The sequence below is a fragment of the Galleria mellonella genome, unplaced genomic scaffold (assembly GCF_026898425.1).
Source record: "Galleria mellonella isolate WM207_F2 unplaced genomic scaffold, CSIRO_AGI_GalMel_v1 utg64, whole genome shotgun sequence".
Taxonomy (NCBI): domain Eukaryota; kingdom Metazoa; phylum Arthropoda; class Insecta; order Lepidoptera; family Pyralidae; genus Galleria; species Galleria mellonella.
In genome coordinates, this window is record NW_026442133.1 from 7,027,359 (window position 1) to 7,300,648 (window position 273,290).

Here is a 273,290-nt window from a genome sequence, read left to right on the forward strand (position 1 = left end):
AGCCATTGACTTGCGCAGAAAATTGGAATTAGAACTCCTTTTTATGTAGCCAACTAGTGATGTTAAAAGCTTGTTATTAAATAGAATTATGTAGCTCACAATTTTACGAACAGTCGTTTGATAGATTTTTATGGTTATCAATTTTGAGCAATTGCATCACCCTTACATTAGCTGTATAGAATCTTTGATACGTGATCTTTGCTCGTGTCTATCATTTTTATCATCTGTGTTCATAGCAGATATTGAATCCTATTGTTCTTTTCGTTGTTTTTCGTTCACATTACAAAAAAATATCTGGAACAAAAGGCGGACTTCAACCTTTGGCAAATTATTATATTTATATTATTTTCTACTTACTATAAATAATATATATATATATATATATTGGAATTGGACAAATGTAAATAAATCTTATTTATTCATAGTTTGATAAAACAAAGTTAAATGTGAATTTATAGTTACTTAAAGCTTAGCAAGTGGTTCTGAAGTACCATGGGGTAGGTCGGGCGACAGGGAGTTATCGAGATTTGGGTGCAGTCGAAGTGCATCGTCAGTTTTGGTACGGAAGTATATAGTCACAAACAAGGGATCAACGACCTAATGGCGCCTTTTTGGCGACGTTGCAAGTCGATACAATGAAAAATTATATAACCACCTTACGGGTATATTCACTACCAAAATAGTAGATGATGGAGATTTGCATTTATTTTTATAGCCACGTCAATGTTAGAAATGTAAATAGATAGAATGCACGTCAAATTAAATTATGAGTAAATTGTGTAGTTGTAAACTAAACAGTGTTTATATTATTTTTGATATACTATAATGTATCTTTATTTGAAGATCTTGGTAAAGTATTCTGGGGTGAGAACATAAATTAATTTGATACATTTATTATAGTCAGCAGTATAGTTAGCATCTATAGGAATCATATATAGTTTTAACTACAGCGTGAAAGATATGTAAAGAATAAATTAGATTTATAAATGTTATTGGAATAGAATATTGCGTAAAGCCGCAGGACAATTTTTGGAAAGTAGCAAGGAAGTATATAAATAAAAGTTTAATAAACTTAGATTTTGATGTAAATAAAGTCTATCATCAGTCAATATCATAATTGTCATTACTTTGTTATTTTTTGTTGTAATTTCTAATAGATATAAGTAAAGTCACGATCTGGAGACTTGCAAATGTAAGGCCGACCCAGCTAAGTATATGAGCAGCCCAGGTGTCCAGATTGCATCCTATCTGTGTCAGGCCACTGAACTAGGTCGGAAGTTCAGCTTTATCTTTAGTTTTATACCTGTTTATGCTTATGTAGTCATACTTTAATATATTTCAAGTAGTTAAATTAAAAAATTGATCTTACATTCACACATAACTCGAGTGACGCATTGGTTACTTACAGATTATACTCGTAACAAGTCGTTTTCTACAAACCTTGCAAAATTTATAGTATATATAAACAATTATGTGGTTCTTTGTTTAATAAAATGTAATCAAATAATGTAAATATAAAATGAATCCCGTGGTTTTAATAATACAATGCTAAGTTTGAGTTTGTTTTTACTAAAATACTTATTAAATTTCATTTGGCAAGGGAAATAAATTTTACTTTCGTCGTCTTTTTAAATCTAAAGAAAAATTCAACAAAAATTCACTAGTGGTTGAGTTTTGCGTAACTTTGTTTGCGTAGGTAGATAATTTCCTTTTATTTATTTTAGATTGTTTCGTCATCCTCTTTTTTGACTTATTAGTAGAACGAAACTGTGAATGATTGTTATTGCTCGTGATATTAATGTATTTTTTTTCATAGAATTACAATACGTGTGACTATGGATTACAGTTTGTAAATTATTTTTTATTTATTTATTTTAATATTACATCTGGAATCAACAGCTTATACTCGTATCTAGAATATTATGTTTACACTATACATTAGTCAATTACAGATTCCCAATTTGTATACCAGACAATATTATACTTATTTTTGGAGGGTAGGTTGAGTTAAATAGAAAAAAAAAATGCAAAAATAAAATATATGGAGACACTTATTTGAAACGTCGCATCACTGGGAGTTCAGTAATAATTTGTGTAAAAGTGTGTATTATTTGTGTGTGTAGTGTTGCGTGAATGTGGTGTACAAAGAAACAAAGTGTCATATAAGAGCTAGCAAATTTCTATCATACGAGACACAATATCAGTAATTAGTCTGTGATATTTAGAGCTTTGTTTTGTATTTTCTTTGGTAAATTATTTACTATTTCTATCTATATTCTAAGAAGCTTTATATTTATAGAAAAATGAATAAATAAGTAGACATATTAGATATTCTCCTTTTAGTTATCTATCATTAATCTTAAGAAAGATCTGTCTAGAATAAGTTATGTGGTTCTTTCAGATTTGCATATATGAACAGTAAAACCTACACAGTAATCCCAGGAAAACCTACTCGTACATATTATCTACTGTTAAAAATAAGGTAAAATATATTTTTGTACGTAACTACATAATGAAAGGTTTTGTACTACAGTTGTCTACTTCTACCTCTATCTTACTCGTATTTCAGCCCCCAAGCAGTTGTGCAGGGCTGTGTTGAAGATGAGTATTGAAATTTCTGTGTATGGAGGCATAATATCTGAGTCAGAATTTGCTATAGTATAATTATAATTATTTTAAGCAAGCAAGCAGTTTGGCTCATGTTTTCAGCTTAAAACGATAAACATGTTATACTCATTCATATTAAAGTCTAGCACTCTTTTTAACAACGTTATTTGTCTTAATTATATTATCCAAATAAAAAATAAAATCTAAAAGATTTAATTTGTTACGAATATTATTGAATTTAATAAGTTACAGGAAATTTAATTAATGTAAACGTTTATAAAAGAAGGAATGCTGATCTTTCATACTTAGGCAGTTATAAGATAAGAATATTTAGGTATATATTTAAGGAAAGGATAGATGAATTTATTCTTGCATCATTAGTAAACGAATTTGGTGGTGAATAAGTAATTTGAATACCTATTATTAGCTTCATTATTATTGACTTAATTTTTTACTACGAAAGTGTTTTATAAAACGTACCTACTTTATAAAACTTGGCAGAAATAAGCGGCTTATAATAATAAGCCCGATTTTTATAGGTATTAATATTCATTCTATTACTATTATAAATGTGAATTTGAAAATTGTAAAAATATATGTAAGGTTGCGTGTTTCTTACTCTTTTACGACAAGCTACTGAACTGAAAGTCAATAAAAAAACGCGCTGAACGAACTTGAATAAAATGTAGTACACGGTTAGCATTCTGATACGAAAACGCGGGATACTGCTAGTCAGTAGTAGTAGTAGTTATTTTTATATGGAAATATATGTAACTTTATTGACAAACCAGCTATATTCCACGGTTATATTTACCAAATTTCATTCAAAATTTGTTCAATAGTATTTGCGTAAAAGCAAACAGTATTAAACGAATACATATCTATCCACCGGAGCAACGTCACCAGGTTTTACATTTATTATTATTTTCTGTATAAAAAAATACAGCAAAATTATATTAAAAATTATGACTAGCTTCCATGTTAGCATTCTGTCTAGAATATAGATAAAAAACATTGTTTATTTTATGTAGAAGATTTATGAAATAAATTGCTTCTTCGGATAACAATATAATTACAGAAGTAAATTTGAAGTAAAATGAAATTATTATTATTTACGGCAATGTTTCGACCCATATAATTTAGTAGGAGTTGTTCATACTTCGTTATGAAATATAATTATAATAAGCCCACGTTATATCTATTTGCTATTTTATTAGTTTTTTGTCATTTGAGACTTTAGGGTCTGCACAGACGAAAGTTTAATTTTTAGAAATATTTTTAAGATCTTTTCTGTGTCTTATTTTACAAGATACTAAACGTGCACAATCCACGACCAAGCATTGTGTATCGTCAGATTTCTAAACATTTCTCTCATTGTTGTTTAGAATGTCGTTTTAAGTAAATAACGAACTACGTAGTGAATTTTAGCATTTTGTACAAAATGTAACGTTACAACTCAAACGTCACGAAACCGACTATTTTCCATGACATTTCAAATTAATTAATAAAGTTTTGTTTTAATTAAATCTCATTTTTAGGTATAAAATAAATATAAACATAATTTTAAATGATTTTCCTAAAACTCTCAAGTAGACAATTCTATATGTTCTATTATTTAATGTCTAGATTCATTGATGTAACTCGTACGATACGCCCATGACTCAACTTCGCTTCTCTACCAAAAATGTGTAGCTAAAGCTGAAAGATTTATATTCATATTGACGCGTGCCTATGGGTTCAATAAAACAAAAGTCTAGTAAGGATTGTTTGTCGTCTTCGCAAGCCTTTAGATAGGTACTGTACGTATATATTGCTGACTATGAATACGCTAATATAGCTAAGTATGTGTTAACAAATATGTGGGATAAACTGCGTAAATAATACCCAGTTACAGATATTAAAAATTAGTTCAGTAAAATATTTATTTCTAGTTTTATACAATATACACATTTTGCAAGGATATTTGTGACTATATATGGGTGCTATAAATATAAGAGTTATTACGACTGTTTAAATTTCAAATAATATATTACTTAAAATATGAAACGTTATTAGTTACAAGTATATAGAAAAACATATTATTTTTTACTAAACAACTAAAAACAATAATTTTTTTTTAATGTTTCGTAAGTACATATATATTTTAATGTGAAGATAACCAGATTAACTTATTTCTAAAATACAACTTGAATTAAACAATAGCCTGTAATGTCGTAAGAGAATCACAAAAGTTACTTTAAATGCATTTATTAAACACTATTAGGCTCTATGTTGTTTAGTGTATATAATGAATCAAGTAGTGTTTTAATGTAAGTCAGGCTTGTTTACATGTACTTACTGATGTGAGAGATGGTGTTGTGATTTCTTTACATAGTCTATTGTCTTAAATGAACTGAATTGGTCTGGCTTTAACGTTGCTATGATTAGTTACTTTGTATAATGTTGTAATCGTGGATGAATGAAATGTATATCAACGCCAGTATTTTAAAAACTTTTTTACTTAGGCATGTACCCCTAGTGATGGTAAATTGAAAATAATATCCCTTTTTTCATTTGAGTGACATTAAAAAAATTAACTAATTAAAATTTCCTGTCAATTCTCTAGGGATCGTAAACAACGTGAAAGGTTGCTTTTTGTATATGTACACTTAAATCTTTGTAATTCAATTCTTTGTAGATATTGTTTATTTTCTAAGTAATTTTGTACATTCATAGCAATTTTTAAATAGATAAATTAATTATTTAGAAAAAAATTACATATTTTGCTTAAAAGTATTTTTTTTTATTTCTAATTTTAAAATCAATATAATTAATGCGTATAAGTTAATTCCTATACACAGCATTTTAGGGTTGTTTTGTGACATACATACATATATGTATCTTTTGGATATTGATAATAGAGATTTATAATTATAATATATAATATAGATAATAGAGATTCGGAATATAAACATATAATTTTTTTTACACAAATAAAACTATTGGAACTATTAAAAAATGAAACTAAGAAACATAAATGGGTAACTTGTGCCTAGTAGTGAGATCAAATAAAAGAATCGAATTTTAATTTTCCTCCCTTGCGTAAACGATTATTCTTTAAATAAATGCAGAATGGAAAAATAGAAAAAAACCAAAAGATATAGTTATATAAAAGGTATAAGTCTTATTAACGTAAAATAAATGGTAACATAATTTACGTTACAATTATTTTATGTGCGGTATTTCAAGTCTCATGTTTAATTGCCTTTTCAGAATACTTACATAGCGCCTTTTAAGTATTTTTGCCAAGATACGTATAAAGTTAACGCTGCTGCGCAGGTGTTTATAGCCTGTCTTTATCTAACGCATAGGCTTTATATATATATTTCACTCACAAGCTAGGGGGTAGCTGATTCTATTTTTAGAAATGGCTGGTAGATGCCCGCTGTTACTGTATTTCAGTTTTATTGGACTTCGAACAATCTGGTATTATAGGAAAAGTTAAAAATAAACTTATCAAACAATTATTATAAAATGGGGTAATATAACGCCGTATTTATTACGTCACCACTTTGTTGCAATTATGACAATTGCATAACATCAAAGTTATTAATCGATTTCAAAAAGGAGATAGAAGTGAAGAATAAGAGAAAAGCAAGAAAATAATAATAAAACTGACATATATATTTTTATATATAGTAAAAATGACAGGAACAAGTAATAAAATTAAAACTTACATAAAAGAAAAGAGCAATAAGTTTCCTTCAAGGGAGCTATTAAATTCAACTATATTCAACTAAAACCAAAGAATGTGATCAATGCTCGTGTAGGTAATTTATCTCATTTTATTTTACGAATTTATATTTAAGACAGGTTTTTACGAAAGTATTGGTAAAAAGTGTCTATATTGATAATGTCCATTAGTCAGGCTGGTATTGTAAAATGTAAAAGTAGGTATTCCTACGTGTAGAGTAGCAAATTTATGAAATGAAATGATAAACTATAAAAAAAAATCCTCCGATATCTTATTAGAAGTCGATTTTATTGATTATCCCAACAATATAAAGTGTATTTCATATTCTCTAATTTTACTTAGTTGGCGATGATCATTCAAGAATATTTCAATACTAATGTTTATTCGTTAATAACATCTTATTAATCGTATTATTATTCTAAATTGATAGTTTATAATTATATTAATATTTAAAATATAGTATAAACATCTTTGTTTAAATATATTTGGTTACATATTCTTCTAAATCGTTACGAATGGCTCTATCGTTAGAGTCGGAACGTTGTTACCAAAAGTTACTTCATAACTATTTTAGCATATTGTTTCATCTCTATTTGAGTATTTATTTACATGTTCGTCGGAAGTGACAACAAGCTGGCTATACCTATGCTCAAAGAACCAATAACACTTGGAAAAAATGTGTTGACCTTATAAAAGAAAATGCAGTGTAGAATGACCCCTCCCCCCTTACTAGATGGATTGATAAGCTCAAATGTAGGGAATTGGTAATTGCATGTGGCAGGTGATGATCAGGACCGGTACTTATGGTAATTTAGCGGAGGTCTGTGTTCAGCAGTGAACAAGTAACGGTTAAATTATAATGATGATGGGATGAAATATAATTAAAAAAATCTATGCAGCAATGTTTGGACGTCTTTTGCTAAATAAATAATGTTTATAATATAATAGCGAAGTTTTTCTAGATGATACGTCTGACAAGTTAAAGATTACAGACCCAACAAGTTTAAATCGATTTAGGCGTTTCGAAAACGGTATGTAAGCTAACAGAAACAGAGTTTTTTTCTGAAACAATTTATAAAAAGACGCGTGTAAGTATACTACATCTAGGTGAGTAAAAGCTTTAAAACTGCATTGGATGAATTTTTCAGCATCGTTTAAGATTCGTGTTATTCTATTTTGTAATACATATAAATTGAAATGAATGATATAAAATCTGTAAATATGAATTTTTAAAATTTCTTTCTTATTGTTTACTCACACTATATATAGTCTATCTGCAAAATTTCAAGTTTCAAGTCGGTCAATCAATCAGTATCCACTTTTATAATATAGAAGAATAGATTATGAATGCATGTTAAAATTATTTTCTTTGAATGACACTATGAGATAAAGCTAGAGTTCTGAAAAAAAAATTACTTGTCTGGATATCTTAGAAGTAAGTTTATTTTTTCTCTGGTTGCTCGTAAAAATGTTTCTAGCAATAAACTGTCTTCCATACATGTTTACGGCGTTGTTTACTAAGTTCGTGGCTGAACGTCGTCCAAGATGATTCTAGGCGATTTTGTACAGCCTGATATAATCCTTGGTAATATTATAAATGTGAAAATAAGTTTGTTTGTTACCTTATAGCATCTTATTGCCTTAACCAATCACTATGAAATTTTCTGCACACGTACTATATAGAATGGAGAAGAATATAGACTACTTTTATCAATGCGAGTAAACATATCCCGGTTACGCGAATAAAGACACGGGTAAAAACTAGTTCAAAATAACGGAATATTATTTTTGTTACTACCTTTATATAGTCCTGGTCCGCCGGTGAGTCTGACAGTGAGTATATCTCTGAGAGAGAGAGAGAGAGAGAGATAATATTAGGGACTTAAAAATAAAATGTCCTATAATACGAGTGTATTAAGTAATAATTTATGTATTTTAATTACAGGCTTTGACTGTCACTGTGATGAAAGTACGCTCCCTACGACTTGCTAGCCTTTCGTCATTTATTAAAATAAATCCAACATAGGCATCCCGTAGATTTATTTTAGATTTGATATTATGAATTTTGTAAGTAAATTACTAGAGTACGACGTTCTTAAGAAAATATTATTAAATCTAAACTAATATTATAAACAGAGAAGATTTTATGTTTAATATTTTTTTAATTGGCATATACCAAAAAAACTTAAACGTGTTTGAAATTTCTTTCACTTATGCTACATTATCAATAAGTAACATGGATTGTATTTTAGTTAAAAAAAAACCGTACGAAACCAGATTGGTCACTAGTTTATTAATAGAAATGAAGTAGTCAGTATATGGAAAAATGTGTATTTAAACAAAAAAGTAATGCAACGTGCTGAACTAAAAAAAACATTTAAATGTAGATAGAAGATAGTAAAATCCTTGTTTTATTTATTTGCTACGCAAGTTATGTCATCCAACAGCGTTGTATTACTTGAAGGTCAATGTGAGAGGATAATATATTTACTGGAGAGCGGAGAAGGTTGTATAAATAAATTGCACGTTGATTTAATTATTTTCAAATAGATATTTTTTAATTTTGTAAGAGGTTCGAGATAGTAAACTACTAATACAAATTATAAATATGAAAGTTTATAAAATTAGATGTTTGTATGTGTGTTGATCAATCATGCTTAAACAGATAAATAAATATAAATGTAGGTTGGTACACGGGTAGATATATCCTAACTTAATACAGGGTATTTTATATGTTGATTCACTTAAAAAAAGCTGCAGGAAATAGTTATTAGTTAATAGATAGGCCTAAAGTTGAAATGTCTAATATATGATAAGTAAGTATAATGTGTAAAAGGGTCTGGATTGTACCCATAGATATAAAATATGACTGATTTGGGTTTCACTCCATTCATGAATGTAAGTTTTTACGTCATCAAGCGGCCCACTCAGGAGGCGCGGTCCCCCTCCTATGGAACCAGCTAACAGTCGTTGGGAAGGGGGGTGACGTCAAAGCTTCCATGCAACAAGTGTTCCGATAGAAAATGTAATAGGTCGGTACCTAAGCATTCAGTCCAAGGCTATTTTTAACCTACTAAAAAAGGTTTACGCGTGTATGCGTGAAGAAACGTGATTGTAACTACACACTGCCGCTTTTGAACAATTATGACCTAATTTAGGAATATGACAAAAAGATTAGTGATATCAGTTAATTGTTTCGTAGATAAAATATCGATATTGTTATCGTTCTCATATATTAAATATTCATAACATCTATATATATATATATATATATATATATATATATATATATATATATATATATATGCTGCTATAATGTTAATCCATGCCACCATAAATATTTTATATTCACAAATATCAATGTGATAATGAGTTTGTTTGTTACACAGCACTAGGGGTCATAAAGTTCAATTGATTTTCAGAAAATTAGGAATACACATGGTGTTTGGGATTGAGAACTTGAAGAGATCAGGTGCCTTCTATCCGGATCAATCAATACCTTAAGATAAGAGAATGAAGTTATAGGTATGGCTAGTCAAAATATAAAGTGGGAACGTAAAATAAAATCTTCGTGTCACTGCACGTACTACACGAAGGTCTTTGCATTATTTATATTACAGCAATACTAAGAAAGATCTATGTATTATTGTAAATAAAAGATACATTTTTAGAGTGTGTGCAAAAAATGTATGATTTGATTTGTATTCCGTCATTAAGCGGAATTATATATACATATTTATTTCATTGCAGGCAACATGTTGTTATTTTGTGATAAAATTGAACTCTGTATTAAAACTACGTGGTTTGGAATTTAAAAATAAGTAAAAATTTAAGTATTACGTAAGTACTAGCTATAAATAGCTAACTAACTAGCTTTGTCTGCGAATATTAGGATAAAAATAATGTGTACGTTAATCAAAGATTAAATTTCAAGCAAACTCATTGAATCGTTTTAGCATGATTAGTAACAATCATTTAAATATGGGCAGTACTTATATTTTCATCGTCGTAGAGTTTGTACTGCGTAAATATACAGCTTAAAGCTTTATCAATGAGGTGCGGTGGGACGTGTGCAGAGAGGCGCGGAGGGTTCGTAATTATAATGCTTTGGTAGCTTTTATATGTATCTAATGTAGAAGTTGAATGAGAATGTTGACATATTTAGATAATTATTATCAGAAGGAGGTTTATATAAAAGTTGTCTGCTGGGGTACTTTTGTCACACTAGTGTTTTTGTCGTGAAGCAGCTGTACTTATATGGCTGTTTCAATCTTAAAAAACAAATTAAAATACTGTAAAATTGATTTTCTCTTAAAATTTTACATAACAGTTATGAGATGTGGGCGTTTACTAAAAAGAGATTTTGGGAATTTATATTTAGATATTTAATTCGTGCTGACAAAGTTGAGAATGTCTATTAATTACTGTTAAAATATATACTCGTATTTTCGTCATATAGTGTTAAACCTCTTTTACACTGTCTAAGTGTATTAAAGTTCAATATTTTTTTTTCCTTTGTATTGGGTTGTGCAGGGAAGATAATGTAAAACGTATATTATTTAATTTTTATTTACTTAACTAGCTTTTACCTGCTTCTTCCTGTGTGAAACATTTTAAAATAGATAAGTGTATATATTTCTCAATGTTTTTACAATAATCCGTGTTTGATTAAGTTATATAATATTTAGATACACAAAGTTAGATAAATTATGTTATTCACTAACAAAAGGTCTCTGTGATTTTCTGTAACAGCAAGTATTGCGGGAACAGTTCGCAAACAAATTGTAGTTGTAATATAAAAGGTTTTACGTAACGTATAGCTTAAGATCGATCTTTGTGATTGATTATTTAAAGAAGGTTCTAATAACACTAAAATGTTAATCATAAAATACGCCGCTTATTAATTTCCTATTAAAAACTTTGTGTTTACATTTTCAAATACTTTTATGACGTCAAAACTAAGATATTCAGTAATAAATTAATAAGAATACTATTGTGTTTTAGTTCACTAGCAGAGCCGTTTTTAAATAATCAACCAAAAATATTGAATATTGTTAACGTAGAAATAGCATGTCATAGAAATGCTACGAGTATACGCATTATGAAATAACAATACAAAGACGTCATTGAGCAAACAAACAAATGAAAAATGTATCTCCTTATTGGCGACGTATAGTAGTAACATGGTTATTTAATTTGAACGGGTAATGTAATGTTTTTGACGTGGTAAATAAGTTGAACAATCCAAAAATACAGGCGTACGCAGAACAAGACAAAAAATATTTTCAATCTTGCTCACACTTCCGTGTTTTGATTATGAATATCGTTCTGTTTTGCAGGTCCAGAATTAATACATATTCGTTCTCTCTTAGTTAACAGAAAATATGTTAAAAATATAATTGACTATTTCTTAATATTTCTAGTAATTTTAGCTTAAATAAAAAAGGAAAAATTTATTTATTTATTTATTTATTCTTTATTGTACACAAAAAAAATATTACATATAATATATATAAAATAAAGGTGTACAATAGGCGAGCTTAACTCTGTAAGAGTTCTCTTCCAGCAAACCCTGAGTGGAAAGGAGCATTAATTATTTATTAGCGGGCAGTATGCGTACAATAATAGAAGGAAACATTACTCGTATTGATGTTTCTATTAAAACATATGAAATATGTTGACTACATAAATAACTCATACAATTAAAATCAAAATAAATACATATCTGTATACATATACATATATACATAGACATATAATATCTCTTTACATACAAAAAAATAGGTACATATACATACATAGACATAATAAGTTTATGAGGACAGAAGATGCTCTTTTAATCTGCTCTTGAATATATTCAGCGATTGACTTTCACGAATATGCAGTGGAAGAGAGTTCCATAGTCTAGCCGCATGAACCGTAAATGATCCACTATAGCATGAGGAGGTATGAGGAGGGATTTTAAGAATAAGGGATTTACTCGACCTACTGGACATGCCAGTGGGGTCAAGGAAAGTGAAACGTTCACAAAGATAAGATGGAGAGGAAGAATTATACAGTACAGAATACAGGAAAGATAAAAGATGAAAATCACGACGTTGACGAATTGGGAGCCATTTTAATATGCTTCTGTAAGAGGAGACATGATCGTATTTTCTAAGTCCATAAATAAAACGTATGCATAAATTCTGTAGCCGCTCCAACCTATTTAATTGTTCCTCTGTGACATCTAGATAACATACGTCAGCATAATCTAGAAGAGGTAGTAATAAAGCTTGGGCGAGTGTGATTTTCCTTTCAATGGGCAAAATTTTCTGAAAACGTTTGAGCGAGTGAAAAGAAAAGTATAGTTTCCTACTTACTCCATTGATATGCTCACCCCAGGATAAATTACTGTCGAACATGATTCCAAGATTTTTGGCACTTCTAGCATACGGAATTGGAGATTGCTCATAGAAAATAGAAGGTAAAACATCAATATCAAGAGCACTATATCTCCGATGCCCCCCGATTATTAATGCCTGAGATTTACGGGGGTTGACTAGAAGTCCGTAGGATTTTGCCCAATGGGATATTTTATTTAAATCATGGTTTATATGATCAATAGCCTCAGAGATGTCACAGAGTTCAAAGTGTTGGTATAGTTGCAAATCGTCTGCATAGAGATGGTAGGGAGAAGAAATTACTTGAGTAATAGCATTAATAAATACTGAGAAAAGAAGCGGGGAGAGAACGCCGCCTTGTGGGACTCCAGATGCAACCTCACACCAATCTGAGTATACCTCATCATAGCGTACGCATTGCAATCGGCCCCGAAGATATGAATCTAACCAATTGATTACAGGTGGAGATATGTTAAGAGATGAAAGGATACTTAAAAGAATGTCATAGTCAACAGAATTAAAGGCACTGCTGAAGTCCAATAGAACAAGGAGTGTCAGGGAGTGGTTGTCCATAGCCCAGCGTATATCATCAGTTACTTTGACAAGTGCACTAACTGTGCTGTGACCAGGACGGAAACCAGATTGATAAGGACTCAGCAAGTTATGGCCAGACAAATAAACGGATAGTTGCTTGTGCACAATGTGCTCCAATACTTTAGATAAGGTGGGAAGTATTGAGATAGGTCTCAGGTCAGAAATAGATGTGGGATTGGATGTTTTAGGGATAGGAATAATGTGTGCTTTCTTCCATAGCTCGGGAAAAGAGCATGTGTCTAAAGAAAAATTAATTATATGAGTAATTATTGACAATAGTTCATCAACAATGGGTCGTATCATTAGAATGCTCACACCGTCTGCACCCGAAGCTTTGGAAGAGATATTGAGGAGACATTTCTTAACATCACACTCTGTAACCATGCTGAAAGAAAAGGGATTACACTCGGGTCTAGGCATTTTCAGAAGGTGATCAATAGTAGTATTTTTGACATTATTGTCTAGGTATATGGGTGATTTAGAGAAATGTTTGTTGATGTCATTGGGATTAAAATTGTTAGAGATCTCTCCAGTAGACTTACCAATGCCGAGTGATTTAAGAAATTTCCACAAATTTTCCGGGTTGTGGTCAATTACTGAATTATGTATATAGCGACGTTTAGAATCCCTACACATTCTAGTGCAGCGATTGCGTAATCTCCTATAAGTAGTCAGGTTATCCTCCGTTGGTGATATGCGATAGCGTCTCTTGGCTTTATCTCGTTTAGACATTAAACACTTGATACGTTTGTCAAGCCAAGGTGCAGGAAGATGTGGATATGAATTCTGTTTCTTTTTTATTACTTATTTATAAATGAACTGTACGTGTTTTATGAAAATACGTTCATTTTAAATTAATATAATAGAACCTATTTTTAATTATTTAAAAGGGTTTATAATTGCCCATTAGAATAAAGTATTATTTAATGATAAAGATAAATAATAATATAGATAAAACAAATTCACGTTAATAAGTTTTTAATTTCTTAATTTTTCGTATGAAAATATATTCTTTCTCAGTAAAAAGTAGACTGTATTCTCCTCAGCGTTAAGTTACTAAAATATAGAGTTAATGAAATATACAAAAACATACCAAATCTAGTATGTTTTTGTTGTAAAAATGTTACTTCTTTTTGACTAAGGAAACGACATTATTCGATTTTATCTCGTAACAATTTATTATTTACCTTACTTCTTGAGAATGGATAAAAAAAAGTGTTTATTTAATATTTCAACACATCGAGAGCCATCTGTGTAGACTTCATCTTTATTTAGATTAGTCGCCATCTATCGGTTACTTTGAGATTTAAAATAATCATAGAGTAAAAATTGGTTTGTGCTCTAATTTGACTTCTGATTGTAGCTAGTTTGCATAACAGCAAGTAGATGACTACAAAAAATACTCTTGTTTAATATTATTATAATTAATATTAATAAATATTTGTAAATATACAGTAATATATATAAACTAAAAAATGATAAATTGCGACAACGTAGTATGTCAGTGTTTAGTAAATTTGAAATTATAAGATTAACCAATAGTATTATAATAAAATTGTATAGGTATATACGTCACAGATATATTGAAAATGAAACAGTGACGGGCAGATAACCGCGCAAATATCAAATATTATATAGCCGTTATTCTTACCTTTTAAAGTACTTAACAATATGTTGAAATATATAAAAGAAATAAATAAATGTCTATTGTGCTATCTATGTTTAGCTTTGGGGCTAAGACTCGTACTCTAAAGTAGGAAGAGTGGGACCGCATCGACACGTTGAAGATGTGATATTGGAGGAAAATGTTGCAGATTACCTGAACTGCCTTTCACATCAACACGTCTATTCTGTGAGAATTAAAGACAGCCAGACTTTCCTTCGTATCTCTTAGCAGGATACTAGAGTTCTACAAGTTGAACGGCAAATAACCGAGAGGGCGTAGTCCTACAAGATGGATTTATCAAATATGTTCTTCTTTAGATACTAGATTTCACAATGCTCTCTTTTACGTCAAATATAGGCACAAATGATATGGTAAGAATAGTTCTATGGGGAAGTCTCAACTCTTAATAATTTAAAAACATGACGCTAGAAAAAATCTTTGTTTTCTTTAGAATAAAAAAAAAATATTTTAACCTACGACCTACGGTTTAAAGTATAATGATTTTGTATCTAATGATGTCTGTTGTGTCACTTTTTCATATAATAATTTTCATAAAATATGAAAAAATTACTTAATAATTTATCATTATTCTTATTGATTATATATAAATGTGATTAAAAACTGAACCGCAAATAACAAAGTCTGTTTGGTAGGTTTTTTGACAATTTCTCTACAACGATGTTAGAAACATCCTTGATATAATCAAAAGCCCCCCTTTTGTTGAATGTTTAGAAAGAGAATGAATTTTATTTCACGATTTCAATTATAGGTTATAAGTATAAATGGGATTAGAATATGCAAATGACGTTTTTCCATATGGCTTAATTAGTCTATTTTAAAATTTTGTGTACCCATTTAGAATCTCCTTAAAGAAAATAAAAATATTTTTTTCCTTTATTATAAAGTATCTGGGCCATATCTAAAATTATACTTATATTTAAATTATTAGTACTCGCTGAAATATATCGTTGCGATGGACGAATTTTTACAATTTTGATACGAAATCCAATGATGTTAACATAATCACCATTATGTCATTAGAATTAATAAGAAATATTGAAAATTGACAGACATTGTAGACACTACCAGACTACAGTATGATGCCGATGATACGGTATTATGGTTATAAATTATACACATTATTTTATACTAATACAATTAAATTGCGACTGCATGGTGTCTGAATATAGGAGATATTTAAAAAATGATATGAGGACTTAATAACTAATACAATATTTTTTTATAATTTTTGTCTATCTGTTTAGGTATATGTTTGTGTTAATATCGCAAAAATTTCTGCATCAAATTGAATTTAGTTTCATGTTTGTAATCTTAAAGGTCTAACTGAAAATAAAATGTATGCTTTGTCTTAATACGTCCTTAAGTGATTACCTATTTTGAAAATTCTATTTTACGAAGTGAGGGAAAATGCTAGTTCTTCTATAAATTCGAAATTATTTTCCAGAGGGGAGGAGAGGTAAGCCCCTTAATGAAAGCACATATGTGCTTTCACACATGTCTTTGCGGAGCTTCGCTTGCATCCTGCGGTGGACACCAGAAGATTCTGGGATGGCCTTCATCTCATATAAAGTATCCTACATGTTAAATTAGGATATAACCTATTCGTGTATCAAATTTCATTCAAATCCGTTCAGTTAGTTTGCATGAAAGAGTAACAAACATTTATCCACACCCTCACAAACTTTTATAAAATAGTAAGATTAAATTGTTTCAGATAATAAGTAGAACACTTATAATAAATAAGTATATATATATATATATATATAGTATAGTATAGTATAGTTATGACTTGCTAGTATATTAGTATAGTATAGCTATGACTATTATATATATATATATATATATATATATATATATATATATATATATATAGTATAGTATAGTATAGTTATGACATTAATAGTTCATTAAGTTGTTTTATACGAGGAGTAAATCGTAAAATTAGACAATTTTTGTTGTTCTACTCTAACATCAATACATTACAATATAACTATAATATTTATTAAAGTTATTTTAAACAATTCTTTTCGAATATATTTCACTTAAAGTGTTCCAAAAGGTTATGTTTGTATAACTTATAACTCCGTTAGTTATAAACCGAATTGGAAAATTATTTCTTTATTTGAAAGCATATGCTTACGGATTGATCTCATACAAATTTAATCAAAATCGGTTCAGTAGTTTAGTTTTTAGATAAAAATAACTAGTTTTGTTACAATTGAAGTACATTTTTTATGGGACATAACCTTTAAATATTGTGATCTAATAATCATACCATAATAACTGAATAACTTTTCACTAATCAAGTATAACTAATATGAATAAAATTCTTGTTTTTTGGGTCACATCTCTTCATGTTTGTAAATATCGTGAATAAATCTAATTAATTCGAGAAACTGTGGTAACCCTATTCCTGCTGCGTTAAATATTACCTCTCTCTCTCTCTGTGTAATAACAAATAATTAATAGAATATAAGTAATGTAGTTAAATTGTGGATGAACTAAAACGTAGAACTCTAAATACGCGAAATCTTAGCAAAAATTTAAAACGGCAATTCTCAAGAAAATTGCCTCTATTTTATTTATAATTGCAGTCATGAGTGTATTTATAATACAATTTTACATCCATTTTAATGTATCCACCATCTAATGTAATCCATCACATATTTTAATTGTTTTACATGACTCAATATTATTTTTCATATTAAAGACTTCAACGCATGCACAAATATTTGTAGATAGTTTTTTTTTTTATAATTGTATATGTATAGGTATTCTACGATTACATTTTGTATGAATAGTATTATATTCCGGTAATCATAACTGTAAACTAGAAAAATATTAATATTAATATACATAATGGATAATTAATCATAAGAGGTCTATACTATACGTTTTTTTTAATCTACCTGTGCACCCGGGAGCTTTTCTTGGAATGGTGAGTGCCTCGCATCGAACAATAAATAGTAGAATCCTTCGGCGGCCATTATCTTGGCATCATCATCACGCAGCTACAGTGGGAGCTTTCAAAGTTGCGGGGAGGGGTCGAAGCGGTATTACGCGGGGAAGGGCGCGGGGCGGCGTGAAAGCCACCGCCTGCTAGCCAGTGCCGCGCCGATTGCGACGCAACCCGCATGCCGCATCTGCTACGAAATCTAGCTGTCATACGGACAAAAACATTACTGAAAAGTGTTTTACAGTGCTATACTTTCAGGTGATTGTTACTAATTGAAAGTTGTGTGATTGATCGTATTACAGACGAGGATTTATAGATTCTAGTAAATAGTGTGTGTCACGTGTATTTACGAATGAATGTGACGGCGTAGGCGCAGCGACGGGTCGCACTCTCCGTGAGATATTCGTGTGCGCTCAGGTCGTAGCCGCCATGCTGCATACCTGAGGCGAGCGAGTGCGCAAGTCTGCGCGAACGGGACACAGCGAGTGCTCCCGGCGCACAGTAACTTTCGCTGACGAGAAACCAACCCTGCGATGTTTTTATCGACGTCATGACGAGGATGGGGCGATGGCACGTGGCGCTGGTTGCGCTGGTATTGCTTACCAGCGTGACCCTATGCGCCGCAGCCGAACAGATGCAATCTCGAGCTGTAGATACCGGCGTTGACCTACGTGTACCTGAGGACCAGCCGGTCGGTACCATAGTTGGCCGTATTCCAACAAAGCCAGGATTCACTTATCGCTTCAATGAACCTCCAAAAGAGTTCGTTCTTGATCCAGTGTCTGGTGAAATTAAGACCAACGTAATTTTAGATAGAGAAAATGTTGACAAATATGCTTTTGTTGTCTTATCAAGCCAGCCTACGTACCCGATAGAAGTAAGATTGCGAGTGACCGATGTAAATGATAACTATCCTGAATTCCCGGAGCCAAGTATAGCCGTCGCTTTCTCTGAGAGTGCAGCCGCTGGAACTAAATTATTACTTGATGCTGCTACTGACAAAGATTTGGGAGAAAATGGCATTGCTAATGACTACAAGATTGTGGATGGTGACAATGAAGGTAAATTTCGTTTAAATGTTACTGTGAATCCAAGTGGCCAAACATCGTATTTGCATCTAGAAACAACGGGAAAGTTGGATAGGGAAACGAATGATTTTTATATCCTAAATATATCTGCTCGCGATGGCGGTAATCCACCTAAATATGGATATTTACAAGTAAATGTGAGCATTCTAGATGTTAATGATAATCCTCCTATATTTGATCAAAGTGATTTTTCAGTATCTTTGAATGAAAGTGTCCCTCCAGGAACTACTGTTTTGAAAGTTACTGCAACAGACAGTGATTTAGGTGATAATAGTAAAATAACATATGAAGTGACCGATATGGAGAAACAATTTGCAGTAGATCCAGAATCTGGAGTTATAACAACAACAAAAACATTAAATTGTCCTAAATATTGCACAAATACTACTTGTAATATGACTTGCGTATTAACAGTAATCGCAAAAGATCATGGTGTACCACGCCAAGATGCTAGAACTTATGTAACTGTCAATCTTATTGATGCTAATGATCATGATCCCGTTATTACTTTTACGTATGTTCCTCCTACTGCTAACTTTGCTACAGTAGATGAAAATGCAAAAAATGGTTCTCTGGTAGCTGCTATTACAGTAACAGATTTAGATGCTGGACTAAATGGTATTACTAGCATTAGTATTGTATCTGGAAACGAACTAAATCATTTTCGCTTAGAGAATTCTTCAAGTGTCTACATTGTGCACGTAAATGGAGTTTTGGACAGAGAAGAAATAAGTAAATACAATTTAACAGTTGTTGCAACAGATAGAGGAACTCCGTCACGAACAACTACTTCTTATTTGGTGATTCATGTCAACGACGTGAATGATCACGAACCAGTATTTGAAAAATCTGAGTATTCGGCTGTTTTAAGTGAACTTGCTCCAGCTGGAACCTATATTGCTAGTATTACCGCTACAGATGAAGATACTGGTGTAAATGCTGAAATATTTTATGATTTTTATGATGGAAATCAGCAACAGTGGTTTTATATAGATCATTTTACTGGTTTAGTTACAACAAAATCAATATTAGATAGAGAAATTCAAGGAACAGTTGAACTGAATGTTTCAGCAAGGGATGGTGGACCTAATCCAAAATGGGCATATACAAGATTGAAAATTACGATATTAGATGAAAATGACGAAGCGCCTTCTTTCCCTCAATCCCAAATTAATGCTACTTTGCTCGAAAATATGAAGCCAGTAAAAGAAATACTTATTTTAACTGCTTCTGACTATGATCAAGGTACAAACGGTTCAGTATCTTACTACTTATCATCAAGTGTCGAAAGAAAATATCCTAATACGTTTATTTTGGATCCAATAACAGGACAATTGAGTACAATTATGGAATTAGACAGAGAAAGAATACCGATGTATGAAATACAAGTTCTTGCAAAAGATCAAGGATTTCCACCCCAATCTTCCACAGCTACAATATTCCTCAAAGTTTTAGATGTTAATGATAATGATCCAATATTTTATCCTCAAAGATACATAGAAAGTATAAGTGATGAGCTGCCTCCTGGTAGCACTATTTTACAAGTAAAAGCATTTGATTTAGACGAAGGTGCAAATGCAAAAATTATTTATAAGCTTGAAAGTGGTGGTGATGGTTATTTTGAAATTGAACCATGGACTGGCAACATAATTTTACAAAAAAAGTTTAATAAAGCATCTCAAGCTGTGTATACATTAAAAGTATCATGTAAAGACAAAGGTAATAGAAGAGCGTTTAAAGATGCTGTTGTAGAAATAGTAAAAATGTCGCATCGCAAAAATCTTGAGTTTGATGGATACAATGGATATCGCTTTAAAATTCAGGAAGATGAAGGAACTTTAAAACCCAACATTGGTCGATATGTTGGTAAAATTAGTGCAAAAATATCAAGCGATACAATATCATATTATATTTTGGAAGGTGATATTAAACATGTATTTAAAATTGATGAGAAGAATGGTATCATTACGACTGATGCTAATATTGACAGAGAGGAAAAAATTACTTATCATTTAAAAATTATGGCAAAAAGTGGCATATCATATGGATTTACAGAAGTAAACATATCTATTTTGGATGTAAATGATAATTATCCTATATTTATTGAGGCTAAAGATGAAATACATATTCCTGAAAATATGGCAGTTGGACAAGAAGTATATTTTGCTAGAGCTACTGATCGTGATTCTGGTTCAAATAGAACTGTATTTTATACATTGAGTTGTAATCCTGACAATGGATTCAGAATTTCAGAAACAACTGGAGTGATTTATTTAAATAAACCTATTTCAGGAGAACCTGGAAACGTCATGACCATTGGAATTACAGCCACAGATAATGGGAATCCATCTCTTTCTACTAATCATTCTGTTGTTGCTATTATAGACGATGTGAATGATCACACTCCTGTTTTTGATCATACTTCTTATGAAACATCTTTATTGGAGTCGACTCTCGTTAATACAAGATTTTTTGCTATTTCTGCATCTGACGCCGATTTAGGCTTAAATGGAAAAATATCTTATTCCATTACAGAAGGAAATACTGATGGAAAGTTTGGTGTATTTCCAGATGGATTTTTATATGTCAAAAGCCCATTAGATAGAGAAGAAAGAGATTATTATTCACTAACAATAGTTGCAACTGATTATGGAATGCCGCCGAGATCTTCCCAGGTACCTGTTGTCATACATGTTTTAGACGAAAATGATAATAGTCCACAGTTTACAAATACTACATTCATATTTAAAATAAAAGAAAATGAACCACCAGACACCTTTGTTGGAAAATTAACGGCTACTGATAAAGATATAGGGCGTAATGCGGAATTAACATTCAGTCTACCGATTGCTCAAAGTGATTTTAGAATTGACTCTAGAAATGGTTTTATAAAAACTCTGAAATCTTTTGATAGAGAAAGTTTAGCTCACACCACTGGTCAAAACTATATCACCTTAACCGTTACTGTGAGTGACAATGGTAAAGTGAAATTATCTGATTCAGTAAGAGTCACAATTTATATAAGTGATGTGAATGATAATGCACCAATATTTATGCGGACTCCATACAAAGTAGAAGTTTCAGAAGGAGCCGCTGTAGGAGCTTCTATAATGAGGGTATATTCTACTGATGCGGATGAGGGCCTTAATGGTGATATATATTACAAACTTATTGGGGGTGATGATATGAAAAAGTTCTCTTTGGATGAAGCTACTGGACAATTGCTTATAAATAAACCTTTAGATCGAGAAACAGTAAATAAGTATCAACTAACAATACTTGCCCATGACTCTGGACAATCTATTCGTCTTTCTAGTACAACCACAATCTTAGTGGAAGTTCTTGACGAAAATGATAATGCTCCTATTTTTACTCAAACTCAAATGAAAGTATCGGTGTTAGAAACAGAACCAGTTAATAAAAAAATAATACAATTTCATGCAACAGATTCTGACTTGGGAATAAATAAAGAGCTACAGTTTTCTATTACATCCGGTAACAGAAGAGAAGCATTTTTTATTGATAGTTATTCTGGGGAACTATTTTTACATAAACAGTTAGATTATGAAGATCTTACATCATACACATTAAATATTACAGCAACAGATAATGGCAATCCCAGTTTATCATCCAGTATACCTTTTATTGTAAATGTAATCGATGCAAATGATAATGCACCTGTTTTCACCAATACCGCTATAGTACGTCAAATTCGAGAAGGAATACCAAAGCATACTCCTATAGTAACAGTAACTGCAGAAGATCCTGATTCAGGTTTAAATGGTAAAGTTTATTATTCCATTACGCATCAAGATCCAAATAATAATAGGCGTCATTTTGCTATAAACAACATTACAGGAGTCATACACACTTTATTGCCTATTGATAGAGAGAATATAGACACATTTAGAATAACTGTGGTAGCTTATGATGGAGCAGAACCAATTTCTGCTAGATTATCAGCTGAAAAATTAGTTACTGTTATTGTTGAAGACATAAATGATAATGCTCCAGTATTTGTTTCTATGAATGCTGCTGTGATTAATTTTGAAAAAATAGGAAGGAATGCTGGCCGAGGAATTTTTATAATGAATGTGTTAGCACGAGATCTAGACTCGGGAACAAATGGGCTGGTCACTTATAAGCTGATTCATGGTGGAAACGATTTATTTGATTTGCATAGAAGTAACGGTGCACTAACTTTACGGTATCCACCATCGATGCCCGAGGCTAGGTGGAACCTTGTCATAAAAGCTACAGATGAAGCTGTCTTAAGTGAACAAAGAAGTACAGAAACTTATCTCAGTGTTATTATGGGTGGAACTGAGTTAGACGGTGTTATTTGGACGAATGTAGGCTCCGTTTCTGTGGCCGAGAATGAACCGGCAGGCACACCCGTATTAAATCTTACGAATAACTATAAATCTGGTTTAGAATATTATATTGTAAATGTGACTGGTGATGGCAGACAAATGGACAGACTATTTGACATAGATTCTTCTTTGGGTATATTGTCAACTGCCGTATCATTGGATCGCGAAGCTGGTGTTGAGAGATATGAAATCGAAATTTGCGCTGTATCTTCAGGAAATCCTCTCAAAACTACTACAACCAAGGTAAGATTTTTAAGATTATACTTAAATTATATTAATATATAAAAATCTCGTGACACAAGTTCGGTGCAGCTTTTTCTAAAGTCGCTAACCGATTTCAATCAAGTTTTTTTTTAATGTATATTGTTTATTGTGAGAAATAGGATAGTTTCAACTCGATTAGAAAAAAAAATAACTTAGTAGATAGGAGACCCGTGATGATTGAGAGACAATATAACTAGGTTTGTTAGTTACATTATATACTGTAATGATTATATAGTGCAATGATTTTGATAACCAACATATTTCAGTTAGGCGCTGAATATTTAAAAGTTATTATTGGGACATCATACTATGTATGTAATAGACCCTAGGATAGAATATTTCTTAACAAATACAACCTACAAAAATGAATTCTTATGGTTTTTGATTAGAAAAACCGATTGAGTGATCAAATCAAACGAATGTACCAATGTACTACCCACACCAAACAATTCAAAGCGGACAATCCAATTAACTTCGCACAATCGTCGGTAGAAGACAAAACATCGGCACTGTACTGTTGTTAAAATAAAAATAAATTTAAACGAATGCTCGTTAGCGTATGTCGGCTGGCGCAGTCTAATCGGGGGCTCTAAATTACGATAAGTCGCTTCTCGCAAACGATATCTCAACACTCGTTCTCAGACCTTCCGAAGATTATGTATACGTAAAACATGAGTTTTGTTTGTAATGCACTTCACAGAGTTAATTAGCTGTGCATGATAAATCTAAAAATGGCTAGCGTATATAGACATGATCAGAATTCTGTACCAAATATAGCATAAGAATGCTTTCGCTAACAGCACAGTTTCTTACAACAAATTAAAAAAAAAAAAAACACTTTTATAAAATAATGTTGTTAAGAAATTCAGGTGTATTTTCATGATATCATTATAAAATAAATTATTCAGTCGTTTACTTAGTACAATTAATAGAAATGTCGTTTTATAAATAATTAGCCATCCGACTCTGCTTTGCACGAGTAGATAGATTTTTCGAAGCTAATATATATCCTATGTTACTCGCTGATAGTATAGCTTTCTAGAGATGAAAGAACTTTTAAAATCAACTAAGTAGTATTGAGTATTGTTTATTTGTAGTGGATAACCATCACAAACAAACAATCAAATATTTTCACTTTATTAATATAGATAGAATAGTAATTTGTTTACATTTTAATTTTTGAATAACTGTGAATAAATATATATCAAAATAACTCATAAAATAAATGAATAATTTGAAATCAATAATTGAAATAGATTTATAATTAGAACAAAATTATACAACGGTAAAATGAAATAAAAATTTATTCCTGTTTAAGCAACTGAACGTGGACTTTTTTTTATTAATTTTCAGTGTAATGAACACTTAGTTATTATAGTTACTTACGTTTATGTTTTATAATGAGAATTGACCATAATATGAGAATTAGATACACTTAAACAAAATATTTAAATCTCTCAAAAATAAATCAAGTTAAACTTTTAAATCTAAAAGGTAATTTTGAGTCAGGAATCAGCGTAGTTTTTTTTGAGTGGTACGAAGTAGAAATAAAAATGTCGGAAAGTGGTCGTCTGGTCGTAAAAAGATCTCGTTGCATTACGATTACGATACTGTTCCTCGCCTCTTGATGTATAAATGTTGAACTTGGGGCGTAGGGTTCTGCTTGTAGAAATTGAAAAGATCTTTGAAACGAGTATGGACAAAATATTTATGTTTAAAGCTTAAGAATTTTCAATTAGTTATTATCATCATATAGTTATTTGTTAATTTTGACAGTAATTATAATTATATATTTTTTTATTTATTGAATGCTTAATTAACTTTCTTAAATAAAAAGAATATATATATATATATATATATATATATATATATATATACTTAATATTTTATAATTTTTATAATTTTTATTTGAACAAGTTGTCATCTTCTTAATTTGTTTGGTTAGCATACTTATTTCTTAAGATATCTAAAAATTTTATTATTTTGTGTCTTACGTATACATGTGAGCAGTATTTATATATTTTTATATATTTGAGTATGCATGTGTGTATGTATGTGTATATATAATAGTATATAAGTATATATAATACGTAGGGATATATATTTACATTATTACATGTATCATATCTCTATATTTTAGAAATAATAGAATTTCATCGTGCCTCCGATCATTACTCCTCTCCATCCAAAGGTTGCCTGGAAGAGATCGCTTTTAGCGATAAGGTCGTCCATTGTTTTCTCATTGTGATTATTTCTTGTAATTGTTTATATTTATAATAAGTTTACTATTGTAATCTTTTGGAGGAAACAATAAAAAGTATCTTTATATATATATATATATATCTATCATGACTACCATAATAATAACACATCTCTGTCTCGCTAACTTCGGTTCTCTCAACAAAATAAAAAAAGGATATTTCTTTTTTCTTTTCTATTATTACACTGATCTTCTCGCTTAATTCCATTTCAAAACTTTAAATATTTTACAAATGATTATAAAATGGGTATAAATATTATGATCATGATTTAAAATATTTATGTACTAATTTGATGCAGATGCACTGCGTACACTTCAGTTACATTAGAGACTAGTTGCAAAATATTTATAAATAAATGTATCCTTATCTTTTCGGCCCTGATTAATGTCAGGATTAACAAGATATGTGTACAAAAAAAAATGAATATAACTCGAATATAGACAATTAGAAAGGATTATGTGACACCATAATTGATAATAGTTATTTTTTTATAATTTTACATTATCAATAACCTAATGAATCGTCAACAATCGTCAATCGTCAACAGCATCATGGACATCTTTGAATTTACTTTGACAGTCATATGTTGCTTTTCGTGGTTACTAGACTTTAGCTTTAGTGGATTAAAAAATAAAGCTGTTTTAAGTAAAATGAAAAAATATATATACCTAGTCCAGCCATAAGTTCTGTTACAAATAAAAATGCTTTTTTTTATAAAGAGAAAAATAAAGTTAAAATTTATATCTACATATTTATTAAAGTCTCAGCAAAAAATAAAAAATAATATTCTATTCGAAATGACTACCTTTGGCTTTTATATAGGCCTTTAATCTGTCTGGCTACGAATCTATTAATTTACGCACTGTTTCCAAGGAAAATTTCGCCACTGCTTGCTCCAAAGATTTTTTAAGAGTCTCAATGTCGCTGTTTCGTTTAGAGAAGGCCATCCTCTAAAACTGACCATAACTTGAAGTGTAAAGGGTTGAGGTCTGGGCTAGACGAGGGCCAGTCTTTAGCTCTTACAAAGTCTGGAACGTTGATTTCAAACCAGGCTTGGTTAGTTCGTACCTTGTGATCAGATACAGAGTCCTGCTGGAAAATCCACGGTATATTTTTAAAAAGTGTATTGCTGAGAGATTTCACAACACGATCCAATACTGTATACATACACGATACACTTTGGCTGAAGTTTTCACTCCTTTTTCACAAAAATGTAGTTTTGTGACTCCTTGATAAGACACGGTCCACCAAACCATCATTGTCGCAGGATAACGACCACATTGTACCTTTCCGATCCCATGAGCAGCTTCTTTAGAACTATGAGCGTACATTTTACCATGTTGCTTATTGTAGTGATTTTTAATCGTGACAATTTTTTCATCGATAAAGAGGATATTTTTGTTCCTTTCACCTGCGTATCGCGACAGAAGGCGTTTTGATCGATCCGCTCTCTTTAATTGTAAAGATTGATTTAGGGAATGTCCTGATATCGACGATAAGCACCGAGCTGCAGGTTTTGTTTTATAATACGCGGCAGAGTCCTAGCGGGAATCTTAATTTCTCGCGATAAGATTTTTTGCTTCCTAATGGGGATTCCACGAATTCTGGCTTTAACTGCAATAACAGTCTTTGTAGTTCTAACAGCACGCGGCCGCCCCGATCTTTCCTGGTCTTCAACAGAGGAAATGTATCTGTTGATAGTATGATATACGAACATACGGATGACATCAAGCTATTGAGTGTCTGGAACATGACCGACGACTCCATATCCACTTTGTGCAAGACGATCACTGCAATCCTATTTTCTTTAAAACTCCATTCCATATTGTAATTTGATAATGAACACGAAAAAATATGTGAAATGGCGCGAAATAGAAAGATATTTTTTAAAATAATAAACGTGTTCCAAATTCATAATAATTAAAAAGTTGAGAAAAAAAAATTATGTAATAGTATTTACATAAAAACATTTTTTTTTCTCAACTTAGGCGAGACTAGTTAAATAAAAAAAATATCTTAAATATTTTTTAACATACAGTCTATTACGTTGTCTATTATAGATTTTTAGAATCATAATAAACTAAATGAAAATCAAGTTTAACATTTTTACTTCACAGTAATGTTTGTTTTTTATTTTTAATTAGTTAAGAAATGATAAAGTTATAGTTCATATAAATAATGTTACAGCTATTATGTCTTCTTTAAATACTTTTAAATACGTTTAATAATTTTGAATAACTTGGGAAAACTGATTTTTATTACTTTAAAATCCTTAAAAAAACCCCTTTGACGTCACTTCCCGAGATGGATTTTATTACATAGTTATCTTAGCTTAGTTAGTTTATGCTTTCATTTTTATTTTACCTGTGCTAGAGCGTATTAACTGATATTAGTTTTGCATAAGTACAGATTTTTAACAAACTTTACTTCTGAGTAAATAACTGGTTTTTTGAAATGATTGAAATAGCTTAATAATAATTTGTTGTTTATGTTTGAGTTCTGATCTACTCAAATCTTAATAATGTTTAGAAGGCTATGGAAATTATTTTTTTATGAAAGTAACTCAAATAGATTTTAGAGTATTCCGTCACTATGCTACATCATATTGTGCTATAAGTCATTAATTTATCGTACTCAGGAAAATAACTATATAACCCGCCGCTTCGTACGTACCGTACTAAGATTTGAATTTTGTTTATTAATATCAAGAAAGGTTCAAAAATTTTGCTTTTAATGGAGGCATCTTTTGATAGTCGATCAGGGCTTAGAAATGGTTAACATTCAAACTTTGGATGAGTTAAAAACAGTTTTAAAACTTTTATAATATATATATATATATATATATATATATATATATATATATATATATATATATATATATAAAATAATAATAAGGATAAGGATAATAGATAAGGTATATTTTTATTAGTAATTATGAATAAAATAAGGGTAGTCTGATTAACATAAACACATTTTAGAATAATAAAATGTTCAAAGTATTGAATAACATTATTTTCAATATAATATAATTTAGATTATTTAAATATAAGCTGTGACACCACCGTTATCTTTAAGTACCAACCGAATCATCACCATACACGTTGTAACGATTTTAAAACGAGAAAAATAATAAGGATTTTAAAATCCGAAACTCGCTTATTTGAATATTTGAATCGAATATCTTATTTTAACGACATAAGACGAGGCCAGTGCAAGTGAGAAGTGTCACATTTAATACTCAATACTGTTTCATAAAACTTATTTTTAACGACACGATGGAATGGTACAGCAAGGAAATGCATTTATTAACATTTTACCTGCGCAGATATTTGTTTTTTTTTTTATTAAGAATTATATTCGGATAAATCCGTATCAAAATATATACATATTTACTATATTTTCGGTTAACTATCCATTCATCGGTATTATACATTATAAAAACTTATTAATATTAGATTCCTTATTTTGCCTGTTATTTCTTGACGCCATAATGAATATTTATATTACAATAGATCAATGATTTAAAATCCCCAGAAAATTTATTATTTTAAAGCAAATATTAAAAAAAATATTTCAATGTATCATTAAAACGTGCGCGATTGTTTTTTGTAGATTGGTCAGTAATATTACTGGAAAAAATGAAAGTAATAATGTTAATTGTAGTGATATTGAACTTTGAGAGCTGTTATGAAGCTCATCCAATTGTATGGAAAAGATACGAATTAAGACAGAAAAGGGCGGGGGGTGAGCTATCAGGCAACACCAAAAGCGCATTAGGACGCCGGGCTGCATTCTTCGGACTGATTTATGCAAGTTGCAGCGGCGAGGCGGGCATCGACACCCGCCTAATGAACCTACAAGTTACGTTATACTGTGAAATGGGTTTCATTATTTCACGCCAATACTAATAGCTCTGTGTTGCTTGTGTGTCTATGTTAAGCATTTAGACCTTACTTAGCGTAATACACCTTTTTATGATTGAGAATAAATATCAAAACATCACGATTATTTCAACTACGAACTTATGTCTACTATAAAGCAAAAAGACTTTTAATTCAAATAAATGATTCGTGTTTTTGTTTTATTTATAGTAAGTAAGTATGGTAAATGATCTGCTTCGGGACAATAATAAATGGTCATTTACCTATTTCCGAAAGGAATAGGTATTAACAGCTATTCATCAGCATTATGTGTATACTAAAGTTGATGTTAGCAATAATAAAAAGTTGACATAGATATTTATGTAAATCAATATTTTCAATTATTACCTTATTCTATATGACTGGATTATATATATAAAAAAAAAAATATAAAATATATTAGGTATTCTGAACAACGAAGTGCATTCGTTAAATTTTGGAATTACTGACGACGGCTTTCGACTTATTAGTGTTGCGTTTTTATCGATAAATTTATTGGTGGTCAAACGAAATTGCCGATTGGGCGAAAAGAAAACTTTAAATGTTAAATCAACTTTTATTTTAATCTGTTACTTCAGCTAAATGCATTTTGAGGTGCATTGATAATAAGTGGGTGGCGCGTCCTCTAACATTGTTATCGTCTGAAAAGAAATCACTTACGTCGGTTTTCAAACTCAGATAAAGAAAAAACAATGTAGTTATATCTCTAAAACACATTAAAAAATTTCCGTATTTGTTTTTTTGTACACATACACTTTACTGAGTTCATTACTTCAGCTTATTTACCATGGAAACAAAATTGGGGTAGGTTGTTATTTACTTCATACGTCAGTTAAATATTAATTGAATTCTTGTCGACTGTATGCAGATAAATGTAAATTGAGTGACGTGTCGAAAAGTCGTGACTGAAAATCTACGCGCGCTTCGTCTTAAGCGCAATCCTACGCGAAAATTATTTCGATTGCGTAAATTCTCTAAGTCGTGAGATGTTTTCTTTGAATTGTAAGTAGGTGTTAGTCTAATAAATGATTGTATTTTATCAATAATCTTATTATAAATGTAGATAAGTAAATAAAAATATTTTTATTGAGATTAAAGATATTAAAAACATTTAAATTTTTTTCCGGAAACAATTGTCGGAAACTACATAGTAGTACGGGTAAACGCAGTGTAGGACGTCTCCCCACTAGATGGTGTGATGACCTGAAATGCGTTGCAGGAAGTCAGTAGGTGTAGGTGGCTCAGGACCGTTCTTTATGGCAGTGGGATAGGTTTATGTTCAGCAGTGGACGGATAATGGCTGAAATGATGATAAATGATGATGACATAGTAATATCATTAAATTCCTATTATTCACTTATACTTGTATATTAAATCTTTTAATGTGTCTCATATAAATTATGTACAATAAAGATTTTACAGTATAATACAGTTATATATAAAGGATTCAAGATTTCTTTGATATTATAAATTAAGATATTCATATATTAGTCGGAGAGGTAGTAAAATATGTTGAGGTTTACCATATTTATTTATTATTAAAAATTTACCTAAGTTTAGGCACTATAGATACGTAGCATTTGCTATCATAGATACATCGAGTACAACTAGTAGAACATAATATAATTCTAATAATATTGAAGTAATTCATTATTTCATTTCAATTAAGATAATTATACCTAATGAAACGTTATTAAAATATTCTAACTGATCTATCATTACCGTAATAAAATAATTGCGAGTGCAAGGCTGACGATCGCCGTTAAAGTGTAAAAAAAAAATAAAAATAAAGATGATGCGAAATATTATAATAACACAGGAGTAAACCTTAATTGTATAATTGGCGATTTTTTTAATTATCGATATAGTAGCTTTATTTGCCTATTAAATTATAATATGAGATATAAGTATTGAAAAAAAACTAATAAACTAATAATATTGGCAAAACATGTTAGCGATTTCCTGCGTTTTTCGCGTTCGTGATTCACTTTATAATTATTATATTAAAAATTTACATATTATTAAGGTATTATTTATATAATTTACATATGAGTATATAAAAGATGTGTATTTAAACTATTCTGCATATAAATATATATTTTTCGACGTGTTAACAGTTAAAGATAGAATAAAAATAATTACCGCAATCATTTAATGCATGTAACAGAAGAAGTGTAACGAGTGTATCACTAATTCTATTATAATTAACTAGCGACTCGCCATAGCTGCGCACGGGTGCAATGCTAACACTAAATAGCGCCGCCGGCCCCTCGGCCGGTACCGCCGCAACCGCTATGTCCCTGCGCTTTAAATCTGTAACATCTTCGAAAATATTAATTTACATACTGTAAAGGGCCATATTGATCTATATTAAATGTACTGAAGGTACTTGATTGGATAAAGATTAATGCTGTATTGTTTAAAACAGCTACGTAAATAAGCCATTATTTCTCGTAAAAAGTAAAGAATAAAAATGGTTATTGTGAGTTATCCCTAAGAGATAGACATATACTATCGCGAACTTTTATGTAGATCTTCTTAAGGTATATAATACTCTAGTATATTATTTTGATCTATCTCGTAGGGTTCAGCCAGCGTTTGCAATATAATTGCAAAGAATGTGTTTATTTACGACATTACATTAGAAACCTCTAAAATTATCAGTATTTCTTTACTATATTATGCATGTATTATATATATAAACATTCCTTTTGAATCACTTTATTAAAAAAAAAAAAACGCAACAAAATTTGTTGCGTAGTACTAAAGATCTAAACATACACAGGGACAGACAAACGGGAAGTGACTTTGTTTTATACTATGCAGTGATAAATAATACAAGAAGAGAAAAGTTTAAAAAGTAGATAGAATGATTATATAATCCTTTGAGTATTAATTGAAGGAAAATCAATTGTAACCACACCATAGTTATGGCATCATACTATATCAGCCGTTAATTGTCCATTGCTAGATATAGGCTTTCCTCTATTGGGGGTTTTGCCAGTAGTTACCACGCTTGGCGGGCGGGTTGGCCACCGCAATTAGCGTTTGAAAATGTTTTAAGTTGAACGCTGCTGCCCATACCTTGATGATTAAGTTCCCTTAGTCGCTTCTTACGACACCACGGAAAAGGAAGGTGTGGCCTATTCTATGCCGAGACCACATGGCATAATTACGGCACAGTGTAACAGTAACTTCCTCGCTTTATCATAGAAAATAACAATGAACAATATCTTATGGAATTAAAGTCGTGAGCAATTTTCATTTGGGCATTAATATTGTTACAATACAATTGTTTAGATTTTTAATTATTATTAATCTTAATGCAGATAGCACGCTTTATTACATTTTTGGACACTGACAAATTGATGGGACGCTAGAAGAGTATCAAATTTCCCGTTCTCTCGTGGTCGTGATTAATTTATCAATTTTATGGACATAGGCAAAGGCCAGTTTGAGGATGAATTCCTAATGAGTTGAAATTCATAGACGTCATGTTTTGATTACAAAATGCTCAGAGTAAATTTATTGATTCTATTAACCGTTACATATATAACAGAAGTTTTGCTTTTCTATTATTGTTTTATAATATTGTGCTATGATAAAATGATATTATTAATAAATATTAAGTTAAATAGTTTAATCTTAATTTATATGTAACACCAGCTGTATATCAATGATACAGTTTTAAAATTTTAACCACACAAACATTGTAAAAGCGATATACAAATGTTTAGCTGCGATGAAACTATGTAACGAAGAAAATATATAAGCAATTTTTCGTATGATCATTATTTTGTGTTATTGGTTAACAGATTCTTTGATACTAGTGGCAATAGGAAATAAGACATGAGAATAATAGTTATCTGTGTACTACTCTGCAATGACGATATCCTTGGTGTATAATGGTAGGCACGTTGTTTTACATAAATGTGATTTTCGGTCGAGAAAATTTTGAAATCGAAATTATTTCTTATTCCCAATTCTTGCGGACGCTGGTTTAGACTAGGACCACTGAGGGCATAGACTACCTATGCCCTCAGTGATCCTAATCTAATGTCACTATTATCATTTATGTATTTATATACCATCTGTTCACCGTGTAGTCCCGGCACAGAATGGCCCACTCTTTCGTTTTCCATTCCATAAGAGGCGACTAAGGGAACTTAATGGTCGGATCTTAACGGATGTCGTAAGAGCCGACTAAGAGAGGGTGAGAGATGGACAGCAACGTCTTTCTTAAAATATCGTCAAAGCTTTACTACGGTTGCCAGCCCGCATGCCAAGCATGGTTCTGGCAAAATCCCCTATATAGGGAAGATTTACGTTCAGAAGTCTACAGTTTACGGTTGATATGGTATACGATATCTGTGTATTCGTTAGGATTACAACCAAAGCAACGAATCTAGTAGGTGATATTTACACAAATAAAACTTTACAACTAATATATAATAATAGTTGCTAATAATAATAATATTTAATTACGATAATATGTTGCAAAGTATCAAGTCAAATGTCAAAGCTTATTTTAGATACCAGAACAAGCCAGGATTCACATAAGTGATAGATATATATATATATATATATATATATATATATATATATATATATATATATATATATATATATATATATATATATATATATATATATATATATATAAAACTATTGCTATGTATGTGATTTTGTATCAGGTTGATTTTCCAATATTGGATCGTAATCATATATAGATTGTTTCTTGACAGTCCCTTGGGCCAGCTTTCTTATCGTTGTTGACTATAACGACCATTCAAGCGTGATCTGCTCCGCCCTCTCTGGGGATTCCTTTACAGCGACCTGAACGGGGACACGTATCAGACTGTCATAGGCCTCGCTTAATTGGACACTTTATGTGTGTGCGTTCATGTGAAGTGAAACCGGTTTGGTAGTGGGTCTGTTGCTTTCTACGTCATACATTGGTGTTTATGTACGGGATAGTTATGAGAACGTAGTATACCAGCAGTTCGTAAGTTTGTACTTGCATGAAGTTTATTATGATTTGTGTATCATTGGCGGAGACGTGATGGGAGTTTAGCTAGAGCGGGCTTGTAGCTGTCGTTTTTATTGCGTTTATATCTTTCGATCGTTCAGAATATAGAGCGATCACATTAGTCAATTTAAATTAAAAACGGTAAATGGAATGTCGTTACCTAATTAAGATTAGTATTGGTAGCTGGTTTTTTTTTATTAAAGTTTTCTTTAATTATGTATACATAATAAAATAACTAATTGGATAATCATTTATGTACTCGTACATCTTTGCGAAGCTATTTATATAAACTTAATATTCTTCAAAAAGAGTACATTAAAGTTTCTTCAAGATCGTCAATGCACATGTGACACCACTAGTGTTGCAGACCTCTATAGGTTACAGTAATCGTTTATCATCAGGCGGACTGTATGCTTCTTTGCCATCTTTATAGTATAAAAAATTAGGTATTGATGTCATGCAAAGAAGAAAAGAAAAGGAATAAAATGGAGGGAAATAAAGCATTTAATAGTTCTCTTATTCTACTATTTGTTATGATAATTATTAACAATAGTTAAAAAACACTTAAAACCTTAAATAATAACATGATGAGTATAGGTGTCGAAATAGGTAATACATAATGCCATTAGTATCTACAGCAACAATAGTAACTTTATTAGGTGGCATTTGTAAAAAAAATATATTTTAATCTATTAAGGTTATGTATAGATAATACATTTACCGTGTGGTCCCGGCATAGAAGGCCACCCCTTCCTATTCCGTGGATGTCGTAAGAGCCGACTAAGGGAGGGCGAAGAATATTCAGCAGCGTCCCTTTTAAAACATCTCTAAAGCCGTACTGCGGTTGCTAATTCGCCTGCCAAGCATGGCAACTACTAGTAAAATCCCCCAAGGGGAGACTTATGTTCAACAGTGGACAGTTAAAGGCTGATATGAATGATGTATAATAAATGATTATTATGAAAAAGTCTCTATCATCAATTGTCAAAATTTCAATATACTTTTATTTATCATTAAACTGTACTCTTAAATTAATTAAGCTGCACATTTGTCGGCTATTGCACCTTAATTATCTTCTTTATTGAGAGCAATATGACGTGTAGCTATAATGATTGTTTGTTATATATCTAATTTGAATAGGACTCGATACGTATCCCTGAAATATTTACAAACGCCAATGGCTTTTAAATCGGAATTGCACCGCCACCTGTAACTTAAAGGCCGCAAACCTTACGCCTCCGCGACGTTTCGCAGCAAAATTGATTTCCTGATGCTATCTAACCTCCTGGGGGAACGTTGGATAAATAAATACTTTACGATAATCTTCGGAGATCTGAGACAGGCCAGCATTACAGCACGGAGGAGATATTATTGCATTTTAATTCCACTCTCGACACACCTCCGTCGCATTACAATTTGATATGATTTAGTGCGTTATTGTATATGGGACGATGTTCAAGCCTCGCAGTGTGTAAGTCAAATAAATTTCGGAAAGGCCGAAATGAGCGTGGCCATTGGATCTTGATATCTTGAGTTCAAAATATTGCCTAATAATTTACAATTAAAGGTCATGGTTTTGATACGTCAGATTATAATTTAAAGTACTTTTTACGCCTATACGCTGTTTATATCTGATGTTGAGGTCCGTAAAATATTGAATTTTAACTACAATGTATATAATGAGCATTTATTTATGTCTATATATATATGACTAATACTGCTATAAGTAACTTGTTTTCAAGACATTTTATTCATTTAAAGGTAATAGTAAATTTACTTTTCACACACAGCTTTATGATTAACACCATTTACTGACAAAGTTGCAGCGGATGTATTTAAGAATACACTGCAATTTAGTATTTTATCAAGGGGTTTGTTCTGTTAATTGTTACAATGCACCATAAAAACTATATGACTATAACTGTATCTATATAGCTGTAACTTTATATATTATCTATTGAATGAATCATTGGTGGTAGAGATTTGTATAATTTGCCTAACTGCGTGACACTATGTTACGTAGTTCGGTTATCAACAGCTTGCATTATGGTTTGGTAGATTCAAACTAGATAGATACTTTATACAAGAACTTAACAAAGAAATATCTGTGACTTTAATTGTAAATAAAAAAAACATATGGCATCGATACAGGTCCAAATTCTATAGACTGAAAATTAGGTCAATTGGCAAATATATTGTTTTATATAAATAAAAAAAAAAATAAACCATCCACTTTTTGTTGCTTAAGAAAGTCATAATACACAGTCGCTATTAATTAATAGATTACCTTCGTATCTACATAAATAGTTTATGTACCGACCATGATCCGTTTCTATTAAACTATCATTACTTGGACCGCAAAGACAGAATGAAATCAGCTCAAGAGGAGGAGAAAGAAAGAGAGAGAGAGAGCCATGTAATTTTTTGCAAACGATGGGTTTATTACTCTTTTGATTCGATATTATTTGGTTACGATTGATATCACTGTTTTTTTTTGTGAAATAAGATCTATTTGTTATATCAAAATGTGTTCCAGTTTATGAATGGACAATTTATTGTATGTAAAGTTATAATACCTTTAAAGAATTATGACCGTAACAGATGGATCCAATTAAAATTGTAAGGTATATATTGATCTCTTTAACAGCTTAGGATAAAATGTAAGCAATATGAAAGGCGTACTGATTCTCGCCTGCCGCGGCAAATTCTCATTTAGTACATCGATAAATGTTGTAAAATGCAAATTGCGCTAGTGAAATGTTAAGAATGTAACGCCTACGCATCGCATTGGCACCGTTATATCCACCTTATACCTCCACACTAGTTTGGAGTTTGATCGATTGGAGATCTATCAAAACAGTGAGCTGTTTCATTCAGAACCTGTTTAAGTTTAGATGTGTCCTGAGCTATAAGAGTTACGTAACAATAGAAATGAAATGGCAGTAGACAATAGTAGAAAATCATTTCCCGTAGCAGTCTATGGAAATGCTTATGAATAACATGGAGTGGATAATAAAATGCTAAAATTATGTATGATAATAATGTCCGAAGATGTAAAACGTATATATTATATTGTCGAGTCTTAATTCAACCATTTTTATAAAGAAACCGTTATTATCAGGAAAGATCAGTTGTTAGTATTATGTTATGGGATACGATGAAGTTTTTGTTTGATCGAGTTACTCTCATAAAGTAGTGAACCGGTTTATAAAATTCGTTCCCTTTTAACTCGTTTCTGAATATAACATTTTATAACCAGCGAGAAAATGCAAAGTTAGAACTAGTTATTAAAATATTAACAAAAAGTCGAATGCACTAGATATTGAGTATAATATCTTTTGATGTCAAGATTTGATTATCAAGTTTTTATTTATTCTCTGAATACTCGTGTATTGACTCGTATATACTCGTAGTGTTGTGTAGGCATATATGTACATAATTGCAAAATTTTAAAAAATATTTTACTAATATTATGCGTAAATCAGTACATATAATAAAGTCGTAACCTGGAAGATATATAAGAAATACTATTATAGAGGGGCTTTCATATTGCAATAGATTGTCTGTTTGTATGTACGTTTGTGCACACTAATCTCAGAAATAGCTTAACTGATTTGAATGCGGTTTTCACTAATACGTTGCGGTTTGCTCTACACAACATTTAGTGTTTGTTTTATTTCAATCGGTTCATAAATAAAAAAAGTTATATCAATCTAAAAAATCACATATAAAGTGCTATAAAATAACGGATCAGTTGAATTAGCTGAAATTTTATGAAGGTGCGTAATTTTCATTTAAGTATATAATACAATATACCACCAATTCATGAAGAGCTCCAATGGGAATGATATACGGGAACTACAAAGAAGATTGCAAAAAGCCGCGGGAAACGTTTAGTTATAAATATATATATATGTGATTTTATGTATTATTAAATTATATTATTAATTAAACACAAAGACACTCATTGATAAATTTACTCCATATAACATTAGACAATGACATAAATGTAATTTTAGGTTAGAGTTTTAAAACTAGTATACATAAAAAAATATATATTATATATACAATGGTTACTTTATGCACTACGAGAAGAAAATAGTTTTTAATTAAAAATATATTTGGTTGCATCAGTTATCACTAAACCCACGCGGTCTCAAGACAATAGGCTGCTAGTATAGTGACTACATTTCATCCAATAATTATAAAGGGCGAATGCAACGATGGTCCGAGTCGAACGGCAGTTAACACTACTTTGTCTTTAGGGTTCAGCTATTATAATTACTTATTGATAGTACCGATTATTTATTTAATTGATTTCATGCAAAGTAACGAGTAACAAATACTATATTAATATATATTGCATGTTAGCAATATGTATTTACGTGCATCAAATTCTTACTTATGTACTTTTTTACACTCTACCCTCTTATCTATTATATTCGTAGTGCATACTATGAGCATTTGCTAATTTAGAATAAATATAGCACATATATGTATATAATAATTTCTGCTTACGAGAAAAAGAGGATTGTCTCGTATAATGGTAATTATTATATTTCTCATTCATAACAAATTGTATATGTAACATTTATATATAGTTTTTTAACACCTCTGAGAAAGTTGATAAGCATATCATCACCATAATTTCAGCCATTATCCGTCCACTTCTAGACATAGGTATTTCCCGTAGACTGCCATAAGGAACGGTCCTGAGCCACCTGCATCCACTGGCTCCCTGCAATGCATTTGAGGTCGTCAATGGTGTAGTTAATAAAGGATTTAATAGCGACCCAGTATGGGCATATAATATTTTGATTCCTAACATATTGTTAAATTGTAAAATTTAACATTTAAGGTATATATTTACAAATAAAAAATCTTTTTATAAATTTATTTTCACTTGTTATGGCAAATATTATACAAATACCAATATCTTATACATTGTTTATTTTGAAATATAGCGTATTTTACATGTAAATATAGAAAAAGAAATATAACTAGCTCAATAAATCATTTTGCTTCCTTAACATTATTATTGGCAAACATTTTTATAAGTTATTTCACAACGCATTGACACGTCACTAAATCTAAAAGGAAACGGGTCGTTAAAATATTTAATTTAGTTGGCGCATAACCTATAATTACATATAACATAGTTATATTCATGATCTACAAGTTGTTCGTAAATTTAACTTTAGATTGGCTTTAATTTTCCGATAATCATAGAGTTTGAAGTATTTATTCAAATGAACAAGAAAATCAAAAAGGTTTAAGTTCAGCCTTTTTATCTTTACTATTGAAATTATATCTCGTTGTTTCAAAAGATATATAATACAATATCTAGTGTAGTTTGATATAGTCCTTTCCAGTTAAAATTGTCTGGTTCTGAGTTTGATTTGCAATAAAACCCAAAATGTACCTCCTAATTATAACAATATAAAAAAAGGATGGTATATGAAAATAAAAACTTTCTAATAAAAATAATCAGACAGAAGATAAGACCATGACTGCTACTTTTTTTTTGCTTATTTTATCTATATTTGAATATTTTGTTTAGTATAATATAAATAATATTATTATCATTTGTGATAGGGTGAATGATGTAATGCATCACGTACAATTAATAGAAATACTATTCTATTGAAGAATATTGTTATTGTGATAACTTATTTTAGTCTAGATTATTTAATAAATCAGATGTAAATACGAATCCATTTAAGCATAGACAAAATATATTTTGTTATAATATATTATATAAAATGAAATTTGATTTAATTTGTAAAAGATTATTCCGATCACAAAATACTAATTTGTTTTTATACATCCCAATGTTGGAAGGAACTATACATGTGCATATGTTAATTGTTTTAAATTAGTTTCCTTATTCCCACGCCCTTCCATGCACCGGTATTACGTAACTTAATTGCTTTTTAAGCATTGTGTTACTCAATTAATTATGTAAACGATACACGTAATTTATTTATTAGGTATGTATTCAAGTGCAAATGGGATTTGACCGTTTTCATATGTGATGAAAAAAATTCTATTTACTTAAATTATTGCGATTGTAATAACAATTTTATTTTGATAGAAATTTATATTGCAAACTATTAATATAATAAGAAGGAAATCTTGCCATCTTTTAGGATATAATTACTTTTGCTATATTGCAAATAATATAATATCAATAATGAACCAATGAAAGATGCATAATATTACTTATTGTACGAGTATATAATAAATGATGTTACATTTTAAAAGCATTGACTATTTTTTCTTCGTACTAAAATAATATTAATTTTGTTATTCTAGGTTCTTGAAATTTAGTCTTAATATAATAAATTTATATGTGTATATAGTGTAGGGCAGGATTGGCTGCTTTTTAGCTACCTGATCAACGAAAAAAAGTTTTTTGATTTAGGACTACGAATGGAACCGTTTTTATCTAAACATAGCTTCACAGGTGGCAATTTGGGTAATAAATTTTAAACCGCTTTATAATGAAAGGGTTTGGTTTTGTGTTGCATTTATTTAAATATAACCGACATTCGTTTTAATTTTTCATATATAGATACTATAATATATTTTGATAGGCATACATCTAATCGAAGAATAATATAAATTACATGTTTAAATGTAATATTGAACATTTTTGAGCCAATTTCCTTATGTACCTTCTAATGTTTTTAATATAACGATTATAATATGCATATTAATTTTATATAGTAAATGTATCTATATTAAATTTTTAGTTACGTTTAAATTTATAACTTGTAAGTGATTATCATTACACATTATAAAACAAAGTACTCCGCCGCGTCTGTGTGTTTGTCTGTTCGCGATAAACTCAAAAACTACTACATTGATTTTCATGTTGTAATACCAATGCATATTGGTTCCCGAAGATCTTATTTTGATTGGTCTACAGAAAAATCTAGTTTATGTTTATCTCTTAAGGATAACATACTTTATCTATTTAATTACTTTAAAAATGGGAGATTATAAAGCGGTAATTAGAAAGCTATTTACACAAATGCGGCATTAATCCTTATCATTTTAAATACGTTATTTGGCTTAAGCATTTCCTAAAGATTATTTTTTCCTTTACACCATGCAAATTAAATTAATACCATAGGAGATATAGCAAAAACCAAAATAATACGCAATGAGTGAATTTAGTTTATTGAAATGAATTTAGTGTTCGCGTACAGCGCGGGCGCTCTGTAAACCCGCGCCTCGTGTCCTAGTTGAGGAGGGTGGGTCCGAAAGTTTAGGTAGTGTATTAATATTACGTATAACGAGGAAAGATGATTGATTTTTTTGTTTGTTATGATTTAACTCAAAAACTACTCGACCAATTTTACCGAAAGCTACATCTCCTCGGAGTTACATAGGCTATTTTATATTTGCTGTAAAGAAAGGTTGCTAGTATGCAATAATATATATCTTTTACGGAAAAAAGTTTTCAATTAATGTAATATAGGTATGTTTTTTGAGTAATAATGAAGTAAGGTAGTAAATTTTATAAATATGATATTTGTCAAACATGAATTTTAAGCATTATTTATTAAGAGATAAGATACTAAGAATGACATAAGGTTTTTATATGATACTCTTATATAAAATTTAATAAGCATGCTTTCATTAAATCATTTATAATTGCTAATTGGAGGTTATATAACTTATGACTGCGCAACAAATTTTTTTATTTCACAATAATTAGTAATAATATCAAATAAAAAAATATACTTAATTTCTAAATGTAAAGATATTTTAAACAAAATACTCTGCTAATGTTTGTGAGGTTTACTCAGTCTGTAAAGAGATGTAATATTACGACGAATATCTAAAGCCCAAGCTCAAAGTATAGAACAAGTAAGCGAGAGAATAATTTTATTTTCCATTATAAAATAGCACCAGTTCAACCACTTTAGTAATAAGCCTATTCAATAAAGTCTTCTAGTTAGCAAAGGGGGAGATTCTTTTGTGTCATTCCCATTTAAATGAGAACGACAAAAAAGGATAAAAAAAATTTAAATGAAGAGCACGAAACAGGCTTTAAATACCTCTTCATTATAAGGTTACAATACCATCGGAATAACATGACTATCTGACAAATAGACTAATATATTAGCTAAAATCGCTGGGGTTTAAACCTTAAAAATCTAAATCATTTATCCTTTCATTATAGGGGCATTTATCATAACATCTACTAAGAAAGATTTTTTATAAAATCTCACAACAATTAAAGGTAAAGTCATGTAACAATTAGTAATATTTTAAAATTACATATAAATCAATAGCAGTACATCATTTCATATACATATATGTAGTATTATGATAATAGATAACGACGTTTGTATTTATATATTGCTGTAAATTCAAGTGTCCCATTTGAAAGTTTTAATTGTAAAATGTTTATAAAGATTTTTCTTGGAATCATTACAATTCGCCTAGATATACAACGAGTGTGGCAATACGAATTAGATCCAACTTAATAACTATAACTTCGTAAATAAATCACTAGAGACTTTTATGATATAGCTTCATTTAAACTATAAATAATTATGAGCGTAAGTGTTTGGTCGGCCACTAAATCAAAACAATTTATGCATGAATATTTCTTAATTAGAGTTGTGAAACAATACTAGATTGTTTTGATTTTACCATTGCAGCTGTGTAATAGCAATCAGATTCGGAATTTATTGTCGGAAGGCTTCGTTGTGACTGCTATTATTGTCAACTGGTCAGTTGTTTTAGTTGAACCTTTAATTTATTAGATAGTTAATAAGTAAATAAGTGTACAAAATAAAATGTAACGATAGAAAGAATACCCTCTCACAGTCATAGTTTACATTCACAAATTGTGTACTGTTAAATCCCGTATACATTATAATTAAAAGTAGATTTTGCTTCGTAACAAATAATATTTAAAATGATCACCGACTAAAATTTTGACAAAAATATGAGACTATTTATGGGAGGTAAGTCTTGTCGAATGATACGAGTTTTACTTTCGAAGATTTCTTAAAATATAAATGTATGTAAAAATTGGGGGAAAATGACTGATGTGAAATAAAATGCAGTATAATTTACTAATTGGACCGTAATAATTTAATTAGAAAGAGTTAAGTAAGAAAATACTTCATGATAACAGAATATTGCGACCAATAGCCATGCAGGAGAAGAGTTACAAATATTGGTTCCAACATTGGCACCAACAGAGCCGAGGCATCCGGCGCTCATCCTTACGTAGCCCGCAGCTATAAAGGTGCGCCATAAAACGGGTCTCATTTTATGACCATTTGACGAAGTTATATACGTTTTTGAAGCCATTTCTTAGTCGGCCCGGCCATTGTGGCTGCGTGACCACTCTGATGCGTTCTCGTGCTATTCTTATTCTTAAAGTATTGCGCTATGCTGGTGAAATTATTTTTTTCACTGTAAAAACTTTTATAGTAGTTTTGTGTCATTACTGTTCGTTGTTGTTTATATAGACCATTGTAATTATACATACATATATAGTTGTATTTTTTTTTCATGTAACTTTCTGTAAAATTTGTGGAGAAAATAAATAAATAAAATAAAAATAAAGTTTAAGATGATGCGTAATAATGCGTAGCGTATGTCGTACGTGTACTTATACTAAATTTTATAGTGCTTGGTTAAGTCATTAATAAGTTAAGAGGTAAAAAACAAGTATATAAAAAAAAACTCATTGTCATCATGATATCAGCCGTTAACTGTACTCTGTTAAACATAGGCCTTGCCATAAAAGAAGGTTTTGCTAGTAGTTGTCCCTCTTAGCAGGTGGGTTGGAAACTGCATTGAGGCATTGATGATGTTTTAAGAGGGACACTGCTGCTCTGCACTGCTCGGCTACTAAGTTCCTTTAGCATGCTTTACGACATTAACGGGAAGGAAGGAGTGGCTCATTATATAGCGGGATTACACGGCACAGAATGGGCACACAAAGAAACTTACTTTCACATATATAATATTAGTTTAGATTGAAGTTATTATTACTTCTTGGAAATACTAATATTAGAACTAATATTAAAGAAATAACAGGATACTTATTTAACAAGTTTTAATTCCGTGATAGTGCGTCGATGTCTTTAGTTCAGTGAACAATGTAATCTCACCTATGTTGTTCACTGAACAACGCTATGTTACGTTACTTTGTTACAACAAAAATGTATTTTGGTAGAATTGGAAACTACGATTTAATATTTAGTATTACTATTACTTAGTGATAGTCATAATATATGTAATCAAAATTTGAATATTAGAACCCAATATATTCGAGCTATGGACGTCGTTTGAGTAACAAAACATACATGTAAAGCAAAAAATTAAATATAAAATAAAAAAAAAATTCTCCGTCGTTAATATAATATTATTGTTAACATAGCTAATTCATGTTTTCTTTTTTATACCACTAAGGTGGCAAACAAGCATACGGCCCAGCTGATGGGAAGCGGTTACCGTAGCCTATGAATACTTGCAATACGCGCGCGTTGCCGATCCTGAAGAAACCTCTTTACCCCCTTTTGAAGAACCCCATGCTGTAGTCTCTTGGGAAAACCTCGGCAGGGAGCTCATTCCATAACCTGAGTGTTCGTGGGAGAAAACATCTCTGAAACCGCGTTGTACGCGACCATTTAGGCTGTAGGATATGAGAGAGTGAACTCCTCGTCGATGGCGAGCCATACGATGATAGAAAGTGGCCGTAGGCATCATATTGAATAGTTACTCTGAGCACAATCCGTTGTACAAGCGGTAGAATACGCAGAGTGAGGCAAAATCTCTCCTAAGACTTAAAGGTTCGATACCGCTTGCAAGCCTGGGATCATCAACAATTCTCATAGCTCGTCGTTGCACTGAGTCGAAGGGTTCAATCTAATATCTAGGTGCTTGCGCCCATAAGTGAGAGCAATACTTCATATGGGACCAGATTTGCGATTTGTAAAGCATTAATCGCTGATCCGGCGTGAAGTAATGCTTTGCTCTATTAAGCACACCGAATTTTTTTGGATGCCAGCTTCACCTTATCTTCGAAGTGGCCACGGAACTGTACGTCAAGGATCCTAATGCTTTTAGAGATGTTAAGAGACGTGCCCTGGAACTGTGGGGTTTTCTTAGCAGTGAACGAGCAAGCATATAATAATCAAATCAATTAATGTAGATTGTCTTCTAGATATTTATTAAAATATGAAGGTCTCTCTTGAATCCCAATTCCTATAGAATTGAGATTCGTGTAAGACAGTTTATTTAATTTTATATATATATTTTTTTGTTTTAAGGTACTGATAAAGTTTTATTATTACAAAAAAGTTGGTCACCAAGAATATTTAAGAATCACTGATAAATATTGGTAACTAATTTAATAATCATATAGGAAATACTATGTGAAACAAATAATCCCGTAACCAGATCTAATACTGTCAGATGATCAGAAAGTTAATTCGTTTTGGAATCGTGCCGCGGAGTTGCACGGGCTATCTTTGAATCAGCGATCCCCACAATACTGTATCAATATTCATGCTTACGGTCGCGACCCTAAACTATTTGCATAACTGAGAAATGCATTCTCTCTGCAACTGTTCTATTGTTTTATGATCTAAATGACCACGAGATATAGTGCCAGTCACGATAAGCTTGTAAACATGATACGGATATGTATATACCTATGTGTGTGTGTGTGTGTGTGTGTGTGTGTGTGTTTAAATGGGATGTATAAGAAATTTCTATAAGTTATAAAATTTTGTATACATGTGACATTTGGAATAAACAAAGACATGTTTTTTAATCATGGTTATCACCTTACAGGTGACCACATCTTATCTACATAGTTACGCACATACAATATATATAAAAAATATAAGCAGATCTTATCTGTGTTTGAATCACGTAAAAACTATTAGACGGATTTTGATGAAATTTGGTATGCTGACAACGTATTCTTTAATCCAACATATAAGATACTTTTTGCTGCTGCAAAATGTTTCAGACCTATGGAAAAATACAAATTATCGGCACACGAGTGACTTTGCGAGTTAAGCTAGTTATAAATAAATCTATTAATATTTTAGTCAAGTCGTATGGATAAATCATTTGTGTTATTATTATATATTCTATTATATTATAATCGGCAAGTAAAAACTTCTTATTAATAAAATTATATTTTTTTTCAGGTAAGATATAATATTAAAAAAGAGGAGCTGAAAATTTTTTTATGTAAGTATCTAATTGTATCTGCATTTAACTTTATGATTCAAAGAAATCTTTTGTTCGATATTCATTTAAAAAAAATGATGTTTTAATCGATTTATGAATGTATAAAAAATAAATATGTATAATGAATGTAAAAATTAATCACTGAAAGCGCAAATCTCGAGAACAGATGAAGCGACTTCGCTAATTCTTTTTTAGAATATTCTTACGTAGAAGTATGAGGATGGTTCTTACGGAGAGAAAAATTAAAAAAAGTTGCCTGAAAAAGTCTAACAAGAACACTTTTCTATACTTCTATACAAACGATTCGTAATAATACTTAAAATTTAATATGAACTTTAATACTATACCCATAAAGTTCAAGTGTTAGTGGAGAGGTACCGGGAAGTCAAAACAACGGCGTGTTTTATAACTATATTTCATGACATAATGTAATTGTTGACTTATTAATTTTTTTTTTTATTTTTTTTTATTTTACTAGCTGACTTAGCGTCCCGAATAGCAGAATAAGTATTAAAACAACTAAAAAATTAAAGCATCGACTGTTACGCGGTAAGGCGGTACGAAGTTCGCGGGGTCAGCTAATAGTATTGAATAAAGAAAACTATATATATATATATATATATATATATATATATATATATATATATATATATATATATATATATATATATTGCCGTGTGACATAGAATAGGCTACTCTTTCCTTTCCCATGAGTGCCGTAAGAGTGGCGACAAAGAGAGGGCGAGGGATGGGCAGCAGCATTTCTCTTAAAACATCTCAAAAGCCTAACTCCGCGCTGCCAAACTGCCTGTCAAGCGTGGCAACTACTGACAAAATCCCACAAGGGGGAGGCTTATGTTCAGCAGTGGACAGTTAAAAGTTGATATGATGATATATATATGTTTTTTTTATCTGTTTATGTTTCTATCTGTACATATGTACAGATAGAAAGATAAACAGATAAAATTCCCACGAAAGGAATGTTTGTCATTTCTAATAATATCTACTATTTTATAGTTATAGGAGTATAATAGGTAAATATATGTAAATAAGTATATATAAATACATATTCAAATCACTTATTTATCTGTAGGCATGCAAATTTGTTTTAAAGCGTCAGAACGCGATCCATTAGTTCTCCACAAAAATATTTAAATACCAGCTAATTTTTCACTTTAACGTCAAATATACCTTTTATTATTGAAAGGTATATTTGACTCAAAGGTGTAAGGTACATGAGTGAGGCCCGATCAATAAAAATGACAAGTAGAAGCGAAACTGGAGATAATTTCCACTAAGCCTTTTTAATAGCTGCCTCATGGTAATAAATAACGTTTAATGACTACTAAAATAAAATAAATTAGAAAATCCAACGCTATAGTATACAAATAAAAATATCCATCTTAGAACATAAGTACCTATTTCCATTGTAAGACTATTTCCTGAGGTGTTGGTATCTACGGTTTACAATTTAATATACATAAGCTGTACATATATACACCAATATATAATATATATTATTTATGCATATAGTTTTTAAATATTTAATTCTTTGTCGGGCTACACAATATGTATAATGTAATGTTAAGTATTTATCGAAATTATAAACTATTCAATAACTATTTAGTTACGGAATTATTAAAATTATTTGTTACGTTATTTTAATTAATCAATTACGATTACCATTAAATTGTATCGATTATGGTCAAATGAGAATCTTTATACGAACGATTGGAATTAATTTCCTAAATAGGTATAGTAAAGGTAGCTACTACTAAATGCTTGAAATTATTAGTAATAAAATTGTTTAGAAAATAAGAAATGCTTTGAAATACCTAACTTATTTGCTAATATGTCTATCTAAGAATATTAAGATGGCGATAGGCCCTAGGAGTAGTTCAGGCGCTAATCTTCATTTCAAAAGTTGTCTTTCATATCGCACTTTATGATCTGATACGCAACTGCGATAATACGAAGCTTTAATAATCTTAAAATAGATTAGAAACAACATTGCAATTTGCCTAACGGGTAATATCTAGTAGTTCGTCAAATAATAACAACCCATTAAGGCCCCATTGCTGGGCATATATAAGAAGAGGATATTAGCTTTTAATACGTTTAGGGTTTTCGAGTTAATCTATTATTCATAGATTTATTTCAATTCTCTGTTTATCGCATTATTAGTGACCCGTCTCGGTTTCGTATAGATAGACACGCAAAAGATTTCTAATTTCTTTTGAAAAAAAAAATACAGTTCGTCTATATGATAATGTACCTTTTTGTACAGTCGACATAATTTCTAAAATCGGCTAAATATATTTTGAATTTATCCAATTGTTACAAAATAAAAATCAAATCATTCCTCTTTATATAATAATATTAGTTCAAATTATAATAGGTGAATTATATTTAAGCAATATATATTTTGTGCTGTACTATGCGCCAGTATTACTCGTATTAGTTTAGATACTTCGAGGATGATAGGTAGTGATTGACACATTACATTCTTACTTCGTCACAATATGGAGTAATGTAATATATATGTTGGAATAATAGAAATTTCATTAAAATATTAATTTTTGACAATAGCAATGGTGGCAAAGAAATTAATGGCACATTCGAAGGGCATTAAATACCATACATACATAATTAAAACATTCAATCAATCACATTTTCTTCAAATATTCGTTTAAATAAACGTTTAAATATTTTATTCGGCAATGGAAATAGTTAATAGAAATAACGATGTTATTGAATCTACTTATATTATAAATATTGAAGTCTGTAAAGACGATTATAATTCTAAAAAAAATAATTTTCAATTTAATTGCGGATAAATAAATTTAAATACAGATGTTCTATGTTCTATATTAATAGATAAGCTATTTTTGATCCCAACTCATGTAAGTAAAGCTGCAAATTCTTATTATATAAATATCCGGTTGTTAAACATTCAAGAGAAATCAGAAAATTTAACATTTGTGATGACAAATTAATCGAATTTGGCCCGACCGTGTATCAAACTCGAGAACTCATTTACGTTAAACAGTATGCTTTTTCATTATTCAAACATTTCTTGTATGTAGGGAAAATTAAGAATGTGTTAGCAGCCGTTTCAGCCAATTATGAGGTAAGTGTCAGGCGCCGACTACGAGTCAGCGATAACCCCGCGACCTCATATAGCATGTAATGAAATTGTATAGCTTCAAATGTCTTTGTAATTTCTGTACTTGTTGGTTATATTGGGGATAATTACACTAACTTATGGTTACATTTAACGTGCATAATATAACAATAGCACAATCGTAACTTAACAGGCGCAAGAATACGTTAAATAAATAAGCATCTTTGGTCGTGTTACACTGCGGCATCTGTTCTTAAATTAAGCAGAGCTTGTATTCGACAACTGATAGAAAGACATTTGTGTGAAGTGCAGTGAGTGCCGTAGACCATTTTCTTTTTTTCGGACTTTAAATTTGATACAGTACTGAAATATTTTTATATTTGAATTATTACATTACAAGTTTATAAGATAGGTAAGCATAAAAGTTATCGACTTCAGAAAAAAGATATTTCATCGGTTTATTTTTAATTGCAAAGGCATTTAAGTAAGCAACCTGTTGAACCGTTCTCAGCCTGCTGCTGAACAAGGTTATAAATTAATAAAGCGGTATATTCATCAACTAGCCTATTTATATGTCATCGTGTTCTTCCTTTGTGAGTACCAATATTGACTAGCAAAAAAATGATTGTATCGGAACATACAAAATAGGTGTTTCGGAGGCAATAAATCAGTCATAAACCGCAATTATTGGTTATTGATGATAAAATTAAGTAGAAAATATATCTTTTAACTTTTTATATAAAGTTTTCAAGTAAAATACGAAACATGAAAGCTTTATTTTATTATCATAGTGATTTGCCTGTAAAGTATTTATCTTGAAAAATGATTTTGTAAATTCCAACCAGTTTTTCACACTGCACGCTGTTTTAAAGGATTTACAAAAGAATAAGAATTCTATTATTTGTTTGAATAATTTTCGTAAATATGTTATGTAATTACGTCATTAACTGTGAAGTGATTGTGACGATTTATTTTGTAATCGATAGAGTTTATTCCTGTGTGAGTTCCATATTAAATTTGTGACTATTGGGGCTGCTGTTCTTTGCGAAGCAAAATTTAGGTACTTATAGAGTTACGATACCGTAATGTAAATTCGAATATTTTCAATATAAACATGTATAAAAAATCTCGTTATCCATCGGTATGTGGCCATTGATGATACAGTTTTTTATTAGAGACAAAATGTACTTACGACTATATAATACTAGCTTTCCATTCTATATACCACACATAAGTGTATACTAAATTTCATAGTGCTTGATTAAGCCGTTAAGGCGCTATAAGATAACAAATAAACAAATTCACTTCCACATTTAAAATGATAGTAAGGATTATTAAAAAAAAAAAAACTTCTTGTACTTTTTTAATAAAACTAATGTCATGCAACTAATCTAATGGTGTAAACGTGACGTTATACTTTTATAGGCAGCGCTAAACGTCAATTGACACTGACATTGTTTATAGTACAAAGACGGTTACGCTATATTAAAGTTGCGAGGGTACTGAAAAGGCGTAATAACATTGTCGTTGTAAATCACATCGAGATATTGATCGTAAACAAAGTTGGGATTTATGACGCCAGGGAGATATCTTGTGGCGTTAGTGTCGGTGTTGGAGAGGTCTGTATAGTGCGATAGCCTCTGCTCCCCACTTGATGGAAATGTCAGCTTTCAACTAAATAATCCCATAATGATATTGGCCATGCAGTAGGTAATCAAGTTGAGCAACCTGCTATGTAAATACCGAGGATGTAAGTCAAAAGTGCATAACTCATATAGCTATCATTAAATGTATACATGCATAGTATTTATTAAGCTATAATTTAGTATTTATTAATAAGCACCAAAGAACTTAAAGTTCTTAGAAAATTTACCATCTAATATAATAACATTCGAAAAGGACTTCTTATAATATTAAAAACGTCATCAATGTTCAAGTACAGCTAAATATATACAAACCTATGAATTGAATAAAAGTATATTATATAATTTAAAGTATGTTAAAAATACCATAACTAATTATAAACAATTATATTGACAATAAAAATATTAAGTATTGATCAAGTCATAAACGAGTGATAAATTTATTATTAACAATTTAATAATAATATGCATGGGTACACATATAAAACAATTAGAAAGTTATGCGCACGTAGGAAATATTACCTACCATCATGATAAAACATTTAGACTTATAATATGAAGTTAAATATATATATATATATATATATATATATATATATATATATATATATAACATATTTAACTAAACGTAACTTTAATAAAATGTAAAATGACTTCTACAATTTGAATAATTAAAGTTAATTAAAAATTCGTACATATTTATTATTTTATTAACATGAGAAAATCAATAGCTACAAAACGTAATTTTAATATATGCATATATACAATTCCAGTTTAAAGACACTCGTTCACGCTAATATCTTAATCTCTCTACTGATTATAATAAAAATTTGCAACATTATACTATTCGTTTAAACTTGAGGGATAGGTCAGTATTCATCTCAAGAAGTGACCCAAGAGTGAAGATAATAGTAGACAAAACAATATTTTCTGGATTAGCTAGTAATATATAAAACGGTTATAAAATGGAATCAATTATTATCAATATAGATTTTTATAAGTTGAATGTATTATACAATGTATTACACTATTTTTAACTAATATTTACAGTGAGTTGAAGCAAATTGTATAGTTGAATTTATGGACGTATTTCACATTCGCGTTTAAATTAAGACAGCATGTGTACGGAGGAGAGGATGTTTAATACACCCTTTAATTGATATGTTGCGTGTTGAGTTATAGTATCTGATCTCTGCCCAAGCGTGTACCTCAGGCAATTCTATTGGGCAATTTATTTATATTGATTCTCATACTATTTCCTATTCATCTCTACATAAATCTTGAGTAGTTAATATGCTGCCACTAAAATGTAATGACGTCATAAATAGGGAGATGAACATATGGTTGATAACTATTGTTATTTAAAAATTATCATAATCATAATAGAATATGAAAATCACATTTTAATAATTATTAAGTGATTAATAAATAATAATAACCGTAATAATTTAAATGCTACATTATTTTTATCCATATTAATATTATAAATGTCAAAGTTAGTTTATTTATTATTAGTTATTAGACTCGGCTTCGCACGAGTAGTTATTTTCGAAAATAATGTATTACTTGCTGATAATATAGCCTCCTATACATAAAATAATTTTTGAGTTTATCTTTATTCTTAAATCTTAACTCTTTATATTGTTAGTACACATGTACTATAACAATATAGAACCTCTATATTTGTGAAATTTGACTTAAATTGGATGAAAATTGCATAGAATACTTTTTGTTTCCGTCACATAGACGAAGTCTTTAGTACAGTTAGTTATAATATTTCCTGTTGTTTACTAATAGTTATCATTTATTAGATTGTTTTATGTCCGAAAGAAAACGCAATGCGCGAGGTGCGAGGGAATTAGGCGAACCGTCAATACTCTGCCACCAAAGAGTATCTAAAGTTAACCTAGGAGAGAAATAATTATTCTTTATTAATTTAAGAAATCTTAATACTTATTTCATTATAAAACTCATAATAAACATTTGATAACGTTGGAGTTGTTCGTTGATATTATTTAAACTGTAGATTTTTACTAATTTGAAACAGATGTAGTAGAGTCTTTTTTACAATCGACAGTATTAGTTCAGCTATTATATGATGATTTATATTTCGCAAATTTTTACCAAAATCGAATCCGTTCAGTTAAAAGTACGTGACGTAACTTATTATCATTAACTGTATCCCATTATGCAACACATTTACTGCAATTAATTACATTACGTTCTTGTAATAAGAAAAATAAATGGACAGACACAAATCGGTAATCGATTTTATGAATACGAACATCAAGTAATTTCTCAATTCTGAATTTTTAACACCAAAAACAATGAACATGTATTTTTTATAACTTATTGTTTTCAGTTCTTTTAAAACCATACAAAAATGTAAATCAATATTCAGAAAAGGAAATATCCTGACATATAGATAAATTCTTCGCAGGCATAATGCGAAGCTCGATCCAGGCACATTCTTTAGTTGACGTATAAACTCACTAAGGTGGGTTTGAATGTCTACTTATACATTATAGGTAAGACGACTGGGTTAGGCATCTTCTTATTAAAAAAGAATTATATCTCCCTATTAATAAATATTATTTATTTGTATTTAACAATTGTATATAACTAGAAATGTAGATATATGCAAATATGACTTACAGTAAACAAAACATAGTAAGCATGTATGAAAGAGAAAAACATTTTTTTAACATTATCAATTAATCCGACATCTTGTTTACCATTTTTGTGGTATTAAAAAAAATTATCATATTAAAAAAGAAGAAGAAATATATATCTATATACTAGTTTTAATGGATTTTTTAAAGTGAATTATACTTAAATAAAATATTTAAAAAATGCTATAATTTTATTTGAAGTGTTGATTTCACATGTGTTACAATTTATTATCATAACTACTAGCTGTAGCACATGTGTACATTATTAGAGTTCTTTGATAAATTTGTAAAAACCTTACTTTATGTATATAGGTTTAAAATTTTATGTCATTGCTGTATAATTTGCCAGTATATATGCTAAAAACTTAATTACGGATACAAATATTAAATATGTTGGAGATGAACTTGCCTTTAACAACTTAACATTCGTAAATGCAGTGTTATGCGTTTAAAATATTTTTAAATATAATATAATAATACTTGAAAATCTCAAACGGAACCTAAACTTGTAAGAAACATCGGCGCCAAACAGGTTTTTTTCTTCAAAGAGTTCGTGGATAATGTATTCAGAGCAACATGCGCCGACTAAGCGGTCAATTTGTCATGGATAAAATTCTCTATTAGTTTTACCGACTATCTACTTAGGGGCGAGCCTAAATAAATGTTGCTTTATTTATAATGTTAATAAAACATAAATGTTTTGAAATTCTGTAACTGAAAGCTATTACTTTTTTAATATTTAAATAGATACATTATAAGCAATAATTTTTTCTCAAACATACTTGGTAAAGTGAGCATTATTTTGACAATCTTCTTAGAGATAAATCAAAACTGCCGTTTTGGCCAGATACATGCCGGCAGCGGCCGGAAAAAGTTGGATGAAAATCCATATCTGTCTTGTTTTGCGGCCAGTTAAATTACTATGTAAACCCATATCTGTCCTGTAATTTAAAAATGGAATGACCTTTTACTTCGAAACATGGCTCCCAAAGAGTTAACTAATAAAAGGTTTTATTTAAATTTCGAACTGGCTTACAAATAGGAAGCTGTTTATTGAAAAAAAACAAACAAAGGAACATGCAGAATTGCGCGTGAAAAATTATTATTGTTAGTTATTCGTCATTGAACTTAAAAAGTAAAATTGTGTTTTTAATTTCCGCGCATTGTTTGAGAAAAGTACTATACAAGCTTTGGCCACAACTAGGCATTGATGGACTCACGTGTGTGCCTCGAATACGCCTCGGCCCACATTTGCACGTTCGTTCATCAATACCTCAGTAGCTGGCCGCTGCAGTAATGTACTATTCTCTATTTAATTATAGTTTATCATTTTTTTATTTCACATATAATTTTTAAAATAACATTCAATAAATAAAATATTTAGGTTAATTTACTTAAGTTACTTACTTACTTAAAATCAGTTTGTACATAAGATTTAATTATAAAATTCAAGATATGACACACATTACAAAAAGTAACTGTTTTATTATATTTTTAAATCTTTAGTTATCGCAGTTGATAATTAAATGTCGGTAAACACAGTTAGTTAATATTTACAGAACTTCAACGTTTTTTTACAATAAATATGAATTGTAGCAAGAATATCTTAAATATTAAAAAAAAAATAATGTAATATAATATTTCTGTAGGTTCCTATATATATATATATATATATATATATATATATATATATCATCATCATCATCATATCAGACTTTAACTGTCCACTGTTGAACATAAGCCTTCCCCTTTAGGGGGTTTGTCAGTAGTTGCCATACTTGACAGACGGATTGGCAATCGCACTTCGGTTTTGGAGATGTTTTAAGAGGGACGCTGCTGCCTATTTCTCGCCCTCTCTTAGTCGCCTCTTACGTCACCCATGGGAAGGGAAGGAGTGGTCTATTATATATCGGGACCATACGGCCTATTTATATATGTATGAGAGAAAATAAATTTATTTATAATTTGGAATCGAAAAAGAAGTTAAAAAATCTATAAACTTTAACTTCTAAATTTTTTATAAATAGTATCATCATAAAAAGACCTTTTCACTTTAAAAACTTTTTATCATACTACATAAAGATGTTGAATATTAATAAAAGTAAAAATTATGCATTTTTTCTTATATAAATATATAAGAAAAAATGCATAATTTTTATTTTTAAACAATATTTCATATGTCATTATAAACTTTAAAAGATAAATATAAGGTATATTTATATCGCTTATTATTATTATTGTCACAAATTTTAATTAATTTAACATGAAGATGAACATGATGTCTTATCTGTCAACAAATAATAATCTAACAAAAAACGATCTAATAGACATGCTTGTGCGCTTATGTTGACAAACAACTTTTTTAAACGCTTTTCGTTCAAACGTTCATCTCATCTCTACTTTAAATATTGCTTGTAGTGAGTATCGATGCATATTATCGCTATATGTAGGAATATGGCGTGAGAACATGCCATGTCCAGCACCAAATTATGCTGGATACGTTCGGTTCACGTCCTTGATGCGTGATCTGAGGCCAAAGCAGCAAACAACACGATATTACTTTACTTCGCACGTAATCGAACCGAGACAATTGCCATAAAAACGTTCGTTGGCAATACATTACTTTAGAAATAGCATTTAGTACGTACATTTGTGTTATTTTATTTTTAATTATGCGATGATTATCCAGCGAATTAACTTGTAGGTATAATAATGTGAACGTTTTTATGATTAAAAAATAGTGAAATGTTTTATGACAATGAAATAACGATAATATTGTAACTATTTTATATTGTCTGTAATTATGATTATTTATAATTATCTAGTTGTAATATTGTATCAGTAATTAACAAGGTTGTTTTCGGATACAACAAAATTTATGATTTTACTTATCAGATAAAAAAAACAAAACAGCAAATTCTATTTTGACAATATAGACCCATCATTAGAGTAAATTCTGTGAATTGTCAGAATAATCATATTATAATATACACAAAAAAATTACTTCCTCTTTTGGAAGTCGCACTGCCATATAGTAATACTTTTAAAAGAGTTTCCACATGTTCCCTAAAGCCATTATAATGCAAAATAGTAGTAATAGTAAACTGAAGAAGTTTCTATAAGGAACAGAGAGTTAATTCTAAAACTAAATTCTAAAAATTTTTGGCTCTTTACTACTAAAAAGGTTACGTAACTGCTCAGTTTATATGCAGAGATAGATACATAATTACCAGTATTTATCTAAATATTTTGTTTTAATAATGTTATGAATTGAAGTGATAATGAAAATAACATGCGTGTCTTTTATTCACATTTTTTTTTCTTTTGGAATAGACAGAAACAACATACTGTCACTTGCTTCTATTCAGCACTTTATATCTTTTTAGCTTTTCCCACGTTCATTATAAAATATTTTTTCGTATAAATTTGTTGCTTAATTTTTAAATAAACTTTATTTTAATGTAAAATTTCGTTGTATTTTTATTATCTCCTTTATAAGAGTACAGTAAACAGTAAACAAAAATATAAAAATTCTATATTTAGTACATTTATTTACATAGTCTAATTTAAACGGGATCTATCTTCTTAATGATATCTAACGTTTTTTTTCGATATACACATGTTTTAAACGAGCGACTGTATACAATAAAAGGTCAATTTTGTAATTATAGCGAATCAGACGTGCGTACAGGCGTGCACGCGATCGATCGTTTTAACGACTAAGACAAAATATCCCGTATCGAATTCAATTATGTACCGATTCGAGCTTCCGATGACAAAATCAAAAATGCGTTTTAAGATTTTGTGAGCGCGTACTTACATAATTAGTGGTACGGAACCGGGGTAGTTAATGTGAGGGGCGGGTTGTCCTTGCAACGATAAATCATAAGTGCGCAGGAGTCGCTGGGCGGACGGTAGGCGGAGCGAGTGATTTTTAAACGGTTTTTTGAGATTCACAACGGCCAATGCAGGCGTATATTCGGCTATCCTTTTTGGGAGCCTTGATTCAGCGACAGTTTTTCGTTAATTAGGCAAACCATGATTACACTTAATTTTTGGGACGACAAAATTTTAAATATTGCGTATTTAAAAATTTAATTTACTATTAAAATTATTCAATTTGACTTTCGTAATTGCATACATCTCATACTGATTGGATCCTTCATATCACTTGTCTATAGCGGTCAAAATAATTATAAAGGGAGTAAGAAAATAAATTAATATCATTTTCAATACGTTGTCACCCTACAATCAGTAATTAATACTTGGAGGCAAGTCGCGCTCAGAGGTACGTTCTTGTATTTTGTGCTTGCATACTGGTTTTTGTGTCGCACAGTCTCTATTGTTCTCTGTTGGATCACAACATGTTGCCCTTAATTCGTTCTCACTGCCATGTGAGGCCTGCATACTGATCGATGTTAAGGATCATACCCATCAATACATCGTGTTCATAATACAATTTAATATTTTATATTGTTTATTAAATTATGGCTTAACTCAAAGAAAACACGTAGAATAATAGGTTATGATAAAAATGAAAAACCTCTTAGCATTAACAAGAACCTACATTAGGTTCTTGTTGGAAATGAAATAAACAGTGGTCATGTTCAGTGTAAATTTAAATCGATCCTGAATGTTATGTAGCACTTTATAATTTATAAAAAGTGGATACCTGCGACAAAGTTGTTTAATAATAAACTTGTTAAGATAGATCTTATCGTGATTGTACAAAATCAAGGGCTATATACTATCTACACTAGAAATCGTTTTACATTTTTGTGTAATATATATACTATGTAACATATTCGTAATATGTAAGCATTTTTAGTAAATATCTACTAGCTTTAAATTTTACTAAATTGCGTATTTTATTTCTTAAGAATACATCATACTTGTGAAAGTATCAGTGTTATTTATAACTTTAGTTCAATTAACAAATGTTATTACTGCAAAGTTTAAAAGATTTATAATATATACATAATTTTTTTACATATCATTATAAATTAAATATTTGAAAAGATACTCTCATAGTCACAATAAAACTAAAAACGATATGTTTACCTGAGAGTTATGCATATACGAGTACTATTATTACAGGTTTCATGAGTACATATATGAATAACATCTCGAACAGGAAAGTTGTAAAAAAGGAATCAAAACAAATATTCTTGAACGATATATATAAAATATCATATGATACGTAAAACGAGGTAAACATAAAATGCTTCATAACAACTAGTGATCACCTCGGGGGCGTTACTATCTACATATTTAAACGAGATACAATTCAAAAACCAGTTCCTTCTCACCACTCGATTCTAACAAGAATTTGGACTCACACAAAAATAAATACTGTCCACGAAACATGAGAAAGGTTAAGCGGCCATATTAATACATTTACTTAACTCAATTTTGATCTAAAAATATGGTCGTTAAGACATGTTTTTGGATAAACGACGCAACAGTAGTTATTACTATAAAATGCTGGAAATGAAAGCTATATAACAGTATTTATTATGACATTCGACAGTAAAGTACAAAATTGATTTTATCATGTTCACCAACATGCATAGTTAAAATTTCTCCAAAGCTCTGTTGCACCATGCCGTTGGAAGGTAATTACTTCCATGCTATTAATTAAACTTTAATTTAGGTAACTGTATTCGACCAAAGGCTATATAGAAGCGTCATGAAGTTATTGGTTAGTAAACTAGGTGTAGTTATTATAATTTGAAAACTGTAATATTTCAATTAGACAAGGTATCATAAAAGTACATAATAAAGTAGCACAAATGACAAAAAATCATCTATAATATTTTTATACAATAACAATTGTATTACTACTCTTAATTTGAAAACATGACAGGCTAATAATATAGGATTAAAAAATGTAAAATCTTAACGAAATTAGTATGAAATTACTACAGAAATGAGAAAAATAGTTTAGAATTTAAAAATTATAAGCTGAACATGCGAAAAAAATTATAGATAATTGAATCTCTTATTTTATCTACTGAAGCCAGATAAAATCTAATAAAATCAGCAGTTGAGATAGCAGTTGCAACAGATAATAGTACTGTCGGAAATGAGTGGCTGTATCTAGTGTCATTAAAGTTGACTGTGAAGTACTCTCCTCTTAGCTACTGATGTCTTCTGAGTCGTTGAAGATAGCCCGCAAAGCACACTGTATTTTTTTTTTTTAGTTTAGACAACAATGGAGATAAGTTCTCCCAAGCCTGTAAGTAAGTTCACCCTTTGATTCTATTGAAATTACGACTACAAAGAATTTTTATTTAATAAAATTTCCCTTATACGTATATATAAACTTCGTTAAAAAATTTACGTAAGTGTTAAAAATAATATTGTTATATCTTTATAGAAGATATGCTGCCTACTACCAGCCAGGGAACTTGGAGTGAAGTTATATATATATATATATATATATATATATATATATATATATATATATATATATATATATATATATATATATATATATATATATATATTATATATATATATATATTTCCTACTTGTATTCAATCTATTAATATTATAAATGTCTGATTTATGTGATAGTCATATGGATTATTATCATATTTGTGTTTTGTGTATTAATATGAGCGAGCGTTATCCTAATTCACGCGGACCAAGTTATAGGATACAACTATTATTACTATATAAGTGTTTTGTACATTAGGCACACTGAAGACAGCTTCTCTTAACGTATGCTATGCTCATGTTTACGACAACAACTAAACACGAGATAAGGATGCGCTTTATTCGTCCGATGTCCCCTTGAATAATCGCTCAGATACTAGCTATCTTACCTTGTGCGGTCGAGGCAATTTTTACGGCCTGACCAGCGCATTAGCTTGCACTTTATTGGTACCTCAATACAGACAATGCAATGAAATATGGCACTAAAATTCAAAATTCAAAAAAATTCAAAATTCAAAAATCATTTATTCATGTAGGACATTTTAGCCGCTTATGAACGTCAAATTTTTACATTATAATTTTATTTTTTTCCCTACCGTCCAGTTCGGTATATAGATCCAATTGAGAAGAACTGGCAAGAAACTCAATTGAATTACTTTTTTTTAAAGCCAGTTTATTTACAATGTATATTTATATAGGTGTCTATGTCTAACATTAAATGAAAATTCAGTGCATGAACAACTATTGCCATGCACACTCGTCATTCAAGTAATCGTTTAGTGAGTAATAGGCTTTGCTCAGTAAATATGATTTAACAGATGTTTTGAATTTATTTAAGGGTAATTCCAACATATCCTTTGGTATCTTATTGTAAATTTTTATACCTATTCCCATAAAAGACCTATTAACTTTTTCTAAACGATACTTGGGGACAGCAAGTTTGTCTTTAAATCTAATTATCTAGAATTTATTGTACAGATTATATGCAACTTGTGAACTGAGTGAAAAACTTTAGTAAAATTATCAAAATGTGTTACGGTTTTAATTATTTTTTAGCTGGTTCCAACGAGTAAAACTTAAATTGTACTGCAGTTTTTTTTCTATGCGCTATTGTAATATTTTTATTTGTTCTGTGCTCACTAGATGGATTGTCGATCCTTTTGTAATTTATAGGGTATACTCGCAGTTAGGGCTGTGCAGGGCATTGTTTTTCTGGAACGTCTTTTATGTTTTAAATTCAATAACCTGTATTTTAAAGTAAGTCTGTATGTAAGTGAAACTGTATGAAATTCGTATTATACATAAAAAGGTTCATTTTGATTTTACTTTTGATTTTATTTAGAGTCAAGACAAATTTTTTTGCACTTTGGCAATAAAAATTATTATAATCTATGCCTTGTTAAATATAAATTTTAACCTTTAGCTTTATAATAACTTTTGCTTTGATGTATTTATAATATTTCAGTATTAGAAATGCCTTTTGCTAAGGCTTATTTAATTACTTACTAATAAGTCGCAGATACACATAAATGTTCCACTGACTTAGATTTCTCGTCGCAAGCTCCGCAGGTTTTCAGATAGACTTGTAAAGAATGTGGTTCACTGAGAAATATTCTCGAGTTCCTACGTGAATTTTTATTGTACGGTTGTTTATCGTAAAATTATGTAAATGCGTCAAAACTATACACATTGCCAACAAAAAAAAAAAAATAATACTTCAAAAACCGTGCTTTAAAAATTTACATTGTAGATGCGGATATAGTTCTAAAACTTTCTAATGCTTTTAAAATTTTCAAAGTTTCTTCGATATTATATTTACGAGTATTATTCGCTATATAAGACATATTAAGCATCGGTTTAAACATTAAGGATAAAAATATAATTTTAAAGCATAAATATCAACAAAACAGTTGTTATACCATCATTGAAAAGAAATAAATTTTATAATATACTTACAGTATTGAGTAGTTGTATTGGTAGTATATTGTATTGATAAGACATGATTTTAATGTATTATTCTTTCTTCACTTTATATTCATATTGGTGCAGTCAATCATAATAAAATACAATATATAGTCTCAATAAATCATATAACTCAGTACAATGTTATAACTCAAACGTTATTTTATTCTTACATTTGCTGGAATACTAAAATGCGGGCTATTTTAGTGGATGGTGGACAATACCGCATAGGGACGGTGTGGTATGGCGCGGCTGTGCGGGCGCAGGCGACGGCGTACGCAGAAAAAAAGAGAAAAGCCACAATAGTCCTCGACAGCCCACACGCCAACCTATAGCCACTCAATCGTTCGTATTTCTCTAGTGCTGCACAAAAACGTGGAGGTGAAAGAAATAAAGACACGCCGCAATGTGTAAATTTTTATGGAATATAAATTTATATGGACATTAGAAGTTTATTAATGTTAATTTTGTTACATTTTTCAAGATGAAAAATGAAATACAATATAAAGTTATAAGTGTTTGTTACATTATTAGATAGGTATATCGATATAGCAAAGATTTATAGAATTTAATCTGAATTATTATTAGCTTGAAAGATAGAAGACAAAAGAAGAATGAGAGGACTGAGAAACTACATGGAAGGGATAAAGATAAGGTGTCAGCAAGAATATGGTCTAGGATAAAGCCAGTTTAATAAGAATGGCCGAATTAGTTGTCCCTACAAGGGAAATTTTTTAAATTAAAAGTAGAAGATCTAAGTTATCTTTGCGATTTTATACCAAAATAAAAATTCAGTAGTGATAAAATACTACAAACACCAAGTACAGTTATTATGTGAAAATAAGTGGTTAATCAGATAATATGAAATAAATTTGTGAGTTGTGTATATTAAGTATGCAGCAAGTAATAACTTGGCAACCACTGGCTAAACTCCTCTTATGGGGAAGACCTATATTCAGCAGTGGACAGTTAACGCCAAAAATAATAGAGTAATAACTTAGAAAAATGAATATGATAGAAATATAAAATAATAATAATAATTTTGTTATTAAGAAACTTTCGAAACGGGTATGTTTTAAACTTGCACCTACCACATTTTATTTATAGTATCAACTCTACTCATACGCTCTGTGTTCTATTTACCTTGAGCAATGACACAGCGCTAACTCAAGAGATACTTTGACGGTTCTAGCTAACGAGTAATGATTGGACTTAAGTATTTTCAAATGTTTTTACAATCTAATACTTTGTTGAATTATATAATTGCATTCACATATTATTGTATTAATAAATAGACAGTCTATATATGGAATAATATATTGTCCATAGTATTTTGATTTAATGCTCTGCCCGTAATATTTACCTGGGTTTATATTTTTACTCACATATCATACGTGTAATTAGGGAAAAGAAAAAAGAATGAAGCATATTGACATGAGAACAAATTGGAAACCACTTAAGAATACAGATTCCTATTTTAAATTAATTGAAGGTTTATATGAGTATAGAAGTCGATGAATGAATATAAATACAAAATACATTTTATTTACCATAGCTAACGCTAAGGGTATAAATTTTGTAATTTTGTAATAATACACTTTTACCCATTTACAATATATGGAAATAAATTGAATAATTAGATAAATAAAGTACCTACGTTACGTGTACTTATAAACTAAAAATGAAAAATATTTTATATTAATAATGCATTATTAGTAAAAACAACTTAAAATAAAATACCTTAAAATAACTATATGCAGACTGCTTTTTGTCCATAACTGCGTTTAATTTATTCAAAACAGTTTACTCGTGTATAAATTTTAACATTTATAATTTGGAACAGGAATGGTCGGGACACTCCCTCTCACATAGGTTGTAAGTAATATTTATCATTACCACATTCAATTCAAATAAGGTATTTAGAGGGTTAGACTATTGTGTTTCGACCGTACCTATATTGACAACTTATAATGGTTATTGGAAATTTAATACGTGTACTGCAATCTATTACTTAAAAAGGATGCGTCGATTACAACTCTTGACTGGTGACAAAACAAGAATCTGAAACAGTACAAGTTTTTATATGTACACAGTGTAGGAACAAGCCGGTTAAAGGTATTCTATTCTGCTGTCTGAACAATACATTGCCTACGCGACGTGCAACTCAATGCCTTTCAAGTCAGATTAAGTTAGGAAAGGCGCGTTATTAATAACAGCCAATAAGTTAACTGTGGCTTGAAATATCGAAGTTACTTTTGCTTAAGCGACACTCATATATTATCGGGTCTAAGAATGTATTTCCGGATTGAAGGGGTTTTTGTTATTGCTTCTTAGATGGGATTATTTTCGTAACTGTGTTTCATTTCATTCTCTGTAGTGTGATAACCCTCATGTGATACTCGTAGATTACACAAAAAAAAAAAGATTTTATTTCCTCAATTAGTAATGATATTATTAAATTCATAAAGAAACTTAGACAATTTATAAATAAGAAGAAAACTTCTGTACTACTTATCTCAGATTATTATAAAATTTTCAAAAAATCCTTTCTCAGTTGTCATTCTATAGAATATTCTTATATATTTTTATTACTACATTGATTAGTTTAGGCTGCGCGTTAATTACCAGTCAGTTATTTCTTGTATCCATCCATAAGGACCCTAAGCATTACGTAACTAAGGAGATTTCGTATAGGGTATTATTATTTTAAATTATTTTAAATGTTACTTCTTTTGTTGTGTACTTTTGCCTCCTCATTTTTATTTCGAGTTAAAATATTATTTATATTTACTTTATACTCGTATAAATACATAAAACTATTAGTGATATAATATATTCTTATTTTTACTATATAGTTAGCATTACTACATAATTATTTACAATTAATGAAATATTTGTAAAAGAAAAAAACCTTTTAAACAGGATCTTGTAGAAGACGTTATAAAGTACGCTATGTGTTCATGTAAATATTATTATTTAAAGATAGACCACGGCTGACAAACTGTGACATCATAGGTGTGACACGCGAGGCGCAATTTATTGCAAAAATGTGTCGTCGCACGTCGTTGTCAGAAAAGTGTCGACGACCTCTAAAATTAGTTGTAGACAGAATGAGAAAATATTCGTGGGTCGTTTCACTAAACTATTTAAATAGAAAACGATACTGCATTTAGTTAAATGTATATTTCTTCTGTCACCATTTTAAATCTTTTCTTAGAAATGATGTTGAACAATATAATTATTTGATTATTTATTTATTAGATATAAAAACTGATATGAACGAAAAAATAATAATTGAAGTTTGATGATAATTTTAACATTTGGTTATATTAACGTTTGGTGATAAAAATGTTTGGTCTTGAGGTTTTTACTGTGAAGTTAGTCTTTTTTTGGAATAATAATATTAAATACATAAATGTAAATATACCATGTTTGTGTGACATCTAATTAAGGTATAATTAATATTGCACAACTAACAAATATTATACTTTCAATAATTTTTATATAATAAATTAATATATAAAACTGATGAGTTCTTACTACACTTACTAATTAAGTCTTATTTGTGCAATTATAAAAAAAAAAAACCTTAAAATTAAGGAATTTAAATAATGATAATATTAGTACAGGTACATAATTTACAGTGAAACCATAGATATAATTAGGTAGTATAAAGTACTACCTATTGACTGTCTGGCAATGCAATTACAAAAATAAGACAAGGAAATAGTTATTCCTGTGTGCGTATTTTGTAAATGTGTATATATTAGAGATCTGAATTTATATGGAATTAAAGTTGCAAAATTAGCATAAATTTATGTATTTGTTATAATTTTAATGTCGAATCGTGGACGTTCAGAACTTTATTTGGATTATATATTTTTTATCAATTATTGTATAAAATATTTTTAATAATTCTATAATTTTGCGTTTAAAGATATTGCCAAAGCATAACTGCAGTTACCAACACATTTGTCAAGCATAGCAACTACTGGCAAAACTCCCCAATAAAAGGAGACCTATGTTTATCAGTGAACATTGAATGACTATTATAATGATAAGACGTTTAAAGGATTAAATGTTTACAGCGTAATTAAGTGAAAAATGTGCAATTTTGTAGTTTTTCCCCCTAATTTATGTTTTATACAGGAACAACAAATTCAAGTCCAACTAACTATAATCATTAAAAACTAATTATACTTAAAAATTTAAAAATAATAATAATTTATTTTGTCCATACTTCTGTCAAATCGCTTTAAGCTTATATTATGTAAATAAATCTCCTACTTTTCTCTCTTACTGTAACATATATGTTATTATATTTTTTCTCTTTTACTCTGCCCACCTGTATCTAGATTATCAATTAATCTAAGAGTGAAACATGCGCAAACGAGGTTTTTGCCAAAAAAGTCATCCTAATTTCGTTTGTAAAGTTGCATCCGGACAAATGTGTGGGAGAACGATGTGTGACAAGGGTCGTACCGCTGTGAATATTTTGTGAAACAACATTAAACATGTGATCAAATTATGTTTTAATGCGAGTAACATATTTACATGGCATGTTGAAGGCTCCGAGCTAAATTGCTTATATTTTAATAAATTAAATCAACGGAAAATCTTATATCTATGTAGTTTTATATACATTGTGGGAAATTATTTTATTGAACATTATTATTATATATTTAATATGATAAAATGTTTCTGTCGTCATGATAAGTCTTTTGTAACTTACTAACTAAATACTATATATTATATGTATATATTTTAATGTTAAAAAAGTTATTCCAAAATCCTAATTTTAAAAATGTTACACTAGGCAAACGACCTATTTATCAGAACAACAAAAGCAGTCTAGATAAATGTATTTATGGTCAACATATCGTCCGGAGGATGTTACCACTTTTATCTGCACTCCGCTCGGCTTAATGCCTTGTGCCGCTTCAGAAAAGCTTTTAAAAGGTTCGCTCATCCCTCGAGCGACGAAATCTCATATTGTGAAGGTTTGTAAAGTTGTTTTATTTTTATTAAAGTTAATATGAATTCCGAAGAATACTTTCAATACTTTCCAGGTTTCTATAAGTCTATTTAATCTTACATTATCTAATTTTATGTTATTACCCTAAATGTAACCAAAAAATGTATGATATACCAATCACTTATTCCTTGATTCCAATGACTAACATAAAATAGATGCAGAATTGACAAATCTTTTTTCGAAGATGATCTATATATATATATATATATATATATATATATATGTTTTTAACTTTATCTGCGCGGTCGTCATACAGTTGCGTATGCCCTTCTTTATAGGTAGTATGTGTGTACTAAATTTTATGAAGATTGATTGGGCTATTAATGCACCAAAAGATACAGTATACTCTGTTATGTCCATGGTACTGCTCATGTCTATAGGCGACGGTTACCACTTTCCATCAGGTGGGCCGTCAGCTTGTTTGCCATTCTAAGTATAAAAAAAAGAAGGAAATTAAATTTGCATTATAATATTTTTAATATTACTTGTGACTTATTTTTTTTATTTCATTTATTATATTCAACATTGACTTGGTCCATTTAATTAAGATATCTATGAGAAAGAAATGCTTTATAGTAGATATTTTGTAAATTAAAGATAATAATTCATAAAAAATGCCAGGACAGAAATTGTGTAACAAAGCATTAAAATAATACGTGATAACTACTTTTATTCATATTCGATTATTCTCGAATATGAAAATAAGTCTATTTAAAAACAGAATTTTACAATATAATTCAACATGTTGTGGTTACGACCATTTTAAATTAATGTAATTTATTTACTTACTCGTTACCATTATCTATACTAACAGAATTGATAAAATAACTGCATATTATATTGTTATCAGAACTTAATATGTATGCAAAATTTTAGCAAAATTAGTTAGAGAAACTGGTCATACTTCAGCTTGAAATGTTTGACCTAAAAAAATAAATAAAATATAAAAAATATTGAAAATAAAAAAAATCTTGCTAATATAACTCCTACGCGAATATAATCGCACGAGTGAGGTCTCGGTGCATTCACTAGTTTAATAACGGTATTGTTTTTATGTTATATATTTTCATCTATATAATAATATTATTACATAGATGAAACTATATAAATATATAATAATAATAAAAATATTATGAAATAGTCAAGTTATTGTTGAACTTTATTGCACTGTGAAAATATAAGTAAATGTATATAATTCTTTGCATTATATTTTTCTAACGTTAAACGTTGTTAACTAAAAGGTGTCTTGTTTCTCTTGCACAGTTTACGACCAGCTTAATCCGCCATTGCGGTTGAAGTAAGGATTCGTTTAAACGGCTTTGTCGGTTGTTTAACAGAAACGGTTCTCATGTCTAAACTTGAACACTGTAACAACACTTCGTTTTTTTTAGTACGAGCATAGATTTATAATGGCACAATACCCTAAGCAGTATTATACTTTACAGTGTAATTTATAATTTTTTATTTTATTACGAGGAAAAACATAAAACTGAAAATTATTCTTAGTAACTACTTATTTATATTAGTGTGAGTATTGCGGCTGAGCATCTTCTGCTAGATTAGCAAAAAATTTTATTTTTTTGCCTTGCCACCTTCGACTGGATATATATTCGTGATCGACCGTTGGCTACTCCTACTCTATATAATAGTACCAAACATCCATAATAATATCTAGCAAATTTTTGATAATTAAATTGATAGGTATCATTTGTTATATATGACCTAAGATATAATTTATACTATTGCACTGAAGTACTAGGGTTGGCGCCGGCTCATGATTTGAATGGCGGTATATGATTGGCGGGCGCCGGGTGCGCAGGCGCACGCGAATTTAGGTCACCAGTACTGTGTGGGTTGAATTTAGTAATGGCTTATAGCTATGTAAGGTTATAATAAAAATATTGTAAACCTATATACCAATTGATAATTATAAAAAGTGTTAGATTACCATTTCCGCGGACATTAGTAAAGATATAATACAAGTTTTATTACTGCTATAGCTATTCAGAATTTGTGAAAGTGTTCAATAACTTAAACTTTAACATATGTCACAACTGTTTTTTTGTATACCAATTATCAATATAGTGATATTGTAACTGAATATTAGAAAACAAGGAGTTTGGATTTATATAATTTTTGTGTAATGTATGTTTGCCACCATTGCCCTCAAACGCATTCTACATTTGCCTAATGGTTAGCTGAAAGATACGGTATTAAATTTGTTACACCATATCTACAAATATTACTGTGCAACAAAGAGTAAATAAATAAACCTTTTCTAAAAAACATATGTTTAAAAAAACATTGCTTATAAAAAATAAAAATACATATGTTTACAAAAAAACATTGCAATAATTTCATAACTGAGAATAAACTATCTATATAAAAAATGGTAACAAAATTAAGATCGATTAATGATCAGGTTAATGATTCTATAACTTTCTACAACCAGAAATATGAGGAAATTAAAGCGACACTAGAACAAAAAACAATGATCTTCAAAACGATAATTTTAAACTGCAATCAGCAATGTTAGACTTATCCACGCGCCTAAACCAAGTTGAGCAAAGTATGAGAGAGTCTAACATAGAAATAAATGGAATACCTGAACGAAAAACAGAAAATTTGCCCCAAATACTGGAAAAATTGGTTAAAGTCGTTGGTGCTCCCATTAATGTTGATGACATACAACGCGTAATTCAGACCCCGAACTATAATGCTAAATTACGTTCGTCCCGGCAACGTGACGAAGTTTTGGCTGCAGTCGTTCAATATAATAAGAAAAATTCAAAGGATAAATTAAATTCTTTCCATGTAGGTTTTGAGGATGCACGAGTTCCGATATATGTGAGTGAACATTTGTCACCCGAAAATAAATCGCTTCATGCTGCAGCGCGTATTAAAGCGAAGGAGATGAAATAAATAAAACGTGAATTTAAATCAAATTCGAAATGGCCGTATCTTTACACGCAAAGATAAAAATTCAGCGAATTTATACTCATTCGCAACAAAGATAGCCTAAAATTTATAAAATAATTATGTATCCACCTGAGTACAGCAAAAGTTTTGGAAATACGGCTTAAAATTCGATATTTATTACCAAAATGTAGGTGGAATAAGAACGAAGACTGAGACACTTAAAAATATTATAAATAATTACAAAATCATTACAGAAATTTAGTAAAAGATAATGAGTACTGGCAATAAACTATTAATGGTCGTAATGTATTATATTTATCTAGTAAAACAACAACTATTCTTAGATAATGTAGATATAATGAATATACTGATAATGTTATAATATTGGGTGACTTTAATCTAAATTTTATAAAATGGACATTAAATGATAATAATACATATACAACTCCTAAAAATTTTGAAAGAACTCTAGGCTTTTCGCTGATTGATTTTAAAAAGTTTAATCATAATGAAAACAAAATGCAACACAGAAAACAAACGTATAAGCTAGATCAAATTTATTAACTCTTCCTATTGATTATAGTGAAAACTCAAGTAGTCTGCATCCAAATGTGCGTACTGATCACAATTACTATAAAGCAAACTATACCTCTATTATATCAGAGCTTGATAACATTCAATGGCAAGAGATTTTAGATGACTGTACAATGTTGACCAAATGGTTTACATTATAGAGAGATTTTTATTTAGTAATTTTAAAGATGGTTTAATAAGACTAATTATTTTATCAGTCATAATTGTATTTCATTGATTTTCTAAAATCAATATAAATTTGTATATCATAATAAAAAGAACAATTTAAAAAATTAATTCTAAATATGTTCCTATTACAAATAATCATATATTTAAAATAAAAGTTAACGAGTCTGAGGTCTCTATGGCAATAAAACGTCTAAATATAGTAAAAGATGTAAGTTTTAAAACAAAAAGAGACATTCAGAATTGATAACAACCTAAAATCGTAAACGTCGTTTCGCAAGACCGACATTTAACTAAAATTGTGGACATAGATATATAAAAACAATTTTAATTGAAAGATTTGAAGTGTTTTTACTTTAATGAGTAAGTAATATTTAACTATTTCATTTTATCGCAAAGAATAAATTTTTTATATTATTTTTTTAGAAAATACCTCATTTATTAAATTATGAATACTAGCGAACTTAAGCATTGAATATAAGTTTTTGAGTAGAACTGCTTTAAAATGAATTATAACCCTCTCATAATTCCAAGGCTATGAGTATTTCCGAATATCGTAAATTAGATTTATAGGGTGAATGGCTGATTCATTTCATCTAGAGACCATAAAATCTAACTTAAAAAGGAGATTTCTGGAAGTGCAAGGAATTGAAATAATCATAGGAGGTCTGAGCACAATAGGGCTGACTCGTCTCAACTCGAAGGGCACTCTAATTGTCATAATATATATTTTTTTAATATTTTTTTAATTTAATTTACTCATAATCTTATTTTCGTTATTTACTTAAATTTCTTACACTGTATAATTAAATATGCTCGTAAATACGACGTCCCTTATTATTAGCAACCATTGTTCGGAATTGCGCTGGTACAGTCAGAAACGAAGGTGGACATAAGATGCTCGAGGCTTGATGAGTGCTATTGGAAGCTTAAGTAGATAAGGCACTATTTTGTTTACATTCCAATTAAAATTTATTTAAACTATTATTCAATCACGAAACCGAAATAAATGAAATATTTTTTTACATTCCTTATCAGCTTTACAAAAGTATATCATGTTAAATGCCATTGTAAATGTTGTAATTAATTTATGATTGGAAAAGTTTTGTTTAATTATTTATTTTATTAATTATAAGCTTTACAAAAGTATATAATGTTGTAATTAATTTATGTGAAAAGTTTTATTTAATTATTAATTATAATAATAATGTTTGTTTTTGTACGCTGACTGTACTGCTAGCTTGACGTCGGATATCCGACACTCGTAGCTTTAATATGCAGCCCTGATTGGTCTTACTATTGCACAATTCAATCCTAAATAAACGCAATCCCGCCATAATTAGCAATGGCATTGATGAATTCATGATCCGCCATTTTGAATTCTGCGTACAGCTTAATTAAAAAATGTGTTTATGAGAATTCTATTCGATTGGCGTTTTAAAAATCGAACATTCGGTTGTTGGCTACAGAGGTATTTTATCTCAGGTAAAGGCAAGCTGGCAGGACGCCGAAATTCGAATCATTCATCTTTTAATCTGACATGTTCTATTGTAGTCAGACGGCGGTATGGGTATGGTGGGAGGCCGAGTTTTGTATCTGTGACTATTTATTATGTAAGTGTACAGGTACCTATCTATAGTCGTACGTTCTTGTTCAAGGTTACGTACCCAGAAAACTCACATATAAAATTGATTTATCGATATCCATATAACCAGGCAAACAGATATCGTTAAGATATTTTTTTTAATGCAATATTAGTGGATATTAGTAGTATAGATCTTATAATGGCAATCTTTGATATGTATATTCAAATATAAAAAATAAAAGTAAAATTAATTAGATGTAATAGATAAAAATTATTCAGTATAGAAACAAATTTTATAATATTAGATATATAATTTTTTTATGATGTTAATAATATTGGCCGTGTGATCCCAGCATAAAATAGGCTATCCATTCCTTTTCACTATATTTTCATTCCAGTGGAATTGTTTTCCATTATATAAACTGAGGACGATGGTGAGTAGAGAACATTATTTCTGTAATTTATATAAATTTTAACTTAATTTATGTTAACTACTTGAATGTTCCATCTTATTTTTTTAATACTAGATAAAACAATAAAAATTGTGTGGTTCTTGGCACTTATATAACAAACACACTATAATTATGTAACAAATATGCCTCATTAGGTTCTTATTCATTACTAAATTAAACCAATAACATTTGCTTTGTTAGGTGCATTAGGTTAAATGATATTCATATGAATTGTGAGTTGAACTGGTTTTCTAGCTCCTTAGTTTCCATTGTGATAAGTACAATCATGCAGTAAAGACTATTTTATAACGGTTATTGTTAACTTGCTTAAATGGAATAATTTTATTATGAGATTAAATTAAGAAAGATTGATATTACTGCAAAAATAATTGTAATGCATAGAACCCAATTATTTTTATAATATAAAGTTAAATGGGTTTAATAGTCTATTAATGTTTTAGACGTATTAGGTATAATTTCGACAAGATTCTTTTACTAAAATTATAATAATTCTATAATTAAAAAATATAACATACCTTAAGACATTTCCGAGGTCATTAGATAAACAGTGACAATGTGCTTCTTTTTTATAAACGACAATATCTTTGTAGGTTTATAATAGCTTTTAGACTTATATTTTAGGAGTTAGTAACAGAAAATTGACAATGAAGCATTATTTTCTTTATTATTTTTAACAGTTATCTATGAGGTTTTTTCTTCGAAGATTCTTCCAGTTGCTATGAACCGTAATGCTATATTATATAAATAAATGGATAGAATCCCTTAACATTTATTAGTAGTAGTTGGGATAATATAATGGTACTACCATTATATTAGCCCAAGTAGTTGGGAGTAATAATTGGGATAAGGAAAGGAAGATGATGATGATTAGTAAATAGTAGTGGTAGAGTAGTATTATCACCATCCAGTGCCTGAATAAGAAAATATAACCACTTTTTTCATCCCAAGAATCCCAAGAACTTCCAAGGCATAATGCACTAATACAAGAAAAGAAATACTTTAAATATCCCTATATCAAACCACCTAACTAAGTAATGGCATATAAAAAGTAACTTATGCTAAGTGGTGTGATATTGATTAGTTATTATGGATTAACCAGATAGAGAAAATCTGTTATTTATTTATTTTAAATTTATCACCATGAATTTTAGTATTTACTTAGTAGTATTACGTGAATTTCTGTAACATGATATTTTTCAGTACCTTTGGTATTTTTTAGTTTAGCTTACGTTTATCAATACTAACTATAGACTGTAACTAAAAACTGAGTGAACAAAAAGTGAACAATTGAACATACTGGATCAAATAGTTCAGATGTATTCTGTTTTATTAAGTAGTTAGTAGGTTATTTATATAATCATATTGTATTATTACATGTACATACATTGGATGCCATACTGTATTACATTTATTATGTTTCGAACGCGACTGTCCTCAAAAAGCATGTCGTCAGAGATAGGCATCTTAAGTAAACTGGTGTAGCGACGACTAATGTGCGCTGTTGATGCATGTTGTCAGATAAAATATGTTGTGTAAGTGACAAGTGGGAGCGACTACTTAAATGAGACGTTCCAATTATTCTTGTTAAAATATTACACCGAAGGATGAAACAAACTGATGATGACGAAGTTTTCCAACATCATTGATATGCGAGATATTTTTTTATACAACTTAGAATGGCAAACAAGCTGACGGCCCACCTGATAGAAAGTGGTAACCGTCGCCTATAGACATGAGCAGTACCATAGACTTAACAGAGTATACTGTTTCGCCCATGATACCCCCCATGCGTTGCCATTTCTGAGGACTCAGGTGTTATTCCTCTGTACCCTGTAAATTCACGCCATATCCCACCCTTCAAACCGAAACACAGCCATGCAAACACAACTGCTTCACGGTAGAAACACAAATGGGACAAAGGTACCCAAGCAATCGACTTTTGTACAAAGTCTCCCTCTGGTAAAGTAAAGGTAAAGTTAAGGTTTCTAAACATAACCTATGTCTATTGCTATCATAATTTTGGGCAAATTAGTAGTTAAAGATAAATAAGCCGTTTCAGAAAGTTGTAAAAAGTAACAGTAAACTACTACGTAAGGAAAACTACATTCTGAAAAATTAACCTATTAGACGAAAATTTTATTGTGTCAATAAGAAATAGAACGTGCAAAATGGCTATGGTTGCGATTGCGTTGCGTATATCGATTGCTTATTTTTTATATGGCAGTTGATTTTTTTTGTTACAGCACAATATTCTTTGACAACTGTATTTATGTTGTTGCTAATTCTAATTCGGTTTATAATTTATTTCTTGCTTTTGAAATTTTGATTAAGTCCGTAACTTTGTAAAAAAATCAAATAAGTGTTATAATATTATTTTCCACTAAGCATTATTATAATACTGGCTAAACGCTCATTGAACAGTTTTATATTTGTAGCTTATTACAACGTGCATATGTATAAATAATGACAGACTTCCATTTTCTTAAATGTAATAGGGATCGTGACATCTAATATGTATGTATTATTTTATGGTTGCTATCAAATATTACTGTTGCGCAATCCTATTTTACGTTTCTTTGACAATGAATCGGTAAGTTATTGCTTACATGCTCATATAATTGAAAATAATTAACTAATGTTAAGGAATTAATTTAATAACCTTATAGTCGATTTTAAGTAACTAAATACTTTGCTGTCTTAACCATAAAACACTTCAAAGTAAATACTAAAATTTCACTGTTAATCACATATATTATTAACATTACGTAGATGAGATATATTTTGTAGTGACTAAATTATATTATGAAGACTATATTTAACTTTTCACTCCTTATATACTGAGCTATGAGAAAAATGCTATGCAAAAGTTCAGATAAAAGTAAATATAGAGAGCTATTGCGGAATATGGTTCACTTCCTAGTATTTATGTTATTTATTAAATAAATATTTGTTTTAAAACGTTGAATTGGCTTAATTATATTTAGAAAATAAAATTTACAATACAATAATAAAAAGGTTTAATAGCAAGGAAAATAAAATATATGTCTATTAGTATGACTATTATAAAACATAAACGAAAAAGACATTCTTCAACAGAGCTGTGCGGTGCGAAAATATGCAGGATATAGATACAAGTACATAATAAATATTTACGAATTTTTACAAATTATCCACTTACTGATTATCCTTGTGATCCCGGCATAGAATAGGTTACCCCTTCCTTTCTCGTGGGTGTCGTAAGAGGCGACTAAGGGAGAGCGAGGGATGAACAGCAGCGTCCCTCTAAAAACATCTCCAAAGCCTAACTGTACTTGCCAATCCACCTGCCAAGCACGGCAACTACTGGCAAAACTCTCCAAGGGGGAGGCTTATTTTCAGCAGTGGACAGTTAAAGGACGATATAATGATTTACTTACTAAATAATATATAAAATTTTACTATATTTTAAAGTATATACAAAATGTTACTACATTACTTAACATGTACAAACAAGATTGGTTTTCTGTGTTCGTTTTGCGCCTGTGTTCACTATGTCCTTACTTTACTCTTTTGCTTTTTTATCAGTAATTACGAACGGTGAACATTAAAGTTTTGCTGGACCACGGCAGCGAATATAAATCGGGTGTTTCATGAAATATCGAGTCGCAGCCGAGGGCTACGCGGCACGAACGCGTCGCCCTCCCTTATCTTTACCGATACGATTTTATACGATATTCGATTTTTCTCTTTTTGACTTTTATGGATCGCTTGTTCGCAGGGTATCGATAATTCAAGAGTGCTCTTTATGCTGTAACATAGACTACGAATATTTGTAAATACATACAATTAAATCTCTTGTAGTCTATCGACGATGATACACACTTCTCAAAGACAGTTTAATTAGTTATAAAATCATTTTAGAAATAAAAATAAAATAGATAATATGATTATTGTGATCAAAATACAAAATAAAAATTAATCTATTTGAGATTGCTTGGATTACATCGGAACTTATTTCCCGGCATAAACCAGTTTTAAGTCGCATTTATAAGTACACCGGTTTCATAACTGGCTACTTTATGCTATTGTAATGATCTAGGAGCTGCCGCTGCCAACAAAAACTCTAGCATTGTTTCTATACTTGTTACCGTATACGGTCAAGTATTTTATCACTTCGCGCGTCCTCTTCGACACTTCCGAGAAAAAGTAAGTCGGTTTGTATTTATTTATTTCTTTCCGACCATAAGTCGCATACTAGTGCTAGGTAAACAGAACTGTGTCGTGATAATTTGTACCTACTAACCGCAAATAAACTTTTAGTTTCTCAGAATATAAGCTCAGAAAATAATAAGTATGTACTTATTCCCAATCTTAGCTATATTTTTTAGTTCGACACTGAATTTAATTTTGACCAAAGTCTATTAACCGACTTGTTACTTATTTATATGAAAGAAAGCTAAAAAAAGAATATTCCTATTTATGAATTCCTGTTGTGTACACATTTTCGAAAAAAAATCGCAGAGGATTTATTCATAATAAGTATTGGAGAGTAAAATAATATTAAAGGATTTTATAACTTATTGCCTTCATTTTACAGCACTTCTTTGATTGTAGATTGTCGCATCCATGTTCAGAATATAACATATCGCTTTAAAATTTTATAAAATGCCGTGTTTGTTGCTTGAGGGTTGAGGGCACGATCGATTGAGTTTATGATGGGTATTTTTTATTATTTTATGTTAATACACTAACAGTTATGAGTATATGGATAAAATTATGTACCATTTAAATGTTGTTACATGTATATACATGATATAACATATGCTACTATGAAGAAATATCAACTACTGAAAAACCCCCCTTCGATGATGAGGGAGACCTATGTTCAGCGGTGGACAGTTAACAGCTGATAATGATTAAAAAATATAATTTTTGTGTGCATTTAATATATAAAGTATTTAAATTTCATTTAGCTACCTTTATAACCCTTTCACTATGCAACATAACTTCTATTTATTTTCATAAGTAGTCTCTATATTTTTGCTGCATCAAATATTATATATATATATATATATATATATATATATATATATATATTCTTATATAAACGTTTGCCAAGCACCAGTTGGTAAGTGTAGTATAAAAAAAATCACAGTAGGTACAATAAAAAAAGGTTTCATAAAAAGGCTTCTCAAAACATAATCAGATCAAATGTAAAAACCTTACTAACCCGGATGTGTTCGTTGGTAACATTATAGGTGCGCTAAACTTATATTTTGATGATAATATCATGTGAATCAGTGATCTGTCAAATTGGCAAACAGAGCTGGTATGTCTGTTATGTTGAACAGTGCTACTAGCAAAAAATTACGACTACAGGAGTTTGTTTAAAAAAAAAGATTCAGGACGGGTAGTGTTGGCATTTGTTTTCGTGTCATAACTGGTCGCGGTGAGGTTCGTTACACGTTGGTAACGCTACACGAGCAACCGGACACCTGTTGCGTGTTGCGTGCGAGGTGGCCGACTTCCCTTTTCTCCCACTGGATGGCTCGTCAATATTATCAAAACATCTATCCTTTTATCGAATATACCATATAAAAAATAAGATCCCGTAACCTGAGTTTAATGTATATTTGCGTTAACACTGCGTTAGCGTTAGCATCGATAATTCGTATGAAAGTTAAGCTGCGTATCTATCAGAAGTTTCGGAACTCACATATTCATATAAATTTAACAACAGCTATGTGGCGACGTATAAAAGTAGTCGTAACTTAAATCTTGGTACAGTTTACACTAAAGAGTGATTAGAAAACGTCAACTTCAACGTCAGACACGGTTATTATTGTTACGTGGCACTGTTCCTAAACTTATTTTCTAAGTCTCTATGCTATGCTACCCGAGACCTCGATTTTGCGTACCAATTATTCAGTTAAAGAAACTTGCTGGTTTCTATAATGGCATCTAACTACATTGATTGAACATCTAAGTACATTGATTGAAGTACGGTTCCAATTACTACTTCGGAAACGACGTTTTAATCCAGTAATAAGATTTAAATACGTATTTATTTTTATTAATTTCTATGTCATTTCCCACGTAAATTATAATAAAAAGTGCCCTATATATCAATCCAGAATATGATACATCTATATACCAAATTAAATTCTGTTCAGTTGTTAAAGAGTAATTAGATAACATATATACATACAATCGTCTAAACATCTTTACAAACTTTTACATAATGTTAATAGTAATAATATAATTTCATATAGTATTAATAGGATAATAGCATAATTTAATAATGCCTTTTGCCAATGCGAACACTTGTATTTTAGTCGTATATTTTCGCTTATTAATATTAGGTTGCAGAACTTTAAAAATAATACAGCATAACCATCTAATCGTATCGCTCTGCCCCCGTTCCTAAATCCACCATGCGGCGGAATGCCGGAGAACGAGTTTTCTATCCATCCTTCTCATTTCTACGGCATTACTGTATCTGTCCTTGTCGGTTGCTTGTCATTTTCTATAAGTTTTTCTAACATTCTCCGCTTGCACCGCCCCCTCCGTTTGGGCCTAACGCCTGTCTTTTGAACGATAACTTTTGTTTGTTCAACAGTTATGACTATTATTTAAGACATTGATGTTTGTAACGCTTGGTTAAAATCAAGTGTTTACTTATCATTAATGAAGCTCTATTGCTCATCATGCTAATGATTTTGTATTCATTGAACGCGCAAGAATTATTTTAGAGGTTCATTTGAACTCATCAATATTTTTCTGTTGCTTTAGACTTCATAACAGATTATACCAATCACACTGATTCTTTACCTACTTTAATTTTTATTAAAGATATTGAACAGTAATATATATAACATAAACATTATCAAACAATTATGTTAGTCAATATACATTACGAACATATCATTTTAGATAATGCTGGAACTAATAAAACGCGTCATTGTGTTGGTGTTAGTGGAGGCTGAAATCTTAATCTAAGCATACCTCGTTCGCTGGTTGCTTAATGCTAACGAGTTACAAATTAAAAGAGACCGAGACGTGTGCCAAAGGTAACTTTATGGGCTTTGCATGTTTTATATCAATAAATTATTAACTACGCTCCTTGTTTGATTTTACATTCATACTCACTATTTGTCACGTTAAAATATACTTTAACCCTTTTGTCGATAGTCCAAAATAGGATACGTGGATAAAAATAATGAACGTTGAAATTTAATCCTTAACTCTTGGACTTAATACTTAATTTGTAATGCTATGTGTAGAGATGAGTGCTTACAAATAGTAGCAAGTAAGCAGGTATTTGAGCATGAGCGAGGTGAGGCGAGAATATTTAGTTTTAATTAATACGCTGAATCCTAGGCACGGGGTATTCGCTATTTTCAATTAGAACTCGGCGCCGGTAGCATGTTTTGAGCTATGTGATTTAATGAAATTCTGCATTTCTCACATAATTAATGTTGTATCGTGAATTTTGCTCTAACCGAGGTCAGGTTCATGTCGCGAGCATTATTTCAGTTTATCGATAACAAGTTCGATGTACATAAAGATAGAGATTATTGTATCTAAAATACACATAAATAAGTACATAGCTTATCTTATTAATAAAAATAAATACTCTTTGATATTGATAAGCTGAAAATAAGTTTATGATTAGATGATCGTAGTCTGTAGTGGCTTAGAGCATCTTGTCTATTAAAAGTTGGGATTAACTATTTTGAGTATCCTTCCAAGAAATTTATTTAGCATGTCATCTATGGTCATCTATCAAATATAAAATATATTCCTTCAATGATAACTCTGATAAGTTCGGATATTTTTCTTGTAATGATAAATTCTGATGAACAGTTTCTATCTAATATCTAATCATATTAATGTATAAATTTATGATGCCAATAATACAACGAAAATAACAGTAAAGTATCTTTAACTTGTATTCCGCGGCATCTGGCGTTAATTAGTATATAAAATCCCCTGCATGGGAAACTAACATGAAGTCTGTTCATATTTTTGTATTTAATTTCAAGTTTATATAGTTTTAGAATAACCTGGTGAGATCCGTTGTAGTTTCTACTTTACATTAGTGATTGAAATATATGCTTATGATCATATATAATAATAATAATAATAATATTTATTTAAGAAAGATACAGTTGCATAAGGTACAATTTACAATTTTTACAATTTATATTCAACGAGAAAATATCTGCATTACCATTAGTCCCCAAACTAGGCCAGACCTGTATCTTGGGGACTATGAGTGCGATTACCTATTTAGTACACTTTATTTACAAAAAAAAATTAAATAAAAAATAAATAAGGAAAACTATGTAAAAAGGTGAGTACGTGTGTGCGTGCGTGAGTGCGTGCGTATATAATAATATATAATAATAATGAATAATATATATATATGTATATATATTATTCATTATTTCAGATTTATTATTTCTTTTATTACTTTCATAGGATATTAGATAAGCTCTATATCAAATATTTAATTAAACAATTTGTTAATCACCGCATCGTGGGATTTTAAGTAATATGTTTTCTCTAAGGTCTTTTTTTTATATCAGCTGTACATAGAATTTTAGTTTTTAAGTGGAAACTCACTATTAACCGAAAACCTGTTTATACGAGTATTCGATGTATATTTATATACAAGTTATAAATTGTTACATAAAACTAAATTAGTTTTTATTTATATTACTTATTTTTCCATTAAGTAATAAGTAAATAGATTCAATTAATGGAAAGTGGTAAATTTCTACAGATATTTGGTGTAAATAGTCTATTATATGCATTATCGTTACCGTTTCTTATGACTTTATAATTTCTTGATTATTACAGATTGCAAGTTTCTATATAATGTTATATTTAAAACAGGTCTTAATATTTAATTATAAAATTACTTATCTTTACATAACAATGTAAATATACTTGTATCGATTAAGTTTATTTAAATAAAAGGTAAAAAGAAATATAATCTACACCAACAATGATTGGTAATCTTACAAGTACATAATATATACTTTAGAATTTAGATAATATAATTTACTACTTATATAATTTTCACTTTTACCTAAACTGATTTTGTTGTTTAAGTAAGTAAAAATTATTTACCATATATTGATGTTTACTTTAGATGTAGCACGGTAACATTCTCGATAATTCATAAAAACATTTTATTCTTGTATGTGGCAATTAATAATTTTAATTGGAGGTAGAAAGATAAAAAAAGTTTTGTCGTTGTCGCTCTTAAAAATATTTAATAAGTAAAAGATTTAATTTCACAATCGTGAGACTTTAATTTTAGAATTTAATATTTTTTGTTTTATAAAATGAACTACGCAAAAAATAATTTCTCGTGTCGTTCTTAAAATATTTAAAAAGACATTTTCAAGATTAAAACGTCTATCGGAGGATTACAGATCGAAACCCTTGGTTCTTATGACATTTACGAGGTAATCTCAGGTAACTTTATCATACTTTAGGGAACTGAGTGATCTGAGTATGTTATAAAAGGAATTTACGCTAATCAAAGGGTAAGTCACTTGAACTATGTTTGAATCTAGGTAGTTTAGTAGTACTTTTAAAGCAACTTGTCGGTTTTCGCATACTCGAATCTATATAAAAAACTTGTCATACATACAGTCCACTTATATTCTCGCACAATTGATGTTAATCATATAAATTTAAGTGTAAGTAACTAAGTATAAAAAAATTTACCTAAAATATTATACTAGATTATTGAACTATGATAAAGTGGGAAGAAGAAAAGCAATAAACGTTTTTATAGTCCAACTATGGTCCAAGTAGCATTTTTCTGACAAGCTGTCAGAAAAATATTGCTTTATTATATGTTTAGAGTTCAGTAAGCGTATCTATATATTTCAGGAATATAATAATATTTTCTGGAAATAATAATAGACAAAAATATATAGTTACTATTTTTAATTCTACGTGTTACATACATATACGTATTAAAATAGAAATATATGTAAATATGCACGTAGTCACCAAGTTTTAATTAGTGTTTTCATAGTAGTTTATAGAAAACAACATAGCTATAAGAGCATACAAATAACAATAAGGGTTTTTAAATATTCATTTCAATGTAATATGTGTTGGTACTGGTACTGAACTACAACGACTGTATCCGGTATTTAACTTTTATTAGGTTCTTATGTAAATAATTTCATTCTTTTAAAATTTAGATAAACATGAATTAATCTTTCCATTTTTTAGTTTTAATTGTATGTACTTTGCCTAATAATATTTTATTTAAAATTTACACTACACATTGTAAATAATTATAATAGTAATTATGAATGTTATTGCATTTTATTCTGTTACATTTTAAGTATGTGTATTATTTATTTTAAATTGGCGAAATAATTAGTAGATACTTTCACAATATGTACAAATACGAATGAATAATAGATGGAAAGTCTTGTTGTTGCTAGTCAAAGTTTAAACTCCACGTTAAACTAATTGTTAACCTCAATTTGACAGCGCGAAATAGACACTCGTGACTACTAATCAGCAAGATAATGACAACCTAATCGAAACTTGACCATTACTTAACTCGAGTGAAGCAGTAGTTAAAGTCGGTTAGCGCAGTAAGTTGCAGATTCTCAGCGGGTATGTTATCCGAGAGTGGCTTCCGGCGGCCGCCCGCGCTTTCACAAAGCCTATCGAATTGCCTATTAAGTCCGTTCATAACTTATACATACTATTTATTGATAGCCATTTCCGAGTCATGTTTATTTATGATATTACACATCTTTTGTTCTGCCATATTCCCTAATTGGAATATTTTGAAGAAAGTTATTTTAAACGGTCGGAGATGATGTTGATATGTACACCTGTAAATGTAATTGATGTATTTACAACAGGTATTTAAAAACTAATATGACGACCAACAAATCATAAAAACAGCACAATACAAAAATTGTGACTCAGTGCAGGTACCGGATTCAAAGTAACGTCTATGGCTTTAAAATTTTACAATGGTCATATTTTATACAGAATTAACTGTACTTACTTTCATTCCTGTTATAGAATGTATTTCCAAGGAATAATGCACAATGCCAAAAGAACTAGAAATCGTTTCACTTTGCACTCTACTATTAAATTTTATAATTTCATTATCAATACTTCTATTAAAAATATACCCATATTTATTAATATCGGTATAAACGTAATATAAAATATTAGTGAATTTACTTCCCTAATGGGAAGTAAATTCATTAATATTTTATATTACGTTTTAACATTATTATGACATTAAAATTATATGCTGTTGTTATTATAAAGGCATAAAAAATAAAAGTTAGAAAGATATTCTAAGGATGGACACCAAAATTGGTTTTTTAATCAAAATGCGTGGTCATTTCAGAAATTTATTGCATCATCGATACGTTAGTGTTTGTTTCCTCCATCGGTCGGCAGGTAACATATTTCTTATGCAGCGGGGGGTGTCTGGGGGCATCGAAAGCGGAGGCGTAGCGAGCTATGCACGGGAGTGCTTCTCTGACGGTACAGTAGGTTAATAACGTAGTTTGAATTTAGTGAACACAATCTTTAGCAACATAATGTACTAGTAACGTAAAAGTTTGTAAACATTTTTAGATATTTGTTAGTCAATGATGCTTAAACAGCTAAATATAATGCACTATGTACGAGTATATATCCTGGATTAATATGAAAGCCATTTACATTTCCTGGTAAATCGTTTCCATGGTATAATTAATAAATCAACATCCACGCAGCGAAAACGTAGACAAACTTATTTGTTAATAAAATGTTATTTGGGACTCCTGATGGCATATGTTTTTATAAAGGATCTCCGTAAATTATGTTAGGGTAGGTTTTACCTGTATCCTCGTAGAATCGATTAGGTGCGTTTTAAAGATATTCTTGGCCGAGTTCCATTCTCGTACCAGCTTTTGTCGCTTGATTGCTTTTTGATGTGGCGATAAATGTGACTTATGTGGTTTCGGCTCGACGGCGAATACATTTATGATAATGACAGGTTTCTGCAGTTTAGGCGTGCACCGTTTAATGTGTGAACGTTATTATTATGTTTTTACCATTCTACTTATGTAGACAGATGTAATTTGGGAAAGCATTTAATTTTGTGTTTACAGTTGTCATATGTTTGATGCATTTTTATATTAAGGATAAATACTGTGAGGTATGAACGATATAGCATATTAACAATGACGTGTTAGAGCTAAATGTTGAATAATTTTATTAATAATAAAGCATAGATTTATTTAGAAATATAAATATAGTAACTACTTTCATTCAATAAAAGGTTCAATAAAGGAGGGATTATGTGCCGCATTTTGAGTTGTTATGCTAAGCAAAAAAATATTTGTGTTTATAAACCTTAGGCTTAAAGCCAACTTTTTAATGAATGTGTATGAAATATTTGTATGACAATTTTTGTTTCATTTATGGTAACTATAATATAATATTAATTACATTTAAATGTGTTTTCAGGTACGTCATCTCAACAATATACATAATGAAATAAAAAAGTGAGTATTTAGTAATAAACAGAATATTTTAATGACACGTCTGGCAAGTCATTACATTCTATATACGAGATAATCACAAAACACTTATGAAATAAAAGGAATTTTAATTTACCGAAGGCAAGGCTCCATTCCTACATGCCAGCATGCCCTCGGATAGATCGACTCAACCTAGATCGCCGTTGGCAAAGCATTCAGCTACTAGTCAATCTTGGGCAGGCATGCAGCGGCCATCTTGCTCGGATGGACAGACGGACGGACAAGAAGACGCTCCGGTTGTAATTGCAAAGCTATTCGCCTCTAGCTGTTTTTCTAATATGCTGAGATCTTGCACAATTGCTCCAAACAGCTACTCCACTAGGATATTTATTAAAGAAAGATAATAGATCAATAACATTAAAGCTTTAATTATATTGAAAATTGCACATCAAGTTACGTATTGAAAAAAAAACGATTAATTGGTACTTGTAGTTTCTACATAAAATGCTTAGAAACGTATATTAGTTGTAATTAATATCCATTTGCATTATCGTTACATTCCACAATCAAATTGCTTCGATTAGAATCCTAATAAGAAAAATATGATAAGTGAAACCCATTATATACAGACGATAATACTTATCAATGAAATGAATTATGCAATTCAAAGATGTTTCTTAGTTTTTTAATACACGGACAAGATTATTCATTAAACGAAAAATAACCTTATGGAAACGCACCGATAGTAGTATATTTTGATAAAATATTAAATTAAACTATTTTTTTCTATATAGTGTATTTAGGTGTTATAAAATATTTATAAAATCCTAAGTATCATGTCAGGCACGTTGCAGTCCATAAATGGGTTGTAATTTGCGGCGCATGTGCCCCGTTTTTGCTGCTGTGATTACAGTCGCGACTATCTGACACCGGTTTTTGCTACTTCCGAACGATGCATTAGAAATGTAAGTAGCTGCTTCAACAAAGTAAGAAACTCGATAAATTTCTTAAAAACACAATTCGTATACATATTTAATTGCTGAGATGTTAGGTTGACATACATTAAAATATATATCATCGATCACACTGTAGCAACCTGTCTCACCATTGAACTCCCCTTCTTTGTACACTTTGGAAATGAAAAAATAAAAATCATAATACATATTTACTACGTTAACCAAGTGGCAAACATGCAGTGGTTTCCTTCGTTTGCACTGACGTTTTAAGTTTTGTTCCTTTACTCAACTATAACGACATCTTGGAGTATTCAAGTATTTAAGTCGCCAAACCCATATGGAGTATCAATATGGGTTTGGCGACTTCTTTTATGCATAATATATATTTCTAAATTATGTAGTAGGTTTATTTATGTTTTTAAAATTATTTAAAACTATCGGTTAGAAGACATTAGGTATAGAGATATTGATATGTGTTTAAATATATTTATACAATACAGTATTATTTGCGTATTCAATTAACCCAATATTTTTTTTTATAAAGTAACAATTTTCAAATGTTTATCACCACATATTTATATTTAATACAGTGCCACCTTGTATCTATGAAAGTACTTCAAAGGTTAAGCAGGAAATTGTCAGATCCTCGGAATTGTTAGATCAATTAATGTTATAACTAAATGCAATCAGACCATTTCTAAATATGGTCGTAGCATTACTTTCGAGATTTCCCAAACTAGACTGTAGTAAATTCAATCCACTTTTGCTATAGCAAACTCTAAATTAAGAATCAAAGGACATTTATCATGTACCTTTCGGAACAATGAGAGTCATAATTTATGTGTTATGCTTTTCTAGCCCACACAAACCCTCACATTCTACTATGTGATATGTAGGGATTTTGAATGTTTGACATTATTTATGTCATCTTCTACGTGAATGGTATCAATGTTTATGTAGGTATGTTACACGACTAGATCAAAACCATCACCTTCGTCGTTACATTACGGAAAGTAATAAAATTTATTCGATTCTATGACTAATATCTATCTTATAATATTTGTAATAACATAGTAACTTATATAATTTACTTTTTTATGTATATAATTTTAATGTTACTTATTAACGAAATTTATTACTTATCGTAAACTATTACTTATTAGCTTGTTATATATATATATATATATATATATATATAAGAGATAATATATATATATATATATATATATATATAAGATAAGATATTATTTTTAGTTTCTGTTTATTTTTTAATGGTTAAATTATGTATACAGCCTTGTTGTAGTTACTATAAATCAATATTAATTTCTCTAACCTAAACACAGCCCCATAACATGTGTTAAGGGGCTGTGGCCCCTTAACACACCCCTTAACCTTATTATATTAACGTATTTAACTTCCTTCACTTCATCGGTTTTGACTACTTGTTCCGGTAAGCAGCTTACAACTTAACTAGTAAGATAATCTACCTGTTACTTATTTATATATCTAATTGACACAAATTAAAAATTACATAAGATCGTCAAGATTGACGGGTATAGTTTGTTGATAGTTGATAATAAATAATCACAGGTATATAAACTTATTATCTACCAGAATAAGTCTTTATAAAGCAAAGGCCGGGCATTCCATAACTATATGTTGTTAATCTGTGTTTACCACAATGCAAAAATCACAGTTTGTTGAAGTCTTCGATTAGTAGGAATGTTCGTGGCCTAGTTTGATAATAGATAATCTTTGCTACTTTATATTAACATTTGGTAGTTCATGAATTAAAATTTGTCCTTCATAATTAAAGTATAGTAATAACTGCTTAATGGTGCTATTGATTGAAATTTGAAAACAGTAGGTCCATCGTTAATTAATAGATGGAAAGTAATATTGAACACGTGTATTTGTGCAAAGGAAATGAATTGCTTTATCTGGTTCAATAGAAACGTGATTTTGTTGTCGTTCTTAAATTACCGATTTCGTTTGTTTTAAGAGGTAATGCTACTTTTAATATGATCGTTAGCAGAGTCGGAAGTCATGAGCTAGTTTCTAATAACATGTAAAAGTAATGCGGTTAGGCTGTGAGAATAAGTAGCTGCTACACTTGTATGGGGGGTCCGTAATTTGATTGATGAAAGGCTCAATCACATGATTAATCTTTAAATAAATAAGTCAATATTTTTATAATAGTGCGCTCATTATATTTAATAGTATAATGATAAAATTAAACATTGAATTATATTTAATAGCATTTAAATGATATGACCCTGAATAATAAATGAACTTTATGCTAAATTGACAACATTGTAACATGCAAGGGTAGATAGTAGTAAAATATAGATATAATATATCCATATGTTATATTTTTTAACAATAAAATTATTTTAGCTAATATAAATGTTAATAATTAGAGTAATGATGATCTTGATATGTTACAACTTCTTTTTTACTTAAGGCAGTTTAGTAAGTAGCAGTATTTTAATATAATATAAACGTCATCGGAAAAGTTTTGAAATATCAATTGATTGTTAATTTTACTTAAGCATTCTTCATGTTTTTCTTATCCTTATTAATCGTTTTTAATATTATAAATATAAAAGTGAGTTTATCTGTTTATATATTGGTATATACACTACTATATGAAGTAAAGAAAGACATAGATTTTTTCCTCATCAACGATTATGTCTCGGTCACGCGGGCGATGTTGTAGGTAATGGAGTTTTTTTTTTTATCTTAAAATTATTGGCTAATGTATCAACGTATTTTATTTTGAATATGGCTAAGAAATATTTGAGTGAGTAACCTGAAACTGTTTTGTATATTTTATGCTGGGCTGGCGGGCGATAATTTCGATATGAACGTCGGAGCTCGGTCGTCTCTGCTGGCTAACGTGGCACTTATGATTTATAATCTGGCCCCCGACGGGTCCCCTCTTCTGAGAGACAGCGGTCTTGAAAATAATTTTGATTTTAAATTGGAAGCAAGTTATTAAACTTGGGTTTTATGTGATGGGACATTGTAAATGATTGGCGGTTAAAATGCGCTGGTGACCACTCCGCCTCGCGATATACTGTGCCACTAGAATATATCTCTGTAAATGTGAATCTATGAATGTATTTTTATTAAAAAAATATCTACTGAATACATCTCCATTTCTTCGATACATCTCCAGATTTTATTTTTATATAATATTCTTTATTATTTTAGTTTTAATATTAAAATACTTATGGTGTTGCTTTATAAACGACGAGTTTCAAACGCTCAGTTGAAACATAACTTGGCGTTTGCTCTCTTGCCACTTAATTACGACAGTCACGCTTCAACTGAGAAAATCTTTTGTGCTCTTTTTCCGACCGTTGAGAAATGTAACAAAATGGCTCGGAGATTTTTTTCTCCGAAATGAGTTTTAGTGTCACGGCTGGGACCGGCGACGGTTAATGAGAAGCTTTGTGATCGCTGAGCCAGTCGGCCCTGTGTCGAATTGTCCACGAAATGTTCTTTAAAGTTTTAATTTATAATGAAAGCTTCAAAAGGGTTGTAGAGAAACTACAGAGGATTTTCCTATGTACTATAAATAAGTCGTGTAATAAAAATATAAGTAAGTTATTTCGAACTCACAAGTGACTTTTGGAGTAGTTAAAAAATGATTTTTGTCATTTGTTTATTTATGCTCAAAACTTGGTAACACGTTTCAACTAAATGTATTCAAACCTATTTAAGATTATAGTTTTCAAAAAAGCAAAATCCTCATATAGAACTGTACTTACCAAGTAGAAATACTTTTTATCTTCTATTATATTTTTCTACTTTTTTATTAACGTTATATTATTTGTTTGTATTAATATTACAATCTACGTTTGAGTTTTTATTACTCAGTCACATTTAAACCGCTAATCGAATTGTAATGAAATGTACATCACAAGTAAATAATATCTTAGAAAACTGTAGGTACAGTTTACAGAATAAATTACCATAGATTGATAATTTACATATATATGTAACTGTATAATACACATATTTACATATATAGATAACTGTTAATACTCGTAATAACAATATCAATGACATATATTATCACATCTTTTATATTTATTCCTTAGCTTAGAATGCTTTGTTACAGATAAATACAACGACTGATCCAAAATGCTTTAGTACCGGTCCACTTGTTGCTCGTGACTGACTAGCTACGGCGTGTCGTCTGAAACTAATTCCTTTGAGTGTGATGCCCTCTACAGTATAGACAGATCTTACGTTTCCTTATAAACGGTGTAAAACCAGTGACAGTAAGCCACACAATGTATTGATAGTTGATAAAGTCAGATAATAACGATTTGACAAGGATGATATTTTTGAACAATCACTCAACGAATTCGTTGTACCTTTCTCCATTTAGTAAATTTTCTCTTATATTGTGGTAGATACTTACACTATATACATTATATTTGTATATTTATACTGTTACCTATCTGTGTCAACTCACAATATTCACAGTACCTACGTGTTAGATAAGTACATATATTATAAGAGATTGAAACAGTTTGTAACGTATTCAGTAGGTGGGTGTAGAATCATAGGCAAAAGAGCTAATGTTCTGAACGTATCAGAATAAATATATCTTACTGTATTGGAATAATAAAGTTATACATTTATTACGTATTAAATTGTATAATATGGCTTGGCTCCCAGTGGCTTTGTTACTTTACATTGTTACACATATTCTATTGTGAAACGTAGTTTGATTCAAATTCATGATACTTAAATATGGTATCACAGTCAAGTTTGCGCTTTTAAATAAGTACCCAGAGGTTAAGAAAATCTCATACTTTTTATATACACATAAACAATAGTTATATGATTATAATAACACTCGACCTACTTATCCAAGAAATCTATCAGAACTATAACGGAGTACTAAAGATAACTGTTTAATAAAAGGAAATTGAAGTTTATATTTACAGTAATATCTTTAAGTATTGTACGTACCTTAGTTAACTATTTCAGGTTAACTGGTATCCATCAAAGGAAAATTCTAAGAAATTGGCCATTGTGTCGGTTTAGCTCATAATTCGAACTAGCTTAGAAGGATCGCTCTTTAACCCTGAGCTAGCTTCGTGATGTCGCCTCGACCCCAGGAAAATCTATTTTGCCCATCATAATCGTTGCTTTCAATTTACGGTGGCCATTCTATTACTTGATGTATGGCGTTATCTGTTTCCTGATTTTAGTTAATATATGAAATTGTTTAAATGACGGTCAGGTCTTAAGGTCAATATTGACCATAACACATTTCTTTAAACGCACTCTTCATTTATAGTCAACTTTCAAATAAAAGAGGTACTCGATTAATCTGTATTTTTTTTTGTGCTTCGTCGTTAATTGCAACAATTATTTACTCAACGATACAACCATCAACCCTATCGAGTGAACAAACAATCGTCGGAATTGACTTATTATATTGTGACAATTGAAGCTGTTGTTTTTCCTTGCAGAGAAAAATGCAAAGTAAAATCTATTTATAAACAAAGGATCACATTTTAGTTATAAATATTTCCAATTTGAGTAGAATATATACGAGGTCTGTCCGGAAAGTTCGTATAAAAGTGTTCTGGAATGCGAGAAAGAGGAGTGGGGAGGCCAGGTAAGCGCAGGACCCCTTCCTTATGTCCCTAACAATGCTTCAGTTCTGGTCTGACCGCCGTGCGGTGCGAACTGGCTTGTCACGCCATCTGTGAAGTTACCTCTTAACGAAACCCCGTCGGCATGGAGCCCGCTTCCGTTGAAGAGCAGCGCGTCGTAATCAAGTTTCTCTCGAAACTCGGCAAGAATGGCCGTGAAATTTTTGCCGATCTCAGAACAGTTTATGGGGATGATGCTGTGAAGGAACCAACCGTCCACAAGTGGCTAAAAAGATTCAGAGAGGGCCGAGACAATGTTGATTGTTTTTTTCGATGTTCGGGGGATTGTCCATCAAGAATTCGTCCCTCCAGGCCAGACAGTTGATGGAAAATTCTACGTCGATGTGCTCAGACGCCTCAAAGCTCGTGTGGCACGAGTTCGTCCAGAATTGGCGCGAGAGGGGCGTTGGATTCTTCACCACGACAATGCCCCTGCCCACACCTCTCTTGTTGTCCGTGAGTTTTTGAGTAAAAATTCCATTACGGTGACCGAACACCCCCCCTATTCGCCGGATTTGGCCCCGTGTGACTTCTTCTTGTTCCCAAAAACCAAATTGGTACTTCGGGGGCGGCATTTGGGGGACATAAATGAGATAAAAAAAGCTACGACGGGGCAGCTGAGAAACCTACAACCAGAGGACTTTCAAGGAGCCTTCTCACAGTGGAAACGGCGTTGGCACAAGTGCATTATGTCACAGGGGGAGTACTTTGAAGGGGATAAAATTGATTTACCTGAATAATTGTAAAATAAAATTTTTAAAAAACTTTTATACGTACTTTCCGGACAAACCTCGTACTATACAGTTCGTGATATTTTTTTTGGCGAATGTATTTGTGTTATTTTAATAACGCGTGTCAATGGATCATTTTGGTGGCGTATAGGGTTGTATGGTAACAGTGTAGAGACCGTGTACCATCTACATTAAATAATCACAGAAGCATTTTAATATAGCCGGGAAGTATGGAAACCTTATCAATAAGGCAACGGGGAGTCCGATCATATCGTTCGCTGAGCATTGGAATACTGTGTCCGACGCGGACTTACAAATGTGCGTGAATGCTCTTCAGTTGTTAGGAAGAATATTTTTTTTTGCATTTTTTTACTTTTTTCTTGTAATAAATATATTGTAATATTTTAACACTAATAAAGATATGGCATTTACCATATATTTTAGTTCATGAATGCATAATGTGATTATTATTACTTTATGTTTGATTGTTTTATTTGTTTATACTCTTTAATTTGCAACAAAAGCTATTTTTAGGAAAATTCTTTGTATCTGCATTCCGAATAGGCAATAAAATAATAAAAAAATACTTTTCAAAAATGATTATAATTAGGGTTAGTCAAATAAAAAAAAATATCCTTAATAATTTTTAATTAATTCCTATCTACAATATTTTGTATAATATAAAGAGAAATATAAAACAGTTTTGTACTTCTAGAATATAGGCCCAGAAAATAGTTGTATATACATTATACCTTGCTTGCAACAAGAGTATTGCTAAGTATCTCATTTGTGAATTATCAATTTTACCCAACTTCGAAAATAAGAAGAAGATGATTTAAATATCTGAACTGACGACTTAAATAACTAAACAAATTTGAATGATAGTTGGTACTTTACATATACATAAAGCAGGAAAATTATCGATTTATGATAACAGAATGTACATTTAAAGTAAAATAAATTTATACAAAGTTACATTTAATTGTGAATACAATTCACTTTATCATTACAGCTCACTTTTCCTCAAGAAGAAAACGTTCATATCAGGGTACTATCTTCTTACCAACTTAGTAAGTGAATTCCATTGACTGTATTTCTCCAGAAGTAGCAAGTTAAGTTGAAACTGTTTTTATATAACTCACTGGTAACTACGGGTATTTGTACAACATTATTATCTGTATTGGATATTACAGCCAATGTTTCCAAATTTATTATGCTTTTAATTTATCTTTGCTAACTTATAATAGTTTTCAACTCTTTTAAGAAGAAGTAAGCATTTATTTAACTATAGTAGTATTTTACTTTATAATACATAAATATAAGTTTATATGACTTATATTAAAGTGAACAGTATGACCCAGTTTATTTTAAACGGTACATAATTATTTTGCTCTATACTATACCAGTTATTTGGCGAATCTACTAACGTTGTAAAGAACATACATACAATGTATGCACTACTGCGTATTATTAAGAAAATGGTTGAGGTGCAAGTTATAAACGAAACTTTTTAATTTTACGGTGCTATCTCTTACCGAAGGTTGGCGGACATAAGGGCGATCTTTACTTTATTTACTATGATTCTGAAAAAGCTCATTTCGAACCACTGCCTTAGATTTTTTAACCAGTAGATTCGGCGTCTTCTCGGTCATCAGTAACCTTGTATACGACACTAAACTTGTTAAAAAAATTTAACATAAAAAAATAACTGAAAGTCCAAAAAATCAAAAGTCTCGAGAAATCATATACGTCACGGGATAAGAGTAGTATTTAATTATTTCTTTTACAACTTGTATGTTTGACTAGTGAATCTGTAATAACACGATGACAGTGATTGTAAAATATTGGACTATTTAATTTTTAAATTCTCATATATGAGTATCTTTCTCATGAAATTATATAAACAGTTTAAGGGAAGTACTTGAAAATGTTAAATCTGAAATAAATAAAATTATCATAATATATTTATTTACTGGTACTATCTAGGTAATTTGTCCAATTTTATAAATTGCTCTATAGATAATTTTGCAACGTTGTGGCAATGATTTAAGTTTAATTAAGTTCACTTTATTTGCTAGTACCATAAAGTGGTTCCGTAAGGGATTATCAGTGCTACTGACAAACGTGTGATTAGGTAATTACAGTGGTCGAGTTCTACGGTAGCAAGGCTGCATATAAATTGCTCCATGTATAACATCTTTTAAAATAGATTACATTTGTTAATGACAATACTAATTAATGATTAGGCAATGTTACAGATTCATTCTTAGTCTATAAACAAAAAAGAATACTTAATAAACTAAAATTACTGGATTAAATGTTCAACTAAAAACTGTTGTTGTTTTATGTCTATAAAATTTTGAATATAATAACAAAATAAATAAAAATATATAAATTAACGTCACTAATTTGAAGATTAATATACGTATAATATAATTGAACATATCAATCGTCATCTTTTTATTTGTATTTTATCTATAGAATTATATTTATACGCATGTATGTATGTATATCAAATTTATAGTAACGGTTTACCTGCTTTACATATTTATGAAATATATAGAAACGCTATGTTCTTTTCACTTGAGAAACTGTCGTGAATTCTACAGTGGTTATAGTGGCAGAGTTCACACGCCACATTGCTATCACGAAAACCTATTACTGTCGACACACTTCTGTCCATCTAAATAATAAACAATGCAATTATTTATGTAGTTACCAGTTTAAATCGTTTAAATTGTTCTTAAATTCATACGTAACAAGCATAGTTTAATAAGACTTGTATTTAAAAATAACCATTTAAATATAATGACAATGAAAATAACATGTTTTACTATCTAGGGTTGTACCAGTGATACAATGTTTAGGTAATAATAAATGTTTTTATCCATTATTAATATAATAGGTATATATTATTAAAAATTATCTCCCTTATAGATATAATCAAAAAGGTGAAGTGAAATTATAATTTTTAAATATCTTTTATTTTTTATATACAACTTAGAATATAATCAAGGTAATGGCCTGGCATATATATTATATTGCATAATTATAAGTATATATATATATATTGATTTTTAAATATTATTTTATATATATATATATATATATATATATATATAATTTATAATATAAACTGATGGCCCAAAGTGATAATTGCAACCTAAAAACATGTAAAGCACCATGAACAACACAGAATACGCTATAATTTCCAAGGTACCCTTCATACGTTATATACCCCTATACCCTGTAATTTCACTACCATATCTCACCCTTCAAACCAGAATTATGGGTGAGACATAGTTACTTTGTGTAGATGGGTACCTATCTATACAAAGTTTTTGTACTGTATTTCTCTGGTACATTTTAATACGTATTATATTGTAATATAATGTATTATTAATATGGAGACTACTTTTTGACAATAGGCAGTAGCATTAATAATATTCTAGATAAATAAGGTATTTTTTATGTTAAATAAAATAAATTATTTTCATGGGTTACTATAAATAATCAACTGTATGAATTTATACTTCAATATTTTATAACGTAATATATTTCACTATTTAAATAATAATCTTGAGCAGAATATAATAAATTAAATTAAATGTGTGATAATCATGTAACAATAATTATATGAAATAAGTTTCAATTGTATTTATAATATATATTATATTATAATATTGCGAATATTAAAAATAACACTTTTTATTACATTCAAATAAATTGTAAAAGACAACGCGCGCGGCTCTCAATGCAAACAAAACAACCCTATTACTTTCTAGTACAATAAATCCCAATTATTTCAGTATTCATATGGTGTAAACCGTAATATACCGCCTATTTGCGGTTGCCAATCCGCATGTCAAGCGTGGCAACTACTGACAAACCCACCAAAGGGGAGGCTTATGTTCAGCAGTGGACAGTTAAAGGCTGATACGATGACGACGATGACTGATAATTTGCATTAGATACTGGATATCTACATCACTATACAAGAAATTTAAAAATTATTTATAAAGTAATAAAAATTGAAAAACGATAATAATTTGCTATTTTTGTATTATTTAATTTTTAACATACGTTGATAATTTATTCTTAATTATTATTTATTGATAATTTATTATTATTATATTGTCTTATGGTATTGTTGAATATGCTTTATTTCGTCATCACAACAACATACAGGCTTGGAATTATATTTCTTATTATATATTGTACACTGGTGTAGGTGTAGTACATGTATTCTCTAGACATGGGTATTATTGGTACTATTTTGGGTTTTTCTGAACAATGACGGCGGAAGAATAAGTTATCATCATCTATTTTTATAGGTTCAGTGGGTTCCCCAGATATAGGCTCGACCCATATGGGGACCGTTGTTAATCAATTTTGTAATTCACTGTTTGAAATAAAGATTATTATTATTATTTTTCAATTTTAATTAAAATTTTCCATTTATTATTATTACTATTATTATTTTGAAATCAATCATACTAGTTTAATATCTATCTTTACTTCGATCGGGTTCTTCATTTCGATATTACATATTAGACGACCGAAGTTTGTATATCCCTTTATGGCCTAATATATAGATGCAATTTCCTATACGATAATTATTTCCAGAGTTATTGAATGTCAAAGTTAAAAATTACTATATTGCTTTGACTGACGATAACTCAGCGGCAAATAATCGTACAAGCTTTTTGATTACGTCCAATTAAACAGTATTAAATGTTTTAAAATTGCTATTAAAAGAAACAAAGAAAAAATTTTTTTCAGTCCGTAGACTTTTTTTAGATAAGAAAATATTTGGAAAATTTTTTGGTAGTTTTCTTAAGTTTACTCCAGACTCAAAAATGATAAAAATTATTTATGGTCATGTCTGAAAACTAGACAAATTTGCTTTTTTTTGCTGTACGATTATTTTCCTCGGAGTTACAGCTCGTTGCAAATCACCCAAAAATTTAGATTTTGTAAATATATATTAAAAATATTTTGTTCGTTTTGTAATTTTTTACCGACATTAAAAAAAGATGGTCTATTAAGCAATGATTTATCAATAACTTTACATTCTCTCATTAAACTTACGTATGAATAATGAATTAAACTAATCAACTTTGTTATATCGTAGCGCGATATAACTGTAAAACTACACAATGTATGTGAAATTCACTTAAAAGACCACAGGTGTAACACAAAGTTCATCAGACCTGTCACTTCTACTGCCGGCTTGGACAATTTTCATGCCTCTTTTAAAAGTTTTCAATTATACGCTTGAATGCTAGTTATTCACGTTTAAAAGAATTAAATTTTATCCATAAATGGACTATATCGTAAATTAACATAAATTATTATATTATTTTATTTTATTATATTTTTATCGTTATATACGAGTATAAGTATATGTAACGGACACAGCTATAAGTTAAAACTAGTAACATCTAAAATAATATTCTATTGAATCTACATATATATATATATATATATATATATATATATATATATATATATATATATATATATATATATATATATATATATATATATATATATATATATATATATATATATATATATATATATATATATATATATATATATATATATATATATATATATATATATATATATATAAACACGAAAGCGACTGATTATAGATTTAAACAATTGGACAAGATTTTTAATGTAATGAACAAGAAACATCCGTTGGTTGACTAGTTTATAAACAACGTTAGTCGACCCGATTAGAAAGCGGCGTATCGATGATGGAGATGGAGATATCGCAGCATTAAGAACTTTTTGTAGCTGTAAGTATCACGATCATTACCGTCAATTAAAACAAACTTAAACAATATGTCGCGTTTGTATATGTACGAATACATACAAGACACACAAATGTAAGTTTACTGGATTCATTTTATTGTGTGTACAAGTATGAGAACGTTTATGGTGGTTTTCATAAATAACAAATAAGGTGACGACTTTACTTGATAAAAAGTGGTAACCATAGCTTATAAACATATACATCATAGACTATGCGTTGCCAGTTTCAGTTCAGAATGCAGAGTTCAAAATATATAGATAATTGTAGTTTTTTACTTAATAATTTGAAATTATATTCCAACATTAAAATAGAAATTAAAACAGCTATTAAGCTACTTAGAGACAAAAAAAAACTAGTACAGAGATAACTATGCAGGCATCTTTTAAACAATTTCCCCCTCCACTAATATAACTGCAATTAATTAGCAGTAATTAATAATTTAACATTAAATAAATTTAACACTAAAATTCTTTTAGATCAAATTTGTTTTTAAAAGTTTTCATTTAACATCTATCACACAAGTTCATTATATATAATTTTCGCACTCATTGCAGTTTGAGTTCAGTGTAGGTACTTTGTTTTCCTTTTTTTCTAAACCATCGTTAATATGTTTTTACGCATATCACCTATCTATCCTTATTTGGATTTCCTCACCTTTTAATTCTATTTAATTCTACTGTAAAAATAAGGTCCTACACTACATAAAACGTAGTGTAAAGTAAATTATAAATATTTACTAAAGAATAATTATACTTGCATAAAAAATTTGTGTTTTTAACTTATGGTAATTTTTAATTATTAGTAGTTTAAGTTCTAAATGTATTATAGTTCATTCTACTATATATCGTTATTAAAATTCTATAATATATTAAAAGATTATCACTATGAAATTTTTTACATACTTTTTTTTTTGTTTTAATAATATGAATTATTTTTAAGTATTTGCAGTTTATGTCAACATGTAAGTTATGCAAGCTACTATAAATTCTTCAAATTTCCAAATATTTTGCAAATTATTGTTTATTATACAATAAATGAGTCACAGCGTATACTTAGACTGCAACCAGTCTAGGATTGGAACCAGTTTGATTGGTACGCTTGACTCGAAATGCAGACAAACACTACGCCTCATGTCTCTATCAGCTCTCAACTGAAAGACAGTCGTAAATGCGGCAAGTCTAGTAATCAAGGCCAGCTAGAGAGATAACCCTAGATATTTTACACAAAGATTAAAATGAAGTACGATTAATCTGTCAGATCTATATAGATAATGATGACAGATTCAAGATGTCAATAAATTCAATTGTTCTCATTTAACTTGAGCATTCTCATGAATAGAAATCACTAAACACAGACAGTAGCTATGTGTATATATACTACTGTCTGTCTGAGCTATATTTAATACGTTATAATATTCTAAATTTTTAAACAAAATTAATATGGATAAAAGAATTTAAAGCGAAAAGTTAACCAAATAAAAAAAAAAACTATTCATCCGTATATAAAAATTGAAACTAGACCTCTATTACTACAATCGTATATAATTAATTGTAGATATATAATTTCGGAACAAATGCAGTTTTTTATTTACATGTAATTTTATTTATATTAAATTAAAACAAACCTAGAAGTATTAATTATTACTTGCATCAGCCCTAGCTCATAGCTTGCGACGCTATAGTGCCTGATTCTTCGGTAGAGCAGCTCTGTCGATAATTAAACGCCGGTGTCTTGATTTGTAGCATTATCACAACGTCCAGAGGGACCACAATTTATAGCTGCATTTAAATGTGGTACTGTTAATAGCGTCACAAACACTACAAACTAAAACATCATGCTAATTGAAAATGTTTTATGATGCGAATTAAAGACAAAATATTATAATTCAAAATAATTGTGTATCCTGTCTACTTAAATGTGAACTGTATATGTTCGTAATGAATAGACAGTGATTGACTTAGGTAAAAAAGAAGAATATAATAAACACATTTCCTGAAGTAAATAATCATGTACGTAGATATAAGGTTTTTGTTATATTATTATTATTAACATAATTATTTATTTTCCTTATTTTAATATTTATATATTATATATATATATATATATATATATATATATATATATATATATATATATATATATATATATATATATAGGAGAGTATAATTTCTTATAATATAAAAATAACTTAAGTATATAATTAAATTCTATGACTATTAAACACCTTTAACATAATGGTTAACTGAGTTTTTTAACTAGGTAATATTCATTCAGAAATCACAGATGAAACCGTAAATGTATCATACAGATCATTGTTTCCGCACTCGTAAGACTCCATGTCAAAACAAATAGTGGACAGCGAATAGATGATATCTAGCCAGATTCCAGGCAATCTATGTAGGTTCAATGCCTAACGGACGCATCCAAGTTGAGAGTTGGCATCGTCGACTACGTTGAGGGCAGCGCTGTCTGCTGTCACTCAGTACTCCGTTCGATTGTGCTACTGCCTTCTAACTGTACTGATTTTGCGACAACGAACAAATTATATTTCATATTAAATATTATTTATATTTTTAACGGGAGGCCAATGTTCAGTAGTGGACAGTTAACGGCTGATATGATGATGATATGATGAACTGTTCGGATTTTTTATGTTTTATCATAAAATATATTATATTATTAACTTTTCATTGTTCCTATCAATTAAGCGAATAAATAAACAGTAAAAATAAAACTATACCAGGTTTAAAGAGAAATTATAATTATATTTTAATATATAAACGTGCTTTAAAAATTATATAAAATTATATACCTCTCGGTATATTTACGATAGATTTATGTGAATCCCTTATACCTTACCCAATAAAGTAAGAGACGTCTCGTATATCCTGGTACAGACTATGGTGGGACGGACGGCTGTAGTCAGGCGACACTTAGAGTGGGCGCATCCACCGTTAGATATTAGGGTCGGGGTACATGCTAGAATTACAGACTAACACCACAATGCCCCTGAGATATTCTTAACAGGCGTAACCAACCACACGCGCTTGATTTAGTCTTTTAAGAAGATTTTTTAAATATTACACATAATATACTAATATATAATTAATTTTCTTTTAATATAACATTATTGTTTATTATTTTAAATGAAACCTTAATTATATTTATGGTAATAACATGTCTCCGGAAGCTCTAAGCTAGGATAAGTGCAAACGTAAAGGTTTTTATATGTATTACCTCAGAGTTTAAACAAGTTTTCTCTTTCTCTTCTTTGAAGAATTGTATATTGCCAATTTCCTAATATAGTTTATAAATTTATACTAAACGTCAATTTGTTTTACCGTTGTAAAATTTTATACGTTGGTAGTAAAATAACCTTAAGTTATTGTAAATTAGGAATTTATTTAAAATAAGAAAAAAATAAGCTAAAGCTAATTTCATTTTTACCGTAATTTAATTAGAGTTAAATATTACATTCTATATATATGTACATAGTAGTAGCAAAAGCGTGATGGATAGTGGTATTACTACTCTGATTTAAAGACATTCTTTTGGTATTGGGTACATATTAGTAACAACAAAAAGTATAAATTATTTCCCATCATCATATTTATACAATTAATAAAAATAAAGAAATAATGATATTTAAGTTATTTTTAATTCTCACTCTAGGCAAGTCGAGTTACGTTTATATAAGTAGGTATAATGAGTATTTTTGTAGATATTTCTAAATATATTGTTCTACTTATTTAAATTAAATTAAATTTCTCTTTATCTTCTAGTTTTTTTAGTATCAATATTTCTTATTATCGTTATGCTTTGACCAGATATAAGTTTAATTATTCCTCTATTTCAAAGTTACCTAGAAGATATTGCTTTTTAGCGATCAGGCTGCCCATTATAGCCTCTTTACTTTGCTTCTTATTATTTTGATTTTGTGTGTACTTAAATGCGGTACTAATAATTATTGATATACATACATACTAAAATTACATATATAGATGAATAAATATATATAAATAACAAATATACTTACACATACATACATATATGACATATACTATATTATACACGAAATTGAGAATAATATATATATATTACTCATATTACTGGTCATGTCTGGCGACGGTTACCACTTTCCATCTGGTGGGCCGTCAGTTTGTTTGCCATTCTAAGTTGTATAAAAAAAATATTCATAGTTAAAACTCAGATATCCGACAGATAGAGTTCTTATCTGTAGTAACCCTGTTTTGATGTCACACGTTTTCAATTTTTTGTTTTACTGGTATATGGCAATTTTATATAAAAGTAAGCAAAAAATTCGCTCAAATAATGTTCTGCGTTGCGGTTGAATATAGTAAATCAAAGAACCGGCATCGACCTACAAATGAGATGTATCATTTGTCTGGTATGGAATAGCACGCGTGTAACCCTAACTGCTGGCTTGAACGGTACAAATAGTTTGCAACGCGAGGCAAGCATCTATGTCGACCTAGTAACAAGCGGCAAGCGGTTAGGTGGTGTCGGGTAGCGGAACATAGTTCAGTAGGGTCAGGGGATAAATCAATAGAAAATTAATTTTATCGAGACTATGGTATATTGAAGTTATAAAGCTTTAAAATGAATAAAGTGATCATTTTGTTATAGATAGACATGTAATTACATAGATAACTTCTTTAGTCATCTATTAACGCATTGTATAGAAAATTATTAGCTTATAATTCAAGTTCAAACCTGTTATGTACTTACAAAAAAGTAAGCATTTTTATCAGTTTAGTAGTACTTATAGTAAAAGCTCTGCTTAGTTTGGGATTAGATAGCATTGTGTAAAAACTCCACTGCTATTTATTTATATTGATTTATGGCAATAATTTACACATTCATATTATATTATATTTATAAAATGTACTTTTAATTGGAATTAGTCTTATTTAAAACCTCTATATATAGCCTATTTTTATAAAAAATATAAGATTTTTTTTTTATACAACTTAGAATGGCCAACAAGCTGACGGCCCACCTGATGGAAAGTGGTGACCGTCGCCTATAGACATGAGCAGTACCATGGACATAACAGAGTATACTGTTTCGCCCATGATACCCCCCATGCGTTGCCATTCCTGAGGACTCAGGTGTTATTCCTCTGTATCCAGTAAATTCACGCCATATCCCACCCTTCAAACCGAAACACAGTCATGCAAACACAACTGCTTTACGGTTGAAACACGAATGGGACAGAGGTACCCAAGCAATCGACTTTTGTACAAAGTCTCCCTCTGGTCTGATATTTCCTGATTATTTTTCGAAAATTTTGTACATTTAATACATTGTTCATTTAATACATATTTTTTGTTTAAAATGTTTTAATATGCATAAATATACGTTACGCATATTTCCCATTGGGCTATGTACCTCTCGTTTTCTCCATATTCATCAATCTATTCATACACGCTCGTCAGTTACGGATACCTTTGATTTGGCCCTTCTTCAATACGTCACTATTTGGTCGGCATACGTCCATATCTAGGGCGGTCCCTACCGATATCTACATTCATTCGTACTTGATATTAACTCCTAAAATATTTTTGTTATAAGATAGTTTTTATAAAATAAATAAAGTTTTTTTGTTTCTAGTGAATCCTGTTTATTTTTTGTTTTTTTTAACTTCTTGGTTAAGTTCAGAAATTCAAAATAAATTTTGCCTTATCAACAGAAATAACACAAATTAATACAAATTTTAGGCATGTGATCCCGTCATAGAATGAATCGCCTCTTTCTCTCCCGTGGACGTTGTAAAAAGAGACTAAGAGGACTTAATAATTGATGAATAGGCAGCAGGGTCCCTTTTAAATCACAAAGCCTAATTTTGATTGCCGGATTGGCACAAGTGTGGCAATTACAGGCAAGTCTCCTTTACGAAAGGGCTTATTTTCAGCAGTGGACAGTTAACGGGTGATACAATACGAAACATTGCTTATTCATTTGCAGTATTTTCTAGTTTAATATAATAACTGAATAAAAGCTGACGGAAAATCCAAGGTCTATGTTGCACTAATAGCAAAATAGTAGCTAGGGTATTGTACTGACTGTACAAATAGTAAGGAATTTACAATGCGGTTTGCAAGTTCCGATAGTGACGCCTAACTTCGATTGCCGTGATGTGATAACGTTATAAACTATATACGCAACGACAAAGGTGCACGTTTCTTGCCTTTGGAGGTAAGATTATAATCGATTCTGTGTTCAATGCCAATGCACCCCTAGTTGTTAATTTTGGAATGTTCTTACATAAGATAGCAATATACGTCGGGATCTCATCTTAACTGTAATTACATTACTGTATTTCTTAATTAGTGCCATTTATATAAAATTAAGAATATATTTCCTTCTGTCCAAGTACCGTATACGTGTATCATATAATCTGCAAATCTCATCTATCCGCCATTCTGTTACATAATTACCTAGTAGAAAATTTAGATAATTATACAGTCAAAATTCTATAATTTTGACTTATTGTTTACAGTTTTAATCAGATAATACGCAATAGGATTTAGTATGATTTGCCTGGATAACCTAAAGGAATAGCAATAGGTGTTATGGGGCTTGCTGTAGCAAATTCGTCCCACACAAAATCCATCCAATAAATATCCAAAAAGCTTGTTCTGCAAGCATTCCGCGTCCATTGTGTTCCTTGCAGATATATCTTGCGTAAGGCGCTGTGATTCTCGTGCAGAGCTTTTGGTACTACCTACGCTTGAGATCTGTCATTATCGACTGTCAAAGTATCCATTACTGCGTCTAAACCAACTTTCTGCTAGTTTAGTTAAACATAAGCAGACGTGGACGAGTATTTAATAGCAAAGCTGGATACATACCTATAGGGTTATCGTGTTGAGAATAGTGACCGGTTACCTAATGCAGCAGTTGACAAATCGCTCAATTGTCCCGACTGGGCAAGCTGTCGGGACCCGACTAGTTGGGTGGCGGGTTGCGTAACCACTGGCGACTTTAGTTTGACGAATGCCGGAAGACGTCCAACTTTATTGTACTTTATTGCGATTGGACGGTGGTAAATAGCACAGTTGACGGATTGACCATATGGAAATGTTCCGTTTTAAGTGCTTTATTGAATAACAGAATTTCATTTCTTGTCCTTTTTATTAAATTACTGTAAATCTGAAAAATATTCTCTATTATGTTGAAATTTATTTTGGTAAAATAATGTAGATACCTAATACAACGTAGCTAAATATATTATAGTTTCTGTATATTATATACTAACCTACCTAAGTTTCAGTCACTTTTTGTACCTACTTGGTTTAAAGGAGCTTCAAGGGCGACATTTTGTGAAATCCTGATCTCAACATTTATTTTATAAAACTGTTAATACCATACATGATGTATACAGTCCCAGCGGGAGTTAAAGGTATTTGAGCTGCTGTTATGATTTGCATAAAGAACTGCCCTTGTCTGTTGCTACACATATGAGTAGGTACGTTTTATTCTTCAATACCAATATTTCAGAATTCAATTAAACTTGCGACTTCTTAATATAGATTGATAAAGTTATTTCTTTAAAATGATTGTAGCGAAGTTATTCATAAATGAATGATATTTGAATGTAAATTCTCCTACTAATATTGTAAATGTGAAAGTTTGGATATTTCTGCATTTAAATTAGTTTGTTGTCCAATGACATTTTAATGGCTGAACAGATTTGAATGAATTCTGGTACAAGAACTGATCATATACTACATTAACACACATGGTACTTTTTATTATAGCTGTGGGAAATATTTGGTATTTAATAATTAATTTCTCAACTTGGAATAGAAAGCTATCTGATCACTAATTTGTTGGAGAAATAAATAAAAAATTCAAAAATATATATAGAACGTAATGTATAAAGCGTGGGAACAAAGATACAACTTGAAAATTAAATGTACAGTCTCTCCTTAGTAACTAGTTATTATATTTATAAAAATAAATTATTATATTTATAGAAATTGAGTATTATAGATAACTATTATATTTAATTTCTGTGTAGCTGTAGTTTCCTATTTTTATAATAGGTAACTATATACTTAATTGTAGTAGGTACAAGGTTAAGTTTAGTATTTTAAATAAAACTTTCAACATAAGTAAAATTAACGTTACCAGTAACTATGGATAAAATATGTACCTATCTGTTTATGCTGTAGTGTAGTTGACTCTACAATACTATTAATGATATTTCATAGTGATGTTCTCACCTACCAACATTTAGAATCGAATAACTTTAAAGTAATTTAAGTTGCCTATTTATAATAATCTACTTTAAATAAAAATTGTTTTTACGGTACAAAAATTATAGAATGCCTACAGAAATAACTTTGAAAAAGACTCTTACTATTTAAAGGATCGATGTTATTTATATCTAAACCGAGGTTTAAACCAACGTTAATTACATAATATATTTAAACACCTTTATGAAATTTAAGAGATACTTTATATACATTTCCTTTATAAGTCATGACATCAGCTGTAACTTTTATTTCATCCATGTTTTTATTTATTTTTTAAATTTTCTTCCGCAGTATATATATATATATATATATATATATATAAACTTATTATGTTCGATACATATAAAAAAAATCGCTTTATACAAGAATATTGACCTTATTCTTATGCAAGCAGATTTTATTTTATAAAAAAAAATTTGAAATAACTGAAAAACATGTTCAAAATTCGTCAATCTTTCCTAACAATTTTTTTATTTGTATTATTTGGTACACAATTTAACACTAGTATAATATATTTAATGCAGTTTAGCACTTTACTGATACTGATATAATGAAACGGCGATGATTATATCTCAATATAATATAGGTATAATAGAAAGATTAGATTTATAAAATGCTTTGTAAATGTAGAATGTTATTGTATATGGTTAGTCTATATATTTTTTATTAAAGTTTATAATAAGTTCAGCTTTTATTACAGTAAACGAACCTTACCTGTATCACATCACTACTTCTGGTTGTCGATTCGCGTTACGCTTACTTGTAGAATTTGCCAGACGTTAACGAAATGCTAATGAAGTGTGGTTATCGCGACGGACACTTTTTATTTGTCGGATAAGCCGTAATGTGTTTCAAAGATATGTATACCTTCAAGTTTTGAAGCTGTTTCTCTCCGTTTCTTTTTGTACCTACACATTTTTTCATTGCTCATAAATGGGAAACATGTCTCTTGTGTATTGCTCGCATTTTATTTGTCGTGTTGTAAAGGATAGAGATGTCCTAGTGATAACGAGAGGTAGTTTTTTATTGAAATTATTGACGCATGCAACTTGTATTTTAATACGTGCAGTAATATTCCACACTATTCCAACATACTGTGACTAATGCGATAATAGAACAACCAAGAAAGTTTAATAAATTACTCACTTCTCATTAGGTGAAATAAAATAATGTTGTGTCCTTGTGTCATGGTACTAATTTAATGTTGTAGCAATAAGTTTCTATTATAAAGTTTAATATCTGACAAGGTCAATTATACAAATATTATTGTTACTTAGGTTAAAGGTCAAATGTGGTCGCTGGTTTCAAAGACATCATAAGTGGATATTTAAATGCAATGAGTGCAATATTTCCATACAATAATACATTGTTACGTCTGTAGATAATTGAAATTATCTTAGTACTCATAATGTCTTGTACACTTAATTGAATACGTTCATTTAGATTAGAATAAGAATACATCTTTAGATTTACTCTTTCAGTAGTAGATATTTTGGGTGCACTGTAATTGTTAACAATAAATCAACGAAAGCTATACAGTTTTATTAGAAAACCACAGTTTTCTATTATAGAAACGACTGGAATCGTGTGAAACACAAAGAAATCTACGAATCTAGTCCCGAATGGTCTGCAGCAGGCTGTATGCCGCGAAATATTTCCCAAGATACATCGGCACGAGAGCGATGTGGCGATATCTTCGGTGCGCGAGTTCGAATCGTCTATCGATTCTATGATCGGCTCCGAAGAGGGGTCACGCGCGTTAAACGTAAATCAACATATCTCGCGACGGGAGATCTAGCCGAGCATGCGCCTCACCAACAAAAACTGAATTTTATGGTCGTAACACTACACCTGGGAAAAAAGTAAATAAATTGGATGAACCGAGTGAACGGCCGCACTGTCCTCCAACTTTGAAAGGGCCATATCAAAGTAATTCCTGTTATAGGATTCCTTTAGCTTATAAGAGAAATATTTAGGAAAAGTTAGAAAAAAATCGACCGATAAATAAATATCTAAAGTAGGTGTTACTTAAATTGATGTCATGTATAAAAATATTTGTACTTTTTCAAGAAATTGGAAACATAAACCTTTTATAACGCCTTAAAAGGACGAAACCAGTTAGGAATATAATTTGTGGAATATGAAAATACAAGTGTGTTTGTACAATAGTAATGTGAAATCGAAGTTTTACCAACTATTAACAATTAAATAGGCAAACAGATCAATAAATATTGATTGAATACACTTAGCTATTCATTATGAGAAAATTTTCAATTTCTACTCGACGGCCGTTGACGGACATTTACTACATTAATGTATAGAATGCTAATCTTCACATATAAATATATATATTATATGTACTTTTTAAGAATTTCTTCATACCATAATATTTAAATGCAAAATAAAATCTTTGATTCATCTAAAAATGATCGTCAGTAAGATTATTTTCTTATTAGTAATATAATAGGTATTAACTATTAATTTTATTACAAAATTGTTCTAGTAACTTTATTAATACAAAGGAAAGTTACTACACTCGGCCGGTTTTTTCTTCTTCATGATTAAGTAATAATTGAAATGATAATCGTCATGTTGTTTACTATAAAATAAAAATAATATGTTGCAGTGCACTTTGATTTATAATACTTATAATTTTGTCCTATATATTAACAATAATTTTCATAAGTAATTTTTCTGACCTACATATGTATGTAATCTAAAACCAGACAAATCCTTAAAGTTGATTTTGTATAAATCAGATATAGACCTTCAAGAGAATGATTAGGTCTGTACCATGACCGGTTTTGATCACACCAATAATCGCATCGCATTTGACGAAGAGACAAATATTGTTTTAAATCACTTCAATGCGATTGATTGGAATCGTTATAGATAAATAATAGAATATGTTTTATCTATAACGATTCCAATGTTTAAATTTTGCAATTTAATAAAAAAGTCTTTTAGAATATTAATTAATAAGTATATCTAAGTACTGGCATGTCCGATCAAAACAAGTTTTCACTTTGTGTCATGTTCATTAAAGCCTATATTTGTAGGGTGATCCGATTGCTTCCTTTGGAATGTCGGACAACTCTCTTGCGTATCGCAGAACGAGACACGATCGAGAATCGATCTGTATCTCCTCAATAGATTCCTATCGTGACAGTTTTACGCGTTGTGTTACGATCTTATTGCCAATGCATTCAACGCAGAACAACGCGGTTATTATATTTACATATTGTGAAAACTGCACCTTCATGACGACTTGACCTAATTTTATAATAAAGGTACAACATAGACATATCTACTGATAAATCCGCGTATATGTATAGTAAATATCTATAGGATATCGTAAGAGGCGAATAAGAGAATAAAGTGAGAGAGAAGAAATTCCGGAAATAAAGTCTTATGCCTACCAAGACGCATAGCCAGACTTATAACAGTAAAATAATTTCTTGCACTTTTGAGGATAGAATTTTGCTCATGTTAGCTACCGAATTTCCTGTGAGTCGTCAGGAGAAGAACCATAATCTTATTTATATTTGCTATGAGAACTTTATTATATTATGTCCACTATTTCAGCATGTCACTATTCCAGGCAATAGAGAAGTTTAAATTTCTTTAACATGGAGTGACATATAAAAGGGTGCATAATCACTACATAGTATAAAACAAATTCGCTTTCCGTCTGTTTGTCCCTATGTATGCTTAGCTCCTTAAAACTACGCAGCAGATTTTGTTGTAGTTTTTGACTATGTGCGGATAATACGAGATTCTACTATATATTTTGAGATGTTCAAGGAGTTGTTTATATTATCATTATCCGTCAAGTAATTTCCTAATTGATCTCTTTACTCCATATTCCTTGACCGCGAATTTGAAATTGTACAATTTAAAATAATTCTGCACAGTACATAAAATATTAGCTGTATCCTACAATTTCGTTAGCGTTGTTTAGTATATAAAGTATCCTATGTGCTAAGTTAAGCTATAACCTATCAGTGTACTAAATTTTATTAAAATTAGTTTTTGCGTGAAAGAGTAACAAACATCCATCCATCATTACAAACTTTCGCATTTATAATATTAATAGGATTTCGTGTTACCATTGAATTCCTTTTTGATTGCATTAAAGTATGCTCCTACAGGGGCATGTTCACTAGCTTGCTTGGCCTTTACTTGTCCTGAAATAACGAGTTTCTTTTACTATTCAGTGCTTTGAAGAATGAATAATATATTAGAATAAGATCAGGGTTTTTGCTCACAGAGTGTAAATGGACGTATTGTGATATGCTTTCCTGTCTTGTAACTACTAATAGAATAAAACAAATCTAAAGCCTTATTAGTGTTGCTTTACATAGGATTACAAAGAGTCAGCGACTCTACCTATATGCCTAAATACTGTAAAGTTATTCAATTATACTATTTCTAACCATTATTGTTACTTAGTTTATTGCCAAAAATAGACTTAGTCGAAAGAATAAAGTTAAAGGATTATTTAATATTACGTTTTATCTATAGACAGTTACAAAAACACTAACTGGAGCTGTAGAGAGTTTATATAAAAACGTCGATACGTTCGCTACATCAATTTGCTTTTGTATTATGCTAGAAGTACCTATTCTTTGTCCTCTTAAAAAGTATATTTTTAAAAATATGTATCGATGTCAACTTGCATATAGCTTTTAATGTGCACTGGTACCCAAATTTGCTTCATCATTAATCGTCTGAAAATATAAAAATCAAATATGCCGATGTTATGACTTCTATCATTGAATCCATTTGAAGCGATCCATTTGGTTTCTATTAGCGCTACTAAAATAGTTACAAATAATTTCATAAAAAGATAAAATTTGTCAGTGTAATTCATGGCTACCATATGCAAGTAGCAAGAAGCTATCATATGATTCTTAGATAAGACAATCCATTTGAAGTGTTGTCTTAAAGCAAAAGAAATCTGAGACTGTAATCTTCGCTAAAAGCATTCACAGATAACAAACATACACTTAGGTAGACCCCACAATCTTGGGTGCGCAAGTGATAGCGCTAATGAACCCATGTAGCCGTCACAGAACTAGCACGGCTTCAACGATGCCACGACCATTAGAGAGAAACTGAAGGCCAGCTGTGGGCAGGACAGACAGTGTAATTATCTAAAACAAACTCCGGTAAATACCTATCACCTGACTGGTACATAAGAGTTTTGAAAACTTAATCAATATGAATATCATTTTCACACGTTAGAATCTGTTTAGGTATAATTTTGAAATATTTAAAATTTACAAATTAAATAAAAAGTATTATATTAATATTGTTTTTTATTTAATTTATAATATTCTTTTTATTTCAACATTTTCATGAGAAAATAATTATTATTAAATTCTTATTTTAATAACATGTAATAACAGAATTACAATGTTCCAACTACTTGAAAATAAAGAAATGTCGTTGATAATATATGTACGAAGGAATTTAGTTCCGCAACAATTTACTTTTCGTAAATTTAAATATCTAATTGAACCATTTTTGTGTGTAATTAAATAGATAAAAATTTCCCTAACAAGAAATTTATTCTGAAAATGATATAAATACTCACTACTTTTATTGACAATAGTTTCTAGATATCCGACAACAAAAATACGAAGTAATACTGGAATAATTACCTACATTCTTTACTGGTGCATAACTTTCCATGGTTACGGATTCAGTCTTTGCAGAATGCAAACATTTGTAGCAATATTGATATATGTATATAAAAAAACATGTGAATAGGTCTATCAGTTATCTACTACTACTACACCGTGAGGAAGGGAAGCGGTTATTAATGTGAACTACCAGCTCCATTGCTAGCAATATACTCTGTCAGGTCGACTTTCCCGCAAATCCCTCTGGAAATCATCGTATTAAATTTCAGGTGTAAATATTCATCACAATGGGCTACTTAACCTGTCTTCTCATTCTTACCTATTATCTGTCACTAGTGCCTTGCCAGAGTATACCGTTAGCGCAGGTGATATGGCAAGAACCATTCCACTACCCGTGGTATAAGCACTACTTAATTCGGAATTAGGTAGCAGGTACTATATGACAACTCAGAATTAGAACAAAAAAAAATGGTTTGAAACTAATCGAGCTCAAATAATGTATGTATATTTGTAGAGTATACATCTACCATTATGTTCGCATTTGCATTTGGTACGTTAATTGTGGCGATAACTAGATATGTTGGAATATCTATATAAATAGGGTGGAAGCTACAATTGAGTAATGAGAAGTGAAGAAGGTACTTAATTTCTTTAACAAAAATTTTATCAGAAACAGGTGTACACATTATTATCCTATTTTTATTCGTATTTATATATACCGTATCCTGCTGCTTTGGATTCAGAATATATACTGCGAACCGACATAGTCATTGCTTTTTCACAATAGACGGTAAGACAAAATTATACAGGTGAGTCAATGTAGGTACTTACATTACACTTTAAAATTGAATTATTTCCATGTAGTTACTTGAGTTAGTTTATACTATTTCATTAAATTAAAAGTAAAATCGTTAGTATAAAGTATATTTTATAGAACAAACATGAAAATTAATTCGCAAAGTAAACAAGATGTTTCTTGCATACATTTATAAATCTTGGTTAGCCTAAAAATAACCATGAAACATGTGATTGAAAAAATAGTAGGTGATAAGTAATACCTTTTTATCTATGCTTTCTCATTTTTAATTTAAAAACAAGCATTTTATTTGTAATAATATTTTATTTTAAAGTGTATTTTAGAATACTATTTTAGAATGTAGTTTTAATACCTTACTATGGAGAATAGTAATTAACCTTAATTTTAATCTGATGCTTAGTTCCATTCGGTATTATTTAACTAAGTTCGAACATGATGACCATTCGCTGTCATGGTGATTACGAGACGCGGTCGTTACAAATGATCGTAACACTTTTACAGCGATCTTGATAAATTGGCATCTCTATATTCAAGCTCCGTTTGGAAAATTGTTACATCCTTTAAATTTATATTGAGATAAAATTGTTTCTATCTAATAACTGTATATATTGTGAATTAAATTATTTTATTAAAAACAATATAAAAGACTACAGAAATGCGGATGTAGGTAGGTACCTACTATTTACTTGCAAGTATTCCAGTACTGACAAGAAGTGGGATGTACTCGTATTGTTGTTTTGATGTTCATTATTGTATTAAATGTCACTCGTTTATTGACAGCTGTAGGTATTAATATATTGATATCACAGCAAACAAATGACTTGATGTTGTATGCGTTACAGTTAGTATTTAAATTCAACGGATATATTGATATTTTTAAAATATTTGATTTAACATATATATACTACTAAAATGATAATAAAAATACAAATAATCAATTTTGACCAATAAAATCAATTTCTCAACCCCTACTGATATTATAAAAGTGAAATTTTGTGAAAGTGAGTGAATTAAATTTGCTATACACGAACTATATGGTATGAAAAAGGCTATGGGCTAATTTTTATACTAATCAATAAACATATTGCGGTCACGCAGACGAAGTCACGGCTAACAGCTATTATTTATATAAAGAGAAAATAAAATATCAAAGCGAGCGATGAATAAGGGCTTCATAAATTCATTGGCAATCAGTGCGAACTTTTACTTTATAATGACATGTATATATTTGCAATTAACTTGCTAGGAACTACAATTAATTTACTCAAAGTGGGTTTGTACCCAGATAGATATGTTCACACACGAGCATTATGCTTGTGTATGATCAACATCATTACCAATTTAGTTGTTAGATAGATAGATAGGTAGATATTCTTTATTGTTTCCTCCAAAAGATTACAATAGCAAACTCAACAAATGGGTGACCTTATCACTAAAAGCAATTTCTTCCAGGCAACCCTCGGATGGAAAGAAGTAATTATAAACAGTTTGAAATTAAATAAATAATTAAATTAAATAATCGATTCTATAATTTAATTGGTCAAGTTTTAGGTTATATAGACAGAATATCTCCACACATATGCCCCGAAAAAAAAGCGGGTCAACTTATTCATACAATTTCGCCACAATTTGGCGTGCAAAATTTAAAATACATTGGAAATATATATATACTACATGAACAATGTTAACTTATTTTATGATGTTTTGCCATTGTCGTCATTTCGATCGTTAACTGTCCACTGCTGACTTTAAGTCTTCTTTATAAGAGAGCTTTTGCAAGAAGTTGCCACGCTTGACAGGCGGGTTGAAAACCACAATTAGGCTTTGGTAATATTTTCAGAGGGAAGCTGCTGCTCATCTCTCGTCCCCTTAGTTGCCTCTTACGACACCCATGGGAAAAGAAGTGGTCGTCCATTCTATATCCCGGGACTATACAGCATAAACACGTTTCATCATCTTTATCATATCAGTCATTAATTGTCCACTGTCCTCTATTGGAGGATTTTGCCGGTAGTTTCCACATTTGACAGGCGAATTGACAACCACAGTTAGGCTTTGGTCATGTTTAAAAAGAGATGCTGCTGCAAATTCCATGACCTTAAGTTCTTAGTCGCCTTTTACATCACCCATGGGAAAGCAAGTGGTGGCTTGTTCTACGACAGGACTACTCGGCAGTCACATTTATTTATAAGTCAATTACGTATTTAAAAAAAAAGTAAATAATAAAAACTAATTTATACTCCGTAGGTGTAATAGATATTAAGTCAACATACATTAATAGTTATTGCAGTCTTAGTACTTGTAAAAAACATTGTTTTGTGAGATTCTTACAGACACAATTTCTCTTTGAAAACAAAGTGACCGTTTTAAGGAAAATAACTATTCGTCTTCTCTCTAAACGCCTTTAAATCATGTCTACGGTAATGGCTTCTATCGATTAATTCATTATGATTATCTGATAGAGATCTGATCTCGGTAAGTAGAGCGCACGCGTCATACTTCATTATGAAGCTTTTCATAGAAGACTATATCCCATTTCTATGGCCTTATTACGTGACGAGCGTGAGAATGAAACCCGTCGTGTTTACCTATCAGGTTGCCTATCTTGAAATACTGGTTGCAATCATTTAAGCTCGCTTTTATATTATACGCTTATAGATATTTCTTGAAATGCATAATTATGCAACTCATATATGATTTACAGTTATAGGAAATAGTTATAGAAACCATAATGATAAACATATTTAAATAAAATTAATTAAGTAGCTATATTACTATAAGAAAGTAAACGACAAAAACTATAGATATGAGTATAGGGCCTTTAACCTTTAGTAATTAATTTGAATATATTATATAGTTTTAAAATAAAATCATCATCATCAAATCAGCTAATGAATAGTTGTGAACTTAGGCCTCCCTCTGAAGAAGGAGGGAGAGGAGAGCAGGTTGCTAGTAGTTACCAGAGGTAGACTGTACAATAATCATTTGGTTGGGTACCTCTGTCTCATTCGTGTTTCTACCGTGAAGCAGTTGTGTTTACATGGCTGTGTTTCGGACTGAAAGTTGGAATATGGCAGTGAATTTATAGGATACAGAGGAATAACACCTTAGTCCTTAGCAATGGCAACGCATGGGGAATATCATGGGTAAAATCATTCCATTTCCATGAGGTGGACCGTCAGCTTGTCTGTTATTCTTAGTTACATAAAAAATGTCTATATTTTTTGGATACATTGTATCATTTAATACCTTTAATTTATAAAGAAAATAAGTCAAACTGTTACGTCTTATACTTTTCATAATAATCCTGTCGAATGTAGTAACCAATTTAACATTGTAATTATATACATACATATATAATATACATGTTATATAATTTTTGGCAGTCTCAATTTTAATTGAAAGGTAATATTATGATCGACATTTTTAGAATTTTGCAGTCTAAAGTACGATTCTCCGAGAAGATAAACTAATGACAGACGTTTTAGTATATTTACATACTAGAAAAGGAATATAATATTCCTGGACATCATAAAATACTGGAAGTAATGAAAAGCCATAGAGTGTCCAGTGTATGTTCTTGCATAATAACAATGCCGTCTCGTCTCGTTTTTATATAAAACATACAAAATTATTGAAAAAAAAAAAACTCACTACATACTTTAAGGTCAAGATTGATTAGCTTTTTAGCTTAGCAATACGTAAATTGCCGAATCATGCGTTGTGAAGACCTGATAATGATTAATTTGTATTTGGTTTAAAAACTATTGACAAAATAATGAAATATATTCTGACATTTTTTGTTTAAGAACAATTTCGATTAATTTAGAAGATAAAAATAATTAGTATAAAATATTTATTATTTTAATATTAACAAAAAATAATATAGTTTATTATTAATAATTTTTTTTACACCATATATGTTATATACAAACCTTATAGATACTTTCTCCTTTCGGGATCTCAAGGTTGGAAGAAATCCTTTAAGGAATACTTCAGCCTGTGTATTTAGTTATTTTGTTTATAACCTGATATTTATATTACAATAAAGTTGTATACAATAAAATTTGTAATAATAACAGTTTTATATAAAAAAGTATAGCAGACTGTTATGCACTTGGCTTAGGACACTGCATACCTGTAAAATCAGTTTTAAGCTGAAATAAATGTAAGACAATAATAATAACAGTAAAATATTATTATCATATGTAGTTATCAATTTTATTATTGGTTCGCATCACGACTATTAATGCAAGTAGTAAGTATTGTAAGGTTATACTGATTGAGAAATTAAATGTAAATAACGAGTTTTTTAATTAATAAAAAATATTGGGCTAAATTCTTGGCCTACCCTTAAAAATGATTGAACGATTCTTAATGAACTGGCTAAGCCCTCAGGTAATATAATGCGAAAAATTAAGTCCTGTTCATACGATTCAAACTCGGCTGTATAACCTTTCAATTGTACTGCAAGATACTTTAGATGATTGGTCCAGTTGTAAAGAAATATGGAGCGCTATAATAATCTTACTGGTATTATAATAAAACGGCCAACTTTATAGTAATATTACGTATTATTACAAGGCGTGTAAATTTATACCTGACTATAGCATCATTAATAGCCAAGGCGTTGCGGATAAATATTTTCGCGTTTAAGTACTATAACATGGCTGAGTTTTATATTTCATTTGAACTCGAAACGATGCGTATGAGACATACTTAGCACTCAGTTGAAACGAGCGTGAATTATTTTCACAGTGACGTCTCATCAATTTTTATCTTTTCGATTAAGTTCGAGGTACGATAATGAAGCTCGGGTATAAATATATTTAATTTATTAGGCAGACCATATAACATATTGTGTGTCATTAAATTAGATATCCCAAAGTTGGATTTAAGAATCTGATCTTAATTGAAACTCAAATATATTTTCAAGATACAATGTACGTATAAATTCGTCTTTTAAATAAAAATACAAATAAAAATTTTCTTACTTATGTTAGTAGCATACTAACGTTACTACTTTTTACTATAATTTATGCTGGTAAATTAGATATAATCTAATTTTTTTTAAATTAAATTTCATTGAAATCAATTCAAGCAAATTTTAACATTTATAACATTCTTAATTCTTTATTGAACACAAACATAATGATAGGAACAATGAATTTTAAATGCAATGTAGAATATAAGCTCGGATATGATAACGATTAGATTGCTTGGTAGGAACTTAAATGTCGACATAAATGGAATATACCTATCAGCGTATTGTAACCCACTTAGGGCACATAACAAGACGAGACGACAGTTGAGAAGTTGGACGTCGTTAGAAATGCAATAGGTTAAAAGATCATGGGGCCGATGCAATGTTTAAAATTTAGTTAGTTGAAATACTTTTTTCCTTGATTTTTCGTAATTTACTCACCAATAATTTTATTACATGTGTATTAATCAGAAATATCTAAAAATAATTTATGATTTTCGTGCAAAAAAATTATCTGCTACCAAAGTATGATTTATATGGGTGAACGTTTTATAAAAAGATATCGTATAACTTGTAAATACAAAACTAATAATCAAATTGAAGATTTGCTGTTGGACATAATATGATACGATCTGTATAAAATATAATACAATATATACAAATAATAGTGGTTCCAAAAAGAAAACTTTTTTTTTATCACTTAAAAATAATATCTTACTTCAAAATAGATCAACTGTAATGTATTTAAGCTTGTCAGAGAATTCAATAAACATTGCTACAAAATATTCATGTAGTTTAACGTTGATGTAAACTATAGTACTAGATATAATAAAAAACAAAAATAACTTTAGATCATCGATTCTGAAAGACTAAGATTTCAGACAAAGAAAATTGTAACAATCATAATTAATAATAAGAAACTGAAAAATTATTCATTTCTCTCGTACATATTTGCTTTAAGTACTGTTCAGTAACTAATCTCTATGCGGAATAAAAACTAATCATTACTACGTTAACAAAAGAATATTTAGCATAAAATAATAATAAATTTCATTACTTAGCAAACAAAAATATTCACGAATAGTAACTCAATATCAGGTTAACTGTAATAAGTAATATATTATCAGGCCTAGTAACAAAAAAGTCTGTCATTTTCCAGTAGATACACTAACCAAACACCTAGTAATAGCACATTACATTTTAACTATTTTTATTGTAAATATATATTAAACAATTTAAAATTTCTACTTTTCCTAATATTGATCATTAAATTTCAAAAATATACTTATAATTACTACATCTAATTAAAGTGTATTTATTTACTATTTTACAAATTATCCGTGTTACTTAATAAAAAAAAAATAAGTATTAGTGTAGTTTACTGTATTACATAGTCTCAAATCCTGAATATATTAATTTGTTAAGAATATACCTATTTAAAGATAAAATATTAATCGTATCAGAATTGTATATTAAACATTAAAAATAGAATATTCTGTAAATATAGAAATAATTTAATTTTCTTCAAAATACAAACCGAACATCTTTTTACGTTATAACGTTGAGTTATATTTAAAATCTCTCAAATCAGATTTCAGTAGTGTCCCTCAATCTAAATGAATATAATTGACTGATTGATGAATATGAATAAAAATACCAATTTCGTCCGCGAGATTAAGTTATATTGATTGACCGGGATAAAAAGGAGCCTTTGTCCATTTTCAATCAAAATATTGTTTGTATACCAAAATGTATGACGATTGGTTAAGCCATTCCAGCATACAGAAACTTGCTTTTAAAAATATATAAATGGCAATAAGTTAAATTAGATTTGCTTTTATTATTATAGGTACTATAAAAACATATATAGGTAACAAGACTATAGAAGGGCCGTTCGTTAGCCTGAATTTCGTCGAACGGGAACTGAACCCGTGGTCGTCGTGCACAGTCAAAAGACAACGATCTCGCTTCCATTGTGTGCTTTTGCTCTGCTTGATAACGCTTCGTTTTACTGTTAAAATGAGAATTTTAATGAAATTACGAAGAAAAAATAGTCAGTTTCAATTATCCAGTGCTTGTTTAAAAAAAGCTCTAGAATGTAGTCCTGTAACATTGTTCGTTTCTCGCATGCTCATAGATTACTCGTGTCGACGACAGCTTAACTAGGGGCATTTTTACTTGTTTTATTTATTGCTCACAAATAAAAACAAAGTACATGAAATACTTATATACTTGTAAGAATAATTTAGTTGAAATACATTTTACTCAAAGTAATAAGAAGTTTTCCACAGTAGTCTAGTACCAATTCTATGAAAGTTTTATATTATAGAAATAATAGATATTTACGGTAGTCAGTTTATGGTATAAAATAATTAATAGTGAGCATGAGAGTCTATGATCTCATAATATAATATGAAATAATATAGTTTTTTGTTAAAATTTCTATAGTAATTAACAGTAGATAGTAAACTAATCACTAAGACTAGTTGTATCCCGCAGTATTATCCTCATGAAGAGTACATAAAATATCCTACATACAACATTATATATAACCTATTCGTGTACCAATTTTCAATTCAATCTGTTCGCGAAAAAGTAACACACATACATCCATCCTTTCTTATAACTTTCGCATTTATAATATTAATAAATAGTATTATTATAATTATTGAAAACCCATCATGACTACAAAACCATTACGTTTTGTCTTGAAAGATATGTTTGTTTCTATAAGTTTATGTATATAAAATTAAATAAACTTGGGCAATATTAGAGTCAGTGCATTATTTCAGATTATTTCGCAAAGCAACATCATCCATCATGACGACAAGGAACATAGAATGATAGCCAATTGATTTCATATGCGGAGTATTCATTACACTAATGGGATTGTATGGTCGATAGATAACTGTTTTTTTGTCTTACTATAATATATGGATAGAATATCCATTAGCAACTGTCTAAATGTAATGTCGATGACTTTAGGCATGTTTATGCGTCCGATTTTAAATAGTAAATGGGAAGAATTTGGCTTATTGTCTGCATTATTTATATACCTATTAAAATAAGATACATTTTATGCACATATTAAAATAAAAGGCACAAAATCCCTAATGCAAACGACACCTTTGAACATCACTTGTACGATTTTACATTAGGTGTATCGTCGGTGCTTTAATCATTTAGTTAAAATATAAAAAACTTTAAAATCTGAAATTTTTAATAGAGAATAGCAACTTAACTTAGAATAACTTGAAGCTAGTCATATTTATTATAAGGACTGATGGCAGCGTAGTGAGCCGTATCATTGATTTTCCTAAAATATGGTTGAACGCAACGATGACTGATTTATTTGTCATACTCGAGAACGGGCACTGCTTGTTGGCATTGTTCTGCTTATGTTTACTTGTTTATTTTCCATCGACTCATACATACACATATAGTACTAAATACTAATTAGTCACAGTACCCATATAAATGTAAAATTATCTTGTATATAATAATTTGAAAAGAGTAACTGTTGTTATTCACTGAAAAGAACATTCCGAACCCAGCAGCAATTTAAACAAAGATTATTTCTATTCTATTCAAACAAACAGGCTAAGGGCCCACCTAAATTAGTGGTAACCACCATCTATACATACTAACTACATTACAGTAACTGCAGTAACGCATACTAACGTACCTACTTCAGTATTATAGATGTCGTCAAATATAAGCTTACTAAGTATACAGTCATTTTATAAATGTACCTATATTGATACTTCTTAATTAAACTAGAGCCGTAAATACAAGTGCCATAAAAGTGATTAAATTTACAACCAATTACATTTTTCAAAATAAAGTTACAACAGTAAAAGCGCATATTATCACTATAAATTGTCGCCCGTCTACTAAAAAGACGCAAGAACGTAGGCTTCTCAGGATTTTAATATCCGTAGTTCTTAAAAGAAAGTAAACTGAAATCTCGTCGTGACTATTATCAGATTTAACATATGTTTCTTTGTTTAAATGTAAATTTTTTTACAAGTCATTTAATTAAAAGATTAATTTAAAAAAATACAAAGTTAATTAAACTGTTGACATTTATTTAACGTGTAGCATGAAATCATACTCACGTCTTCACAATTTAATGGGGTTTTCCTATTTTCTACTTTGCTATCGTTAATTAGAAGCTATTCAATGTTTTGTGCGTTGAATATAATAAACCCAAACGGTAAATTATGTCGCTACATCTACCACTTATAACGATTCAAAATTTTCGTATATTTTTATGACTAATTATAGGTATGTATCATAGATACCCATATGTGGTATTTATTGTTTGAGAATGTATATAACTAATAACTATTCAAAATTTTCACAAGAAAGTATAAAGCGTGAAAAAGACTACATGCACATATTTTTTTTCTAGGTAAAATTATTTTATTAAATAGATATTAATAAATTTACATAGCTAACTTTATCTTTTTGAATTATATACAAATTATAAGCACATTGATTGCAAATATTTTATTTAAATAAACGTTAGAAGACATTACACTGCAATAGCAAATGTAAAAGGTCGGGTTGAGTTGTATCTGCGAGGAGATCGCGGCTGTAACTCGTTGCTATGATTATCATAAAACATCACTGCAATGCAAACGGTGTCGCTTGCGATCGCTGATCTATGTTACGATACTCGCAGATTAAAAATTACAACTAAGGTGCTTCCAATACTTTCCTTATCTTTTTGTTTTTTATTATTAGATACTAGGAACCATAATAATTTTAATCGATTTAAAAGAAATTCTTAATTCTGTTTTTTACGTGAATAGATTTTAATGATTATTTTTTAGTCGATAGGGTTTGTTTCAATGTTATTTCCTTAGCAATTTTATTAAGATTAAATATTTAAATATTTAAAAATACAAACATTTTCACAAGCTTTCTTCTTTATAATGCTAGTAGGATAATTTACAAATTATAAATTTTAACGTGAGTTTATTTGTTTGTCATTTCTTGGTATATTAATAGTTTGACTACTTCTCATTAAATTTGGTATACAAGTAATAGAGAAAAACAGACTACTTTCTATCTTAGCCAATCAATATGTCTCAGGTACTGTGATGAAGTTGTGTAAGTAAATAGGTTATAGAAAAAAATATATATATTAAAAAGCAAACTCATATGAGATATCCCAAGGCATTAAGAAAATACTTGATAAAAGCATAATGTCATCAGTCATTTCTTGAATTATATTTGTCAACTAGCTGCCTTGGCGAACTTCGTTCCGCCTAACTGCACGCGGTACTGGTCAGTATTTGGACATTGCAACATTATTTTAATTTTCTGAAATAAACGTAGCCTAAGTTACTCCTTATTACATCAGCTACCTACCAATAAAAGTTCCGTCAAAATCGGTCCAGCCATTTCAGAGATTAGCCGGAACAAACAGACAGTACAGACAGACAAAAATTGTAAAAAAAGTTATTTTGTTGTCTGTACCGTATATATGTATATTCATATATATGTAATAAAAAACGGTTATTTTAATATTACAGACACACCCGTTTTATTTGTATGTATAGTATAAATTACTGAAATAGGTCTTTTTAATAATAATAAAAAAGTCTAAGTTAACGTAAGATTTATTTTTATATTAAAGACAATTTTTATATTTGAATATCTCATATCCACTCGGATGTAACCGAGTTCGCAGATAAAGTTGCACGGTACAAATAGAGCTCGCCGCGCGCCAACTAAACGAAACACGAGTAAGCAACAATAGAATCGCCTAACATGGAAAAAGTCGTGACCAACTCGCGGCCGGGTCAGGTACTATGCTGCGGGCGTAAATAATGCCGACGTCCGATCTTAATTATCGCTCCATCGTTAGAGATGACCGACGGGCAAACCCAAATCGGCGAGTGTTGCGACATCGGCTCTGTCGGCGTACAGTCCGTCATTATCGGACGGTTATATCGCCCGGCGATAAATCGCTCGTACTCGAACCACCTGTGAGACAGCCCTGTTATTGTGCCATTTTGGCAGCAGACATTATAATTCCTTTGTTGCTATTGCTATTATTTTCATCACGATGACTGGCACTTTTCGATATATCGCAGATTATAGATTTCATCGCAATGACCGAGTTGGTTTGTTTTGCTTCATAAAAAAATGATCATCAAAGAGCAATCTATTCTGTTACAGAGTAATATTAATGCAATTTACATTCTTACAAGAAATCTATCTCGTAATAACAATGCTTGAAGTTATAAATAGTGTAAATACAAAAGGTTTGAATGTTTTATTATTAAAAATAAAATAAAACAAACATAAGTTGAAACAAAAGTGATATGCTCTCATTTGGTTTCAGTTCGTTAATCGTTAGGTGCTTTGTGCTCGCCGCTGCGCCAGAGCTGATCTCGATCCCGGTCCGACATTGAAAAATTCAGAGCTCGTGATTTTCTCTCGTGTACTTCGTTTATTTGCCTGGAGACTGCGAATATTGTTTACTGCAACCTCTTAAAGTTTCCGGCTTTCACTTCGACTTTGTTATAAACATTAATGGCATCATTTAATAAGATACGGCTATTAAACAAATATTTGCAATCTATGTTGTCAAATATTTCAATCTAGATGATTGTACAATGCATACAAGTATCGATGATAGAAAATTATTTATTTTTTCTAAATATTTACTACTAGTAATACCAAAGTTCACAAAAGACGACCAATGCTATCACCACAGTTACAACACAGAAATCAATGACACATATCACGGAGTATATTACGAGTATCTACGTACCTCTAAGAATATAATGCTATTTCTGAAAGATTTTTTATATCAGAAATTGCACTCGTTACTTTACCCTTTAGAGAAAAATACAACAATGTAATGAATGTACTGCTTTATGGCATACTACTTTATAGCTAAAACATCTCTATAGTTTAAATTAATTATTGGTTGTCTAGGAAACAAAAATCTGCTACGGTTGTATTATAATTATATTTCTGCACCAATTAATACCTACCTGTTGCCATAAGTTAATTTCATATGAAAAAAATCCCAACATCAAAAAATATCGTATTGTTGGAGGGAGTCTGAGTCGTGAGTTTATTTTTACACGACTGTTTTCTAAACAAGTAAATAGTCATTAGTATCGTATAAAAGTCATCGGCAATGTTTTTAATAAATAACCAAATTATTTTTGATTCATACCTAAGACAAGGCTCCCACTGGCGGTGGGCGCTAACGAGCAAGATGCGTTTACGCATATTTATGTTACAAGATACAAATGCCAAATACAATTAATAATCTAATTTCAATATAGAGTTTTTTTTATTTCTTTTTTAGTGCAAAATGTATTCGATAAATAATAAAATCGGCAATCAACAAAATTAATACGTAATTTTTTCTAGCTATGTAGACTACAGAAACACTATTAAAATATTAGTTTGGTGAGGTATTAAATGCGTTTATAATACTTTTTGTTTAAACTGTAAATTCATTGTTAAAAATTAAATTTTATTAATCCAGAAAAGATTATATTAAATCTATTTTATTATATTATTTTAATTTTAAATTTTATTAAGACAAAAATGTTTACTTGTAATACTAATAAATATAGGTAATCTCCAAATATATAATTTAATATTCTTTTTGAAAATTCGAAATTTATATAATTATACCTACTGTCGATCAAGCAATAATATGGGAATAATTCCCTCAGGTTACGAATTTAGGAGAAATTGTAGGGGCTTGCATGATTCGCGCAAGCTGTTATCTTTGACTGCATAGGTATTAACAAATAACCTTTATAATGTTAAAGGCCATATAGCACTATTTAATGGTTTTTATAAATGAATGTATCTATAATTCAAGGTATTAAATATCACAAATGAACGAGTGAGTGAGATGCAGATATTACAGGGTTAGAAGGAGAAAGAGAAAGTCAGTAAATTGTTACTGGATGTAATAAGTGTAATTATTTTTCATGATTTATAAACTTATTGTGACTGTAGTCAAGCGACTTAAAAATCAAGAAAGTTTGCAGGCTAACGATATTTCTTTGTATAACATCTACTGTAACTTAACAAATACATAATTTTGCACAGCTTTTTAGCAGAAAAAAGTATATAATACAAAATGTGTTTAATAAAATCATAGGTCGGTCGTATTGTGGTCGTAAGTCTTAAATTATTGTATTGACAAAGAAATATTTTATTCTATAGATGAAATGGTTTTCGCATTCAAATTAGGTAGGTATGCAAACCGCAAAACTTTCGACATTACTGTAGGAACAATAATATAACAAAACTAGCGACCCGCCCCGGCTTCGCACGGATGCAATGCTGCTAATTATACCTACCTTTTGAATGCCCTTATAAATAACGTTTACAGCTTTTTTGTTATTAAACAATGCAAATATGATAGGGCCATATTGATCTATATTAAATAGACAATGTATTTAAGGTATTTAATTGGATAAAAAATAATGCTGTATTGCTTAAAATCACTTCGTAAATAAGCCTTTTTTTCCCGTAAAATGTAAAGGATAAAAATGGTTATTGTAAGTTATTTATTTATTTATCCTTAAGAGATAGACATATATCATTGCGGACTTTTTTATTGACCTTTTTAAGGTGTACAATACTGTAATACATTATTTTGATTTATCTCGTTTGCAATGTAAGCGCAAAAAAAATATGTGTTTATTTACGACATCACATTAGAAACTTCTAAATTTGTCAGTGTTTCTCTACAATATTATGTATGTATTATATATATAAACCTTCCTTTTGAATCACTCTATCTATTAAAAAAACCGAAGATTTAAGCGTACATAAGGACGGACAGACAGCGACAGCAACTTTGTTTTATACTATGTAGTGAGATATAGTTTCTTTCCAGACACAGTTTTTCAAAGTTTTATAACTAAGTTGTATGTATATATAAGTAAGATTATATGTGTAAATTCCGTTTTTAATAATGCTCAAACATATAAATAAAGCATACTTGATTTTTATATTCAATCCAAATGTGTATGGAAAACGTGATCCAATCGCAGCTCAGTGTGAAAACATACTCAAAATATTAGTATCAATAGCAAATTAATATCGTGGTGCTGTGGAGTATATTGAACTATCAAATATATAAGAAGTGTCTAATCTATGAAAGATTAATGAATTATGACCTTCTCATTTATTTAAAGCAAAAATAATGGTGCTCAAACGTGGTCTTTAACAAAATTGCAAAAATTTTAACTCCGGTTTGTCTCTATTCTAATGAAAAATTCTAATAAATTGTAAGTGTACAATCATACTGAACAGTATGCGACGGGCATCGGTGGCATGGGAGACCATAACATAGATGGGTTGACGATCTGAACTATTGTGCAGCAGGTTTAAGTTTTGTAGAAGGTTGTCCTCAATAAGAATAATAAAAAGGAGATATTTCATCAACAGTGGGACGCAGATCAGTTTTAAAAATGTATGTTTTTAAAGTCACGAATATTGTATTTAGTATGCAGCAGGTTTAAGTTTTGTAGAAGGTTGTCCTCAATAAGAATAATAAAAAGGAGATATTTCATCAACAGTGGGACGCAGATCAGTTTTAAAAATGTATGTTTTTAAAGTCACGAATATTGTATTTAGTAGTACTAAAAATGATCTAAAGTCTGAGTCTATAATTATTTTACTAATATAAAAAGTTAATTACTCGCTCAGTGAGTTAATAAAAGGATTTGTAAATTTATTAAGTTATAAATTTGTTAGTGCAATATTACCTAAAGTACTATGGGATATGAATATAATTAATGTATCTGTTTCGTGAACTTCTAAGATTTGCCGCCGCTGGGCATTGCCGCTATGAAGTGACGTGAAATTTCTCGTGTTTTCGGTAAACACAGGGCCAAATATACAGAGTTGTGCGCCGAGAGCGATGCAAATTGCGTCGCCTGTTATCGATACACTTTATCCGGAATACTTTTGTGCATATTTTACATATATTTACAAGGATGCGGCCGATAGTCAGTAGTGGGCGGACCCAGCGGTCGCATGCTAATGCACGCGGTAAACCGTTGCGCGCGCAGATAGGCATATGCTTAAATGTTTAAAAAAGATTGCCACTTTTTTTACTCGAATTTAAAAGAAGGAAATAAATCATATTTTTCGGTAATTACGGATATATTGTGGGGTACACAACAATTGTTTAAAATAAACATAGTACACTTACGAATTATTTTTCAGACATGTTTTTTGTGACCGTGATACGATCAATTATTTCCTTTTTTATATTAAGATAAAAATAATGTTAAACATATAATAACACACACATAATCTTCCATACACAACATTTACCTTGTACTTGATTGTGGATCCGTAAATGTGATCTCTTCTTCTTCCTGCCCTTTTCCCATATCTATTCGTAATCGGCGTAATGTTTTCTTCTTGCATTCATCTCTACTTGCAAACATCTCACTAGTCACTTCCTTTCTTGTCATATCATATTTCACACAGTCCATCTATATCTTTCTGAGTCTTCAACTCTCAAACTCTCAACTCTCAATGACTCAAATTTATACGTAATATATTTCTTACTATATTCTCTTCTTCTCTATGCAACACATGGACGTAAGTGTAGTCTGCAATGTGTTCTAAAAGCACAAAGTTTGAAAAAAAATTTAAGTAACATTTTTATGTTTAGATATAACTTATACAATTAAATCATTATATCGATTTTTTTTATGCAATTTACAATAGCAAACAAGCATATAAAATAAAACAAAACAATAATATGTATTTGCATTACATTATTAAAATTTTTTGTCCCTTTGCAGAGATAACCAGTAGGTACTTTGGAATGGATTTTTTTTTATTTAAAGTAATAAGTTGATAATTTTAAATATTTATGTAATATGAATAATTTTCTTGATATCTTTGTATGCGAGAACATTACAAGACGTCTATAATTGAAATCACTCATAAAAGATATTATGTATATAAATCAAAGAACAAATAATTTTCTTAAACATGCATATTGATAAGTAAAAATATCATCATCGAGTTAAATGACAGGTACAAAACAAATAAGGGGCCATAAAGATCAGTGCCGCGTCTCGCTCACTAATCTCTGACACCATAACATAATTGTGCATAGTCCCGAGGGTATAGCGGCGCTTTGCGGTCACGAGCGTTTCTAAACATAGAGTCTAGCCCTAAACGATGCCACCATATCCGTTGGTCGACAGCATCCACTCATAACTTCGTGTAGCTTTTGCTCACGGCATCGCTTTAACTTAAATATGTACCCACCGATGTTCTTAAATCCTTAAAAATTATTTGTGGATATTATTTTAATTGGGATTGTGGTGTAAAAGTTTTGATGTAAAGGTGGAATTATTTACACAAGTTTTGGATATAGGTATTTGACACAAAATATAAAAATATAGCTATGATCACTTGATCAGATAGTACATAATAGCATTAAATTTTTCAAATTAATGTTTAGATAATTTAGAAATTATTATCACTTAGTGCTTCGGAGGGCACATAAAGCCGTTATTCGATAAGTCATGTTAGAGGCCACCAACGGATGGTAGTAGCAATACAATTTATGTTAATTAAACTACATATTATATGTTTTTAAAAAGATTTGTTACATTGTTGTTGAGAGTATATTATCGATTAATATTCCTGTCATGTTAAGGTTTACGGGGTACCATAGTTGATTTGGATAATGTATAAATTCGCAGTAAAATTACATAAAATATAGGTATGAGGTAATAAAAGGAGTGATTTAAAAATTTTGAAGGTAAGCGACTTGAATGATTGATGTTCGTGAAATTACACTGTTTCCAAAACGAAAACCACGCATCGTCATTTTTCAGAGAGAAAAGAAAGGTTTTGGTACGTCTCGGGTCAAAGTATTTTTAAAATCGATCTATGTACAATTTCTCATTTAAAAGAATTGTGATGCTTTCTTAATAGAAATAATTTAAGATTGTATTTTACAAAAAAGCTTCAATATTGACAAAGTGTGAAATCGACACGAGAGAAAACCTTTTATCAATTAATTAAAGATAGATTTTTTCAAATCGGCACAAAGTTTAGAAAAAAATATACTCAAATTGAAAATCTCTTCTTATTCGATATCGATAGAAAACTTAAAAATTTTGGGTTTACTGGAAGAAATCTCTTTTAGATATCTCTAAAAATAATAAAATAAAAATAGCTCGTCTTTGTGCACCATTGTGTTTGTTTTTCTATTTCAATAACCTTTTGTGTACAATAAAGAATAAAAATAAAACAAAAAGTATATTATAAGTATTCTAATATTTTATATTAGCCCGTCAACAGGAAATATAAGTCAACTGTATTTATTACCTCAATATACTACTATGATAAAAATTATAAGCAAGAAAAATGAGTGTCATTTATTACAATCAACACATAATTTCCATTTTAATAATCTATGAAATATATTGCCAGACACTGAATAAGCCCCGCCATTGGAACTCCTCTAAACATATTGAGATTGACAATGAAAATATTTTCGATTTTATTATTTTATGCAACACTTACTAACAAATCTGTTTTTACATAAAATAAATAACAAGATAATTAATAATATTAGTACTTACTTCGTATTAAATTTTAGTTTCTTCGTGCAATATTGATATCTTTGCTAAACAAATATTTAATAAATAAACTATTCGCCATTCCTTTTCTTTCTATTAAACAAATTTATATCATTTATCTGAATTTAATTTTTTTATGTGATATAATATATTAGAATTACAATTTTTTTATTTCATATTTACAAACGAAACTACTATACAATTATTTTTTATTTAATTCTAGTACATACTTAATACAAAATATATACCTACTGTGTTTTTTTAACTGAAAATGAACACATGCGTAGCTGGTTTCCAATATAGCCTAAAGGCTTAGCAGCAATTGGCCAGTCATTTAACTCGAATTGGTAATCTATGAAAAATATCTTTGTTCAGCAATAAGCATTAAATGGCTGCAGGCTGGTTAGTCTGATGATAATTAACATCTTTGCATAAAACACATTTTTTAATGTATTATGATTGAAGATACTAATTTGGTAATAGCTGTATCTTTCGAAAAAATTCTTTAAAGAATTAGGGAATAATTTCGTTTAATACAATTTGAATGCACATAAAATGTGCTACATCTAATGAAATTAAGTCATTATCTTTTTTCAGTATTTAAATATCTATTGATTAAAATAGACCGCCCCCTTAGATTTTTACAAGGGGTGTTTCCGATTCACCTGCAGGCACAAAATCTCTAGAATACATTTGTAGTCATCTAATTAAATATTGTTATAAGAAAATCATAAAAAAATAGATATTTCCATTTTTATTAAACGACTGTAACTGATGTTACTAGATACGAGGTAGGAATTTCAATTGATACACCTATCTAATCTGTAATTGTGTTCTTTTTTTACCATTGTATATTTATTATATTATATTATTATGGATCACTTTTCAATTCTTGAACTAGATGAAAACATACATTATTTTTTATTAATCTAGTAGCGAACCGCAATCAATTATCAAAACTTAACTAATCGACTATCCAAACCGACGCACTGTCATTTCTCTTCGCCTAATCGATTACTTCAAATATAAACTCTAGGGGGTCCACTAGTGCAGAGGCACTATATACAGGACTTTTTGTTCTATATAAATCTTTTTAATCGGTTTTTGTTCTTTATAGTCTAAGTGCATGATAGTAATTTATTAAATACACACCTACGATTACATGTCTTAAATAAAAGTAAGGTAAATGCAGTTTATAATATAATAATTGACACAAATTCTAACATTTCCGTTATAAATTATCACAACTCAACTGTTAATTCAAATTTACTGAGAATTTGTACAGTTACAAACACAAACTAAATGTTTACGATCGATCCGACGTTTTTCTCATGCATTCTTATTTTGTGAACAATAAATTTTATTAACACACACACCACAATTTATTTCCTCAAGAAGTACGATCGTACAATCAACGTTAATTGCTGCTTCTCTTACGTAAAGATTCGTGGGCGTCTCAAGTGGTATTCTATGCATGTTTCTTACGACGCGGACGGCACCCTCGTTCGGATACAAAGAAAAGATTGAGTCATCATAACAAATGCGCAGCCTCTCCTCACAGAGGGCAGGGAACTCTCCACAATCGGCCCCTTCTTATCTGTGACGGCCCCGATCATTGTATCTCGAATTCTTCGTGCTTCAGAGCACGGATGACGAAATACTGTTCCGTTTTAGTCTTTTACCTCTCTGCTTTTGTTGACTTGTCGAGTTCTTTCTGAACGCTTTTTGTAAACGTTCACCGACAGCGTTTGTAAAGTTCGCCTCTGACTTCATAAATCTTATCTAATATATCGCATCAAGTGAGAACTAAATACTGGCTTCGGTTAAAGCGTTGACTAAAAAACATTGACAGATTTGTTTTATAAAAAACTCAATTATGTAATATTGCTTTATCATAAGCCACGCAAAGAATAACTATCTGTCCTTCATTAATAATATTGAAATGTATAATTATATTCAAAGATAATCAATCTTTGCGAAATACACAAGCAAAAACCCATCAAAAATACACATAAAGCGGCATCTTAAAATGATAGTATAAAAAGTAAAAAAAAAAAATTGAATTACGAAAAATAAATTAAAGTGAACCCATTAATCATATTGATGAATGCACTTAGGATCAGTGATACTAACATCGAAAGCGCAGCCGTCTGTTTATTTTACTCATAACTTTTCTTATTTTAGTGTTTTATTCCGTACCGATTAATAATCATCTATAACAAATTAATATAATACATAAAATTGTGTAGAAAAATAAAGTATTATTTATTATTAAAATGCTTTTGCACATTTACTTTTGATATGGATATCAGCTTATAATGAAAATACAAGTGCATTCAAGTGTAATTGTTTTTAGGTTAAAACACTTAAAGTGATAATTTCTTATATTTATATTTTCCAATCAATAATAAAATAACCATAATATACATTATTAATGCAAATTGCACTTAATTTTATACAATTTAAGACTATTTGTAATTAATACAAATTACATTTTAGTACAAAAATATAGCACCTAAATGTAATGCAAAGAAAATTTTGTTATTCATCTGCATTCACTGTGACGCTCATTTCGTCGACGCCACTGACCAGCTGCATTTTTAGAATTATTAATTGGGTCTTGTTTTTATAGATATGTTTTAAGGTAGTCGATTGTATACCAGTCTCATAAATAAAACAACGTCTAGCCTCCCATGTGACTGTTTTGTTAAAATCCCAATTTATTAATCTTGAATTTCCTTTCATTACTTCATACTTGCATAAAGAATGCATACTTACTAGGAATAGTATGTAATTATCAATACAAATATTTTTCAATTTAAATTTATTTTTTGATATTATATAAACTTTCTCAAAAAGATTCTTACGCCTTCATAAGACATCAATAAAAGCTTAAATTTTATTTATAAAACCATTTCCAATGTAGGAAATTTTATAAAACATATACACTTTAGGCGGTAATTCACAATCCTTTTAAAATAATGACTTTGAAGTTATAATTTTTTTTTATCATAATGAATATAAAATAAAACGAAAATCTCCCTTTGATCACCATTTCTTTTTGTAATCGCTTAAACAGTGACAACTAATGCATATAATTTTCATTATTTCCAGGTGGAAGTTATAATTCTGGACAAAAATGACAGTCCGCCAGAATTCAAGAATATACCAACAGCTTACCTTGCTTCCGAAGACCTTGCTCCAGGTCAACGCATTGCCACTATCATCGCTGAAGATCCGGACACTATCGGTAGTATTGTGTATAGTATTCAGACGGAAGAACTGGTGCCATTCCATTTGGATTCAAATACTGGATTGCTTACACTTAAAGACCCTTTGGATAGAGAAACTATATCGGAGTACCATATTGTGGTAAGAGCTGACGACGGAGTGCAGTTTACGGATGTTTCAATAATAGTGCAGGTTAGTTAATAATTATCAAATAAAGATTTTAAGGGTTTCTGTTTGTAATTGATTCTTTAAATGTAGATTGTTGTAAAAATAGTTAATATATATATTTTTTAATGACACACTGTCAAAGTACTAATGTTTACGAGTACATTACATATTTATATGCAACGCTCGCACAAGTGATTCCAGACAAAAAATGTAAAGAAATTCGAAAATTTCAGATCACGGATACAAACGACAACCCTCCAACCTTTAAAGAGAACGCGTACTCCTTCAACATACCCGAGAATGCCGCTAGAGGTTCAATAGTAGGCACAGTGGCAGCTATGGACTTGGATTCTGGTTCCAATGCACAGCTGACGTACACCGTTATATCGGATTGGGCCAACGATGTATTTTCTTTGAATCCACAAACTGGAGTGTTTACGTTGACTACACGATTGGACTATGAAGAGGTAAGTTAATTGGAATGCTTTATATTATAATTAAATGTACGTGAGTTTTATCTAAAAAAATCTGAACCAGTATTTTATCATTATTTTGCATCTCAAAACTAATAATTTGAAAGATTAAAAAAGCAATGCAATTTAGTTGGCGTTTGAAGCAATATCTCAATTCTTATGATCTGTAGCATTGTACTTGTGTTATCTATATATATATATATATATATATATATATATATATATATATATATATATATATATATATATATATATATATATATATATATACATATACATTACAGGTCACACCTGTTTACAAAGTGATCTTAAGTGAAGTTGTGAGTTTAAAGTGTGTTTAAAGCATCACCCTCATACTTATTGGCATTCGAGTCTAATCTTTAAGAATTTTTCTCAGACCATAATACGGCATAAGATTTATTATTAGTTACTATAAGGCGGCTCTGTGAACTAATTATAATTGTTTAAACTGTTATAAATTAATCTGACTAATCTCTGTCAGTCACATTGTATGGAATATTATAAGTTATAAGTTTGTACAGGATAGACGAATTGTAACTTTCTTTAATAAAACTGTTCTTGTTTTAATTTGCGATCAAAAATATTAAAATCGATAATTTTTGTTATCATTTCCATATTGATCAAACATTAAAATCAAATAATTAATCGTCAATATAATTAATTTTATAAAATTTATTTCTATAAAAAACTAACGAACCACGCTTCCAGCTTTACACAGATAGATAGAAAGATAAATTAATATTTTATATTAGCTGTAAAGGAAAAATTTTTGATAATTTGGTTTATATTATTGTAATATTCGTAAAAAATCATTTTACATATAGCGTATGTTACTTGCTTATATATATTACATCTTTATTATTAAAGAAGGTCATACTATAACTAAGAAATTATAATAATAAGTTGTTTCGAATAGTGAATAAGTATTCTGTGCTCTTGGGAGTTCCATCATTGTTGGAATATATATGTTGGTTTATATTATATGGGAAAACATTTTTTCTTTTATTTATGTACATAAATCGTGCTTGCAATTTTTACAATCCTGCATCGTTACTTTGTAACAGTGAAAAATATACCATCAAAGGTGCGTTTACAAGAGCAAGTGGAAGTTATTTTTAGAGTAGGTAGGTAGGTATTCACGTCCGCCTGACGCTGCCCCTGAGTGCTTCGGGCCATACATTGCGGTCGAAAGAATTATCTTAACATAGATCTAAAGGGGCGTTGACCGTTGAAGACATAAAGCTGCTCTACTGAACGACGATGGGTCTTAGCATTACAAAAGTCCTAAAGTTGTTATTAATACCATAATAAATGTAGTCGTATTCATTGTTTTTTTTTATTGTGTACACATTATAATTGCAGTCAGTTTTGTGAGGTATAAACAAATATAGTCATATTTACAAATCTAAAGCTATTAGTATATCACGTTCTACAAATTCCACATTTTCCAAATTATTATCATTATTGCAGAAATTTAAAGTCAGCACTGCTAATCTGATAGACCTCTATAAACTTTCTCTTCCATAGATTGTCATAAGAAACGGCCCTGAACCCTATGCTTCATTTTATTTTTGTTCCTCATTTATATATATTTTTTTCTTATTTTTATATGAACACACTGATAAAAGTTACAGTTTCTTAAAAAATAATTTATCAATAAATATTATTGAAAGTTAAGTTCTAATTGATAACAATATGAAAAAGTCCCCAATTTATGTATAATAATATTGTATCACACTATTCGTAAATTAATAAAGAAAGACAATGCTGCAATTAATAAATATTAGTACATTTGACGTTTATGAATAAGGAGATTAAATTAAGAACATGTAGATACAAAGTATAAATGTAAATATCATTTTATATATACTCAGAAAAATATTTAGACATATAGAAATTATTATTTCTGTCAATTTTTGTCATAACGGAACGTTAAAACGATAATTTATTATAAAAAAAAAAAAACTTTAAGTCCAAGGATATTGAAACGATTAGAGTTTTATAAAATATATCTTCATTCTTCATCCCTTATATATTACATGGAAGTTAGTAAAATTTATTACTATTGTTGTATAAAATATTGCATGCTATAGACAAGATGTGCAATTTCAAAACAAAAGATTGTTAGCCCTGAGCAAGATTTTAATAAAAGACCGCCACTATATGAAAAGATTACGGATACATTTATGTGACATAAGCCGTTCATCGTAATGTTATGAATTGAAAATATAACTCTACTGAACTGACTAATATTACAGACTTGTTTAGTTTGAGACTAGCTGGCGTTGAGTAATATATGCAATGCTATTCATTTATTATTTATTTGTACAAAAGTAGAGTACGAGTGTTGCTTCACCGTCTTTCTATTAGTCCTATCCATGGTGCAGCTGCGAAATAGCTATATTTGCACAATTGTATATTACTTTGAACAGTAAGAAATTGCAGTGAAAGTACATGGTACAGAGGCAAAAAAAGCAATGCATGAGGAGTGCCAGGAACATCACAATACAGAATATTCTTCTGTGATGTTTATAATTCTGATCATGTCTAAAGGCGACCGTTATCATTTTCCACCAAGAGAGCCATAAGCTGTGCTAAATTTTTCTGTTCCTTCGTAATTGTATTCGTAAATATCTAAACATTTACATCTTTAAAAATATTATATCTATTATAATTTGTTAAAGAATGCATCGTTGCATCATAATTAAGTAATAAGTATGCGTTGCACAATATTCACATTTAGATAGATGTAGCGACATTGCGGTTGACAGTTTATAAGCCTATTTATCCAGTTTTTGTGGCAACTTTAAATGTACTCGTAACTATCTTACCATCTTATACTCATCAATAGTGTTCTAACATTGTAAGCATGTCGTTAAATTCTCGTGGACATAAATCAAAACTTGTATTGTATGCAGACTTTTTACTTTGTATTTACAAATTTCTTTCTACATCCAACATATTACAAGCAAAGTCATTTTTTTTAATATTTAAATTATAATATTTTTTATGTCTAGTCATACACAATTAAATATATATGATAAGATTAATACCATATCATTGTATCATATTTACTAAATTTTCTTCAATAATTGCACTACACGCGTATTTACACATAGTAACATGACAAAACATATTGTTATTTGATTTATTCTACTACTTTACTTCTATTATTTATTAAAAAAAATTGTGCACCATTGTTGTAATAATGATGTTTTATATTAGAGCCTTAAAGCTCACTTTTAGCGTGAGTGAACGCTTCATCTGAGACTCATCGAGTCAACCAAATCTTCTAATTAGTAAAGCAATTCCTCGCGTACATTCGTTTGCTCGACCGCCTGCCAATTCTCCGTACCCCACTAGAGAGCTGTTAATTTCATCCCAGTATAGTTTTTTCGCGTCGCGCATCATATTCGGCATTTGGCCACTCGATCCGCCATCGAAATTAAGGCTTGAACAATGTCTTACAAAGCGACCGTCCACAAAACATCCCCGGGCCGGATTCCGCGACCACTGCTTGTTTTTTTAATCGCCATCTCGCTTCATGGTTCGCGAATGAGGGAGCTCGTCATAGCTGGGAAGCTTTACAGTCCTATTATATGGAAAATCTGAATACCAGCATCGCTCGTGTAATATTATTACTAAGGTTTATACTTACTCGTACTTCGATATTTAATTTTCAGATTTTGTTGCAATGAATTAAATTTTATTAAGTATCCTTTTTAATCATTACTATTATATGTAATATTAATATTTTTTATACCACTATACCACTGTGGCAAATAAGCATGCAGTCCGTCTGATGGTAAAAGGTCACTATAGCCTATGGACATCTGCAACACTAGGGGTGTGCGTTACCGACCCTAAAGAAACCTTAATATATCCTTTTTGAAGAAATAGTATAATCTGTAGAGAAACTACTATTTAAGCATTTTGCCATATCCGAAACACAGTAAATACAGTATCAGAAATACCAATAAATATAGATAATAAAGATAGTAACTAAATATTAATTACAGCTATTATATTAATCATCATCATCATTTCAGCCATTACCCGTCCACTGCTGGACTTAGGCCTCCCACATAGACTGCCATAAGGAACGGTTCTCAGCCATCTGCATCCACAGATCCCCTGCATTGCATTTGAGGTCGTTACTCCATCTAGTGGGGTGTCGTCCTACACTGCGTTTGCCCGTACGGAGTCGCCACTCGAGAACCTGTCTTATTAATTTTATATCACTATAATTGATATATTTATAAATTATACAAACAATATAAGTAAATTAATAAGTTTTAATCGTTATACTCATATCAGCCTTTAACTGTCCACTGCTGAACATAAGCCTCTCCCTTGGGAGGTTTTGCCAGTAATTGCCAAGCATAGTGGCAGGCGAATTGGCAACCACAGTTAGGCTTTAGAGATCTTTTGAGAGGGACGTTGCAGCCCATTCTTTGCTCTCCCTTAGACACTTTTTACGTCACCAACGGGTCAGGAAGGGGAGGTCTAGTGTATGCCGAGACTTTCACGGCCTATCGTTATACTTACTCTTTAATTATGTATTATTATTTGTACTTTATTATCGTAATAAATATAAGTAGGTGCATTTACTTTAATTTCAAAAGTTTTATTTAATCATTAATATAAATAGATGCCATGATTATGCCACATTATTTATGATTTATACATACATATATGTATATTTTTTTATTTCAGACGCAGCACTATATTTTGGTTGCTCAAGCTCAAGATAACGGTCATCCATCCCTGTCAGGAACTGTCACAGTTTACGTGAATGTAATTGATCTCAATGATAATGCTCCAATTTTTGATCCAATGAGTTTCTCAAATGAAATACTGGAAGATGTACCAATTGGGACTTCCGTTGTCACAATAAGTGCCACTGACATGGATTCAGGTAATCATATAAGACTAATAATTATTATGGACTCCATGGATATTCATATTAAGTTCAATTTACTTGGATTTCTTTTAAATATAAAAAATGTATTTTTTTATGCTACTTAGTATTTCACATATTCTATAAAAAAGGAGACTTCTAAAAATTGGTAAAATGGATAAAACAACCATAATTAATTGTTCAAAATTGGCGATACTATTATATAACATACTATTCCTTCTCCATTTAATTAAGTTAATCGAACATTTGATTAAAATATAATAGTTGCAGTAAACTTTATATTACACATCTTTTAAAGAAATACCAACAATAATGAAATAATAGCTTAAGAATTTATGTTAATTCAGCAATAGGATTTCTGAAGTTGTTGTAAGTATAAAGAAACACTAATGTTAACCTTGTGATCTAACATGTATACTAAGTATAACGTATTTCGATAATTTACAGGTTTAAATGGTAAATTAAGCTATACAATTACATCTGGAGATGATGGCCACGATTTTATGATAACTAATAACGGTACTATTTATACCGAAAACTTGTTGGATAGAGAGACAATCTCTGTATATAATTTAATTGTCACGGCTAAAGATTCAGCAAAACCTCCTGAGCCACAGCTTTCTTCTACCGTTCAGGTAAATAACTATTGTTATTCATAAACATTAAACATCACTAATTTAAACACCTGTCGCTTTAAAATAAGCTTTAACTGCGGCATGTTATTTACTAAGTAAAGTTTATTTGTAATAATTTTGAGTTTATATGAAGACAGGTTTCATTTTTTTGAGATTAGTTAGACGTTAGTGTCAATTTTACTATAGTTCTAGCAGCATCATTGTTATTAATTTCGCGCATAATTTAGAAAAAATTGCGAATTAGCCTTTTTAACTAATTCGACACTACAGAATGTTTTGTGATTCAAATTATAAAAGTCGATAAGTAGTAACGGTTCATTACAGGTAACCGTTCAACTAAAGGATGTGAATGACATGTCTCCGGAATTCGTAACCCCAAATACAACAACAGTATCGGAAAATATACCACTGAATACAGTAGTGATGACCATAAAAGCTGTTGATAAAGACGAAGGAAGAAATGGATATGTCGAGTATTTTATAAATCCGGATTCTGATGTAAACAGCTATTTTTCATTGGGAAATGTTGATGGAATATTACGAGCAACTGGTAGACTTGATAGAGAATTAAAGTCTAGCTACATTGTAACAGTGACTGCTAAAGACAGAGGAGATCCGCCTAATGTTACTAAAACAAAATTACAAATTAACATTCTTGATGAAAATGATAATAGTCCAGTTTTTGATCCAAAACAATACAGTGCTTCTGTTCCAGAAAATGCTAGCATCGGCGCCAACGTATTACAAGTAAGATTTTTCAATGAAAACAGGATACTTATCTATTGTTTTGTTTGTACTAGCGACTTGCTCCGGCTTTGGCCATTTTTTTTAGGTTTTCGTACCAACAAAGTACAAAGTAATTGTGTAACTTTGTTCATCAGTCCGTCCGTTTATCCGTCTGTCACGGCGTTATACCTCAATAATTACTAATACAATTTAAATTTTAAAATTATTTTACATACCATTGACCTACATATATTACTAAATAAATTATAAATATTTAAACGCTTACAAAATTTAGCGATTGGATTTGTCTTTTGTTTGCTCAAATATAATCACATTTCTGAATTTCATGATTGTTTAAGTTTGCTCTCTCACTGTTCGACGTCGTTATGAAATACATATTCTGTCTATACTTTATAATATCCTGACTAATCCCAAATCCTGTACCTTCTTTTCCGGTTCTAATTGTTACTTCTTCCCTCAAGACCCAGACGTCTTTGCCTAAATCATTCTAGGGTTTTGAAACTACTGCACAGCTATAAAATAAACTCCGTTTATACATTCAAGGTAGTCCCTCCATTAATTTCTTTAAAAAAGGTTAAAATCATATTATCTTTCTACCGTACCATGATTAAGATTGTTTTGTAAAATATTGAAATTGTATATACTCTATATTTATGTATTTTTTAGATTTGTTTACATATATATTATTATTTAAGTATGTATATTTATATTTTGTACATAAGTAGTAGTATTTCAATATATATTAATACTCTTCAGCACTACTGAGGCCATTAATTTTTAAGTAGATTTTTAGCGCCATGCTTAGTCAACTGATGGGAATGTGAATAATTATTGGTTTTATGTCTATTAGCATTTCAATGTAATTTTAAAGCAATAGTGAGCGTATATCACATTCGAATATTTTTTCATCTAAACAAAATAAAAACTTTTTTAGTAACATTTTTGTAAAGAACTCACGACAAATTAGTTTAATTCACTCTTGACCGTTTTTTTTTTTTTCATAAAATATAGCCCATGTTACTTGCTAATAATGTAGCTTTCTATACGTAAAAATTTTTTAAGTATTGTTTAAGTTCATTCGTTATACACAAAAAACCTTTCCTCTTTATAATATTAGTTTATATTTAGATATACCTCCAATAAAATTATGTTGGAGCATTGATATTTGTATATAGATAAGTTTACATATAGATATTCCTTATTTAAAAAATATGTAATTATTAATATTTTTATTTTTTTTATACCACTGAGGTGACAAACAAGCATACGGCCCACCTAATGGTAAGCGGTTACCTTAACCTATGAACGCCTGCAATACCAGAGGTATTACATGCGCGTTGCCGACCCTGAAGAAACCTCTTTACCCCCCTTTTGAAGAACCCCATACTGTAGTCTCTTGGGAAAACCTCGGCAGGGACCTCATTCCATAACCTGAGTGTTCGTGGGAGAAAACATCTCTGAAACCGCGTTGTACGCGACCATTTAGGCTGTTGGTTATGAGAGTGGACGCTCTGTCCTTTATTTATTATTTTATTTTTATCACACAAATATTTTCTGATGATCTGAACAGTTATAATTATTTAAATAATTACATTATATTGATATAGTGTTTTTCTTCATCTTATAGGTTTCAGCAACTGATGTTGACGAAGGTGCTAATGGTAGAGTAAGATACTCAATAGCATCTGGTGATGAAAATAGAGATTTCAGTATCAGTGAAGATACGGGTATAGTCAGAGTAGCTAAAAACCTGAATTTTGAAAGAAAATCTCGTTATATTCTCACGATTAGAGCTGAAGATTGCGCCAAAGATGATATTAGATTTGATACGGCTGAAATATCTATTTCTATACAAGATATTAATGATAATCCGCCCACTTTCTTAGATTCACCATACTTAGCATATGTAATGGAAAATGTAATCCCACCTAATGGTGGATACATAATAACAATTCAAGCATACGATGCTGATTCACCACCATTTAACAATCAAGTACGTTATTTTATTAAAGAAGGCGATGCTGATCTTTTTAAAATAAATGCTTCTTCTGGGCAAATTTCGTTATTGAGAACATTAGACAGAGAATCACAAGATGAATATACATTAGCTCTAGTTGCAATGGATACCGGTAAGTTGAAATACTGAATACTACATAATTATCTTATAATGTATAGCATAATGTTATAACTACTGGCAAATCCCTCTTTATAGTGGAGACTTAAGCTGTGCAATGGATAGTTAATGGATGATATGATGATGATATAGCACATAAAGGAAAGTGTATATCGATCAAAAATTCAACAATAATTCACGTAAATCTTAATAAGTTTTCCCAAGAAACATGATCGATTTAGTATACAATTTCTATTGGATTAAAAATTATTTTTTAAGAAATATGGGTACTCAAAAATATTAATTTGATTAGATTTTTGAGTATTTTTATTTAAAAGTACTCTCGATGAAATTTACTTTCTCTCTGAGCTATTTCTTAATCAATATATGTCAATAACAAAATATATAAACAACGAGAATTCTGCAGTTGTATTATATTTTGATGAGATTTTTTTTAAGAATTATAGATATATTAGTAGAAATATTAAACTGACTGTGACCCTGATTTTATTACCTGTGAATAATATGTCCTTTTAAATAACCCACAAAATTTATTTTAAAAGGAAGCTGTTAAAAATTATACTTCTATAGTATACAACCAAAAAATTTACAGACGAGTAAATACCGCGAGAATAAAATCACTGTCGCAGCATAAACTGATTGTATCCAGGGCTGTCTATAGTATTTATAAAAGATATTTATTGTAGTTAATTTAAATGGGTTTATATATATTTTACAGGCTCACCGCCTCTTACTGGATCTGGCACTGTAAAAATAGTTGTACAAGATGTCAACGATAACAGTCCCGATTTTGAACGACAAAGTTACAAAACCACAGTGAAAGAAAATTTACCTCCAGGAACAATTATTCTTTATCCTAAAGCTACTGATAAGGATCTTGGCAATAACGCAAAGATTAGATATAGTTTATTTGGCGATAAATCAGAGAGATTTATAATAGATCCATCAAAGGGCACTATTTCTACAAATGCTACATTAGACAGAGAAGAATGGGATATCTATTATCTTATAATTATGGCACAAGATTCATCTACGACTGATCCACGAACTGCCACTGCTAATCTTACAATTATTGTTGAAGATGAAAACGACAATACTCCTACATTTGCGCATCCTGTATATGAAGCACATATTTCAGAACGGACTATGAAAGATGATTTTGTGTTTGGAGTTAAGGCTAAAGATAATGATATTGGTTTGAATAAAAAAATTGTTTATAGTCTAAAAGGAGAACATCATAACTTGTTTAATATAAATAGTGAAACGGGTGTGATAAAAGCTAAAGAAAATATTGTTAAATTTGTGAGTAACAGTAGGACTACATTCAATCTACTAATAATTGCTACCGATAGTGGCAATAATCCCAGACAGAGTAGTGCAGAACTAATACTTATACCTAAATCAGTAAAAAACTTTCCTAAATTCACTGTTACAAACAAATTAACATTTACTTTTTCTGAAGATACACCCGAAGGTGTTTTAGTGACTAGATTGTCTGCAACATCTCCTAAAAAAGGTCCAATAGGATTGTTACAATATGCGATTGCTGGTGGTAACATAGGCGATGCTTTGAGAATAGAGCCTATTAGTGGTGAAGTATTTATTACTGGAAAAGGTCTTGATTACGAAACGATGCCTCTATATGAAGTGTGGTTTGAAGTGCGTGACTCTGATAACCCACCACTGAAATCTTTTATTGAAATAGAGATAAAAGTAACTGATGCCAATGATAATCCTCCAATAATTGAAAACATTTTATATAACGCTACAATACCAGAAGAGGAATCTCCTCCTCAGTTTCTCATTAAAATTGACGCTCATGATGATGATTCAAACGAAAACGGTAGAATAACTTTTAGACTTGTTAATGATTTTGAAGAAACATTTAAAATTGATTCTGAAACTGGAGAAATATATACTAATATTGCCTTAGATAGAGAATCAATACCATACTATGAAATTCTGGTTGAGGCAGTAGATCATGGTGTACCGCAATTAGTAGGCACTTCAACAGTTGTTGTTACAGTTTTAGATAAAAACGATAACCCACCGAGATTTACTAGACTTTTTAGCGTTAATGTGACAGAGAATGCTGAAATAGGATCCTTTGTTATTAAAGTTACAAGTTCTGATTTAGATTCTGGCTCAAATGCAAATGCTACATACAGTTTTGTAGAAAATCCAGGTGACAAATTTATTATAGATTCTATAAGCGGAAATGTTACTGTAGCCCGTCCTTTGGATAGAGAATTACAGGATGAGTATATTTTAAAGGTCGCAGCTATTGATGGAGCTTGGCGTTCTGAAACACCTTTGACAATAACAATTCAAGACCAAAACGACAATGCTCCAGAATTTGAATATTCTTACTATAGTTTTAATTTTCCCGAACTTCAAAAGAAAAACAGTTTTGTAGGACAAGTAATTGCTACAGATAGAGATAAACAAGGTCCTAATTCCATAATTTCTTATTCTTTGCAACAACCATCCGATTTGTTTACTATTGATCCCGCTACTGGCGAGATTATGAGTAAATTTGTGATGAACTATAAAAGAACATCTATTAATCAATCACCTGAAAATACATATTCAGTTATCATAGTAGCCACAGATAATGGAAAACCTCCGATGTCTTCTGAATGCTTAGTTACAATTAATGTAGTTGATGCTAATAATAACGCACCTAAATTCAATGAACATGAAACATTTATTCCAATACCAAAAGATGCCACATTAGGTGAAAAAATTATCAAATTAACTGCGAAAGATGATAAAGATTTTGGTATCAATGCAGAAATAGAATATCATGTTGTTGATGGAAATGGCACAACATATCTTACAATAGATAAATCAGAGGGTTGGATAATTGTAAACAAACAATTTTATTATTTAGGACAATACTATGAGCTGAAAATAAAAGCTGTTGATCGAGGAGTTCCTCCACAATCAGATATCACTACGTTAACATTTGTTGTAACAGGTGAAAATATGTACAGTCCTAAGTTTACTGCATTAAGTTATCAAGTAATTGTACCTGAAAATGAACCTATTGGATCTTCCATCCTGACAATAAAAGCGAGCGATGAAGACGATGGACCTAATGGTATAGTTCGATATGCAATATCATCTGGAAATACAGATAAAGAATTTCAGATACATCCTATTACAGGAACGATTAGTATCCTCCGTTCTTTAGATTATGACACAATACAAGAATATCGATTAAATATAACTGCTAAAGATTTAGGATTCAAATCTAAAGAAACAACCGCTACTTTGACAATAATTTTAACAGATATAAACGACAATGCTCCTCTTTTTAACCAAACTCATTATGCATCATATTTACCAGAAAATTCTCCTGTTAATAGTTTTATATTTAAAGTCACGGCTGTGGATATTGATTCACCAAAAAATGCAATTATCAAGTATTTTATAAAAAATTCTATGACATCACTATTTCGAATAGATTCAAATACAGGGGAAATTTTTTCTAAAGAAATATTTGATTACGAAGAAAAGACATCGTACAGTTTACAAATATTGGCGGAAAACCCCGATTCTATTATGCAAAGTTTTACTGAAGTAGTTGTACAAATAACAGGTGTCAATGAATATTTCCCTAAATTTATACAACCTGTATTTCATTTTGATGTATCAGAATCAGCTGAAGTGGGTACAAATGTAGGAGTTATCAAAGCAACAGATCAAGACAGTGGAGATGATGGTGTAATTTACTATCTCTTTGTTGGTTCCAGCAATGATAAAGGTTTTAGTATTAATTCACAAACCGGAGTAATAAGAGTTGCCCGATACTTAGACAGAGAAACTCAAAATAGAGTAGTACTAACTGTATTAGCTAAAAACTCTGGTGGAATTCATGGGAATGATACTGACGAAGCACAAGTAATTATATCTATTCAAGATGGAAATGATCCACCTGAATTCTTGGTTCATTTTTATGAAGCAAATGTTTCTGAAGGGGCAGATATAGGTCAGACAGTAATTCAAGTAAAAGCTGTAGATAAAGATGTTCGTCCACAGAATAATCAATTTAGTTTTTCAATAATTGGAGGTAATAGTAATCAAGATTTTAAAATAGATCCACAAACAGGAGAAATTGAAGTTGCACGTCATTTAGATAGAGAAACAATGTCAACATATTCATTAATAGTTGGTGCTATTGATACTGGCTTTCCTCCTCAAACTGGCACTGCTACAGTAAAAATAACTTTAACAGATATTAACGATAATGGTCCTATATTTGATATAGCAAATTTTGAAGGCATGGTATATGAAAATGAACCACCTAATACAAGTATTACAACATTATCAGCAAAAGATCCAGATTTACCTCCAAATGGAGCTCCTTTCACTTACTCGATTATTGGAGGCAAGCATCAAAGTTACGTTAAAGTCCACAAACATACTGGAGTTCTTTTAACGACTAGAAAAATAGATCGAGAATTAACACCAAATTTGGAAATTATAATCCAAATTGAAGACAGTGGCGTTCCAGTAATGAAATCAAATTTCACTATTTTTATAAAAATTTTAGATAGAAATGATAATCCTCCAACATCGAGATCAGTACACATTCTCGTTTATGCTTTCAATAATAAAGTTCCGAATGAAAAAATAGCTGATGTCAAACCAAACGATCCAGATATTGTCGGTGATTATAAATGCAAAATAATCAAAGAGTCTACTACTGAAAATACTCTTAATCTTTTAAATATTAGAAAAGGATGTGATCTTTATACCACTGCTGTAAGACCTGGACAAGGATATTCATTTTCTGTATTAGGCAATGATGGTAAACATAGAGATGTTATATCTTCAGTTAGTGTCGAATATTTTTCTTTTGATAATTCTACAATTGTACAATCTGTGACAATGAAAATTATAAACATGACTTCAACAGAATTTCTTTCACATTATTACCGTAGCCTACTTGAAACTTTGAAGACAGGACTTCAAAACAAAGAAAGCATTTATTTGTATAGTATAAACGAAGTAACTAGAAATTTGGATTTGACTCTAGTATCTAAAGGTAATAATTCAATATTTAAAAGAGAAAATACAGAAAAGTATTTAAAATCCAAACAAGGAGAAATATCCAAATTATTAAAACGTCAAATAATTGTCCCGTATTTTCCATGTGCTTCTCATCAATGCATGAATGGCGGCCTTTGTACAGATTCTATTAGAGTACTAGAAGAAACCAAAATAACGGAAAGTTCTACATTAATACTTGCATCGCCATTAATAAATCACGAATATAAATGTCTCTGTAGCGATGGATTTATTGGAAGTAACTGTGAGAAGAGACAAGACCCATGTTCTCCAAATCCATGTCGTTTTGGTGGACAATGCCGAAAACAAGGACATGACTTTATTTGCAATTGCCCGACACGACGAGAAGGAAAAACATGTGAAATAGAAAGAGATGACGTCTGTAATAATAATCCATGTAAAAATGGTGGATCTTGTAAAGAAAGTGCCGATAGAAATTCATTCTTTTGTCTCTGTCGTCCTGGTTATCGTGGGAATCAGTGTGAAGCATTAGTGGATTCATGTAGGCCTAATCCATGTTTACATGGAGGTATATGTATAAGTTTAAAACCTGGATATAAATGTAGTTGTACAAATGGCCGCTATGGTACACATTGTGAAAGTGCAACATTTGGATTTAATGAATTATCATTTATGCAGTTCCCAGCACTGGATGCTTCAACTAATGATATTACTATTATATTTGCTACTACTAAACCTGACGCATTATTACTTTATAATTACGGCATTCAAACAGGTGGAAGATCAGACTTTATTGCTATTGAATTACTGGGAGGAAAACCAGTGTTTTCCTTTGGTGGATCAAGAACATCAATAACAACTGTAGCTATAACCAACTCTAATAAAAACCTAGCAGATGGCGAATGGTATAAACTAACTGCCACCAGAAATGGTCGTGTTATTTCATTAAGCATTGCATCCTGTACTGATCATGGCGATGTTTGTACAGAATGTGAACCTGGAGATGACACTTGCTATGATGACGATACTGGACAGGCAGGGTATGTACTAAAGTTATAAATTATACATTATTATAATCATCAAACATTATTCAACATTCAAATCCATTTGCGGGCAAAATTGCTTTATCCATAATTTTGTCTACGAGATCAATTTGGTAGGCTGATTATGTTGATTACCTGGGATAAAAAGTATTATAAGTCCTTTTCCATCTCAAATATAACACACGTAATGAATGTTTGATGATTGGTTCAGTCGTAAAAGCGCGGAAAGGCAACAAACAAACTCATTTTCACGTTTATAATAATAAAGAAAATATGCATAATAAAATTATTAATTCTATAATAGTTATCACTGGGATAATCAATAAATGGAATTTGTGAAAACATTATACCATATAACATTCTTCGCAACAAAGTTTATATTATCCACGTAATACGTAATTTTTTAAAATGTTAACGTTTTAACTTTATACTATCATTCTCTTCGTAAACAATGTACAATTAATTTATTGATTTCCATGATATTTTTCAGAACCCTGAATTTCAACAACGAACCATTGCTTATCGGTGGACTTCACAAAGCAGACCCAGTGCTGGAACGTCCGGGTCAAATACATTCTGATGATTTCGTTGGCTGTATGCATAGTATTTCAATCAATGGCCGTTTATTGAACATGTCAAATCCATTACATGCACGGGGTGTTGATAATAATTGTCAGCGGTTGGAAAGAGGAGCATGTTACAAAAGGGATACTTGTAAAGATGGAGAATGCCTCGATAAATGGAAAACGAATTACTGTAAATGTGATGGAATTTTCATATCTCCAGACTGTAGTTTTTCTCTCCAGTCTATCTCCGTCAATGAAAATGGCTTTATTTCTTTTGTAGTATCAGAAAAACATAGAAGAATGCAATTACTTGAAAATTTTTATGGTGGAAATACTGGATGGGATAAGAAAATTAGTAGATCACTTAGCAAGACTGTTATTAAATTAAATAGTCCAGCAAAAAGTTTATCATTTTCATTTCGAACACACAAAAAAGACGGAATTCTATTTTATGCTGCGACAGATAAATATTACACATTAATTGAATTACTGGAAGGAAAAGTAAGCTATACATCGAAACAAAATACAATAGTAAACATGACACAAGTTGAGCAAAGTGATGTTTCTGATGGTATCTGGCATAACATCACATTATTCTCACTCGGTAGAAGTATACGTTTAATTGTAGATGGCAAAAACGTTGGCGAAGAATTAGATTCTGCTGGTGTTCATGACTTTTTAGACCCCTACCTCACTATTATATCTTTAGGAGGAATTAGGACAGAATGGTTGTCGCTAACTAGTTATAACAAATTTGAAGGTTGTTTGGCAAATTTTTCCATAAATAATGAAATACAACCATTTTCTGGAAATGGAAGCATATTCAAAGAAACGTTGCGTAAAGGAAAAATACTATCAGGATGCCAAAATGCATTTGGAGCAGGTTTAACTCCAAATCCTGATCCACTTAGCATTGGAATAACTCTTGTAATAGTATTTTTTATCATATTAATAGTCGCTATATTGGTTTCATTTATTTTCTTCCGTCTTCGAAAGCAGAAAAAAGAAAAAGGCAATGCTCCCACGAATAAAAGTAACATGGTTCATTCTAAGCAAAATGGTGGACCTGCAATGTTAAATGCTCCAAATTTGATAGCAGGAACAAATGACAGTATAATGGGCCGAAATTTACATAACAATGATACAAGTTTAAGTAACTATATTCCTGAAAATGTACATCATATTGTTGGTCCTGAACTTTTATCAAAAAAATACAAAGACAGAGATATTATGAATATCGATCCTCCCAGACCGCAACGTCCTGATATTATAGAACGTGAAGTGGTTGGAAAAAGTCCAGCTTTAAGAGAAGATCATCACCCACCACCACCACCTTCTACAAATACATCACATCACACTCATGAACATCCAAATGGTATGGATTTAAATTCAGAAGTACCCGAACATTACGATCTTGAAAATGCAAGTTCTATAGCACCCTCTGATATTGATATTGTATATCACTACAAAGGATTTCGTGAAGCTGCAGGCGTACGAAAATATAAAGCAACTCCTCCTCCGGTTACTGGATATCACCACAAACATCAAACTCCCCAACACAGACATTCACCACATCATCCTAGTGGATATCCACCAAGAGTAATTCCACAATCTTCTCAACCACCTCCACAAACAAGACAACATCAAACAACACCACTTGCCCGTTTATCTCCCAGTAGCGAGCTTAGTCAACAGCCACGTATACTAACTCTTCATGATATATCTGGAAAACCACTACAGAGTGCCTTATTAGCTACAACATCAAGTTCTGGTGGTGTCGGCAAGGACGCTTTGCATAGCAACAGCGAGCGTAGTTTAAATAGTCCCGTAATGTCTCAGCTTAGTGGGCAGAGTTCTTCAGCTGGAAGAAAAACACCTAGTGCTACACCACAAGTTCCACAAGTAGTATCTGTTGGATCGGGAGCAGTCGGCTTGACAGCGGAGGAAATAGAGAGAATGAATGCGAGACAACGAACTTCAAGTTTAGTTTCCACTTTAGATGCTGTATCTAGTTCAAGTGAGGCGCCGAGAGTTGGAGGAGTTGGTCATCATATGTCACACAGACACCATTCGCCACAAGATGATAATAGAAGCTCGACTGGCTCCGATGATGAAAGTGGTAATGATAGCTTTACGTGTTCAGAAATAGAATATGATAATAATAGCATAAATGCCGATAAATCAGATGATGTAAGAAGGCAGAATGTTAGTAGTGGAAGTAATCCCAAAAAGCCTATTTTACCACCTCCTTATGAAAGCTTTGATTCTTCATTCCGAGGATCATTAAGTACTCTAGTCGCATCGGATGATGACTTAGCTCCTCACGTTAGTTCTGCACTATATAGACAAGCTAATGGATCCCCTCCATCAGGCACCATTGGGTGGGATTACTTAAATTTAATAAATTGGGGTCAAAATTTTGAAAGTATGATTGGTGTTTTCAAAGATATCGCAGAACTACCAGATTCTGTAAACGGACGTATGTCTTCTTCATTAAGACTTCCTAATGGCACGCCAAAACCGTCAGAAGAATATGTATAATTATAGAAATTTATTGTATATATTAGCTTTAAGATTTGTACATTTATTGTTGTGATCTTGTATCAAGGTCTTTAGATTCTTTCTTGCCATAAATTGTTACAATTATTGTAATTATTTCACGTGGAATCTTTGTATTAAATATGTTAAACTTTTTAACCTCGTTACGTGTACGTGATGTTAATACAATATGTATATAAATAAATATTTTCTGTAAATATTTTAATACATTTCAACATAACCATTTTTTTATCCATACTCAATATTAACTTACCAATGTTTGAAAACCAATTATTTCACTCTTTATCACATAACGGTTGTTGCATTTCAGTTAGTGATAATTGTGATTATATTGTATTGTACAAATTAGAGCTCTGTCTGTTGTATTAATATATATTGTATAAAAATATAGTGGTTAATGTATATAAAGAATACGCTTATGTTAAGTAGGCATAGTAAATTATTGTGATCTTAACCCTATAAGTATAATAATTTTGCACATTTCAATATTGTTTTAACAGTCGGAGCTCTTAAAAATGTTCTACAAATTAAACATATATTCCGCCATATTACGTAGTGAACAAAGTGCCAAAATGCATATTATGTTCAACAGAACTGACTAAATATAAGTATATGGAAATAAATGTAAATCAATTATATGTTGTATTATTCAAATCTTTTATCCTAAGTATTAAATTTAACATTTAACTGTATAAACATATAAAGGTATGTGTCAATATAGCCCTAAAATCAGTATATGTTACCTGTAAAGTCAAGATAAGCCTGGTTTACAGTACATGGTCGTACTTCTATTAATGGGTAAAAATGAAATAGTTACTTCACCCGCACAGTCAGTATACATTGGCGAGATTCCAGAAGGGCTTCCAGGAGGAAACGCGTGGAGGTCAACCTGACAGGGTTATATTGTTAACAATGGGATTAACATCTCAATTACTAGCAATCGTTCTCCCGCCACATAATCATATTAGGAAACTCCAAGTTTATTAGCGACTTAATACTACACTTAATTCAGTTCCCAAAGAATCAGATGGGCGAAATGATAAAGAGCCGGTCATGTAATAACTTATCTATTGTTTGTTCTTCTAATGATGAAACAAATGAAAAATATTTATTTCATAACAAAATTAGTACTCGTACAATACAAAGATCGTTGTTGTGATCTTCTAGTAAGTAATATCACCTGTATCATCACGCTCCTCCATAACCATGAAAGTACAAATCTTGTACCATAAAATTAAGATATAAACATTGTATAGTATTAGTAATATGCGGGTATATTTAAACGCATGCATGCGTGCGTGTGCGTGTGCGTGTGCGTGTGCGTGTGCGTGTGCGTGTGCGTGTGCGTGTGCGTGTGCGTGCGCGTGCGCGTGTGCGTGTGCGTGTGTGTGCGTGTGTGTGTGTGTGTGTGTGTGTGTGTGTGTGTGTGTGTGTGTGTGTGTGTGTGTGTGTGTGTGTGTGATGAAATTTGTTTAGCTTATACATATTCAATTCATTATTTAATAACTTGTATAAATGCATTGATTATTTACTATATTGTCGCATAGCAAACTTGTCCTAACGTTATTTTCCATCACATTTATGTTTTTCCTACGTTTTAATAAATAAGAAAGTCTAGTCCTACACTTTTGTGCCTTTTAGAGTTGCATAAAGTACATAAATCCTTCTTACTGACAATAAATCACACTCTTAATAAAGTTTGTCAGTGGTGTACGTGGAATACGTGATTTAAAATAAGCCACTTTTAGAAGAGCTCTGAAATCATTCCCCCTTTCAAAATTTACTTTTACAACCCGCGCAGTCTCTTCGAAACGTCGGCAATAAAAAATAGGTATGTAGGTACTATTCACTTGCAAAGTTTCTTAGTGACTTCAAGTCCTGATAGTGTATTTAAAGATGTGTGTCAACAACGCGAAAATTTTAAATTAAGTAGTCTATAGGCGAATTTTTTTTATGCAATCTCAAATAATAAACAAGCCGAAGGCCCGTCTGATGGAAAGAGGTAACCGTTGCCTATAGGCATAAACAGCATAGACATCACAGAGTATAGTGTGACGCTATTCCTTAGGACTAAGATATTTCTTTAATAAATGATAATGGTATGGTTACCTCGCCTGCGCTAACAGTATTCGCTGGCGCGGCACCAGTGATGGATGATAGGTGAGAATGAAAAGGCAGGTCAATTAGCCCATTGTGATGAATATACCTGGAATTCAGCTCTATGTTTTTCAAGAGGCACCATGTGGAGGTCGACCTGGCAAAGTATATTGTTCACAATGGGACTGATAATCTGCATTACTAACCATCCCTTCTCCATGGGAGAATTCCACATTCCCCTAAAATGTTCTGCCTCTATATCAATTAATGATGAAGACGAAATAAAAATTATTTTTGTTATGTTCCGCGAAACCACTTGAGGGCGTTTGTCTTATACATACTAGGTTGTAGCTAGTACATATCTACGACGCAACGCTTCTATATGCCTGGGTTATATTGATTGATCGAGATAATAAACCTATTATGTCTTTCCCATCACAAATGCTAAATGTATAATAAATTTCATAATGATAGGTTGAACGATTAAATTGTAAAGTGGTAAATAACTTGTAATAAATAAAATAATTAGAACGTTATTAAAGATTTGCTTGACAACGAAGTAGGATTCATTGTATATGCTACGGGAACCAGTTACCATCAGGTATACGGCCCACCTTGCTTGAATGCCACCTCAGTGGTATAAAAAAATGCTATGCTTCAACGCTTGGTTTACGTTATCTGTGAATAATGATAACCCGCGAGGGTTAACCAGCTATTTCGGGGGGGCAACAAAGAATCTAATAATTAAGACTTAATCTAGTAAAATAATATAAAATAAAAAAATATATGTTGTGCAGTTTGTGACGAATATAGATATTTGTATTCGCTTGTATTGATAAAATTTTAAAGTTAGAGTATAATCAATATTCCTAATAGGTCACAAAGGTAACAATATTAAAAAGGTTAGGAACCACTGTTCTAACACTATGCCCTTAATATATTATCAATGGTTGCCCTACAGGCAATTAGTAGCATTGTTAGTTAAAGGTACTACAATTCCAAAAAAAAAACTGCTTGTAACTGTAGTGATAAGATGACAAACACGCATGTAAGTGACGACAATTTTAATATCATTTACATGTCAATTTAGAACAAAAATAGGGTTGAGTAGTTTTATTTTCTAAATAGTATTTAGCTTTAATTTTGACATAAAAATTGTACATATTAATTTTAATTTATTAATTGTTTAATATAAATATTAATAACAAAACAACCTATTCACTATACAGCATCATAAACATCAGAATTCTGTCTCTGCGATGCCCATGGCACTCTACATGCGTTGACGTTCCTGAGGACTGAAATGTTTTTTTTAATGGATGAAAATAAAATGGTAACCCCCCGCCTGCGCTAACGGTATACGCTGGCGCAACACTAGTGACGGATGATAGATGAGAATGAAAAGGCAGGTCAGTTAGCCCATTATGATGAATGCACCTGGAGTTCAGCACAATGGTTTCCAGGAGGGGCTACGTGAAAATCGACCTGACAAGTTATATTGCTAGCAATGGGACTAATAATCCGCATTACTAACAATCCCTTCCCCCCGAACTAAGATGTTTTACCTCCGTAACCTGTAATTTCACTACCATATCCCACTCTTCAAACTGTAATACAACCGTGCGAACACTGCTGCCTGACGGCAGAAAACGAATACAAAAAGAAGAACAATTTTGTACAGTGTTATATATTTTTATACCACTAAGGTGGCATACAAGCATACGGCCCATCTGATGGTAAGCGGTTACCGTAGGCTATGAACGCATGGGGGGTATCATGGGCGAAGTAGTATACTCTGTTATGTCAATGGTATTGCTCATGTCTATAGGCGACGGTTACCACTTTCCATCAGGTGGGCCGTCGGCTTATTTGCTTTTCTAAGTTGTATAAAAAAAAGCCTGAAGTACCAGATTGCGGACCCTGAAGAAACCTCTTAACCCCTTTTTTGAAGAACTCCATGCTGTAGTTTCTTGGAAAAACCTCAACAGGTTAAAAATAATATGTTTTATTGTATAAAACAACGACCTTATAAGGTACATTGCTAGCAATAAGGCTGTTAAATCCCTTTCTGGTAAATATATTACGATGACTGCGAATAATTAGTGTAAGGGCAGAAAAATAATATTGATTTAATAAAGTTTATAAACATAAACCATATCTTAGATTAACAAATAGGTTATCTACTTTTTGTCCTAATTTACACGAGTAAGGCCACGGAATACAGGTAATTGCAAATGAATAACGTGTTATTCCAGTTTAACAATAGATAATATTTTTATGGAACATAAAAATGTGTTTGTGTGTGTGCATTCGTATTAATTATATTATAAATGGGTAGCCAACTTTACTTAAGGAAACAGTAAACAACTCCGTTGGGGGATTCGTAAAATTTTCTTTTTATAGTAAAATCTAAAAATAATAAGGTTTTAATGTCGTTACAATTTTATAATGTCATTATTATTATTTAATATTGTTAAGAATGAAATTTTATAATTAAAGGAAAGGAAGTAATATCAATATAATAGATTACAATATCAATAATAATATGTAGACTTTATTAGCATAGATTACTATAATTTGAATAGAACACCTGGATAAACTGTATTAAGGTATACACCATGTAAATATCAGTGATAAGCCCCTTAAATTATTGACAGTCTCAGTTCTGTGGTGACTTTGAAGAAGTAAAGTAACAAGTAATTATGAAAAAAGAAAGCATAAAATAATACTATAGTTTCTTTTTTAAAATTTTAAATATCTAAGTACTTAATCAAATAATATAAACCTTAAGTACTACTAGTATATAGGAATGATAATGTTAGCAACATTCCTCCTACTGAAGTCTATTTGTAAGTATTATTTTAAATGTATCTTTAGATGTTACTTAGAACTAAAATAACAAGAATATTATCTTGACACGAAAAATTTAACTTACTAGATTAATTAAATACCAACATTCAATAAATATCTGTGTAAATTATAAGAATATGGCAATATTGCTGAATAAAACCCGTGCAGATGATAGACATGTTGTCCGCATACTAAATTTCTTTGTGTATAATTGTATATTTGTATAATACGTATGCGAAATGGAAGTTTTAGGGGGTTTATTATAACCAGATTCAAATATACTGTCCTTAGACTATCTTAAAAGCTTATGGGAGGTGAGAGAGATGTGGGGAATTTTCTGTAGAAACGCGTTTGTACAGGGCCTAAACAGGACATTATGTAAGTGGTTGACGTTACTAATTGACCAAAATATTTCTTTATATAAAAAATTGTAACTAATTTTTCAACCGACTTTAAAAAATAAGGAGTATCTCAATTAGTATTTTTTTAAGATTGTTATCTCATAACTCCATCATTTTATTATTTATAAATCGGTTTTCAGGTCGGTCTCACAGAAATTTTATCAAAATCGGCTCAGTAGTTTAGTCTTTAAATAAAAATAATTTTGTCACAATTGAAATCGGTTTCTTTATGTGGAACACAAACTGTTTTTCAAACAATTCACGTATTACTACTTTGCGATAGAAATAAACAAGATAGTAATATCAGAGAAGAAACACGTAACGTTTTATCATTTATTGTAGACTTGTAATATATTTTAATAATTTTATATATAATGATAATAACTACTAATAAAATTTTATTAAATTTACAGTGATTTACCCTATTCTTTGTGAATTTAATTGTGTTACACCTCCATTAGAATGCCCCAATGAAAACGTGACATTTTGGTTATATACAAGGTAAGTGTAATGCTCATCTTTATGTCTATATGAAGGGTCAAAACTGAATAAAGAGAAAAATATTTCATTGCTACTGACAATGTAGGCTGTTTAAATAAGTTGCGGGTCGTCAAATTTTAGATCGGTCTTTATTGCATTTCTCATTTATTAGTACTATGTCTTTGATGGAGACTGATGATGATGATAGAGGGAGACTTTGTACAAAAGTCGATTGCTTGGGTACCTCTGTCCCATTCGTGTTTCCACTGTAAAGCAGTTGTGTTTGTATAGCTGTGTTTCGGTTTGAAGGGTAGGATATGGCGTGAATTTACTGGGTACAGAGGAATAACACCTGAGTCCTCAAGAATGGCAACGCATGGGGGATATCATGGGCGAAACAGTATACTTTGTTATGTCCATGGTACTGCTCATGTCTATAGGCGACGGTTACCACTTTCCATCAGGTGGGCCGTCAGCTTGTTTGCCATTCTAAGTTGTATAAAAAAAAAAAGATATTTTCTTTGGATATTTCTATAAGCATATATTATATTAATATACTTAATTTATGTAACTATTTCAGAGAAAACAAAGACAGTCCCCATGAATTACTTGCTATGGATAGTAAATCACTAGAAACAGCACCATGGGTCAAAAATGCTCCGATTAAAATATTGTCTCATGGGTATACCGGACATAAAGATTTTTCACCAAATACAGAAATTAGACCGGGTTAGTTATAATATAATATATATAATAATAGTTAATAATAATTTATAAATAATTAAGAATAATTGCAACTTGTAAAAATTCTAAAATGTATATATTATAAATATTTAATAATAATCATTTATATAACTATCAATGTAATCCAGAAAAAAATATTTTATTACCTTCAGAAATAAAATATCAAAGGCTAAAATGCAATCATATAAAAAACCATATAACAAAATATATAGATGTATGGTCTAAAAGAACAACATATAGAATTGTTCGCGAATGCAAACAAACAATAAAGTAGTGCTCTTACAATGCTCGTAAAATACTTTTAATATGTAACACTATTGATGACGTAGAAGAATGGATCTTGGTTTGAATAGATCTTAATGGCTTTGGTGTTTGGCTTTGGTCTAAATTCATTTTTATCTATATAACATACATTTTGCTAATATATCCCTTTTAATAAATAAATGTAATATATTTTATCCAAATGAGGTTGCTAAAAAAGTAAGCGCATCATTGCACTTATTAATATTAACTACATTAATTTAATTTTTGATATTTCCAGCATATATGCAATGCTGCAACTACAACATAATATCTATAGACTACAATCCTATAGCCAGAGAGCCTTGTTACGTCAGTGCAGCAACAAATACTGAACTAGTTGGCAAATGTACAGCACAGTTGATTGACGAACTTATTCAAAATCATAATTTCAGTATTAGTCAATTCCATTTGATAGGTTTTAGTCTTGGTGGACAAGTTGTTGGCTATGTGGCAAACTACATAAAGTCGGGACGATTTGATAGAATTACGGGTAAATATTTATTATCATTATTTAATGTTATTTTTTCTATTACATGAAATGACAAATAAATTAATGGATCACCTAATAGAAAACGGTAACCCATAGCATAGATTTAAAAAGATATCGTAACTGTATGCATCTGACTAATTAAATCAGGTGCAACGGAATTTAATAGTTTTAGTTTAAATTTCGATTTAAGGTTCCTATTTATAATATTGAAATAACATTAGGAAACTGAACAACATTTTTATAAATTATATTATTGGAAGAATTTATTGCCAGAGAAAATTTGAGATCAATAAATAACTTTTGTAATATCAGAAAAAGTAACAACAACACACGTACAATCTTCTTGTAAGCTGTACTTAAACCATTATTGTATCTTTCTATACTTTGTATACATATAAACTATTGTTAATATACTTCACCTTATAATGATAATCATTATAGGTGTAATCATTTCCATTTAAATACTCGTTATTATAGAAATATGGAAACCAATTTGAAATGATAATTCTCTATTTCAAAATTCGTTACTAGGATTAGGATAGTTGGATAGTTTGCAAATTATGTCTAATTACGCAAATAACGATGGTGAACTTAAAAATCATAATTAATAGTTATAGCTGTTAATAGAATATGGTTATATCTGAAAAATATTATTTTTATTGAATAATAAGACCAATATTTTTATATGCGATAAAATGCAAAATTGTTTACATATTATCACGTTTCTGTTCCATTTCATAGCCCGGTATTATCATGCAAAATTAATTTACCTTGTACGTAATAATACAATTTTAATATTTAGTATTGTAAACGTAACGGCAGTCGTATCGATACGTTTAGGAATTAAAATATTCTATGAAAGTTATATAAATAATATATTTATTTAATGTGAGATATCGAATTAGTCGTAAACGAGATATCAACTTTAAAAGTGGTAAGTCTCATCATTCTGAACGATTTTCTGGATGTAAATTACATCTATAAACAAAAGATGAACAACAAATTGACTGATCATGTAACAAATATTTTTCAAATGACAACAGAATTTGATGATATATACCACGTAATAAATATACTATATTTTTTTATTATCGTGTAGTTAATTCAATATCTGATGATGCTTCCACACTGCTTGCTCCAAAGATTTTTTAAGACTCTCAATGTCGCTGTGTCGTTTAGAGCAGGCCTTGCCCACTAAAACTTACCAAGATTTAAAGTCTAAAGGGTTGAGGGCTAGATGAGGGCCAGTCTTCAGCTCTTATAAAGTCCGGAATGTTGGTTTCAAGCCAAGCTTGGGTAGTTCGTGCCTTGCGACCAGGTGCAGAGTCCTGCTGAAAAGTCCATGGTATATTTTTAAAAAGTGTATTGCTGAGAGGTTTCACAATACGATCCCAAACTTTGGCTGAAGTTTTTACTCCTTTTTCACAAAAATATAGTTTTGTTACTCCTTGATAAGACACGCCCCACCTAATCATCACTGATATAGGGTGATGATCACGTTTTACCTTTCCGACCACTTGAGCAGCTTCTTTAAAACTGTGAGTGTACATTTTATCATTTTGCTTATTGTAGTGTTTTCAATCGTGAAATTTTTTTCATCGATAACGTATATCGGTACGTAAGTACGATTACGAACATACAGCTGATACCAAGCTTTTGAAGTGTCTGGAATATGACCAACTGCTCCATACCCACTTTGTGTAAGGCAATCACTGCAATCATATTTCCTTTACGCCTCATTACATATTGTAATTTGATAAGGAACAAAAAAAAAATATATGAATTGGCGTGAAATCGAAAGAAGTTTTTAAAATAATAACATGTTCCAAATTCAAAATAATTAAAAAGTTGAAAAAAAAAATTTAAGGTTTTTATGTAACAGTATGTATGGCCAAACTAGTTAGAATAGGTAGTATTTGGTTAGATAAATAAAAGGAATGATAATTTTAAACATTCTAACACTGACCTAACATAAATATCAATATCAATATATAAATTTGAATATCAAGTAAAGCCAATATAGGTATTTATCATATTTTATATTATATAGAAGGTTATTATTTTTATATTAGTGGAATGATCACGATTTTTGTCAAGGATATCATTATAAAACGGTTACTTAAATCGCATGCATTACCTAATCTCTTACACTTCGTAAAAAATAAAAACCTGTGGCAAAGTGAATATTTTGACACAGGAAATATAAATTTTACTCATCGATCAATCGTTAGAAATGACCACCTGCACGATAAACAGGGTTATAGGCCACCTTATAATTCGTCTACAGTTTTAAGATATATACAATTATTGTAAAATAAAGTAATCTAATTTTTATGATCTTATTTACAGCTCTAGACCCGGCAATGCCCCTTTTTGTAACGCATGATAAGAAAAAGAAAATAGATTCAGATGATGCGAATTTTGTAGACGTTTTACACACGAATTCTCTAGAAAAAGGGAAGCTAGAGTCTTGTGGGAAGGTTGATTTTTACGCTAACGGAGGACTTACGCAACCCGGCTGCCGGACAACTAAGAATGAATGTGAGTACAGTTCGCATATTTTGTAACTTAGAATATGATATCACAGATAATTATAACACTAGTTAGCATAATATATACTAAATATTAGATAGTATCGTTAGAGTGACTCGGTTATAATACTCATACTCTAATAGCTGTTGCAATAGTAACCCAAATTCTGTGTTTTCAATTAGGTATTTTTAAATTTGAAGAGAGTACTGTAATATAGATACTGGAATCTTTAGTGCCAAATTTTCCTTTCCTATAGTGCCAAAAAACATTCTTAGTGTGTACGATGCTTGTTGAAATCTATATTTTATAATGTTTGTCAGGCATTTATTTTTTATATTTTTATTATTATATTTTTTAGCTAGCTCATCATGTTCACATGCCAGAGCTCCGCAATATTATGCCGAGTCAATAGTTACAGATGTTGGATTTTATGCTACGAAATGCTATTCTTGGATAAGTTACATGATTGGCTGGTGCGAACTTTATGACTCCAATGAAGATATATTATTTGGAGAATACGTTACCACTAAGTATGTTAGCAACATATATATTTACACTTATTTATATTTACCTTGGTTCTTATAAATCTAATTTTATTAAGTACTTATTTTTATCTGATTCTACTTTTCTTTCAAGGGAATAATAATAAAGAGATTTCACTCAATCATCCATTCGATTTCAAATACTAATGTGTATTTATTTATCATTTTCGAAAAAAAAATGATTGCAGTGAATGGCATTTACAGTAGAGAGTTATTTAGCAAGACTATAACCATAAAATCTATAATTTTAAATCTAATATTCTTATAATCATAAATTCATAAACAATAAATAATCATTACGATCTCGTAATTTATAGAAATATAGTCCCTTGATATTTGTAATCTCCCGCCATCATAATTACTCGTTACCACTGCTTCTATATCAAAGTGCAGGGACCGAAACACTTCCATACTTTCACTAGGAAATACTTCCCTTTTACAACTACTTTACCACTGATTTGAATGAATGCTATAATAACAGTTTATAGCTAAACATGTGTCAAAGATTATTTTCTTTTCCATTAATATATTTCTTATATATTTTACCACATGGATTTTACCTAAAGCAATTTAGTATCTAAAGTGAAGATTAAAGTAAATTTGCAGTTGACACAATTCGTGAAATTTAAATATATTTTTATTAAAGCAAAAGTGACAAATTTTACAAATTATTGTAAATAAACATATCTTTATACATTTAAATCATATCTATTATCAAGGTTCAATTAGTCCGATGATAACATTTAAGACAAAAGATTATTTGTCTGCAAGAACACTTGTTTACTACAAGAACAATTTATGTCAATAGATACCGAACCAGTTTCGTCTTTCAAGGCATTTTCAATTGTTTATTTATATTTGTTTTATTCCAAGCAAATAATTGGCAATTGACAATGAATAAATGTATAAAAGAGTACAAGTATGGTTTTTTAATTAAATCAATAGGTATGTGTTTAAAACTCCACCAAGTTATTCAGCATATTCTTTCCTAAAAGGCAAATTGCAATTTCATTGATTTTGTGGGTGCCTATGGGCAACTGTAATCACTTACCATCAAGTGAGCTGTATGTTCTTTTGCTTATATCATAAAAATAAAAAAATATTATTGTTAATAGCTTGTTTATATTAGATCATTTTCATTTCTCTTTTTTTAATATATTTTATTTCTTTATAATAGAAATTAAATATTTTATTTGTAACATTTTTATTTCTGAAGAATATATTTAATTTTTCAGCGTATCCGGCTTGTACTTCTTTAGAACAAACAGTGAGTCACCATATGCGCGTGGGCCTAACAAAAGGAAATCTGAGTAAAATATAAGGTCATAAAAGATCAGCAACAATAATACAAAACTACCACTACTCGTGTTAATGAACCTTAATATCTTCATTGAAATTTTGTAAAAGATTCCTCATGCCAAGATATTCACAAAATATTACGTTTTTATTTGTTTGTTCTTTATTTGTTTGTATTTATGAACTAAAGAATCGATAGAAAACGATAATAGCGCAGTCAAAGCTGCATACTGTTCTTCCAAGTAGCGCTTGATTGGTCGTCTCTTACGACATCCACGAGAATTTAAATATAATGTGGCCCATTCTGCGTCGAGACCACATAGCTAACATATGATAAATAAAGAACATATTATATCAAAAATAAGTAAAATTATGAAAAGTACATAAAATTATAAACAAGGCCAGCTAAGTTCCAGCAACAGATGCAATGTTCTTTATTAAAAAAATAACTAGGATTTTTCTTGTAAATGGTCTAAAATAAATGACCCCAAGTTACGTAAAGTCAACCACATGACACAGATTACGATTGAAGTTAAGGAAAATTGTATTACTGCCTGTCCGGTAATGCCGGTAGTAACTTTGGAGATATAATCGAAATGGTGTATGTAAGTCAATTGCCTGATTACAACATACTGATGGATGAGTAACCAGCATTGCTTGAATATAGTTTTTTTTTATTTAAATACCTACAATTACAGTATCTGTGTTAAAATTTTATTTTATTTTTTCATATAAACTTTTGCATGAAATGCACACAGACACAGATATGCTCGTATTTAAGAAAATTACTTTAAATACTCAATAAAAGTAATGATATCCGCAACTTTGGAAATTGTTAATAAAATAATCGAAACGATATAAAGCGGATCAATATCCGGATTATTGGCTAATGTTGTAGTGTCTATGTTTCGTTTTATTATGTTTAACCTATAAAAAAATTCTTTATGTAAATGACCCCAAACATATTGTCAACAAAACAACATATATTCATATAGTACTGCCGGTAATATCGGAGAGAATTTAGGCCATATTTTTAATCTAAATAGGTAAGTCAAAAGCTTACAATATTTTTCAAAGAACATAATCTTTTATTTTTATATCAAATCTATATATACAAATAAAATTGTATTGAATATAAAGATGATATGTATATAGTAATGAAAATTTGCTAACTTTTTATATATATATTTTTTTATGCAACTTAGAATGGCAAACAAGCTGACGGTCCACCTGAAGGAAAGTGGTAACCGTCGCCTATAGACATGAGCAGTACCATGGACATACTATTATATTTGTCGAGTAGTTAAACGATTGTGATTTTTTAATAAAAAAAATATTTATATTTAGACAATTATAAATATATACTAATTTTATTATAATTAAATTCGTTTGTTTCAAATGAAATTAGGCCAATTTTCTTGGAAATGGGCTTTCAGATCTTATTATTTTTATCAATGACTTCATCTATATTATCAAAAGACATGACCTTCTTCATCCCAAATATGTACTATGTTAAATTTCATGACGATTGGTGGCCGTTAAAGATACAAAAGCTAATAAACAAATTCACTTCAATATTAATAAAATCTAGTAAGGATTCGTATAATATAAGTAACAGATGAAATAGAAATAAGGATATAAGCATAATTACATAAAATAACAAACAAGTAATTAAAAAAAAATATTTTGATTAATAACCTAAATTTATAATTACGAATAAAAGAGTATCAACCTATGACAATGTTTTCTTGCAATTTAGTTATCTGAAGCTGCAAACATTAAAATTTTTTAATAATAATAATTAGTGACATAAAAATGCCGTGATGACGTTAATGTGTAAGGTGATCAGCGGTAGTGCCTGACTGTCAACTTATCCGCAACGGGGGAATTCTACAGGCGAGGGTCGACGCGAACACTTTCGCTCTCAGTATTACCGCTGAGTACGCATGTGGTTACACGCTTTTAGGGTTCCGCACACACTTGATATTCATCATTAAATTTAACGTAAAAACAATTATTTTTTATTTAATATCACACGACTTGTGATATATTGTCGTAGTTTTATAATTATAGACTTCTAAAAATCATTGACGTCAATATTGTACAGTGGTAATTATATTATACCTTATTGTTATTTGAATAAATAAACATATTAAAAAGTGGTTCCAAAAATATGAAAACTAGTGAGAAGTGGTTAATTTTAATTGGATTAATTACCATTCAGATATCAGGTAATTTAATATTAAACTTACCCCCTTATTCATAAAAAATAAAATTCCCTACAAATTTATTTTAACTATTAGAATGTTTTGTCACTTTGTTTCAAATTAAGAATTTAATGTGAAAGAAAAAGACAAATGCTAAAATGTTTATGAGAAGTTTGGCATTTTTATGAATAAGGGAATTCTAATATAAACAAACAATAATTAGAAGTAAATATTTTTCTATTTAATATGTATATTTTATATGTAATATGGATTTCAATTTTAAAATATTTTTAAGATATGAAATCCATATTTCAATAAATATTGTGTCGCTAAAAAAATTGTAACGAGCGAGATTTGAACCTGTTCCTTCTACGCTATGTCTTAATTTATTCATGCGATAACGAAGTAAGAATACAATATGATACTAATCCTTTAGTTATTAGAATATCGTAAATAAGTGAATAAAACACAAAATAACAGTATAGGAACAGAAAATTCGAAATTAACAAAGCTACCTGGCTAGTTTGATATATAATAGACTATGTGCTCATAAGAATAAATATTCATATTCAACAGTGGAAGTAATAATAAAGTAAGGTTACTTCTATTACTATTTAAGAAAAAGAAATATGGTATGAACTATAAATACTATCTTACAGAATTCCTAAATTTATATTTGAATTTTCAGTCATAATCATAAATAAATATTTATCATTTGCCATTATTATAAGACGTTTGTAAGAAAAAAAATATTATTTTATATTCAGTAGTAATCTTTGATCAACAACAAGGATATGAATTTAATTAATAAGTTAACAAAGAACATTATTTTCATAATGTTGGTATTAGTAATATAAACTCACAACCCAACTTGATTTTGTCTAGTTGTGATCAGTAGGCTCACTTATGTTTGATTCAAGTTAGATCCCAACTCAATAATATTAAGCTTGAAGGTATAGAGTTAGCCTGATAGTACACCGTCAGTTTAAAGGTATAAATTGTATTATGCGGGTACTATGCAAGAAGTTAAGAGCCTCCATTAATGACACACAAATAAACTTATGAATGCACAAGTAACAGATGTATTACAAAGATATTATAAAGGCCGTTGACAGAATATTAAAAAACAACCTTTTAAGACTATCGAATTCAATTGGTTCTTTTTGTGAAAGAACAAAATAAAAAATAAGTCAAATTAGTTTAAAGTTAATTTTACAAACACACGGACAATGTTACGAAACAAAATTAGTTTAAAATCAACGTAGGAGTAAACTATATTAATTTAAAAATAATAATCAAATTTAATTCTGGGTTGGTTATGACATCACGAAGCATAGATATAAAAACTACAACACAATTGAAAACCTCTTTAAAGAAAATTATATGTTGCATAGTAATATCTATCCTGTGTAGTAGGTACTTATTTTAAACGATTTAATTTGGTACCTAGTTCAATTGGATAAAAATAAACTAACACTTATTAAAATTAATAATAGGCAATCACACCTTTATACCACAATCTAGTAGTACGAGTGTTAATTACATCAGCAATAATTTACAGAATCAGTTACTTAATTTAAAAAATTAGTAATATTTAAATTGAAATATTATGTATAATAAGTAATAGTTAATATGAAATATATATAATGAGGGATTACTGTGGACGTCCTCTGACTATCTAGAGGTGCAGAAACTTAAAGAAAAAGAATTTGAATACGTCACTAAATCTCTAATACACGCTTGACCTGTATTATAGATTTATTCTTCGACTTGTGTACTTGATTTGCTTTTAAGTGCTTTATATAAACAAAAACAACGATTTCAATTACGAACAAAAACATGTCAATAAATGACGAAATGTTTAAAAAAATATATACAATAGGAAATATCTCGTCAGTTATCGGTGTGTTCGCTATTTTACGGAACGAAATGTACATATATTCTAAATTTTTTGCAAAAAGTGATAAAAATATTGAACCAATATTAGGATATTAAAATACTTTTTTAATAAAACAATATGGCTATGTGACCATAACATGAAATATATTTCATGGCACAAGATAGAAAAACATAACAAATACCACAATTTATAAACAAAACCATTTCTTCAAAACCTTGTTAAACTTGTTATACTTACATCAATAACTACTAACATAACTACGTATAATGCATAATTATGTAATGATGCGGTAAGTTTGTTTTGTACTTTCCTCATCCGCATTTGAAATGGTTTCATGTTACAATATGTAGAACACTGTTAATACTAAATATAGTAAAGTAAATGTTAGATATTTATTTTTACATTAATTTAGAAATTGATCGTATATAATCCATATTTAAAGTATACAGTAATAACATCTTGACCATATGGTAGATATAATATTTATTAAATAACCTACATTTTAAACAAGTACAAAAAGGTGATTTACAATTTATTATGAGTATTTATTGTGTAATTAAATAAATTTTGATGATACTCTTTTTGACGAAAATGACATTTTAGTATTGTTGATATTACTTGATTTATTAATGTTGACCTATTTGTATTATAAGAACACTTAAATTACACTAAATACAACTATCATTGCGAGTTAATTGATTATTTTTGACAAAGAGAATCCAATCGTGATAAAATTTGTATAGAACCTCATGCAGGTAAACGATATTGATTACAAAAAAGAAAACAACATAATCAACAAGACAAAATATACCGTCGAATGAAGAAAGGTCGCACGAATACATTTTTATATTTACATAAAGATGTTTTTGTTACTTAATAGTATATTGGCGACATGAATGCACATTTGCACTTCCGAACCCAAAACCTGTCGCGGACTTGCGTCGTTGCCGACGCGACCGACATTTGTATTGCATAATACCTTCTCTCACGCGGTTACGCTTCTGCATAACACACAAACATTTATCGCTGCTCGTTGTGTCCGATTGTCGGATTTTTGTGTTACGCAAACAGTCAAGTTCGCGGAATAAAATGGTTATCTTATTTAAAGTCCATACTAAATTAATGATGGAACATTAACAGTGGAATCGGTTCGGAGGTCCCATTTCTCTAAATCTATCTCTAAGAATAAAATTTCAATTTGATATCACAACGAATTATAAGAACCAATAAGATCTAAATTTGTAATAAGTCTGTGAAACAGTAATTTTGCGATATTATCAATTTAAAATATTAAGTTAAGGGATAAATTAGAGAAATAGCAACTTCGAATCGGTCCCATTGTTAACATTTTATACGCTTTTTAAATACACTACCGGGATTTAACGCATCGAAAATATTTGGATTGCACCACGTTATGGTCATGACGTGGTGCAATCCATGTCGGCAATAAAGAAACAGGTATTTAGGTACTATTTACTTGTAATTTTTTTCATCGCGTTATGTCCTGATAGTGTATTTAAAATAGATGTAAACAATGCGAAAATTTAAAATTAACTATTTTACGTTATTTTTAATTTATCGAAAAACAGGTTCTTAGTTGGCAGGTCCATATATATATAATCGATTGAAAGATATGACTTAAAGAATCCTTCATTACACTTACTGTAGTTAAAAATGATACCTCCTTTCGCTATATTACACTAACTGTAGCTGATTAATTATAATTATATAGATATTTTTTACACAGCCGAATGAGTTAAGTTTGGTCAGACAGCCCTAGTAGTAGTTTGTAAAATAAAATTCATTACGTAATAGAAAATACCCAAAAAATTCTTTGTGTACATATATATATATATATATAAGCCTTTAATTTTTTGCATTATTACAATATTATCTTATTTCTACTAGATATGTTAATAAGTTAGCTTAAATTAATTGTTAGTTAATTAGTTTTTATGTATATATACATATATAATATTGTCTATCTATGCAAGAACCCCAGATTGGTAAGACAACCTGACCGAAATGCATGATTCTTTCATGCATATGTTACCAAGTAGGAGATACAAAACATTTTATAATATTTCGAATCTTGTTTCTATCAGAGTGACATTAAGTTTCATTGGTAGAATACTAAACAAAAGAATGTCAATTTTGGACGGAATGCTTACGAAATTGTGGGACAGTTTAAAAGTTACTTATTTGTATTCCGGAATTATAAGTCATCATTCGACTTTGATCTTCGTAAAAAAATACGTGTTTGTACTTACATTTTGTACATTCTTTGTAATATGCATAACATGTTAACGTTATGATTGGATCTGCATAGAGCTACAAGACTTGTCGTAAAAATGCTTTGTAACTCTGATAAACTATCTTATAAAAAAAAAACAGTATTTTTATAAATAATCCTTAGATTATATAGATAGACGATCTTAATACAAAAAATATTTAAACCTAATATTTAAACAATCTTTCTCTAAGCAGAGTTTAACAAAATTCAACAGTAATAATAATGTTTATTTGGAATTTTAAGTACCAAAATTTATAGAATATCATAATTATTATTTTAAACACTTCTTTTTAATAACATTTACATTCGTTTATTTAACGAATCTTAGAAACGCATTTGTAGTAAAGCGTCTAAATATGTATTAAATATATATCTATCGCAAGTTAATTTTTTGTGGTGAGGCGAAGAGTGTTTCCATACAAAAATTTCGGCAAAAATATATCAACTTTTTTAGTATAATGCACATTTATTACCCAGTATGTGAGAAAATTGTAAGGTTAAATAAAAAAATAAATTTTTCAAATATATTTGAAATAACAAGAGAAACGTAATGATTCGTACTGATGCTTATCATTATTGATTAGTTTGATTTATATCTCAATATAGACTTAAAATATGTTTTCATTTTTAAATCACTAAATATAACCGCTACTTTTAATTAATATAACACATATTTATATGTATACAGGAAAAAATAATTTTTGGAAATTATTTGCAACACTGAAAAAAATGGTGCGCTTTGTTTTGATTAAAAAACAATAAATTGTAAAATTTAGTTAGCCAAACGTTAATTTATCTGACTAAATTTTGTCTCGTATATGATACTTGATTCTCTATGTTATATAATCTAAGACATAATTGTATAAATGTAAATGTCTAATCATATGAAGGATACATGGAATGACAACTGTCTATCTAATCAATCAATTCTTAGCAAAAACCATTGATTTGACAAGACAGATTGTTTTTTTCTTTTTTGACAACTGATCGCGAAACTCAGTTACCTAGATGGCCAAGAATTATTATTCACAACTTTAATAGAGTAAAATCTACTATCTTCCACTTCCGTGCACATTCTCTAGAATTACTTATACTTTTACTACTAATTTAATTTAGTTTATAGGAACATTTTTAGTAACATTAATAACTATTTCTATTTTTAGTTTTAAATTATTTATAATAATAATTTATCAAGTATTTAATCTGTACCACTATTCACCACCAGATTTTGAATGATTGATCACAATTGATTATTTATCCGAAATCTGAAGGGGAAAATAATACATAAGTTAAATTCGATTAACGTGTGCAACTAGTTAATGTTACAATAATTATATGTCTAATTTTGATAACTACACTTCAAAGTCTTCAAGATGAACGGCATAATTAGAACTACCTACATAATCATACAAAAATCATGACACATTTTTACCTGACAACCGAAGAAAGGAGAAAAACAATTTTTTTAACACATATGAATACTCGTTACTAATATGCTCTGTCTTATTATGCATATAGGTATATAGGTACCTACCGCCCGGATAGTACGAATTTTTAACACAATATTTTTTTTATGGAAGTTCTTGCAATATTTAACATTCATTGTCAGGATGTCTCCGTCCACTTATTACATTATTAAATGATATGTTCTATACTTACATATATAGATATGATTAAAATAGCACGCCCAAATATCGGACATAGTATTAAAGACAATTAGTTGTTACTAAATTTTATACACCTCCTAATCAAATGATAGAGGTCGATAGAGGATGGGGCAAGAATGACCTTCGAATAAAGGTGGATGAGTTATTTCACAACGTCCGATATGTCACGACAACGCCACTGATGGAAATTACGAAAGTCTACCTTCATTTATAGTCCATAGTTATTACTTAGATACTAATAACAGCAAGCGTCGATGCGTGTAACACATTTTCGTAATGTATTCATCAGATGGAATATATTAACTTTTTATGATATATAACTTGTTCGTAATATACGTATATGACTTTTTTAAATTCATATAGGAATTGTTTAAAATTTATTAGTATCGACTCGTTTTATGTATCAGAGGACACGTTACTTGTAAGCTACGTCAGAGCCTACGTGTGTAACGAAGACGACCTAAAAACTTTTGACATCAGAGGACGCCGAATAGTAATAACAGGAATATATTTATTTTAAAAGAACAATATATTCCAAGAATAATTTAACTAATAATCACGAATATAAAAACTGATAATAATAAATCCTATTTCTATATAAAATAAGATGTTTATTATTCTTTCACGCAAAAACTACTAAACGTATTTGAATGCAATCTGGCACACAGGGCTACGGTATATCCTAACTTAGCACATAAGATATTTGTACTGATTCACGCAGGTGAAGTTGCGAGATACAGGCCGTGCGGTGCCGGCATAAAACGACTACCCATTCCTGGGGGAGAAAGGATTGTTAGTAATGCAGGCTACTAGTCCCATTGCTAAAAATATACCCAGTCAGGTCGTCCTTACGCGGTTCCCCCTGAAACTATCATGCGAAATTCCAGATGTATTCATCACGATGGGCTAACTGACCTGCTTTTTCATTATCCGCCTGTTATTACTCACTGGTGTCCCGCCAGCATATACCGTAAGCGCGGGCGGGATTACATAAAAAAAGACTACCCCTTCCTTTCTCGTAGATGTCGTAAGAGGCAACTAAGGGAACTTAATGGTTAAAGAATGGGCAGCAGCGTTCCTCTTAAAACATCACCAAATTTAACTGCGATTGCCAGCCCGCCTGCCATTATTACCCATACACATGGATAGCATAATGCATATTTTACACTGCGATGTTTAATAAACCTCATGTAAAGCTATTTCTGTGTACTAAGACGTGAATGCCCAAAATTTTCAATACCATTTAAACTGAAACATACATAGATGTGTTTTAAGTGACCATATTGTTAATTTATTGTTTTATATTACAATATGTCTAATAGATCTAATAAAACAATAATTTCTACACTACAAACATTATATGCGTAATAAACTTAATATACACTATAGTTGTAATTATTAATAAATTATCACAATATTATAAATATCTATAAAAAAAACCGCATGCGACGTCCTAAAATTTAATAATCAGCACTAAATGTTCTTTAACGGATTTCGCTATTATTTACAAATATATATATATATATATATATATATATATATATATATATAAATATATATATATATAAATATATATATATATATATTTATATATATATATATTTACAAATTATGATTATAAATGCAATGCAGTTAGATGTTTTGTGTTAATAATATAATTTTATAGGTCAAATAATTCTGGGGTAAAGATTAATTAGCATTTTACTTTGTTACATTGCATCGTTGCAATTAGTAGTGTATATATAAACCAAATTAGACCGATATGGTGAAATCAAAATTTGTTTTGTAGCACTCTTTTAAATGAATGTTCTATCAGGAAAACTGAACATTATTCCAAAAAAAAAAACGTGGATCAAAAACAAAAAAATCTAAAAAACTATTTTACTTAATTTGATTTCTAAACCCACTTTGTTAATATGTAAGCTCAAAGGAATGTTTCTTATTGTTTTCCGATTTACATTCTTTTTAGAAAATGTATTTAATTTTACTCGTAGAATAGGTACTTTATTAAGGATGCTGATGATTTCGATTTCACACTGTATAGACATGTATATATCAAAATTATTGAGTAACGAAAAAAAAAGTTGTTGTTTGTTCTTGGTTATCTTTATATATAGACAAGATTAAACAGGATAATTAAATCTACTTATATTTTCAAATGTGCTAATTTAAACTGTGATGTAATAACTGTAAACCAGATCATAGTAGAAACGATTATGGCATAGAAAACAAAGTGAATCAATGGACGGTGAAAGTGTGACCTGTTAGTTATTCATTAGTATGCGTCCAAGAGGTTTAACCTCGTACCGCCATGTTAACCTGCAAGTGAGGGATCAAGTTATATTTGCCACCAGACAAATATGACTAGAGCTCACCTACGACAAAGCCAAATGCAATTTCGTCAACGTGAACTATAAGACGACCTCATCTATTTTTTAGTTTCAAGGGTAAGAACTAAAAATTCAATACTATTTGCTTAAAAGCAAGTTGTGGTGATTTTTAGAAGAAAAATGATTCAATAGTCATTTTTATTACTATTTAACAAATTCTAATAATCCGTCCGATAGGAAAAAGATACTGTAACCTATGGACGTTTGCAACACCAGAGGTGTCACGTACACGTTGCTGACCCTGAAGAGACCTTAATATACCCTTCTTGAAGAAGCCCATACTATAGTCTCTAGGGAAAACCTTGGCAGGGAGCTAATTCCATAATCTAAGCATTCACGGAAGAAATTTTCTTTGAAACCGTGCTCACTCTATGTAGCCATTTAGGTTCAAGCGTGTGAGGATGAATTCCCTGGCAATGGCAAGCGGTACGATAATAAAAGGTGGCTGTGAGCATCATTTTAAACAATTTAGGACACAATCCGTTATATAAACAGTAGAACACACAAAGGGAGACAAAGTCTCGTCTTAGTCTTAAGGGCTCGATACCGCCTGTGTGCTTGAAATCGTTGACTCATAGCTCGTTTTTAAACCGATTCAAGAGAAGATTCAAGCTGGTATTCAGCAGCCCTGGCCCACAGGTGAGAACAGTACTGTATAAGGTGCCGAACTTGTTAATTCCATAGAAATTTTGTCAATGTTGAAATCGTCTTTTTTTAAGTACAGAATTTTAAATTATTTAGTTAGAACTATTAAGATTCAGTTTTTATGTACATGCCGAGTTCCTTGCAAAGTAAACAAGAAAACTAGTTTTACATTTCATTTTATACATACAAATAGAATTTATATATCTATATATTTATATAGCTACGTAGATATTTAATTACTAGTAAATACAAGTGTCCTAATCTGTCTCAATACACCAACAATTACCTACATACCAACACATTTACAAATGGATAACCTATGTACGGTTCACGCTCTGACTATTTTAAACAATTACGCACGCCTATATTGCTGTACATACTAAAACATATGAAGAAAATTTTGATAGTCATCTCTAGCAATACCTGAATACTTACGTTATTAGTGAATTACGTAATCAATAATTATTTTAATTGGATTCTAATTAATTCTTATCTTTTGTAGATATTATACACATCACCCATCTTCCTTGAGAATTCAATTAAAAACATAATAATATTTTCAACATTTAGGTTATTTTTCGTAAATTTATACGTTGTATATTACTTTCACAACAGAGTATTTAAACTAATTATTTATATGCTCAATTGATTCTGATAAAACACACACCAGTTTTTAAGTTCAACTACTAATTAATTAACAATAAAATATGGTTGAAATATGTAGGTAACTATTATCTTACAATTAAGTAATACTGAGACAAAGAGACGTGAATACAAAAAAATTGCTATAATAATATTTGGATTGCAATACGAGTACTTATTGTTATCCAATATTCCAAAAAAAAAAAACTGAATATAGAAATTTTTGGCGCTTATTACTGATGGAATAATTTTGGTTTATTATAACCATGAATAACTATTAAGTGATCTATAGATAAATTTGATAGAATTTTATTTCTTTAGATAGACTCTCATGAGTAAAATAGCAATAGGAGCATTATAAAAAGAATTATAGTCAATGCGATTTCTATAGGAGACATCTTAGTTTACATGAGAACACTTGACATATGACCGGCCTCTCAGTATACATATATGTATAAGCCTTAATATTCTTCAAGTCTAGACTAATATAATTACTACTTTCCATCACCTTATTTATTATTCCAAGATGACAATGAATGACGTATTTTAAACAGTATACAATGAATGAAAGGTCGTAATTCTAAAGGTCACATTTGATGAATTTAAATATTGTTAACCTTAGTTGAGGTTATTTTAAAAAGAAAAAATATCTTTCATTATCCACATAATATAAAAAACTTATTTGTATTGTGAAAAATTAACTTTTACAATTTATATAAATTAAAACTCTCGCTCTGACCATCTTTTCAGGCAGACCATTAAAATTACTTATTTTGTATCTGAATTCATTGTCCAAAAAAATTTGATACTCCGAGTTACTTGAAATAAACTTATATTTTTATTGTTTTACAGTATCCGATAGTCAGCAGCAAGCTAAGCCTACCGGTGATAAGAAACCGCAATCTGTACAAGATTTATTTAACACAACTTCGTGCATTCGACCACCCTACAAATGTCCCCATCCAAACATGCAATTTTATTTATATACCAGGTATGTATAACAATTTATAATATAGAAGACCATACAAGATAATTGTAAATTCCATGATTAGAATAAAATGTAGGAATATAGTATATACGATTTGCCTTTAGCTTAATATATATTATAATGTGACACTTATTTATACTTTTATATCATAGTATCACCAATATCACAAAATATAAGTAGACACCTACTTACCTATATAAACCGCTATATTTTATCAGTAATATATACAAAAAATATCAAATCTATATCTATACTATCTTCGTTATAATATAGGTTTATAATCTATTACAATTTACAGAAAAACACAAGAGAAAGGAGAGCTGCTGAATACATTAGACAATGATTCTCTTACGTACTCGAAATTTAATCCCCGACATCCTACAAAAGTGGTTGTCCATGGATTTGGCGGAGGTAGGAACCTATCTCCAAGTACGGATATGAGGAACGCATACTTCACCAGAGGAAACTACAATATAATTATAGTTGATTATGGATCTCTAGTAAAAGAGCCATGTCTCAGTCAGGTAAACAATATAAATAAATATAATGCTCACTAATTGGAAGTTAGAGGTGTTTTTATTCAACAGTGGATAGATAACATCTGATATAATGAATGAGGTTTTTTAACTTTGCTCATACCTGGATGTTTTGAGTGCGCTCCTATATATTGTTAATATTTTTTTTATTATTTCAGCCGTTAACTTTCCAATGCTGAACATAAGCTTTCCCCATAAGTGGAGTTTTGTCAGTAGTTGCCACGTTTGACAGGCGGGTTGGCAACCGCAGTTAAGCTTTTAGAAATGTTTTAAGAGGAACGCTGCTGCCCATCTTTGTCCTCTCTTAGTCGTCTCTTACGTTACCCACAGGAAAGGAACGAGCGCCCTATTCTAGTCTGATACACACACGGCGAATTCTATATATTTCTTGCTATTCTATATATATATATATATATATATATATATATATATATATCTTCCTGACCTTCTAGATTTGACCAGAAATATAATTAAATTTTTAAAATAGCCCAAATTTAAACTCTCAAACTTTGCGTTCCATGAGCTGTTGTTCTATATGCTGCTTCGTGTAGCATGCCACTAGGTCATGATCACACTCTCATACTATTATAGCATAACAATGCTATAATAGTATAATGTTTTACATAAAAATACTCTAAAGTATTTTATTGTTCACGTTTTATATTTATTTAATATTAAGTCTGAATATTAAGATAATTTGCCATCTGTAAATATTAAAATATTTCAATTTATGATTCATTTAATTACCTTATTTAAAATTTTCTAATTCCACATTCAGAGGTATATATCACAAAACTAGTAATATTGTACCACTTATCAAATCTATATATCTACATATAGTAAAATTGTCATTAGTCTATAGTTATCTATAGTTGTCTATACGTTGAAGATATTTAAGAAAAGTTTATATGCCTGGTCTTAATAAAACCATTAATCATAATATAAGAGAGATTGAAAGTTGATGGACAAAAAATATTTGTAAATTACAAAAGCAACCTTTGAAATAATTTGCAAACTTTTGTGACAGATTTTTAGTTACAACATTTTAAATAATCATTGCCATATAATATTTTACGTAAAGGACAATAGTAACTTATTTTCAAACACTTTAATTAGTAAATAATAATTTTTTTTTTTGAAAATGGAAAGTAATAAGTAGTAAATCTGGTAGTAGATTTGGAGATTTAAATTTTAAGTTTTTTAAAAAATAGCAATTAGGGAAAGTTGTTTCTAACGGTCCACTGAGTTAATATGAACTTACTCTCACAAATATATGAGACAAATAAGCGTAAACTTATCCAAGTGTATCTAAGAACAATATAATTTTTATCATCAACATGTGCCTAAAAACGGTGAAACTGCATAAGAATTATTCATCAACTTAAAACAGAGACTACATATCTACATTTTCATTTATATAACATCTTGTTATTTTTAAGTATGTCAATTTGACATTTCTTTTAGACATTAGGCAAAAGTTTATTATTCCTATGCATTAACGCATTAAATACTGTAAGTATTATCAGGTTTCTATTTACAATATTTAGAAGTCATGACAAATTATAATTATTACTAGCTTTTACACGCGACTTCATCCGCATGTATTTATTTATATACTGAGCTAAAAACATTATTTTAACATTAGTTTATTTTTGAATTGTATAATTTCAGTGGAATGCATTTTGTTTAATTATTATTTAAACACATATCGGTTGGGGACCTAGTGATCTGTACTACATACAGGTCTTAACCTATTACAGACACCAGCTCCTCACAATTAAAAAAAAAAAAATAAATTTAATAATAATTGGATAAGCCGTTATGACGCTATAGGGTAACAAACAAATAAACAAACTCACTTTCACATTTTTAATATTAGTAAGGATTTTGTCCTTTTTTTATTCTTTATTCTTCATTATATATACAAAATGTATTATCAAAAATAATACTTTTTAATATTTTGCTTAATATTTGACCGCTATTATTTTATTTGTGTCAAAATTACTTCCTAATTATAATAATATTGTATCAAAAAGTATATATCTTGATAATTGATTTAATAAAGAGCGTACATGTATAACCTGTATGTATATATCACACTTGTACAATTGCTTGCTATTTATAAAATTACTATATTACTGTAACAGTCAAGATAATATCGTACACGTAGTTATCTATCTACATTATTATATTTTAGATTGAATGGGCGCCACGGTTTGCGGGATTGTGCATTGCTCAACTGGTGGAGTACCTTCAATATCACCCAGTAAAACCTGTCCCCCCAGAAAAGATTCACACTATCGGATATAGCGTTGGTGCACATATATTGGGCCTCGTAGCCAATTACATCAGTGATGGGAAACTTGGAAGGATTACCGGTGAGTCATAAATATGTTCATTACCAGAGAAAAACTTTGTACCAAAGTCGTCTGCATGAGTATTTCTGTCCCAGTCGTATTTCTGATTTGACAGCTACGCTTGCATGACTGCGTTTCGATTTAAAAGACGGGATATGGCAATGAAATTACAGGGTATGGAAGCCTAAAATTTTAGTCCTCAGAAATGGCAAAGTAAGAGGGGTAGTACCATAGTCACAATAGTGTATTTTGTAATTTGCATGGCGCTGTTTATATCTATAAGTGACGGTTACTACGTTCCATCAAGTGGGCCTTTAACTTTTTTGCCATTTTATTATAAAAAAAAAAAACATTATTATAATTTTTATTTTTATTTTTCGTAAACTTTATTGAAGGAAATATTATTTATAAATATATAAAGACAAATACATACGCCCACGTTTTTAATTTTTATTATAATAATAAGAGGCATTCGTCTAATGAATATATATATGTTCAATAAATATATATAATTAGGAAATAATATGATAATAATCTGTATATAGCTTAATAGTTACCATGTCCTTACACACCTACATTTAATACTATTGAATCCTATTTAATGTATCTTTAAATACATATTTTGCTTTATGAACTTTCAACACTTACATCATCTACAACATATTTGGCATAACTATAAAATTTACAATATTATTGCAAAAAAATATTGCAAATAATAAATAAATATTGCAAAATTTATTAGATCCTTTTATACCATTTCTCCAAGTCTTTTTTATCTTCATTAACTATTCTTTCAAGATATACGTGCCATATCCATGTAACAAGTGGTCGTTTATGGTAGTTCGATATCCAAAGACGGACATATAGCAATAGGCATTAAATTTTATATATAACTATATAATATAATATTTATTTTTTACTATAATATTTTTTAATCACATATTGCGTAATTACTCTTTGATTTATCTACTTTCTTTAATGAAGAACTTGTTACTTTTTTAGGTCTTGATCCAACGATATTTTTCTACATGGGCAACAACCGTTCTCGTGACTTGGACCATACGGATGCTTTATTTGTAGACATTCTACATACGGGCGCTGGTATACTTGGACAATGGGGGCCTAACGGTCACGCTGACTTTTACGTTAATGGTGGTTCTAGTCAGCCAGGATGTGCTCATGATACGATATTTCGTAAGTATCCCTAGCGCTTTTATTGCATCAGTAATTCTAAAGAAGTTACATATAATGTCATACATGGAAATTTCTTATAATTGTCTATTTACATAATTTCTCCAAGTAAATTTCCATGATAATATAGAACCAATTTCGTATATAGTAAAAAATTTGTAGGTACTAAAAGATAATAAAACAGTAAAAGAATATGCGGTTGCAAAATAAGTAACAAAAATAGTATTCGTAATGATAGTTTCAATCGTTCCTTTGTATAACGCCCTCTTTCGTTTTATAACTGTACTAATATGTATGAGCTGTTAGCAAGGTTTCAAATACCATTGAATTGGTAGTTTTTCGAAATGCTCTCTCGCTATTGAGCCTTTATTTTTCTTACTTATATGCTTTTAAATATTGTTAACAAATAACAGATGGCTTTAATAGACAAGTAGGAAAACCATATTTAAGTCATCTGCCTGAATGAATGAAGTGATATATATGTAACTGTGAGAACCAGAATATGGATTGTATCAGTTTTAAAAAGAAATTTTGTAGGCAAAATAAAACATGATTCTAACCCGGGAAAAACATCTTCCGTGCTCCAATAACTCAAAAAACAACAAAGTAAGACCAAACTCACTTACCTTATACTTATGATTTCAGTAGTTAGCTTCTTCTCAAAATTCTTAGAAAGCTATATAACGCACTTTAGAATATAAAATTTAATAAAATAAAGATATTTAAATTATTATTTATCAGATAAAAATTTGGAACGTTGACCAAAAATTTCTCTTAAAAATAGAATATTTTTCTTTTTCTTGATTTAATGGTATAGAGGTATTATAACTGGCCAGTATTATTTTTCGGCCAGTATTATTTTTCGCCCAGTATTACAAAATGCCTATAACGTTAATAAGCAAATAGGTATTACATTGTCAGTAATCGGAATATGGATCACTAGAAATGGCAACAAATAAAAATAAAAAGAAAAGTACCGTGAGTATTAATGGTATGTCCACAGTACTCATGTCTATAGGCGACAGTTATCGCTTTCCATCAAATAATCTGTCAGCTGATATTTGCTATTCTAAATATTATAAAAAATAAAGATATGATGGAATCTATTCTTAAAAGATATGTAACAACAAATGAAAAAAATAAAAATAAAAATTTCTACTATTTTCAGAGACGTTATCATGTGACCATACAAAAGTGACACCATACTTTATCGAGTCAATCAACAGTCCGCATGGATTCTGGGCAGGGCCCTGTTCTAGTCTTTTCTCCTATCTTATAGGTTGGTGCGAGCCGAAGGATTCAGAATATGTACTTATGGGTGAACATGTTACACATAGGTAAGTATCATCACCAGACCTTGTGGAAAATGTAAAAATAAATATACAATTTTATAATTGTATATTTATTTTGCTACTTATGTAGCAAACAACTAATTGTCTACCTGGTGAACAAAGAGATGAACAGCACCATGAATATCACAAAATACATTTTGATCCGTATGATACGCTCCTGTGTGTTGTCATTTCTACAGGTGAAGGTGTTATATCTTAGTTTTTTTTTATACTACTTAGAATGGCAAACAAGCTGATGGCCCACCTGATGGAAAGTGGTAACCGTCGCCTACAAACATGAGCAGTACCATGGACATAACAGAATATACTGTTTCGCCCATGATACCCCCCATGCGTTGCCATTCCTGAGGACTCGGGTGTTATTCCTCTGTACCCAGTAAATTCACGCCATATCCCACCCTTCAAACCGAAACACAGCCATGCAAACACAACTGCTTCACGGTTGATACACGAATAGGACAGAGGTATCCACGCAATCGACTTTTGTACAAAGTCTCCCTCTGGTAGTAACTTGTAATTAACACCATTCATACGAGTATAGTCCTTACCATTTATACCGAAACACTGCTACTACATACGTTAGTTATTTGTCAAGATAAATTCAAAATGTACCTATCAATAAATACAATATTAATTACTTACTCATAAATAATGCTACTTTACTAAAAGGTTTTTTTTAATGGGTAATAATGGAATGGTAACCCCGCCTGCGCAATCGGTATACGCTAGCGGGGCATCAGTGAAGGGTCATAGGTGACGATGAAAGCAGGTCAGTTAACCCATCGTGACGAATTCCACTAGAATTAATCACGATGGTTTCCAGAGGGAACTGCGTGGAGGTCGACCTGCTAGTAATGAGTCAGTTAGACCCCATTACTAACAATCCCTTTCCCCCCTTATTAATAGGTAGACACAATACTTTGCGTAATGCGGATCTAGATTCGATTCTCACTCGGGTCTAGAAACAATTTTTTCTAATTTGGCTAAATTCTGAATATTCTGAGTTGTCCCTCTAGATGTTTGGTCTCTGATTCCTCATAATATAGGGTGTTCTAGAGTCATTGATGCGATTGTGTGGCACTTAATATTATAAAATTTAATTTATATATAACATTTTCAGAGCACGGGGTGTATACTATGTAACGACAAATGCCAGGCCGCCATACGCCAGAGGATTTCCTGGAAAAAGTAGACGTTTACGATCAATCACCGGGCCATACAGCTAATACATACTCATTAAATATATTATAATAGCTGAATTATTATTAGTTATTTAAACATTTTTCATTGTATAAATTTAAATTATTATGTCTAAATACTTGTGTCATTACTTTAAATTCTTCATAATTCAATAACTTTTAAAAACAGGGAAACTTTTACATTTAGAAAACAACTCAAAATATGTTCCGATCACAATGACAATAACCATACGAGTACAAAGGCATTTCATCATATTGTGAAATAATTTAAAAGAGATGGAGTGATAGTAAATAATAAATAAGCTGGCTAGTAAGTAATACATCTAATGTGTATGCAAATATTATAGTAGTGCTAATTAGTATCAACTCCAGGTTATGATTTGTAGCGTGTCTTAACTAGAAGAATTAAAACAGTATTTTAATTTCTGTCCAACTTTTACTAAAATCATAAACAAGCTATTCATAATATCTCTATTATATAAAATATTTGGGATGTATGTATCTAGTACCTATATATTAGTGCATTAATAATTTAAAAGTGTTTACGGTACTATTATGTTTTCAAGTATAGATATTTAATTCATTTCTGAATAATCAAAGAAACATAGTCCTATTTAAAGTACTTTTATTGAAAACTAGGAGTACTCAATACACCTATATATATTAAATATAAATATTTTTTTGTATTATAAATTATTTCTGTAATTATATTAATGACAAGTGACTCGTCCCGGCTTTGCATGGGTAGATAGAAAGATAAATTAGTATTTTAAATCTTTACCTTATTTGGATAAATAAAACGTAACAAAGATACTAAGCACAGAGCTCTCCAACCACACCGCGACATTTTTCTTACGTTTATCATTTTTATACCCGTCGTAACTTTTAATCGACTTTAATTATAAAACTATCTGGATAAGGTACTATATATAAGTTACATAAAATAACATTATATTACATGTCATCATATTTCGATTCTCCTCGTGTTTTGGTTAATAAAAAAATGGTAATTGTGATTTAACTATAATAGTTAGGCATATAATCTCGCAGATTTTTTTGAGAATTATGATAAGTACTATAAACATGTAGTACATTATTTTATACATCACCAATAGTTTTCGCTGTGCTCGCCAAGTAAATAATTTTATGGGTGATTTTTTGCTCCTTTGGTTTACATTAATTACATTATTTTTATTTTTTTAGGGATACCTAATTTTTTTATATAAGATACAGCCCATAATACACTCACTAGATCAAAATATTTTTTTAGTGTATCCATTACAAACAAATATACAAAAAATCAAATCATTTCTTTTTATATTATAATCTCAAAAAAGGTAAGATTAGATAAGAATCCGAATTAATTTATAATAATTTTATTATAGGTTGACAGAGTACTTGCATACTTATGTAATTTAAAGAGTGCAATCTAGCCTACTGGATATAGGTTGTGAGATGGTTTTGGTAATAAATTATTTTATAAGGATTTCTGTTACTCAATCACGCTTAAAATGTTCAACCTTAGGTTGAAAAGACTAAAATTAATACTAATAGTTAATAATAATAATAATGAGAACAAATAGCAGAATACAGATGGACAAATATATTATATGATAAATAAATACTCAAAATAATAACTCAGACATTTTAAATTTAATCTCTATGAAATAATGTAGATTTGATTATTGATTTGGCATCTCAGTTATTCCAATGACGATATATGACGATTTTCGTTGTTTATATCTTAATTTATATTTTGTTATAATAACTCCGTGTACAGTAATTTATTATAGTTAATACTTTGTGATATTATTGTAAAATATAAATAAAATTAAACTTTTCATGTCTTTATTTTATAAATTTTTATATTATATATATATATTATATATATATATATTTAATTTATTTTATAAATTCGTCCTCCGTGGCGCAGCGGTCAACACGCCTGCCTGCGACGTGGAGGCCCCGGGTTCGATCCCCGGCCAGGTCATGATGGAAAACGATCTTTTCCTGATTGTCCTGGGTCTTGGATGTTTATCTATATATGTATCTATTATAAATATAGTACCGTTGAGTTAGTATCCCATAACACAAGTCTCGAACTTACTTTGGGGCTAGCTCAATCTGTGTGATTTGTCCGTATATATTTATTATTTATTTATTATTATTTATTATTTTATAACACAACATCTAGCCAACGACAATTTTGTTTAATAATTCATTAACTTTACCAAAAGGCGACTTTGTATTTTTTTTATACAACTTAAAATGGCAAACAAGCTGACGGCCCACCTGATGGAAAGTGGTAACCGTCGCCTATAGACATGTACCATGGACATAACAGGTGTTATTCCTCCGTACCCAGTAAATTCACGCCATATCTTACCCTTCAAACCGAAACACAGCCATGCAAACACAACTGCTTTACGGTTGAAACACGAATGAGACAGAGGTACCCAAGCAATCGACTTTTGTATACCAGAAGGAGCCTCCCTCTGGTATAAAAGTCATCTATTTGAGTACCATTGTCCTACCCTAGTTTCTGCAGCCTGTTAGCCTGTAATTTTTATGAAAAGAAATTACAGGCTACAGAGGCATAACAAAGTCCTCAGAAATACCAAGGCATGAGAGGCGTCATGGGCATTACAATATACTCTCTGTGGTGTCTATGGTACTATAATTTACTATATTTCATGTCTGTAGGCTGCGGTTTCCACTATTTTTCAGGTGGGCCGTCAGTTTCTTTACTATTGTAAATATAATAAAATAAAGTATGTACCTAATAAAATCCCTGCTTGACTTTCAATAAAACCAATTAAATACCAGATTAATTTAATTACACTTTTGTAATTAAATTAATATCTTTATAGACTTAGTACAACAGCCCCTCACTAGAATTAGAGTAGAGTAGTTACAAAGGTATTCAGCATCTTTCCTACTCATGTTGTTGCCAAGAAACATCTACATATGCACGGCTGTGTTTTCATTTGAAGAGAGGAATATGGCAGTAAAAGTGCAGGGTATAGATGAATAATATTGCAAAGCATGAAGTTTACCACAGACGTTGTGGTAGTTTGTGGTTGATGTTAACAAATCAAATATACCAAGATCGGTTCTCCGTGAACACGGTACAGTAATGCACAATTTCGTTGAAAGGGAAATATATAAAATTGTGCAAAGACAATTTTATTTTTCTGATATGACAGATTGCCGGATATTAAAGTCAATAAATGGATCGTGTTGATACTCGTATTATTTTTTAATAAGTGTTTTACTTTCTTTTTCACATCGTGACGATAAAATCTTGCAGTGTCGTGACATATTAAGCTAAATGTTATCTGTTGCATTTAGATATATACTAGTACACACATATCAGGTCTTATTTTATAGTAGGTATATAATGAAACCCTGTGGCCTCAGCATAGAATGAACCACCCATCCCTTTGTCGTAGGTATAAAAGAGGCGACTAAGGAAACTTATTGGTCGAGGGACGAACAGCAGCGTGCCTGTTAAAATTTCTGGAAAGCCTAACTGGTATTGCCAACCTGCCTGCCAAGCGTAGCAACTATTGCCAACACCCACTGATGGGGGAGATATACGTCCAGCAGTGGACTGTTAACGGCTGGTATGGTAAAGTATAATGAAACAAGATATAAATTTTCAAACATATATTAGGGAAGGTAATGTCATCATTTCAAAGACAATTCTATAATATTTTTTTAAAGATAATCGGACATTCAGAATTTTAACACTAACAATAAGAAATAATTTAAGTCGTATATACATGATATTCCTTCAAAAGAGAACTCTTAAATTAGCATAACTCTAGAATTAATATTTTTAGGTACATATACTCAGTTTTTTGTTTGTATAAATAATAATAAATAAAGAACATAGGTAGTTACATAACACCTAATGTTATAACTGGACCTTAAACATCAAGTATTGAAATATAACAGTAACATGTAAAAAGATAAATTCATACTTAAAATTATGATTGTATAACACAATTCAATAAATATAACTTTAAAAGAAACCCCTTAAAAACCACTAAGAAATGAATAGTTTATAAACTATAATTATATTTTTATTTATCTTACACATCAACAAGTTTGTTGCTTGAAGAATATAATTCTTCACATATATATAAATACATATATAATAATGTTCACATCTACATATTTACAGTCCAATATATATTCTCGTTGTTGTTTATAATAATGAAGTAATTAATATACATTGAAACTTAATGAAACTAATATAAAAAAAACATCACATTTCCCTCTTATATTTCCAATTTTATATTATAGAATAATTCACGTATACGCACCTACTAGTGTACTCATAAATACGCATAGAATGAAATTACTTATATTTCTAAATTCTGCACAATTAATGGAATATGAATTTTACAATGTGCGTAATAGCAGAATGATCTTCATGAAAGTTCTACTTTTATGCCACTGGAAAAGGAGTAAATTTTCCTTTTTTAGAAAAGAATGCTACCTAGTTTCTGTTTCATCCATTCTATCTACATGATGCAAAACATATTATGTTCACGATAAGTTTTACTCTACATATTTTGATGGAAATAGCTCTTTTAATGAAAAAAGAACAATGTTTTATACAGATATAAAACATCTTATACACATTCTGCTGTAGAATGTAGTTTTATTCTAATAATAAAAATTTTATGTTGATATAAACTGTGTAACATTAATAAATAATTCGTTAATGTTTTAACATCCACTAAAATTAAATAAAATCTGTTGTCATATTAAAGAATATGAAATTTATTAGTAAATGTTACATCATCAAAAGTCTACGTTGAATTATGCAAACAATTCTGACTGCATGTTAAGTATCTATTTAAATTAACATACCTGTACCTGTAGATAGTTTTTTGTATAGGTACTTAATTTGGTAATAGAATACATTTCATTTAAATGTAAAACATATTTATCTTGATCCTTTATTATGCATAACTTTTGTATTTACATTAATAAGTGAAGTAAGTTCATTTAATTAATAACTCATGACAAGAAAATACCAATCAAGGAACAGTTTATACATTATATTACAATATCATTAATACAATAAAATAATAAATAATTAAGGCCTATAAAATCAAAGGCAGCTAAACGCCATAAAATCGATTTCATTTTCACTCTATACTCAAATATAGAGCCCTGTTAATTAAAATTCTAATTATTACTAATATTCTAATTTTTTTCAATCTAGTGTCAAATATACATAGAATATCGTTCCATATTTTTGAAAAAAAAAATTAGTTTCTGTAATTTCCTGAACACTTAGCAGACTTGGATGTAGCTATCTTTGATTTTATAGGCCTCAATTTATACCGATTCTTAAAAGCAATAAATATTTTATTGAAATTAAAAATCTTTATTCTTATGGGTACATATTTTCCCAATATTTATTATTATATGTATATATATTATGATTAATAATATTCATATTTTTAATATATGATGTGACTTATATTAAAATGCAGTTGGCTAATAAAAGGAGTTTGTATTTATTTGTTAAATATCCGTTTTTTAGAAAAATAAAGAACCTTGACTTTTATTTGTATTAGGTATGTTAGTTTACTTTCTTTTTTCTGCCAAATATAGACTTCAGAACGAAGGAAAAAACATAAAATAATAATAATAAACAAAAAATAAAGCTAATAAGTAAATAAAATAGATTTATAGACAGTCATTTTACCTTACAAATTTCACCTATAAATCATAAGTTAGCTCATTTCTACTTAACAGAAATTAATACAAGAATAAATATTTTTTTCTAAGTACGTAATAACTATGCACAGTATTTTTTAATATTCTTCCTATTTTAACATTATTACTTGCAGAGATACATTTCTAAACATTTACTTACCATTACACAACAGATTATATTCCTAGATTATTTAATTACTGTAATTTCAAAGCCTTAAACTCTACCTTAATATAATGTACATAAAGTTAATATTTACATTCTATAAAATTTTATAGGCCTGATTGAAACCGAAGATACGAACTATTTGTGCTACAATTATAAAATTTGAGTTGTATTGCAGAATTTGTAATGTATTTTAAAGTAATATCCAAAATATATGTTAAGTAAAGTACAATCTTGGAAAGAAATTGCTCATAATAAACTCTCTGATTAAAATCAATTCATACATTATTATACATCTGCTTATTTAAATTTGTGGTACATATAATATAGCTAAGGTGTAAGGTTAAAAATTATAACTTTTATTAACAAAACATTAAATTCGCGTTGCTAATTACGAGTCTTACCAAACATTACGCTTTTAAGGGTTTTATTTTGAATCATTTTCTATATTAGGTAGGTGTACAAAAACGCTATTACAAGAAGTATTTTATGAGCAATATTCAAATAAATAAATAATTATTTTTTAACAAAAACATCTAAAATACAAAACATACACAAAATCTAAGCAATGAAGGGATTACAAAGCGATACAATATGTACAGCGGTGAAACTTTAGGACTTGAACGTAAATCCTTAAACATGAGTCTAATCAATAATTGACAAATCAGTGCTTCCGTGCAAGTAATACTTACCTACAATTAGCTGTTGTAGTTAGGTATACTAAAATTACACTAACGTTAAGATAATTATGTTAGGACTTTAGCACTATTTATTATATTACATCAGATTTTAAGTGATTATGCTAGACTAGTTTACTTGCAAATAATTAAAATATTTAAAATTTATAATTAATAAAAAATGTTACATTTAATCTACTAATACTTGAAGGTAATGTTTCCGCATTCGACGAAATTTAGTAAATTATCTAAAATTACTTAAATTGCTTGGAAGCGATTGCTATTTAACAATAATGTTGCTCATTGTTGTCTCTCTATCTTGTGTTTATGTAATTAATTATTAATTTTGCCTGTGTACATATTGTTAATCTTTATAACCTGTATCATTCTTTTATGGAAACAATAATTTCCCTTAATTATTTAAAATAACAGTCAGTCAAGAACGTTTTTTTCTAAGAGTTTCTTTTGTAAACTGTATGTCCATGCACAAAAATAAATATTTCTATAATAAGTTATTTTGTTGTCGATGTTCTATGTACAATAACCCGTCAGGGATTAGGAGATTAAATACAATGAATACATGAGATACAAATCACTACACTACGACGACATATATAAAATAACGTTTTAGCAAATGTTAAAGAAACGTAAACAGTCCAAATGATTAAATAGTATGTAATAAAGACAGACAGTAGGAAAGAATGTTACCTAATTATTTGGCGAAACGCGAAAGCCTTATACCCCAAAATATCCGATTTAATCCGATAATTTAATCATAAGTTCCCAGAACTAACGGCAAAAGCTAGAGGGCTTAGAATTTCGACAAAGACTGGTCTCTTACCCTGTAATAATGAATATTTTCTACTTATTTTTAATTATACAGTCAGAGCTTAGCCTCTCTAACTAATAAATAAAAATAAGTTGATATATTTACATATTTTCGTTACACTGAGCCCTCTGCATCATTGACAAAGCTATATCTGTTGTCTAAACAATCATTCGCTCAAAATGTACTGGGCTATTATTTTTACATACTAGTAAATAATTATCATCATATATATGTTACTTACATCTATACTTTACATACTAGAAATCGCTTATAAAAGCTTTATTGTCGACACAGCCTTATAGAGTGAGATCACCCCGTATAATAAATTATTGTCTTACCATTTTATCCTATCAATAAATAATTAATATTTGGTTAATATTTTTAATTGTTGTTTATAATTAGATGATTTAGCAGAAACAAATAACTAATTATAATTGTAATAGTTTTAGAAACTACTAAGAATTTTTCATACCTCCGAATTATTCATTTAAGTGGAAAATATCAATATTTTTTATGTTAACGCATTTTGTGGCAATAATAATAAAATATTTCGAGTAGATTTGGAATCAAACTATTAAAAATACATTAAATTATTATTACTACATATGAGCTTTCGTGATTTTATTGTTATAAGTTGCAAAATCTACAGGATATTATATTATGATAGTGTTAACTTATTTTTTTAATTGTTAGTTGAATAATATCCGTAAGTTTTGCCATTTTTAATAAATGTTCAATATATATGAACAACTATTTTAGATTGATTCAAGTAGATAAAATATATATCTACAACTATTGGATATCTGATGATTGAAATTTGAATTTGTTATAATCGTATTAATATCTAGCAAAATCCTTGCTGGCATTTTGCTTTTTAAGGATTTAAACATCGTAACTAATATTTTTTTCATCTTGCTAACATAATGGCACATATAAACAGTTATTTAAATAGTTTTTGAGATATATGAATTTCGGAAGTATGACTATTATTTTATATAAAAAAATGGTACCATCACATTTTTTAAATATATTATTTATTATGATAACTTACAAGTACACATATTTAATGACTACCTATTAAAAACGATGGTGTACATTAACAAGTGGATTGGGAGACCCTTTCGCCATGTATTTGGACATAGTGAAAATTATCACTAAAATAAATTTATTGTATATATTATCCGTAATATTATCATGAATATGATAATATTTATACCAATTAAATGCACTTTTCCCGACCTTTTTGAAAATGTATGATTGCAGTTTAAATAGATATAAGTGTAAAATATTTAATAAATAGTAGCTTTAAATATAACAAACAATAACCTTAATTTGATATTTTAAAATAACAATTAAAGAATATAATAAATAGCAATTTTTTTCATCTTATTAATCAAATTCAGTTTTAATTTTGACATTACTTGATGCGTCTGCTTTTTATTAAGACTTATTTTAATAAGTATAAATAATAAAATTATTTATATAATTAAAATTTAAGCCCTTTATTCTAAAAATGATATTTTGTTTGTTATTTCTAAAAAAAAGTTTAATTTATAGATAGAGACACATATTACTACACATTCAAGTAATATTATTTCTTCAAAGTATTTTACAGCACTGAATTGACGGCGTAGAGATTCTTAAAAAACAACGATTTAAAAATTTTACACTATTACTATTAAATTTATATACCTACCAATTAAAAAAAGTCCAGTTCATATACAACATCACCAAAATACTATATATAAAAATTCTAAACTTTGTCTTCTAACAAGTGCCTACATAAAAAATATAGTTTATTTATTACAAATTATTTTGGAGTAAGATTATATTAAATAATAATTGTGTTGTAAACTATGTAATGTTGTGTTTTAAAACTTACTAGTTTATGATAAACCATTGCATTGTCTTTGATTTGATATAAATAATAATGTATATAACTATATATACCATATATTTTTTCAATCACATTGTCTAATAAGCTTTTAAACTTAAAAACTTCGAGATAGCATTACCGATCTCAATTCCATATTTCGCAAAAGATCACGCCACATACATAGCTGCTAGTTTTTGCCGCCTTCTTTTTATATTTATCTTCAGGTTAAACAAAACAAAATTACCTTTATATTACAGCTAAAAAAAAAAAAACAGAATTAGTCTACTACTCGCAAATTAACGAAGTCAGCTGATTCTAGTTTTTTATTCATAGTAAGGCGCTTAATACATATATCGTTTCTGCGCTGCGCCCTCATGCTCGTGTACCCACTGTCTCAACTATTTACATTCGAGAATAGCGTAATGCAACTTATAAAACGCAGAATAGTATGATTTTCAGATCTGGAATTATGATTAGTCTGTCTCTGTCAGATTATGTATGTAAGTTTTTTCTATTAAACAACAATATATTTCAATGAAGATCACATAAAATACAACAAATTGTAATTACTTTGTGGGTAAGATATTACGCAAGAGCAAACATCGTAATTTTATATTTAAATGTAGCAAAGTAACGTAAAATGAGTATAATTATAGCTTACCTGTGTTATTGACCGATAAAATCTAAAGAAGTTCAACTTAAATAAATAATATTTAATTGAATAAAAGTTTATGAAATCACATATATAAATGGCAATGATAATTTTCACCCATGTCCAACATTTTTTTTTTATACTAGGCAATCATTAAAATAACGGATATATAATATTTACTTATATCCTATAAATATTATCACTTCAAGTACATATTCACGACATAATATCGCTGTATTTATTTACTGACAGAAAAAACATCTCGAAGCCTTATTGTATAAGACTGCTACAGAGCTATAATTGCACAGTAGCCGGCTAATTTGAAAGGTGGCAATAGAATTTTTTATATTTACAACGATCGATTGTATGAACTAAATTTCCAATTTGATGATCCAATGGATTCAATATTTTTTTATATTTATTGTTTCAATACTTTTTTCACACGAGTAGTACAAGTATATAATAAATAATAGTATTTCTTATCATAGCATTATTTGTAATAAGTTTGAAAGTAGGTATTCTGTAACTAAAATACATATTACTGGTTATTTGATTAGAATTTGTTTATTTCCATTAACATGTGTGAAAACAACCAAGTTAACGGCGAAAGATTGACCACTATTATTACTACCAGAAATTCTACGACCTTCCATATTAAACATTAAATTCCAACTGCAATTTTAATCACGCACGTTTTAGTCCAATATACCATAAACGAACTAAGAAATAGTAGTAAGCAATTCATCTATTTTAAAATTATCCTCGAAACCCAGTCATCGCAAAGAGACATCATAAGATCTCAAAAAACTACCCATTTTCTCCTCGATAAATACGATGACTAGTATCGAATTGTCACAAGGACTCATTGCAAGACATCGCCAGTCATCCTGCTTCCTTACTTAATAGATATAAATATAATCGAAAATTAGTCATTCCCAGTTTAGATGCCAATCAGTTAACACTAGATTCTGAGCAGCGATCTAATAACTTGCCTAAAAATACCTCGTTTAGAGGTGAAATATAAAACATGCGTGAACAAAATGGCAGTTAGAGATTGGCTAATATGGAAAGTTAGGGAACTTCTGTTAGTGTAATAGTGGTGGTCAGTCTTCGAGTTTTGGCAGTCACACAACTTCAAATGGTAGAGGAATTAAACAAAATAATTTTAACCAGTGATATGGACTTCCGCAAGATCATACCTAGTTCAATAAAATATTTAAAATATATTCAGAAAGTTTATTCTATTATATTTAGTTAAATTTTCACACTTTAATATGCATAGTTAATTGTTATTTATTATTTTTTTGAAAACTTTAAAATGAGTTTCCACTCAATACCTACCATACCTGGGTCCGACGTAATGTTATCAGTGTTGATGAAATTCTTTTTATTAATATAATCTTGTTGTCTCTTAATTACTTCATCTCATTTCTTAAATAAAATAACATTTAAAAAATCTTTTATAATAAATATATAACATAACCTATGTGCGTTCTTAACAAGTGAAATTATTGGTCTCAAATCCTTGCAGTCGATCTTTATTGTCAATTTTTATACATTTTGTATTTGAACCATTCACCTTATTAGTTAGATCACTCGCTATAAAGCTGACCATATACAGCCGGAAATCTTTTTTGAATTTATAATATTATTTGTCTGTAAAATAACAGTATTACACTACTAATATTTTATATTTTTGGTTTATTCATTTTTATTGCCTAATTTTATCAATTCTGGTTGTGAGAATTTAATATTATAAATTTGTAGAAGTATTCCGGCAGTATTAGGCCAGTTAAACTAAGTATTAAGAAACTAATTTAATAACAATTTATTGTCGATATCCCCTTCCTACTGTCAATAAATAAAAAGATAAAGTGCTGATGGATGATATTAGTGCTATATGCAGTGACATTATTGTCATGTAACCCAGAGTAGTGATTAAAATAACTTTTTTATTTATTTACAAGCAAATCTTAAACTATTTTACGTGCTGTACACTAACACGTATAATGCAAATAGGTAAATTGCATAGATGCAATTAAAAAGAAGTTTAACAGACAGTATTTTATTTCAAACGACAACATTATTACATATTTACTTAAACAATAATTTTGGCTAATGGTTATTTAGACGACAATACGAATTCTATATATTTACAGCAACAATTTTACTTTATTATCACAAGTACTATGTGACGAGCAGTGTTCGTCCTAAATGTAAAAGATTATTTTCAATATCTCATGACCACTGGAGAAATGTGAAAATGAAAAAATTTTATTATAAAATTGGATTAATTGTTCATGCTAATCACTTTTAGATCAAATCACCTGAGGGATTAAAGTCAATTTTATTCGTTTCAGTTGTTAGTTATCCTGTAATCTTTTTTAATTAACATTATTTTATTTGGTCAATTAGAGATTTCTTTGGTCTGTCCATAATACAGTTATTGTAAACAAATAGAAAAATAAATGTTGAACAAACGATTTTTGCTCTAGATACTTGTAGTAAATTAAGTTTAATGTTAAAGCCATAAAAAATAGTTAGAAGCAGTAGCCATATTCTAATAATCCAAAATTTTATATACGCTTAGTAAGCGATATCAGTTGTATCATGTATATATAATATAATGTATATATATATATATATATATATATATATATTTCACCAACAACATCTGTAGATTACATAAATGGTTTTGAACCTAAATAGATGTAAATAACTACTACTACTGACAAGCTATAGAAGTATTTAATTTTACTTTTACATTAAATCTTTAATTATATATTATTTATAAATCTTGGGACAAAAGGGAAATGTGAGTTTTAATAATTTAAATTAGTCCTAATTTCTGAAAAATCATTACTTGATTAACACATAAAAATATCTAAAAACTTTCCGTTGACTATACTCATAATACTAACATCAAATGACTAGAAGACTTGTTGTGTCATATATGCTTAGGTACAGCATTAAATTGAAATATTTTTAATGATTACATTACTTCCCTTAGTAATTAACATGTTCATTAATTTCCTACTTCTATTTCAATATAAGTAGGTACAAGTGATTGAATACAGTAGGTACTGAATTTTAAACAGTTATAATGTCTTAAATATTATATAAACATTTTAGAACAAGTTTCAAAGAAATTAAAACTAACAATTTATTATAATTGTGGTATTTAACTAACAATATAGAAATAATAATGAAGGTTTCCAGCGTAAATTGAGTTATTACGTATATTTAAAAGACATTATTAACGGACTATAAAGCATTCATAATACAGATGATATGCCAATGTAATTTATATACACATGTACAAGTGAAATAATAAAAATTAATAACATTAATAACAAATACTTAGAATAGATTAATATGAAACATTTAAAAGCTAAAGGAAATTAAAATTTTTCCTATCTTGCGATTGGTGGGTAAGAAGGCTTTCTCTTAAACACTTTATATAATATTTACTTAATAAAATAAACAATTTTAAGGAATATTAGGTGTCTTAGTCGCTCAAAGGCCAATCGTATTGAATTTTATTATTACAACTCATCACTACAAATATTACAGAAGTATCAATACACATACCAGATACACAAATAAAAAGAATATGTATATTCAACGATATAGCCTTCAATCCTCACGCACCATGTTTTTCATCAATGTATAAACATTTTAAATTTTACAAATTATATTTAAACTTTTATTATTTTGAAAACAGGTAAACAAATATGATATCAAGCTAATATTACATTAAATTATTTTATTGATATTTTTACAAGCTATTAAATCATTAGAAGAACAATAATAATTTTCTACCTATCTATAAAAGTCAGAGACTTTCGTATGAATGACTGATACTTACGCAGGATTCAAGACGGGTCTAGTATGTACCGTCATCAGTGAGGTCTTGATAAGGCTCCGCCGGTGGCTGGACAGGCTCAGTTTGGTAGAAGGCTCCAGAAACGAAAGGATTATTCGGGACATGTTGCTGGGGCGCCGGTGGGCGTGGGGGTGCAATAGCGCCGTATGCGGGAGGTTCACTTCCTTTTAGAGGTTCCGTCTAGACAAAAAATTACCATTCCATATGGATATTCATATATAAGCAGTTTACAATAGCATCAATACATATGTTATTTTTATAACGAGCCAAATCATATTTCGTATTCGTAGTCATTTTAATGGATGATAATAAAGCGAGGGACGAAAGGTGAGAATGAAACGGCAGGCCAGTTAGCTTATCGTGATGAATACATCTGGAATATAATACGATGATTTTCAGTGAGACTCATGTGGAAATCGATCTGATAAGCAATACTACTAGTAGTTCACATTACTAACAATTACTTCCCCCTCACTTTCGTAATCAGAATTGTTAAAAGTGGCCTAAATTTTTCACCTGACACCGCCTTTGGCTAAACATTGTTGGGATAATTTTTGATACTCGGTGGTCCAACTCCATCTACATGTATATGATCCACCAAGTTATGCCTATAATAAGCTAATAATTTTTTTAGACCAGACGTTAAAAAGTTGTAGTGATACAATTTTCTTTACTTACAAACGTAGTTTCATGATCCAATGACTTGACGGGTGGATCATAGGGCGGAGTGGGTTCTGCCCAAGGCTGCAGCTCACCAGATGCAAAAATACCATAAATAGTAATGCCGATAAAATGCACCGTCGCCCCCATGAGGAATACGTCACGCCACTCAGTAATCGCTTTCTCTAGCTTGTACTAAACAAGTAAAATAACAAATCTATTAGTTCAGATTTTTTCATTTTTTATTTAAAACATTAAACTTAAAAAGAGAACAATGTAATTGGATGTTTGCTAAAAATAAATCCTTTTTTATCTAAATATCAAGAGGAAAGTAAATCAAATTGAAGCAAAAATCTTAGATACTATGAGAATTTTTAAATAATTAAATAATATTAAAACCAATTCACTGTTTTTATTCAGTTATTACCTCAATGAATAAATTCTTATTGCTGTTGATTTATCTTATAATATTCTCCACAAAAAAAGTCAATTACGTATTATATTTGAGTCGTTAACAACATATTATTCTACAATAGCTCCTCTAACAACTACCATACTTTATATTTTAAAAACTAATAAAAATGTATCCCGACATACTCCTATCCTTAGTTCTATTTTTTTGTAACTTAGATGCCTATGAAATACAATAAAGAATATTGTAGATGCATATAGAAGATGTACGTATCAAAATCTTTCAGAATTTTTACACTAACTTCATTTGTATAGAATGCAAACCCATTCGTGCGAAAAGTCGGGTGTGGGTGATAATAAAGTGCTCAGCGCGAAATATAGTCAGCGTAACGCATCAGCGCGCACCCACAAAGCTATTCATTTGATATTCAGCACGCGCGTCATATCGAGCTCGATTTCCTTTTTTAAATTAGCCACGGCCGAATGTCCTTTTTGTTTCGCGGGAGTTCGTCGAAGTCTACGAAACTGATACCCTAGTTTCGAGGGGAACTCTCTTCAAAATTTTAATAAAACGCGTTACTTCAAAGTCGAGAAAAAGGCCCGACGACTATCAAAGAAAAAACAACCTCATTTGGTTATTGAAATAAGCTGCCTATTTAAGCTTTAGTATAATCAAAATACAAATATTATGTACTTAATTTTAAATAGGTAATAATTTAAAGGATAGGTATCGCATATAACCCTCAGATATTACATTAGGATTTGTCTTCAAAATTTAGATACCCAATCCTGACAAATGTTAACCTATACAAAATTCATTTTTATTTATTTTACACTTTATTGCACCAAGTAAAAAAAAAATTATTACACTAAATATTAATGAAAAGTGATATAAAAGGCGGTCTTATCGCAAAGCATATATATAATTTATATATACGTTTTACAATTACAAAAACTATCAAATAAAAAATTTCTAAATTTTTTCAGTACATTTCACTGTTCTCCAAACATTTCTCCAAGAATTTTATTTCTCCAAAATTTTGCGAACAGGTAATTTTTTACCCTAAATTGCAAAAAAATACCCTATTTGACAGCACTGTGTTAGACTAGCCGTTATAAATAATTACAATACGAGTTTCTTACTAAATTTAAAAATCTAAATTTATCTTACCCTTTCTTGAGTCATATAGTCTATAACAATCGGTACGAGAAAGCCAGCGATGGTTCCGATGCCATTGGATAGACCCATCAAGATAGAAGCATATCGAGGCGCGATATCCAAGTGGTTTACATTGTACCCAGATATGGCAAAACCACTGCATGCCACTCCCATCGTCAATTCTATGGTTGCCACATACTAGACAAAAAGGAAATATTTATACTAAAAAAAGTTAATATCAATACATATTAACTCTTAGTACGTTAACTGTTTATCCAATGGTCATAAAATTTATCATACACATAGAATTTGAGACAAGGAAAGATATAAAACTAGTAAGCTACTTTTTATTTAGATCATTGAAATGAAGTAGCGGGTAAAAACGAATATAAATAATATTTCAGCTATTCTATAAGTTCATTAAATACTAAAAAAAATTAAATATATATTACGTGTTAATTCTGAAAGAATAATTTTTTAATCGATAGGCTCTCCCTGATTGGTCCCTTATTACTTTTGTCACGAATGATATTATTTCACTAGGGTATTTGTAGTAAGAAAATATCATACATATTTGTTCGTCCGTGTGCTATTTAGAAATAAACATACAAATCATTATAGAAATATAAAAAATAACAATAAATACAAAATACCTTGTTATTGGCGTAAGCCACAAGAACAAAGAAGAAAGCTTCGAGACCAAATCCGCCACAATTGAAGAGTTTTCTTACATTCGTAGTTGTCATGATGTTGTTTTTGCGAAGGTAATCTGCTAGCATACCGCCAATGGGCACTAACGACGTCATTATCAAATGAGGTATCGCCCCTACGAATCCAGACTACAAATAAAATATAAACAATGAATTTACAACACAATACGTTAAGGAGGTCAATTAAAAAAATGTACTATTCTAATGCTATAGATGACTAACATAAAATACACTTAATAAATAGAACATAATTAACCTTCAATTTAAAATTTTAAAAGAATTATTTTTAAAATATGATGGCTGACGACTCACCGAACGAAAAGTTATAAAAATATGAAATCAAACTACTAAATATTGAAGCTCGTGGTACTCTTCATGTATTGGTAGTATGAAGCACGCGTTATCAATCAGTAATTTTACAGCCATATCCTATATTTCAAACCGAAATACAGCCAAGCAGGCACAGCTGCCTAGCTTCAGAAACACGAGTAGGATAAAAGCACCCATGGAGACAACTTTTGTATAGTCGCCCTCAGTTTAATTAATTGTTGCGATGAAATGGAAACAAACGTTAAGGTTTAAGATCAGAAATAAATTACTAACCCAATCCATATTTTTTATGTTATTTATCAAATAAATATATTTATTGCTTATTCAATTCAATTTTTGTTTAATTATCTATCGTGTTTAAAACATATTTCTTTGAATATACATTTTTTTGTTACAAGAACATGATATATTGAATACATACATTATGTAATAAGCTCCCTGTTAAGATATTCTAATAAATTACAGCATGAGGTTCTTCAAAAAAGGATCTTTACCCCTTTTTTGATCGGTTTCTCTAGATCGGTAATGAACACATAATGCCCTAGCATTGCATACATTCATGGGTTACGGTAACCGCTTACTATCAGGCGGACCGTATATTAATTTGCCATCTCAATGTTATCAAAAAACAAGGTACACTATTAAAATAAATATACGAGGAGATATACCTACTCGTATAGAATTAAAAAAAATACATGAATACTTGCCTCAGTAATTTGCATATTGAACCTTGTGTTGAAATATGCGGATTGAAAAATAACTAGCAAGCAAAAGTTCCATGTCCTACAGAAGTTTGCTACAATAATTGCATATACCTAAAACAAAACAAATACAGTAATTAATATTCCTTGTCTTATTGATAAACCTAATTAATTAAAAATAAAGTCTACAGCTTTATTTAATAATAGACTTTCGCTGAGACGACCGTCTCGTATTGGCTAACAGATTAAAGAACTTTTTTAAAGTTATGATTTAATTTCCATTAGACTACTAAATCCTATTGAAGTCAATCAAATGACAGATATACTTAAATAGAGAACACATTAATATTGGACAATTGTCCATTGCCTATAGTATGAACTCTGCTTAGTGAGAGACTGGATGGCATTGTATAACATGAATGAATGAAAACTTTTTATTGTTCCCATCAAAGATCGGTACAAACAAAATGTATTATAATATGATGAACTGTTTTATTCGATAGATATAAGTAAACTACAACTTACTGGTGGCGATGTGGCAAACGCTTTCCATGGTGTAGCCCAAAATCCAGGCATGGCGGCTTGCGTAGCAGTTCCCAATGACTGCTCAATGTAAGTCAGTTCCTTTCCAGAAATATGGGGGTGTTTGCTTGGGCGCTCGAATACAAGCCATAGCCACATTACATACCTTTAGCAGAAAAATAAATGGTTTCATCAGAGGGAAATTGGTACAAAAGGTATTTCCGTAGACTTTGTCCCACCCTTACCGTAAGAACCATTTTTGTTTTATGTTTCAGCCGCGAAAGAGCTATGCTTGCATGGTTGTAATTCGGTTCAGTAAGCCACTTTTTGCGGTGAATTAAAAGAGGCATAACACTATAGGCCGGGGGGAAAGGGATTGTTAGTAATAGAGACTGAGAATCTCATTGTTAGCAATATACCCAACCAAGTCGACCTCCTCGCGGTTCCCCTGGAAACTATCACGGTTAATTCCTGACGAATTCATCATGATGGGCTAACTGCCCTGTTTTCATTCTCATCTATCACAATTCACTGGTGCTCCGCCAGCGTATCCCGTTAGCGCAAACGGGGTTACCACACCATTTTCACTCAAAAAAAATACACTATAGTCCTCAAGAATGGCAACGCATGAAGGCTACCAGGAGTATTACAGAGTATTCTGTGATGTCTATGGTATTCATGGTGACTGTTATGTACAGACGACAGATATCGCTTTCTATTAGGTAAGCTGTCAGTTTGTTTGCTTGTTTGTCATTAAAAGTATCGTAGCCACATATTTTAATAATCGTTATATTTAGTTGTACTTATACTCTCTATATTAAAATATATAAGATCATCGTTATATTCACCAATCTTCAGTACTTACAGGCACTTACAGAATTCAATTCAATTCAATTCAATTCAATTTATTTTATTCGTTACAATATTGCATTGTGTTGAATATTTTTGCAAGTGACAAGAAGATATCGTAAAATATAACAAAACAAAAAAAAAACATGAAACAACAAAATAACCAATAATAATTGTCAAAAAATAACATTACAATCAATTTAAAAGTCATCAGTAAGGCATAAAATAATGAAAGAGTATTTTAAAATTCATCAATTGAGTAGATGCACCTTTCCAACAAAAGAGTATAAAGTTTTATTTTAAAAATTCTCCAATCTTTAATAGTTTTTAATGCAGTGGGTAATTTATTATACAATTTAACCGCTTGAAATTTTGCGCCATGTTTCACTATATTTAGTTTATAAGAACTTATACCAACAAAATCTGTCGATAATCTTATTTATAAGTGAATAATGTTATTATGTATATATTAATAATTGGGAATAGGTAGATATTATTTGCTATAATTTTCTTTACCTATACCAATAATAAAGTACCGCGCTCATAATTTACTGTTCATCTCAAAGATTGACTGGTAGAAAATGCTACTAGCATTAAGTTTACCTTTTGTACCATATTCCCTTTTAGTTAACAATTTTATTTAAATAAGTAAATAAAAGAAAAAAATTGGTATGTCATTTAAAACTGTTCGTGTGTATATAATTTATATTTTCAAAGATGTTCCCGTTGATAAAACGTGATAACAAACCCAAATAATAATAAATTTAAATTTTAAAAAAGTCAAATAATAGATTCACTATAAAGATAAGAGTCACATCTGAGTATCCCATTTAAGAACATAGTTGTAGATACATACATTTATTTTCATAGAACGCTTGGAGAAATACTCACCAAATTACACCAGATACTCCATAAAAGTAAAATGGGGCTTGCCAAGCAATGTAATCGGTAAGTAAACCCGAGAGAGGCATGCCAATGACAATTCCAGCATAAGTACCGCAGAAGGCCAGGGTAGCTAGCCTAGACCGCTCCAGTGGTGGTGCCCACATTCTCCAGATACCATGACACGATGGATATGTGACACCCTAAAATAAAATCACACAAAAAAATTTTGATAGGTAAATCTTTTGATAATAAACTCTTTCACGATGCTTTTAATAGGCACGACGAGTATTATGTAGGCATATGTTTAGTAGTTATTTTGCTTATTAGGTTTATCTATTTATGGTACAGAAGTTAAATTTCTATGTAACTTCTGTACCATAAATAACGTATGCTAAGAGATATATCTGGTCCATGAAAGTTTTCAGTCATAGAAGAAATACTATCAAATAAATATTTCTCAATCATATTTTTAAATATAATGTCGTCATTGTCGTAGTATACTGACGGATCATTATATGTAATATTCGTCAGATCAGTCAGTATTCTACGACTATGACGATGTGTGTAAGTCTCGCTGAGGTTACGTTTGTCAAGCATTTATTTGTTACACGTTTTAATAATCTTTTCAAATATGATATTTTACACTCTAATGATATAAATTACTAACGCAACAATTCACAAAAATATATTAAAAATAATAATAAGAACATCTGAATATACAATAATTTCAAAGAATATTACGATCAATACTATATTCAATAGGATATAGTACTGGCATTGACGAATCAGCTAAGCTGAGATACACGGAGGAGCAAATACGTCACCATAGCAACGGAGGGTTTGATAATCCTAAAGAGGCTTTGTACTCCGGGAAACGATGATGACGATTGCAATTGAAGATCGGTATCAAAAGATATTCGATAAATCGACGAATATCACGTAGAAATCAAAATTATATAATCTAAACCAATATATCTATTCTTATCATCATCATCATCATTTTATCTACTTATAACAACAAATTGTCTTTAGTTTAAACATCAAATTATTTATGCTAAGAATAAAAGACAAGTAAGTAGATTATAAGCAGTACAAAATAAATGCAGAATTTAGTTTACACAAAGTACAAAACGAAGGGGAGTGTTGAATCCAAACGTGACGTGTCGTACATTTTATACGGAGTTGGTTTCAAAATTTGAAGCATCAATAATAAGCATGATTATGCACAGTCACGTAGTGAATGCCAAATGTCCCAAAATTTAAACGAAGATGTAACATCATATGTTACATCCTCATTTCTACCCTCCGACATGTTTATTACGTAAAATAAAAATAATTCACAATTTCAAGTGACTAGTTAATAGGTGTAAAATAAAACTAATTAGAATTAACTAAAAACGTACAAATATGTTATAAAATAACTTGCCTCAACAAATCCCTGGGCAACTTTTATTAATACAACAGCAGCGGGTCCTATAGACATGGCGCCAGGTATCGCCATATTGAAAAGAGCCGACATGGCAATAGCGGCACCGAAAATCTTGTTTGCTGGATACATAGATGCAAGAAAGCCCCCGGGTACTTGAGTGATGAGGTATCCAATGAAATATGACGAGTCTATTGACGATTCTACTTCTACATTCCATTCGAAAGGTGTATCTTCTTTGACACCAGACGAAGTCTGAAAAAAAGTTAAATGAAGTTAAAATTATTTAAAAATTTTATAAATTTATTCATTATTTTGAAAGATCCGTAAGTTTGAGACCTCTAATTCACATAATAATAATTTAAGATAATTTAAGATAATAATTTAACATAAATAGGTAACATAATACAAAATAAAAACTCTCGAAAATATCTTTTTATATATATGTACAAAAAATAAGTTATTCATTAAACCTCCAACAGAATTTCCAATTCAAAGCGGTCAGTCAAGAAGTTTCTTTCAAACAATCTTCATTCAAGCACTTTTAAACTTTTCTCATTAAGAAAAGACCGGCATTTAGTACTCACATTATGTTTCTCGGTCATCTTGAGCTTTGCCATACTCATGTTGCATCTCATACCAAACATTATACTGAAACCGAAACATGCGAGCAGAGCAACAGTGTACCGCGCTGTAAGGCAGGGGCACTCGGCGCGGACATATTTATCTATTTTCAGAAAAAAAAACATATTTTGAAATTTATTGAGAACTACATGTTACAACACACTCCTACTCTTACATAATATACAAATAATCACAATTATAATGTAAAATATATTCAAATATTTTTTTAAATTACTTTTTTCTTAAATCATTATTCAGTTTACTGTTTTAAAAAAATAGTTATATAAAATTGTGATTATCATGTTTTTTTTTTCTATGCCAGAAAATATAGTTCCAAATGAGAACTCAGGTTCGATCTCGATTGAGTCAGAATAAAAGCCACAGATATTACAGTACACTAGGCACTAGATGTGAAACGTTTAGTCTGTACAGAAAAGATTTTTCTGTTGTAAACAATTATTCTCCTAGGAGTAAGTTTATTATTTACTATCGTTATAACATGGATATATTATAAGAATTAACACATTAAATAAAGCTTTAAAACTTTGTAATAATTAACAAATTATTACAACATAAATAAACAGTATTTAAATTAATGATTGGAGACTTAACGCGACCCAATCACAGGTAAATAATACGAACACACCTGATTTTTATTGCCGCTGTATCATGACATTAAATTAGGTAGGTATAAAGGTACTAGTTACCTATAATCGCATCCCGTTTGTAGATATATATGTATAAACAACACAGCAGTTTATAATTTACTAAAAATAAACAGTAATAAGCAATTTAAATAAGGTTTTTACGAAATAATAGTATATCAAAATTATAATTTAATGTGTACTCTTAAATATGACAGAACGTAACAAACCTATAGGTCGCGGAGGAGGTCGATCGGGAGATGGTGGAGTTTCCAGATCTTCGCCATCGTACATCTGATCGTATCCCTTCTGGTCCACATGAAAGTTTTCATACTGGGCGTTTCTGAAATGTACAAACTCTATTAACAATGACATATAGATAAATATTATTTTAACATTTTTACAAAAATTTAAACGGGATTGCAATTCAGCAATATGTTCTATAGGTTTGCTCACATTACCTGAATAAATAAAAGCGTCGACTATTTCAACTGTGAAACATAAAGCACTCGTAACTATTAAATCTAAGGTAATCCGATTAATTCACTGATTCAAATACTATAGTGGAAAGGCTCGAAGGAGCTATAAGGTGTTACTATTGATGCTATTACCTACTACTTATTACAAAACTCTCATAGAATTGGCAAATAACCATATGATCATCATTGTTTGTTACTTTCATAAATATGCGCATGTGTATGCGATTTGTAGCGGTCTTTAATTAATTCAGTATTTTATACAGTAATTTATACTAATTATTTCCAATTAATAAAATTATAAATGCTTCACATTTAATTTCGTATACTCGTAACTTTGACATTTAAACGAAATCACTGGTAAAAATTAATACATAAATTAATAAAAAGTAAATTTAAATTTAAAACACTAGATCTGAAGAATGTTTCTATTACGATCTATACCTACATATGTAGTAACTTAGATATGTTCAGCTCTCATTTTGTTTTTAATTAAAATGTATTGAAGTCGACGCATCGACAAGGGAAATAGAATTAAAAGCGCTATCGTTGTAATAGGACGACAAGTGAATTTGCACCTGCAACACTCGTGTAGGTACTCTGTAAATAAATATCGTCGTGGCGTTCTATCATTTTTAGCGATATTGCTTTTATATGATTAATTATTTATTGATTTATATCATATTCAAACATTTATAATTTAGTACTGTAAAGTTAATAACTTGTATTCAAGAATACAAAAACTTAATAAAAACCTCATAAAAATATGTTATAAAATTGCAATTAGACGATGTCTATATATTTAAAATATTTAGACATTTAAGAAAAACTGACATCAAGGGTAACAGCAATTATCAGAATGTTGTCTGTTTGTATGTTTATACAGATCAAGGAAAACTACTACATCAAATTGGAAGAGGAAGAATTGAATTTCTGAAGACCAAAGTTTAAATCCGGTGTACATTTTATTTTAATATGCCACCTAAAAGGGGTCTATTTCATTGCCTTTCCTACTTTTAAAACCCACGCATATGAAATCGCGGGCAAAAGCTAGAACAAATAATAGTATTATTTCTAAAAGTCTCATATGGTCTACTTTATTATATCTAAATGTTTATATATGTGTAGATATATTAAGTTATATTCTTCAATATCTCTCCATAAATCATTTGATGTTATAGTTAAAATTAGCGTAAACACTCTACATAGCGCTGGGTGTAAAGCAAGCATTATGCTGGCGGATTGAATTATCTTTAATGTTACACGTTGTTACGATTCATTGTTTGCAAATTAATTGAACATATGGAAAACTGTAAAAATTTAAAATCGATGGTCATAATATCAAAGACAAAAAATATTGGCAATAGATATGGGAATGAACCAGATGTAACTTATATCTTGATGTATAAAGAACTACATATTGGAAAAAATTATCAAGCATGTCAGTAGTGCCAACTTCTAAGATCTATTTTTCCTCACATCTGTCTTTAACCAAATTAATCAATTTTATAGTATAACGGGTCACTTAATTGTAGTCTATTATTTAATTTTGATGTAATTTTTTTTATATTCAATTCGTTGAATTGCTACTAATGTTTAGTGATATACAATATTAAATTATATTCACGGTCTTGAAATAAAATTCTGCAAGAATTTTGTGGGTTAAATATAATTAAAAAAATACCCTAATAAATATATTAAACTTTAATATATTTGGCAAAATGTAAATTTGTCAAATATTATATTTTACACAACGACGAACATTCAACAATTGCTTCTGATTACCCCATCATAGATGTATCATCAACGTATAGTTGTGACATATAGGTGTGAAAATGACAACATAGCGAAAGAGTTGTCGCTAAACAATATCTTATTATAAACATTTCTACGCATATAATAAAATAAAACCATACATTATTAAAAGTACAATATGACATAATTTATGCGGCAAAACCAACAAACAAATCGCGCTATCCAAAATCATCGGAGTGTAAATTCATTTTTACGCTGACAAAAGTAATAAATGTGGCTATCTGTTCGCGCCCCCTATTTAACGACACAGCGACGTCAGTAATGAATCGTCGCATAAAAGGCATAACCAAGTGGAAACGGCCCCTGCATCTATCGGTTCCCTGGTAATGCGTTTAGCTCCAGACTGACGCACGAGATGCGACGTCAACAGTCACGTCAAATCCAACTAGCGATCTAATTATTCACTTATATGATGGCCGAGAAAAGAAGATATTATTTTTATATGCTATACAATAATATGTATATTTCGCATGTAGATAACCCCATTACGTTTGACTATTTCTTTTTTTTGGTTCTCGTTAAATAAACGAAATTTTTCCAACAGATAAATCCGTCTGTGCACCAAGAGGTTGTATTTTTTTGTAATTTCTTTTTTGTGAATGTTATGTTTTATAATAGGTATAGTTTTAAAAAAGGAATAATTAAATATGAATATTACAATAATACGTATAATAATACCTACCCAATAATTTTATGTTTTTATTAAAATTGTAGAATCAAATCTGATGAATAATTTCCTAATAAAAAACTTTTTAAATTACCATTTAGGGCGAAAACATATACAAAAAAATAGGGAAGAAAACCCCTATGGTCAATTGCTGTCAACTGTCAGTAACTTATAATAAATATGTATACCTGTGGTAATCGTTGATATTTCCTATCAGAACTATGTTGGCCATATGATATATTAATAAGCCTAACATTTTAGTAGCTATATTTAATCATAATTTATAAAGATAAAAACTTAGATAACTGTTTTGTTAAAACTTCGCCCCCGTAATGGAAGCCGCGCCGTCCCGCGCTTCCTCGCGCCACGACATTGTCATTGTTCCGCTAATGCACCCCAAATACTGTGTCTATAATTATGTGACGTCACTCAAAATGTAGTAATTACTGTTTAGTCCCTGTGAGTTTACGCTCCGATAATAGATACCGTCATTTTGTCGTTTAACTTTATACTAAATAGAGTTAAAGCTTTTAGTACCTACGCCATTTTGAATACTGGGTTCGATGATATTGGGGGTTCTGTTATAAATGTACTTTGTAGTCAATTACCTATATATTATCTTTTAATATATTAACTTTGCTTTCGCCACTTTTATTAATACAAGTAAGAGAGTAAAAAAAGAAAAAATAAATATTAAAGTATAAGACTCTCTTATAACGTTAACTCTGAGTTATGACTTAACGCAGTCATAGCGTCACTTCATAGTTCTACTGCTCTTGGCAACTTTGTCTTTGACGGTATATTACATTTAAAAGTAATGCATTGATAAGGTATGTATATTCTAAAATTAAAAGTAAAACAAATATTCTCATTAAAATACTTAGAGCGCCAGGAATTTTTTAAATATTATCTTGTTATGGTTATAGTCATGAAAACAAAAATAAAAAATAAGACCAATAAAAATAAATAAAAATATTTTTTACTTCCTATGATATCTAATGTGACAGGTGCAAGTCTTTATTGGTAAATTCTAATGTTCTCATAAATAATTAAAACATGGTTTCAATTGGTCTATATCAGGGTTTCACAGAGTTTTAGTGTTTCAAAGTGAGTTACGCTCACCACTTGTAATACACAAGTTAAACATAGAAGTATGCAATAAAATTTACGTAATGGCAACATCTTGACTGATTCACACTTGATTTCACACAGTGAATTATATTCTTCACTAATACAGGCATAACTACATATAGGCGATCAAATAATCAAAATAAAACAAAGCAAAATTTCTCCGAGTAGCGATAAAAATGACATTGATCTATCGCTCTTTTGTACTTCTATTTTTAATAAAACGCCGTCTTTGTTCTATTGATAATCAGTTTTTTTAAGGATCGCAATGATCTTGAAAACCTATATATGTGTTTATGTGTAGTGTATTTATGTGTAGTTTGAGAAATTCTGGTATATATATATATATATATATATATATATATATATATATATAAACTGATAGTTTATTTATACATATATAAATATTATTATTAAATAAACAACTATGACTAGATAAAACTAATAAATAAAATAAAAAATATTAATTTCGCTGAAGTGAAAATTTATTATAGAATTATTATTGCCTTGAAATTGCTTATGCGTGATACAATTTAAATATTACACAACTAGAAACAGTTAATTTCCATAATTACCAACTTTACGCAAAAAAAATTATGTAGTTTTTTCCTGCTTACTATTGTTTATCATCTCATATGAAACTGCTGCAATGCACATCTTTCTCTTCTTTTTACATATAATTAAACAGTTAATGCAATTCACGACTCTTCGAAGACAGAGCTCCTGGATCAGACGTGAAGAGCAAGGGTGGAGGAAGGAGGGTGTATTGCGTAGATCACAATATGCACTTGAACATTCCCCACTATGAATACCTATAGAGACCAGAGAGGAACGCCGCAGTTTCTTAATTAATTAATTAACGCCTCAGGTCACGAGTGCCAGTTTAATTACCATATTGAAATTGTATTTTATTAGAAATTTATACACATTTGCTATATAATGTAACTTTTTTTAAAAAAAAAAAATAAAGAATGTAAGATATAGCAAAGAAACTAAATGGTTCGTTCGTTGAGGACTAAAGGTTTATAGTTATAATTCTTATTTAATATATATATAAATGGATGCGGATTACGCAGTCTGACAAAAACAGGAAAACAGATAATAAATAATGTTGATTTGGTTTTACCTTTATAATATATTATAATATTGTCTGTAAATATATTACAATCTTTTAACTCCGGCCCTGGTATAGCACGTGGGCGGGGGTAGCCATTACACCCCGCGAGACCACCCTCTCTAATTGATTTACAATTGTCGGTTAAATTTGTTTCCCGACCACCCTCTGTGATCAGGATCAACGATCGCAAATGCTTAGGTTCGGGACCCAATAGTCAAATGAGAAAAAAGAAATCGACATTTTTTAGTTATCAGCAAGAAAGGGGTGCCGACACAGAAATACATCATTTAATAAATTGTAACGTCAAATAATATTGTTAAGAATGTTAAAAATATCTCTATGAAGTAACTATCATAGTACCAATAATTTTTTTAACATGTCGATTGTTCTGCTTTGTTTTAAACGCTTCTCTCAAAAAAGAAAAATGTTGATTTTTATGTTCAAAAAAGGAAGAGAAATATGAAAAGCGAACTCCTCATATTACATTCTTATTACCACTATTTATTTTGTATTTAAAAACATCAAATCAAAAGCGACAAATGCAGAAACGACTTTATTGATCATAAAATCACCCTATTTAAAATTTCGTCCTCTATATAAACCTATCATTGCTCACAACCACAAGTGTCTACATATAACTAACTAACTTTTGCAGCTGCCCCGCTATAACGGTCAAGGACAGCCAAACATATCTTGGCTTAACTATAGATAGTAAGTTTAATTGGAGTAAACACATCGAAAAAATTTGTAACAAATTAAGACAATTTTTAGCTAATATAGTCATCCTTAGACACCGAATTCCCTTTAAAGTAAAACTGATGCTGTATAATTCATTGGTCGAATCTTATGTTCAATATGGGTTGTCAAGTTATGGCCGCACTTATAAAACATATTTAAATGATATTTTTAAACTTCAACGTAGAATTTTAAGAACTATTGTATTTCCCAAAATTAAGATGCAGTATTATGACGATGATACTGGTCTTTTTCGACATTGCAATATTTTACTTGTACATCTACAATTTAAATACACATTTCTTAAGGAAAACTTTTTTAACAATAAATATTGGAACGAAATTAATCATGTTGTATATACGAGGGCGGTCGCACGGAAGCAACTTTGTACCAATAGCGCTCGCGTAAATAACTGTTATGGTGAGCGTACGGCTGACTACCTGGTTCCTCGATTTATTAATGAACTACCCACCGATGTACGAGATAATATTACTATTAGCAACATCAAGTGTAAATTAAAACGATACTTCTTGCATGGTTTTAATACAATCTAAATAATTTTAATGTATTTAGTATTAATATAAACCTACGTGGTTTCTAAATGCTAATGGAACATAAATTCTGTAACTTGCATTTTTATTGATAATAAAATAAAAAAATAAAAAAATTAAATTTGTTTTATTTCGCAATTACACTGCCAACATTTAAATGAAAACTAATTAGAAAAAATATTAAAATCCCTAGATTACATATATTACATATCAACCGAATATCGAAGCAAATACAATGTGCTTTTGTTTGCCTTCAATTTTTATGATATTTGTTAGCTACTCCGGCTACGGAGTGGGAAAATAATATTTATATTTGTGGTATATAGATTACGTACGGAATAAAAAATATCAACTAAGTTACGAGTAACAGGTTCTATTAAGTATATAAATTATTAGACACAAAGTAATTCGGACAATCAACTGGCGAGTGTCAACTAAAAAGAAAGAGCGGTGCGTGGTGAATAAAACATGTAATAAATAAAATGTACGAAACGTAACGACCTATTATGTAGGTTTACTTCTATGTTTGATCGTATAATTTATCATTTAAAGCGGACCCGTGTATTATAAGACATATTCTAGATATTAATAATGCCCGTCTATTTAACCGTAACACCAAAATATGAGTTAATTAATATATGTATAAGATATTTCTTGTGTTCAAAATAAAAAGTTAATTGCATGCAAAAATACATAGATAAGACAAATTAATACAGAAAAGTGTATAAACGAAACGATCTCGCATTTCGACACTCGGAAACATAATAGAGTTATGACAAAAATGGCGAGTCGAGCCAAGAAATATTACTTGGCGAACCCGAGACGCTTGTTAGCGCCTCCTTTTATTTATGACCAGATTTATTTTATGGCCGTTCACGGATACTCACTGAATCGAATTAGGTATAAATATACAATCAAAATAATATCGTCTATTTCGGAAGATGAAAACTATCTTACTTTTTTTTGTTATTAGTAAATAATAGGTATAAGTGTGACATTCTGTATTACTTGTATCGACTTTTCGAATTTTGTTTCCGAACTCGATATTATTCCTTATTCTGTTTCTCATAACTATCACTATCAAGTTGAAAACTAGTCGAGCATCACTAAATTTAAAACATAAGTAAAATCGATATAAATAATTACAAAATAATAAATATATTCATGACAAAATTTGAGTCACTTCGATAAAAAAAATTATGAAAACAGCAAACAGTTTATTGAATTTTTAAAAATATTATTATAAGCGAAATTTATATTAACTCTTTAATAGCGTAATAATTGCTTTGTATTTACGACTGTAATAGTAGGATATAATCACGAATATATCAGCATAGACCAAAATTATAATACTTATTTACATACTAACCTATTTAGCAGTTTAGACATAAATTTATTTCCAATATGATATTAATATAAATGGAATTTTATATGCAAATACAATAAAATTTATTAAAAATTCCTAATATACATATACGTACATATAAGTACTATTTTATATATATGTAACACACATATTAAACTTGTCTGATTGTTATTAAAGTAACAGACAATCGTAAATAGCTATTAAATTAAACTCTATCATTGTTTTTACATGTACCTAAGAGTTCTTATACTCGTTTTCCGGGATGCATATTACCGGTATATTAATAGTATAAATCAAAAAGTAAAGAATGAACGTGCTTTCATTCGATTTTGCCACAAATATAAATATTATTTTCCCACTCCGTAGCCGGAGTAGCTAACAAATATCATAAAAATTGAAGGCAAACAAAAGCACGTTGTATTTGCTTCGATATTCGGTTGGTTCTTATTCTCTTTTCCCCTAATCTGGTAACAAGCGCGGACCTCACGTCCCGATCTCAACTCTGTTGTTTCTTGATTTTACCAGATCTATTACTACAATTGTTCGTATAGGAAGGAATAAGTAATACAAAGGCTAACGTTGGGTTAGAGCAGTGAAACATATTTCTAAAAAAAAATAAACAACAAATATATTGTATATTTTAGAAATCTAAATAACAATTTTTATATTTAAAAAGTTACAAACAATAATACTTTAATATAAGTTTTCCTCTTTAATAGCTATTTATTTGTCAATTATTTCTCTTAAAGATTTATAGGTAATACGTGGGACACTCGGAAAGTTTTACGGCATTAAAAAAAATGTTATATAGGTAAATATATTTTTATCACATTTTTTCAAAGTACCCGCCTAAAACAGTAAACCACCAGCCTCTATATAAAATTTCATGCGTCTGAACCAGTTTTCGAAACACTTTTTCCAGTCCGCCGCAGACACCTCGTTTACAGCCTGCTCGAAAGCATCATCTGGCGACGAAAATTGTATCCCTTTGAGCTGATTTTTTATTTTTGGGAATAAGAAAAAGTCACATGGTGCTAGGTCAGGGCTGTAAGGAGCGTGACCTAGGAGTTTGACCGGTGTGCTGTCTAGGAAGTCCCTTGTTTTGATTTCGGTGTAGGCGAGCGCATTATCGTGGTGGAGCAGTAGCCCGTGGAGCCCTGTGTTTGGTCGCTTGTTGATCACAACAGAGAAAACTTCTGCCAAGCATTTGGTAATATACAGATCCAATCTACAGTATATGCTGAATCTCATAGTATATAACTTGTCTATTATCTTGGATCAAATTTTTCACTGCTAGCACGTTTTCTTCCGTAACAAAGGGCGACCACTTCTTTCTTCATTCCCCAAAGTTAGTCGACCGCGTTTAAATTCATTGTACCAACGATACACGGTTGCCTTAGAAGGGCCTTCATCCATGAATGCCATTTGAAGTCTATCGTACGATTCGTCCGATTTCAAACGACACTTATAATCATAAAAAATCATAGCGCAAAAATGTTCTCGACACAAATCTATTTTGCAATGAGACACGGTAATTTTAATTAGCTTGCAAAAATGTGGAGGGAAGTTTTGAATTTAGAATGTACCTATTTTTACTTATAAGTAATCATATTTTTAAATAAATTATAACTGGCCAGTCTCACATACATAAAAACTTTTTTTCGCAATACTTTCTGAGTGACCTGGTATATACTACTATGTCAAGGTGAGTGTTCTTCCAATGAAACTGAACAATTTTTTATGTATTCAAAAATATATGGATTAGAAATATGGAATATGGAAGAGAATAATGAAGACTCAATGTTTTATGTTATTTTTCAACACATCTTTATTCAGAAAAAGATAAAGTTTCATGATAGATTAGTCTCTTAAAACGATGTAAATAAATTCTATTTCAGACTGCATATATTAATTTACATAATTATATAGACACATGAGCGAAAACGCCATATAATATAATTATATAAAGATGTTAAATTTCCCAATAAAATTAAACAAATTTATCAGCACTAAATCCCCTACATAACAATTGTATCTAAGTGCATACATATACAAGGCAAAGATATAAAACTTCTCTACTCCTCCTCCTCCTACGTAAGGATTCGCAATAACATTTAGAGCAATCAGTAAACGATATCAACAGAGTTGCTACATGCTATAAATAAATTGAAGTGAATTCACGAAGAAGGAAAATCCAAACAAATCCACGTCTAATCCTGAAGGAGCGTACCGGAATCCAGGTTAGTAGTAAATATCAATTACGCAAATACCCAGCTTAACGGGTATTACTGTTCCCGCGAACCTTTCACACTCAAATACAAGGGGTGAATTTACAGAATTCAGCACGTAACGAAACGCATATACGCCAAAAACCTATGATAATATTCGTAAAATTTTACAAGTTCATTAAATGAAATGCATAAATATATTTCGGTCAGTCACATTAGTTTAGTCTATAATATAGGAAGAATATTATCAATTAGACTCATCAATATATTGTTTTAATTTCTATTATAATTCACGTAGCGCTAGCTAATCTTGCACCTACTAAGTTTCCGATTAGCTTGTATAATGCATATAATATAATATAAATACCATTGGGTGTATTACATAGTACCATCTATGCCCATAGTAAGCAGGGTCTGTAATGTGAGTATTAATCAACTGATGTACCGAACGATTGTTCGGATCAAACCTGTACCAATACACTTTCATAACAAATGTTCGTGATTATTTATAAAAATATCAATAGCGTATTATTATGCAATTTTACTACGTAAATCTTATATATTTAAATTATGCCAATACCTACCAGATGACACTATTGTTGTCATCTGGTAGGTATGAATACCACTGAAAACTATTATTATTTAACCAAAACTTATGAAAACAACATAACAGAGATCGTAAATAAGATGACCTTAGCTGAGACTAGAACTAGCGATGTCTTCAAACTAACGATATTTCCATCAGGAGAGATATGACCTTCAGTCATTTTATAATCCTTTCACATATGAATACAAAGGACTACGAATTGATATTTAAATTAATTGTGTTCGGTTTTATAAAAGCCATCAATCAGTAACAAACGGTGTTACTATAAAAAAAAATATCCCAAAAGTATAAATAAGATATATTACCTAGTTAAAATCGTTTTTAAGGAAGTAAAACAAAAACTATTTCATATAAGTAATGTAATAGAACTTTTTAGTTAACGTCCAAAGTCATGCTAACGAGATGAACTGGAAGATAATGCTGGATCCTGGAAAATTTATATATATAAATTTGATGTGGCATTAGGCTAAATAAATAATAATATAATAAAACTGGAAGAATTATAACCAACCACATAGGTATAACGACCTTACAGAAATCACGAACAAATGTAAAGAAGCAGCCAATTGGATAAAGGTCCCATGGGTCATTTTTTCTTAAATCTAATAGAAATGGGACTGACAATCGTTGGAGACAATTTTAATATTCCTGCCGTTGTCCCCAGAGTGTATTGATCAAGCACCAATTTTATAGGCATATAGTAGATAGGTCACCGTGTTTCATTGCGGAATTCTAAACAGTGACTGATGGCATTCTCATTAAGAAAATTGATGAATTTACTTGAACAACATTAAGAGAATACCAAATCTTAATTGACCTTTACTGAAATATTTCTTAATTCAAGCAGTCATTATGGATTAAGAATTTCTACTAATGTAACGACTTAGTATTTATTTAGATATTAGATAGGTACCTATGTTGTCTATTTGAAAAATTCTGTCTCACTCAAGACAAATGAGATTCTGCCAATAATCATCTGTATCTACGTATATGGCTGTACGAATATTTTAATTTTAAAGATGGGATATGGCAATCAATTTACAAAAAAAAAAAACACTCAGGAATAAAACCGTATAAAGGGTACCATAGTTATCATGATGTATTTTATGATCTCCATGCCATTTATCTATAGTCAACTGTTACATAAAGTTAGGTACGTACCTAACTTTTTATGCAACATGTACAAATTAACAGAACAGTGTAAATTTATCTCAGTGTTGTATAAATGTCTATACAACTATTCCTTTAATTTAGACTTAAATTAAATAAAAAATTGCACATTTCAATGTAAACTTAAATAAGAAGAATAGAAGTATTTAATATAACCGAACATTGAAATTGTGAAGAATATCGAAAATAAAGACATTTATATTCTAGTAAATCGTAAAAAGAAATTGGTATAAATTTGACATTGTAATACAGTCCCCGGAGACCTCTATGAAGGGACGTAATGACATGTGAAGACATAAAACATAACTATGATTCACTACGAACAAGGGTACACAAGTGATATCGAAAATAATAAAGAGAAAGAATAAAGTCGTCGACATTAATTTGTTGTTAGATTGTGATATTAGATACGACTCAGTTGGTACAATACTTAACTGCCTAATTCTTTGTTTATAGGATTCCGTGCATAAAAGTACAAAAGAACCACTATGATGCGACTTCGTTCTTTTATCTGTCAGAGTATCTCGGCAACTACTAACGCTATCGATTTGAAATTTAGAATATTGTTAGATGTCTTTGATTCACATAATGTATACAAAGAAAAATCTGAAATATTTTCATTTTATTTCCTACAGTGTCCAAAAACGGCACTCAAAATTTCAAAATGAGCCTACTAGTCCCAGTGGATATCATATCATCATCAATATATCGGCCAATAACTGTCTACGGCTGAACATAGGCCTATAGGTTATAGGGAGATTTTGCCAGCAGTAGCCAAGCTTGGCAGGCACAGGATTTGGTGATATTTGAAACCCTCGATCATTAAGTTTCCCTAGTCACATCTTATGATATCCACCAGTGGATATCATGTGAAAGAGTTTTATTTGTACAATGACAGAAAAAAATATCATAAATCTCAAAGTTATTGAAGCAAACATCTGAAATAATTAGAGTTAATACATAATTTAGATATATGTAAATACGCGTATCACAGAAGAAACAGAATAGTGTATCTAACTAGTTTCTGAGAAATTGTCAAAACTCTTCAAAAACAAACTTAGATAAATAGTCCAATTTAAAACACATTTATGATCTAAAATACGAGTATTAAATTCTTAATATAAAAAAAAAATCTGTAAATACACACATAATGTTATTATATCTAATATCTACATATTCAAACAAAATTTTATGTAAAAAAAAACAAAGACCTACTTACAAATAATTTTATGCACTGACTCACGACGTGTGTATGCAACTCACAATTAACCAGTTTATTTTAAAATATTGTTGATATATTTATTATCTAGACAGAACATGGTTTAATAAAATCCAACTAAATGAACTTGTAAATTTATACTAAAACGGTTATATACTACGGTTTTATATAATTCGATTATATTTATTAAAAATTCCTTAGTACTATATATTAAACATCGAGAATTGGTTTAGTTCATTAAGATTATACTCATATATGTATATCTATCTAACACTAAAATTATATATAAATTATAAAATTCAAATAATTCCAGGAAAATAATAATAAAGTGGAATTAATATTTCCATATCCATAATTAACTGAAAATATAGTTAACTGTTTTTAAAAAGTATATATAATTGAATAAGTATTCATTAAAATAATAATATTAAATTTATTATTTAAACTATTCCGATCACATTTTGTAAAAAAAAACTATATTAAAAATTAGTTGTAGTCCCGTAATTAATAATTTCAGGATAATCGCCAATAGAAACCATATGAATAAATATAGATACCTATGTACATATATATTAGTATATTTTTGCTATAAAATTTATTAATTAAATAATAGATAGAAAGTTATAATTCACATAATCCGACTATAATCTTCACTCTATGATTTCTGTGATTCATTCTATGATTTTTTGATACAGAATATGAAACGGAAGGCTCACGTTTTTCTCTTTTTCATTCTGTCTGTTTGTATAATAGCATTTCAAGGTATATTAATAAAAATGGGCACAATTTTTACTTTCTTAACAATACTTCATTATTCAAGCTACAAAATGGAACATTTAAAAAAATAACAAATTGTCTCGTTGTTATAAAATTTGAAGTTTGATAGTTAATTACCATTTATAAAGACAAAATACACAAAAAGATATACAATTAAAAAGTAATAGGTACTCTATGAAAAGGCTTGTAAGGTTATTGAAGAAATATCTTTGTTATAAAAATATAATTACAACTAACCTACATCAATATGTTATGTAACAAAAAAAAGTATGACTTACAACCAACGCCAAAACATATTCCTACTGGATTTCTTCACACGGAATCAACAGGTGATACCACAATTCACCACCCACAATGTCCCTTAAACAATTTGCTACCTTATACCGTACTTACAGAGCCCCAATTTCAATTACAGCACAAGGAGAAACTAAAGTACTACGAAACAACCTGTTGAGCTTTCAGGATTTCACGATTACAGGATTCTAAAGGTTTTTCTTCTAACAGAATAAAACTTTGTTGCCTCAATAGTCAGTACAATACATTACAGGCAATTTTATCATTTTGCAATTTTACTGTTTTAGATAAAGTTCGCACCGACAACTAGAGAAAAAGTAATTGTTTGTTTTAGTCTGATTTATCGCATCGTTTCACGTTGAACGAACAAACGGTAGTGACGTCACGGGAGCTGATATCAAACTAGCCAGAAATGCGTGCTACGCTCTCTCTGTCCTCGCTCGAGAGATATTCTGCAATATTTTCACAACATCTTTTTCGTTTTTTAAAATTTTTTTTAATACAATAATTAATAAGAATTTCGTTTAGATCATTTGTCTGATAGTAAAATTAATTTTTATTTAAATTACGTCATTACATTATTTATAGACATATAAATACAAATTTCTACAATATACTAGTCTTTGCTAAAATGATAACTCTTCTCCATTTCTGAATTCAAGTCTCGGTTAGGTATTTTTTAAAACAGAAACTTTCCAAAACTGATTTAGAGATTGGATACCTTATTTCATGCCTGCATATAATTTATGTCTGATTAAATGAGTGGTATAATACACAATTTACTTAAACTTTTATATAAAAATTTATAAATGCACTTAAAATTACATTTAACTTAGGTGGCCCACAAAGATTTTTTTGTGGTTATACATTCAAAATACCATCTTAAATATAATCAAGTGTCAATCAATAAATATAACACAAACACGGCATGAAGTTTATCACATCATGATGATGAAAATTACCTCATAAATCATAAATTTATTAATTTGATCTTATCTTATGTGTATCTTTGGCAAAAAATCGCTGAATCGCGCTGCGGATTGATCCTGTATTCTGGTGACAGGAGCTTGTAGTGCAAAGTCTTGTGCGTTAGAGCGAAACGACAATAACCACAGAGTGAGAAAACAAAGGGGAATTCATTCAAGATCAGCAATCTTATTCTGCAACGAATTCCGTAACGATTTCATAATCAGTCCCTATCTATCTTCGTCTATCATTTGCAAAAACTCATTCATGTGAAAGAGATATCAATTCATAGAGTATTTTCCGTTTTCCCTAATGTTGCAGAATCACGTTGAAAGTCTCGAGAATGCTCCAGATTCACAGACAATGCCCCAATTTATATCCAACTCACTTAACGGAGTCAGTGGAGACGAGTACTGAAGTAGGGTGTATAGAATATCTAGCTCATATTATAAAATATATATACAATGTTTGCACAGAGACAATGAGCTAAGTAGATATGAGAGTAATAACATTATCCATATTATACGACGAACGAAATACGCACGTAATATCAATCAATTAAAATAAACACAAAAGTAGAAAAAGCAATATATTCTTATTTTAAAATAACATAATAATTCATTGCAAATAATGTAACAAATAAACCTTACTCCTCAAGAATGGCAACACGTGGGGGATAACATGGGCGAAACAGTATACTCTATTGTCTACGGTACTTTTCATGTCTATTTACGGCGACGGATATTACTTTCCATCAGGTGGGTCGTCAGCTTGTTTTTAGCATTCTAAGTTGCATAAAAAAATTATTTCACTTGACATATTACACAATATATGATCCCAGCATAAAATGGGCCACCCCTTACTTTTCTGTGGGAGTCGTAAAAGACGACTAAGGAAGTTTAATGGTCGAGGGATGGGCATCAGCATCTCTCTCAAAATATCACCAAAGCTTAACAACGATTGCCAGCCCACCTGCCAATCATGGCAACTACTAGCAAAACCCCTCTTATAGAGGATGCCTATTTTCAGCAGTAACAGTTAACGGCTGATATAATAAATATAAAAATATTACACAGTACCATTTAATTTCAAACCGAGCAAAGCTTCTACTATATGTATAACTAATCGATATACACATTTATAATTTTTTTTAGTAAATGCATTCATATTGCACCTAGAAAAAACCCATACAGATACAAAAATGCATAAATACAAATGTTTATATTAAGCACAAAGTGAGATGATAAATCGCTACATCACCAAGGTTGTAAAATTAGTCAACATTGTAGTAATGAAATTCATATTTTTTTTCTTTGTTTTTTTTGCCTACATAATAATATTATTTTAAAATCAAGACGTATTGTCTCATTATAAATAATCTTATACTTGACTAAATTGGCATGTAGATAATATCTATTAATATTGATTTGCATAGTATTATCAAGAAAGCATATAATGGATTAGCTACGGAAATAGTTACTAATCACAATACGTGCATCCGAGCGTATAACCAAAACTTTCAGTATACATACTATGGGGATAGTTGAATAAAAAGCCGATAGCACAAAGCCAATTACATTAAAACATTCGGCGCGGGACAAAGGGCGAGAGAACAATGGAGCTTGGGAAGGAACCCGCGATATGTCTTTCAATGCTTTTAACTTTCCACTGATGGCGGCGCGCGAGGGAAAAATGTTGACGTCTCGCGACAAATGTCCGTGAATTAGTGATGTGCCACGTAAATATCGATATGTTTAAAACGTTTTAAGTAATCATGTTTGAAATTGTACTCCTGGCAATATTTATTATTGAGTTTCAAGAACTTGAAAAAATTCCCAAAATATTTTATATATATATATAGATTATACATAATATATACCCCAATTTAAAATCGAACCGAATAACTCTTTTTCAATTTGGTCAAAATTAAAATAGTCCAAAGAAATATTAGATATTACAGTAAAATATTATCTACTGTATAATATATTATCTACTGTATAATATATTATCTACTGTATAATATATGTCAAGACATATAACAAAAGTAACCTAAGTTTACAATTAGCTTAATCTTTCTTATTAAGCATTATTTGAAGAATAGAAAGGAAAATATAATAATAATATAATTGGATAAAATTTAAAAATATAATTTGAAAAAAACATTTCTTTAATTCTATATATTAAAGTATTCGATTATAAACAGGTATTTTATTAACATTTACAACGAAAATAGAAGTTATATGTAATAAAAAGTCTCTGAATAAACAATTATTCATATATTTAAAAACTTTTTACAAGTCATACTATTATATTATAGATAAACTAGTTAATAAGACTATCCTATCTCTCAAGTTGTAACAAACAATACATATATAATTTTCATTAAAATCGACCTTTGTATATTAAAAATAAAATATAAAGTGCATACATTACTCAGTTATCGATAATCGAGTTTTATGGTTAGAGCATCACTAATAAAGAAGTGAGACGTAACCAATGGGGTATCACGGGTTGGTTGCACCGCAAACTCATTTTATAAATCGGCGGTCCACCACCCGGAACCACGCGTTTACTCACCCTTGTACTATAATGCACCTCCATTACGACTGACATAAAAAAAGCTTTCGGATTAAAAATCTCGACGACGATCGTTAAATTCAAATTAATAAATGTTTATAACTCATAAAGATAATTTTTCACTAGAAGGATCTTTATACTTACAAAAGATCAAAGTTCAAGTATTTGATCGTTATCAAGTTACCAACATAACTTAGAGATTCAATTTATCACTAGCAACAGAAATGGGTATAAGCGGTTTATATCTTTTTATTGTGTGAGTTTAAGGACAATGTCGACTTAATGGAAAGATATATTTAATATTAAAAGTAATGATAAATATATCTGACCAAAAGTAAACTCCTTCGATTTGTCATACCTATTTGTCTTACATATACAATATATAGTAATAATATACAGGAATAATCTTATTTAAAAAAAATGTAGTAATAAAACTTTAGTGTAATATAGATACTCCGGATAAGACATCGTATTATTCTTTTATACAAGACCGTCCTCTTTCGAGAACCACTCGCTTAATAGACGTTATCAAACCAAAGATCTTAAGTAAATCAAATCGCCCCATGAATGGCGAATGAACCCCGGGCTTTTCACGGACTTTTCTACTGATGACTATCACAATGGCCAGGGATCAAGGGAAACTTATCTTCGAGAAGGTCGCGAAAATGTTTCTTAATGCTTATTTAAGTTGCATCCAATTTGATGCTATCGAAGCTGGGAAGTAGAAGCAATGGACGCATTCTTTATTAAGGAGATCCGAACTCGCCGTCTAGACTTGTATAATCCACTCTATAAAGTTAAACATAAAGCCGTTTTTTAACTATAAGCTAGAAATATTGTTGGAACTAGCAAGTTTTAATGACAATGGCAACATTGAGTTCAGCTATAAGGTCGTAAAACTTATCGTCTATACCGAATGTACATTTAATTACAGTTAGCCACAATGTTTTCAGCGTAATATTCTATGTTACATGATTAATAACATTTATGACATAATGTATGTCTGTTGTCGTCATTTGGCATATTTAATAAACAATCTCGACGAGTCTTTTTATTGACCGTTATTTTATAGTTTTTGTATTACTTAATAGTGATTGTAATTTCTTATAAATTTATAGCTGTGCCCCGCGGCATCGGCCGCGTAAGTTAATATATAAATTCTATATAGCTTGGAAATAACATATTCATGTATCAAATTTTACTCAAATTCGTTTAGTAGTTAATACGTGAAAGAGTAACAAACATCCACTCATGTATACATACAAACGATTATAATAGTAGTAGAATTGCTTTTTTTTCTGTTTTAATTGATATAGTAATTTTAACAAATAAGCAAGATTTTATATGCATAAAACAATGTCAATTGTGACATGACGATTTTCTAAATAACAAAAAATAAATATAAGCGTTTCGTTTCATACACTTCCTTATATATATGCCATCACTCCTTTTTATCCTCGAAATATCATGAGACTTAAAAAATATTTACGGAAACAAAATTACACGTAGGTCTACTTCAACCTCATTTACATTAATTTATTCATTTGTCACACGTCACATCCATACCATGCCATATTAGCCGATAACTATTTACTGCTGAATATAAACCTCCACCTAGGTGGGTTTTGACAGTATTTATCACGAATTTATAGCTGTGCCCCGTGAATTAGCATACGAATTTGCAAACACAATTAGGCTTTGGTGTTGTTTTAAGAAAAACGCTCCTGCTCATCCCTCAATCATTAAATTAATTTAGGTGTTACAATTAATAATAGGTATATTGCATTTACACTATTGCAAATATTTAAATATATCTATTAGTAGCAATTATTTTCTATAGTCAAATTTCCAAGTTCATAATCACAATAATTATTAATATTCATATCGTATATTTATGATTTCCTAAACCGAGTAATATTTTTTTTACAATAAAATAGTCAACAAACCCAAAAGCAGTTATAAAACTTCACTGTTTAAGGGCTAGCAACGCGAACAAATCTGTGCGGGCGAAGTGTAATGCAGTGAAACCCTTTCAGTGGGGCGAAACGTTTCTACCATCGCTATAGGCTTTGAAAAACAACAATAACGCTAAACATACGTATGTATGAGAATACGCAATATACTTTAAAAGTACTGTACCATAGACTGATGCGTTTACGAGACATGACTAAAGAAAACATAAAAACATATAACATGTTAAGGAAATCAACATATGAAGAAGTACGTTTTATAAAATAATATATTAAAACTAACTAATGTATTTCCTTTATTAAAAATGTAAAAGAAGAAAAAATTAACTTATATTCATTTTTTAGAAATTCTAACTTGGAATAACAAACGAGCTAACAACTTATCGAATGAGAAGTAGCAATCATTACCCGTAGACATAAATAAACAACATCGAACGACGAATAAACGAAATTACAAAACTCACTGCAATACTAATTGTACCATTCCAGAGAGCTCGACTGGTATGTCTCATAATTGTAATTTTACTTTCATATTATTTAAATCTGCAACACAATCATGCAAGCACAGCTACTTGACAGGAAAACACGATTCTCCTATAATTTGTCATGAAATTGAAAATAAGTAAACATGAAAAAATAATATCATCATCAGTATAGTCTCTTAAACATATTTCTTATTACCCAAAACAATCTCACAATCCCCAAATAGATAAAATATTATTGGGTTCAGTTTAATTTTTATCGAGCACTGAGCAATCAATACATATGCATCTGAGATAAGTAATTTGCATACCCCTTTGTCAGCGATCTGTCTGAGTATTTTATTAACTCTGTACTCAGCCCCTCTCTGTTTAAGAGCCACGCTATTTTCATGTTTCGGGAGTAGAATGGGAATCCATTTAAATACTAAACCAACGTTTCAATACGATCGATGTAAAATATTTTATGGATTCGCCAAATTGCGAAGTCAAGGAGTTACAACCATATTTAAATCCATAACTGTTTTCTGTTGGGTACATTACATCAGGGTAACAAAGTACTAACAGTATGAATTATACATCAATTAAGAGTTTTTATAAACTATATTTGCTGCAAGTGAACGTCTCGTGAGAAATAAGAAGTATTAATGGGTAGGAATTTCTTATTATGAAGAAAGTTGGTCTAACTTTCTTTATGCTCAGTATTGTTCAGGGATAATATGTGGATACTAAATTAATAAAATAGAACATAATTAAATTTACAATATGTTTTTAAAAACGAACAAAAAATCAAATCTATGGCGTTAATTTACTGGGTACAGAGGAATAACACCTGAGTCCTCAGGAATGGCAACGCATTGGGGTGTATCATGGGCGAAACAGTATACTCTGTTATGTCCATGGTACTGCTCATGTCTATCGGCGACGGTTACCACTTTCCATCAGGTGGACCATCAGCTTGTTTGCCAATTTAAGTTGTATAAAAAAAAAATAAAAAATCTTACTCTATCAAAAACCGATTTCTTTTTTTTTTTTTTTTTGCTATACTGCGTTACGATAATTATACTCTGAGAAGTAGGTACATATTACAAGAAGGTACGAAAGATAGCACTACAAGACTGTCAAAAAACATACCGACAAAATCCTATCGTAGTTGAATAATTAGAAGTTAAAATAATTATCCATTAATGAATGCAAATTAATAGAAATCTATAAGAATCAGTTCTGAGACATTTACATCCAATAACTGCCAGCAACACGTTTGAGATCATTGATCAATCTAATGGGGGTCGTCTTAAATACCGTTTGCTAATACGGAGTCAGAACTCCAAAAATACTCTTCGCCATTAGTATGGTATGGTTCATTGCCACTTAAGCTTGTTTACCCTCAAATTTCAATATAGACAAATAGTCCAATACGGAATATTAATACCTGTAAGTAACAATTATCACTTTCTATCAGGTACACCTTCAATTTGTTTGCCTGGAAAGGCATTGCAAAAAGTAATTGAAACATTGATTAAATTTACAATATCCACAAACAGACTTAATCATTAAATTTCCTTACCCATACACATATAGTGAGCTGCCTTTGTAACTTTGTGAGTCAATTGCAAGGGACTGAGAATGTATCGTGAGGCTTCTCTTTGAGAGGCCGGCTCAGGGGTTTACATGAAATAGACTCGATTATATCACCAATATACTTATTTGTTTGCCGTTGATCGACTACTTGAGAAGGGTGTAACACAAAGTCTTACAAATACGCGTAATAAAATGCAGCTTCCTCAATATATTCGCATATAATTTGTTTTTCATATAACGTACTATGCCCGGGAATTTTACGTTTATAGATACTATCGTTGTATTATAAGAAGAATAGCTAAGTTTTATCTTGTAACATATACTGTATAAAAAATAATAAAATAAAATATAAAAATCATAATTGTATAGTGGAATTGAATTGAATTAATTTAAAAACAAACGAGGTCGGTACCTAAGCAGCGCTCTTATTAGTTGAATTCCGAGCATGTGTCTAACAAAGAAATTATTTCAATGTAATATTTTTTTAGACATATAGTTTTAAATTTTATTAAATAGTTTTAATTTATAATTCTCAAATATCTAAATACAAATTTATAAAAATATACCTCGGTTTACTTAAATTTTAAGAAATATACATATAATTGATATTTTGTTACATGAATATATATATCGTCATAGTCGTAGAATACTGACGGATCTGACAAAGATTACATAAAGATCCGTCAGTATTCTACAACTATTAGGATATATACATATAGCATTTCCATTCCCTTGCTATATTATTTTTATAATAATAGTATGCTCCTGGTATATAATAGTACATATTGTGTATACATTTATATATTTTTATGTATTTGTGTAGGTGTTTGTATACATTTGTGTATATATGTATATATATAATATGTAGTATATAATAAGTAGGGATATATATTTACATTATTACATGTATCACACCTCTATATTTTAGAAAATAGAATTTTATCATGCCTCCGATCAAACTGTTAATAATTACTCCTCTCCATCCAAAGGTTGCCTGGAAGAGATCGATTTTAGCGATAAGGTCACCCATTGTTTTCTCATTGTAATGATTTCTTGTAATTGTTTATATTATATTTATAATAAATTTACTATTGTAATTTTTTGGAGGAAACAATAAACAGTATTTATCTATCTATAATAGATATTTCATGTACATACTGGCTTATATTACTAAAGGCATTTTTCTTTAATTGAAACTATAATTATTGCTTCTTTATAATACTCGTATTAAAATAAAATATAATAAGTCATTTATTTCAATTTGAGTACTTTTAACATTCTTTCCTCTAAATAACTTTTATGGGGGAAGCTGACGTCGCGTTTTTGTCAATTACATCAACAGCTTCACTCGAGTCTTGCCTCAAGTTGTCACCCGAGATTGTATTTTAGATAATGGCTCGGTAATCACGCCGGTGATTTATCACGTCGCTATCTCAGCCTTCACTGTCCATTAAGCAATCAGAGTGCAACCCTTTTGTTGTATCCGGATAGAACAGTGCGAATGCCCGGGTACCGACAACTTACCCTTTTTGACGATTGTAAATATAACTACAATAGTAAGTATGATATTTAGTAAATACAATTGAATTCACAATCTCTTTTAATTCTTTCTTTCATCAATTCCATTTATGTAACTTAGATATACATGACTTATGTGCAAAATCTCCCTATGATAAATTTAAAATAAATACTGTATATAATGATATATACAAATTGAAGACGATAAATAATAATTTTTAATACACTAAATTTTTTGAGAAATAACAACTAAAATAAAAAAGAACTAAATTTAGTTATATTAAAGGATATAAATCAAATTTTACGTAAATTATTTAGAAATGATCTTTTATTTATCTTTATCGAGATTATTTTGCCTTTATGAGGCATTTTAAAGTTAAGCATCGCTACCCCAATGGAGTTGGCTAACAAAGTTAGGGGCACAACAATTGACATGCATTAACTGTATTTCCGGTAGCGTTTGGCTCGCAACCTCGTTACCGGCCGGAAATTCAATCAAGTTTCGCTACCTCTACCCTGTCAACTTCTATATATTTCTTGGCACTTCTAGAAGTTGCAGTTGACTGTGCATAGAAAATTATCATCATATATAACAGGAGCGTATTTATCTAACGCCATGTCAATGTCCTTTTCAAAAATATAGTGTAAACCTCTTGCTATTGGAATCTCTAACGGCTCCTAAACAATTGCAATAACATTTATTTATTTGAAGTTAAATTTGATAGGATTTATAATTAGCTGTATATTTAAAAAAATCTGAATACTATGTGTAAGGTTTCGATGATTTAACAACACGTATAATTGCCGAATATAAAAACATTTAGTGCATTCGAAAAATTGGAATTCGATTTTTATTATCTTATGAAATGCAAACCTCTATTTTTTAAGTACAAATAAAATAGTTTAAGCAAAGTTTGTTACTGTAAAATCAAGTAGGGCAATTGGTGAAATAACTTCACAATTACCGAAGTGTATAAGAAAGTCACATGCCTATAAATACCATAATATCCTCCAATCGCGTAATATTCTACCGATACCCCTGACATAAGAAAAACAGACAAATGATCGGCCCCAGTCAAATGTCTACCGCATAACATTCTGCAACGGGTTGGTGTTGCGTGCCTATTTACTGTGTAGAGAACTCGTGAACCCCCTAGACATTTCCTATTATCGTTCCCAAGTGTCGCGAGTGATTGTTTATCCAACATATAGTGTGGTTTTCACGAATAGACCAAAATAGATCACAGCGTCATTGTGACATGCACGTGGCGTGGCTTCCTGAATCCTGGTGCATCTTGAGCGTGTACCGCTTACGCTAAATCTGCAGTTAAGGTGAGTCCGTACTATTTTGACATACAAACTTCTTTTATGGGACCTAGAACCCGGGTCCAGCCTAGGTGTTATATTACTTTCGTAACCACTTGTGCTTACATATATTACAATTTAAATCAGCCAATTCCCTTAACACGAAGACTACTGCTAAAAAAACTTTGGCAGAAAAGTATTGACTTTTTTCTCTTTTCTGTCGTCGCTATTTTAATATGTCATAACAGAATCTGACGACAATATGCAAACCACATAATAAATACGTATTATAAAAAGTCTCGTTTGTAAAGTACACACACATTGGCATATTTTACGTGATCCGTTCATCAAACAGTATGTCGCCAGAGCTTTTGATGCTGAGCGCAAAATTGCACGCACACCAATGCTTACAAGCACTCGAGACGTGACGGAAGCGCGTCAAGTGTGAGCCGTCATGATCTCGCTCCTGATCAATAAGTCTTGCCGAACTCAAATATTTGCACACGATGAACATTAGTGGAGATGGTAGTGCGTACAACAACACGAATGTCGCTGTTGCTTAATGGATACAGAGTAAGTTACGTTCAGAAACAGATCTGCTTAATATGAGTTAATCTTAATATTAAAAAATAAATAAATGAATATGCTTACATTAATACAGGATTATAATATAAAATAAAGATTAATAGAGTACACAACAACACGAATGTTGCAGTTTCTAAATGAATAAATTAATTTACTTTCCGATATAGACCCGCTTAATACTAGTTATTTTTAGAATAAATAAATAAATATGTGTATAAAATTAGTATAATTTGTGTTATTCGTCTGAATCAAAACTAAGGATAATATTCTGCTTGCCCTTGTTCCATAGAAAATAACTGCTATGATAAGGGACGCGCTAGAAAAGATCACTAAGTACCATTACAATAATCTAATCAAATATTTAAAATACATGTTTTGTATTAGTGTCATCGTAATGATTGTACTTCCATAAATAATGTGAGTAAGTTACAAGTACATAAATAACAACAGAATAAAGAAAACTTACTAATCCACACTATTATAAAAAAGACAGCCTAAATATAAGCAATATCAATGTAAAATACTGCTAGTGATATTACACATACTGCTACCAGTAATGTTATCCTCTTCCATTCGGATGCCGGTTCTTCAGATTCAAGCTGTTACATTTCTCTCTCATAATTTATCTATATCGGTTCAGTAATTTAATGATGAAAATATATCAACAAAGTTAGAGATTTATTATTTTAGTATATTATTAAAGATTTAAAAAATAATTACAAGGTATGTTGTTTGAATATTTGCGAAAATATACAAATGTCATAAACGATTAATCATTAAATGCAGTACGCAGATTAATATTGGCGATAAAAATGTGTTTGTAAATTTTAAAAGCAACATATGAAGTAATTGCAAAATATTGAATAATACATTTATGTGCATAATGTATTATAATGCAGTTCGTCAACAGACCGCTTTTTTAATATTATTTCAAGAATATTGAAAAATGTTAAATTATTTTTAAAATAAACTAACAACAGAATTTGTTACTACTACTTCACTAAGGACACTCTTGTAATTAGTACCATCGTAAGTTAACCAGATATTGTTGCTACACCTAAATACGATTTATGATACGATAAAAAAGTTATAGAAAATAAAATTGTCAAGAGAGTGCTCTGTATCAACGTAACATAAGGTTTTATGAAGGCGCACTGAGTAGAATGAGTGGGCGTCTCGGCGTCTGCTCGCCGCTTAGGCGCCACACATCCATCTCTGCTAACTGTATTTTTGTAAAGAAAGTTAATGTTCTGTTGAAATTAAATAATGTCAAATTCAACTTAATGTTATATTTGCAAAGAATATCTACAAATAAATGAAATGTACCAAAACCGTAACAAACAGGATTTTTAAAAAGACTTTAATCTTTAGTTTATAATTATGACAAAATTTATGTTAACTCCTAACGTAAAATCCTAATAAATGTAAAAATAATTCTCAAAAAATTTGTTCAGAATTACTCAAAAATTATAACATATATAAATAATACCAACTGAATTGAAAATCTCTCCTTGAAGTGGTTTATGACTAAGAGAAGTTTTAATTCGGCTGATACTCATTTTATAATATCTTAATAAATTTAATTTTATTGCATTGGATGCAGAAGAACAGGCTATTTTTATGAATCACTCAATCAATAGAACACAGTCGCGCAGACGAAGTTGCAGGTCAAAATTGGTATGTATTAACGAACTCATTTTAAACTGATCGTTATAATCATTGGTATCTATATTTATATCATTTTAACTACAGCTATTATAAAAATGTAAACCAACAATGAATTCGACTATAAGACTATCTGCTAATAATCCAATAATAGTACGAATCAATAGTCAAAATATTACAAATTGTTACTAATTTTATTTGAAAAGAAATTCTGTATTCATTTCCATAGAAGGTTGCCATTTTATTGACTTATATTGAGATAGACTATAGCCCTAAATAACAATTTAGTTTCCTATTACAGATGTAAAAATATTTAAATACTCTCTACATTTATCGATTATTTTTTGTAGTGAGTTTGCGTACACATTTCCTACAAAAAGAAATAATTAGTCGACGCCAGTACATCTGTACTAGCATTATATGGACATCGCATAGCGGTCTGTAATTTCAACGTAGCCTTTGAAGTGGGATTAATACCGGTAGCGGCTCCGCCCTTTGAGACTACGACCACGCGCCAAATTAAATCCCTGTCCTTTCGCGGGATTCTCATTAACAATTTTAGAAGCCTTAATGAGCGAGGTAGGTTTATTTTAAAAGTTCCATATAGCTAAGAGATAGGTATAATCATAATGGAACCCTACATAATCCTATTGCTATAAAACGTTATTAGGGTTTCGTGTCCGAAGTACAAAAGAACCCTTATGGTGCGACTTTGTCCGTCCACCCGACTGTCTGTCTCTCACAGCACTATACTTCAACTGCTATTGATTTGCTATTGAAAATGCTATAGAAAATGCTATTGATTTAAAATTTGTAATAATCTTTAACATTGCTAACCTACATATATTGTAATAAAAAAAAAATCGGAAAAAAATTATATTTACTTTGCTAGAGGGTTACAAAATTTTAATTTACTAATCACTTAGATTAGTAAATTAAAATTTTATTGGGCTATTATATGAAAGGGCTTCATTTGTATATTTTAAGCCTGATTTTTATTTATTTACTTATTAATACTAATTAAATTAATTAATTCAAATTTAGTAATCATATTTTCACTCTAATACTATAATGATACGATACGATACTGTTTAGCCTAGTTAACCTAGCAATAATATAAAATAAGTACGATTAGAAGATCTATACCTCTTAGATGTACTTATAAACCTCTTCCTCAGCATACCCTAGGGCTTCCCGTTTATATCCGGATAACAAAATACTATATTTAAGTAGCAGTTTGGTTTATAAAGATTTATTTGTGGCTGGGCACGCGGCCCCCTGGCGCCGTCGGAGACTGCAACCGGCGGCGGCACCGGGGGCGCCGCGCCGTCCCGGCGGACAGACTTACAGGCGGCACGGATCTATCGATCTCGTGGGATGACGACACGGTTGTCTATGATTACCCGCGTTTCTTGACACACTTTTGCTTAATGGACCTGTTTTTCTATCAGCTTGGATATTACTGGATATCAGGTCAAAACCTAGATAAACTAAATAATGTATTTGCCGTATGTAAGGAAACCTTGCAGTCGTTTAGTCAAATTACAAAAACATAATCTTACAAGAAAGACTACAAACGGCATACGGTATGTAAATACCATTTTAACTAACATTTTAGATTTACGAATGAATAATGCCATTAGCTTTTTAAAATTCTAGCACAACTTAGTTCTTTCAGTTTATTATAAATTAATTTTTAAACGCAATATCGTCCGCGTGATTGTAACATAGAACATATTGCCTAACCAAAATAATAATTAAGATTAAGTTTTACAAAAACACCAACTTCATTCGTGGCAAAACCAGTTATTTTGATTTAAAAACGAAATTACTGGATAGATTTTAATAGAATTTATATGGAACCAATCTGTAAGTATATTCTTTCGGACAAAAAATATTTTTTCATATCAGTTTACAACTGATGAAGCTATGAGGCAACAAACATAGAAAAAACAACCGAAATGAGAGCTTTCTTCTTTTTGAAGTCGGTTGAACAGTAGCCTACGTCCTACTTCAGCCCAAATAGTTAACTACGTTCATAAAAATCTTATGAAAATAGGTTAAAACATCAAGGCACCAAGAAGTAACTTATAAGCGACTTTCTTATTTATAATATCAGTTTTAGAATTAATGACTATGTCTTTTCTTTTATTTATTATAGACAAACTTCAATAGATCCATAGCCATCATAAAGTATATCTGTCTATGCCTCTTTTACATTCTGAAAACAACCAAAAGATAATGAACTGATCAAAACATATTTATAAGTACAGTTAGACTTTTAAACAATTCACGTGTTAAAAAAAAAAGTTTAGTAAATACCTCTGTGTATAATAAACATTCATCTATAGGAACTAGATTTAAATTTGTTTGCAGACAAGACGTATTAACTCTATCACTAATTGGCCGTCGCATACCACAGCGAAACCACAAAGCCGCGCTCATTAAAATTTCATCTTAAAGCCTGAGGCAGATATCCTCACAACCAATTTGACGCGTAACCTTACACCCACTGTTTGATGTCTCGAATTTCATGAGAACACTATATAGATTTCAAATTAATGAAGCTAATGAATAGTGTGTGTTTTTCGCCCAAATGCTAAAAAAGAGTATACGTACCTAGTGTTTTTAGTTAGAGTATTTATTAAATGGGTACTTCTGTCTTATTCGTGTTTCAACCGTAAAGCAGTTGTGTTTGCATGGCTATGTTTCGGTTTGAAGGGTGGGATGTGGCGTGAATTTACAGGGTACAGAGGAATAATACCTAAGTCCTCAGGAATGGCAACGCATGGGGGGTATCACGAGTGAAACAGTATACTCTGTTATGTCCATGGTACTGCTCATGTCTATAGGCGACGGTTACCACTTTCCATCAGGTGGGCCGTCAGCTTGTTTGCCATTCTAAGTTTTATAAAAAAATCATTATTTTAACCGTTAATTTTCCACTGCTGATATATATATATATATATATATATATATATATATATATATATATATATATATATATATATATATATATATATATGCACATAATACAATATAAAGAAAATATTAACAATTACAAATAGGGAATTATTGAATGATTTTGGACATACCTACATTTTCTTATTTGTTCGTGATAGCAAAGATTTACTAAATTTGTATATTTTCGTATATAGACTATAATATCAAGTGAAATAATAAGATAACAACTAAGTGCCAATATTACAAGTATCTGGAATAAATAATGTTTTATATTCGCATTAGATCTTTACTTTCTGCATGAGGTGAAGAAAGGACAGGAAATGTCATTTCCTCTATTTAGGAAAAGCGCAAATTGAGGAAATATTATTTACACCTGCCGGAATAGATCGAATATTTGGAACTAGGTGCACGCTTTTTATGGGGTATCTAAGTTGAGCCACATTTTTATTAATTACTTACATTTTTATCTACGTAAAATTTTTGTATACTTGAAAAAAGGTACATTTCTTAACATGTAGCATCGTCAACTAAATTATTAATTACCTATATAATAGTGGTACAGTGTCACTATTATATAGGTAATATAACAACGTCAGATATGTAGGTACATAAAAAATATGTCCATATAAAATATCTAAAATTGTCTAATATTTGTAGACATTTGATTTTTAATTGAGTAACTGTATATTTATACTATCATGTTTACTGACTGAACGAATTTGATGATATTTGGCACACACGGGACATATCCTGGATTAACTCATAAGGTACCTATTTATGAATATACCCTAATTCACAAGAACGAAAATAGCAAGATAAAGCTAGAAATAAATCATAACTAAAAATTATTACGACTAACGATCTTGGAGATGTTTTCTTAAACAACTTATATTTTATTTGATTTATTTAAAAACAAAGCCCAAGTCAACTTGAATTTTGCTACGTACAACTTTAATGATAATTACGTGTTATTTTCTAAAAACAATAATTTTTATTTCGGCCATTATATTTTAATATCCATCATTAAGAGAGTAAAACAAAACAAAGTGAGCAGAGAGCAATTAATTTAGGGGTCCGTTGTTCAGCGGCAGCCCCTGGCTATGGACCAATCGAGTAATTGTCGCCAGCAATATTCAAATGGCGGAAACAATTAACATGAGTGCTGTATACGTATTTTAGTCGTCTGCTCCCTAAGTACTATTGGTGTTAGCATACGAACACATTTTACTGTATATATAATATAAGATTATCGATACAGTTTAGGTGGCTGTTAATCTGTTCTATTTTTATGTAAATCTGAACTAATTAGGCTTTTTTCAAAATCCTTTTCTATCCTAAAATTTAGAAGTAATGTAGTTAAAACTTAGCAAGAGTAATGTTTTTATTTTAAATTGTTTATTAAAATTATATTATTTGCGAAATTCTTATATAAAAATGAAATAAATAACCTAGAAGTATTATTTATTTATAATAAAATTAATGACTAGGTATATATTTTGAAGACATATAATTCCTGAATTAATTTCGTAAGAAAGTATGTAAAGAAAATAAATATGCACAACAATTAGTAACAAATCCCACAAATGCAAGAACAGATTTATGCAAATTATGAAAATACAGTCAATTATCGTGCATTATAAGGGTATTCTAAGCCCCATAACGAAGATACTTATAAAATGTACAGTCAGCTAAATATAACGGGTGATAATTGACAGGATCCTCCCCCTGGCAGCTCGTTCCAAATCTCTTTTGTGTACTGCGATAACGGTACAAAGCCTGCTAATGTCTTTTAAGGACTTAGTGATTTAAACGGACTAAATAATGAACCAGCTACCCTTTCGAGTTGGCTGCTAGTTGCTACGTAATTTATGAATTTAAAACCTTAGGGACTTTCCATAAGGATGATGAGAATAATAGTTATATTATAAGTATATAAATTTCAAATTATATTTTTATTATTTTTTACGACGTAGAACACAAACGAGCATGCAGCTCACCTGATAGTAAGTAATTCATTATCATCATAGTAAGTAATTACTGCCACCTAACTAATTAATTTCTATACTACTTATATAACTTGTAACTTTTCTCTCATAAATTAGGAAAAAATCCTATGTATTAATTGTGATCCATATTTTTACTATACTCCGGTCATATTCGATTGTAAACGCCTTCATTAAAGGGTTAAACTGTATCTCATAATTCATCCAATTGATTCTAATAAAACATACACCAATTTTTATATTGGGCTTATACTCATTCATTTTTAAAATTCGTTGCAATCAAGCAAGCCATTGTTTCGTAATAATATAAAACACAAACGACAAATTTGAGACTGACTGATGTAAGTTCCCATACTTATATCTTCAGTATTTTTTGCGGCAAAAAGACATCATAAGTAAATACTTTTCGACCGTTGTATCATGCGTGTAAGTTAATTCCGAATACTTTTGACTCCTTCGTGAAATATACGCACATATATACATACGATCTATCTGGGAGCTTCGAACAGTTTTAAAAACTTCATAGATTTAGGTCACATAATTACACACAAGCCTGCTTTATCTATGCTTTCAATAACAGTTTACAGGATAGTTCAATGTAATCTATAAAACTATAAAGTTTTATGTGTTCCTCACGAGCCCCCTGAATAGTACAGATTGACGTCCCCTGATACCTTCATTCTTCAACATTTTTTGATCTGACATTCTTTCCACATACACAAATCAGCATAACATACAAAGGTGTAATATATGACGAAGAAAATTATTTCTTATATTCACTAAGAAATCAGCGATTCTGTGCAGAAATAATCGATTGTTTGCGCCACACTTTTACCGCAAGATTCAGAACTCGTATTAGTAGTATTAAACGCGAAGAATATAAAAATTAACGACCATCATCAGACTAATTGCCGATATATAAATATATTTTATGGACTGATAATAACACACGACACTATACATACAAAGTGTTGGTACATTGTAGTACATGAATCGAACACAGTTTACTTAAAATGATTCCGAACAATATGGTCTGTCTTAGAAATAAATTCAATCAAGCCTGAAATCTGAGGAGATCAATTTGTTTCCTCACATTGTCATCTCAACCTATTCTTATGACACCACATTATTATTATACACCCCATTTTTGTATTTTAAACTATCTGGCTTTTTAACAATTAACAAATACAACAAACACTCTTAGATGACGATGATCCTATTTTTTTATCAATTCAGAATCTAACCCTCAAATTTACTAATATGTAGGGTATTGTAATGTAATATATACATATGTTGGGTATTTGTTATTGCATATGTTAAAAAAAACGTACTTGTTTTACAATTAATATCGTTTGCAAAAAACGATTTCACTGATGAAACGCTTTCTTAAAAAATGCCAATATTATTTCGATTTCAATTTCTATACTTTATAATAGTACTCTAGCAAGATAATAGCAAGATAAAGAAAATGTAAAAACCTTTTACGATTTTTATTTCAATAATTTGTAAATTAAACATTGGGTTTTAATCGGTTAAAATATTATGAAGCCGTTTTCAAACTACATAGAAGGCAAATATTGTACTCAAATACTCGTATGTTACAAGGGTAACTTTTTATGGTTGTCCGTAAGACATAAAATTATAGCTATAAGTACTGGAACTGATTTTTTTATTTATAGGACGATTTGCATGCTTATTTTTTGTTTAAAAACTATGTATATTTTTGATTAAGAAATTTAATTTTACATGGTCTAATTTTGTTGAAAAATATTATCTTTATAAATAGATTTACTACAGTAAATGAGGCTGCAACAACAACAACTTTTGCTATATAAACCTGTCAATGATTGAAAGCTATAACAGATAATCATTTCAAATAAGCGTATAGGTTTGTTAACAAATCAGAGCTGGTGCAATCGTCGGTAGTCGGCAGTCGGTTCGCATGACGACACAAATCCGGATGATGTCTGTTTGTTATCAGCGCTGAGCAGTCGACTGAGCCTGTAGGGTTGCCTCCTGCTGTACAATAATCGCATTATTTATTGAGCTCGCTCGATTTGCGAGATTGAAGTGGTTTTTAGTCATTTTTTATATTAAGACCTCAGAGTCCAGTAAATATTACGTGAATACGATTTATATTAGAAACATTTAATATAATTTGTAGAACGCAAGAAAAAAAAATATATTAATTGTTTGTATTCTAATAGTTTTTATTAAAAAAGTGTAATGAAGAATAATAAATTTTGACATAATTTTAATAATAATATAGATTTTTATGACTTCTTTTTATCAACAAATTCAAATCATCTTTATTTAAATAGATTTACTTACAAGCTTCAACTTATCGCCTACTTATGTTTAACATTTATGATCAATGTCAAAATTTGTGACTGTCTTATATTATAACTACAAATATGTCACAATACATGATAAAATCGGAAATCTAATATTTGTTCCGTTTATTATTACCATTATTATTTTTATTTTTATAATTATTTTTGTTGACTTCGTCCACATGACCGGGATATGTTGATTGACTGGGATTAAAAGTAGCCTATATCCTTTCTCATTCCATATAGTACGTTTGATAAAGATTAGTTAAGACGCTAAGAAGTAACAAACAAACTCATTTTTATATGCATAATAATATAAAACATATGTTATTAACTCCACTAAGTGTATGAAAGTCTATTCAGAAACAACTCACTGCCAAATTATCATCGAAATTTGTAGTACTTAATATTATTTAACTGATTAAACTACAGTCCAATGTATTAATGTTTGTTCATGTTAAAAAACTTTTATTTGAAAAATGTAAATAATTCAAGCTAAGAAAATATAATTTATTTTAGGGTAATTATACAAATGAATAACGTCCCTAAACTAAAACTGCTCGTTACTGAAACGTCCGAGACTTCCAGCCCTTATATTTTATTTTCTTGCTACACGTATTATCCGGCTGTCAATATTATCGACGATCGACTCGCAGCTTCAACGGCTTCCGCCAAATTGCTTCTCTCCCGATCAAACGACTGTTTGTTTTGCCACATTTTATTGATTCTCGTATGTTTTTGTATTTTGAATTGATAAATATTAAGGAAACCGGCGTTAAGCATTACAAATCATGCTTAAAATGGGTTATGGCAACCATTACTACAAATTATAACGTCACAGATATATTTGTCAATTATTAAAAAAATCATGATCTTCGATATTTCTGATTCATTGTTTAAAAGGTTTCAGATAAATATTGAAATTTGTTAAATTGTTTTTGACAAATGACTGCTAATTGTGACGTTACTTCGGTAGGCTAAAATATAAAAGTTCAGAACTTTAGAAAATTGTTAAATAAACCTACTCCAAATAATGTTACAAGAACTTGTGGATGTATACCTAGCGTGATAAAATTACAAGAATTTTCCTTTTTATTATAGAACTCTACAGATTTATTACAGTATAATTAAAAATGAAATGTAAATTCGAGATTTCATGGAGGTCTAATTAAGTTAAAACTAAAGTAAAACGATGATATCAACAAAGAAGACAAACCATCGATATCAACGACAATATTATAGCGAATAACTGTGAATTCATGGGTCTCTAATTATCTCTACATTTTTTTAGAAATCCAAGTATCTTCAGACAATTTAATATACTTTTCTCTTCTATCACGCCGTCCTACAGTAAGTTATAGAAGAAAACCTTAATGACTGCTTGCTGTACTATCGCCTCATGTTAAAACTTTTATTAGTTTAATTTAATCTTATTTTTAAATCCAAAAAATATAACTGAAATATTTACAAAAATGTTTAAAATAAAACAATACCTAGTTATTACATTAAAATAAATAGATAGTTCACATTATACACATTAAAATATACTACAATAACTGATATATAAAAATAATAAAAATCTGCTTTTAAATTTATTTTGAAATGAAATTCATGTGAATATTAAATACGCCCGTAGCAAGAAACATGAAACTTTATGCCGAGATGCCTAGAACATACCAGCTAGCAAGCAAGTACCTAAATTGACAAATGCAGTGTATTGTTAGTTATCTATATGACCGTGATTTTTAACTCTAATATAGATATTACTTAAATAAATTATTTCATATTAAACTGTTACACAGTATAAAAAGCTCGCCGTATGGTCCTGGCATAGAATGGGCCACCCCATTTCTTTCCCGTGGGTGTCGTAATAGGTGACTAAGGAAATTTAATAATCGAGGGATGGGCAGCAGCATCCCTCTCCAAATATTTCTAAAAGCCTAAATGCGGTTGCCAACCCGTCAAGCCTGCGTGGCAACTACTAGCAAAACTCACCTTATGAGGAAGGCTTATGTTCAGCAATGGATAGTTAAGAATTCATATAATGACAGTATAAAAATCATACTAAGCTTAATAAATGTTTTTATTATTAGGGAGGCAAACTAGCAGACGGGCCACCTTATCAGGTGGCTACCATCGCCCAGGAACACTTGCAATACAAGAGCAGTTGCTTGTGTGTTACTGACTTTCTAAAAATTCTAAATTCAAGTTTATTGTTCATTCCTGAATAAGATTGCGTTCCAGAAAAAAAAAACAGCAATTTCAATTATGCCAAATATGAGGCATATCAGGGAATAGACCCTGTTGATTGCAAAAATGATTGACAAATGAAGAAGATATCGTATAACATATGTATAACAAAATACAGACCAAATGGGAAAAATTCTTCTATTTTGGCGTCACTTAAATATGCCAACGAATACGAATACAATTTCCAGCACACCTAGTACATGGTGCTGTTCCTATACACCACAGTTTCCATTTTTCTTTTTTTGATAACACAGGGAGCAAACGAGCATATAACTCACTTGATGGTAAGTGACGACCGCCGCCTATGAGCACCCACAACACCTAAGGCATTGCAACTGTGCTGCCGGCCTTTTAAAAAAAATATTGCCCTTTTCTTCAAGGTTACGATGTCGTATTGGTCCTAAAATACTGCTTCTTTAAGCAGGCTTGTTTTAACTACACCAGCTGCTTTGTTAATTTCCAAGTTGTATAAAAACCCAAGATTTACTGCATTTTGTAGATATGATTACTTACTTGAACAGAAGGGGTTTGGTGGCGAACAGGCCGGAGGCCTTGTCCTTCGCGGCTTGCAGCCCTTGCATTGCTGATGCCCGGCTTCCGTCATTCACTTACACGTTACTAACACCTGTAATACAAACATTTTTTAAGAATTCAAAATACAGGATTATTTTTTGCAACTTAAAATGTCAGACAAGCTTCGACTATAAACATGATCAATACCATAAAATGACAGCCATATCATTTCATACTGTCCACATGTAGTTTATATTAATCCCATACAAAGACGAATCTGAAGCAATGTATTGAGCTGTTTAGACTACAATTGAATATGCATATATCGCACCAGAAGGAAACTTTGTAAAATAAATCATCTGCTTAAGTTATCTGTCCCACTAGTGTTTTCGCCGCTATGCCTCTATGCTTGCATGACTGTATTTCGGTTTGAACGGTGGAATAAGGTAATAAAATTACGGATTTCATAATCATAATACGATCGATTCGAATCAAAAAAATATAATGAGCATGACAGTATCTGATATGATACTTATCCATGTAGCTATTCATGTCTATAGACAACAGTTACTATTTTCCATCAGATGAGCTGTCAGCTTGTTTGCCATTGCATGTTACGTAAAAAATACACGCGCCTGAAAAATATTGTAATCATATTAGTCGTTTATTTCATTAATAAAACTATATGCAATGCGAAAATAGGAAGTTGAAGGTGCCAATATTAATATGATATGATCATAAGATTGTGTTTCACAAAATTCAGTTCTAGCAAAACCAGTTATTTGAATTTATATTCTAAACTGCTAAACCAATCGGTTTATAAATCTATATAAAATTTCTATGAAACTACTCTGTAAGTATTTTCATTCATATAAAATAGAAATTTTTGAAATACGGTTGTAACTAACAGAGTTATGAAGTAACAAATATAAATAAAATAAAAATACAACGGAATTAAGGTTCTCCTTCTTTTTTGAAGTCGGTTAAAAATATTTCAGGAGTCTCCTGAAATATGCTTAAATACAGCATATTGTCTTCTTCTGAAGATGTATAATAAACAATAAAGTGATTACAAATAGAATATATTCGTACAAGAGAAAGTAAAATCCTTTAGCACGCCACTTAGCCAGCATTGTCACAGTGGGTCATATTATTTTCTTAAGGATAAAGATCCGTGCCAATAGTGGGATAACAATAGGTTATTATAAATATAAGTTAGATTGCAGTCATCGTGAATAAAAAATATTAAGGTACCTATGAAAACATTAAAATTAAGAAAAAATATTAATAAACATTAGAAGAATAATAATTAATAGAAAAATAATTATACTTTCACTTTTCACTATGTAAGATATAAATAATACGTCTTTTAGGATTTATCAATAATCATAGGCAGAAAATTAATTTTAATGAAACATAATAGCGTCTATATAATAAACCAAACAAATTTTTAAATAAATTTTACATACTTTTTAACTAAGATGTGTTTTTTTAACTTCTAAATATTAAATATTAAGTATAAATAAACATATATTGGTAACCACTGTATAAATGTGAAACCACATATATAAATATAGATTATGTATAATATATATACATATACATAGATAACTGGTTGCGTAATCGATCCAACCCGGGTATAGGCACTGTTATGCAATATAGGTAGGTACCTCTAAAATTGTATATCCTAACAAAAATGACCAAAAAATATTATATAGAAATTATATAAATACATAATAGGAATATATTATATATAATACTTACATTTTTCTAGATCCCAGGCGTAGCAGGTTCTTCGTAGCGTCTGTCGCTGGCGTAGCACCCCGCGCGTCTCTTGCGTAGCGCGACGGCTGCGCGTAGCCCCCTACGCCATTGGCCGCCACAGCTACGGATGTAGACGAAAGCCAACCAATCCCAAACCCTCCTGTAAAGAGGCGTGGTTTTTCACTTTTCAGAAAATTTTCAGCGGACCCCAAAGTACGGTTTGCATAAGCCCCATCAATGTTTCCACGCAAATTTTCCAGTATGGAGACATTAAGCTTTACTTTCATTGACTGAAATGCATCTAACCATCACGAATATAGTCATAGTTATAAATTCATTTATATGTATGAAATACACATCAATAATTAATATCTGGTAACAAAATAACTAAAAAAAGAACTCATATACTTTATTATTAAAGAAAACCAATATGCTATAATACCTAAATAGTGAAATTCTATATTAGAACCCTATCAGCATTTAATAACTGAGAAATTTTTGCCACTATATTTTATGATATCTTTGATGAATAATCAAGTACCGATCGTGAATTTAACATATGAATAATCAAGTGATATTAAAATTACTTCATACGAAATAAAATATATCTTTAGCAGACACGGAGTCAACTAATTATTTAAGACTTTAATAGTAATGAAATTACGATACCTAATAATAACTATAAATAACTTACAAATTAACACCACAAGACAATGATACATACAATTATGGTTGTACATACTAACTATAATTATCGCCATCATTGCACATATGACGCATTCATTTATTTGTTCTATAAAATTTACTGCCCAACCTATTGATCATTCTGTTTATAAATTTCATAAAATCGATATTCCTGACTCAGCAAGAAGAAAACACATATAATAAGAACTATAGGCCTACTTACGTATTTATGGATTATTTTTATTGGTATTTAGTATGTCCTAATATAGGCGAATAACAGAACTGATTCAAAAATTATAATTGTCAAAGTGGGAAAGAACATCCACATTATGATGCAATACGTGTAATATTTAACAAAGAATAAATTAATTATTCAAAAAAATGACTCAAAAAATGTTTTCCCAATCAAATTTCAAAAGCAAGAAACAGCCAAATCTCGTTATAAATTCAATTATAATCGAATGTAGATAACAAAATAGTATATATATAAAAAGTATTGAATGGACATGTTTTGAATTAAAAGCTGGGATATGAAAAGAAATTACAGGATACAGAAATGTAATACCCTACTTCTCAGGAATGGTAACGCATAAAGGGTATATGGATGACACAGTATCTTAAGTGGTCTCTATTATCTCCGTAGAAAACCTTTCGAACAACTTTTCCAATATTTGTTTCCATAAAAATCTTAATATTACAATCATTTAAAAAAATTGCCTAATTAAACCAATAATTTTCAAAAAATACACTTATCGCTATATTTCAATAACTCTTCAAGACTGTAAGCTTATACACTAACTTGCTTTGTATATAAATACATTCTAAATCTCTGTCCATCAAAGCTACGCAAAGTTTTGATATTATATTTAAAATAACTTTGGCATTATATTTAAAATAAAGTACCTACCACTTTATGTTTATTTATGCATATACATAAAAGAGAAAATTTATAAAGATATTTGACGGGATTTAAACTAATCACAATTAGACAGATTTTAATGAAATATATTACACAAGTAAACCATTTTATCCTATAGTGAATTGCACGTAAGTAAAGCTACGACTTAAAGCTAGTTCTAATAGCATAAATGTAAAAGTTTGTAAATATATTTTAATATTTGGATGTTTGTTATACATACATACATAACTTCTTATTTAATCATACGACTAAACGACGACTAAAGGGATGTTAATGGAATTTAATACATAGATGAATCATACATTCATTATTATCATTATCACATCAGCTTTTAACTGTCCACTGCTGAACATAAGCCTTCCCCTTTGGGGGGGGTTTGCCAATAGTTTCCACGCTTGGCAAGCGGATTGGCAACCGCAATTAAGCTTTAGAGATGTTTTAAGAGGGATGCTACTGCCCATCCTTCGCCCTCCCTTAGTCGACTCTTACGACAGCCACGGGAAAAGAAGGGTTGGCCTATTATATGCCGTGACCATACGGCAAATCATACATTATAATGGACTAGTATGTAGTAAAAATAACAGCCATACTACTATAAAACGGGTTCTAAATTTCTTTATATACTAATATATTTTAAAAAGTTTAGTGATTTAAAGAACAATAAACTGTTTGATATATACTTAAACTTGTGGATATAAGTAATTAGATTATTATAACCATGTTTTTATTTAGCAATTAAAGTGATATATCTAATAAGTACCTAAATAACCCTAAATAACCTAAAGAAATAATCTAAAGAATAAATCAATAAAAAGAAACACACAATGCATTCTAAAAAGCAGCCTCGTCATCATAAAGGTGAATTTATCGAAAACTTTATTCGTCGATATTATATTGGTATTATAATCGAAATATAATATCGGTGCAATATCGGACTCAGTTCATTTCACGGCCAGAGGAGCCCGCAAATGAAGTTTCCCCGGTCCAACGAGCCTGAACCATCCGACTTTCTCGTTCTCTCACTGTGCTCAAAATGGATATGACATGGCCTTTTAAAATTTTAATAGTTTCATTTTGATACAGAATAAGATCACAGTAACAAATGTAACATCACCTGTATAATAACTAGCTTTAAATATATATAAATTTTATAAAATACTAATTGCAATTAAACCTACGTTGAAATATTCAAACATCTTTATAAATATTTAAATTTATAATAAGTATTTTTAGAGTTTTGCTAACTAATTTTGGTACACAGATACTACATGTCGTAGGATATAGATCCTAAATAATTAATTAATTTATTACGATACTCCAACAAAATACAAACTTACATCAAACCTGATTTATTTCATTCGGTTTAAATATTCGTAGCTCCTAAATGATGATTCATAACGCTACGGTGACTGGTTATGGTGCTGCGTTTGAATCAAAATCTGCCCAACAGACCGTTTTTGATACTCTTTTAGAATAAACCATTAATATTATTCATTTTTCTGAAAATAGGCGTGTATCTAAATCCTTTACATTGTGTGTAAAAGGTTTGTATTAGATAGATCTTATACAAAGAAAATAACATTTGTAACATAGGTTGGTAGTAACTCTTCATATTCTCTCATAATATAGCAAATACATATCTTATCCTTCCACTTTCATTAATACTAAGCAATTATAATAAGTATTGGAGTTTCTTTCATGACAGAATTCAAAACGAGGATATTCGCAAAAACAACAAAGTCACCGACATAGCCCGATGGATAAGCAAGCTGAAGTGGCAATGGACTGGTCACATAGCCCAAAGAAACGATAACCGATGGGGAAGAAAGTTTCTTGAATGGCGACCCCATACAGTGTAGGACGACCCCCACTAGATGGAGTGAAATACATTGTAGGGAGTCAGTGGGTGTAGGTAGTTCAGGACCATTCTTTATCGCAGACTATAGGGGAGGCCTATATTCAGCAGTGAACAGACAAATGCTGAGATGATGATAAATTATAATAAATTAGTCAAATTTTAGTCAAAATGGAAGTATCAAGTGAAATTATACATACCTAAATAGCTTTTTTGTAAGGTTATTTAACTTCTAATAGTCAAGAATATGACGGGCTACCTAATGTTAGAGAAGAGGATATTATTATTTTTTATGCACCAGACATAATAAAAGCAAGACAACGCTTCGTTTGATAAACCGTGACAACCCCGTTGCCATAATTTGTGTGTTCTTTTATAAAGTGAAACGTCAGATGGGGTGAAATGCAATCTAGCTAAATACATTTAAAATCGCTGAATGGGTAACTTGCTTAATACAAATCACTTCTGCATGCTGTTGGTTAGGGAGAATATAGCGACGGCAGATAGATATTGGACACTTGCTCCATAGACAACTGGGTAAATTTAATAAAAAAGTTCGCTTATAGTACTGTTATTATTTCGTCATTTATGCCTGTCTGATTATGTAACAATTTTTTTTTATTTAATAGGGTTCCGTATCAAAAACCTACAAAAAACATTTATACCCGTCCATCTATTCGTCCGTCTGTTCGTCTGTCATCAAACTAAATCTCAGCGGCTACTAATGCTATTGATTTTAAATTTAGAAATTAGAGTTTTATATATTGTCAGCCCATATATATTGTAATAGAAATTAATGAAAAATTATTTTTATTTTCTTTACTAAGGAGTTCAAAAGAGGCATTAGAAAATGAACTTACTAGTCGACGTAGGGTATCATATGAAAGAGCTTATTTTATACATTTTGAAACTAATTTTTATTTTTATGCTAATAGTTTTGACTTATGATCGAAAATATGGGAAAAAATCATATACCTTCTCCTATTATCTCCAAATTTTGTGAAATAATTACAGTTTATAAAGGCATATATAATATGAATAATACTAGTACAGTTTTTGATAAATTATTACAAAATCTCCGAAAACAAGTTTACTTTTGCTGTGCATATTTAACCATAATTATGACCGAAAATAACAATATTATGAATTGCAGTCTCAATAATAATAACTACTAAGTGTCTATTTTATGAAGGTCATTTATATGTACTAAATGGAATACATATAATATAATTCTTATAAAGAGATGTAATCAAACAACAATTTGTATCAGCTTTTAATAAACTTGCAATTAATATTAGTCAGTTATTTCATTTATGTAGATAGAATATTGCAATTAAAACTAGTACTACTTCTTGATATCTAGTTGAGCTTAAATTTTGCATACACGTCTATTTCTAATGACAATATAATATGCAATACTCAACATGGAAATATTTTAAAAATGAACACTATATTTTTTCAACTAAAAGTGGATGTTATATAGCGCATATAAGTACAATATATTTTGACACAATAACGGATAAATTAAATATAGGTTATTCAATTAACATCAAAATATGGAACCCGATCGTAATGAATATTCGACCGGTATGGGCGATATCGAAATGATGATTACTTTTTTTCGCCATCAATATCCAGGGAAACCAAATATATCGATGCTTATTAAGTATGCTTAATAAGCATCGGTACTGCTAAGACTTGTCATATTATATCAAACATTACCACAAAATAAAATTTAAATGTAGATAATATTTCTATTCTATAAAAACATTTTACTTCCATTTTATTAATATAATATATACCTATATATACATTAATTAAACTATTATTAATATAACTAATAACTAAAAGAATAATCATCAAAATTATTCTTTTCTAATGAATCTGAATTTGTTATATCATTTCATCACATCATGTAATATTCACACAAAATTAATAATATTAAAAATCTACTCCCTTCTGAACTAGTTTGAAAAATCTATGTTGCCTGTATCTATAGGAATACTAATGAATATGGCATAAAGTTCTAACTTCAGCTCGTAGAGTCATCGCAATGGGCACTCGTCTGTATCGTGCACTCTCCGATAGGGCACACTCAGCACTTATCGCCTTCAATCGGATGGTGAAGTGGCCGTTCACTAAGTACCCACTTCTATATAATAATAAGCTTTTAAGGATTTAAAAGGATGTATAAATCTTACCACTAGTATAGATGTTAAAGTTAGTGAAAATAAATGGATGGGTTATCACTGTTTTACATAAAAACTATCTAACGGACTTGATGAAAATTGGTACAAAGATAAAAATCCTAACTTAGAAAATAGAATACTTCGTATATTGATTCCCAAGCATTTGTATATAAAAACAACAACAAACAACGTTTCTTTTAATTTAATAACAGTGTAAGTAGCATAATATATATTTTTGTTTGTAACTTTTTCTTAGATAGGTAATTTACCCATCTGATTTAGACGAAAACTGGTCAATAGTTATCAATTTCACCATAAGTAAAAAGGATCAGTACTGGCTAATTTCTTTTTTTTTCACCCGAGTTCAAGAAGGAAAATATTCTCAATTCGGTTGGTTTATGTTTCATAACTCCGTCTGTTGTAAAGGATTTAAAAATCCTTTCTTTTAACTGAAAGAATAAAAAACTCACAAATTTTATTAAAATCAGTTTGGTAGTTTAGTTTTAAAATCAAAGTAATTAATTTTTTTACAATTGTAGTCACCATTTTGTCGGACACAATCTTATTAAATATTACAGATTGCAATTTTACAGAATAAATATGCTCTTTGAGAAATTTTGCGTTAGTATAAACTTATTTGAATTTTATATTAATGCAAAATATTTTAAGATACTATATTTAACATTTAAAATTATGCAAAAAGATACACGTTTATATAATCTTCGTTATCTTTATTTAAAACAGAAGCTGATGTCATCATAATAGATGAATTCTTAGTTTATTAAATACATCCTGCGTTATTAACTATCTTTATGATATTAACGGATAATTTTAAAGATAATCTGTAAATACTGTATAATCCCGGCATAGAATAGGCCAACCCTTTCTTTCTCGTGGATTTTATAACAGGGCGACTAAGGGTGGTCAAAGCCTAACTTCGGTCGTCAATCTATCTGTCAAGCATGGCGACTACAGGCAAAACACCCCCAGGGGGAGACTTATGGTCAGAAGCGAACAGTTAAGGGCTGATATGATGATGAAGGTGATGTTAATCATCAAGATCCTTTTTACTTATACGGTACGTAAATTTATGTAACTATTAAATGCATTTATACCGCTGGCATCTAGTAATGTATCCTTTATCTGATATTTTCAAACCATCAATTATTATTTTTTATCTATATTTCTAAATAATTATTAAAAAGTACTCTTAGTAAAAGAAAACTAAAAAATGTGTATTGAAGTAATCGTTGAAATATTGGGTTTTATTGATAAAAAAAAATTGTTTATAAATTTCAAAATTCAAACACAAAGTAGTTACGATATTTTTTAATGATTTATTTAACAATATGTATAATTGTTTTAGAAAAAGAACTTCGATTAAAATAGAACCTGTACAGAATTGATGATAATATTTCGCAACTTATACATAAAAAAAAATCGAATTGTCATTAAGATAGTCCTAGACAAATTACCTATTAGGTAGAAACGAATTAAATAACACAAAACCATTCTCAATAACTACATTACAGGGTCCCATTAAATCTAGCGACACCTCGTAACTCCTCCAAGCGCACCTTTTTCCACACGATTTCATATCACCACCGTTACCTGGGGGGTTACTTCCCTCTCGTTCTTACACATCCGAATACAAAAGCTCTGTCTCCCTCCACTCGCTATTTATGACTTATTAACTTCTCTAAGGTATCATAGCAACCTCTCCCACGCCGCTCGTCGATTTAATATAGGAAATTGTGAACTCAACTGAGAATAACTCAAAAACACTTTATTAAATTCCATGAATTCGTGTAGCATTCACTTATATTATAGACTGTGATTTAATACTAATAAGAATTAATTTTTTTCGGTAGGTTTTTGGTTAGGTACAAATCGACAAGTTAGTATCCTGTCATGAACTCACTTATCATCGAAACATAGGTACTATTTAAAATCATAATTTATTTTGCGAAGCACATAAGAACTACAATTTAAAAAATTTGGAAAGTAAGAGACTTCTGAAAGAAGAAGGTCATAATTTGTCTTAATTTTTTTGTGAGCCTCTTACACGATTATATTGTTAATTCTGAAGCAACTTTAACTATTCTTTTTACATTGGTTATTTAGCGGGGATATTTTATTCAGATATTAGATCCATACAAACTTGGTTAAGTAGAAGTCTCATTAAACCGGTTTAATTTATAAACAAAAAAAAAATAAAGGCAAAAAAGGAAGCCAAATTTTTAAACTGGTTACATACCTATTTTTTAAATTGATAAAATGGAAAAAGATAATGGTTTGTGAAACAGCAAAACTTGAGTCTTTAGACTGAACACTGGACTGAACTGAAGACTGGACTAGTGGTTAAATGAACCCGTTATCTTCTGTTCCCATAGTGTTCAATACGAATCAAAATATTGTAATATAAACTAGTTCATAATTATAAAATACTTTTTTGTTTTCTTATGTTTTCATAGAATGCTTCTTTTGTCTTTCTTGTTATATCATAATACATGCACATCCAAACACGACATTTTTATTTTTATCTAATTTTATTCTTCTGATTTAAAATTCTCATTAAATTTATTTATAACAAAACCAGCGACCAGCGAGAAATCGAACGCGTAGGAATTGTAATATCTATTTTTATTATTACACTTCCAAAAAGAATTGCGGTTCTAGATATACTGATGTAGATTATCAGTCAGGCAGTCAGCTCCTGTTAATCTTTTAAAGGTACCTATTAAAAATAGTTAAATATATTTAATACTAGCGATCCGACCCGGCCTAACATGAGTAGACATATAATAAAAAAAAGTTTGGCTAATTCAACTACATACATACTCCAATATAGCATTATATGTGATTTTTGGATTGATATATTTTTTTTATTTATGAACCGTTTGAATTAAAAAAATAACACTAAATGTTAAGTGGAGCAAACCGCAATGCATTAGTGAACACCGCAATCAAATCGGTTAAGCCGTTTCTGAAATTAGCGTGCACAAACGTACAGACATACAGACAAACCGACATACAGCGACCGACGACGATTTTATTATAAGTAATATTTACCATAATAAATCATAGATTTGTAGAGGTTTCTCATTTGAACTTTGTACCTTTATTTTGACCTTATAAGAATCTAGAAGGCCCTTTCAAATTCGATAACAAATATTAAAGTTAGAACCCTAGATACTAGAGGTAGATAACCCTACATAGTACAAAAAGGTACAAAGCATAATATTTTATATTTAGTAAGGTAATATACAGGATATACAAGTTATACAGGAGATATTTAAAATAAATACCATCCTTTTAAAGGAATATTTTGAAAACTTTAAAAAAAAAATATTTAACATAGAGTATTCAACTATCAAGTTAGTACAGCAGACTCAAATTTTTTAATGTTCTTCATTAAAAATATCATCCTTTGAAAAAAAAATAACATTCAGTTTGGTTGATAGAAGATAAAATTTTACCAATAAAACAAGTTTTACAAATAATATAAAGTATATTAATAAAAAAAAAGTACTAAGCTGTAGTCGTTTTCATAAAGGAAAAAAGAACAGAAAATAAATAAAAAGGAAACGGCGCGTGTCTCAATCCCGTACATCGGTGGCAGATATCGGTGTTTGCCAACGGATCGCTCCTCGGGGACGCGCCTACAGTTTTCTCACAATGCAATAAAATTTACCCTACAACCCTCGATACTTACTAGAGATTTAATACTGAAACGGCAACCATCAATACTTGTAGCATTGAAATAAAACTCCTATTACCTAATCTATCGACAATTTTTATTCTAAAATATATTTTTATGTTTGGCATCGCAAGTTGAAAAGAGACTAATGTAATGTTAATGATGAAAGCTTTATTAAGACATCTCAAAAGGAAGGAAATAGTAACTCATCTGAGGTTCTGAATTCGTCTGTATTTTTTTTTTCTTCATCTTTGCCTTATGGTAAATACTACTTTTTATCTATGCTTTATGTCAATGCTAGTCAATATAACCCATATAAACCACTACTACTATGCTACTAACCAACATAGTAATAGTAAACGCTAGGTTATATCCTTCAATTACGATTAAGAGACATGTTTTTCACTGGGACGTTGATAAGTTGTTAGAGTATGGTATTTACATATATTTATAAGCAACGTCTATCACTTCCCACTAAGTGGTCTTCCAAGCAACACAAGAACATACTTAGATACTAAATTTTTCCGTGTAAAATTTAATATCAAATACTAAAACGAGCTGTACTTAAAGCCCGATATGGTAATAAGATGGTATCTACATAATGACTATAGTAATAAATGGGTATGTTAATCAAATTTCAGGTGCGCGAACGGGCGGCGCCAGCGAAGGTTCCGCCCACCACTGCTATTGTCTTCCTCCCACTCCAAATTGAATAAATTAACGCTAAATTTAATAACTCTATTAAGGTCCCGTCGACACAAACAACTCTTGACATATAGTAGTCGCAATGTTTTAGGGGTGGAACGCTTATTGAATTAATATTCGGATGTTTAGGGGACTACAAAAAGCTTTTTACACTGATTACTGTATCACTATTAAATTAAACACGATAGCTGTTGCTCGGTAATATTTAACAACCACACGTATCTATATATTGATTTACAAACAATCCAATAAACAATTATTACTGTTTCATATTTATTTTTAATACTAATCAAAAACCAATATATATATATATATTTTTTTTATACAACTTACAATGGCAAACAAGCTGACGGCCCACCTGATGGAAAGTGGTAACTGTATTAGTAAATCACTCAAAAATTGGGTAAAATTTAAATAGCTACACATTTGTTTAAATAGAATTAGATAAATATATCTAAATGTAGTTTTCTATAAAAAAGAATTCGATTAAAGTGTACAAAATATTAACAAAGTTTATAAAATCCAATTCTAAGTTAAAGTGTTTTTTCTTTATACAACTCAGAATGGCAAACAAGCTGACGGCCCACCTGATGGAAAGTGGAAACCGTAAAGTACTAATAACATAGATATTTTTTATTTTTATCTACATTTACGAAACGTAAGTTATAAAAATCATACTTTATATTTGAAAATCTCTCATTTAGTTGTTTCTATAAATTGCAAAGGTAATAAATATGGTGATTGGAAAATACTATTTTTTTCTAATTAACTATATGTTTACACTCTAAGCCGTACACACTTCCCTAGGCAGTATTGATAAATATATTCATCTATATTAAAAAAAAGTATTGATATAATTTTTTTTTAATAATTTTTAGTAACCCTAAAATAATTATAGTAACATTTAATTTAGACAATATTGTAATCCTTACTAATATTATAAATGTAAAAGTTAGTTAAATTGTTTGTTTCTTTGTTACCTCTTGGTGCCTTAACGGCTCAACCGATCGTCATAAAATTTGGTGTACGCGTACTATTATTTAGAATGGTGAAGGATGTCATTCCTATCATTCAGTCGGGTTAAATCCAGTAGTATAATTATAGTCTTTATTAATATCTGGCCTATACTTTAGTCAACGCATCTCCATAGCCATTCATCGTGGAAATGCAGCAAGTCTCCGAGGTACTCTATCAATTGGCAGTAATCTCAAAGTTTTTTTTTTTTATAGTTATGTAATTTTTAAGGTCTTATTATTAATATAGTTAGTATTTAGATGTAAGGTGCGTATATAATAGATAATCTTTTTTTTATATATTTGTATATTATAAATATAAAACTTGTTAAATATCTAAATAATTATAAAAATGTCACGGTGTTAATAGTCAAACTTCTCCGAAACAGCTTGACAGATCGTTATGAATTTTTTTATGTACTGTATGTATGTAGGTATTAAAAGTATATTTCATACCGCTTGGTTATTAAGATGTCCCTATCCAGAAAAAAATATTATATGGCAGAACAACGTTTATCGAGGCAACTAGTATTAGTATATTATATGACATAATGTAATAAATAAATTCAAATGTAAATATTTTGATTAGTTTGTTAACATGCGCATAATTAACTATCTGTGTTTTTTAAATCATCAAAGTTTTTTTAATAAGCACTAATAATTTCTCATAATAACATATATATCACATATAGTATAATATTAACTAAGTATTAACGAGTCCATTTTTCAATATAGTACGATACTTAATGTAATGTAAATACAGAGGTAATAATGTAAATACAAAATTACGATTATTCAATATCTTAGTAATATAAAGAAAAAGCTGTAGTTAAATGTTTTCTAATTAAAACATTAAAATAAAAATAAAATAAAGACTATGGTACTTACCGATAAAACACTGACTTATGAAGATACTTATTACAATTAGATATGTTATTGTAGATTAATAATAATATAAATTTACTTTAGAAGGTTATTAAACAATATAGTGATAATGTTTTTTGATATGTTTTGTATTGATATTCTTTAGAGTGGTTGTTGTATTTTATACAATTACTCTAATTCAATACGATATCATATGTTTGAATGACATGTCGTTGGTCCTTTAGGTACACATACTGAACCGGAGGGCATCACTCTTAAGGTTTAGGGTTGTCAAAAGATAATTTTTTACAACTTTTGAAAAGTTTTATTTCATCGATATTTTGTATTGTCGTCATTAATTTCACTATTATTACAGTTTAAATCACTATCAAACTTCAAATGTGATGATGGTGATATGGTTCCTAATGTTTTGTGAACTATTTTCGCTTATTTGCTTGCGAAACCGCCCTTAAGAGTGATGCGCCCCCGGCGGGCGCGCCACGTGACTGCCGGCTATGCAGAACCTTTGTGTTTACATCTACCCGTCCCACGCGGCACCCACCCCGCCGACGCTCATCCCCACTCCCCGTGTAATGTTTGGAGTTTTCCAGCTACGGGAATCAGCATACTTACATTTTTATTTATAACTAGCAGGTAACCACGGTTTCACCCGCGCGAAACCATCAACTCCCATTTTCGTTGAATTTTATGTCTTAGTATAAAATGTCACAGATCTAAATTCTACCCGTACAGATGGAGCGATGTAACTTTAACGTTAATTGAAATTATTTTTAAAACTAATGCTATTTTTTCTTTATATAGATAGATATAACATTGGTTTAAGTGAATTTAATGAGTTTTCCGTTTTCGATTTACTACTTTGTTACATCCGATATCGCAGCCTGAAGATGACCGCCTAATGAACTCTAAACAATCGCGAATAATTCCCGTTAACCAATTTTGTATTGTTATAATGATACAACAGTTATATTAGTATATTTGCTGTAGTTAAATGTTATTCAAATAGATTGCACACTCTTCGTATTATAATTAAACTATGTTAGTAAAATATCAAAAAGTTTTATTACAGCTATTACCTAATACGTATGAAAAAGAATATTTCATAGTATAAATAATTATATTTAATACATATACAGTATGTATATATATAAAATATTATACCAGTAATGTTACGAGTATATTGACACAGTATCTAGCAAGGTAGCTTTATATTATGTCTCTGTTGGACTGGAAACTGAGATAAGAAGATTTGCGCCGTAAAAATAAAATGTTTCCTAAGGGGGAGAATTCACGGGAACATTGTAACCCAATAAGTTAAGAAAATATAATTAATTATTTATTATTATATACAGTATTTCTTAATTAATATATAGCAATATCAAAAATAGAATAAGACTATGTATTAAATAGCTATAAAAACGTTGTAATACATACAATTAACAATCCCTTTTTAATTATGTATTCTTTTGAAAAATAACTCAAATATCTATATCTCAAATAAAACATTCTATTTTATATTCTTTAAGATATATTTTACTGTAGCTAAGTAATAAAATGATGTACCTGACTAATGGACTTCCGTCATTAGTGAAGCATTTATATCGTTATTACTAGCATGCGACAAATTACGCGTTTCCCATGATTTATTTGATCACGACATATTTGATTCATTCGCGATAAATATTTATACAACAGTATTTGCGTGATGCTTTCAACAAATTTTCAATAGACAAACGATGTAAAATTTATTGTTTTAAATAAAATCTTAAACAAATTCTATATCGTTTGTAAACTTTGTTGTTATTGTTAATAAACTAAAAATAAGTAAAGTTAGTTAATGTTTTTATATATTGTAAATAATCCATATATCTTAAACGTACTTCGACTTATAGACCACAAATATCGTGAGCTCAAATCTGGCCAACATCCAAAATGTTCTACTAAATTCTCCAATAATAAAAACAGTTATAACAAACCAAATTAATACTAATAATGGCGGTAGGCTCGCCCCTATGACATAGTGTAAAGTTGTAAGGGTAAATAAATAAAAAGCACTATAGTATTCCTAGCGAGAAGTAAATAAACACCTATTATAATCATACATCCCTTTTAAAGTTGAAATTACTCCATGCTGCTGAGAACATCTTAAAATTCTATCACTGACGGAAATTAACAACGAACTTTAAAAAAGGGCGAAAAACCAATAGATTACAGAGGTCGCAGTGTTACAGATTTTTCTGCTTGGCAAAATCCGTTTCCAATAATAATAATTCATTTACCCCATTTCATAACTACATTAAAATTCATTCAGCCATTTTCTTATATATATTTTTTGTGCAACTTAGAATATCTTAGAAAGCTGACTGCCCACCTGATGGAAAGTGGTAACAGTCGCCTATAGACATGAGCAATACTATGGACATAATAGAGTATACTGTTTCACCAATGATACTCCCCACGCGTTGTTATTCCTGAGAAATTAGGTATTATGCCTCTGTGCCTTGATGGCGTATTAAATGATTATGATCACCTAATAAATCAATATTATATCGACACGAATATCAATTCAAAAAATTATGGATTTAGGTCGTATTGATTTTATCTTCACTGGTCAATAAAATATAAAAATAATAAGTAACACACAGTGACACTAATGTTATATATATATATATATACACACATACATAAAGATAATGTTTAACAGTCATATTATTATGTGTATATGTATCGATATATTTCACAAAAAACTTAGCACAGGTTCAATAATGAAATTTTACCACAACGGGTATCTATTCGACTTGATTACGAGATTCAACGCAACCCTTTTTTGTTTCATGCTGAGTACAAATAAAATTATTTCAATGAAATTTATGTTGATTTGTTTCCCTCGATTATTGAAATCTAAAAATATACATCTTAATTTAACCCGTTTTGGTTTTTTAATTACAAAATATATTTGGAAATTACGAGTATTATACCATAAATAGTGTTTCATTACCTAATATTAACAAAAATTTATTAGGTACTAGCTTTTACTTTACTTTTACTTATTACTCGCGGCGTTAATATTGATATTGTTCAACGATTCAAGTTGTTGATAAAAGTAGAAAGAAAATAGTTACAAAAAAAAACCCACCCCCTTTAAGAAGTAGTTTAAAAAAAAAATAATGTAGCCTATAGCCGTCTCCAGGGTCACATCTATCCTTGTATCAAAATTCGTCATAATCGATTTAGCAGTTTAGGCGTAAAAATGTAACAAACAAACAGAAACTCACTTTCGTATTTATAATATTAGTAAAGGTGGTAACTATGTAGCCTAGTAAATAAAGAAAATAATTATATTTATATGTATTAAAATAAGGTTTTATTTTGTTTGTAGTATCACTCACCTACAATAACTCTATAGGTAAGAAGCAATAAGAGCAGCTTAGATTTCAAGAAGCTTTTTTGCGAAGCGGTAACATGAAGCATGCTACCTACTAAACGTAGAAAAATATCTTTTGATTTACTTCTGTTTTGCTACAAATTTATTAAAAAGCGTTATTTCATACTATACATTTAAAGGTTATTATATAAATTAGAGTGGCTTACATTTTACATACCTTTTCTGGGTAGTATCTAAATGGGTACCAACTTGAAACTTGCTACTACACTGGGCGATGGTGGGTTTTACCTGTTTTATGCAACTTAGAATGACACACAAGCTGACAGCCCACCTGATGGAAAGTGGTAACCGCCACCTATAGATATGAGCAGTACCATAAACATAACAGAGTATACTGTTTCGCCCATGATAACCCCCATGCGCTAATTGAATTAAATTACAATTTATGGAAGCTTAGAGGTATATTGCGATTGAAAAAGGACTTAAAATACTTTTCATAAATTCTAGCATTTACCTATATCAATCAGATAATAATAACAATAAGATATAATAATAAGATTTATAATCAACTAACTGCTCATAACTAAATAAATGAACTCCAGTACTTTATAAAATCACATTCCTACAAATATGTGTTTATTAAATAATTTCAGCAACATCGTGTTTTAAATTCGGACATAATGATACATCGAAACACATTACCCTACTTTTATTAACATTCGAATAAATGGGCAGTCAGTTTCAATATATAAGAATCTCAGATTACCAAACAAACATGCTATTGAAAACTCTTATTTTAACTTATTACTTTAATAACTGCGTACCATTTGTAACGACCGTAAACAGCCGGAGGACAAATTATTAATACGAGCCTATATTCATCACCATGGCATTGAGATCGAGTGAATGCTATCCGAAAATAATCTCCATGGGGTTTGATGGAAAAATAGTCAATGGCTTTGGGGTTGAGTCTAGAGGAGGCAGGGTGAAGGGGGGTGAACAACGGCCTCGTTACGCCAGTTCCGCCGGATGTCGCTTGTGATGCATTGTCGTCGCCTCCGAGGGTGGACACCGATATTTTTATTTTCATTCCAAACATTAATAATATTCATCTGAACATATTTTTTATTGTATTATAAATTCGAAAAGAAAATTGTTGCTGGCAGCTTGACCAACCAACCTTTTTTTATATATAAGTTTATTATTATTGTACATTCTTTTTTTATTTAATATACTCGTAACAATTTGTTTTTGCCTTTCTATCCTATATATACTTACATTGTCTATTTAAACAGTTTTCATAGCTGTATTTATTAGAAATCTATCAGCCACAAAAATAATTTACCTTCGTAGAGTAACTCATTTTATTGCTAAACTAGCTTTTTGCCCGCTACTCTGTACGCGTGGATTTCAGAAATAGAAAAACCAACAAAATAGAGCACTTATAGATGGTGTATTAAGATAAAACATACATCAGATTTTATGTTACGCCTTCAGCTACATAACCGTTAAAAGTACATAAAATTTGGTGCAGTAGTTTTTACGTGATGCCGGAACAAACATACAGACAGTTTTGGAATCTGTTAGTGTTATGTAAACCACTTGTTGCGCGTTAATACTTTCTATGCACAGACATTATGTAATTACAATTTTATTATATTAGTAGAATATACTTTCATTTGAGTAATAAAACAGTGTGGCAAATAAAACGAAAATAATGGAAACAATAAAAAATACTTTTCTTATATAACGAACTATTTCGCTCCGCAAAAAAAAAACAATCATGACAAATTCATGTAGGACCAAGACGGAAATTAACAGTATAATGTCAAAAATAAATTTCATAATCTATTCAGCGTGATAGTATTTCATGTAACCATTGAGATGAAACCAAATAACATCAAATAATCAAATAAGCCTTACGTAATATTTTTTGTCTATTTGATATGATATCGATTTGAATCCAATTCTATTGCGTCAAAAGTTACACCGCAGAATTAGTTAAAGTATTTTTTTATAATTTACCCACGAAATGATACAAGCAAATCTCATTTTAAAATCGAAATAGTACAACTAAAGTATGATATATAAAAATTATACTAATATGATTTACTGGTAAAGCCTTGTATCAAACAAGCACAATATGTTACAAGTTCCCACAAAATAATTATAGAACTTACAAAATAATTAACGTTTCGACACCAGAGAGCGCAAGGCAGCTGTCGGATGGATGGGAAAGTAATAATGTGGATGCAACCGAGGTGTCTTTTCGGTCCGAACCCCCCGGGAAATCACGGTAATCCGCCGCGTCGACAGCGTACTGCTAAATCTCTCTTGAACGAGCACAGTGACGTATCTATAATTATATCGATGATGAAAACTACTAGTTTGTATTTTCGTAGAATTAAGTAACGTTTGAACTAGTACCTAAATCCTCACTAATATCTATTGTGAATGTGAAAGTGGGTTTGTATGTTTTCTCTTAGCGCTTTAACAACTCGAGCAATCGTCTGGAAAATTTAGCATACATATGTTATTTAAAATAGAAAAGGATATAAGCTATTTTATCCCAATCAACAAATATATAGTATATCAGTAAGAAGTTACCAATGAAGACTAGTTAAAGTATAATGAGATTAAGTTTGCCAGAAAATCACGTATATACACCTACATGAACCTTCATATAGCTACTTGAAATCATATTTTGAAAACTTGTATTCTCCAATGACTAACTATTGCTCGAATTACATAGCCGATCCACTACTACTTCAGCTTGCAGATTCTATGCGGTATATCCATCATTTTATTCCTTTGTAAGTCACTGCGTGGTAGAATTCGGAAAGTTTCCGATTATCTAATATCGCCAAACAGCAACGTCCTCTCAGTGGACTGTAAATAACTGAAATAAACAACCACAAAAAACATAATTGTTAGTGTATCCATTTCTTTCACAAAAAAATATTAATATAAATATTATATAAAAAATATTTTCTAAAGGAATAAAATCTATGTATGAAACTAATTTTTAAACTTTAATAAAAGCTTACAATTATATTATCAATTCAGTATTCAAAAAATAATTTTCATATTTCAATTAATTTCTTTAAGAATATTTTTTAGTTCTAGTTATTCCACTATATCCTGTTTATTCAACATAAAGACGATTTATATATAAGTAAGCTATATTTCAAATTACATTCACATTAATAAAAATATCGTTATCGATATAAAAATGTCACATGTAAATTACATCCCTACTTAAACCACGGCTGAATCCAGAGATCGCCGTGAATGGGCCCTGATGAATCATGGCCATTCACATGGAACGATGTACAGCGCATTACAGCCCTGATATACCCGCAACTATAAACTGTTCAAAAGAGGGCTTAAACATGTAAGGACTATGATTTAGCTCCTTTTTCTGGGTATTACTGGTTATTATTTTTATAAAAGTAAAACTTATAAATAATTTTTATATTTATGTGACAAAATATTCTTAAATTCAGCAGTATTCGTAGTTTATCTCAATTATATTTTTAGTATCTATTATGTGATCTAGTATTTAATCAATTGATAATTTCTCTAGCTGTTTTTCAGAACTGACATAATTTATGATACGATTTTGATTTTATTAATGAAGCAACCACATTCAGCCAACAACTTTTTGATAAAAACTTTATACACAATATACTCGTGCCTTAACCACGACGACATTAATTATATCGTTTGTTTTTATGATTCGATGTTGCTAATTAAAAAAGAAACATCGCTAATTATATACAGCATCAGCTAAATGTATCTACGCATCACATTACAACTCCATTACGACTTCACTGATGAACAACGAGGGTTCCAAACTAATAACAGTAATAACTGAGATGACAATTAGCATCCAACTAGTGTTGTGCGTAGCATTTGTCACAAAATATGAAATTAAATTAAAATAAACTAGCGACCAACCCCAGTTTCACTTAGGTAGATTTTTTTAATAAAATACAGCCCATCTTACTTCTTGATAATATATTATAGCTTTCTATATAAGGATAATTTTTAAAATCGAGTAACTATTTTTTTATATTAACCATTACAAACAAAGAAATAAATCTGTTTTCTTTGTAATATTAATTACGACTAATAATATAAATGTGAAAGTAAATTTGTTTGAATATTACCCCGTAGTATCATATTGACTCCACAAATTGTCATGAAATTTGGCATGAAATAATACTTAGTATTGAGAAATACATAAGCTACACATACATATTTTCAATGCTGCTGTTGAATTGAAAATGTTTATTTGCATTTAAAGTTATACAACATCACAATTCGACCACGGGCGATGCTCCGGGATACCATTAGTATTAGTATAATTCGATTATAATAACCACTAAAGCCCCTCACTATGTAGAACGACACGACAGACAGACTCATAAGTCTTCATTACTCCCCGTCCAAGTTGCTGGCTCCGCGAAACTTTGATGAGTCGATACTGAACGAGCTTAAAGATGATCCTTAACAATGTCCACCCCAAGCTCCCTCCGTTCATTGTCTAAGCTCCATCATCGCCTTTCCTTTTGTTTTCGTTTTTAATTTTTAAATGGCCAAACTTATTATATAGCCATAAAACAGCATCTAAATTATACAGACTGTGTGAACATAGAATCAGTCACTTCTGAAGGAGATTTATTATAAAAGATTTCAAAAAAGAGAAGATACTCAATTCGCCCTTTTTTCTTTTGTTAATCCATATTTTACGAAACATCTTCACCAACTCTAAACCTATACTACAACTCTTTTTGTATTCCTTACTTTCCTTTTTGATCCCATATAAATTTTATCCTGGTCTCATGACATCTTAGATGCTATGTAAGCATTTCTGACTAAATATTTTTATATAAAAAGTAAAAAGGGAAACTAACCGAATATCTCATAATAACTCACGGTACATATAAAACAAAGTTTACCTACTCTTACAAATTTTAAAACATCTCAAAATTATATAAAAACTAAACATTGAAACTTTTAACAAGAGTGCGACAACAACAAAAAAATCTAATTAAAAAGGGATGGTGACAATGAGATTACGTTACCCATTATAATTAATATTGCATTTCAAACATCTGATCTCTTTATTAAACAGAAAACCTTACTTTATATTTTTGTATAAATAAATTAGTAATTAATTAATCTGTCTGTAATCGAACATTTAATATCTAAAAATATTGGATAGATATTATTGGAATATACCTAGACAAAGCACTATGAAAATTAAAAATTGTACTCATGACTTTCTATTATATCAGAATCCAACTATGAATAAAATAATTTCTTCTAGTGATAAATTATTGTCAGTATTATTATATACTATATATTAGTATTATTGTAACTCAGACGAATCTCTAAGTAGGGGAAAAAGACTGTTTAATATTATTAGTCCTTAAATTAGTCGAAATTCGTACAATGGTTATCAAATTCAAGTCTCTTTATATCTCTAATGTTAATCAATAAAAATCATTAGAAACCCTCCTTAAACCGTACTAAATACATATCAGTATTCGTTACTCGTATCCATCATTAACATATTGGGAGAACGACTGAAAGAGAAAGGCGAATGAATCGGGAATGGCCGCGAGGCGCAACGATATTGCTGTTTGCGCTCGACAAATATTTGATCGGCCGGCCCCCGCCCCGCTACTTACTGGAGTTAAATCAATATTTAAATAATTTCAAACTTTGATTAATTTGCAGATATATTGTTTGCTATGATGTCGGAAATATCGGATTAACGGTATATAAATGCTGCAAATTTTATTTTTATATTATCTATGAAATAACAGTAGACAAATTCTCAGTACTTAATTTTAATTTACTCAATTTTACAGTTGTAAGACAATCCTAACTTATATAATAATATATATTATTGATAACTATTATATTATTTTATTGGATAAATTACTATATCTGTTCTAATTATTCAGGACGGGATAATCTAAATACAAACAATCCCCAGCATAAATATACACTATCCTTTAATATATACGCTAAACAAAGTGCCTACATTGCACCATCTAAACTGCGGCTATTAAACGGGTTTAAAGCATGAATGTTTTATGTGCTGGTCCCGGTGTCACCCGACTCCCCAGGGACGCCTCTCTACAAAACTGTACTAGCACTTAATTAAGGGGAAGCAACGACGAAGGGAAATAGATTTTAATTAATATTGCGTAGTGATTTTCACGGACCCATTGTTTTATTCGCAACGAAGCCCTGAAAAGTAATTGTTTTCGAGTACATAACGACAGAAAAAAGCTTAAGTAACAAACAGTAACTCAAACCAACTCATTTAAGACTTCCGAAGGCGAGAGTAAAAGAACACAAAGAAAAAAAGGAATATTCTTTTAAAGAATTTGAATAAATTCGTACTGAAGAGGGACTGAGCCAGCTCCCGTTACAAAAAGGAAAGCGGCAGCTAATAAAAATAGCCGACTTAAACGCGTAATTTTGAAGCAGTGTCAAATGGATATAACGGCCTGATTTAAATTCAGTTCCGGGTAACAAATATGGCATTAAAGAGGGTCTGTGAATATATTTTAGCGCATAATTATTTCAATACCATTTTATTGCACTCTTTCTCTGGTATTTCATAAAATAGCTTTCACTCTACTTTTACACTGATTCTATTTAAGACTTCTTTAGATGTAAGTAAATGAAACAAATTCAAACCGATTATATTTTTCACATGGCTGTCTATCTATTCATTTGTCCCACCATAGCTATAAGTATTACATACTGCAATCACCTTTGTATAATCAACATTTTATTTGATACACCTAACTACACAGGACAAATTAATTTATTCCTGATGCAACAAAATATTCAATGGTCTTACGTCGACTTTACATTGGGCGGAAACAATAAAGTTTCTGCGAACCCCTCGAATAGAGTGCTAGTCATAGGGTGTACAATTATTACAATAGTATTTAAAATTATATTTTATGTATTAATTTCATAATTAACACGACACAAAATAATTCACAATAAAAATATAATAACTGGACCAAAAATTTATATTGTAATTACGAGTACATTTAATAAATAAAATGAGACAAATTTCAGCTTACAATGCAATCTTTTCCAATCGACGCAGCATTTCACTACTATTACCTCTTAATATTTTTATGAGAGCCAAATTTGTTTGTTACTTCTTTACTCTTTAGTTACAACTGAGGGCTCACCTGTTTGTAAGTGGCCACCATTGCCTATAGACATGAAGAGCACAACCGATATCACAGAATACACTGTAATATTCATATGATGCGTTGTAATTTTTAGAAATGTACTTAGGTACTATGATTTTAGGTCTCTGTATAAATTTATGTTATATATCATCATCATTTCAACCATTAATTGTCCACAACCTAAGCCTTCCCTATAAGAGGAGTTTTGTTATTAATTTCCACGCTTGGCAGGCGGGTTGGCATCCGCAGTTAGGCTTTTAGAGATGTTTTAAGAGGGATCATCTGCCCATCCTTCTGATATTAAGTTCCTTTAAGTCGCTTCTTACAACACCCAAAGGAAAGGAAAGGATGGCCTTCTTTATGCCAGAACCACACAGAAATACAATTATATATACAATTACATATTTCTTTGTCAAAGAAAACAATACACGTAAAGATATTTTTATTCTAGTCAATTAATAATATCCCGATCATGTAAACGAAATCACAGGCACAGCTAGTATACAATATAAGAGTATACACCAGCTATATTGACTACAGAATATACTACTTAATATAAACCCTGGCGAATAATAACTAACGTCCATTCATATAAAAAGTTACTGCCATCAGTAATAAAAATATCTGATGAGCTTTTTTTTATACAACTTAGAATGGCAAACAAGCTGACGGCCCACCAGATGGAAAGTGGTAACCGTCGCCTATAGACATGAGCAGTACATGGACATAACAGAGTATACTGTTTCGCCCATGATACCCCCATGCGTTGCCATTCCTGAGGACTCAGATATTATTCCTCTGTACCCTATAAATTCACGCCATATCCCACCCTTCAAACCGAAACACAGCCATGCAAACACAACTGCTTCACGGTAGAAACACGAATGGGACAGAGGTACACAAGCAATCAACTTTTGTACAAAGTCTCCCTCTGGTAATCTTAATCGTAATCCTCCCTTAATCTTAAACAAACTCTCACATTTTTATTATTATTAGGAGAGAAAATTCACGTAAAATAACAGAACCATGGCTACCATACAAAAAACGAGGCACGAATCAGTAAACGATGTTATTAGCAGGCAATAATATTAGCTGTATGCGATCGCATAATTTAAACGACTTATGTGTCTATTACATTTTTTCAAATAAGTAGGTATGTGCAGTAATTTTTTTTTGTATAAATATATCTGTTTCTTTATTATTTAACTTAAAGACATCGCAAACCCCTGAGACACAGCTATCATCATCATCATTGTCTTACATGATCTTACATATTACTTAAATATATGTATCGTGATTAATAGATCCCTACCTATATTTTATTTAGCGCCAGCTACTGACTGCAAATAATATAGTTTGATTTATTCTTCATTTTACAAGCTCCTTAATTATTTAAAAAAAGATTTTTTTTTCTTTTACATCAGTCGTTATCTGTCCATTGATGAAAATGAAATAAATCATTATTAAATAATAGTTTTAGTTTTGAACATGAAATCATTTTATTAACGTTTGGATGTTTATTTGTTGGTGCTTATCCTACATTAACATATATATAGATATAATCTAAGCATCAAGTTCATAGGCTACGGTAACCACTTACCATTAGGTGGGCCGTATGCTTGTTTGCTACCACAATGGTATAAAAAAAAATCTAAAGTATATTTTATTAATATTTATGCGAATGAAGCTTGGAACTATAAGTCTCGTCATAAACGTGACCAACTCAGCGCCCGACTTGCCTGTAGTTTCTCATTCAGAAGCAGCAATAATACCTCCCCTCGTGTTTAACTTAGACAAACATCACTTATCCCTGCGTAATATCGATCCTTTAATAAGGACTTAAGTAGGTGTCTATCTATATTATAAAATCTCATTTAGTTGGACATATTAACTTGTCTATTGTTGAACTTATTGTCTATTGAACATAATTGTCTAGCGGCTACACACTTCGCTTTACCCTTCCATGGTATCCTAAAATGTTCACAGTCGCACGCATACTAATTGTAGCAGAATAATTTTAACCAATAAATCTATTTTTTTTTTTCGCCATTTTGTGCCGGCGTTGAGAATTATTTTTAGAAATATATTAAGTTTACACCCATCTCTAATCCTATAGATAGGGGGGAAAGAGATTGTTAGTAATGGAGACTGAGAATCCCATTGCTAGCAATATACCTAACCAGGTCGACCTCCTCGCGGTTCTTCCTGGAAACTATCATGGTTAATTCCTAAAGAATTCATCATGATGGGCTAACTGGTCTGTTTTCATTCTCATCTATCACCCTTCACTGGTGCCCCGCCAGCGTATCCCGTTAGCGCAGGCGGGGTTACCATACCATTTTCACCCATTAAAAAAAAATCCTATAGATATTAATTTTGTCATAACTTCATACATATTAAGCAACTAAGAAGTAATTTTGCCTAAAATAAAATTGGTTTTTTGTTACTACAAATTATCTATCAATTTCACGCTCCAATTACATTAAGATCCCATATTCAAAACTAATTAATAATCTAATTTAAAAAATAAACTAATATCTGCCTATTAATTACGACATAGTTATTAAACTAACTGTATTTCGCAGCTTTGTATAAGTGAATTATGATATAAATTAATTCCGTAACGTAAAAATTTATTTAGTAATCCTTCTGTATAACAAATATTAAAATAACATTAAAAGATTTAAACATTCAAACATCTTTACAAACGATACTGGATATCGGGAATTTAATTAATTTAAAATAATATCTTTACAAACCTTATTAATTTTTTTTTCATAAATAATACATTAGTTAGTAGAAACGGTAGGATTGAGTAATCCAAATGTCAAATAACTGTAATCACATTTATAGGAATGTACAAGTAGGTAACCACTTTACTATTCAATATTAGATATATTGATATATAATTTACCATAAGTTACCCCTAAGGCTTTAAACTAAGTACTATCATAATAAAAAGAAAATACCTACTTTACTTTTTCTATGGTTACCTATATTTTTCTTACACCCTCTGAAAGTCGACCGTGGCTATTCGTCACGCGGTCACACTACCATTAATTTCTATAGAATAGTACATTGAATGCTTTTATAGCACTTTCGATAACACCAAAACGACATTAAGGTCTTATTTTTCAGATGCCAGTAAATCAAGCATGATGTAGATATTTATTATACTAACTTTTTATTATAATAAATATTTCATTAAAAATTTGTTCGTTAGAAAACTCTTTTTAAATAATCATATAATGAATTCTTTTTTTGTTAGGTAATGCTGCCTTTGTCAAATTACACTATGAACACTCTTAACTTAACCACTGAACGTAAAATTTATAACAAAATCATTATAATTCTATTTTAAGATTACAGTAAAATAACCGTAACAAGCACAACGAAAAATATTTTACCGTGTTTTTTATTTCCAAGTATATTTAGAACAAAAATATGTACATATACAAAAGTATTTGACACTAGTATGAGTTCAGCATTGCTAAAGGATGAAGCCGATGAAGGTATTATTAATTATAATAAACTTACTACTCGAATCAGAAATAATAAAGAAGCGGCTGTTAATAAAATCATAAAAAAGACAACTGTTATATTTCTATTATTTTGACAGTTTATATCCACAATATTTATTGTATATAAAGGTACCAGCCTGGCTTCGCACGAGTAGATACATTTTTCGAAAATAATATACAGCCTATGTTACTCGCTGACAATGCAGTATTTTATTTGTGAAAACATTTTTAAAGTAGGTTGAATATTTTTTTAGTTTATTCATTACAAACAAACAAACCTTTAAATCTTACTTCCTTAATTCCCTTCCCTATATAATTTATTTCTATATTACTAGCAAACCAGACCCGCTTCACACGAGTATATAAAATTTTTAAAAAATAATCTATAGCCTGTACTATTCAAGGATAATGTAGCATTATAACAGAGAAAGAAGTTTTGAAATCGGTTCAGTAGTTTCTGAGTTTATTCGTTACAAACATACAAATCTTTCCTCTTTATAATATTAATATAGATAGACAATCCCGACAAACGTTATTTTGCCCCCTAGAATAACTTACTATTCCTTTTTTTATATCGGGATAAAAATTAGACTATTTCTAAAAAAACATTTACTATAAAATTGCATTAAAATCGGTTGAGTGATTTCATAGATTAGCGGCAACAAGTATCTATCATCCATCAATTATACTATAGGAAGCGATCATGCCCATTCGGTGCATCGTTGAAATGTCCGTGGCCGATTTATACAAATATTGGTGTAAAATTTTCTGTTTGTGTCTTTCTTACTACTATAGATGCCAATTTATTACATATGACGAAAGTAATATTAGCACTAATACAACAGACTTTCAATAAAAAAAAAGAATCTAACAATTACCAATGTCTACAATCCATTAAATCATTCAGATAAAAGATCCAGCATAAATATCTTCATATCCAGACTCATGTATAAATACACCCAAAGACTCCCGAAAATATAATTAATCTCTCTTTAGTAAAAAAGTAAAACACTTTAGCCGGAAATACAAAAAAAAATCGTTGTATGTTTTGGTGGAAACGGGGTAAAATACATTTCACTATGTAAATATAATTTCTTTGTCTGACAAGAAATTTATAAATAATAATGGGATTGATTCTAAAATGCTATTCTTCTAAACTTTTCAAAAATTAAAATTTAATACGATATAAATTATTTTTTCTGAAGACTAATTTGAACTAAATTTCTAATAGAATAAAATCAAAATTATTATAAATTTACGATAGTCCATAAAACAGTATTTATGCGAAAGTAGGTTATTAACAAAATAAGTTTTGAGTTTAATCTAAGATTTAGAGAAATGGCACCACAGAATTGACTTCCATTCC

The 273,290-nt window shown here is 30.0% G+C and overlaps 4 protein-coding genes and 1 long non-coding RNA gene across 6 annotated transcripts; 4 read left to right on the forward strand and 1 right to left on the reverse strand.

The window, feature by feature from the left end:
- Positions 1 to 18,122: 18,122 nt before the first annotated feature.
- Positions 18,123 to 153,995, forward strand: LOC113512625 (cadherin-related tumor suppressor). Its single transcript, XM_031914837.2, has 9 exons — positions 18,123 to 23,664; positions 134,939 to 135,247; positions 135,457 to 135,690; positions 140,434 to 140,635; positions 141,086 to 141,273; positions 141,598 to 142,020; positions 143,648 to 144,149; positions 144,873 to 150,231; positions 150,725 to 153,995. The coding sequence occupies exons 1-9, from the start codon at positions 18,511 to 18,513 to the stop codon at positions 153,339 to 153,341; spliced, it is 14,988 nt and encodes a 4,995-aa protein (XP_031770697.2). The 5' UTR covers positions 18,123 to 18,510; the 3' UTR covers positions 153,342 to 153,995.
- LOC128201865 (uncharacterized) lies at positions 77,754 to 91,522 on the forward strand. Its single transcript, XR_008253481.1, has 3 exons — positions 77,754 to 77,936; positions 86,256 to 86,293; positions 91,355 to 91,522. It is a non-coding gene; the product is annotated as an uncharacterized LOC128201865 (long non-coding RNA).
- Positions 153,996 to 159,134: 5,139 nt separating the features above from the next.
- LOC113512534 (pancreatic lipase-related protein 3-like) lies at positions 159,135 to 166,151 on the forward strand. Its single transcript, XM_052900144.1, has 6 exons — positions 159,135 to 159,208; positions 159,768 to 159,916; positions 160,473 to 160,724; positions 163,074 to 163,265; positions 163,615 to 163,786; positions 165,034 to 166,151. The coding sequence occupies exons 2-6, from the start codon at positions 159,802 to 159,804 to the stop codon at positions 165,110 to 165,112; spliced, it is 810 nt and encodes a 269-aa protein (XP_052756104.1). The 5' UTR covers positions 159,135 to 159,208; positions 159,768 to 159,801; the 3' UTR covers positions 165,113 to 166,151.
- Positions 166,152 to 166,983: 832 nt separating this feature from the next.
- On the forward strand, positions 166,984 to 186,288 carry LOC113512596 (pancreatic lipase-related protein 2). Of its 2 annotated transcripts, none has more exons than XM_026896495.3 (7): positions 166,984 to 167,325; positions 177,691 to 177,829; positions 178,125 to 178,350; positions 180,560 to 180,740; positions 181,722 to 181,913; positions 183,079 to 183,247; positions 184,383 to 186,288. In XM_026896495.3, the coding sequence occupies exons 1-7, from the start codon at positions 167,268 to 167,270 to the stop codon at positions 184,486 to 184,488; spliced, it is 1,071 nt and encodes a 356-aa protein (XP_026752296.1). In that variant the 5' UTR covers positions 166,984 to 167,267; the 3' UTR covers positions 184,489 to 186,288. The 2 variants fall into 2 exon arrangements, with proteins under 2 accessions (XP_026752296.1, XP_052756103.1); XM_052900143.1 differs by having other exon boundaries at positions 166,985 to 167,203.
- A 1,827-nt stretch (positions 186,289 to 188,115) lies between these two features.
- On the reverse strand, positions 188,116 to 259,245 carry LOC113512597 (vesicular glutamate transporter 1). The gene is made up of 13 exons (XM_052900142.1): positions 257,784 to 259,245; positions 245,831 to 245,990; positions 244,067 to 244,178; positions 207,438 to 207,550; positions 206,527 to 206,666; positions 205,940 to 206,194; positions 204,520 to 204,713; positions 202,783 to 202,945; positions 202,264 to 202,371; positions 201,170 to 201,355; positions 200,529 to 200,714; positions 198,965 to 199,141; positions 188,116 to 198,466 (listed from the first exon to the last, which is right to left on the reverse strand). The coding sequence occupies exons 3-13, from the start codon at positions 244,132 to 244,134 to the stop codon at positions 198,287 to 198,289; spliced, it is 1,770 nt and encodes a 589-aa protein (XP_052756102.1). The 5' UTR covers positions 244,135 to 244,178; positions 245,831 to 245,990; positions 257,784 to 259,245; the 3' UTR covers positions 188,116 to 198,286.
- Positions 259,246 to 273,290: the final 14,045 nt, after the last annotated feature.

Coding starts and splice junctions, on each gene's coding strand:
- LOC113512596 (XM_026896495.3), top strand. CDS start 167,268: ATGAAAACTAGTGAGAAGTGGTTAATTTTAATTGGATTAATTACCATT. Junction 178,351..180,559: donor AAGAGCCATGTCTCAGTCAG/GTAAACAATATA, acceptor ATTATATTTTAG/ATTGAATGGGCGCCACGGTT. Junction 181,914..183,078: donor TGCTCATGATACGATATTTC/GTAAGTATCCCT, acceptor TACTATTTTCAG/AGACGTTATCATGTGACCAT.
- LOC113512597 (XM_052900142.1), bottom strand. CDS start 244,134: ATGCAAGGGCTGCAAGCCGCGAAGGACAAGGCCTCCGGCCTGTTCGCC. Junction 206,195..206,526: donor AGATGACCGAGAAACATAAT/GTGAGTACTAAA, acceptor ACTTTTTTTCAG/ACTTCGTCTGGTGTCAAAGA. Junction 200,715..201,169: donor TGGCTTACGCCAATAACAAG/GTATTTTGTATT, acceptor CTTTTTGTCTAG/TATGTGGCAACCATAGAATT.
- LOC113512534 (XM_052900144.1), top strand. CDS start 159,802: ATGGATAGTAAATCACTAGAAACAGCACCATGGGTCAAAAATGCTCCG. Junction 160,725..163,073: donor ACGATTTGATAGAATTACGG/GTAAATATTTAT, acceptor TCTTATTTACAG/CTCTAGACCCGGCAATGCCC. Junction 163,787..165,033: donor GGAGAATACGTTACCACTAA/GTATGTTAGCAA, acceptor TTAATTTTTCAG/CGTATCCGGCTTGTACTTCT.
- LOC113512625 (XM_031914837.2), top strand. CDS start 18,511: ATGACGAGGATGGGGCGATGGCACGTGGCGCTGGTTGCGCTGGTATTG. Junction 135,691..140,433: donor CACGATTGGACTATGAAGAG/GTAAGTTAATTG, acceptor TTTTTATTTCAG/ACGCAGCACTATATTTTGGT. Junction 144,150..144,872: donor TCTAGTTGCAATGGATACCG/GTAAGTTGAAAT, acceptor TATATTTTACAG/GCTCACCGCCTCTTACTGGA.